Below are 288,358 nucleotides of genomic sequence, written 5' to 3'. Positions count from 1 at the left end.
AAAAAAATCAAACATCTTGATAAATCATAAAATGTGTTATTGTGTTATGAATTCTTCATGATTTAGAGACTTATTTAGCATATTTTAGAGAATGTTTTGGATATTGAATTAAATGTAGTATATTATGACTGTAACTGCGTATTTACAACAAAACTTAGTTCAGATTCAGCAGTGCATTCGATTCACTCTTTCCAAATGTAAGTTTTAATGTTACATTTATTTTGTGGATGTAATATTAAATTTATGTTGCAGATATCGACTAATCCAATAATTTAATATTTAAGGGTCATGAACTGCATTTATGTTTCCTGAGGTGCACTTATTATGTTAGTATGATTTTACATCAAAAATGGTAATAATTTAGAAATAATAGGCCATTTTCTATCCTTATTTTAGCCCTCTGATTTGAACGCTCTGTTTGAAGGGGACTCACTGCTATGATTGGCTAACATATTTGCATATGAAATAGGTATTACATGTTGAACTCTTGAAAACATTTTTACTATTACAGCTGTCGAGATTAACTAATCGTGAAAAGTGTTGATTATAGCATTATATTTAGATCTACTCCCAACGCATGAAAGGTTGCAGCGATGAGCATTGTAGCCGATGACAGACATGAATGCATTGATGTTGCCATTGCAGTTCGATTTCTGCAGTTTCAACAGTTCAAACGCAATGTAAATAAGAGGAGATTCATTGTGCAGTGTAGACAGTGTCATTGATTGTAACAGGAGTTTAAACGAGAGTCCAGAACTCAGTCACTGATAAACCTGTGCTGTGTGATTCTTTGATCGCTTTTGTAATCACAATGTAAGTAACAGATTATTTTCATGCTATTAAGAAAAAACAATGTGAAGTTGACAATTTAGTCAATGGCTTGATTTACTGACGCATTGATTTAAGTGATTTTTAGGCCAAGAACGTCTAACTGTACATGAATCAATACATGTCAGAAATCACTGATCACAGATTAGGCATTAGAATTAACTGTTTGCAAAGCCTGCGCCGAAATTGCGACTGATTTGCCAAATAATCCACAGTAAAATGTACCGAACTAACAAATAATGCTCTACTGAGATAATCACATAGTTGAAAATAAATAGCCACTTTCCTAGCATTAGGATCCTTTGAAAGGTAATGTTGTTTTTAGTCCAGGGATCCTGTATCTCTCTTCTCTCCTTAATAAAACAATTAATTCTCCTTAATTCTCTCATCTCGGCCGGTTGACGGGCCGTCATTTTTATTTATACTGTTAAATGTGTTGTAAATGGAAATTAATGTTGATTTCAATCATTCAAGCCATTTTAATAACCAGTTTTGATCTTTATAGACAGACCTTTTTATATATATATTGTTTTTACATATATTATACAACATTTGCAGGTCTGAGATGGCTTTTTATCTGTGTTATTTTGTTGATACGCCAGTTGACCTTCGGTTTAATACAAATTTACGCCGAAACGCTCGGGTCCCAATTTGACACGGGCCGCTTTTCCCGTTTCCTTTTTTCACTCTGCTTCGTATTAGAGGAAAATTGTGTTAATTTCCACTCGAGAGGGAAAAGGTTACGATTCGCAGTGGGCCTCCGCCGAGTGGAGGACGTACACTTGATTATGCAATCTGATTTTGATTTCATTAGGCATGCAATTGATGCGAAGGAACAAAGGGGTAATTTTTCATTCATGGCGGTCTAGCTGTTCCCTGTCTTTTTCTGTAGTCTGTAATTCATACACTTCCTCCTGATCTAAAGACCATTAGGAACTCTGGGGGGTGTGTAGGATTGGGGAGATGAGGGGGGTGAGGATGAGAAAAAGAAAGAGTGAGTGAGGGAGTGAAGGAGCGCAAATGAATGAACGCATGTGTCCGCAAGTAAAAGAGTCTGTCTCGATGAGGCCCGGTCTAATCTTTCTGCTAAGTATTCACCGGAACCGTTTTAAATATGATCATTCTGCAAGCGTGCGTTCAGTTGTGTCACCGCTGACAGATATATAATATCAAAGCGCTAATGGCCTGCCCATCAGCTTTAATCAATGACATCTGCTCTAGAGGTGTATTTATAAGAGTGTGAGACAGAGAGATTCACACCGTGGTTCCTGTGTTCATTTAAATGTTGTACACAGGATGCAGATGCTTTTTCTTTTACGAATATCTTCTCAGATGTGCAACCTGTCCTTGTGAACTAAGACATAACTTGGGCAGTGATAGACAATATATATAGACAATTTTTTTGATAAACAAATAAATCATTTGGTTATTTTAGAGATGATCACATTGACGTTTTTTTCGCGCAATATGTCAGTTTTTAAATCCACTAGCAGCTTTGTCAATATACAATGTATGCATTGTATTTTCAAGTAAAAAAAGTTTTTTAGTTGAAATAAACCAATTAAATCAGCTGATGATTGGTTATTTTAGAGATGAGCTGTTTTTCCCCGCCATATGTCCATTTTTAAATATACCGGCAGTTTTGTCAATGGATAGTTCTTGGTTTTAAAATATTATTTAGGACTTTTATTAGAGTTGGGTTGTTTTCTGTGTCCAATTGCCAACTTAAAGAGAAGTGTTCAATCTACTATGCTTAATTTCTACCAAACTTTGTAATGTTAAAAATATTTTTTAGCAATGGATTAAAAAAAAAATACATTTCAGAATTTCAGAAATTTTACTGTCATTTTTGTTGTGCAATTGGTTGAGGTAAACAAGAAGAATGCAAATGGTACTCTTATCTAACAGATCACTAGTTTAATATATATATATATATATATATATATATGTGTGTGTGTGTGTGTGTGTGTGTGTGTGAGTGTGTGTGTGTGTGTGTGTGTGTGTGTGTGTGTGAATATGGGCCACCCTCCTATCTAGCTGTCCATAGTCGACCACTAACCTTAAGTAAATCCTAAATGAGCGATGTTGATGTGTTTGTGTATAAATGTCCTCATCCAGCACTTTTATGACTGAGTCTCCTTTAATGACACTATACCACATACGTTAGTCTCATGACAGCCTCTTTCAATAATGGCACAATCATTTCGGATGCTCTTTTATATGTGAGAAGGAAATAAGATGTTTTGTATCACGTCGCAAGTCTTTCTAAAACAGTTTCAGATGCTTATTATCCAATACACCGCTTGAAATCGAATGGCCGCCGCTTCTGCTTACGATGAGCTTGAGTCATACGCTCTTAAAAGCGAGAAGTTGTGGCTAAAATATCGGTTTATTGGTTGTCACAGCATTTCCGTCGGACCTGCCACGTTTCAAATGTCGGCACCGAGATCATTGCAGTTTACGCAAACGAACACAATGTAATCTGTATGTCTTTCCAAGTCGCAGAAATCCACTCTCAGTTTGTAAGGGCGTTGCGGTGCCGTTTCACTTTGACCTGAACAGCAGATGATCTAACAGAACCCCCCTCCACCCTGACCCCTCCCCCGCCCTCCCTTCGACATTAGCATGGATGCTTCATTATCTCCGCACTTGTATATAATGGCAGCGGCGGCTCAGAGGGTCAGGGCTCGCTCCACGGCTCATCAGCCATCTGACAGCACTCGGCGAGAGAAACGAGGAGAGATGAGGAGAAATCATCACCACCCCCTGCTAATCCATCGCCTCTACTTAACACCACAACCTCAGGCCTCCCTTCACCAGGACCCTAATACTTAGCCTAATAGCATGTACGGATGGCAAGAAAAGTGCAAAGGACATTTAGATGTTTTTTCTAGACGTGATCCGATAATGATTTGACCATTTGTACACACTTGCTCAAAAGAACAATCAAAGCACATAATCATCAAGATCCTTGACTGTGAAACGTTTGTTTTTAAAAGTGTAGTGCCGTTTTACACTAGTGGCACTAAACAGAACTGCAAAAATAACTGGATGGGTGGATGGATGGATGGATGGGTGGGTGGATGGATGGATGGATGGATGGATGGATGGATGGATGGATGGGTGGGTGGATGGATGGGCGGGTGGACGGATGGACGGGTGGACGGATGGACGGATGGACGGATGGATGGATGGATGGATGCCCCTTCCATCTTGCTGCCCATCTGCCCCAAACCCACACCATTGTTAAGCCACAATCGTGCTAACAAACAGAGTTTTGAAAATGTCCCAGAGACTTTTGCCTCGACTGTGTGTTTTTGAGATTATGCCCCCCCCCAGGTGTGCCCATGGTCACCTCTAACTCCGCATCCGTACATCGTGTCACTCTCGGCTCGTGTGTGAAGTGGCAGGAGATCTTGTGTACCGTCTCTGCCCTGCACTCTCCTCTGATTTTCTCCACATTGTAATTGCATTATCCCCTTTTTATGCAGAATTGTTCTCTGGGGACTAATTGATGGAGACATGTTTAATTCATCAATCATTAGCATCAAATTTGACAATTAGTGATGATTGTTGAATTCTTGATGGAGATGAGGCATGGTTAGGGGCTCATTTTGTCTTTTTTTTCTGAACCAGCCAAGACAGAGAGAGCAAAATAAAATCATAAATAACAGTGTGGCATCATGTCTTTGAGGAGTTGTTTTGGAGGGAGAGAATATTGGACTGTTGTTTTATTTAGTCGATTTCGAGACAGCCTTCAGTCAGAAACGAATTGCTTTTCTGCAATTCTGACTAAATGGCTAATAGACTTCAGATTACTTTTTCTTGTGCAATGATGCCAACTTTTATTCATTTAATTGTTGTCCAGTTTATGTTAGAAGTCAAATCAAACATTGGTATGTAGCCATCTATTAGTATGTTTATTTTATTTTTTAATATATAATGTTATATTATTATATATTATAGTTATAATATAATATATTAGTCTACAGTGTTGTTGAATAATCAGTTAGTGGCTTATATCATGTTTAAGTACATTGCCGCAGGTTTTCATGAGCATTAAAGGATCCTAACTGATACTCCAATAGGTTTATGAAGACATAGTTCATAAGCAATTTGCTCTAAAACAATAATTACCACTTCTGCAGGATGCCAATATCATACAGCATTGATCCAAGTAATAGAGGCGTCTTAATTCATTGGTGAGGGATCTAGTCAAGGGCAATATTATGACAGAATTAATAAAATCTTCTCTTCAACAATACTGTGGTGATTACATGTCTCCAAAGAGACAAATATAAGAATAACCCTCTATTCTTTCAATTACTCACGAATTACTACTGATTGTGTCAAGGCGTTTTTTTTTTTTTTTTTTGCCAGGCGCTAAAGTAAACTGCGAAGAACAGACTCTTGTTAGCCTAATGCGTCCTAACCATTAGCGAGAGTAATAAGTGTATCAAATTCACATAATCATGTCTAATTAGTATCAGTAATTATCTTGTTGGGTGCGAGAATATTAATCTTGCGGTCCCCATAGGGGAAGGGCGTCTCTTGCAGGGAGAGAGCGATAGAGCTTCAACCTCACGCTGTGGAGTACTTGCTAAATTAGCATGCTCCAAATCAGCGCTGAGGAGGGAGGGGAGCGAAGGAAACGTGTCGAAGAAAAAGGCAAAATTGCATAAAGCGAAAAACAACAGAGAAAAGTTTAGTCCCACTGTGAAATGCATTAGAGCCTAGTAAATAAAATATCAATGTTTTCTGTGTGCTTTTTAAGTTTTTGCTAGAGTTAATAGTGCGCAGGGTTTGTGCTAAACAGTTAACGGGTGTTTTGTTGACGTGCAAGTGGGTAAAACTTTTAAATTAATTTCTATTTTTGTGATATGGTTTACATTAACACTTAAGAAATCATTCCTGTGTTCTGATGCCACATTTAAGTTAGCAGATTTTTTTTTTCATAGCATAGCTGCTACAGTACATAGCATAGATTATATCAACAGATTGATGTTTCTTTAAAGCCTCTGGAACAACTGAAGCGGGGAAAAAAATCATAAAACAGCACATTACAAAATGTAATTTTAGTAATGTGCTGTTTTTTAAACATTTTAGTAAGACTAGGCTAAAGGCAATAAAACCAATTTGAAAATGAACTAGCATTGAAGGAAGCGCAAACAATGTTGGATCTTAAAGAAGAAACAGGCTAATCACACAGGTATTCATCTAAACCTGACCTTGAGCCTCGATTGCAGAGAATTAAATATTAGCCCTCATCTCTATCAAGCAGGGAGCCTGTTTTTCAAGAACAGGAGGAGAGGACCACATGCGACCCGGCCAGGCCGGCGAATTGGCGCCCAACGCGGGGCATCCGCTGATTGAAGCCAGGGAGAGCCGTCAGCACCGCCGGGAGAGATGGATGTGTCAGGCGGAGAGTGGGGGAGAGCTAATTACCGTTCCGAGTGTATCTTGTTAATTAAGGGCTAATTAGTGGCAGAAACGCAGAGGGAGCAGAGTAGGGAGACGGGGTGAGGCGTCGACTGCTCATGTATTACGAAGAGACGGATGCGCTGACGATAAAGGGAACGCATACGCAAAATCTGGAACTTCTTTAGTCCTACCTACAAGTTGATACTGTGGTTCTCATTTAAAGCAAAATAGCTGTTTTGGATTTGTTTGCTGATTGACTGATTGAAGTTTTATTGACTTAAAAGTACCATGGTTTTACTATAGTAATTTTTTACTATAGTAACAGGAATACTTGTCTGCATTGGAATACCATGCTCCAGGATTGTTTTTTGCCTTCACTGATAGGGATATTAGCCAGAAAACCAAAAGTGATGCAGAGAAGAGGTGGGATGGATGTTGTGTCGCCTGCATGAGCACACGTACAGTAGTAATCATCACTAGGTCACAGCTCTGTAATGCTGTAGAGTTTCACCTGCATCTGTGTGCTAAGTAACCTCTCCGCACTATGAAATGTGATCTGAATGTCTCTCTAACCGAGTCTCTTTCTCTCTCTTCTCGTTTGCCAGGCACTCCTCACTCTAACAGCAGCAGTTCCCTTCAGTCCGGGGGCTCTGTGGCCGGCGTGGCTTTGGGGACTGGGAAAGAGGGGATGCACCAGCGCTCGTTCTCTGTGTCCAGTGCAGAACAGTGGAGCGAGGCGGTTATCAACACCACAGCAGGTCAGAGGAGCAGCTCAGAAACTCCTACTCTTTTAAAATGTAACCAGTTTTCAGTTGCTTTTTCCATTTCTCTGATATTCACAGCAGAGTAGAGATCGTACTTCAAGCTCAGGGCTAGTGTTTGTGGGATTGTGCTGCAGTTGTACAAAATAAGTACAAAAACATGCTGTGAATGCATCAATCTCGACGACTTGCATCTCGTGTTTTTAGTATGCCCAACATATTATACCATGGTAATCAGCCTAATACTTTAGTATTCAGGCTGCCATTGTCATCACAAAAGTATTAAAATGACAAAAAGGTTCTGAAAACCAAATTGTTTTGAAGAAGAAGATCCTGTGTTTATCATGATTTTACAGCATTAGCAAATGTAATTGTGTTGAAATTATGGAATTCTCCCTAAAACTATGATCATGTGGTGAAATTTCGTTAGGAAAATATTATTTTGGTTATGCTATTAAAGTTAGCATGAAATGAAAATTCACAACAATCTAAATGCATGTTATAGACCTTTTTGTGGACGATTTATTCATGCATATTTTTTTTGCCCTTCAAAATGTCATAACTGGGCCTTCAAGTTATAGACTTCTCTCTTGTGACGTATGCAGGATTTCTCCAGTCATTTAGTCCGCTTAAACCCCGTCCCTGCAAGCGTGCGTTCATCGGCCTCCACTTTTAAATGCACCGCTCACATCTCAAAGTCCCATCAACAACCTGTAGTCTCTCCCTGCATTTTTTCTTTTTCTAAAATCTTTTCAGATCTGTCCCTACTTCCGTTTCATCTGGTAAATACTCTTTGATTGGGACAGAGGTTCTAAAGGTCTCTAATCTGTTTAAGTTATTAGTCCATTACGATTTTACTATAGTACTAATAGTAACTGAAGAATTCGTGGCACTTTTGTTTATCGCTTGTGTATGTGATGTTAACAAGCCAATCACTAATCAGGATAATTGAGTAATTGTGGCTTTGATTGTAACTGGTCCCGCCACCCACTGCAGCAGTGCCCCCAAATCTCTCTCTCTCTCTCTCTCTCTCTCTCTCTCTCTCTCTCTCTCTCTCTCTCTCTCTCTCTCTCTCTCTCTCTCTCTCTCTCTCTCTCCTCATCCTGTCAGTGCACTTGAGTGAAGTCAAATAATATATTTGCCGGGCGTAACAACGCTGCACATTTTTCCCCCCGTCTTCACTACTTCTTTTTTTCCCCTCCCGCGTTGGAAAATGAATGCTTTACGGGGACAACATTCATCACTGGTTATTTCCCTCTCTTTGTCGGCTGGCAGTAAAAAAGCACTTAAATGCACATCAACAGAATAACAGTCATTTCCATGCATGTTTGCGCACTCGTCGTTCTCATTAGCGGCTGCTCTGTTTCTCCCTCCCCCCGCCCTCGCTCTCTCGCCCTCTCCCTCTCTGTCTCTCGCCCTCTCTCTCTCTTTCTCTCCCCCCCCCCTCCTTCTGTTAGGGTCCCAGGGGCCCCGCTAGTTTAAAGAGCGCTCTTTACGAGCAAACTGGAGGCCCCGCCGTGTGGCCCCGTGGTGTCGCAGACAGAACACGACGCCGCGCGACACTCGCCCTTCTCTACTCGTCTCCGCTTGTCGAACAATCAATTTCAGCCCCGCTCCGCCATCGGCCCCCCGTCTACACCCATCAGCTCCACATCCTAAAGCAGAATTACTCAAAGCGGCCGTAGCCACGGAATGAGCTGCATATGCGTGTGTGTGTGTGTGTGTGTGTGTGTGTGTGAGGCAAAGCACTTCATTAGGCCCTGGTGTAAAATAGTTATTGTCACACACAAGCACACATACTCAGACATTTAGCTGTATCAGGATTTGGTGGATGCATTTTCTCTATGACCTGTTACCCATCAGCCTCTCGGTTCTTGCGTTTACTGAGAGCATTATAGCTTTACAGGTCATAATAGAGATAATAGAGTTTTATATCAAAGATCTCCGGAAAGAGCACACCTAGAGCAAACCACATTTATTGTGCCTAAGGTTTCTACTTGTTTTTCTTTAGCAGGTTTTCTTTGCTGTTTTGTCGTCGATCTTTAGAATGCTTAAGTTGATGTGAAGTGATTTGAAGTAGGGATGGATGTGCATGCTGAACTAGTCCAACCGCTGACTAGTCCACTAGTGAGTAGGGATGCACCAAAACTACTGATTTTAATATATTTATTTATCATAATAATTAATTTCATGTTATGGCTAATTCTATGCTATTTTGTTGAAATAAATTAAGAATAAAACACTAAAAAAATCCATTTAAATGCTTTAAGTTAGGCATCACAATATTAAAATTTGCAGTATGAAAAATAAATGTAATTATGATCAAATACATTTACCTAAATGAAATCTAATCAAATATGAAAGTCAAAACAAGACAAAAATCAAAGATGGGGAAAATGAGCATGCACAATTATAATATATATTAATAAAATATATATATATATATATATATATATATATATATATATATATATATATATATATATATATATATATATATATATATATATATATATCTATCTCAGCCAATATATATTATCAACTTACTGTATGTTGCTATTATTTTTTATTATTGCATACATTTTTTTACTGATATTATGCATCCCTATTAGTGAGATAATATAGATTTTTAATAAGATTTAATATAGAAATATTACAATTTAAAATAACTGTTTTCTATTTTAATATACTGCATGTTAAAATGTAATTTATTCCTGTGATCAAAACTGAATTTTCAGCATCATTCTAATATGCTGATTTGCTGCTCAAGAAACATTTCTTATTATTACCAATGTTGACAATATATAAAAAAACAGCATTTATATCTTTTGTAACATTATAAATGTCTTTTACTGATCAATTTACTCCATCCTTACTCGATAAAATAATTAGTTTCTATCAAAAACAATCTTACTGACCCAAAACTTTTGAACTGTACTGTACAAAAGAAGATATTTGAGAATGGTTCAGCTTCATACACTGGTGTCTTCAACATTATAAGACCTCACTGACTTTCATTGTATGGAAGAAAAAAACACTGAGGCATTTTTTCTTCTTTTGTGTCCCAGAGAAAAAAATAGAAAGTTTGGAACGACATGTATTCGTGTCATCAGGAATGTTTTACGCAAATTCACCTTTGATGCCTGTTTAGGTGGTAAATAGATCTTAACCATGCCCTAATCATGCCATTATCCTTGTCAAGGGTTGGAGGTCAACCAACAGATCAAGGCTGTTGAGATGAGCATCGGTAGATTGATAATATCCTCAAACAATCACATGCATCTCAACCCTGTAACTATTTCCATACGATGTAAGTGTTGTTCTCATTTATAAGGCTGCGCCACACATCGCTACAGACTCTGAATACTGATTCTTTTGATTAAATCTTCCCTCTTCTCTTAGTTATATTTGTGCCGTACATGCTAGATATCCCTCAGAAGATAAGAGTGTGTGTTATGGATTTGTATTCTCACCGTGTATCTCAGTCATGTCTTAGTTATCTAGTGTACTTAGCTAAGTGTTTTGTTTTGTACAGTTTTATAAAGGAGCTAGATTTTTACATTTTCAGAAAATGCAGTAGATGGGGGTGTTCTATGGGGTTTCCAGGGCATGGAAGGGTTGTAGGGTTTCATGGAAAACATTCTAGGGTGTTCTGGGTGGTTGCCAGGGTGTTGCTAGGGCTTTCTGGGTGGTTGCTTTCTTACTCTGTTGATCATTGTGTACATAAAATCTCAATTTCCACAATTGTTCTGATTGATTGTTAGAATGTTGCTATGCTGTTGTTAGGGTTTTCTGGGTGGTTGCCAGGGCGTTGCTAGCCTAGGGTGTTCTGGGTGGTTGCTTTCTTACTATGTTGATCACTGTATGCATTAAATCTTCATTTCCCACAATTGTTCTGATTGGTTGTTAGCATTTTGTTATGTATTTCTAGGGTTTTCTGGGTGGTTGCTAGGGCGTTGCTAGGATGTTTTGTGTGGCTGCTAGGGCGTGGCTTGGGTGTTCTGGGTGGTTGTTAGGGCGTGGCTTGGGTGTTCTGGGTGGTTGTTAGGTAGTTGTATTACTCCATTGATCATTGTACAGTATGCATAGAATCATAATTTCCACATTTGTTCTAATTTGGTTGGTAGCATGTTGCTATGCAGTTACTAGGGTGTTCTGGGTGGTTACTAGGGCGTTGCTAGGGTGTTCTGGGTGGGTGTTAGGTAGTTGTCTAACTCCTAGATCATTGAATGCACAGAATCCTCATTTCTGCATTTGTTCTGGTTCATAACATCTGGTTTTGCAGTTGCTAGGATGTTCTGGTTGGTTGCAAGGGCATTGTTTTAGTCTGTTGCACATAATCTTCATTTTCACATTTGTTCTAATTGATTATTAGCTTGCTGCTATGCAGTTTCTTGGGTGTTTTAATCAGTTACTAGGGTGCTCTGGGTGTTTACTTGGTGATTTTCTTACTCTTTTGATTATATTATAGATATAATCCTTATTTCCATTTTTTTTTCTGATTGGTTGCTAGCAAGTAGCTATGCAGTGTCTAGGGTTTTCTAACTCCTTTGATCATTTCATGCATAGAATCCTCATACTAGCACAAAAGTGTTAAGTGTGATGATCTGTACTTAGGCTACTTTCAGTTAGTCTGTAGATTAGCGTGCAGCAGCTGAGGTAGTCTAGCGGTTTGGCGCTAATCTGGAATCTGCCGTCGTTAAGGGGCGGAGAAGACTTCTCCCCTGCGGAGCTCGAGGAGGCTGCGAGCGCAGGGAGTTTGATTCCCCGCTCTTGGCTGTAATGAAGTTTGACATTTCGTTTGGAGAGAGCAGCGGCGTGTGCCTGCCCATGCCTTGATTAGCGCTCTCTAATTGACAATAATAAGAAGGAAGTAGTGATTGTGTTCTGCACACTTTTTTCATCATTAATTGCAGCCATTGCCATTGATTACGGACGGGGGTTGCTCACTCGGCTGCTGTGTCAAGGGGTAGGAGTGGAGGGAGGGGGGGCGTTGTCGGCTTTGTCGCAAAATTACCGTCCGTACCCGCTAGCTCTCGAATTAGCTACTGGGAGAATTAGAAGTTTCTCCTCACGTACGTCTGGAAGAAAAAATTGAGAGCTATTAAGAAATGAGTTAATGTTCTTTGTTCACACCCTCCAATCTTTCCGTGCTCACCCACAGCCCTCGTCTCCAGAACCGTGCTGTAAAGTGCCGTTTCCCGCGGGGACGCTAACGGTCGCTAATCGCAGGTTAGCTGACCACCTTATTTCCTACTGCTACCTGAAGAGTGCTTACAGCTAAGCTCAGGTTAGGCTGTAAATGGATTCTGATCCCTTGCATACTTCAATTTACCTCACCTTAGACTCTGCTTTCGCAAAAGTTACTTGATTTCCAGTTAAAATCAGGGTTCCTACACGGTTTGAAAAAGTATAGAATAAGCTTCTGATCTGGAAAAGTTTAGAAAAAAGAAAACGTATTTCCAGACTATTATCCCTATTCAGTTTTCTATATAATATAAATAATTTCTACAAATAAATGTATCATGCAAGCTGAATGATTTCATGGCAAAAGTTTAGTGGTCGTTTTGTGATTGTCGAACACGACTGAATGAATTCAAGGCACGCATTTCCATTATGCAAAACTGTTTGTCTTTACCATAAGAGAGTCTCTTAAACTTCACTAAATGAATGTGCGTGTGCGTGTGCCTTTATTTTCTCACAAAGAATTTAGCAAAGTTACGTTCGTAGCGCTGCAATGTTAGCGGTTCCCATGAGGCATTAAAAAACATTGCACCAAAAATCTATATATTTAGATTTTTTTTAATACATGTTTTCTGGAAAAAGGGAGATTTTCAACCATTCAGAGCTAGTCTGCTATTGCTATGAAAATTGCAGGTCAGTATTGTTAAAATTGACCAATTGAACAGTCTAAATGTACAGATTGAACCCAAGTGCATTTTTACCAATTTAATCATGTTTAACGAAAATAAATGTTTATTATTTTCAAGGATATTACCAGCTATCTTATATATTAGAAGTTGTTTTATATTAGATTTGAAATAAATGTGTGTATGTATGTATATAGGATATCGGGGTAGCATATTAATCAGTTTTCTCCAGTTCCATGGCATAACACAAAGTACCATTGTGTTTGTAGCCATGTACCTTGGTATTGTCATCGCCGTAACATGGCGTTTTTTGGATTAGCGACGACTCTGTAAACAGACGTTCAGATGATTCATCTGAGGTCTGGTGTGAGGGACAAGGGCAGCCCTTGACTGTTAACCTCCACCTACACACACAATGCCACTGCTGTCACAGCCGCTGATGGCCACTCTTCTGTGTGTGTGTGCGAGAGCTTCTGCATGTGTGTACGTGTGTGAACAGTATTCTCAAGAAGCCCTCTACCCCCAGCTGTCTGCTGTAGCTAATGATTGGTCCCAGGGGGGCTGTTGGGAAGAGGAGTGTAGAAATTGAAACAGACGTTCGCGTCCCTGCCACAACGTGTGTGGCAGCTGGGAGCGCCGCTCTGCCATTCAGCACGAGGGAGGGTGAGCAGACTTTTAAAGTCATGAATATCAATGGTGAACACAGAGTCAGTGATGAAGCATCAACTGCCAACCTGCCGTGTTTCCAGCGAGCTTATATCACTTTATCTGCTTTGTAGTGCCTAAACGGCATTCATGGTAAACATAGTGATCTTGGGCTAAGAAAGAGGCCTTAAGTGGAAGTTCTACCATTGATGATTTTTTGTTTGTTTTTATGACTGATAGAAATCTTGTTATAATTGACCAATTAAACAATATACATTGGCTGATACCCAAGTGCATATATATATATATATATATATATATATATATATATATATATATATATATATATATATATACCCTATATATATATAACCCTAACCCTATATATATATATATTACATTTATAAATTTATAAAAAGATGATTAATGAAATTTAAGTTAGTATCAGTTAAGTTAGCATAATATATATATATATATATATATATATATATATATATATATATATATATATATATATATATATATTTTTTTTTTTTTTTATATTTATTTATTTATTTATTTATTTATATGAATATATTCACGTGTGTCTCTGCTTAAAATTCATTTGTCACACCACAGTATCGCTTATAATTAACTAGTTAAAGCAAAAGGTGATTATTATGGTGAAAAAGAAAGGTTCTAGCTACACTTTCCCTTATGAATTAATGTATGTAATGTAATGTATTAATTTGATCCTATAATCCTGACATTGATTTTAAAAAAGCTCATGGACATCTCATGCGTCATCTACCGTTTACAAATCCATTTATGCATTTACATACCGCGGTGACATTATCATTAGGACGAATCTTTCTTGCGTATCTTTGATAAAGATAAAGCAACAATATTGATTGAGAATTATCGTAATTGTGTAACGGGGCTAATTGTTAAACCCTCTAATTTGTCTCTTGCCATGTGTAATTAAGCTCAAATCCCACAGTGCATTTGAGTAATCCTCCGCTTCATCATTTATTCATTATCAAGCTGTTCTTATTAAACACCTCAATCATAATTATTAACCGCGTCTTATCAATAAAACAACAAATTGCATCGGTTTACCAGATGAAACTGCAGCCGCACAGAAATGTAGGAGGGAAACTGAACTGTTAAAGATAGCATTAGCTACACGCTAAACTCATCTGTGCCTGCGGCGGATTGGGTGTCTGTAGTTTATCCTCCTGTACCCCCTGCGCGCCTCCATCTCTCTCTCTCTCTTTAAAGAGCACGCTAGCCTCCAGATCCCTCAAGGTAAACCCCCAAATTACGCCTAATGTTCTACACAGGCTAATGGTTGTCAGTGCCATTAGAATATGCGTTATTTGGCTCCGCGGGTTTCATACACTCCCAGACCCGACCGTTGTCGCGCGCACACACACATTTACACACGCACACACTCTTATACACCCCAGGCCTGTGGAGATGAATGGAGTTTGCAACACTACAATGAGCTTTTGATGCCAAGACAATGGAGGAGGCTGCCCACATCTGACACACTGTGTGTGCGAGTGTGTTTCTGAGGGCCACTAACAATATGGGGTCCACTTTGCCGGGCCCTGCTGCCCCTGGGCTGGTCGGGGGGTTGTGGGTAATAGTGTCCCGAGGGCGCCCAAAAATGATGTGGAAGTGTCATGAAGCTCAGAAAGATGGCCGTGGCTTCCCCACTGACACCCCCTGTTCTTACCGCGTCGCCCCGTCACAGAAACACACTGGCGTGGAGCGGCAGGTTAATATCACTTATATAAAATCACCTTACACCCGAACCCAACCTCTCGTGTGCTTGGATGCTCGTGTGGCCTCTCCCATTACAGCGGCGCTCCTCGGGCAAGACCAAATCATCATTTGTTACTCGAGCACGTCCCCTTCTCGTCAAGCTAATCGAGGTGAAACGGAGGTGTGGTTCATCTCTTGTTGTTCTCTGGGGTTGTGGATCTTCACTTGTCCTGTAAAGGGTACGAAATTAATGTAAAATCGTCAATCGACCTGTAATCTGTTGAGGATTTTGATCAATTTTGTGTTTCGCTAGAAAGCCAGAACTTTTAGTTTTTTATTATTGTTTTGTTTTAATGTCTTTCTTGATTTTATGTATATGTACACACAATATAATATAATATAAGGTTACACTTTATTTTAAGGTGTCATTGTTACAGTGTAATTATATATTTGAGTACTGAGTAATATTAAGCAACTACATGTACTTACTATAGGGTTTAGGGTAGGATTAGGATTTGGTTGAGGGTTAGTTGCGTGTAATTATGCATAATTTACTGTTTTTACTATGGTAAGTACATGTAGCATATGTAACAAGGACAAAATACATATACAAAATAAAATAAAGTGTTACCTAATACAATATAATGCAAAACAATTATTACTTTATTTTTATATTAAATATATCTTACATATGTTTTTATTATTGTTATTTTAATAATATACACATTAAAATATTTAATATATAATAAAACATTTAATGTGTATATATTATTAAATTATGTACAGACAGATGGATAGATAGAAAGATAAATAAATAGACACATATATTTACAAACTTTTGTTAGATGTGATTAATCATGATTAATCAATTTGACAGCACTAATTATATATTTTTATACATATGTGTTTTTATTATCATTATTATTAGTTTATTAATATATACATTAACATTTAATTCATATATATATATATATATATATATATATATATATATATATATATATGAATTAAATATTTGTATATATAAAAATATTATATACTTTTTTTATTTATTAAAATGTATTATGCAAATACTAATACATTGTTTTTGTTAGTTTTTAAAAAAATATTTACATTGCATTATATAAATATATGTATGTACAAAGCTTGACATTAACACCCGAGGATTTCAGCGGTGGCGTGTGTAACTCAGTCACTCCTACTAGCCACTTTGGATTTACATTTACATGCATTTTACACTTTACATTTGTCAATTGTAGTCTTTTAAAAAGACGTCTGAAATAATAAACTAAGTTGAATCTAGTGTTTTTTCAAAACATATCTATACTGAAATATCTGAAACTCTTCCGCAGGATATACAATACCAGCTGTGCGTTCTCGCTCTCTAATCTCTGCGACAGCGAGTTGACACACAAACCCACATCTTTTTACTCACTCGTTTCATTTGCTCCGGATGAATATTGTTGGTGTTACAGGGCTTGAATTTTGACGAGGGATTGTGCGTATTAAGCATAATTTTATATATATTGGCTATATAAAACAGTATAATGGATCCGTGCGTCAAGTCTTAAAGTGACAGCAGCCTAATATACCGGCTTCCAAATTATGAGAAAATATAAAAATATCTATATGGCAGTTTTTCCCTATGGTATCGATGTCAAAATTGGGGCCAGTGAAAATGCTGAGTGGCTTGTAACTTTGGAAAACCACTAGCCACAGTGGCTGGTGAGCAAAAAAGTTAATGTCAAGCCCTATATATATACTAAAAAATTTAATGTGTATAAATATTATTAAAATAATAACATAATAATACTTATTACTTATCATTAGTTCAGGTAAGAGACTCTGTTGACTGAACTTTATGTCTGTTTTCCTTCCTCCAGCCAATGGGATGACAGATCCTCTCAGCTCCGCCCCTGGCATGAGCAGCGCCACCAGTCCCAAACTTGAGCCTCCGCCGTCACCTCATGCCAACCGCAAGAAACACAGGCGGAAAAAGAGCACGGGCATCACCAAACCAGACGGGCTTTCTGCAGGAAATGAAGGTAAAGGGACGCAAAACTGTTTGTGTTATTTGTAAGAAAAAAATTCCATGTACCATTTCTCACTATCCCATTGGTTCACAAAACAACATAAACAGCAGTAGATTTGCAGGCATCAGTAGCAGTTTTAGCAGGTGTAGGTTTGTTTTAGTGAGAAAATGCTATCAAATAAAAAAAGTCCAGTTGGCCTGTGGCTAATAAAGTAATTTAATCCTTTTCTGAATTAGAAAACACTTCGATTTGATCCATTGTTCTGTGCCATGTGCAACAAAGATGATGTGTCATGAACACGGTGCCACTTTGGTTTTATTGCCCGTCCCAATGACAAATACAGTCTCCTAATTGGTTGTTATTGAGGAAACAAAAGCACATCCCTCAGGCTATTCTGTTGCCAATAGGCAAAATCCATCAACTAGATGGACGCTGTCCATCAATGACGGTCACTGGTGCTTCCTAATAAATTAGTTGTTTTTTTTGGAAAATCATTTTTTTAATACACATACAGCCAATGTGCGACTTTGACATCACACAAAGACCATGATCAAGCACTTAAAATATAAATAAATGTCTGTAGATGGTATAAAGACATTAGCATTTAAACGTCTTTTTTATCCATTTTTATTGTTTTTCCCTTCTTTTCAGACAGAAGCTCTTTAGCTCATCCTAAACGTTACCAGAATCAAGTTTAATTGTGTTTTTTCATGAGCTAGAATAGCCTCAAATGATCCAGCTTCACTATTGTGACTATTTTATTGGTTTTAAATGCGTATGAACGACATTACAAGCTCAAGGGATCACAGACATGGTCGTTTCCCATCGCAGCACTGATAAGGAACGAGTTAAAGACGTTCTTAGCGTTCGTTCTGTCTCATTACGTGTGGTATAATTGACAGTTCCTCAAGAATATGAGGTCGAACCTTTGATTTACTTAAGCTTTACTTGGTCATCTGGCAGAATAACAGAGGCGGATTGTGTGTGCGGACAGAGTTTGGTGAGAACTTCCATCATGAACATCGTCGTCTTCGCCTCTCCACAGTCTGAAAGGTTCTATTAGTGTGCGCTTGTCTGTTCTAGTGAGTGCATGCAGAATACAGACATATTGCTTAAGTATGAGAATCACTCATATGGAGCAAGTAGTATCTACTGAAGGCAGAGGAGTAGGAGGGGTGTAGGGGGAGCTTGGATCCTTGAATAAATTGCTATCAGTTTATCTCATTTACGGGGCAATCAAAAGCGCCGAATGCTGGCAGAAATCGAATTTTAGCTGTTGTGAAGCATCATAAATCAAATGTGCTGTCGCTCTCTAAGAAGGTAAGGCAACTTTTTTGTTCTTTGCTTCGTGAGCGAACGTCTCCGGGAAGTCTGGAAGATATTTACAGCTCTGATTCACGAATAGTCTTAGGCAGTTGATGGTTTTACGTATACATCCACAATTAAGACGTGCTTGGACAACTAAATGAATTGTTGAGGGCAAAAGTTTGCTTGCTGGGAGCATTGAGAAAGCTCATAGTGAATTAGTTCATTTCAGTGCTGATTCACTGATTCTTCTGAATGAATCCATTAGATTCAAGCAGGCCATGACCATTTAAACCGTGTAGGCCCTGAATTTGAGTTCAAGTGTAAGTTTAATCTAACAGCAAACAGGCCTTTAATTCCTCTGCACACAGAGACTCTCCATTTGAACAGCTTCAGTGGAGCATCTCCTCCATTCCTGCTGGATGAACAGCGGTATAATGAACATCTCAGGTGCTTACAAGATGATCCAGGGTTCCCACTGAGTCGACTGACAGGAGCTTTAATGCCTTTCTTTGCAACAGCACCTTTATCTTCACTCACGTACAGTAAAAAGATCTGCTCTGCTCGTCTGATCTTGATTAATCTGGGCTATTTTCCTGTAGTCTTCCATGCACTCTTTACAGATCTATTTATTTCAAAGAGTTGCATTGTCATTGCAGAACTTTTTTTCTTATATAGCAAATAAAATTAAATATAACATAAAATGATATTGTATTGAATGCGTTATAGTGTGCTGTTTAAAATGTGAATCACAAATTGTGTACTTTCTGAATAATAATTCAATTTTTTAAATGAGCTTTATCTTAACATATATTATAGTTATTAGTTATTTAAATTGTAAATATTAAATCTAATTTATTATTAGTATAGTATAACAGTAGTATGTTATTATTATTACTAGTTGTTTAAAAATATAATTACATTATTACATTTTTAAATATGAAATATTTAATCTAATTTTTTATTAATAATATATTATTATTGATAAAAATAATAGTAATTGTTGTTATGATTATTATTATTATTATTTGTTTTTATATATATATATATTTACAATTATTTTAATATTGCATATGAAATATTTAATCTAATATATTATTATTAATAATAAAAATAATAGTAACTATTATTGTTGTTATTTAGTATATATAATCATGTTTATATGTTTATATATGTTTATATATATATATATATATAATTACATTTTAATATATTTAAATATTAATTTTCATTTAATTTATTATTATTATTGTTATTATTATGGTTTTACTCTTGTAGTCTAATGATCATTTAGTTAATATTGTGGCAGAAAATTAAATATAATTAAATATCATTTCTACTTCGATTATTGAAAATCAAAACTAATAATCAATAAAGGTCAAATAAAATATCAGACAATCTCTGATTACAGCTGATTAAGGCCGAATCAGTTTCTCACCTTACCTTTAATCTAAATACAAAGATCAATAGTTTTAACTTTTAAACTGTTTTACACTAATATAATGCTGTGCATGTGGCATTACTAGTTTTGATCCTGCAGGCTGATAAATACACGTGCCCAGTTTGCAGACACTAGACAGCCAACAGCGGATGAAGCTTCATGTGTTTTTAGACTGGTGCTGGTGGTTCCTCGTACCCCTGTGTCTCTGTTATACCTTTTAAAGAAGATAAAATGTGATTGCACAAATATATTTGTACATTCATGCGCATCAGGTCATTGTTGGAGTGTTTCTGTCTGCATTTACCTTCAGTTCATTGTTTGAAGTGTGTGTGTGTACATAGGGGGTGTTTTTGTTTACACTGTGTGTGTGTCTGATGGAGACGCTGAATGCGTTCTCGCCTCCTCAGTGTTTGGCCCGTATCCCCCCAGGCCCGTGTCAGTAATGGGCGCGTGCTGATTGCTCTAATACAGGTTAGGAATATTGCCTTTAATGATGTGTAAAATGAGCAAACGCCACTGCTGACATTTACAGATGGCACAGGCTGGTCTGGTTCCTCCCAGCTGCCCGTTAATTCTTACACACCAGCTAGCATCTCTATAGGCCCAGTCCTGTTTAGTGTACTAGCACACATGTGTTGGATTCAAGGTTTCGGAGTTTTTAAAGCAACACACACACACACACACCTTGACTTAAAGCCCTCGCGGCTTTGTGCCGGCGCTGATTTGATGGATTTGTGGTCGCGTGGCGGAGTGCTCTGACAGAATAGCAATCGGGTCACACTGGCAGGTCCAGATGTGGTACCGGAGCAGGCGTGTGACCCAGAGGGCGTTTGGAGTAGAAGCATCTGCCTCGATTAGACACGATGCACTTGAGTAAATGTTGTAACTTTCTCTCTCTCTCTCTGTGCTAATTTGCTTTTTTTTTTAAATTTCGGGTTGAAATGGATCTCAACTTAAAGGCCAAAATCGACTTAGTGTCCCAGTAAGTGTTACTGGTCTTACTGTGCATGATTTACAGTACACATTACTTAAAACAAGAAAAAATGTTTTCTGCATTTCTGCTTGGAAAAATCAAACGTTTCACCCCTTCATCTGATCAGATCCTGATGGATGAGATCAAGTCCCGCCCGACTTAATTTGCATAACTCTAAGCGTACTATTAAATCACTAGTAGATTGACAGTAAAGACGTTTAAAATGTTAAAGATGATTTCTATTTCAAATAAATGCAATTTAATGTTCTATTCATCAAAGAATCCTGAAAAATGTATCACGGTTTACACAAAAATTTTAAGCATCACAACTGTTTTTAAAATTGATTATAATAATAACTGTTTCTTGATCAAATCATCATATTAGAACGATTTCTGAAGGATCATGTGACACTGAAGACTGGAGTAATGATGCTGAAAATTCAGCTTTGCATTACAGGAATAAATTACGTTTTAAAACGTATTCAAATAGAAAACAGTTATTTTAAATCGTAATAATATTTGATAATATTTCTGTTTTTACTGTAATTTTGATCATATAAATGCAGCCTTGTTGAGCCTTTAAAAAAAAAACATTTTTTAAAATCTTATCAACTCCAAACCTTTGAACATTCTGTAAATGCAGAAAGAATATAAACATGAATGAATGATTGCAAGGGCCAGGAGAAGAGGAGGAGAGAAAGACTGTGGTTTTAGATTTTGTTATCTTTCTTTTATTGTAGCGTATTAATTAAGGTAAGTTGTTTCTGCCCTCTTTGCCTCCAGTCCCTCAGATTGGATTTTAACTGGATGTAGTCAGGCAGAACCTGCTCGGCTCCGTCTCATTACTGCTAGTTTCTGAACACCAGTGGCTGATTGGGAGCTTGTGTTATTGCACATTTTACATCAACAGACCTCAGAGTCTGTTGGTAATTTTTTTAGAGAATATGCTTTCTTATTTTCCTATAGTGCAGCGCATTTTCACTTTTATTCTCTTGGACCTACACCTACCAGTCATACGTTTGGGACACACATACAAATGCTTTACTATGACTATTTTTCTGATTTTCGATTTAAAGTCAAGTCATCAATACTGTGAAATTATGGGAACAACCAACAAATATTAAACAAAGTAAAATTATCTTATATCAGAGCTTCTCCTTCTGTCTAGAATCTAGCTCTGCTCATTCTTGAGATTCACTCAACCAGCATTATGAAGATGCTTTTAAATAATTTATATTTAATAAAATTTAAATGAAAGAAGTACCAGGTTGGACCTTCTTTTGCCTTCATAACTACCTTTATTCTTCATGGCAAAGATTCAACAGGGTGCTGGAAACATTCATCAGAGATTTTGGTCCATACTGACATGATGATGCTGAAGATTTGTCAGCTGAGCATCCATGATGAAATCTCTCGTTCCACCACATCTCAGAGCTGCTCTATTGACTGAGATCTGTGACTGTAGAGGTCGTTTGAGTTCAGTGAACTCACTGTCATGATCAAGAAACCAGTTTGAGATGATTTGAGCTTTGTGGCATGCCAGGTTATCCTGCTGAAGGTAGCCATCAGAAGATGTGTACACTGTGGTCATAAAGAGATGGACACGGTCAGCAACAATACTCAGGTAGACTGTGGCGTTTAAACGATGCTCAATTGGTACTTAAGGCTCAAAGTGTGCCAAGAAAATGTCCTCCACATCATTACACCACCAGCAGCCTGAACTGTTGATATGAGGCAGGACGGATCCATGCTTTCATGTTGTTTTCGCCAAATCCTGACCAGACCATCTGAATATCGCAGCAGAAATCCAGATGAAGTTTTCTCATATTTTCCATTGGTGAGCCTGTGTGAGCCTCAGTTCTCTGTTCTCAGCTGACAGGAGCGTCACTGGTGTGTCTTCTGTAGCTCTTCTGCTCCAAGGTTTGAAGTGTTGTGTGTTAAGAGATGCTCTTCTGCTCCAAGGTTTGAAGTGTTGTGTGTTCAGAGATGCTCTTCTTCTCCAAGGTTTGAAGTGTTGTGTGTGTTCAGAGATGCTCTTCTTCTCCAAGGTTTGAAGTGTTGTGTGTTCAGAGATGCTCTTCTTCTTCAAGGTTCGAAGTGTTGTGTGTGTTCAGAGATGCTCTTCTGCTCCAAGGTTTGAAGTGTTGTGTGTGTTCAGAGATGCTCTTCTTCTCCAAGGTTTGAAGTGTTGTGTGTTCAGAGATGCTCTTCTTCTCCAAGGTTTGAAGTGTTGTGTGTTCAGAGATGCTCTTCTGCTTCAAGGTTTGAAGTGTTGTGTGTTCAGAGATGCTCTTCTGCTCCAAGGTTTGAAGTGTTGTGTGTTCAGAGATGCTCTTCTGCTCCAAGGTTTGAAGTGTTGTGTGTGTTCAGAGATGCTCTTCTGCTTCAAGGTTTGAAGTGTTGTGTGTTCAGAGATGCTCTTCTTCTCCAAGGTTTGAAGTGTTGTGTGTGTTCAGAGATGCTCTTCTGCTTCAAGGTTTGAAGTGTTGTGTGTTCAGAGATGCTCTTCTGCTTCAAGGTTTGAAGTGTTGTGTGTTCAGAGATGCTCTTCTGCTTCAAGGTTTGAAGTGTTGTGTGTTCAGAGATGCTCTTCTGCTTCAAGGTTTGAAGTGTTGTGTGTGTTCAGAGATGCTCTTCTTCTCCAAGGTTTGAAGTGTTGTGTGTTCAGAGATGCTCTTCTTCTTCAAGGTTTGAAGTGTTGTGTGTTCAGAGATGATCTTCTGCTTCAAGGTTTGAAGTGTTGTGTGTTCAGAGATGCTCTTCTTCTCCAAGGTTTGAAGTGTTGTGTGTTCAGAGATGCTCTTCTTCTCCAAGGTTTGAAGTGTTGTGTGTTCAGAGATGCTCTTCTTCTCCAAGGTTTGAAGTGTTGTGTGTTCAGAGATGCTCTTCTGCTTCAAGGTTTGAAGTGTTGTGTGTTCAGAGATGCTCTTCTTCTCCAAAGTTTGAAGTGTTGTGTGTTCAGAGATGCTCTTCTTCTCCAAGGTTTGAAGTGTTGTGTGTTCAGAGATGCTCTTCTTCTCCAAGGTTTGAAGTGTTGTGTGTTAAGAGATGCTCTTCTGCTTCAAGGTTTGAAGTGTTGTGTGTTCAGAGATGCTCTTCTGCTCCAAGGTTTGAAGTGTTGTGTGTGTTCAGAGATGCTCTTCTGCTTCAAGGTTTGAAGTGTTGTGTGTTCAGAGATGATCTTCTGCTTCAAGGTTTGAAGTGTTGTGTGTTCAGAGATGCTCTTCTTCTCCAAGGTTTGAAGTGTTGTGTGTTCAGAGATGCTCTTCTTCTCCAAGGTTTGAAGTGTTGTGTGTGTTCAGAGATGCTCTTCTTCTCCAAGGTTTGAAGTGTTGTGTGTGTTCAGAGATGCTCTTCTGCTTCAAGGTTTGAAGTGTTGTGTGTTCAGAGATGCTCTTCTGCAGACCTCTGTTGTGGTTGTTTGAGTTACTGTTGCCTTTCTATCAGCTGAACCAGTCTCTCCATTCTCCTCTGACCTCCTCATGCACTGCTCACCGGATATTTTCTCTTTTTTGAACATTCCCTTTAAACCCTAGAGATGGTTGTGTGAAAATCCCAGTAGATCAGCAGTTTCTGAAATACTCAGACCAGCCCGTCTGGCACCAACAACCATGCCACGTTCAAAGTCACTTACATCATCTTTCTTCATCATTCTGATGCTCAGCTTGAACTTCAGCAGATCGTCTTGACCTTGTCTACATGCTTCCGTGTGATTGGCTGATTAGATATTTGTGTTAACAATCAAATTGAACAGGTGTATCTAATTCCATAAATTCCAACTAGTTTTGGTTGTATAATATATCTGCTAGTTTGAGTTAATAATTTATTGACTTTTGTGCTTTTAATTGCTTTGTGTAAAACATCAATAATCTGTAACCTAAAGAATTGTGCATTTGATTGCAGTTTTATTTGAAGCTAACATTTTGATTAGTTCAAAAATTGGAATTATTGATCTTGACATACAACAATTCATTCAATTCATTTGACATCAACAGTTCATTTTCTGAGAAGTGAAATTGTCAGGTGATTTTCCTTTTGACTGAACTACTGTTGATTCGGATAGCATTTTGAGTTTAAATGCTATGCAAGTCAAGACAACAAATGTTTTTACATTGCTTCAACTCATCAAAATAAGTTAAGCAATTTTCAAATTTTTGTCATGTTATACAAGATTCAACTAATTTAGTTTAATGTAATTTAAATGACTTAGCCTAAACATCCAAGTTGATTGTACTTTTAGGCAGAAATGTTTTTTTCACAGTGTAGATTTTAAATCCCAGACACACTGAGCATCTCAGAACTCAAATTCTCTGCCTTGTTTTAGAAATAAACTTTCACACTCCTTTTTATTAAAGAAATATTACCGAAGTAACAATTACTGTAATTTTGTTTTCTGCTTAACAACTAAAGCACAAAAAGAATTTGGCTTAGCTTTTATTTTCTGTGGTTTCAAACATCAGAAACAGATTTTTCTTTCTTCTTTATTATAATTCCACATTGAAATTACCTGTTGTAATGGCTAATTTATCAGATGGCCAGCCAACAGAGTAATTGTTTGTGTTCGGATGCAGAGGTGTATAATCATTTGACAGTGGAATGCAAGATAATTGTTTTGCTGTTCATAATAGCAGACAGGAGAGAAACTATATCACAACAGCCAGAATGTTATCCAAATACAATATATTCCCTTCTGTGATACTAAAGTATGAAATAATAGCATTCAAATATGATGTTTGCACAATTTGTTCATTACTAAAAACAGAAGTTTTGAGTGGTTTAATTTATGCCAAAAATGAAATATGTTCCCTTATTTTGACCACTCTTAAAAAAAAAGATGTGATTCTGTATAGAACCCTAGGGTTCTCGACTCAATTTTAAAGAACACTTTATGCCGAAAAGGTTTTATATAAGGAGAAATAAAAACAATAATTACAAATAAATCCATAAAATGATCCATAATGGGAACCCCTAAAGGTTCTATGTATAAAGCGCCTGACAGACCCCTCTTTATAAAACCTTTCTTCTAGGAGTGTAGGAAACCTCCTAAATGAATTCTGGCAACCTTTGTTCGACATATTTATCCACATTGTGTATCCAGGCTTACGCTTGTGGTTCATTTCCAGCAAAAAGAAGCATGAAATGTAAACAAAGAAGAGAGATCAACTGGGGCGACGGACCTTCACCCTTTAGTCCTTGATTTAGACACAAAGCTGCTGGCTCTGTATTGATCCCTGACCTGGAGTCAAGTCCCGTGAATAAATCGGGTAATTGAGGAGGGTGTCAAACTAATTGGATTGTTGCCATTCGCTTGAGGCCAAGTTCTCTGCTGAAGTGAACGGGAGTCTTTTACAATGATACGCATGTGTTGAGCGGATCGGTTCAAGTCATCATATGGAGATTATTGATTGGAGATGAGAGTAGACTGAGATCTATATACTTCACATTCAAGATAAACCGCTGCCTTAAAACCCTACTCAACATCATTTCATTTGAATTTAAAGTTGTGTGCATAGTTTTTATGGAAGGCTGGACGGTATGATGGTAGAAATGTGTCATCTGGTAGAAATTTTGCTGTTTTGTTTATGGTAGATATATTAGATACCGAGCGGGACATGCCTCAATGTACCATTTAACAATAATTTGAATGAAAAATCTCATCTTTTGGTTTTTGTCCATTAAGTTTCAATAAATAAATAAAAAGATAAAGTAGCTTTCATTTATAAATTATGTAATTCATTGGACCATCAAAAATAGACATTAAATGATAATAATAATAATACAAATAATAAATAAAAGAATAAAATAAATACATAGAATACTTGTATAAAAACATAGAATCTTCAGATTACATTATTATAGCTAACCCATATATATATATATATATATATATATATATATATATATATATATATATATATATATATATATATCACAGTGTGGAAAGATTTAAATTAACAAAGAAAGAAAAAAATGAACAGGGTTGGCACATGACCTTGGTACTTCATGATAATTTCTCTAAAAATGAGACCTCAATAATATGTTAATGATAATTGACGGTGGGCGTCAATAAATGGTGTTATTTTGTGCATTTTAATGCTAATAAACGGCCTTTATTCTGTAAAACTACTGCAGTGATTGAGTCTGTGAACTTCTTTTCGCCTCATGCAGCTTCATCGGCCGCAATACTCGTGTGTGTAATCATCGTCACGTACACATCAAAGTAATCATGGTTTTGAAATGAATGTTGAGCAAATTGCAGAAATGATGGTCTGTTTTTCACCTCTCGCCCCTCATTTGAGCTCCGGAGAAACATTGCTGTACCTCGCGTGTGCTTTTGCGATGTGGAAATTACTGTGACCAGAATGATTAACCCACATTATATTCTATTTAGGCAGCTGCAATAATAATGAGTCTTCACTGGTAATGAGATAAGTACTCTAATAGATGTATTTACCTTTTTAATCACTTGGATTTTACGATGCTGATGAACAACAGCAACTGACACTAATCGCAGATACCCATAATGCACCTTGGATATTGGCCATTTAAATGTTTGTGTTTGCAGCCTTCAGTGAAGATGATCTCTAACTTGGAAATTATGGCATAGACAGTATATCCTTGTTTTTTTTGTTGTTGTTTTTTAATCTACAATTAAAAGTTTAATGTTTTTGTTTAATTTGAATCATTTATTTATTTTTATTAAGATATATTTACTTTTTATTTTCAATAAATATATATATAATTTTATAAATATTTCATATATATATATATATATTAGGGCTGTCAAAATTAACATGTTAATGCATGTGATTAATTTTTCCAGTTTAAGGCGTTACAAATATTTAACGCAATTAACGCAGCGTCCATTTTTTCCTACATACTTTAGCGTTACATCATATAACCAGGCTCTTATTCATGAAAATGCTTATAAAACATTTAAGCACAACAAGACACAAAAGAGAACGCCAAAAGTCGAGTATCCTCGCAAGCACAGTCTTAAATGAGTTAAATAAAGTCTTAAAGTGTTAATAATTATATATCAAACATCAAATATGTTCAGATGAAGTTGTGCCATGTTGCATAACATTTTTGCTTTCATTGTGGACCCACAAATCATTTGCACAGAAATTCTTGTCGTTTTCAGAACTGATCACTGTGTATAACCCATCTTACATTTGGTGTGTTTCAGAGCAAGAAGAGTCCTTTGAGTTCATCATTGTGTCGTTGACGGGTCAGATGTGGCACTTTGAGGCTTCCACGTTTGAGGAACGAGAACTCTGGGTGCAGGCCATTGAGAGCCAGATATTTGCCAGTCTGCAGTGCTGTGAGAGCAGCAAGAACAAGGTAAGATGGTATTATGTAAATGTTGGTACCGTGGAAATAGGTTAATATTGTTTTATGCACACTCAAATAAACCCCTCTGCTCTTTCCACATTGTAATATCTGAATTGTTATGGCACGTAGTCTCGATTAGGAAGCCAGAGTGATGCATTGACCATCCAGTCCATCAGGAACGTGAGGGGAAACAGCTTCTGTGCAGACTGTGACGCCCCCAGTGAGTGAGACACCCATTTCTGAACGTGAAGCTAGTCTCATTTCATTAGATATTTGCCATAATGTGATAAACTACAAATAGAATAATTAAACTACATTAAAATAATTGTAATAATTTTTGTTTTGTTTTGGATAGTTTCACCCACATTTGTACAAAATCCCAGTCTGGGATATGGAGTAGTTCACTCAAAAATGAAAATTTCCTGATTATTTATTCTCCCCAAGATGTATATTTCTTTCTTTTTCACAGCCGAAGAGAAATTTAGGTTTTGGAGGAAAACGTTCCTGGATCTTTTTTTATTTTTTTAATCTAATGCAAGGGAATGGTGGTGATGTAGGCAGGAAGAACCGCCCCATTGTTTACAAAGGAGTTTACATCCAGGATACACACACAAACTGACCATTTTAAAACTGAAACAAATACTAATATACATCAACGACAATTTGTTCAGGGCAGCGTTCCTTCTCCACACTTCTTGCTGCCTACGTCACCTTCCCAACGTGCATTTTTTTGGACCATCAAAATTGGTCTACATTGAGCACCATTTACTTGCATTAGATAGAGAAAATCCTGGAATGTTTTCCTCCAAAACCTTAATTTCTCTTCGGCTCAGGAAAGAAAGTCATGTACATCTTGGATGGCCTTGGTGTGAGTAAATAATCAGGAAATATTCATTGTTTGGTCAACTATTCCTTAAAGGTTGGCATAGTCATTGCTGAAAATGACCCATATCCGACCTTGAAATGTGTCCAATGCCGATTTGCTATGGTGCACTGAAATGTAATTGTCTCTGACCCTCAGATCCAGACTGGGCTAGTCTGAACCTCGGCGCTCTGATCTGTATCGAGTGCTCCGGGATGCACAGGAACCTGGGTACACATCTGTCCCGTGTGCGGTCTCTGGACCTGGACGACTGGCCGGTGGAGCTCAGCATGGTGATGACTGCCATCGGGAACGCCATGGCCAACAGCGTATGGGAGGGCTGTGTGGAGGAATACACCAAACCCGGGGTAGACAGCACCAGGTGGGTTCCCTGTCCAAAGCATTAGCTGGAAGTCAACAAATCCTCATGACCAGATTCTTTTGTCATAGGCTCCATGAATTCAAGCGACAACTCTGATTATAATAGATTATAAAGTTTGTTAACTGTTAAATGTCAAATTATTTTTGTTTTTGTGTTATTAGACAGGTTTCCATCCAGTTTGCTTGCAACTTTCCTTTTGATTCACAAACATCTTCCCAAACTTGTAATGAGAAGTATTTATTGTCAACAAAAAAAATAAGCTTTAAGGGCTTTCTGTGGTTTAACGTTTAAAGATGAATTGCATCTGGAGCAAACCTGGAGCTTTTTTTAAATTGCATTATGAATCACAGGTTTTATTTTGGTACCTTATTTTGTTCTTTACAAAACACTTTTTCACAAATTGTTTTTTCAATAAAACAATTAATCTTGAAACTCAACTGAAAACATAACTATTGACTTAATACTAAATAAATAATTGCCTACACACTAGTTTGCATAGACTAATACCAAATGGCAGCTCGTCTGGTCAATTTTAATAATGTTTGGAGTTGGACTTCAAGTTACATGAAAGTTTAATGAATGAAACGTTCTAAGAAAGTTTTGTTTTGCATTGTTTGACATTAAACATGGCAGCTTTAAGTATTAAAGAACGTGAAGTGTAGTATTGGAAGGGAAGAGGTTACAATGGACTCTTTGTTCAGGGTATGGAAGCATATTCTAGTAAGCCTTGCATCCAGTGTCAGTTATATGATCAATGACTGAATTGTGTCAAAGTGTTCACCCAATCATCGGTCCATTAGTGCTGTTTGAAGAAGATGAGATGCTTCAGGAGATAATAGGGTCCATAGACCATTGTCTGAAGCTGCTCACCTGCTCTGGTCCCAGGCCATGTCTCGAGGTGTTTCCCCCCTTTAAGCCTGACACGCGCTCTAACGTTCCCAATCTGTCTAATGACCTGGAGAAAAGAGTGTTTTTGGTGGCAATTAAGGACACTATTACAGTCCCAAAGCACTCCCCTTGGGGCTGAATTGAGAGCTCTCAATGGCTCTGACAGCTATCCATCACTCAGGGGGGGTGTATCAGTCACTCCTGAGGGTATGAATCCAGTCAGACACCTTGACACCACCTGGCCTGCCCGCCTGCTCTAATGCATCATAATGGACGACTGATTTTAATGCTAAAGCATTAGCTGCTGAACTGGATCATATGCCTTTATCTGTTTGATCAGGTTGAGAGATGCTATTGGATGGGTAGTTACTGATTTTTCTAAGTTTATAGCGCATAATTTGTCATGCATGTTTGTGTTACGGACATAAATGACGCCTAAAAGTATGTGGCTTGATGAGGAGAGATGTGTTATTACTTTTCTAAGTGATTGGACTTGGGATTGTCGCCTTGAACACCAGCACCACTCGGGTTTTCAAAATCCTGTTTGCTTTTATGCTATAGCCAATAACCAATAAGATGACCTATATATATATATATATATATATATATATATATATATATACATATATATATATATATATATATGGCTTCATTTATTAAAAAATATGTTTTTATTTATTTTTGCCATAAATATAGTCTTTGATGATGATGATATGGCAATACAAATTAATTAATTCCTTTAGAACTAGCATCTAAAAAGATATTTAACAGAGATTATATAAATATATATATGGTAACACTTTATTTTACAGTGTCCTTGTTACATATGTTACATGTACTTACCATAGTAATAACAGTAAATTGTGCATAATTACATTCAACTAACCAAATCCTAATCCTACCCTAACCCTATAGTAGGGTACATGTAGTTAATTACTATTACTCAGTACTTAAATATATAATTACACTGTAACAATGACACCTTAAAATAAAGTGTAACCATATATGTTATTGTGCATCCCTAGTTAATAGTGTTTTTTGTGTTTTTATCTGTTTTTATGATCATGTAATGGGTTGCATTTGCAAAAATATCTATTTTTCTATCTATAAATATCTATCTGCTGACTTAAATGTTTATATACTTTGTATACCTGCTATAATATCTGTTTACAAGACAGTGAAGTGACCTGCTGCTTCATAGTGTGCAAGACAGCATCAGGATTTCCCTCAGTGGAGAGCGTGAACAAAGATGTAACAACTGCCCTACAAAAGTGTGCGTGGCGCAGATAGCATGTAAAGGAAGATAGCCCTTTCGATCTACTCCCCACCTGGGGTGCTTCAGCTTTCTGTCTCTGTCTGTCTCTCTCTCTCCGTTCTTTTCTCTCACTCAGTGGCGAGTGATGGCTCACAGTTATCTATTGAGTGGTTGGCGGGCTGCAGCCGAGTGCTTTTGACTTGATGAAAGATTATTGATGCTGATATCCCCCCTCACACTTCAGTCGTCAGGACGGGCTCACTGCCGGAGGAGGGAATGTTTTTCATTGTCAGGAGAATCTGATGGTTCACGGCATCCTCCATTTCTCCCGTTCTCTCACTCGCTCACTCATTCTCTCACCCGCTTGGACAAAAACTGAAAATCTCATTACCGTCATAACTGATTTTCCTTAGCCAAAGAGTAATGGGTGAAACATAGTGTGTATTTAGAGTGCACATTTGTTCAATATGTAGTCATCAGGTTACATTTGTTTTGTTTTTTTCTCAATATGACAATAATTACTGGTGTAATTTGATTGCGTCATGTGTGTGTGTGTGTGTGTATACATATATATATATATATATATATATATATATATATATATATATATATATATGCATATGCATGCATACATACATAAATGCGCACACACACACATTCACATACATACATATATATATATATATATATATATATATATATATATATATATATATATATATATATATATATATATATATATATATATATATATAAAAAATCCATATATATATATATAAAAAAAAAAATCCAGAAATCACAATGTATGATTTTTTAACTATTTATTTGTATGATACAGCTGCAAATAAGTATTTGAACACCTGAGAAAATCAATGTTAATATTTGGTACAGTAGCCTTTGTTTGCAATTACAGAGGTCAAACGTTTCCTGTAGTTTTTCACCAGGTTTGCACACACTGCAGGAGGGATTTTGGCCCACTCCTCCACACAGATCTTCTCTAGATCAGTCAGGTTTCTGGGCTGTCGCTGAGAAACACGGAGTTTGAGCTCCCTCCAAAGATTCTCTATTGGGTTTAGGTCTGGAGACTGGCTAGGCCACGCCAGAACCTTGATATGCTTCTTACAGAGCCACTCCTTGGTTATCCTGGCTGTGTGCTTCGGGTCATTGTCATGTTGGAAGACCCAGCCTCGACCCATCTTCAATGCTCTAACTGAGGGAAGGAGGTTGTTCCCCAAAATCTCGCAATACATGGCCCCGGTCATCCTCTCCTTAATACAGTGCAGTTGCCCTGTCCCATGTGCAGAAAAACACCCCCAAAGCATGATGCTACCACCCCCATGCTTCACAGTAGGGATGGTGTTCTTGGGATGGTACTCATCATTCTTCTTCCTCCTCCAAACACGTTTAGTGGAATTATGACCAAAAAGTTCTATTTTGGTCTCATCTGACCACATGACTTTCTCCTATGACTCCTCTGGATCATCCAAATGGTCATTGGCAAACTTAAGACGGGCCTTGACATGTGCTGGTTTAAGCAGGGGAACCTTCCGTGCCATGCATGATTTCAAACCATGACGTCTTAGTGTATTACCAACAGTAACCTTGGAAACGGTGGTCCCAGCTCTTTTCAGGTCATTGACCAGCTCCTCCCGTGTAGTTCTGGGCTGATTTCTCACCTTTCTTAGGATCATTGAGACCCCACGAGGTGAGATCTTGCATGGAGCCCCAGTCCGAGGGAGATTGACAGTCATGTTTAGCTTCTTCCATTTTCTAATGATTGCTCCAACAGTGGACCTTTTTTCACCAAGCTGCTTGGCAATTTCCCCGTAGCCCTTTCCAGCCTTGTGGAGGTGTACAATTTTGTCTCTAGTGTCTTTGGACAGCTCTTTGGTCTTGGCCATGTTAGTAGTTGGATTCTTACTGATTGTATGGGGTGGACAGGTGTCTTTATGCAGCTAACGACCTCAAACAGGTGCATCTAATTTAGGATAATAAATGGAGTGGAGGTGGACATTTTAAAGGCAGACTAACAGGTCTTTGAGGGTCAGAATTCTAGCTGATAGACAGGTGTTCAAATACTTATTTGCAGCTGTATCATACAAATAAATAGTTAAAAAATCATACATTGTGATTTCTGGATTTTTTTTTTTTAGATTATGTCTCTTACAGTGGACATGCACCTACGATGACAATTTCAGACCCCTCCATGATTTCCAAGTGGGAGAACTTGCAAAATAGCAGGGTGTTCAAATACTTATTTTCCTCACTGTATATATATATGTGTGTGTGTGTGTGTGTGTGTGTGTATATATATATATATATACATACATGCATACATACATACATACATGCGCACATACACACAAATAAATATATATATATATATATATATATATATACACACACACACACACACACACACACACATACATACATGCGCACACACACATTCATATATATATATATATATATATATATATATATATATATATATATATATATATATATATATATATATGTATATATATATATATATATATGTGTGTGTGTGTGTGTGTATATATATATATATATGTGTGTGTGTGTGTGTGTGTGTGTGTTTGTCTCATATTTCCTGAGTCACAGTCTCAGCGCTTGTTTTTTTGGTTCATGTTGGTCATTCACTCATTGGTATGAATGGGTCATTTGGACGGTCAATTATATATGTCTCATCAAAATGTCGTTTGACATCAGTGAGATGAGTAATCGGGCTCGTTTTACTGTGGTGCAGTCAGGCAGGATTGATTTAACTCTCATCACGGAGGTGAAAACTAACATCCGAGTGAGGGTGACAAGTCTCAGTGTTCTCCGAGCTCATTTACAGCCCTGATGACTAATTTAAACCCCATAACACAAGCCATGCGCGGCTGTAATGGGCTCTGGATTACTTGCGTACACACTTTCCCATGAGCTAAACACAAATACTCAAATGTGAAAAAGTCTTACACTGTGGGATCAGGATGAAAGGCAGCCAAATATCCCTCCGCAGTCTTAATGAAATAAGCTAATTTTTACTATTATTAGCTAGGTTGTATTGCTACTTAGTAATAAAACTAACAAGTTGATTTAGACTATTCTAGATCGCTGTAAAGTTTGGCATCTTAAGATTTTATTTAAACATTTTTTTTCTTTTTTCTTTTTTTTTCATGCTGTCCAATCGCTCATAATCATTATTTATATTGTTTAAATATTTATATATTTATATATTTTTTTTTATTCTGCTTAAGTACTTGTAATAAAATAATAATGATTAATCATTATAAAAAATGTAGTTAAAGTCAGAGATTTTGTTTAAATGTATTTTTTGTTCATTCAGCACACAAAGATTAAAATAAGAGATTTATTTCAACTTATTTTAAGTTTATGTTATTAATGCTGTCTCAGCTCTCATGAAGGTTAAAAGTTGTAGATTTTAGTTTTACTTATTAGTGTAGTATTTTACTTATTCATATTTAGTATTTATTTTACTTGTTTATTCTATTTTTATTACACTACTGTTGTTGTGTGAACTCAAGTAGGATAAATTCAGTTAAATTCGTCCACATTTTTCCACATTTGACTGTCATATTTTTTCAATTCTCTGAATTTGCCCTATATTTGAGCATAAAATCTCAAGCATTATTACATTTTCTCCCTCTGTGAAGTTAAAACAGGCAATTTTAATTTCCTGTTTAACTAAACTAAGATTTGACACGCATGGAATCTCAATGCGTCTCACCTGCTGATGTGTTTCCAGCCGTTTTAATTATAAATATTGTTTTAATTATTGAGCAGCGTCAATCAATCATGGAGCTCTGTAGGTAATCCGTTAACCAGATTGATAGATTTATGATAGATTTGCTCAATTTTGTCATGAATTCTTGTGTGGCCATCAATCTTGCGGTGTGGAGAGAGCGGCGCTGCTGAGGTTGGCTCATCCGAGGCTGTTTGGGCTTAAATTAGAAATTGGCAGTTGTGTGTGTTTTCGTGTCGACTCTAATTGCCTGGCACCCGTGTGCCACAAGACTGAGAGAATTCTTTCAGTTGTTGGTTAGACGGGACGCTGACGATTCACACACGTGTATGGCTTTGATTTGAATCGCTCGCGTCGCTTACGTCATATTATTGCTTTTACAACTCCGTTTAAACTACGTATTATGATCTGGGGGTTCATCAACAAACTAATTAAATGCGAAATATGCGTCTATATTTGTATCTGTATCCGAGTTATTATAGTCAACTATAACTAAAACCATAAATAAATTGCTAGAAATAAAATCAATGTTAACTGAAATATTATTTAATATAATACTATAGCTATTTGGCAACATTTCTCATCATAATGTACTAAAATTGAATTAAAAATGTATTAACACTTTTTATTTTAAATGACAGAAACATAAAACAAGAAAATAAAAATGTTTTAAAAAAAATATTAAAAACTATAATAGCATATCAGTGATACTAAAATTACACTGATTTGTGTCTATTTATATATAATATAAGATAGATATATAGTCCCTCCATCACTAAACTCTTTATTTTCCTCTCTTTATTTTCTTCTTTTTTGCTCTTTTGAGGCCAGACTGAAAGAGATAACGATTGTGTCTCTCTCACACACACACACACACACACACACAGACGATGCCCTCCGGCCAGAGCAGGTAATAGCTCTGATGATCCTCCAGTTTGTTTCAGAAATAATTTGCCGTTGCGTCTTCGCCACGGGGCAGTGGCACTAATACAAATGAATCACTTCACTAACCTCTTTCCCCTCTTACACGCCGTCAATCCTTCCTCTCTTTCCCACCTGTCCTCCTCTCTGTTTGCAGGACCTTCTCATCGTATTTTCATTCTCTGTTTTTTTTACCTCTGTTATGCGGTGGATGGGGATGAGTTTCTTGATCTTCATGTTTTATTACGTTTGATTGAATGATGATGCTCTTTTTGCAAGCCAAAGTTTTAGTCAATCAGGTGAGAGAGAGTGTTTGATTGACAGCTCAAGCCGTCCTCAGTCAGAGTAACAGATCTCTGACAGGTTGATTAGAAACCAGAATGATGTTTGATGGCTTATAGTGTTTGAAAAGAACTATATACAAAAAAAATAACAACATTTTTCTTCTCAGTATTTAATTTTTTTTACAATTGTACTGAGCAATAGTGCAATTTACAGCATTTCTATCCTATCTATTTCTATTTGAACTCAGTTTCACGAATCGACCGTAATTATAAATACATCAGCACATACAGGCGGGTTGCCTTTTATGACTTAAAATACTGGAATGATAAATGTTTGACATCATGAATTGCTTTTGCTGTCGCACATTTTCATTTTCCCTTCTAGCTATGAAAATATGTTTTGCTTTCTTGTGGCACATTTTTCAGAGTATTGTTTGTGCTATCATAGCCTGCTGCAGAAAATGTATTCAAGATAAAGAATATCTTTATTTTTGAACATTTTACAGTGGTCAGATGATTTTTTTTTTTTATTGCTAATAATATTGCTAATCTTTTTTCTCATAAAAATCGACAAAGAAATGTAATTATCTATTACCAAAAAAATTATGTTTTGCACTATTTTAGCTTCACAACACAGACTAATTTATAATTAACTTGATTGAACTTATATGTTAACGATTATTATTATGATTATTAAGTTTGCTGTTAACAAAAACTATTAATGTTTTTGATAGAAGTCTATTTTGCTCACCAAGGCTGCATTTATTCGATCAAAAATACAGTAAAAAAAAACAGTAATATTGTCAAATATTATTACTGTTTTCTATTTGAATTTATTCCTGTGATCAAAGCTGAATTTTCAGCATCATTACTCCAGTCGTCAGTGTCACATGATCTTTCACAAATCATTCTAATATGATGATCTGCTGCTCAAGAAACATTATTATCAATGTTGAAAACCATTGTGAACCTATCATAAATTTTTTCAGGATCTTCGATGAACAGAACAGCACTTATTTGAAATAGAAAACTGAATAAAAGTATTCATTCCTTAATTTAAAAAAGTAGTTTGTACACTCAGTTTGAGGTTTGAAAACATTTAGCAGACAATCTTTAGCATATTTTATACAGAATATGTTTGAAGAAGAGCTAGACTCGCATGGTAGAAACATTAAAGCTCTTTGTTTGTGAATCTGTGTTGTGCCTGTTAAGTGTTTAGTACATGAAGCGTCATTGATAAAAGTGAACTACACACTGACACAGTCTCATTGCAAACACTCCCCCTCTGTTTCTTTCTCTCTTCCTGCCTCTCTCTCTCTCTCTCTCTCTCTCTCTCTCTCTCTCTCTCTCTCTCTCTCTGTTCTTTACAAACACTCCATCCCTGCTGTTCGGCTCTGCCCTCCCCTCTGTTTGATGTGTCTTTTGAGAGTTTCAGGGGGTTGTTTTGTGTTTGTGTGTGCCGGCGAGCCCCCTTCCTCTGAGCCCCACTTACCTCCATGAACCCATTCACTTCCTGGTCCTGCGCTCTGATTGGTCGTTAGTTGAAGAAGGCATTCACCTTCCTCCACGCCCTCGTCATTTCACTTGCATGTCCAATTGCTTTTTGGCCTTCCTGGAGAGACGCCTCCCCTCGAGTGTGCGCTACATAGGGACCCTTCTCATAAATCCCTGTGTGCTGTTTAGTCTGGGTTGAGTAATTGCCCTGTTGTTTCTTCCTCCGTATTGGAGTGCATTCATGTGTTCCTGATTCTCTGGGCCAGCCTACAGGAATCATTTTCACGTTTCTGTGATCATTAGGGTCAGGTGATGCTAGAAAAGCTCTTGTAAAAGCTTGACCTGATACCTCACTCCATATACACCATATATGTTTAGGGTTTTAATTGTGTATATTAAAGGAAACATAAAAGCGAATTCACTCATTGAACTTCATGTTAATGTGACTAATTGTGTGTGTGTGTGTATTTTATATATATGTGTGTGTATATATATATATATATTTTTACATAGAATCACACAATTTAAGTATTTTATTAATTTTACATGTTATTATTATATTATATTTAAATGTTTATTTGTATATTCAAAAGTATTTATAATGAAATATATTTCTATTAATTTGATTAATTTAATTTTCCCTCCTGTGTAGCTTTGGTTATGTCAGCAATATGTCAGTAAATAATTAATTAATTAATTAGAGTAATTAATTAATTTATTTTCTATTTGTTTTGTTTTTTATTAATTCATTTACATGATATTTATATATAATGTAAATAAATTCATATAAATTAAGTGAAATATGTTGATAATTATAAATTATTTATAATTAAATGTATTGATATTTAATATATCAATAATATTTGTTTTATATATTTATACATTTACATTTTATTTAATTTTATTGTTTTGTTTAAAGATAACAAAACCCGTTTTCCTTTAGAATAATGTGCGCTGATCAATAACATTAAGACATTAAGAAAGTAATGGGGTCAGTACTAATTTCATGTTGACTTTAATGATTTATTATTGAGTGACATTATTAAGTGCTAATTTTATTGTTGTTCTCTTTGAAGCAGTTAACAGCATTTAAAGTCAAGTTGGGTATAAAGAGTATTTGGTCTCCTTTTCAGACTTATAGTCTCTCTCACACTCGAGTCCCCCGATGTCCCCCAAGCAACCCTGATATCCACTGCAAATATGTGTGTACCAGTGTGTGTGTGTGTGTGTGTGTGTTTCCTGAATGTGGTTTTCTCCCCCTGCAGAGAGAATCTTCCCTCCATCTCATCACTCTTTCCTGGCCTCCTCGTCCCTCCCTCGCTTTTGACACGCTAAAGCTGCACATTTTATTTTTCTTCCTCCTGCCGAGAGGAAGTGTCTTTTCATGGCTTCTCGGCTTTCTCCCATAAACCCCTCCACACAGTGCCCTGTGTTTGGATTGGGTCTCCATTTCAAACAAAAGTCTGAGGCGGGATTACCAGCCCCTCTCTTCCTCTCTTTCACACTTCTCCTTTCAAGTGGCAGTGGCCAGGGGTATTTGAGAAGCCTGTTGCTGCTTCTGAAATCTTCCTTCTTCCTTTTCAAGGACAGGTGACCATAAACTGACTCAGAGAATCTTTAAAAGCTTCATAAAGGGCTGCAGACAGAAATTATTTGGATCAATTGCATGTATGGATGCTCAAATACATGCAAATTAATGTTTAAATCCTCCCCCAGCTATCCTGATAACTGATGTCATCTCAGAAACAGAAACAGTTAAGCAACTTCCATTAATCTGAGTCGCACAGAGCAAAGCAATAGTTCACCCATGAGTGGAAATTGTCATTATTCAATAAGTCTTTCCAAACCTGTATGTTATTTTTTTATTCATGGAACACAAAAGATGTTCTAAAGAATGTTCACACTTATTTTGTACACAATGAAAGTGAATGTGGATTCCACTGAGTTCATAAAAAAAAAACATAAAATTAAACTAAAATAACCATTTACCATTTTGTATTTTTGTATTTTATTTTGAATTTGGACAGATACCATAAAGCTCCAAAAACAACAAAATACCTTATAATCTCTTTTTTTTTTCACTCAGAGTGAATGTGAATGGATGTCAAGTTCCAAAAATGTGAAATAAAAGTACCTTATTTTATTTTTTATTTTATTTTGAATGTGGACATATACCATTAAGTATGGAAGTAAAATAATGCCAAATGTTTTTGAAACAAAAAATTTGACATTATTTTACTTCCATAATTTAGCTCCAAAAACAACAAAAAGAAGCTTATTTTATTTTGCAGTCAACATTAATGTGGAAGGATTTCATCAAGCTACAAAAAATGAGAAAAAAGTACCTTATTTTTACTTTATTATTATATTTATTTAAGTAATATGAAATTTTTGTATCACAGACCTAAATTAAAGTTAGCTGAAAATAACATGCATCCAAAGATATGAGACATGCTAAGACAAGTTGAGCTCAGTCAAACGTCAAACTATCGTCATTGACATCAAACCTGGCTTGATGCATCTTAATGCACCGTATTTGATTGTCGTGCAAATCCGTTCCTCATAGAAAGCCGTCATATGGCATAAATTTACTTAAGCACAAATAGTATGGACCACTTATATGATTCCTTTTTTAATAATTTGAAGAGTTTGACAGGTCACCATAAGCCTCTATTGTGTGGAAAATATCAGTGTGAACCTTCATCAAAATATCTCTTTTTGTTTTCCTCTTGAGAAACGAAAGTCATACAGGTTTGGAAAAACATGAATACGAGTAATTTCCAATTTATGGGTGAACTATTCCTTTAAATGTCAGTGCATTGAGGTTTGTTGGTGACCCTATAAATGAATCTGTCCTTCAACTTGTCAAAAGTGATTCTCCCTCGTTAAACTAGGGTAAACTCACCCTCCTCCTTCCCCAAACCTCTCTCCTCCTAGAGTTTAAGAGTCGCCCACCCTCTTAAACCCCTGTGATGGCGCGCTGGGTTTCCTGTAAAGAATTCAGATGAAGAGAGAACAACAGGGTGGGTCTCCTCAGAAGAAAAACAAGCTTTGAAAGATTGACTGCTGAAGGAGGAGGGGAGGGGAGGCTAATTATACACACACACACACACACACTCAGTTTCTCTCTGAAGAACGATTCACTGTGCCCAGAGTCCATTCAATTGCTCTCTGCCTTGTTCACAAAGACCTGTCAGGATTTTCAGGGAAACGGCATTAAAGATGTGGTTTTCTTAATTAGCTCATGCCATTGTTGCCAAAGTGACTTAAACAACACTTGCTGGAACACACGCGATTGTCTTCGGGGGAATATAATGATGGCACGGGATAACTGATTATCAGTTTGTAGATGCCACAACATTTGTTCTGCTTCATAAAGCCAGTGCTGTTCAGCGTAAGAGTGCACTTCTAAAATGCATGTAAACGCTGAGATGTAACTGCTGACTTCAGTCATTTAATTAGACATTAAGTGCTTCCTTTTAGTGTTTTAGGTCAGGTTTGTTTGGTTGCTTATTTTCTTATTCATTTTTAATGACGCCTCGATGCGGTGCGTTATACCTCCATAAGACACTGATTAAAGACCATTGAAATGATTTGCTGAAACATTTTGGATTTGTGCATTTTTCTATTATGTGGAGTTGGAGATGCTGGATGTCAGACACTGAAGAAATGAAGCTTCTCTTCTGTCCTTCATATTTCTTTTGCGTTTTGCTGTTGAAATGCTAGTGAGAGTTGTGACGTACGAGTCAGTCCCACATCAGAGGAAGTGTCTGTTGTTAGCTCTGGTCCTCAGGATAATGGTTTCATTTACACTCCCAATCACTGATACAAACCTGTTTAACTGCCAGATTTAACTTCTGCTCGAAAAGGTGAAATTCCTTATTGTCACACAGAGGTTACAGAAGTGCATTTATTCAGCAACCACAATCGAAAATATTGGCGAGATCCATGTTTGGATTTATTACAGATCATCACTGAGAAGGTTGATCGCAGGTTTAGTTGCACCAAACAGCAGGGTCGTGAAAGAACACCTCAAATGGAGAAAGAAAATCTTAAATGGAAATCGCTGAACTCCAGCTTATGCCTGGCTCAGATTACATGATTTTTTTTGTCTGTTACGATAGTCACTGTGTCAGATTACGCAACTCCTAAAATCTTGTCGTGTTGTAGACAAGAAACATGTCAGACTACGCGTTGCTTTCCGACTAGTTACCGCGTGCCGTCTCACACACACACATTCACTCGCACACATATATACACACACACACACACACTCACTCACTCTTGACGCAACCCGTCGCGGAGGACCGGAAAAAAAATTAAACATGCTAGTCTTTTTATCATGATGTCGTGGAGATCGAATCTTGCGTCCCGACGCCCGTTGTCGCTTACAAATCCCCACGACACCCTACGTCAAACGGATCGTCCCAAAATCGGGCTAAAATCGTGTAATCTGAACCAGGCATTACTTGTTTGTCTGTGTTTTCTGCGTTTTCAGATCATCCCAGCACTTCCGCAGTGTAGAGAGCGCGAGTGCACATGGTTGCCAGTTGCAAATATTAAGTAAAACACCGGGCAGAAAAATGAATCCTTTTAACAGAAAATCTCTAATCAGGGGAATTAAAATCTTGACATCTGGTAACCACAAACATTAAAAACATTGTATCCTCTTTTTATTAGACAAAAATGTCTCGTCTTTTTTCATCAGCGATTATTCCACGTTGATATAGTTACAATTATCGTTAAATGATATTGGTGTCGTCTCGTCATTATCTCGAAAAAAAAAGGTCGTCAGTGAACTTTTTCATCATAGATTTCGTCGACGAAATTAACACCACTACAGTGACCATGTATAGTCTTGCGAATATTTATTCGATGGTTAAGTATATATATCATTCTCATCTATAATGTAGATGTCATTATGTCATTCCTCTCTCTCATCTTGTTGGTTTGTTACTGTAAACATTAGCACTGCCGTTATGGTGACGGTGTCTTTGTGGAGTCGCGTCCCGAGGGAAAGCCGTCACAAGACTCTCTTTACCTCTATCAGCTCTCTCTCTTTCTGTCTCTTCTGTCTGTCACTCACCCCAGTGAGGCGAACAACAGCTCCTTTCTGCTCCCCTTATCACCCGCCTCACGGGGTCAGCGGGTCAAACCGGCACTGAGCATGCCCAGATACACTCGTATCGATTTTAATTTTGCAGCGTACCCCTCACCATTGCCATGAATGCCAGCAGAAGAGAGGAGAGGGGGCGGCCGGGTGATAGAGAGGGATAGATAGAAGTCTGGTGTGCGGTGAAGAGTTGGACTCCATTCTCTTGTCCAAGTGTGTCTCTTTCAGCCCTTTTCTTTGGGCCTTCGATCTGGCGGGCTGCCGGCGGACCCCTAGAGGGTTGAGGGGCCAGTGTTGAGAGGGCCTCCTTTGTGGGGATTCACCGGGCAGGACTGACAACACTGACAGCGGCGATAAAAAACACGGCTTCCCCTCCACACACACACACACACTCCTGTATTGTCCACGATAGACATGCTGTTCACAATGTGTAACCTTTCGATAGCCAGACAGATTTTAACCCTCTAGATTCTGATGGGAAAAAAAAGAGTTTAAAGGAAGTTAACGCTGCGGATGTGTGTGTGTGCGGCGTGATTTGTACATTTAACCTTCTTCCCTTGTGACCTCTATCATAATCATAGCTGAATTACTCTGGACTTCCTCAAAGTTACAGATAGGATTGTGTCAGAAATACAGACTCTGCTGGGATTGTCACTTATTCATAAGTCACGAAGTTTATCTAATTCATCAAGGTCCAGTGTTGCCAATTCCCTGGTTTTCCCGTGGAATTGGGCTACATTTGCACTGTTGTGCCGTGGGTTTTTTTTTAGTCGCGGATTGAAGTGCCCCCCACCAAAACATGATTTTTACCCAATCCCACCATTCACCCACCCCCCGCCCCCGAACCCCCACTCCCGTAACACGACTGGGCTAGTTTTGGCAGTGATTGGCCAGGTTTTAAATAGAAATTGGGCTGGTTTTGAAACACAAATCTGGCAACCCTGTCAAGATACAACATGTAAAAAAAAAAAAAACTTTTAGCCAAATATTGTCCAAGTAGATGGAAGAGATTTATATAATATATTATATTGGTAAATATATTACATTAAGAAATAACACATTATAATGATTTAATGCAAAAAATAAATGTAGCTTATGAATGAATGAATGTATATATACTCTATATATATTACTTTTGTGCAAAAATATAATTTTATATATATATATATATATATATATATATATATATATATATATATATATATATTATTTTATATATATACATTTAATTATTTTATATATATATATTTAATTATTTTATTTTATATATATATATATATAATAACATAAATATATATATATATATGTATATATAAAATAATTTAATATTCTGTACGTGTTTATTTTTATACATTTATTTATTAAAAAAAACTGGAAAACATGCCTTTTTAACAAGATTTTATTGTGTGTGTGTGTGTACGTGTGTATATATATATATATATATATATATTCTAAATATATATATATATATATATATATATATATATATATATATATATATATATATATATTCTAAAAATATATATATTCTAAATATATATATATATATATTCTAAATATATATATATATATATAAATATATATATTGATTCTAAAGTTGATCCCTATGTGCATCCTTATCCTCAGGGAAGAGAAGGAGCGCTGGATCCGGGCGAAGTACGAGCAGAAGTTGTTTCTGGTGCCTCTTCCTCAGTCAGACGTGCCGCTGGGACAGCAGCTCCTGCGGGCGGTGGTGGAGGACGACCTGAGGCTGGTGGATCTCCTGCTGGCCCACGGCACCAAAGAAGAGGTCAACGAGACGTACGGGGACGGCGATGGACGTACCGCGCTGCACCTGTCCTGCGCCATGGCTAATGTGGTCATCACACAGCTGCTCATCTGGGTAAGGACACTCGAGACACCTCGTGATGCTTTCCTTCATGAAATCCCCCTCCATCATTCACTTTAAATATTTGTCCGTTTCTCAGTACGGTGTGGATGTGAAGAGTCGCGACTCCCGTGGTCAGACGCCGCTGTCCTACGCCCAGCGAGCGGGAAGTCAGGAGTGCGCAGATATCCTCATCCAACACGGTTGTCCCAATGAAAGCGGTGGCCTCTCGACACCCACGGCCACCCGACACAACCCCAACATCAACAACAACGCTCAGTGCGAGCTCAACCGTAGTGTTAGCATTATGTAATCGCGTCGATGTTCCCATAGATGCTGCTCTCGTTAAATGGCATCATTTCCCTCAGCAGTTCGTCATTATTAGGAAACTGTGCGTAGTGCCATGCGTGTCACGTAAAGTCATCACCCCATGACAACTTCCTGTGACCAATGCTAGTGTACGGCGAGAATTAGCAGTGTTAACGTTATCAATGCGTGTTATTTTTAAGCTGAAGAAAATTATGTTTTTAGGGGTCCTCTCTTCTCTGAGAATAGAACAAAAAATGAAATGAGGGGCAACAGGTTCTAAACTAAATCAAGTTTTTATTTTTAAGGTGCGTCAGGTTAGAAATAATCAGATTATGCTGTTATAGGGATAGTTCACCCAAAAATCTACTCTTCCTCAAGTCATTCCAAACCAGCATGACATTTCTTTTTTTCTGCAGAAAAACAAAAGACAATATTTTGAAGAATGTTGATAACCGAACAGTTTCAGTTCCTATTGAATTCCATTGTATTTTTTGTCTGTATAATGGAAGTCAATGGGAACCAAAACTGATTCAACAGAAACAGAAAGTTATACAGGTTTGGGACAACATGAGGGTGAGGAAAGGATGACAGAATTTCATTTTGGGATGGACTATCTCTTTAAATCAGTGAAGTCAAGAACGTCTATTTCACCTCAAAGTCAATTAATTTTAATTCTTTCATTTTAAGGTTTAAATAAGGACGAAATATTATATTTGTATTTTTCCATTTTAATATAGTACAAAATACTGTATTACAGTAATGAGGATCATAAGGAAAGAAATATACAGACAAAAATTGGGGAAGAATTACACACAAAAAAAAATGTTTTGAGGGGTTGTTTGTGGGGAACAAACAAAACTTTATCTTACAGGTCCTTAATTTTCTTTATGCCAAGATATTTTACTAATTTTTGATTTGGATTTTGGGGTGACCTGGATATGTTCTTGTGAGTTTCACATAAACACTTCATTAAAGTCAACTTATCGTGAGATTTTTCAGAATTATGATAAACATTTAAATGCGTATGTGATCCTGTTTCTCACTCAAGCTTCACACGTTTAATAGTTGTTCCACCATCGTGCCCTTGAACAAAACTCAGAAACACTACAGGCTGCTGGGTAACGCATTACCATTTGTAGCATCAGTACGAGATAACAAAACCCAAATCATCATACTCGTTCCTATTTTACATTTAGCCTTTACGCGATTGTCTTGGTAAGAAACTCCGTGAAGGCTTGATTACATGACAAATACTGTGTTATTACGGATGCCTTGTCTGGTCTTTAACTGTTTGACACTGTCGTCCCTCTCCGGCGTAAAGCGCTCCTGCCTCCTTTCAGTAGCAGCGGACGGTACCTACACGCTAGATTACGAAATAAGACGCTCTCATCGTGAAGTGTGTGTTTGTTTTACGAGTCCGATGACCTCCGCACTTGTGACGGTGTGGATGTTTTTGTATCCAGACGTGTGTTTCTAATCGAATGGGATGAACGTGGATTATGTACATTAGTGTGTATACAATAGCTTTTCCTTCTCCCTCTTGCAGTTAGCTGTGTGTCGTGTGGGCAGTTTATGGATGTGACGACCCATCCGAAACCTATCAGCCTTAACCCTCGTTTGAACGGCGTGAACTTTTACAAAACACTCCTTACTTGAAATATAAAATCATGATTAGACCCTGATTAATGTTTGGCACATGTCAGTTAAAGGGAAAGTGGTAAAGCGAGAGGGGGATGTTGAACCTCTTTAATGAGTTTTTACCAGACAGTATTTAAGTTTACATGATTTTTTTAGGTGTTTTATATGGATGCTTGTTTCCGCCACGAAATAAAGAATAGAAAAAAAAAAAAAAATCTCTTAATTGCACATTTATATCTCATAATATCTCAAAAATGTCTGAATTGCGGGGTATAAATTGAGATTTTGAGGTAAAAAGTTAGCTCACAATTCTGACTTTTTTTCCCACTATTGCGAGTTTATATCTGAGGGAATATACAATTCTGAGGGGGATAAACACAGAATTGCGATTCTGCAATATTTATTTCATGGCGGAACCCAGCTTCTATAGTTTTACCTTCTAGCAGGTACGTTTTCTTTCATATGTTAGTCCGTTATGTACATGCAACCCTCGCATCTAACCAAGCTTTGGGAGAAATGCCATTGATTTAAAATACAACGGCTTTTAATTTCTGCGGCTCATTGTATTTTAAACCTGTCTTTAATTCTGGAAGGTCATTTGGAGCAACATGCATGTAAAGTTTCCTTTGGTGATCTGCCCATGTGACCCTTTTGACCTTCATAAAGTGAACATATATCAACGTTATGAACATTTTTTTTAAATATACGTTGAGTTTGGGCTCCTGTGTATGGCGTGAGGTTACTTGGATGAGCTTTTGGGAGTATGGCAGTTGAAAATGATAATCAACTCTCATCCTTGCGACTGCCGGATTATTGAACGCTTGGATGCGCTTGTAAAGCTCAACAAGTATCCCAGTACCAGAGAGCCACCGTTCTGTTTTTAAGTTGTTTTTGGTACCTGTTTTTGGGTCTCAATGTGTGCACATTGTCTGGCCATTAAGGTACTTTGTGTATTATATGTACATTTGACATATTTATAAAAGCAAGATGTAAATAATTCTTTTTGTTGTTGCTTTTATTGAGCTGTTTGATAACTTTTTGTTGGTTCTTTTAATTTGCCATTGTTTTAATTGCTCCTTCTGAACATGATGGAGCGCTTTCATGAGAGTTAGCTGTCGTCTGATTGGATGCTTGGCTGGATATTGACATAATAAACACTCCAATAAAATGATTTATACCATGAGTGCTGAAAAAATGTGTCATTCATTTGTCATATATGATTATGAAAAAGTGTGCTTGAGAATTTGTCAAATAATTTCCCTATCTTTTCTCAATGGTTATTGTGTTTTCTCAACCTGAAAATATATATATTTTAAATATTTTAAATTGTTATTTTCCTGAAAAAAATTGTGTGAATAAAGAAAATGCTAATTTTCTAGCTTAACATTTGACACTATAAAATATAACTCTAGTTCTGTTGATTTTAGTCTATATTAGCTTTGCAGTCATCTTTATGCTAGTGTGTAGTCCTAAAAGCTGACCAAATACGTTTTTTAACTAGCATGTTTTGTACATATTGTGTTTATATTTTGTCCGAATGTAGGAGTACATTAGCATATATGTACACAGTCCATAATCTTCCAGGAAACCTGCTCAAAAATATCAAAAACTTGGGTTTTATATGGTTATTCTTCACAAAATCAACAAGGTGTGTGGAGGAGAACAAAGGTATTTTTAAGGCAATGTCAGCAACACTTGTAGAGAAATTAGATGATCATAAAGTGGAACTGAGAATAATGATACTTTGGCAAAAAAAATATACTTTTTAGCCAAAGCGTTCCAGCACACAGGCCTTCATCAGGGCTAAAAGACTGCAAATAAAGGAAACTCATTCAAACACTAACACAGACAAGATTCAAACTTATATAATTGACCAATGAGAAGTTAAAATCATCTTTAACTTGTACAGAGCGCTCCAGCGATGACTTATTGTTGTAGGCCAACCTGGAAGTTAGCATCTCCCTTGTTCCTTTGACAAAAGCCAATAGGTTTTTTCCATTTGTTTTGGATTATCACAGAAAACAAGTGTTGTGGCCAACAAAAGAATTTGGAGGCCTAAATATACAGTCTGCAAAAGTAAAAAGCCAAAGTTAAAGCTTTACACAAATTACACTACGTCCACACCACTAAGCTTTATGTAAAAGCTACAAGTTGGAATGTTTGAGTTCGAATAGTCTGCAAGAGTGTAAACACAAAGGAGTCCCATTTAGCCATTTGTTAGCCACTGTCTTTTTCAAGACATGTAAAAGCTTACAATAAAATCACAAGGGGGTAAAGAGTGCTGCAGGGTTGACGTATTTTTGTAGGCCAAAACCTGGAAATGCATTAGCATTTTAGCACTTCTGGTTCCATCGTCCTGAAGTCAATGAGTTTTTGGTTATATGCTTTAAATAAGGTCTGTGGTGAACACAAGCTCAAGATATTTTCATGTTTTATTCTATGATATGAAATACATCAGTAATACCCTCTAGTGATTTTTTATATATATATATTTTTTATATATAGTCTAGCTTTTACTTGTCTGCTAACAAGTGGCTATTGGGACTCTATAAGCTGTCGGGGATATTAAACGTCATTAGCTGAACAGGCTAACTCTTCTAGTCACTAGTTTGCCTTCACAGCCTTGTTGTGTTTATAATCACGCTCTTGCAAACTATTATAACTCAAACTTTCAGGGAAAATGTTTTTAAACAAAGACTGAAAGACTTGAGGAAGCTTAGCGATGGTGACATTGAAGTCATGTGACCGTGGTTTAGTTCGTTTGTTTAGCTTTTCTGCTGATTGTATTAACGCTTTAAACATTGTACGCATTTGTGAAGATTCTCATGATGAATAAAACATGTAAGAATCAGCTTTTGTCAGTCAAAAAGTAGACCCTATTTTCTGAAATAGGCTACTAATCCAAAAGATCCTTTTTGGTTTTGTCAAGGGAACCAAAGTGATGCAAACTTCCGGGATAGCCTACATCGTCATTAATGATGTTTTTATGCTGAAAATATCTTAAGCTTGCCTTAAACACAGACCTTACTTCAGGCATTTACCCAAACCCATTAAAAACCCTTAAATGAAAAACCCGGATGTTCAATGATGCCATCAGTATTTTTTTCTAGAAGAGCAAGTCTGTACATTTTACATGCATATTTGTGATGAAGGCTAATTATGTTTACATAATTAGCATATAGATGCGTAGCTCAACGCTAACAGGCATGGACTAAAAGACAGAACAAAGTCCATTTCAGTTTCATAAGCTGTTTAATTGTCATTTTATGTTTTCTGTCCTCGCATTCTCTCAGTCTTGCGCTTATCACTTGTTCTTTCTTTCTTTCCCGTCCTTGTTTGGATTCTCCGTGTCTCTCTCTCTCGCTCTCAGTGTGTTAATTTGCCTGAGAATGCATTAGCTGTAATGAGAGCTGAAGGCCGAGGGAATCCTCCAGGGTTCCATTAATCATGGACCCTCAGACAGCCAACCTTGATTACAAGTGGCAAGAAATTCATTAGAGCCGCGCCTCTGACAACTTTTATCTCCGCCACTAGCTCTGACTCATTAGGCAGCCAAATTAAGGCTATGATGGCACTGATGAAATTCATCGCTTGTTTATCCTGTGTGATTTGATGCATCTGCCCATACATCAGCGGCGTGGGCGTCCACAGACACTCCCCAGGATTCAGGATTCAGGCCTCGCGCTCCCCGTCCCTCCTCTTGAAGACTTCCGGAGAACGGCACGCCGAGGACCGGGAATAGCCGGTACCTTGCGCTTCCTAACGATCCGTTAATGAAACAAATGCTCGGATATCAATTAAACTATTAATCTGATTGTCATAATGAGAGTGTTCCGCTCTTGACAAGCTGTGCTGGTGTTCCCATCACCGCATCCTCGGAACAGCACCTTGTGGAATATCTCTGTAGGCTATTTGGTTTGTGATTCATAATTTTTTTTTTTTTTTTGGTAGTGATGCTATAATAATTAAAGCTAGTATAATTGGCATAATGAGAATGCTAATTAGCAGAGTGTCTAAATGAGGGGATATGTAAATGCAACAGCTAGGCATTTACCACTAGCGGTTACTGGAGGCTGAAGCAATTAACTTACACACTCATGTCACAGCGACATGCTGACAATACAAGTCAAGAAAGTTCAGAGATTCCTCATTAGTTTACAAGATTGTTTTCTGTGCGCATAATTTATGGGATTGTTTTTGGGAATTTGTGTTTTGCACTTTAAAGTCACCATGAAATCAAAATTGACAAATCTTGTTTGTTTGTTTTTTTGCGGTATTTATTATTTAAATGATTTATCAGTGTGCACATAATTTTTTTTTAATTCATGTGCCTTCCTAATCAAAATAACTTACCCTTGCTCTTGCAGCGTCTTCTTTTTGTGAAGGCGGGGCAACCTGTCACTCAGGATCAACCAATGAGATAGACCAATAGCAAACCACAACCATCCAATCAATTCCACATGAACTAAATCAAGTCCTTCCCTACATTATTTCTTGTTCGACAAGCCACGGATATACGTCACAATAGGACTAGATAGACTATTGCAACTTCAATTTCATGTCGACTTTAAGTAAGCTTGTTTCAAGGTCCGAATGTGGACACACTGTAAAAAATTATATGATCAATAAGTTATGAAAACATGTTTTTACATTTCTTCAATTCATCAAAATAAGTTAAGCAGTTTTCACCTTTTTTCAGATTCATCTAATTTGTTTTAATTGGTTTAATGTAATTTAAGTTGAAATGACTTAAACATCCAAGTTGATGGTACTGAAAAATTTAAGGAAGCAACTTTTTTTTTTTTTTACAGTGCATGAGCTTTGCAACAGGTTATGCTGGATTCTTTCAGGAGGTCAGTGTCTTCACATCTCAGCGTTGCGTTCGTCCTCCCCATTAGCACTTATGAGAGAACACATTGCTGGTGTGTCATACATCATGGTACGTTACACTTGGCATCCTGTTGCCGTTTCTAGCCATGAAAGCAGCTTTCGGTTACGGTCACTCTGCAGGTGAATATGGTTCCCATTCCCAATAGCCATCCCATTCATAGCAGCAGAATACAGTTGTCAGTTCTGCTTCTTGATGCTCCGGAGATCAAATCAAAACATGATGAAAAAATTCAAATTTATGGACAGTAATATGCAGTTGCTAATATTACTTTGACCAAAAGAAGTCAAGGTTTATTGCAGCCATGAGACAACAACCTGTTGCTATGGTTACCACTGTGTCAATCATTCCAGTTTGCAGGTGTGACTTCTGTATTCCATACAAACAATCATTTAGATTCAGATACTGTTATCATTCCTAAGACTTTTCAGTGTGTGTATGGCCTATAAGCCTAGATTTGTGCCAGCCTAAACTGGTTTTCTGGTTATAACTAGTCTTCCCTGCTGGTTTTAAATGTTTTTTTTTTTTCTTCTGGTGATATGAGACTTGGCTAAAACCAACTCTTTTTCCCTCATCTGGGTTAAGTTACCCATGTCTTTTAAAAAGTTAAAAGCAGCATTTGTAAAGACGTTCCATTCACTTTAATATCAAGAACATTTTGTTTCAGCCGCACTAAGTCTCCATTAGCAAATTTTCATTAGTAAAAGGCAGATTAATAAGGGTCAAGACCAAAAACAGCCTTCATCACCACTAAATTCCTTGCCCAGGTTTCTGGTTCCGTGTTCTACAGTGAGAACATATTTGAGCTTCTTCCATATAAGACTTTGAATTAAATTACACTGAACTATCTTGAAAAAGTCAATACCTATAAATGAAATGTATGAATGTTTATAAACATAAATATATTTCACATACTACATTGCTGTAGCTCAAACAGAAGCATGGCACTAGCAACACCAAGGTCATGGGTTCGATTCCCAGGGAATGCATGATCCGATTAAACGTGTCTTGAATGCAATGTAAGTTGGATGAAAGCATCTGGCATATGCATACCATAAATGTGAATAGTTTACCTTCATTCAAAGCAGTTTTCCAGCATCACTGCATGATGATGAGCGTGACTGAATGAGACTCAACCCTTGAACAAGAGCGAGAGAGAGAGAGACCCACCGTGGTCTTTCGCTCTCTCCTGTAATGATTGATGTTGAAGTTCATTACAGTGTGTTGGATATGACCAGTGTAATAGAGCTCCATCACTCTCATCTGAGACAGCACGGCCTCCCAAAGAGAGACAAATGAGTCCCGTGCTCATTAACAAAAAACCCTCTCTCTCTCACACACACTCTCTCTCTCTCTCTCTGCGCTGGTCATCATGGAGTCAAACGGTTGTTGTCTGCTGCTTTGGGTCAGTGTCGGTCCTTCTCAATTACATGTGTGGTTGTTCATTTCACATTCCCTCCTGATTATACAAGTAGGACATACTTTTCAGGGAATAAGGAAATGGTGAGACTTTTAGGTCGGTTATGGAACAAGCTATAAGTACATCAGATGCACTGAATACATTTTTGAAAATATTATTATAGCACAAAGGTTGTCATGCAGTTTTCATGAAGAGCCTGAGAACTGAGAATCTGAGAATTATGTATTTTCCTCATGTGACCGTATAGTCTTATGATTTGGATAAATAACATGTTTTTTACTAAATCAAATGCATCTTTGCAAAGGTGAAGTTAATGTTTCATGTCAAAGTTATAAAAATGGAATATTGGCATGTTAAATGAAAACTTGGATCTCTGGATATTGCATGTTTGGTTTGTTTTCAGAACAGCAAAGAAATGGTTCAGAACAATAATGCTGATTTAAAGGGAAGAGAAGATGCTGAAAGCTGAAGCTTCACAATGATTCCAACTTCAGAAAAAAAATAAAAAAAAATAAATCCATGTTCATTTTTAACACACGAGGATAATCATTTTACCCCATGGTCTCTTGACAAGCACTGATGACAGATGAGCTCTATTACCTGCTCAAAATGCATCAAATAACGTAAATCTGCTGGAGGTTTAGAAGAGCAAACACACCTTTAAAAGGTCCACAACTGTTTCAAAGGAAAATGGGGATTTTAGTTACTGACCTGTGCATTAAAACAATAAATATTGCAAGATTAACATTTCCTGTAATTTGTAATAGCCTTGAACATAGGATATCTATATATAATTATATCTATTTAATTATTATTATTATTATTATCATCATCTATTGTTTAGTAAATCAAGCCATATTGTATTGTATTATTAATTACACTTTATAATTGCATGCTAAATGTACTTTTGTGGATGAGTAAATAAATAAATCAACAAATAAAAATGATTAAATAGTTGTCAATAAATAACTGCCAGTCACCTTATGCTTTAGGCTAATGTTTGGTATAAAAAATATATATATAGGTGAGTTGATCAATAATTAATCAGTTCGTTTGTACAGATGACAAACACTGAAACAGCATTTAAGAAGAACAAACATGCACACAATGAATACATTTTCTCCCAATTGTATGCAACCATGTTGCACCATATTTATTGTGACGTCGATGTGAATATATCACTCTGCCATTGTGTTCTTGAGCTTATTTATTTCCATCACCGTTTTTTTTCCACAAATAACTGGGGGATATTCCGCCTCTTGGACAGAAATGCTTTTAAGAGCACATGCAAAAAATGAAACGGCCCGTTAAAATCATACGGGAAAATCAGACAACAAATGGCAACACATGCAAAAAATTCACTAGACAGCAACTTATAAATACTTATTTTTTAAAAAACGTCTCTTTACAGTCTCGTATAGTGCACATGTGTGTCGCACGGACACATTTAATATTTACAAATGTACAAAATAATAAATTAAAAATAAAGAAATTTTAGGGGAGAGAAGGAAATGAACAATGTCGACGTTGAAAAGTCGGTAACACCTTAATAACTTTCAAATATTTATAATATAATGCTTAACAGGTCATTTGTCAATATCCATTCAAATATTATAAACTTTAAGTCATATATAGGCAATTCAGAATTGTATGTATAAACCGATGATCCGTTAAGCATTGTATAGGCCTCGAGTTTGTGTTACCTAAATGTCACTTTAGATAGCCTACTGAAAAGGTCTCCTTTTAGGTGTGCTTCATGCATCTGTACTGTGTGACCCCTGACCTGTGTGACTGTGGCTCGTGTAAATGTTCGTTTGAGGAGTTCAGGGTCACTTTGATTGAGGAGTTCATGGCCTGCTGCCCGGCTCGATCTGTTGGTGCTGACTCCGAACCGCGAACCTGTTGACGTGCACGGGGATGGGCACCACGATTTTGGGGTTCCGGACGGGCTCCCCGGATCTGTTGTTGACGTTCCCGGCTTTGATTCGTTTCCATTTGGCCCTGCGGTTCTGGAACCAGATTTTGACCTGGACCTCGCTGAGTTTGAGCGCGTGCGCGATCTGAGAGCGCTCGGTGAGGGACAGATACTTCTTACAGTGAAACTCCTTCTCGAGTTCCAGGAGCTGTTCGCTAGTGAAAGCAGTCCGTCTCCTCCGGCTCTTTCCCGCAGAGCCGCCCGGCGGTAACGCGTCCTGTGAGCCGCCTTTCAGTTTGCTTTTCTGGGCCGCTGAAGCGCAGGTGTTCCCGTCGGAGAAGCTCTCGTTCTCGCTGTCGGCCGAGCTGTCCTCCCGGTCACTGCACGCGGCCTCCGCGGACTTCAGATCCAGCTTCTCGTCGTCGGAACTGTACAGTTTGGTTTCGCCTGAAGAGAAGGACAATTATTAAGCATTACAAAAATTCTGGTCAAGGGACAAATGTAGTGTTAATGCATGTAGGCTAAAACATTTAAACCCAAATTGAAACAATTGAATGCATTACAGGTGGTGCCAACGTGACGAAGTGCAGTGAAAAGTCCTTTTTGACAACCTCGAATTAATTAATGATCAAGAAAATCGAGTAGGCTATAAAGTAAATGTTCTTTATTGGCATTGATGGTTCCATAAAGAACCTTTAACATCCATGGAACGTTTGCGTTCCACAAAAGGTTCTGTAGGTTATTAAAATAAATTAAAAAAATGTCTCTTTTAAGATCTGTTCGCTGAAAGGTTCTTTGAGGAACCAATAATGGTTCTGGCATCACTGCGATATCCCATGTGTAGAACCTTTATTTTTAAGAGTGTAGAAATGAATTCTCTAACATGAGGGAAATATTGAATTGCTCTAAAACATTAGAATAATTGTTAATCATTTGCTGTATGGTGTAACATGCTCCATTTAAAACTTTAATTTTACAGACATTATTTCATAAATATCCTGAATCCAACAATAATAAAATTCCTTCAAGGCCTGTCTACATATTCGAACCAATGACTTTAGTGTATGCCTTACAACTTTAAAAGCAAATTTAATCTGTAAATTCGTTACACTTTTTTATGTTTAAGAAAATGGTGTATAAACTCAAAAGCTCGAGTAGAAATGACAGTATTGGAACAATTTGTATGGGGAAAATATATTTTTATAACATAGAATGATGAAGTAAAATAAACAGTGTGCTGAAACTTCACAGCGAATGCTATTTTGTTCGTATCGTTTGCTCTGTGATTCAGTCTGCTCAAACTCCAACTTTAAAATATCAAATTTTGCTAACTATTTAGAAATATCTCAAAACATATAGCCTAGCCTATAATTATTTCAATAATTTTATAAAGTCCATAAGAACAGTATATGATAAATGTCTAAAATGCACTCCAGCCACAAAAACGAGTTTTAAACCACATAGTGAATTCTGATTCAAAAGCTACCAAAAATGTTATAATTCTTAGCTTACATTCATATCATAAAAAATACATGAAAGCACATGACATGACGTTTCATGACATTTCTGACTGTTTGAATGCACAGCAAGTTTTAATTGTTTGTTGATGACACTACAGAAAGTTTTTAATGAAGTTCCACGCTATTAGAAAAAAAGTTAATTTAAACCCTTTTTTTTCACCAAAAAGACCATCTTATCTTATCTGCAGCATCTGGTTTTTTGGAGGTTAAAAAAAAAGTTATTTTATTTAGCATATTGGTTTGTATGTTATAAAACTCACCGGTATTTTCTAAAGAACTAGGCTAGAGGATAAAAGTTTGTTTTAGAACTTTTGGCATCAGACTGTAGAACCCTTTTGGTTCTAATCAGAACTTCTATTTTGAATAAAGGCGGTTAGAACTTTTGAATCCAGCTGTCAGTGAGAGTTTGTCTCCGGTGCTCACCTGCAACCGCCTGAAAAGTTTCCGTGAAATTGAGGAGTTCGGAGCCCTTGAGCTCGTCATGCGGGCTCTCCTGCCGGTTCATCCCCGTCCCGTCCGCGCCTAACCGGGGTCCCGGCATCTCCTGCGGGGGATAGAAACTATCTGGAGGGTCCGAGAAACTGGGCAGGGTGGTAGTGAGCGCCACCATGGAGGGCATCCCCTGACCCAAACCTGCGCAAAAAGTGTTGGTGAGACGCCCCGCGAACGATGCCAACGGTGCCAAGGGAGGGATACCCGACGGTAATGACGAATGAGACAGGGCTTGTGGAATCATAAGCGGTCGGTACGGCATAAACATCGGGTAGCCCGTGTAGAGCAGGTGGCCCGGCCGGGGCTGTGGAGTGCCAATCAAAGAATCAATGGAAAACGCCGTGCCCGTACCGCTCGGTCTCTGCATGGTGAACTGAGCGCGGTCTGGTCGTATAAATCCCGTGCACTGGCCTTCTGAGACAAATCACCCAAATGTGGTCCACGGTTATCCTGATGGTGCTGTAGGGTCCTCGCCGTCCAACTGACTGGGACCTGATGCGTTTTTTTGTCTGGAGCTCTCAGTGTCTCAGCCTCTATTTGTCACATACTGAGACATAAACACACACACACACACACTCTCTCGCGCGCGCGCTCTCGCACCCTCTCTCTCTCTTTCTCTCGGTTATCATCAATACAAGAGGATAGAAGGGGGTGTTGCCCTGGAGACTCATCCATCTTCCTCAAATTACGCTTCATTTCCTTATTCAGTCCCTGACTTTTTAGGCCGCCTAGAGAGGGGGGGGTGTAGTTTCCCAGTGGGTCAAGTCCCCTCCTCATGGAAAGCGAATGTGAGGGGACTGCGTTGACCACACCAACCCAATCAACTATTATTAATTTTGATTGATGATAAGTAATTACTTTGTATTCAAGGGAAGATATATAACAACGGTTCTTTTGTTTATTCTTTTAGAGGCCGATGGCATCGGAGTCGTGAGGGCGGAGAGGCAGATGTTTCGGCCCTCTTGTGAGAGAGAGTCTTTTCTTTTCTGTTCGGAGAAAGAGTGAATCTGGCCGACAATTATCCCCAAGAGAGAGATTTTACTGATGAAATGACGTTTGAATGTAGAGATCTGTGTGAACACTATGCTGATAAAATAGGGAAGTATTACAAGATATTGGCCTATAAATATTTATAGGCCAAAAAATATGGATTTTAGATGATAAAATTAAGCAATTTCTTGGAAAAAAAAATTAAACTCTTAAAAACATGCTGGGTTGTTTCAAACTATGTTTGGATCAAATACGGACAAACACAACCATTGGGTTAAAAAATTTAATTTAAACCATCATTTTTAATAAAATGTAAACCAATAAACGCTTGGGTTCGTCCATATTTGACCCAAACGTGGGTTGAAAGAACCCAACTTATTTTAGAGTGTAGCCATTTTTGTGGAAATGTGAAATGAAAACATTTCAAAAGCGTTTTCAAATAACTTCCAGTCACCAAAAGTTAGATAAGTTCGCTAAATGTAGGCTATATGCTAGCGAAAATAAATCGCGGTTGTTCGCCTGAGGGGTAACCATAGCAACAGCAGGCAGCGCGAGCGCTTTCCTTTGGGATCCGGGCGGAACTTCCTCAAAACACAAGTAGGCCAACTGTCATTTTTTATCACTTTATTCTATATTAATATATCGAAAGTATATCACAAAAAGTTTTGTTTAGATGGCTTACGTCACCCAGAGTGTTAGGGCGGCGAAACGACAACTGAGTTGCGCGAGACGATCTCAACAGATTAAACCAAAAATGACTGACAAAAAATCCCTTAAAATGCTGGGCCTGTTCATGAATAACAAGTAGTTTCTTCATTTGGCCTGAACAAACCTGCCTTTTTATTTATTTTTTTAAGTAAAAAAAATATAGGCCTATATAGGCTAGCCTAGGCTAGCTATAATATTTAACTTATTTAACTTAATGGCAATTAACTTAATCTGTGGTTTTTATCCAATAATTTCAGCCTTTTAACATTTCTCTTTTTTATAATCTCCGGACAGTTACGTCATCTAGATAAAAAAATGACTATAAAAATGATCGTAGTTCATACATTGAAAACATATTAATCATGTGCATTCACGTAATCCATTGTAATTTGTTTAAATAGAGCCAGACAAATAGAGTGTCATGTATGTAGGCCTATCTCCACAGATATTCAGAGGAAAGGTCCTTGATTAATCATACAGATAATTTGACAATGTGTACAGAAAATTAAGAAGGAAAAGACTTTAAGAGAAAATCGAATGATATTTCTTTAGTTGAGAATATAATTTAGATTTTAAGAAAAAACAAAGAAAAGGGGTCTAAAATTGCACCCTCTGAGCGGTTTCTCTTTCCCCGCTAAGCATTAATTTAATCGGAGATCATTTTACCGTTTAAATGCCAATTCACTTCTGATGATGATTAGGCGCTATTGAGTCCTGCGGGGCGCGAGCTCTCCAACTGGCCGTCTGATTGCGCGAGGACATAAACACATCACCTCCGACTCTGATTAGCGATGGAGGACCCACAGATGCTAATTATTCTTATAATTGCAAATGACTCCATTCAGGAGCAGTGCTCTTTGATCTATTGAAACCAGACAGCGTTCTCTCTCTCTCCCTCGCTCTCTCCCTCTCCCTCTCTTTCTCTCTCTCTCTCTCTCTCTCACGCTCCTGAATGGGACACAATCAGAGCCCCCCTCCTCCTCTTGGTCATCGTATATAAGACTTTTATCAAAGATCTGTTCATAGACAATTGCTTTGCACCTTTGTTCTTCACATCAGGAAAAAAGAGCAAACCAACAAGACTTTATTATCTTTGACGCACAATTAATAACTTTAAATCCAAATAATGCAGCAATAGGGAGCAAAGTAGAATTGCTAAAATGTATTATGATCTACGTATTAGGATGAATACAGGCCAAGTGGGACAATTGGTAAGCATTCATTCTAAACTAAATATAGGGTGACATTTGGATCATATTTTTTTAAACAACACTAAATTATCAGAAAGTGTCCCACTGTATTCTGATACTCCTACTAATAATAATTTGTAATTATAATAATAATTATAAAATTGTAGTGTAATAATAAGTATTATTATTCATAAACAAATGTCCATTGCATTGTTTTTTAAAGGGTCAAGGTGACAGGATCATTAGACATGAGACCCTCACACTGTCCCCAATCATTCTGCCCTCTGCCTTTACTTGCTGTTTATCATTCAAGCGCATGCCTCTCCATAACATAATCACATAATACTTCCACACAACTCATCTCCATAATGCACCTCTGACGGAAAAGCCACATGTGGCTGGAGGATCCTGTGACACTCATCTTTCAGATCGGATAACAAGTAAAAAATAAAACCCTGACGTGGTACTTAAGATTTTAAAAATCATGGATACAATAGTTTTCATCCACATAGAGAATTGTAATGTTACAGCAAGATTTCTTATATTATTCCTCTGAGAAGATAGATAAATGAAGATGAAATCACTTATGGTGATTCTGACAAGGATAACGATATCAAATATAAGAAAGTGCCATCCAAGCTTATCTGGACATGTACCATAATAATACCGTATTGTATTGTAAGTGAAGCCTCAAATTAGACATTAAATCAAGCACTTTAAATCATAAATGTTAAAATAGTTAAGTTGATAGAATAGAATAGAATAGAATAGAATAGAATAGAATAGAATAGAATAGAATAGAATAGTAGAACCCTTCTCTCCTAAAAAGAAACATTTTAAATGTCAATCAATTTTTGCTAATTAAAAATGCTGGGTTGTTTCAACCCATGTTTGGGTCAAATATGGACAATTTTTAAATTAAAATTTTAAACCCAATGGTTGCATTTTTTGCATTAATAAGAAATAAAATAAGAAAAGCAGCTCAAATGAATTACATAAATAGAAAATTTTAACGTTTATTTTACAAGAACATTAAAACATTAAAGCATACAGAATGGTTTTGAATATTTTCAGAAACTGTCAATTTCGCATGAATTCCTATCAATGCTTTGAGAACTTTGAAGAGTTCAGGATCCATTAGAGCTCCATGGCGCCCCACTGTGGAAGATAATCAAATGGTGAAAGTGCTGCACTGAATTTACATACTGACCTTCTGCATACACCTCCTGTTTTGTTCTTCATGAAACTCTTTCATCTTTTCTTTCTTTCTTTTAATGCTTTAAAATAGATATCAGTAATAGTAAAACACATTTTAAAATCACCATTAAACCAAATAGGCAATTCTTGTTTTTCCTATATATGTTCCTATATATGGAACATAATTATTTTATTTTTATTTTTAAATTCATGTGCCCTCGTAATCTTTAATCTTCCCCTCCCTCTTGCAGCAATGTCTCTTCTCTTCTCTGATGATGTGTTTACTGGCTTGAGGGCGGGGCAACCTGTCACTCACATGAGATCCACCAATAGCAAACCTCAACCATCCAATCATTTCCCCATGGACAAAATCAAGAAGACACTTCACTCGGATGTATACGTCACAATGGTCACGTGATTTTACCAAGTAAGACGTTCCAGAATTAACATATTTTGTTGATCCTGGAACAACATTCCTGTCTGGAATTTTAATCCTAACCCTATCTCTACCCCTAAAACTACCCCTACCCACAAGTTAACCCTAAAATCAGAGGGAAATATAACACTGATGTAGAAGCACTTAACCCTGGTTGTAAGCCTAAACTTATACTGTATATAAACTGTAAACTTATCCTTCAAATCTGACTGGTGGATTGAAATGTTGTTCAAAAATGTTGATCCAGTGTTGCACATGGTGAAATCACATTCATCATGTCACAATAGGGTAGAAAAGACTATTGCAACTTCCATTTCATGCCGACTTTACACAAAAAACTTGGTAAAGACAGGACAATTTTCTATCCTTCAGAATCACAAAGAATGAAACAAAACTCAATGACTTGATGAATGCTTGTGTGCACGCTTGTGTGTTCACAGGTCTCTCAGTGCATATAGTCTTTGAATGCCAGCATTATATAATTTTTTAGAAAGGTTGGCAAATCCAGTTTAGGGAGCACCCAGTGCAAGCGACCTTCCAGAAAGGCTCGGAGCCTGTGGCGGGCCAGGTGCTGGAGACATCGAGGAGTTTGGCTCAGTGCAAACAGGGATTCGTAGAATTCCCGGTGTTTCTGTGCCAAAACAAGATACTGAATTCACATGATCTGATATTGTAAGAAGATTATTTTGAGATTAGTGAAACCAATTGAGTTATTGCTTTTTTTTAAATAAAACTTGTTTTTTTAACATTCAGTTAAACATTCAATACATTATATTTAAGAAAACATTGAAAAAAGTCAAAAGCTTCACATCATCTGACCTGAAACACTTCAGGAGGAACAGCTTCTACCCAGGCGTCAGTGATTTTGAGCCGGTCATAGGCGTTGAAGAGCACTTCTATTGTTCGTGGAGATGTGCAGCAATATTTCAACACCTGTGTCAGAGAATAAAGCGGTCATATTACAAGAAAAAGAAAACAGGGAAATTAAACTCAAATATCAAATATATTATTTATAGCTGTTTTTTATTTGAATATATTTTAAAATGTAATTTATTCCTGTGATGCAAAGCTGAATTTGCAGCATCTGGATGAATGTGTCACGTGATCCTCAGAAATCATTCTAATATATTCTAATCATTTATTATTATGATCAATGTTGAAATCTTTTATAACATTATGAATGTCTTTACTGTCCCTTTTGACCAATTTAATACATCCTTGCTAAATAAAAATATCATAAATGTTAAAAAGTAAATTAAACTATCAAATATGAATAAAGTCTTGTTTATCTCTGAAAATAGATCCAAATTTAATGTTCTTCAGAAACTAACAGAATACATCACAAGGAATCAAATGGCCAGATCTTAATAAGAATAAAAAATAAATAAACAATTGCATCCGAAATCACATACTTCCCTATATAGTAGGCGAAAAACACAGTACACAGTACACAGTTGGCAAAATTACCCGGATGTCCTACTACTTCCGGCGGCAAGATTCTGAAGTGTGCATACGATAAACACTTTACTATCCCATGAGGCCACGGGAGAGGATTTATGAATGGAGGTAAAGCGGTAGGTCACATGATAATGGCAACGTGGCGAATATAGTACGTCCAGATTTGGTGGTTGTGAAGTAATTACTTATTCAAAATAAGTACCTTCTCAAGAGAGCATGCGATTTCAGACGCAGCCAGTCATAGATCAGCAGGTTTTTGTCAGTTTCCACCTGGTGCAACAGCCCCACCTGTGTTGTGGAGGTCAAAGGTGGATAGTTGTAGTTTTGGGGGAACATGGCATGGAATAATTAACTACTTGGGCTGATGAACAGATTGGGCCCCCCTCTGGGGGATTGTGGGGAATTTCTGCAATTACTGCTAATTAATCTCCTATTAACATTTGCCTCGTTAAGACTCAGGCAATTTATTTGGCACAAGTGGGACTCATTGGATGCGTGATGTCAAGTGTTTTTAACTGTGCGCTTTTGAAAGACAGAAATAAATCCATCTGAAAGTGATTATTTCTGTATTTGTGACAACTAAAGTATCATATGCTGCTTGCGGTGCTTTTAAGTTAATTCATTTCTATATATATTAGTTGAATATGATAAATACTGTATATCCTGTGTGCTAAAGAAAACTGTAATTCACAGACTGCAGATGGAGGTCTTCTGGAGACGTGGGTTCGTTCTGTACAAGTGGCAAAAAGGTTAGTTCCCAATTTTACTGTGCATGGTTATAAAATGAATAGAATTTAAAAATGAAAATTCTGTAATTTATTCACCCTCATGCCTTTCCATGACTTTCTTTTGTGGTTTCTTTCATGACATTATAAATGGCTTTACTGTCACTTTTGACAAATTTAATGCGTCCTATGTATAAAAATATCCTAAAAGTGAGAAATATCAGTAGTGCATACCACTAATCAAAACAATCCTTAAGGAATACTTTAATTTAATCATAATTTAGAGCCAATCCTCAACAGTCTTTATGAACAAATTAGGGAAATAAGTCAGAATAAGAATGAAAAAATAACCTAATAGATAAACAAAAATTCTAAAAACTGAAAAAAAGCATTTCAGCATATCCAGCATGAATTGGTACAATCGGATAACTCTTAAAGTGCCCCTGTTATGCTGTTTTAAAGGTTCCTGATTTTATTTTGGATGTCTCCTACAATAGTTTTACATGCATCCAAGGTTAAAAAACACTTTGATTTTCTCATAATATACACTGTATATCACCTGATTTCTCAAAGAGTCTGAAAACGGTTTGTTTGTAGATTCTGCCTGAATCAAAAATCGCCCCCTAAACCCTCAATGACTATTCCCTACGTTAGTCAACTAATACAGTTCACTTGAAGGAATGAATGAAAATGAGTGAGCGAATTCGGACAACCGTTGAGCGTACATCAGTTGTACACTCGTTATTGCAGTGCAATGTGGGATTGAACGAGTGCACTCAATAACGTCCACTATGGTTTCGGACACCACTACTAATGGCTGTCCCCTCAAATAATGCCCTATTTGAGGGTATAGGGGGTGATTTTGGATTTAGCCAATGTCTCTATAAACCCTTCCTTTCCACAACCCTACTCTGCTCTGATTGGTTAGATGGCTTAGTCTGTTGTGATTGGTCTATCGCTTACAGTGGGTGCTGGAAACGAAACGCATATTACCATATCTGAATTTCAGCTCTGGATCTTCCTCAGCACTTGATACGAACAGTAATGATGGCGTCGGTATTTCCGTATCAATTCTAGTGTGAGTCTTCGTCCTTTTGAACTGCAGCAAAGTGGATCTGCTTTCGCAGAGCTGAAAATAGCTTCTTCTCGACATGTCGAAAACACAGACCAAACTCTTCCAGTCTCAGCCACAACTACAGTGTTTGAGGGTCAAAGTAGACGTCGTTCGCGGGCAGCCATTGACCATAGGCTGGTATTATGCAAATTTGTTACATTGTTACATATGTAACAGGAAGTGAGACTGGAATTGCTGACGACTCGTTTCAGCAGATCAGAATTTATTCTTTTATTCGTCTTGCAGACGTTTTACATTTTATTACACACTGCATGAAAGGTGATATTTGAAAAAACATAATAGGGGCACTTTAAAGGTTTCCAATCTTATTAGATTGGTTCCAAATTAGCATTCCTTGACTAGGGATATAGGAATAGTCCGCGTCCAGTGCTGACCTTGGGCAGAGCTCCAGGCCACACTCTGATGGAGCTGTAGTTGAGAAGAGCCTGAACGATCCTCTCGGGCTCATGGTCCGTCTTGTAGGCCACCACCTTCAGGATGTTATGCATTGGTGCTTCGCCACCGTAATCCATTTCGTTGACCAAGGCTTTGTTCTTAAGCAGTAGATCCACCACGTCAGGGTTGACGTTCTTACACGCCATGTGCAGTGGAGTCTGCTTGTCCGCATCACTGACCTGTACGTCCGCCCCGGCAGAGACCAGCATGTGGCAAACCCGACTGTAGCGCTCCAGAGACGAGCGGTCCTGAGGCTGGGAGCACGCGGCATTCAGAGGTGTGTGTCCTTCGTCGTTTCGTAGGTTTAGCGCAGCTCCGTGTCGTAAGTAGAGCTCCACGTGATCTGGAAGGCCATGGCGGGCCGCCACATGAAGGGCCGTGTCGTTCTCATCCAAGCTTTGACTGTTGATCAAAGCGCCGAACGCAAGTAGATGTTTGGCACACCTGGAAAAACATACACAAATATTACATTCTGCATTAGCTCTATCAATTTTGTTGGATATTATTTAACATCAAAGTCTGCGTTGTCTACAAGTACACTACCGGACAAAAGTTTGAGCTCAGAAAGATGATATTTGGTTAAAAAAAATACAGTAAAAACTGTGATATTGTGTATCATTACAAATTAAAATAGCTGTTTTCTATTGTCATATATTTTAAGATGTAATTTATTCCTGTGATCAAAGGTGAATTTTCAGCATCATTACTCCAGGCTTTAGTGTCACATGATCCTTCAGAAATCATTTTAATATGCTGATTTGCTGCTCAAGAAACATTTCTGATTATCAATGTTGAAGACAGCTGTGCTGCTTAGTGTTTTTGTGGAAACCGTGATACACCACCATTCAATAGATAATACTTTTATTCAGCAAGGGCACATTAAAATTGATAAAAAATGACAGTAACAGCATTTATAATGTTACAAAAGATTTATATTTCAAATAAATACTGTTCTTTTGAACTTTCTAGTCATCAACAAATCCTAAAAATTGATACATTTCCTCACAAGTATCGATACATACATTGATAAAAATAAGAACCATAATTAATAATTGAGCGCCAATAATAATTGAGCCGCAATATTAGAATCAGCATATTAGAATGATTTCTGAAAGATCATGTGACTGAAGACTGGAGTAATGATGCTGAAAATTCAGCTTTGATCACAGGAATAGAAATATTCAAATAGAAATATATTTCTTCTTTCAAAAACAAACAAAAAAACATAATTATTCCAAACTTTTGAGCGGTGGTACACCTTCATTTCAAGTGTCAATCTGACAGTCATTTGAAATGGTGAAGTTCACCACAGGATTTCCTGTAATCACAGCGCTGAACAAGCACTTACTCAAGGGAATCGAGTTCAGTGCACACGTGCAGGGGCATCTGCCCGTCTTCATTGGCTGCGTTGGCATTGGCTCTGTACTGCAGCAACAGCTTGGCACACTCGGGCTGGCACTCCTCACAGGCCTCATGCAGGGCAGTGGTGCCCCCAGGTGCCAGGTCCACTCGAGCGCCCCTCACGAGGAGATGCCGCAGACATTCGGTGAAACCCCGGCCAGCGGTGATGTGCAGTGGCGTGGTCAGCTCTTGTTCATACGTCAATGACCACAGTCCTGAACAAAAGAGCACGGATATGAGATTATCTGAATATTACGATATTCAGTGTTGCAGTTAGTTTCAATTTTAGATCAGGAAATCATGAACAGGGCTGGAGAGTTTGAAGATTTAAAGCATTTTTGCTCCGTTTGTGTGGATGCCAACCAAAGTGGCAGGGCTAAAATCTAGGGAAGGGACATAAGACTTTTTTGTGCATTAGTTGACTAATTTGTACATTACATTTGCATTTCAAAAGTTTGGTCCGTAAGATTTCTTAATGTTTTTGACAGAAGTCTCTTCTGCTCGCCAAGGCTGTTAATGTTGAAAACATTTTTGCTGCTTAATATTTATGCTTAATATTTTTGTGGAAACCATGCAAAAAAATTTTTCTCAAGGATTCTTTGATCAAGAGAAAGCTCAAATAACAGAATTTATTTGAAACAGAAATCTTCTTTAACATTATTAATGTCTTTACTGTCACTTTTGACCATTTTAATGTATCCTTGCTGAATAAAAGTATTCATTTCTTTTTTTTAAATCTTCCTGAACCAAACTTTTAAATGGTAGTATACTTAGTATACTATAGTATACTTTCGGTGCATGTTTAATCTTAACAATAATTCTATAAATATCCAAAGCAATTTGCATTGAATTTTTTTTATTTAGGTATTTGATGACATTCCAGATGCATTGTAACTGTAACATCACACACAGTGCTGTAGGTTTATCTGAATTCACACATTTACTGTTAACAGAATGCTAAATGAGTCAAACACCAACATCCAACATAATGCCTCTGACACTTACAGTGTGTTCTTATAGATTAATAAGTTAGCAGACGCCATGATGCACATGAGCAGACAATCTCGTTCAGTTTCATTACTTGCAAAATGACAATGCGGACAGTCAGTTTATAATGTAACACGCCAAGAAAAGTTTGTCTCCCATGCAATACTCATTTTTTTGTGATCAGTATTTTATCAAGTTTCAAGGGAACACGCATAAACACAAACTCATAAAAAGACCCCGAAGCAACCTCAAAGACACAGTCGGGGTGGTGCAATAAGAAGAGAGCAATCTATGTGTAACCGGAACACATAGGGGAACAAATAACTGTGACAGCAGGCGAGTCTGACGTGGAAATACTGGGAATGAAGATACGCTTTAGAGTGGCAAAGTTTAAGCACTAGTGTATGTGCACAGGAATGTATACACTGCTGTGATACTTAGGTAGACACAATGCATGACAAAATGATCTTTGAGAACAGAAATTAATTATTATTAAATTAGTTAATTAATTATTTTATCCACACTTTAAATGGGCTATCACAGCATTTTATGCTATATTCTGTTCTAGTAATTTATTCTGGGTAGTCAGGTTTTTAGATTTCATAATTATTTATAAGATTATTTTTATCATTCTGTACAAATAAACGTGTTTTAACTGTTTCAAGTGTGAAACATTCTAAAAATAATATTCGACGTTGTTTCCCTCAGAAGCTGAAATAGTTTCACAATGCATAAAAGTTTCTGCGATGATACGAAGCTCATTCCTTAAAGGGATAGTTCACCCAATAATGAAAATTCTGTCAGTAATCACTCACCCTCATGTTGTTCCAACCCTGTAAGACTTTCGTTCATCTTCGGAACACAAATTAAGATATTTTTGATTAAATCTAAGAGCTGTCTCACTCCTCCATAGGCTTCTATGTTATTGAAACTTGCCGGCCCAGAAAGTTAGTAAAGACAATGTTTAAAATAGTCCAAGTGATTACAGTGGCTCAACCATAAGTTTATCAAACGACGAGAATACTTTTTGTGCGCAAAAAATAAATAAATTATGACTTTTATGCGCACAAAAAGTATTCTCGTCGTTTGATAAACTTATGGTTGAGCCATCGTAGTCACTTGGACTATTTTAAACATTGTCTTTACTAACTTTCTGGTTTACTAACCGAAGATGAACGAAAGTCTTATGCGGTTGGAACAACATGAGGGTGAGTAATTATTGACAGAATTTTAATTTTTGGGTGAAACTTCCATGTTTACTCAAAATTTATGTATTTTAAACATACAATTTATAGTTTGTCACTGCTTGTGGCAGAATAATATTCAGTTGTGGTAAAATGTTCAACAATTGTGTTGTTTTAAGTAAACTAAACAAGCAGCAAGAATTATTTTCCCCCCATTGCATAGAAATATCATATGGTATATCATAAACACCAAACACAATTTCACATCATTGTGTGTTCCTGTAACATACTTAGCCCTTTGTAGTTGAACCTGAAGTTCTTCCACTCCTCTATGTTGCTGGTGTCATATATGGCATCGATGAGATAAGCATATTCTGGGTCATCAATGATACTAATAACGGTGATTTCATCTCCGACCAGAAGCGCATTCCAGAACTGGAGGATGCATCCTGACGCTTGAGCCGTTGCGATCACGTCGCTGCGATATTTCTTTTGTTTGAGAAATTTAGTCTTTGGCCCCATGTGTGAGGTAAAGCAAGGATCAGCTACGAATCCAGCTTCTTCTTCACGGTTGTGTTGATTGCCTGAAGTGCTTTTCAGACTGGGCACAATGTTATAGATCTTTGCCCTGAATATGTCTGGTTAGTCTGCTGCCTGTTTTTAGAAAGGGGCTATTTTAAGGACGCCTGGCATAACCTTTAGAACGGTCCAGAAACCCGAGACTGTCTGGCCAATCTGAGAAGTAATCAGTTCAAGTTATCGTGACAATCGAAACAGATCTCTTGGGGGCAACCGAAATACTCTAAGCTCTAGGAGACAAATGCAAAGTTAAGCTTGACAACAACTTGCGCAAAGTTGAGCTCGGTTGCACAACAGCTTGTTCTTACCTCTCACTTTTCCACTTGCGTAGCGCATGGCTCCTCCCTGTGGCTGGATGAGCAGGTCTGAAGGAAAGCCTTTGGAGAAAAGCTCTTTCACAGCCTCTATATTTCCAGTGTACAGGGCATTTTGAACAACAAGGTCTCGGCACACCATCGGAGAGTTTCCCACGGTCTGCCTGGAAGACGTCCCTCTGTCCCGGGCTTCTTTCCTCAGCAGATACCCACTGAGAACCGGGGCAGCCAGTCTCATTTGATGCCGCTCCTGCTCTAAAGAGCGCAGAGAGCTTGGATTATACATGGGAGTCCTTCGAGACATGTCTAGACAATCTTCACCTATAGCTTCTTTTGGTCTAGACACTAAAAGGCCTGGGATCTTTCAAATGGCCTTCTGCTCGGAGGGCTTGTTTTGACATCTGAGTTGGAACGTGGCCACATGTGCATCGAGACTATTTTTACAGTGTCACATGGGTGGGACATAACTTTTCAGATTATGTTCGCTATATAGAAGGCAATGACTCATTGTTTATATCAAAACAGCCGTTTAGCAGCAGGTCAGCTCTGCCTTGTTAGTATTTTCAGATCATTCAGAATCAGGATCACTATACTCTCTTGGGTGTTCGCATACTCATAATTATATTACATAGTCATAAATTATGAAGCCAGTGACATTAAAAACATTTTTTTCATATCTATCTATCTATCTATCTATCTATCTATCTATCTATCTATCTATCTATCTATCTATCTATCTATCTATCTATCTATCTATCTATCTATCTATCTATCTGTCTGTCTATCATGCCTTCATACCTGCAAACTTTAAAGCTTTTTTAAATGTTTCTCAAAACTTGTTTCTCAAACAAGGCTTTGCTTCTTTTCTTGTTAAAGATTTTTTATTTGCATGAGTTAAATTATTTTTAATTGCAATCATTTCAGTTCAATACGAATTCAGGAATTGGATTGCAATTTAAAAGGCATTCTCAATTTAATCTATTTATCTTTCCATGTTTTCTCAATTATAAAAATGTGTCTTAATGCAATAATTATGATTATAATTTCTTAAATGATGATCCACCATCTCTTTTTTCCCCCAGAAAAAATTCCACATTCCGGTTTGCTCTAAAGACACTGCCTCGCTATGTCTTATCCATATGTTAATGACCCTGCCAATAGGAATATAAATGACATTTATTCCATTTTGCCATGCAGTAATAGCTGTCACATTGACTGAAGGCATCAAAAAGTTGCGACTTTGCGAACACACATTACAGGCGAGGCAGAGAATGGGAAGATTGTTTTGCTGCTGGAGTACATCCTTTTAAATGATACACATAATGAGTTTATAATATGCATCTGGGCTACCTCCTCACTACTTTGATGTCTTCCAAATGGCCCGGGTATCATCAGCAAAACATGTAGGCACTTTCCCGCCCCATTGCCTCCCAAATGTATTTTAAATATCATTCCTTGTAACGCAATTATTTAAAACGTTGAACTAAACACTTACTAATGGGGAAAAAAGACAGTGACTTCCATGAATTCATTTCTCAAATGGTGGACATTCAATTTTTGTGGAGGCAGGGACTTTCTCAAGCAAGAAAAAGAAAGAAGTGCATTGAATCAGCACTCCCTCGACTCGTTCGTCTTACTCCCTGCGGACAACACACACACACGCATATACATATGCACGTACACAGACACACACTCGTTTGTCTTGCTCCCCGTGGATAGAAGATGTCTATCATTTTGTCCTGCCGTGAGCTTAACAGTGAGGCCATCTGTAGGGTTAGGCTGGTCCGGTCAGACTAACACTCGCTGTTGAGGACCGTCGCTGGACTTCCAGAACAGGCTAATGATCGTAACCTTCATCAGTGCAATTAGACAATTAGTTCCTGCTGATTATCTTCCACTTAAGACTGCTGCGCCTCATGTTAAAATCATAAGAATACACTGCTGAAACATCTAGGCCTACTCGGCGTGCAACACTAGACGGTACTAATGAATTTACTAATTAAAGGAACAAAGAGAAGACCAAGAATTAGAAATGCGAGCTAATTGGTTGAGACTAATTGATAACAATCATTATTTTTCGAGGAATAACCAACATGATTATGAGCTGTTTGAATGCTGTCTAAATGGTGCCGCTGGATTGGAGAACATCATGAAGAGTATTATGGTTTGTGCTGTAAACTGAACATCTAATGGACTTCCTTTCTGAAGTATAAAATACAATATTAGTTAGTCCTTCACACTCTCATTGACCATAAACTGTTTCCAAGAGGCCAATCTGGTGGTTCCTCACTGACTGCTAATAGTAATAAACACCGCTTAGGGATGGGAATAGTCATGACACAAAGACTTACCGGATCAGTAATATTTTGCTCACCAAGGCTGCAGTTATTTGATCAAAAATACAGTGAAAACAGTAACATTGTGAAATATTATTACAACTTAAAATAACTGTGTTCTATTTTAATATATTTTAAAATGTAATTTATTTCTGTGATGCAAGCTGAATTTTCAGCATCATTACGCCAGTCTTCAGTGTCACATGATCCTTCAGAAATCATTCTAATATGCCGTTTTCTGCTCAAGAAACATTTCTTATTATTTTATCAATGTTGAAATCTGCTATTTTCGTGGAACCCGATTTTATATGGAATAGAAATCTTTTGTAACACGATATCTTCACTATTGCTTTAGATCAATGTAATGCATCCTTGCTGAAAAGTAATCATTTCTTTAAGTTACTGACCTCAAACTTTTAAATGGTAAGATGCCCAGATGAGCAAATATTGGTCATTATTCTGAATTGTTCCAAACAGAACCTGCAGCAGAAGGTGTTGTATAGTTTTGAGTTGATTCAACAATACAGTATCAACATTAATGTAGCGTCTTCCATTGCTATCCTCCAGATTGGGCTCTGTTCAGTTCTGAAACATTAACTTTGAGGGACTAATTGAATTTCTGAGACTGAGACTCTTTAATATGCCTCAGTAGAGAATATTATATAAAATTAATTTATGCGGCAAGTTTGCCAAAATTGTGAGTCAACGTTGGCACCGACATCAAAAGTTAGCTGGCATTACGAGGCGTAATTCTTCACGAGATTGGCGTTTATGATAGCCGTATTGTCCCGTTGCTCAAAAAAAGCTTGCAATTCTGTTTTATAGCTGGTTGGTCCTAACGTTTTGAGTAGATTATTGAAATTTAGTAATGAGGTGAAATTTGTAATGAGGTTAGGGCGACGCGGTTGCATTTTCTTTCTGCAAAATTGCTTTCTCTCGTTCTTTCGAGCGCCCAGAACCCACAATGCATGGTGTGTGTTGCTCTGTTGATTGTGTACGACCGGGCACCCTCTTCATTATGGCAATTGAGAGGTTCATATTTCAACCTAATAGCTCTCGATAACTTTAACAATTGATCACAACCTCATTTTATTGCGAGCCGAGTTAATACACGCTTCCCTGCCAAGTAGAACATTTTCTAATGATGTACTTGTGCACCAAAACAATGCGGGGCCCAGCGCCTGCATTAGTTACTAATGTCCCCATCCGTAATGTGCTTATACCACCCAAAAGAGAGAGAAAGAGAGGGAGAGTGTGTGCAAAAATGAAATGAGCGCATGGGGATCTATGAGGGAACCGCAAGATCAAGGGGAACATGGTGATGATGACGATAACGCTTAAGACGTTGTCATTAATGACACCATCACCCTCGCTGCTGTAATATGTCCATAGACATGCCATCATTAGCATATATAAGATCATCAGTAAGGCTTATCGTAGGAGCCAGAGAGGGAGGGCTGGGAATACAGGACACCAGAATTCCTCAGATTTCCCTGATTAATGAAGGGCAAAACATGTTTTGTTTTCAACAAAGCTTCCTCCTGTGAAATACTTCATTGGTCAGCTGCTAGACTGTAAAATGGACAAATTATTATATCACTATGAGCTTTTTAAATACAAAAATAAAATTGTAGGTCTATTTAATGCTTCTCATTATGGTTTCTCAAATGCATGAGTCTCTCACAATGCATGTGACCCGTAGCTTTGTCTCTCAGTCTCACCATATATATAATTTCATGTCCATAAATACACTTCACAGGGAGTCATGTTGGAAAATCCAATTACTGCAGTTCAAATTGAACATTTGTCAGCATTTATGTAAAAGTTATTCATTACAATTTGCTAGCACCTTATGGTATGTGTGATTAGTTTTGTAGCTATACAGTAGGGCATATTTCCCATACATTTAGTAAGAAAACGTAGCACTTACAAATAATTAAAATATCAACCAAAAAACCATGTTTGCTACAAATATAATTGGAATATCAAAATAATTTTGCCAGAATATATCAGGTGAAAGAAATGTCCAATTGTCCTGATCTTTTCTTTACACATAACTTTGTTGCAAAAATGTTGAGCACAAACATTCCCATGAAGTTTTTGATTCACTGCGGTTTCTTTTGTTTGAAGTACAGAGAAATTAAAATGGCTTTGTGGTGTAATTGTGCTGTTTATTCATTAAATTCAACTTTAAAAAAAATAATTTTCCCATGTAAAATTAATCCAGTGTGGAAAACAAACTCATGCACATGGCAAATGAAAGTGTTGCTCCTATCCGTTCCAGTCTGTGACTATTTGACTCAGTACCTCATGAAAAAGTCTAAATTACATTCTGTGAGTTGCTCAGGTCTCAATAGTGTTGAAATGACTCCATCTAGTGGCGAAAATACAACACTACAGTGTGAAAGATCTCTGCACGTAACATAAAGATGCACTTTATTGATCCCTGAGGGTAAATTGAGATATTCATGTCCTGATTTGCAAGATATTATACACTCCAAACTGTATGCGACCACTATGACTAAGCTATAAACCTTTAAGAAGTTCAGAACAAAATAGCAGCTTGAATGAGAAACTTCGACTTTACTTGGCCACTAAGTCACATTTTAGTCCAATTATACCCTCAATACATACTGAGATGAAGAATCTTAAAGGGATAGTTCACCCTTATGCCGTTCCAAACTCGCAAGACTTTCGTTCATCTTCAGAACACAAATGAAGATCTTTTTGATGAAATCTGAGAGCTTTCTGTCCCTCCATTGACAGCGACGCAACTACCACTTTGCTTCAAAAAGTTCATAAAGAGATCGTAAAACTAATCCATATGAATTGAGTGGTTAAATCCAAATTTTCTGAAGAGACACGATCTCTTTATATGATGAACAGATTTAATTTAGGATTTAATTCCCTTTTAAAAATTTATCAGCGGACAAACAGCTCAACCGAAGCTGCCTAACGCACAAGAACAAACCTCATTGGTTCTTGCTGAAGCTCAAACGTGATGCGTAACACGAGAATGAACCTCATTGGTTCTTGCTGAAGCTCAAACGTGATGCGTAACACGAGAATGAACCTCATTGGTTATCGCAGAAATAGTGCTTGAGCTTCTGTTTACAACAACTGATGTGTGAGTTGATGAATGTATATATGTGAATAAAAGCCTAAATTAAATCTGTTAATCATATGAAGCGATCGAGTCTCTTCAGAAAATTTGGACTAAACCGCTCAATTCATATGGATTAGTTTTACAATCTTTTTGAAGAGTCAGAGTGGTAGTTGTGTAGCTGTCAATGGAGGAACAGAAAGCGCTTCTTCATTTGTGTTCTGAAGATGAACGACATGAGGGTGAGTAATTAATGACAGAATTTAAATTTTGGGGTGAAATTATCCTTTAATAAAACTAACAATCATTTAAAGAATATTCAGTAGTACTATGGTAACAGCATGGCAATATTCTATAACAGCAATATTTAATCAGCAAAAATCAGTTGTTTCCCATGTTTTGTAATCTAATACCATTCTATCCCTCAGTGCTGTGTTCTTCTGCTCTCGCAAATAAGCCTGAGCAAAGAGATTGCTTTCTAAACCAAAATAACGAATACCGATTCCATCCAATTTTCTGTGTGCATTTATTAATATTGAATAGTGATTGCAAACATGGCCTTTACATTTTTTTTTATTAGTTGAAAAGACTCCCACCCCTTGGGCAGCTCTCAGGTGATCACTTGGAGCTGGTGTATTTGGTGACGGCCTTGGTTCCCTCTGACACGGCGTGTTTGGCGAGTTCCCCGGGCAGCAGGAGCCTGACTGCGGTCTGCACCTCTCTGCTCGTGATGGTGGAGCGCTTGTTATAGTGCGCCAGCCGGGACGCCTCTGTAGCGATGCGCTCGAACACGTCATTAACAAACGAGTTCATGATGCTCATGGCCCTGCTGGAGATACCAGTGTCTGGATGAACCTACACACACACACACACACACACACACACACACACACACACACACACACACACACACAAGCAATAAGCAACAACAGTTCTGTGATTAAAATAATACATTTTAACATCTATTAATGAGGGTAAACAACTCTTCTGCCTGGTAATATAGCCAATTGGCCTAATAACTGTGGGCTGCTTACAGGTTCCAAGCAACGATGAAAATTTAAAAGAAGCAGTTCAGTTCAAAAAACAATTTTTTTTTTTTTACATCATGATGTAATCACATGGTGGGGTGTTTATGTCTTTTGGTTATATTTTAGTAGTACTGTCAAATCGATTAATCACATAAATGTGAGAGTCGATGAGAGGTTTTGATCCACTTCAAATGTTGACATTAGATAGATAGATAGATAGATAGATAGATAGATAGATAGATAGATAGATAGATAGATAGATAGATAGATAGATCACAGCCGTATTTATTAGACAAAGTGTTTATTGAGGGGTTGTGTGTCCCAGCCATAATTCTATGGATTATATGGATAATGCCATTTAGAACCTGGATAAGAGTTACATTATAAAATATACTTACATTTATTGGATGAAAAGGTTTTCTTTTTTTCCTTTTCTTTTTTAAAATAAAATAAAAACAATTTCGTTTTCTTGTGGGTATTAATTGACTACATTGATAGGCTAATCAAGTTGTAAACATTGGTTCCCGACTCGGACAGATCTAAAACAAACGGTTCTTTGTTCAGTGAGTCAAAAAGACACATGACTCGAGAACCTCTCGGAGCGATTCAACCGATACATCGAAAAGATTCGACTCATAAGAATGATTCATTCACAAATCTATCGCGATTGCACGTGGCGTCAAACGCAGGTCATAAATCAACATGAACAGTAGAAATCATCCGTTTGAAAGGTATTCTTCGATAATCTTTATGATTTATGAAAACTCGCCTACCTGCTTCAAAACTTTGTAGATATACACTGCATAAGTTTCCCTCCTCTTTGCTCTCCGTTTAGTTGTTTTTTTGTCTCCTGGTACTTTTCCTTTTTTTTTTGCTCCTTCATTAGACATACTGGATTTTTCTTTTTATTAATAACACTAGGCAATATTTGTTGCTTTCAGCTACGTGTTTGCCGCTTCGGCAGGTCTTCAGCAGGCCTTCATCAGCCATTTATGACGTGTACGGAAGTGTACACTAATTGGAAAGCGTCTGCTCTCAATCTCGCGTGGCGAACGGAAGTCAGATCACCACTCACTCAGCCTTCAGGATATCCAGTAAGCGTTCAAGTCGTTTTATTTTGTTACCTCCTGTGTCACATTTTAGTTGAAAAACAGATAAGTTAAAGGGGTAGTTAACTCACCCTCATGTTTCAAAACTGTATGAGTTTTTTTTCTTCTTCTCCGTATTATTACTATGGAAGTCAATGATACCGACATTCTTCAAAATATCTTCTTTTGTGTTCAGCAGAAGAATGAAACTTATACAGGTTTGGAAAAACATGAGGGTGAGTAAATGATGACAGAATTAATTTTTGGGTGAACTATATACTAAATCATAATAAATACGCAGATAACATTTATTTAATTCTTTCCTTTCCTTGTTTATTAAACTACAGAGATCATACTGCCATAGAAGGAATATTGCACAATGAATGAGCTTTTTTTTTTAATCTTCCATGATGAATGACCCAGAAATAATTTTTAACTAATTAAATGATTAAATGACAAAGTTAAGACACTTTTACAAAACTGCATTAAAAATGTATGTTTTAATTTCCAAGATGACAACTGGTTACTGATATTGATGAATTAAACATTCAACCTAGCGACGTCATGTTTCAAAATGAAGTATGTTGTTACATTTTACAGTGTTTTGCATGTTATTTAAAAAAAGTAGTCTCAAAATAGTATGCAGTTTGATATCCAGTGTTCTGTTCCATTGCAGGTAGTGTTCAGCTGGGAGTTTTGGTGCATTGTATTTCATGCTGTTGTATGATTTGATTTTTAATTTTCGCTCTATTTAAAATGGAAGACTTCATTTGCCACTTATATTTATTGCTGCTTTCTGTAGATTCAGCCATAGTTGCACCAAATATCACTTTTGAAATCCATAAAACATCTGGCCAAAGAAGAGACAAGGTTCAGGTGGTGAAAGGATGCAAATTGCTCGTCACGCCTACAGTTAATTAGCTTCCGGCATAATATGCCAATTACGTTAAAGAGCTGCACCTGCAGATACTCATTACAGCACAGCAAATTATGAGAGAGGCTAATATCTGTGCTACTTTTACAATTTTGAACTTCAGGAGAGCCTACTTCACTGGCCTAACTAGTAAATAATTGAGTTTTGTTGTAGTGTGTACTATATGCGAGTGCTGTCAATCAAGTGTCATTGTTCCCCCGGTTTCACAGACAAGGCTTAAGCCTTGACATATACCTGTCAGTGCTATAGACAGTTCAAACATACATTTTAACCTGGGACTAAACTTAAGCCTTGTCTGTGAAACCAGAGGTTAGAGTCTGAAACCTTGTGAGTGGTCGACCAATCACAACAGACTGGGCCATCTGACCAATCAGAGCTGAGTAGGCTCTGGGAAATGTGGCATTTAGAGAGACTGAATCCTTTATTGAACCTTTTCAGACACTGAGAAAACCGGTGATGCTGCAATGTATATTATGAGAAAATAAGTGTTTTTTTGACCTTGGAAGCATGTAAACCTATTCTAGGTGACATCCAAAACAAAATTAGGAACCTTTAAAATACATTATAATAGGGGCACTTTAAATATCTAGTTTAGCGTTGCCTTCGTGTTCATGATCATTGATCCGGTTTTGTTGCCTATGTAGCACTACATCAGCAGGAGATGTGGCACACACTCAATAAACCATCAATACAAATCACAGAACTGTGTAAAAGACTTTTAGTCCTGTTGACTGTGATTATGACCCACTTTACCCAGAGATGGTGCATCTGGGAGGTTCCCCAAAGGTGTTATCTCTCAGGAGAGACCATGTAAAGAAAGATCCGGTTCTGCTGACACTGACTGATAGAATGTAAACAGCCATTTATTATCTTGTTTTTTATACCTTCATCCCTGAGTGATAAGCATGAGTGTTGTGTATATGATTACAAAGTGACTCATATGTTTGGACTGCCTTTTGCTGTAAAAGGTCATCCTGTGCAGTCAGCAACAGTTTGATAAAATTGCAGTGTGAATTGCTTGAATTAAGTCAGGGCTTCATAAGCAAAAAGAAAATCACATACATCTGCCTGGCTGAGTAAAGAACTTTATTTAGAATATTAATCTTTTTAAATTGCATATATATTTATGTTTACATTTCTTTGTAGGTGTGCATGTCTCGGTTTAGTACATCTCGGTGCATTTATTTGCACGATTCATTTGAATTGTAATAGCACTTACCTGGTATGTAATATGCCTGCCTGGTCTGTCTGTTTTTTAAGGTTCGAACGTAAAGGTTTGCTCTGCTTTCCAGCTTGTGTCCAGTGATTTGTGTGCTGCAGGGTATTCCTCCTCGTGTTCAATTTCACGTTTTTTGTTACTGGACGAGACCTTTTGATATTTTCAATTTCACAGTCCCTCCGTTCTGACAAGTTCATTGTACGGCAAGAATGATGTGCACCCTCAGGTTTAAGACTTCTCTCCACTTCCAAGAAAGGTGGTTTATCCTTTCTTTTATCCTTGCCTTTATCTATTTACAGCAGACATTTTTTTACCTGAGCCTCAAACTTTGCAGGAAAAAACCATTACCAAACATACAGTATGTGATTACTTGATAGGCCTCGTCATCAGTATTTGTTAATGCATTCTGTTAGTTAATCTGTATGTTTTGTCCAGACCTTCTTTAGTTATTTTTTCAATTTCTTTGAAGAATGCATTTCCTGGGAGCAGTGTTATTTTAGTATTATTTATATACTATTAAAGTATTTAATAATAGTTTGTGTGTGTATATATATACACACACACACACACACACACACACACACACACACACACACACACACACACACACACACACACACACACACACACACACACACACACACACACACACAGACACAGACACAGACACACACACACACAGACAGTTGTGGTCAGAATTAATCACATTTTTCTTCTTCTTCGAGAAGCCGTTTCACTCAATATGTCACAATTGGGAAGAAAATATTATCGCAATTTTTAAAAAGACTATCGCAACTTGTGTGAATTTAATTGAGTTTATTTTTCTTTTCGTATTTTGCTACATTTTAACCTGTTTTTCGCCATAAATAGCTGTGGTAGCTGGGTATGGCATTACAGTAAATTCTAATAAAAACACTGACCCAACATCTTGAATGAAGTTGTAAATAAAACAAAGAAGTATTATTGGAATATGTTTTGCAAGATAATACTTTTTCAGTCATTCTACTTGAAAACTTCCCATTTTAATTCAGTGTTACTTGCCATTTCTCTGTAATTATTTGACATTTTCTAGCATTTTTTGAGTGAAAATTGTTTCAATTAAATAGATTGTTTTAATAAATTGGTTCAATTGTATTCAATTCAAGTAAATCCTACACAAAAATGTTTTCAGTGTAACTGAAGTGTTTAAACCTCATCATACTGCTGTGTTCTACTGTTATTTGCAACACAGATTTAGTTTGCGTTAGATTGGCTGCAGGTGTGGGATGATTTATTTCCTGGGTCAAACAGTGTGGCCAGTGTCATTATGCTCACCGTCGCTTCTCAGTAAGCAGTCTCAAGAGGCTGCTGCAAAACTGCAAAGCTTCATGATCCTTTAGTGTTTACAGCATATCTCAGCACGTATGAGAAGCGACCCTTTATCTCAGTTTTAAGATGCTTGCACTTTCATATTAGCTGCAGCATCCGTCTTAAATCATCGTTCTCGAGAGTGGATGTCTCACTCTTGCTTTTGAGCTGACTTCAGCAATATTCTCGGCTGAATGGGATTTTGAGTGTGTTCCAACTGCCCATTAAACAATTATCTTTTTTTTTATCTGGTAAATGACATGTGTCTGGTGAGTGTGCTTTTATATGTGTGGATGTCCACTTTTTTTCTCATGTCTTGCCCTTCATTGCTTGTAATATTCAGAGACAACTGAGCAGTCATTTGTCTTTTGGCTCCTGCATACATGATATATTTCATGCAGCATAAAACTGTCATCATTTCTACTTTTCATATTTTTCCAAACCCACATTCCTCCATTGAACACAAAAGTTGATGTTAAAGGGTTAGTTCACCCAAAAATGAAAATTCTGTCAGTAATTACTCACCCTCATGTTGTTCCAACCCCGCAAAACCTTCGTTCATCTTCGGAACACAAATTAAGATATTTTTGATTAAATCTGAGAGCTGGATCACTCCTCCATAGGCTTCTAAGGGATTGAAACTTGCCGGCCCAGAAAAGTTATTAAAGACATCATTAAAATAGTCCAAGTGACTACAGTGGCTCAATCTTAAGTTTATCAAGCGACGAGAATACTTTTTGTGCGCAAAAAGTAAACAAAAATAACGACTTTATTCCACTATTCATTTCCTTCTCTCTGGGCCTCGAGTGAATTCACGTAGTGTAATAGTGCAGCGCTTCTGTGTTGTACGTCACATGTAGGCTCACTATTGGCTGACGCTGGTCATGTGTGTGTGATGCCTATGGAGGAGTGATCCAGCTCTCAGATTTAATCAAAAATATCTTAATTTGTCTTCCGAAGATGAACGAAGGTCTTACGGGGTTGGAGCAACATGAGGGTGAGCAATTACTGACAGAATTTTCATTTTTGGGTGAACTATCCCTTTAAACAGCATGTTCATCCTGCTCTTTTCCATGTAATGAAACTTGTTACATAATATATTGGTTCTATATCGGTTATCAGATATTTAAATTGATTTATCGGACAATATTTATCTGACTTTTAATTGTGCATGTTCATTTTACTATTTTTATAAATGCATGGCTTTGCTATCATCTAACACTTACTTAAAATTAATCTCTAAATCCGTCCTTAAATTTAGTCTTAAAATGAATCCTCACATCCTAAATTTTTTCACAATTTAAATTGTTGTGATGCCTAAACTCACATTTCAGACAATTAATTGTGTTTGTAAGTATTATGTATTTAAAATGGTATTATTTGCTTTTTATTTACTTTTTGTAATTTTATTTTATGTAGACAAAATAGTATAGAAATGTAATGTCATTTAACGGTTATTGGCCATAATTATAATGTATTGGTAGCAGACTGAATTTTAATATTGTTCAACCCTGAAAAGCACATAAAAATGATCATAAATGTGGTCTTCTGAGCACATTGTTTTTAACTTCTCTTCTCAAATCTAATTTCCCATTCAAACATGCTGTCAGTGTGAAGCCAAACACCATTGATTCTCATTTATCTTAAAGTTCATATTCTGCCTAACAAACTTTTATTTGATGTTGTTGTATTACAATAACAAGAAAAGAGATGTCTAGTGGGTTGGCTAGAGAGTGCCAATAGTCCAGTACTTATAAACCAGTGTATGAATGACAGTAAGCCTGTTCCTCATGGCCTCTTATGACCAGAGGTCAACTCCCCGAGGGATTAATCTTATGGTTTGTGCCAAAATATCTCGGCATCTGACAGGAAAAGCACAACAGCTTGTCAATGCAAAGTGTTCTTTGGGTTGTATTGAAACAAGCTTTGAACACACTGATCATATGTCAAACAAATAAATCATTGTACAGTTCCTTATTGCATATTAGATAGACGGGTTGTGCACCATTTGGAATTGAATTGAAAATGCTTTTCAAATTCCAGTTAAATTGCTCAATTTGAATTAAGGTAGCCAACAGGAAATTTAAATGGAAAAGTAGAATTTAAAAAGAAATTATAACTGCAATAAGTGTAATTTTTAACTAGAAAGAGAATGTTTGTCAAGACAAACTTTTAATGATAATAGCTTGACAAATTCCAGACTTTTTATTTTTCAAACAGATCTGTTTGAAATGTCACCTGTGGAGATTTGTGCTTAATTTATTTACACATATTTATATTTAATACATAAACCAGGGTTGAAGAATGCTTAATTTTCACTTCATGTAATTCCAATTTAACTTCCTGTGGTGTGGCCAATTCAATTCACATTCCCACTCATGAATTGAAAGGGAGCCAGTTCTTTACTTCTGAATTCAGTCCTGTTGCATAGTCCAAAAAGAATGTCTTCTGCATCTTCCCAAGTTAATTGATTTAATTGTTTACTGATGTGACTTCTATTTCAGAGTTTTAATCTTGTTCCAGGTGTTATCTATGTGTCTATGTATAAAGTGAAATCCATTGGATCAGACATAAATGTTTTGACAAATGGACAAAAAAAGATTTGCTTAACTATTTTGCAAAACAGTTAAGCAAATCGTTGTCTAAAAGGGTTAAGATGTCAAGTCAGTTAAACTAGATCTTTACCAGTGCAAGTAAGAAAGCCCTCAAAAAATGCATTATTGTAGCAAGTCGAAGCAAAAAAAATCTCCAGGTCGATGTTGGAGACCAATAAACAATTAGACAAAAAGCCTGTAAGTGATTTCCTGCCAGTGGTGGCTAAAAGCAGCTAATAGTTTGTTATACTTGGATGATTTTGTCGAGCAAATTAGTTTTATGGTTGTTTTGTTGGTGACTCATCTTGTGTCTGTATGTGTGAGATATGATTTCAGCTGTCGATCACTGGTGACCAGGTACAATCTTTTATTCATTCAACCCTCAGGTGATGGTAGGAAGTAGGAACACACTCAAAACCACTCTCACAAACTCCCAGAGTGCAACAGTAGAAATAAAGTGATTAGCACATTTGGTCAGGCTATTTGCACATTAAAAGCTCCATGATGGTGTTTGGAGTGCCCTCTCTCTGATTAAGTGCTGCTCCTCCTTTTAAAGTCCAGCTTTAAGATTGAATCTTAGTTGATTTCACTAACAGTGCTTTTCCATATTTTGCTCTTCATTCTTGAATTTCTTCATGGTGTGTCTCAGTGGTACTGCTTTTCTTTGTTACTCATTGGTTGCCCTGTTAACAAATAGCTAAACCGCATTTGTCGAATCCGGGAATGTCTGGTAATCAATCATGCCGAGGTTTGTGAAATATAAACCGATTTTTGTTATTGCATTATCTGTCTGCCTTTTATTCAAGGACTTGTTTTGGATATGCTACCTACACATGGCAAGCTTGCTCAGTCTAAGCTTAACAATGGATTCAGAGTATGCCGCTCAGTAATTTACATGCAGAAATATGCAGAATAATATTGTAATATGCTAATCCTCACACTCAGCATATTTGCTATAATGGAGAGCCTGTAAACAGGATCCAGATATTACAATATTTGCAAAAGAATATAAATGCCATATACACAGACTCCATTTGGTTTATGTGAACAGTTCTGAAAGCTGTTTTTATTTTCCATTGGTCAGGATGCGAGTGTAAACTAAATTTGACGTCAATCGAATTGCATCTATTAAAAATGAGACCCTGCAACAACTAAATATAAACAAGTATTATCTTTTTACTCCCATGTTACCTCGCCTTGCGACATTGATTGGATATTGATTTAATTTGTTTGAGAAAGATCCCTAATCCTGACCGTTCACCCATTGTTATGGTAATGTTTCTCCCTTGAGCATCATAGTGGCCGTTATCTTGTGTCATTTAAGGCTGGATTTGTAAGTGGGCTGTGAAGGGATCCCTGAACTATTAACCCTCAAAATACAATGCATATTGGTATTGATTGATTGAACCTCAGTCCATAAATCGAATCTGTTCGACCGACGTGTTTGTTACTGGTCACTCAAATGGTGTTTTGAAAAGATAAAAATCCATGCGAGTTCATCTCAACTAAATTAAGATGCAGGTTTAGTAGGGAAAATGAGGATGTGCTTCCATGCAAAACCAACCTCCTCAGATGCGATCACATGGCACAGATGGTTGCTTCTCTGCAACTACCTGTAGCTGAAATACAGCATTGCACATTGAGAGCTTTTCTTTCATACAAAACCTGGAGTCGAAGTACCCCCAGCCCCGCTAGCTCCCTCCCCCATGCTTCTCGCGCACACACACAGGCTGTGGCGGAGCAGACGCTCAGCAGTGGGATGGATCCTGACTACTAAAGAGCAACGGAGAGAGAGGAGGGGTGGCAGGCAGCCGGCAGAGGTGCATAAATCCTCATTTCCAGATCTGGAGGAAGAAACGTTCGCTGTCTGAGGCGAGACCACCACATTGGCCTTTTAAAACGCCAAGAGGCAGCGCTCCCCGCAGCTCGCCGTGAATCCAGGAGAGACTGGGAACCCAGCTGAGGCTGTCAAACGCAGAGGTGGGATAGGAGGTCTATGACCCTTGATTTTCAGCAGGGGAGTGGCACAAGGGGACGTAGCCGGCGACGAGCAACAGACGCTCGGCTCTTGTAATCTTCCCATTCACGAATCCATTCCATGGCATTGTCATAGCGATGTAAAGCCATTCTGTGCCGATCGGAGGAGGCACGCTCCAATCAACTGTTCTCGCCAAGCGAGGTCTTTCTGCTGTGTTTACATTTCCACAATTCCTCTGTGCCTTTTGGTTTCCCTTCACTTCTTTGTGCTTTGTCCCTCAGAAACCGGACGGCGTCACTCCTGTCTTTTCATGCGACTTGGTCTTTTTGGAGCTGTCATTGTGTTTGGTTCTGCATGGAATGACAGCTGCTTTTTCAGAGACCGTGGAAGAGGTTCCAGATGGAGTGAGGACTACCACTAATTGGAAAGCTACCTAAAGAACCTCTTCAAAGACTTGCTGCTTTTTAAATTGCCTCATTTGCACACTTTCTACCGATTGTTTCAGCTGTAAACCTAGTTTTCAGTGCATACCAAATGACAGCCATGAAGGGAGACTCCGAAGACAGCATTGAAAGCACGAAGCCGTCCAGCCTCCAAGTTTTCGCCAACTCCTCGACGTTACATGGCATGAGCCATATATTCGCCTACGGGCACATGACGTTCCGTCGCTTCCTATGGTCACTGTCCTTCTTGGGCTCTCTAGGTCTGCTGATGTTTGTGTGCATGGACCGAGTGTACTACTACTTTGAGTTCCCTCACGTCACCAAACTTGATGAGGTGGCGGCGCCCAACCTCACCTTTCCTGCCATCACCTTCTGCAACCTCAACGAGTTTCGTTTCTCGAAGATCACAAAGAATGATCTGTACCACGTTGGGGAGCTGCTGGCACTGCTCAACGAGAACTATCAGATCGCTAACCCTCACTTGGCCGAGCCGGAAGTCCTCGCTTTGTTGAAGGACAAGGCTAATTTTGCCAACTACAAGCCCAAGCTGTTCAACATGACGGATTTCTACAACCGCACAGGCCACGATCTCAACGAAATGCTCTTGCAGTGCACCTTCAGAGGGGAGGATTGCGTCCCTACAAACTTCACCACTGTAAGTTACCATGGTGGTATATTCTTCTACTGCAGTCAAAAAGTTGTGGCAACCTGAATAACAAGCACTTTTAGTTTATAGCCAAATATCACCTGACATGAGGTACAAGGGCCATTGACTGAGAGTCAATGTGTGTATTGAATTACGCAAACTATATTCTTTTTCTTTCAGACTACTACTTTGTTAACAAGAGACTTCTCCGTTTTTTGCTTGTGCAGTGTAGTTTTTTTTTCCAGCTGAAAAATCTATAGGTTGAAATATGCAATTACATTCATGAATCAATGGCTTCTGGGTAGTAAAAATCAAGAATGACTCTCAAATCGCTACTCTAAGACATTACAAGAGTAGTACGAATGCTCTCTCACTCAGTGAATATTTTCACACGTACAACTAAAGCAAGATGAATTTCTGACAGCCGAGTCAGAGAATTATAACTTTAAGATTGGAATATGTACAATACATTTATGCTCTAATATTCCGTGCTAAAAGCAAGCAGCTCTAATCTAAAGAAAACTAGATGTATAAAAAGAGTAATTGATTATAGAGATAATATGGATTAGTTTGATCAAATTAAAAGCTATAGCTATTAAAAGACTGATGCACTTTGCATATCGGTTTAGTTTGATTTATATGCATACTGTCAAGTTATGTGCCAGATGTTGAGTTAAATCCTGTGACTGACTCTAATTTATTGTCGGATCCTGGTTTGGACATGTGGAACAAATTACTTAAGCTAACATAATGGTCTAAGTTAAGGTGATGTTAAACATGGGGGTTAATGTAAGTCCACTCCCTCGGAGGAGGCTTTATGGATGCTTTAAATATCAGCATGCACAATCATAATAAGAACTTTGCTGATGTCAGACATGGATGGGGTAGGAAATGAGAGGAAAGGTCTTCTTTATACCTCAAGGCGGTGTTCAAAGCATTATATGTTTTTCATATTTGTGAAAATAGGATTAAAGGAATAATTCCCATTCAAATAAAAAACTCTGTCATTATTTACTCAACCTCATGTCATTTCTAACCCGTTACCCGTCTTAATTTGACTTTCTTACATGGAAAACAAAAATGGAATATCTGAAGAATATTCTGATCATTATTTTCATAATAAAAGTGAATGATGACTTGAAAGCTTCAAAATGACCAGACAAATACACCAAGGCCATATGATTTATGTACAATATGCCAAGTCCTTTGAAGTCATGCAATATGTTTGTGTGAAATGCAGACAGAAATGTAGGTTTTTATTCACAATACTATCATATGGCTTTCGAAGACTTTGTATATCGTGGGTCATATGGACTGCTTTTTTTACTACGCTTTTACATGCTTTTTGAAGCTTGAGTGTCTCAGTCCCCATTCATGGTAATTTTTACTTCCCATTCAAAGTAATAGCATGAATTTTTTTTTATATTTCTCATGACCAGTAGTCATTTCTCCTTTAGTTTTCCATGCTGTAAAGTCATATAGGTTTGGGTAAGTAAATAATAGAATTTTCATTGTTGGGAAACGATTACGTGTCAATAGGTTGTGCAAGTTCATTTGACATAATGGCCTTTTAATATAAAGGTTCTTGGCAGACAGATTATTTTGTGTGTTCAGCATACTCGCCTTCTCATTTTGTATTGTTCACCTTTAATTACCATCATAAGCATCCTAAATGACCAAATGAATAAATGAGGGGTCATTAACTGGACTTTGAGTGCCATAAACTCTGAGTGCAAACATTACTCTAATTCTTTCTAAAGTGGCTTTTGATTGACTCTAATGAAAATAAGTGTTACGATCAGGTATCTACAATATGATCTCCTGACAATATATACGTCAATGCTGAGTACCAGTGTAAAATCTCTTGGACTAGGCCCAATGCGCACTTATCTAGTTTAGGGAGAAATCTGTTCTTAATGAAAATTAAATGTACTTAGGAAAACCCAAGTACCTATTGACATTTAGTGTTCTTGAAACCCTCAAGGGCTGGATCCTGGACTTAAGCATTCAAAAGCACAACTCTTATGTACATCTGTTTTCAGCTGCTTGAAGCTGATTTCAAGCCCCCCTTCTGTCAGCCGAGTAACGTGCCCTGTACTTTTTTACTTAGAGAATGGGCTTTCTTCATTAACATGAGTGTTGCCTGGCAACAAGGCATCGCATTGCACTGCAAATCATTCAAGGGTAATTGCTATTGTTGTGCGTGATGACAAACACTCACTAGGTAGTTGAGATGATTCGAAAGCAGTCACTTTGTGTGCATTTGTGTGTGCATGTGCAACGATGTCTCTGTGTGTATATATAACTGTTTTGTGAAAGTACTCTAATAGCTGTCAGATTACTGTTGGTCACAAACAGCCATGCTGAGGTTCATGCACATATCTTTGAAATGAAACATTACTGTGTCTTTCCCATCATGCATTTATGTCTTCATAGTCAGACATTGCACATTATGTATTCTAGTGCTTGTGCTTCTTGGACAGTTTAGGAGCAATTTATTATTTATTTATTATTCAGAGAGAGTAGCTTTGTGGCATCATCAATATGTTTTTGCAGCTGTTAATGAACACTAAATTTGGAAGCATTTTTTCCCCACAAATTATTATTATTATTATTATTATTATTATTATTATTATTATTAATTTAAAAAAAAAGTTTTACAATGTGTACATTATGTGCCTGATAATGATTGTAGCACTAAAATTGTTTTTTTTTTTTTTTCTACAATGCATTTTATTACAATTAAATAATTTCTATATAATTTATAATTATACTAAGGAATTTTTCATGGGCACATTATTGTTTTAAATTGTATGTGAATAATGAGCCAATATTATGAAATATTTTGCCTTGTCTGAAATGGGATTCAGCGTTTGGCACATGCACGAACACATTGAGCTGTAATGCCCATGTGGGACACACAAGCTCAGATTAACCACAGGGCTGATTTGGCTCTTGCTTACGGGCCTTGAAGTCCAAAGGGTTTTGAGCTGCAACCAGGTTTTTTTGTCCAACCAGTGACTCATTCTAAATGGCTTCATCACTTCATTTTGAATGGGTTTAGTCAGGTTTTTCAAGCAACACAGTGGCTTTAGTGACGGGTGTGTGTTTATTCTCACAATGTTTTCAACTCTGGCGAGTTTTAATCCATTTGGGGGACATTGGGACAGTGTGGGTGCAGAGGTTGTGCTACAGATAATCATTACCTGTCACTTTGACGGACTTGGTTGTCCATCATGCTTTATTTTATCCTGTCATTAATGAGTTAAGTCCTCCTAGGACCCCAGCTGGTAGCTATTTAAAATGCCCGATCAAACAAAAACGGCTGAATGACTAGCAGTTTAGGGTCAGAAAGATACATTAAAGTCCGCGTGAACCGGAAGTTGCAAACGTCTTTTCTCCAGTGCTGTGACGTATTTCCCAGTGAAAAGGAATATTGAACAGAGGGCAGGGTTTTACTCTAGCGCTCCTCCTCTCCATCTCTCGCTCATTACAGACTAACGATTTGAGGGGAGTGGTTAAGTGTTTCCCAAACCAATTCTTCAAACCTACGTCATCAGAGAAGGGATGCCATTCCAGACCGGAAGTAACTTTTCAGACTTTGATTAAAGATTACGACGGCAAACAATTTTTTTTCTGTGTTTTAACTTGCACGGATTAATTGTTCACCATAAGACTAGTAATATGCGCTAACAAAGTAAATAGGGTCAATTTTGATTTCAGTTGGACTTTAATATTGATATAAAAATAAAAATAAATAAAATTATATATATATATATATATATATATATATATATATATATATATATATATATATATATATATATATATATATATATATATATATATATATATATATATATATATATAATTGAATATATATATATAAATTGAAAAGTTAATAATAAAATAAAATTGTGAATTTAATACATTTTTACTGAATTTTTGATCAAGTAAATACAGCCTTGGTGAGCATGAGACAATTATTATATTTCAATTAAATATTTTATAGGATTTCTCTCCAGGCGCAGAATATAATTGGCTGAAAGAACTTTTAATTCTATGTAATTGCTTTGGGGTTCGACTTCGAGACAAACTGTTGTTCACCATGCAGGTTGAATGGTTCATGATGGCGTCAGTGAAGTATTGTGGTTGATATTTATAATGTGACATTGACATCACAGGAATGTCTGGTGCACAAGCTCTTCTGGTCTCACCAATTGGGTTTTTTGCAGGTTTTTCTTTTTATTCTGCTTGCAAAATAAGAAAAAGATAATGGAAGCTATGTGCTATTCTGATAACAAAATCTGTGTTACGTGGACTGTATTCGTACCCTCGCGTACGTGTAAAAACTGAAGTATATTTTGGGCTTTAAGATTGTTTAGTTTGTTTGCAAGAAATGTTGTTTTAGGCCCAACAAAAGATGATTCAGGCAAAGTCATGGTCACCCTTAAAGATAAAGTTAGATTTTATCCATGCTCAATCTCAGCACAAAATTGGTGAGTGTTTTCATATCAAAACTGATTTGTTCACAAGTTGATCCAGAATGCAGTAAAACCGGCCGTAGTCTGATTGAAGTGTGTTTGGTTGTTTTACGCGCACTCTTTTCTTGTCTGATGTACCACAGCATGCTTCCATTATTTCAATGCACAATGAAGAAAAGGCTCCTTGCACTACAGGAAAACGCATTATCTAACTGCCCCGTTCACGCTACATCAGGAGAATACAAAGGGTGAGAGGATAAACCTAAAAATCACATAATGGATGTCTTTTGAACACTGCTTCAAGCATCTTCTGTCTTTATAACACTGCATTCTGTTTCATGTCAGAAAAGCAGCAAGAGCAACCGAACTGCTCATGTTTATAATTATGGTAATTTACTTTCATGCCCTTTCGAATCAAGCCGACATGATGGAATTCACTCTAGATTACACTATTGTTCACACATCTGTTGTATTTCTAAGTTACATGCAAAGTGCTTGAAGAAACTGTGTAAACAAAGAAAGGCCTTTGCACTGACGTTCATTATCAAGTTGCATTAGAGCAGAATTAGCTTGTGTTCATCAAACAAATGGACTTTGGAGTCTCAAGAGATGTTTATGTGAACATTGCGATTCCTTTTGTTTCATTGTCAATTACAAAGTTTCTCTTCAAGCGTTTGCAGATGAGAAAATCTGCTTAAGTCTATTCAGGTACTTTCTTTAAACCCGGATCCTTTTTTCTTACACTCTTTGATCAATGTTCATCTTGACCTACTGCTCACAGTCCTCTTTGAGACGAGGTTCGCCTCACTTTTTCTTTTTCTCACGCTAAGTGTTGCCGAGCCCCAGAGACGTGAACAGATTGAAGTGGCTTTTAGCAATAAAAGACAATGTCATTTGTGCCGACACTGCTGAGGAAACCTCAGAAGACGAAGCAACTCATCTCATGATCGTCGTCTTATGATATTCAGCGTTTGACTTGCGGGTGATTTGCCAGATATGGTGTCACAATACAGACTGCATCAATAACTTTTATGACGCTTTCGGGAAGCGGCACAATTTTTCGAGGAGCTTCCTGACGCTATCATTCTCCTGAAGTGTGCGAAGGCTGCCTTATAAATGAGTCATGGGAGTCAAAGGCCAGTGTTTTTGGCAGGAAAACGAATGCCACCACTATTAAAGGTAATGCCAGGTCAGCGTGCCCTAAAAATATGTTCACACTTTTGCAGCGATTTTGTCAATTGATGCTGAGCTGTATGTGAACATGCTTCTTGGGATTTGTAGGGATTCATTCACTGTATTGGTTTATGCAGACATCTCAGTTCTGATGCAGTGTGAATAATAAAGCAGGGTTGGTGTGGAGGATTGATTCACTGATGCATTGTGATTCTTTCCCAAACTGTTCTGTATCGATCTACTGAAATTCACCATTGGAATTTGAAGGGAATTATTAATAATTCTGCTGCTTATGCATGTGCAGGACCAGTTACAGATTGGGCAAAATAGGGTAAGATGTGTCTGGGTAAGCTGTGCCACCCTTTTAATCTAGTAAAATGCATTATTTTTGCCCTGTGGCCATATATTTAGATGGAGCCTATCATATACAGTTCTCTGTGATTTGAGTGATTAAATGAAGCATTACCCAAAATGGTTGCTGTGTTGTCAAATATGTAATTCTATTACTACAACAAAGTATTGATTTTCTTTTCTTCGTCATAATCATATTAAAATACTATATATATATATTTTTTAAGAAGACATGACTATACATTGTTACTGAAATATAATTGGGTGTTTTAGTTTTACTTCAATCTCATTTTTTCATGCCTAGAGCATAACATAAGTTAAATGTGGCCCTTCAGATAACAATTTCTTATATTTTTGGCAACTTAGTATTTTATGATGCTTTGACCGTGCCTGTGGTGGATTTATTGTCTGCACAAACACTCAGGGTTCTTGTATATGTGCTTGCACTGTCAAAGTTCAGCTAGTGCTCTCCATGATACTTGTTTACCTGACAGGGCAAATGCTTGGGGAAGGTGAATTGTGCTGCTGTAACCTCGTTTATTTTTTTTGTTACTGAACCCAGTGTCCCAGTGTTAGTGTGACAAGTTTTGGCCCAGTTGACAGATCCGCCTCTCGCTCTACTGGAACAGTGATGCACTGTCACTGTATCTTGAATTGGTTATTTCTTTCAAACCTTGGTGATGAACTGAACATTGTTGTTGCACTTTGAGTCATATGGTCACCAAGGAAATATTGTCTAGCTGCTGAAATAGTTGAGGGTTTGTTGAAATTGCTATTCTTTTTGAAGAATGTTGTGTGATTGTCTTGGAAGCATCAGTTAGCATTGGTTAAATAATAAACAATAATAATAAACTTTATTTTATATAGCGCCTTTAAATGTTACTTCTCAAAGCGCTTTACACAGACAAGAATACAATGAGAAGGTAAAATGTTAATCGGTAGATAAGCGAAATAAAACATCAAAACAGTAAAACTCAACATGCAGCTAACATACAAAATACAAAATATACAATCAACCAATACACTGCTAAATCACATAAAAGCAAGTCTAAAAAAATGAGTTTTAAGCAAGGATTTAAAAGCACTAAAATATTCAGCATGTCTAATCTCATATGGAATAGAATTCCAGAGTTTTGGAGCAAGGGAAGAAAAAGCCCGGTCACCCATAGAGTGCAAGCGAGTTGAGGGAACAGTCAGAAGGCCAGAGTCGGAGGAACGGAGATCACGCCTTGGAGTATAAACAGTTAAAAGTTCAGATAGATACTGGGGTGCTAGGCCATGTAAGGCCTTATAAGCAAGCATAAGTATTTTAAAATCTATTCGAAACCTGACAGGGAGCCAGTGAAGGGACTCCAAAATAGGGGTGATGTGTTCTCTAGTCCTGGTTCCTGTCAGGATTCTAGCAGCTGAATTTTGGACATATTGCAATTTATTTAGGGTCGTTTTCAAGACTCCTGCTAGTAAAGCATTGGAATAATCAATACGAGAGAAAACGAATGTATTGATCAATTTTTCTGCCGCAGTAAGTGATAACATGGGACGCAATCTAGCAATATTTCTGAGATGGAAAAAAACGTTTTAACAGTGTTCTGGACATGAAGGTCAAATGTTAAGTGAGCGTCAAAAATCACCCCCAAGTTTCTTAATTTTGTTTGGAATTCCACATCAGAACCATCAACATTAAACGTTAAAGATCCAGCTTTACGTAACTTGTGAGTAGAACCAATGATCATAATCTCTGTTTTATCACTATTAAGGCAAAGAAAATTTTGATTCATCCAAATTTTTATCTCAGAAATGCAATGTTCCAGAAAAACAACAGCCGCTGTTGTTTGATCACCAGGTTTTGAGTGGATGTAAATCTGGGTGTCATCTGCATACAAGTGAAATTTAAGTCCAAGAGATCTAAGGAGCTGACCAAGAGGAAAAATATACATGTTAAAAAGTAAAGGACTCAGAGTCAATCCCTGGGGAACACCAAATTTGACTGAGCCAACTTTGGACTTGTCCACCCATGGTAACAAACTGCCTACGGTCTGTTAGGTAAGATTTAAACCAGTTTAATGCCGTCTCAGTGATGCCAAACACAGATTCCATACGAGTGAGTAAAATCGAATGATCAACAGTGTCAAAAGCCGCACAGAGGTGAAGAAGAATCAGAATTAAAGGAAGGGTAGGTGATTTGTTCCAGACCAGAAGCATTTTTTTTATGCTGGTTGAAGGTCTCTCCACATCCTGATAGCAATCATTAAGTTAAGTGGTCTAAATTTATTTATATGTGTATATATATTGTCTGTGGAAGGCGTAGGACCATAAAATGTTCATCCAATCAATGATACGATGTCCTACCTGCCTGTCAACGTATACGTCCGTGCACCTGCTCACATAGTCGAAGTCAGACAGATGTAAGTCATTGAGTATCGCAACCCAAACAGCAGACTTTTACAGCTCCTCCTGAACCAAAACGATGAGCTTATCCAGCATTCTCGCCATAACTACTGTAATTTCTCCTGGTCTGCTGATCTGCCCACAGCCACTGTTTCAATCTGAGATTCCACACTGCTACTTCGTCTGTCCGCAATAAAACAGCAGTTAAGTTGATATCATGTATCTCTTTATAATTCTGATGCTTATTCATTGTAACCCGGGTCTAAATGTACCAACTGGACACAATGTGGAGAGTGAATCCTTGTTGTACTTGTTACAATCCAGGCAACTCTCAATTTTTCAGACAAGAATTCTTGAGTCACATCATCAGATAATCAGTCCAATTCATCAAGTTAAGATTTACTATTCTGAAGGGCAAGTCAAAGAAGTCATGTATCTTCAGAATCTAATGCTTTTATCTGATTATTTTATTGTCAAAGAGCACTCTTTATCACAGTTTGCATGTAACAGTGGTTCTGATAATTCATCTCCTGTTAAATTAAAACTGCGATGTATAGTGATGCTTTTATTGTTGTTATCTGGAAATGTTCAGGCAAATCCTGGGCCTACTACCTCTGTGCAATGTCTACCCACTCCCTCAGATTTCAAAAGTCGATCAGGCCTTGGTTTCATACATTTAAATGTTAGAAGTCTGGTCCCTAAAATGGATATGATCAAGATCTGGGCAAATACTACGACAAATGCTGATGTAATGGTTCTATCAGAAACTTGGCTTAAGAAATCTGTTACTGATAATTTTAATTCTAATTGATGGTTATAAAGTCTATAGAACTGATCGGTTGGGTAAAGGAGGTGGGGTTGCCATGTATGTCAAATCCAAGCTCATTAGCTCTGTAACTCTGTCAATGACTAAATCTAAACAGTTTGAGGTCTTGGCCATCAAAGTAGGCGTATCAAAGGATTCTTACATCACTGTTGTTGGTTGCTATAGACCCCCGTCTGCCGCAAAGGTTGCTTTCAAATCTATTTTAGATATTTTACATGAGTTAAATGACTCTGAATTCATCCTTATGGGTGATCTAAATTGGGACTGGCTTTCAGTGACGTCAGATTGTTTTAAAGAACTCTGTGATTCATTAAACCTAGTGCAACTCATAAATGCTCCAACAAGGCCAAATCCTAAAGCACAACATAAATCTACCTTGCTTGATTTAATTATAACAAATACATCTCACAAATACACCTCAACTGGCATATTTTGCAATGATGTTAGCGATCATTGTGCAATTGCTTGTGTCAGGAATACAAAAATTCCCAAGGTAAAACCCTGGTTCATTTTTAAAAGATATTTTAAAGGTTTTCAAGAGCAGGCTTTCCTGTGTGATTTATATCATAGTGATCTTAACAGAGTAACTCTGATTCCGGATGTTGAATTGGCATGGGAATATTTTCACTCAATTTTTCTGTCTATTTCAAATAAACATATTCCCATTAAAAAGTTTAGGATCAGTGGTAGGGAAATCCCTGGTTCTCAGACAGTCTCTCAGAGCTAATTCATTTAAGAAATAAATCGTGGGCCCAAGCTAGATTTTCAAACTCCTCTGCTGATTGGACTACGTTTAGAACCCTAAGGAACAAGTGCACCTTGATGATAAGAAATTCTAAATCAGAGTTTTATCTGAAGACAGTTACAGAGAATCTAAATAACCCCTCCAAATTCTGGAAAGTAGTTAAATCTATGTCAGGTACACATGCTGCTTCAAACCTCCCTGAACACATTCTGGTTGGCTCAGATGAAATAAAGGATAAAGCTGCTATGATCAGTCAGTTAAACAAACACTTTATCTGTGCTGGGTCTGCATTTGACAGCTCAAATGTAAATACACCTGTCCCATGTTCTGCCACCACTGCAACTGATAGAAATCTGGATTTGTTTGATTTTAAAACTATTTCAGTTGCGCAAGTTTGTAAAGCTCTGAAAGTAATTGACCACAAAAAATCTGCAGGTCCTGACAATCTGGATCCTTATCTCCTAAAGGTGGCGGCAGATGTTATTGGTGAGTCTATTACTCACATTTTTAATTTGAGTCTTAGGTCCAATACAATACCCCAAATCTGGAATGCTGGTTATGTTATCCCCTTATTTAAAGGTGGGGACCCCTCAGAGCTAAACAATTACCGTCCGATCTCCAAATTATCAATCCTGGCTGATCCTTGAATCTCAGGTAAATTTACAGATAAAACAGTTCTTATTTGATAATAATATTTTAAACAATTTTCAGTCTGGTTTTAGAACTGGCCACAGTACCATTACTGCTGCTATGGTGGTAATAAATGATCTTATTTGTGCCTTGGACAGAAAACAACATTGCGCTGCTTTATTTGTAGATCTATCCAAGGCGTTTGATTCTGTAGATCATGAATTGTTGCTGAACAAACAAAGATGTGGGTTTCTGTCCTAATGCAGTTAAATGGTTTAGAAACTATTTTGTAGATCGAACTCAGTGTGTCCATTGCAGAGGGCCACAAATCTGAGTTTCTTGGGATATCTAAAGGGGTCCCCCAGGGGTCTATTTTGGGACCTATTCTGTTCTCTATTTTTATAAATGATTTAGGTAAGGATGTTCAAGCAAAAGTACACTTTTATGCTGATGACACTGTCATTTATACATATGCTCCTTCCATAGCACAGGCTGTGCAAAAGCTTAAGACTGCATTTCAGTCATTACAAACTGCTCTGCTCAATTAAAAAATTGGTTCAAAGTTCATGGTCTTCAAAAACTCGCCTGCAGTTGCTTGATGATCTTAGCATTTTTACGTCTGATGGTAAATCCATTGAAAGGGCACCCATGTACAAGCACTTGGGTATATGGATAGACGACAAACTTTTATTTAATGTACATATTGCTAATCTAGTTAGGAAGCTCAAAGTAAAGATTGGCTTTTATTTTAGAAATAAATCTAGCTTTACTTTTAATGCCAAAAAAAAAAAACTTGTGGAAGCTACTTTTCTGTCTGTGATTGATTATGGTGACATACAGTGAGGAAAATAAGTATTTGAACACCCTCCTATTTTGTATCATACAAATAAATATTTAAAAAATCATATATTGTGATTTCTGGATTTTTTTTTTTTTTAGATTATGTCTCACAGTGGACATGCACCTACGATGACAATTTCAGACCCCTCCATGATTTCCAAGTGGGAGAACTTGCAAAATAGCAGGGTGTTCAAATACTTATTTTCCTCACTGTATATATGCATGCAGCCTCCTCCATATTACGGAGCCTTGATTCAGTGTATCACGCTTTATTACAAATGCAAAGTCCCTCACTCACCATTGCACTCTTCATGATCTGGTGGGTTGGACAGCACTGGTATATTTTTATATATAAAGCCATGCTAGGTAAACTTCCAGCTTACCTCTGTACCCTCCTCTGTCTCAATTCTGCTAGTTATCAGCTACGCTCCTCCAAGTGGTTGCTTTTTAATGTACCCAGGGTTTGGACAGATTTGGGGAAAACTGCATTTTCATACTATGCACCATGGGCATGGAATAATTTGCAAAAAGATCTTAAACTAGAAAGTGTATATCGATTAATAAATTTAAGACCATCATAAAAAATGTGGTAAAGGAGACATGTAGTTGTTTTTCTTGAGAGGTCCTTGTATTTGAATGATTTTTGCATGATTGTATGTATGTATGTATGTATGTATGTAGTATTTTTTTTTTTTTTTACTATGTTGTGTTTATGTATGGCTGCTACCTTGGCCAGGTCTCTCTTGTAAAAGAGATTTTTGATCTCAATGAGACTTCCTGGTAAAATAAAGGTAAAATATAAAATAAAAATTTGTAAGAGATATGGAAACCCGTGACATTATACTCGGAGCGGTTTGTGTCTCGAATTTATGCGTTTCAGTGGCAACACTATCAACACCGAAATGAATCTGCAGCAGTCAGGTGGTACATCAGGTCAGTGCTCTTTAAGTTATGTTCATTATTATTGTAATATTTTGTGCTTTGAGACATGAGGTAGTTTAACGCCGTCTCTCGTGACACTTTTGTTTGCTCCCTGCTGTGTGTGTTCGTGTGTTTTGAAGGAGGCGTGGCTTTGGAGACGCTCTGAAGGGAGGGTGGGATCACATGCTTTCAAAGCTAGCTCGCTATTGCTAGCCTCTCTGAAAATTGCCTACTCCACCTTTAAATCATAAACAAATTAGTAACGTGACATCGTATGCCATTATTTCCCAGCAAAAGTGATACTTTTTGTAGTTTTATGTCAAATATACAATAAAGAAAATGCTTCAGATGCAAATGCCATTTCAACAAACTCTGCCAAACAGTATAAGACAACTTTGCCCTCATTAAAATGCGTGTTTGTCACAATTTGAGGAGAAACGCTGTCTTGTAGATGTTGTTAAATCCGTGTCTTTATATTAGGCAATAAGGCTGAGCTGAGCTGATTTCCGCTGTAATCTCCCTCCTCAGACTCATCCGTCCTGCTCGCGGATGCCTGACTGTGCCGTCTGATAGTCCCTGTTCATTCAGCACTCATGGTGGTTACGCTAATGGATTTCATGCTAAGACTTTATGCTAATTCTCTCCATGTCTAAAGCTCAAGCATTGTATAGAGATGTTATTAATTAAGTCAGCAGTTTTTAATTGATTAATACGTATTAATCGTGTTACACATGGTTCTGCAGTAAGATTGTGTGTTTTTAAAACTGCCAAAGATGGTGGCGGTGCTAGAAATAAATTACATGGTTGTCTAAATGTGTTAACTTGCTATAGTTAGTCGTTATAGCTATTATTTCAGGATTTTTAATTTGGATATTGTAGCTGCCATTGTTTGCTTGGAAAGATGTCAACATAAATTATCAGCTAAACATTAAGAATCAAATGTACAGAAATAAAAGCCGAATGAACAATTATTTATTTATTACTATTGGAAAATGTGGAAGAAATAATTTTTTATATTAATGTTTTTTTTTATATTGATTTATTTTTGCAAATCAGTTTTTTTTAATACTACCCATATAATGGAAGGTGGGGCAGAATTTGTATGTTTTTATGATCTTAAATATTAATTTATTTTTACTAATTATTTTCTTTAATTATTTTGATATTTTTATTACCCATTTATTTTTATTCATTTTTGTTGTGAAATAGTTAAAAAAAATATTCATTTTTATGAAATTTCTGTTGTATTTTGCAAATCTCTCTTTTTTTTGTTTTTTTTTTGTTAAAATACTATCCTCTAATAGAATATCTATATTTTTGAATATTTATGATATTTTTATTTTTGCCAATCTGTTTCAGTTATACTTTTAGCAGATGAAAATACTTTTTTCCATTGTTCATGTAATATTAATAAATGCTTGATTTGATTGACTTGATATCTCTAGGCAAGGACTGTGGCTTAAATGTCCTTTAAATGCCTGTCTTTATCGATCTGATCCTGCTGACTAGTCCATTTTGTTTTGAACAAAGCATTCTGCGTCGACCTGCTTCAATCTCGATATTTTTTTCTGGATGATTTGCGTCCACTGGAGTGTGGAATTACTCATTTGTTTCAATCAGTGACATCTCCGCTCAATTTAAAGAGCACGTTTGGATTATAACCACCGAGAGATCAGATGATTTTGTGAACTCGCACCACTGCCAGAGATGAAGACGCCAATCAAATTCGACAAGGCAGCCATCCAGTCTCGCTCGAACCAGTCTATTGTCTGCTGGAGAGGCCATACGGTGACTCGAGGGGACAAAGTTGTGATGGGAAATAATAAAAGAGACTGTGATAATAAAAGACCTGCTTTGATGTGGGTTTGTGAATATCGCCTTTTAAAGAGATTTTTTTCAAAATCTCACATTTGAGACCGTGTGACATGTTTCATACCAATCCGCTTTAAAATTTAATTGGATGAACTTGGGTATAAAGTCAGAAAGTAAGTGTGAAATCTTTTAGAAACTCGGTCAGGTCAGGTTGGTAGATGTATGATCACGTACGTTCAGCCATTCACGGGAAAGTTTTAGAATATTTCTTTTTAATAAAATATTACTATACAAGCATTTTTATTTGAGAAAACATGCCCCGGTGAATCATGAACAATAAGACCTGGAATGTGCCATTAGACCGTAAAAAGGGTCCGATTTGTTTTTGAATTGATTTTAAACCTTTTTATTCTCATGGTAAGATGAAAACTGGTTTTTATTATGAATCTAAGAGATTAACTTAAATGGAGTTGAAGAAATTTTATTTTGTGCTTCTGTATACGACTCGTTTTGCTCTGAGGGCGCACGCAGTATCGGATACGTATGTGTTTTTCATTTCAGATTATTTGCTGTAAGAAAACTATTACATTGTGCTCTCTCAAGACTTGTTATGATTCTAGAACTGAAGGCTATGAAATAATGTTTTGTCAGGGGACCACATACAGAAACATGGAAATGAGTGTGCAAATAATTGCCCGTATTACATCAGTGCATATCCATGAAAAAGTCTCTCTGGGCAACGGTGGAAAGTCTTTCACAAAATTGCCATTGTACTACCTTGATATTGGAATTGCCCCAATCTAGGAAGTCAGAAATTGTCAATGAACCATGTATAGATATGCTGTGCTCCATCTGTGCATGAAACCAGGATCATTTCTAAAACATTCACCCAGATGAGCTAATAAGGGAACGGAGGTGGGATGAAAAAGCATTAACACTAGAACTGCCATGGCGGTCATTTTGACCGTTTTGAATTTTATATCTGCAATAACTTTGTTGAAAAAATAAATACAATCCTGCCGGTACCTGACTTTTCCTAAAAGTGTCTGTATTTTCATTTAAAATGTTTTTCATATAAATTACACATAAGGCAAAAAAACAAATGAACATATTTACCTATTTCGGCCATAGATGGTCATATTGACCGCACTGAATTTTGCAGTATTATTATAGGCTATACCAATATACACAACAATAAAATGTGGTTAAAAATACACTAAACATATTCAACAACAAATCATTTAAATGTAATGATATTCAGAACAGAACAAGAATGAAAAAATAACTATAAACAAGCCAAAATGAAATACTTTATAAGCGAAAGTGAAAGTAAGCGGCGTTAGGCTCACGTAACTCTCTAATTAGAATCAAAATGTTTCAACATTTGCGATGTATTTGGATGGTAAACTATTTTTTATTATAGGCTTTGTACTTCACTCACGTTCCAATATCGACGGAAAAAATCATCCTCTTCACACGTGCAAAATGGTACGAATTGTACTAGGCTACAAACAGAGCAGTGGAATTTTTATATGTTAGGATGACTATTTTATTATTATATTTTATTATGGCTATAATGAACAGGCTGCAATGTCAAGATTGCAATGCTGGAATATGGTTGGTGTGTGTGTGTGTGTGTGTCGGCGGGCGCGGGCGCGATCGAACAGTGTAAACATGAAAACATAGGCTACTCCGTCATTTTGTTCAGGACATCTACGGATATTATTTATAAATGTATAATTAAACTTGTTTAAATGTACAGTTTTGTGTTGTTTTGTTTTTAAAAGACATATTAATACAATAAATGCATTAATCTCTCAATTGGGTATTTATCATTAAAGATATAGAGTTTGGAATCTAGCAGTCAAAATGACCGCTTGCGGCAGTTCTAGTAGTTATGGAATTCTGGCACTTCTAGTGTTAATGGTTCAGAAGGTTGAGCTGTTATGGCTTTGTCTCCTGCACGATTAGCGTCGTAATGAAGGTGAGAATCTCTCCCTCCTGCTGGAACCCTTAAATCTTCATTCTTGACAACATTATAAAGACACGCATGTAAGTAACTCGGAACAAACTCTGTTGCTTGAGTAATCTGCCGGATGTATCCAAAAGCAGCGTCGGCCATTACTTGGAATTGATCTGTTGTAGGTGTATTTTGGTTATGTAAGGCTCTGGGAGAAGACTAACCATTTACTTATCAGTGTTGGGAAACTTCACTGAGACTTATACTGTTCCTTGCCAAGTTGTAGCCTACTCATGCTTTAATGTTTTATCTAAAGTCACGCTACCTTTTTAAAAGGTAGTAAGCTACTTTTTGTTACACTGTAAAATCCAACAGTGATTCTAACTAACACTTTTTAGTTAACTTTAATAAATGTCTTAGCTTAATTGTAAAAATCTAGTAATCTGTACTATTCACATACTATGCTTTGTTTACTAAGAAAACCCAAGTTAAGATTAATTGATTGGTTTGAGTGTGGTTTTTGAGGCGGGGAAAATCTTAATGGACTTTTCACTCATTTCCTCCACTTCTGCAGTTATTTTTCTCTGTTTGCATTCACTCATTTCCCAAAGTCATCTTGAATGTTGAAAATTTAATACAACTGAAAAATTTGAGAGAACATCACATAAGCTGACTTCATAAATTGATGTTGATTTTCCTAAAATGTTTAGTCACCATTATGGCGATTAGTGTTCCCTTTGGTTGGGCACTTGGAACTTCATTTATACTATTGTAATTCTTTTCCCATTGATGCAATGATTGCAACAAGAAATCAGTTATTCTGTTTCAAAGGAAGAGATTATACATATGTTATTTTTATATATATATATATATATATATATATATATATATATATATATATATATATATATATATATATATATAGGGATGTCCCGATCAGGTTTTTTTGCCCTCGAGTCCGAGTCCGAGTCATTTGATTTTGAGTATCTGCCGATACCGAGTCCCGATCCGATACTTAATACATAAAAAAAGAATAAAGAAGAGCGAAAAAACAGATCCAGGATGTTCCTTATTTTTTATTTAATTCACCTTATTTTAACATTCAACAACTCTGTTAACAAACAGAGCACTTCTGTGAGGTAGCTTGAACAATCAAGTAATACATAAATTCTTCACTTTTGGACTTTAGTGCAACAGTAAATATATAAAAAAGTCTAATATATAAACAAATGGCACCTCAACTTAAAATACCCGGCAGGCATGTAAACAAATAAAAAAATAAAAGTGCTACAGTGTTTGCAAAGCCAGTAATGTGCTTTTAGGAACTGCACTCCTAACTCTTACGCCGGTTTCACACTGCACTGTCAGCAGAGCGTGCAGCGCGTATTTTTTTCGCCGCCCATGTTAACAGATTAAACCAGGCTTTAGAGCATTCACACCGCGCGCAGAGGTGGCGCGGCAGTGTGTAGCAGAGCAGAAGTGCCGTGATCGTTTCGGCGCCGAGTCTATTTTTGCTGCGCCGCTTTTGCTGAATTAAAGTGACAATACATTGATCATGGCCATAATACACCGCAGTTTTATCCAAAAAGTGCATTGATGATATCTATTGTGTTTTAAACAGTCAATCAAATGACCAACAGCAATTTAAAAAGAAAACAAATGTCCAAAAACAAACTTGTTGCCAGAACAATAAAAACAAAGATGAACCAAAAGTTATATGAAATTATTAATAAGCTTCTTGACAAGTCTTTTTTCTTAAATGTATTTGAAAACGAAAAAAAGCAATGCCAACTTATCCATTATAGAGTACTGTAGCCTGTAGTAGAGTGTCTGTAGCCTACACAACCCGCGGTTCAGCCGCGCGTGACAAACGCTGCCAGTGTGAAAGCAAAACGCGCGTGTCCTGCTCCTGCTCACCATACGCACTGCTCCTGCGCTGCTTACGCTCTGCTAACGCGTGCAGTGTGAAACCGGCGTAACTCTGTGCCACCGCATAACTATAGATGTGTTAAAAAATAATGAGAATATATATACATATATATCCGAGTCCTGATCGGGAGGTAACGTCCGATTCCGATCGCGTCTGAAAACACGTGATCGGGCCCGATTTCCGATCACGTGATCGGATCGGGACATCCCTATATATATATATATATATATATATATATAAATGAATGAATGATGTATAACATAACTATATTTCATATCAATTAATGATCTTTTATAATTTTGTTGCTAACACTTATGTCCTAAACACCTTGTGAAACTTTTAATTGGGTTTATATAATCCCTCTATATTTGTGACAATCTTGCAATTGATCATACTTGAGTCACACAGACTTCAACATTCAGCCTGCAAAACACAACAATGGTAAACAATTATATTTTATTTAAAGTAAATTATCAAGTACTCTCTACAGTTCTTTTTTAGTTACTAGAACTCTTGTGTAAGCTAGTGAACTATACTAACTAAGCATTTGTCAGTACCACATAATATTCCTATTTCACTTTTACTTGTTTTTTACAGTGTAGTAGCTTATATTGATGGGACAATGCATTTTTTCAATCATCATATGACATTTAGAATTGAATTAATTCTGTGCAGTAATTTCAGGCTCAAAAACGATGAGGGGTTTTGCATGAATGAATCTACGTGCCAAAAAAGAAATTGCCATTATAAACCCAGTGATTAATCTTGTCATGTTGTGCTTTGGCTTGTTCTAGTATGATTGTATCTGACTTTAGTTAAATGCTACCATTCAAAAGTTTGACTTCATCAAAATGAACTTGAACATCACTTCGTCTTCATTTTTTACATTTTAGTCTCTTCTGCAGAAATTTGTAAAATATTATTACAATTTAAAATAACGGTTTTCTATTTGAATATATTTACAAATGTAATTTATTCCTGTGATGCAAAGCTGAATTTTCAGCATCATTACTCCAGTCTTCAGTGTCACATGATCCTTCAGAAATCATTCTAATATGATGATTTGCTGCTCAAGAAACATTTCTTATTATTATTATTATTATTACCAATGTTGAAAACAGTTGTGCTGCTTAATATTTTTGTGGAAACCATAACAAATTTTTAAGTATTCTTTAATGAGAAAGTTGAAAAGAAGAGCATTCATTAAAAAAATAAAAATAAAAAAAATAATTATATATATATATATATATATATATATATATATATATATATATATATATATATATATATATATATATGCAACATTATAAATATTTTTAGTCACATTTGATCAAATTAATTGGTCCTTGTGGAAAAGAAAATCTAACACCAAGCTTTTGAACTGTAGTTTACATTTAATGACCTGCCAGATGTTTGAGGCTAAATTTAACAGCATTTGGTTAAACATTACAGCATTATTTTAGAATAAATGGGCAATAAGTGTTAGAGTTCCCTATGGTTAATGCATTGAGACTGACCTTTTGTGTTTTAAGGTTACCAAGTAGCTCTAGCAGCAGATTTAATGATTTCAGGCTGTTAGCTGTGGTTTGGGGAGATAGAGAGTCTCACATTGTGTACTGGATCAATGCCATCAATGGTATTTACTGCGATTTAGAAGGTCTGATTTCTCTGTGAGGTTGAAAATGTGTGAGTGCAGATGAACATAAGGGAATCATCGACATCTGAAATCGTCTCTCTGCCAAGGCTTATCTGCACATGTTTTCCCAGCACTTGTCACTACGCTGATGAAGCTGTAACTCCCCTATTGTTTTCGACGACTCCATCAAACTCATTGACGCTGCATGGTCCCCAATGACTCGCAAAAGAGAGAGTGACGTCATGTTATTTTTTTTTACAGGAATGAAAACGATAGAAGACACCGTGTGGTGTTTAACAGCTGATCTTTCCAAAAAACTTGTGGTAGACAAAACCTTTTGAACGTTTTGAGTTGAAAATTGCATGTGAAACTGAAAAGCCATTGAAAAGACTGTATCCCTCACAGCCTCATTTTCATCCACATAACATTCAGTATTGTGCGTTAGTCTTTCAGTATTTGCTTGCAGCCTGATTGTGTGTATGTGTGTCTTCCCAAAGCATCTAGAAGGACTTTTTTCATTCGGTTTGTGCACAAAAAAATTGTTTGTTTTTTTAGCAGAAAAAAAAACATAAACAGCTATGTAACTCTGAAAGAAGTAAAGAAAGAAAATTTGTTTCTGGAAAAGTTCAATATGTAGCTGAGCTACAGTCACGCTACTGAACATTTTAATTAAAGGTAGAGTAGGCAATTTCGGAGAGGCTAGCATTAGCAAGCTAGCTTTGAAAACATAAGATCCCACCCTCCCTTCAGAGCGTCTCCAAAGCCACGCCTCAAAACACGAACACGCACAGCAGGGAGTGTTAACAAACAAAAGTGTTAAACTACCTCATGTCTCAAAGCACATAACATTACAATAATAATGAACATAAACAACTTACAGAGCACTGACCTGTACCACCTGACTGCTGCAGATTCATTTAGCTGTTGATAAGTGTTGACATAGAAATGCAAAAATCCGAGTCTGAGGATGTGAACAGCTCCGGAGAGAACGTCACGGGTTGCCATTTCATAATTACCGTTACAACATGGCGTGAACGCAGCATAAGCTCATTGTTTTGGTTCAGGAGGAACTGTAAAAGGCGGCTGCTGTTTGTTTGTGGCTCTCGGTGACTGGCGTCTGTCGCACGGGTGTATGGAAATACATATGTTCGGACCGAATGCAATGATTGGACGAACATATTTTGGTCCTGAGACTTCCACAGAAGATATATGTAGATGTTTGAATATTTAGACCACTTATATTATGCTATAAGGAAGTGAAGAGAGTTTCAACCAGTATTACAAAAAGTGTTTATAAAACAAATTGCCTACCCTCCCGTTAAGTGATGGTGCTTCTTTTATGATCATTGGCATTCACGAAAGACACAATCCCAATGCAATGGACTCCTACGGTGCAATATGAAATGTTGTTTTTGTGATTCATATTTCTTCTCTGAATTTGCTGTTCTTATCATTGATATATGGGTATATAATTAATGTTAATTATCACAAACATTCAGTGTGATCTTTTATAAAAATGCGGGAGTTTGTCATGCAGATGTTGTTATTGAATATGTGCGGTAGGCCTTAAGAATGCATTCAAAATGAATATTTGATTGCGTTTAGTCATGCATTATTTGTCAGAATGGAAACAAGGAGACATTGTTTACTTCAGTACAGTTGCTGTTGTGGTAAACACTCAGAATAGGTTTAGTGAATTCATAAAGCACATTCTGACACCCAAAGCTATTTAGGTGCTTAAAGTGCCACAATATAAACACCCTTAAAATTCCTCAAATCCCACACAAAGACAGCATTTCCACTCAGATGCCTTTATCTCGGGAAGCATATTGGATAAATACAGGCAAATAAAAAAGTACACTATACATAAATAAGGAAGCCAGCGCAGACTGTCGGATTAGAGTTTTTTTACGTGTGCATTGTCATAACTTATCCTTCCTGTACTGATCATGGGCTTCACAAAAGCGATTTGCCTCTCTAAGCGCTATTGCACTCAAACACGTGACAGAAAATGTCAACTTAGCAGTTGAAATGGTAGAATATTTCTGTTTCAAAGCGAGGGCGCTAATTACACACGGTTTGCACACTGCAAGGTCACGTTGAATACTGGATCTGTTGAACGAGCCACAGCCTTTATGTCCTCAAAGCTCTTGCATTGAGAAATATCCAAGCCTGCTTTCTCATGTAGCAACCCATGGTTCAATCATCAGATAACAATCAAGAACATTGAGGTACACGGTTGCCTTGGCAACGGCACACAGCTTACTATAGTCTGCACTGGTCCTCATTCATAGCCATTCTAGCAGAGTTTAAAAACGATAATAATGGTCTTTGATCAGAAGGCTCCTTTCGAGGGGATATTTCTATCCACTTGAGATTTGTCACTAATGCAGGATGAACATGAACAATATTTTAGAATTTTCTGTCTGTATGTAAGGCAAGCATATAGATTTATATTTCATTTCGTAGATCGTGACATGAATGAAATGGAGCGTATCAGTCACTTGTATTCTGGTTGAGGCCATATTGAACAGCTTATATAATAATGTTGCCATGAGAACACTAAAAAAAAAATCATTGCTATGATTTCAGTTCCACGTTTGTCCCAGGTACACATATTTGCAATTATAATAGCTTTGACTGTTGTTGAGGCCTATAGATAGAAGAATATACAGTTGAATTATTCCGCTTGAGTGCATGCACTGTCGTCAAATATTCTTTTCAAATGTAATTAAACAAATACATTTCACCTTAAGCTTGAATTATTTTTATTTAGCAGACGCGTTCATCCAAAGGAACTTACAATAGAGAAACACAAGCAGTTTTCTTTTCATTTTATCTTTAGTAAAAAAATTTTTTTTGTTAAATATTATTATTTTTTATTTTATTATTATTATTATTATTAATTATTATTATTATTTTTTTTTTTTTTTTTTTTTTTTTTTTTTTTTTTTAAATTTATTTTATTTGTTTATTTTATTATTTTTTTCTTTATTTTTTGTTGGTTTTTAAATGTGTTTTTAAAAAAATATATATTTACTTTTATTTTTTTAATCGATTTATGTTTGTTATTTTATCTTTTATTTATGCATTTATTTATTTTATTTTTAATTTACCTGATATTTGTGTATTTTATTTTGAATTTACTTTTATTTTGTCTATTTGTGTATTTTAAATGGTCATCTCATATGATGTGACTAAGATCATTATTTTTGTTGATAAATTAAATCTGCTCAATTTTATAATCATTTGAAAATGCAGTTATTTTTGACAGACTAAGAAGCATCAAATCAGATGACATCATGCAGTGTTAAAATAGCAGTCAAAGTAACAATGTAATTTATATAATTGTTCTTTTAAATGAAGGAATACTTGTGGGCATTAGAGCAAATTATTAACTTCCATATTTTGCTCCAGAACTCCTGTTCTGCTTGTGGAATCTCTAATGACACATACTATTTCTGTACAATGTTCTTATGTTTTGATGATGATGAAGGCATCTCAGAGACATCTGAAGATTTCGTAGTAATGGCGAAAAGAACACAAACAGGTGAAACAATGTATCTATAAAAAGATCATTTCAAAAGAACATTGCTTTCAGCCACATTTCTAATTTTTTAAATATCGTTACAGGTTTCATATAGATGAAAACCTCTCGGATTCACATGTTATTCACACATTATCAGCATAATTTATTGCTTGGTACTAAACAAATTTAGAATAAATGACACAATAGAGCTTGGCTTTCATCCATTTCATTTGAGATAAATTCAACAATGGGCTTTTGAGATTCTCTTAATTCGGTTCGGCCAGCGTGAGAAGAAACTGCACGAGTTGATGCTTCGCCAGTCGCTGACTCAGGTCCAAAGGGAGATCTTTTCCGGACCATAAATTAAGCAGCGTCTCTCCTACCTTCAACCACATTTTCTGAGGTACTGAGAGCCGTTTACAGAGTCCCATATATATATATGCGCCGGAGCTCGTGTCAAGTGCTAATGTCAGCAGATTTAGGGTCAGTCGGATGCATTGGGTGATTTAGGTGAAGGGTGATGCATTATTAGCAGAAACACTCTTGGTTACACCACTATTATTTAGCTTAGCAAATTACAAACAACATATGATGCTCTCATCTGTGCAGTCCAAGAGAACATATCCATGTCTGGTGCGTGTTAACGTTTATTTCCCACTCAATTATCTCAAGCTGTGTTATTGTGTTAATAACCGTTAGATTCCTCCTGAGCTCAATGCCGTCTTCCATTACGGGAATGGGAGATGTTTTAAAAATGATTAGTTTACAAACAGTTTAACATCTTGGCGTTTTAGGCGATCGATAACAAGCAACAGCTCCTCGATGTTTAATTTCACGGAAATGAAGTGGGTGGGTCATGTATGAGAAGAGTGCGGTGCGGGTGAATGTTGTGCAGTCTACATTGTGAACCTCTTTGCCAGTGTCTGCAGCTTTGTTGATTATGAGTGAGTGAGTGTGTGTTGTGTCACAGCATGATATCAGGTGTGTCGACAGCGCTGTGGTGGAGTGTTTCTCACTTACTGCATCCAAGTAAATGAATGTGTAAATAACATCATTTTGCTTGCTAGCAAGGATGATTCTCTGCTCTTTGGATTAAAAAAACATCAGTGAGACAGATTCACTCAAACATGAAGATTATCTACTCCTTCACTTATCATTGTCTTTCCAAACACATTTGATTTTCTTTCTTCTGTGAAACACAAAATAAGTCTTGTTAACTTTGCATATAATGAAGGTGAATGGTGAAAAACATAAGTTTTAGAATTGTGGCTAATAACTCATGTGGTCCTCAGGCTATATGATAACTTTATGTGAGGATTGGGAACAGAGCAAATGTAATGTTATTTGTAATACTTTGAAAGAATATGCTGGGGAAAAAGAAACATTTTCATTGTAGGGGGAAAAAAAGCAGCATGCAGATTATGCTAAATTTATTTTGCTTTCAGCAGAAGATTTTTTTATTTTATTTATTATTTTGATTTATTGTTATTGCTAATTTTTTTGTGTAGAAATACTACATTTAGACTTTTTATTGGAACTATCAAAAGTTATTGTTATTATCATTATTATGTTTTTTGGAGGAATATTACATATAATTGTTTTTGGAAATATCTGAATGTTTATTATTTATTTATATATATATATATATATATATATATATATATATATATATATATATATATATATATATATATATATATATATATATATATATATATATTTATTTTTTATTTTTTTATTTTTATTTTTTTTGTTTATTTGTTTGTTATATATTGGAAATCAATTTAATTTATTATTATTATTATTATTATTATTATTATTGTTGTTGTTTTTTGAGAAATTATATAGACATTTTTTGGGGGGAAATATCTAAATGTTAATTATTAAATATAAATATTATATACATATTGTTATAATAATAATAATAATAATTATTGTTATTATTTATTTATTTATTTATTATTATTATTATTATTATTATTATTATTATTATTATTATTATTGTTTTGTTTTTTCTGAAATATTACATATATACATTTATTGGAAAATGTATAGATCATAACATAGGTTTCAGATCTGGTTTTAGGGATCTAAGACATGCGACTCCTGTAATGGAATAAAACAAGAACATTGGGACATTCATTTACATATGCTTAATAAAAAATTAAGTATAATAATAATAATTAATTTATAAATAATAGAGGTCCCAATTTCAATTGCTGGATCTGGTTATTGCTATGGCACAAATTAAGACATGCAGCAACTCCTTAAATGGAATATAATAATAATAAAAAAAGAAATTGAGCAGTTTTTGATTTGCACACTGGGATATTTTTGCTTCATTGCACTGACGAAGTCGTTTGATTGTTCAGTTGATTAGATTCTGAATCGGAGGTTTGCAGAACACTAGACTGCTCGACTGAACAGAAGAGCAGTGCTTTGAACTCCACAGATGACAGTAGCACATTTTCTGCATTGGTAATTTGCATGTATTTGTCACCGGCGCGACCCCTGTGAGAGAGGCGCCTGTTTGAATTGCGCAAATATCACGACCATTTAAATATCACATATCATTGGTATTCTGCATCCTGCGTCTGTGAGCTTCCGAGGGGAGGCGGCGGAATGGGAAAGAGGGATACAGCGGGGAATGAACGATGCCTTTTGAGCTAGACACAAATCGATGAGACAAACATGCCGGTCTGAATGTCACAGTTTCCATTCACAAGAGGACTGTTAAATTACAACAGACTACTTTCCTTTATAAGCCTGTGCTGATATATGCCCACCATCAGCCATTCTGTTTGAAAAGATGCGTTTCTCTCACACGATAACAGTGCTACTCAACACAATACCATGTCATGCAAGAGTTAACTAAATGTTTTTAATGTATTGCCATGAGCAATATGATTTTTTTTGTCTAGCATAGTTTTGTTCATGCTTTCAGAATGAGGGCATTTCTCACAACCTGTCTACAGTACGTTGGCATCTGCCTCATTTGGCTAGCTTTTGCCAAGTGACAGACTGAATTTTGTCTGGATGTCAGCTTTTGATGTCAACAACAGATTATATGGGTAGGAAGTGGGTTTGTCACAATACCAAAATTTCAGTCTTTACCAATAAAAGTGAAATTTACTGGTAAAAAAAAAAAGCAGTATGCTTTTGACCTGTTTTGAGCAATCAGGTTGAGTGTCATGTTTTTTGCAGGAACATTACATATTGACTTTTTTGCATGGAAATATTAAAAGATAAAAAATACTAAATAATTTAATATTTACATAAAATCCTTATTATAGTTATAATAGTATAACGATTTTAATTGTTGTTTTTGTTTATACTCTTTTTATTAAGCCCATGTATGTACAGATCTGCCAGGCTTAAAAAAAATATAATATAATATAATATAATATAATATAATATAATATAATATAATATAATATAATATAATATAATATAATATATACAGTGCAATGCATAAGTGAATACACCCATGCTAAAGTTGACTAAAAAGAGGAATAAAAAATCATATTTTGGAAATTGAACTTAATGCCTTAATTTAAAAAATTAGGAAAAATCCAACCTTTAAGGACACCAAGTTTCTTTGTGAATGAATAATGTATCGTAAATAAATAAATGTTCTTCCTTAAAATACATGGTGCATAAGTGAGTACACCCCTATGTTAAATTCCCATAGAGGCAGGCAGATTTTTATTTGTAAGTATTTTTTTATATATTTTTTTAGGATACTATGCATCCTGATAAAGTTCCCTTGGCCTTTGGAATTAAAATAGCCCCACATCATCACATAGCCTTCACCATACCTAGAGATTGGCATGATTTTATTTCAGTTAGCCTAAAAGCTAGTTTGATTTGCATTGAGAGATGATCTTATGGAAAGTACCCCATGCCAATCTCTAGGTATGGTGAAGGCTATGTGATGATGTGGGGCTATTTTAATTCCAAAGGCCAAGGGAACTTTATCAGGATGCATAGTATCCTAATTTTTTTTTTTTTTTAAATACTTAAAAATAAAAATCTGCCTGCCTCTATGGGAATTTAACATAGGGGTGTACTCACTTATGCACCATGTATTTTAAGGAAGAACATTTATTTATTTACGATACATTATTCATTCACAAAGAAAATTGGTGTCCTTAAAGGTTGGATTTTTCCTAATTTTTTAAATTAAGGCATTAAGTTCAATTTCCAAAATATGATTTTTTATTCCTCTTTTTAGTCAACTTTAGCATGGGTGTATTCACTTATGCATTGCACTGTATATATATATATATATATATATATATATATATATATATATATATATATATATAAATATAAATATAAATATAAATATAATATAATATAATATAATATAATATAATATAATATATATATATACATATAGGCTATTGTATTTAATACATTCATATTTTATCCGTATTTATATTAATTTATCAGTATTGATATAATGTATATAAAGTATATTGGATATTTAATTGTGCATGCTTATTTCTTCTATTTTTATAATCGGTTTTACCCATATTCTATTTAATTTTTAATTTTATATTACCTGTAAAATATAGAATTGTCAGAGGTTTATGACTAACTAAATTTAGAATCTGTTGGAAGGGACTTTTGCATGCGTTTACTTGACCTTTCCAATATTACAGACATGCAAAAGTAAGAAGGTAATTAAAATACTTAAGTTTTACCAAAGTTTTACAAAGTTTACAAAAATGACCATTACCAACAGTTCCTACTGTATCTACTGCATGGATGCTGCAACTGCTCTAGTTTCTTTTCCTTTTGACAGGCATTCTAAAGCCTTGTTTCTGATGCTGCATATAATCGCTAATATTTCACTATATTCCAATTATTTTTCTGGGGAGAAATATATAAGCAAAAAATTGACTGCTGCCTTTGACGTCATGCTGTCAATATTTCATTTACAGCTCAGGTGATTGGCTCTAACAGTTCTCATGAGCAAAGTTTGCAGGTTTCACATTGTGTTTTTGAGTGGTTCTGATGAATGTGAATGCTAACAAAATGCTAGTTTTCTCCCTGGTTGCGACCTGCTAATTGAGAAGCCCTGATTCATGAGATCTAATTAGCATTCTGAAACGGAAAAGCAAGGCCTGAAAAGCAAGGCCAAAGTGACTCAGTGTACGAGTTTACAAATATTTGAAAAGTAGCAAAGAAAAATGTTGTGATTGGTGTTGAACTGTGGGAAATGAATGTGTCAAATGAATGTGTCAAACGGGTGACATCAGTTCCCAGTAGCTAAAAAAAATGGCCAACACAACCCTTTGAGAGTGATGACTATTTTTCTTGCAGGTCTCACTTTACTTTGCCAATCTCTCTGTATCTTCTACATGCCTTTCAAAACATCTCTCATGCTTTTGTTTTTCAGTGTTCTATTTTAATGGAAACATGTATCAAAATGCTCTTGCTGGGAGGATGAGATTGTGTTTGGTGAAAGTGCCGTCTCACGCAGGCCGTCTCATGCCTGAACTTCAAATCGGTAGTTTTGTGAGTCCTCAGAGGTTATGCTGCCACTTCATTTGAGACGAACTGTAAAAGTGATATAAATGACTGTAGACGTATCAGATTTGTCGTAGATTTGTTTTCAGTGGGTGCACAGCTTTCCATTTCCCAACACAATGAGGTTTGAATTCATATGTTTGAGTTCAACTGCAACTGAAAATCATCATCATTTACTCATGTCATTCAAACCTGTCTGAAAGTCTATTCACCCACAGTTCAAAATATTCATATAATAAATATAAACATTGATCATTGAGTACTTAAATTTGGTAGATGGAAGATCAAGCATGCTTGCTTGACACACAAGAACCAATGAGACGAGTACTGTTGAGCTTCCGTTGACTGTGTTTGAGTGCTGAGCAATGTTGAAATGTGACTAAAGCGATTGGGTCTCTTCGGAAGACTTGGATTACACCAATTCATCTGGATTTATTTTATGATCTCTTTATGATCAGAGTTTTGGGTGAATAGACTTTCAATGGAGGGACAGAAATGGAGAATCTCAGATTTCATTAAAAATGTTCATCTGTGTTTCTAAGATGAATGAAAGTCTTATGGGATTGGAATGACATTAGAGATAGAGCGTGTTCACACTTGTCATGTTTGGTTCGGTTTAAAACGAACCCTGGTGCGATTGCTCTGTTAGAGCGGTTCATTTGAATAAGTGTGAACGCTGCCATCTGAACCCTGGTGACCCCAAACAAGCGGACCGAGACGCTGGAAAGATAGGTCTCAATCCGCTTCCAAACGAACTCTGATGCAGTTCGACTGAAATATGAACGCAACACAGACCAAAGACATGTAAACGAACCAAAAGCAGAGCATGATGTCACAAGATGCGACCCTAAAAAGGACAGAATGCTCAAGCATTACGTTTTTTCTTGTCATAGTCGTAATGTTGCCCATCACAGTCCAGTACAGGCATCAGAACCACATCTCCTCACAGTGTGTGTGTGTGTGACGGAGGGATTCCTGACGCTGTTTGACTCCTTTACACATTTAATAAGCTCTTCACCAGTTCTCAGCTGGTCAAAATACAAAATGATGTAGATGCACATACAACGAGCGCATTTAGCCCAGCACACAGCATTGTTTTGGATGTTCTGTAAGTTCCGTCGGAAAATATACGCCGACATAAAAGCTGACCAATCCATTTGTGAACATACTGTATCCCTATGCCTTTAGTTTCGGTAGCTAATCGAACTACAAGTGTGAACTCACTCTAACTCACTCTCATGTCATTCAAACCTGTCTGAAAGTCTATACACCCACGCTTCAAAATGCTCATATATATGTATATGTATATGTATATAAAATATTGTATAACCTGATTTTATATATAAGCTGGAATTGTTAAATTAATTCAAGAATTTAGTTCAATCAGTGCAATTAGATTCACTGTAACCAGTTCCAGACAAGATCTCAGACATGATATTAGAGCACATGACAGCCAGGATGGAGGTCAATATTTTGAATCGAATGCATGATTAAAAATTGTTTTAATTGCAAAAAAATCTATGCACAACCTCACCCCGTCCCCATCTCGTTTAATGATCCGCTCTTTATTCTCGGAAGCTTCCCTGCGCTATATTACCTTTTTTCAGGCGTCCTCCTCCTCGTCACAGGATGAGTCACTCGTTCTCAGATCCACGGCTGTTACTGGTGGCCACCAGAGAGAAATGCAGCATCCACCTTTATTATTGCACTGCAGACCTGAGCCCTATGAAATAGCTGTAATTACCTCAGCCCCATTCACTAACGTTAGCCAGCTAAAAATAACCACTGACAGCACAGGAAATATAGAATTTTAGCACATACGCCCATCAGTTCACATGTGCGCTTCGGCAGGTTTGATCTGCAGAGCTCATTACCTGATGTGTTGGGGAAATATTTCTCGGAGCAGACCATGGCACTAAATATACTCTCTGTAACCCTGCTGCGGCTAAAGCAGGTCTTGATGGATGCCTCTAAACGCTGTGTAAAGGACTGATAGCCAGTGGTCTATGAAGTCCATTTATCTTTCATGCCAACACTGTGTACAAAGAGCTCCGAATGCAACAATATTTCAATCAGCTCAGTGCCCGGTGCTCGCTTAACCGTTGCATGTCTCTGAAAGTGAACATCTGATGCATTCGGGGGCTGCCAACTTCAGCAGAGGAAAATAAGGGACACTCTATACACATATATGCTATTTTAGATTTAAGTAAACCATCAGTAGCAGGTGACAATTGTAAAGGGAAACATTCACTGTAAAAAGTTTACAAGTTAATAATTTTATAAGTTATTTCAACTTAGAAAAATAAGTGTTCATGCTGCCTTAATTTTAAGTTTAGTGAACTTTCATTTTCAAGTTGTAACCTAACACAACTTCACATTTCAAGTTGACTAAACTTAAAATTAAGGCAGCATGCATGAACACTTTAAGTTGAAAAAGTTAATTTTTTTTACAGTGATATAGTGAATATAGTAAAAAGACTGACTTAAGTGCTAAATGCATTTTATATTTACATTGATTTATATTTTTAAATTTGATATTTATGAATTTATGCAAAGTGACTTCCATTTAAAGTATACACTACCTGTCAAAAGTTTTGGATCGGTAAGATTTTTTTATGTTTTTAAAAGAAGTCTCTTCTGCTCACCAAGGCTGCATTTATTTGATTAAAAAAAGAAAAAGGAAAAAAACAGTAATATTGTGAAATATTATTACAATTTTAAACCGCTGTTTTCTATGTGAATATATTGTAAAGTGTAGTTTATTGATCAAAACGTAATTTTTTAGCTTCATTACTCATTCTAATATGCTGATTTGCGGCCCAAAAAACATTTATTATTGTTATCAATGTTAAAAACAGTTGTGCTGCTTCATATTTTTGTGGAAACTGCGATACATTTTTTTCAGGATTCTTTGACTATAAAGTTGAAAAGAGCAGCGTTTATTTGAAACAGAAATCTTTTGTCGCAATAATACCTTCTGATCAATTTAATGCATCCTTGCTGAATAAAAGTATTAATTTATTTTTAAAAAATCAAGTATTTCGTTTTGTGTTCAGCAGAAAAAAGTTTGGAACGACATTTCGGATGAACTATCCCTTTAATTTTAATATGGCAATAAATTCAGTGAAACATGCACTAGTGAAATGAACGAAGTCTGAATGTTTTTTCCAGCATTTATAGAAAAACATTATGATGATCCAAAAGTGCAAAAATCCAACAGATAATAGTTGCCTAGTAGAGCAACTCTTCCTTGATCTTCTTTGACCTTCTTCCCACCGCCAAGTGTAGCATGAGGGCTCTTGCACAACTTCACAGCTACTGTACATCTTTCATAATTCTTGTTCCATTCTAATGTGTATTTTTCACATTGACACTTGTATTAGAAACTGATTAAGATGCAATAAATACTGTGTAAGATGTTAAAATACAAACTGTGTTCAATATCAGTACCGAAATGCAGGACCTTTCTGTCTTATTCAAGATGGTTGACATCTATAATTCAGACTGTCTTGGCTTGTCTTCTGAGATGGCAGGTTGGTTTTGACGTATACTTGTGAAATGTTGGCAGCTGCTGAATGCTGTTTAAGCTTGTTGTGAGCTGTTTGGATGGAAATAAGAATGTTAATGAATGTTAGCAATGCAGTTTGTGATTGTAAAGAAAGTTACGCACATCATTTGGTTTTCTTCCTTTGGCATTCCCAATATTCCCTTCATTAAAACATGGATCATGTATGGATATTTTTGAACCTTTATGTACATGAAATGAATACGGTAAGCATCCAGTGAATTTAATTTTCAGTCATTGTTCCTTTCTGGTCATGTATGAAGAACATTTTGTGTTTTTCCCCCTTTTTCATAAAATGTGATTTTATTCCAGAACCTTAAATCTCAGAAAGCTTTTGTGTCAAGCTCAGAGGAGCCGCTTGATTATGTGCCTTCTGAGAATTGGTGATAAGAAGCAGTTTCATGTGGGTGACTCATCACAGCTGAAAAATAAGTTATTTTGTTACATTGTACCCCCTAGAACTTTAATTTGCACATCAGTGTGCATTGACTGAACTTACTTTTACTGATCTGATAGCCTTCTGGACTTCTGGACCGTTATCATGCTGTTGTATCATTTTTATGAAGTTCTCCTTGATTCATAAAGTCTGACCCCAGCTCTTGAGTTACATTCTCATCTAGCTGCTTGAGCAATTGGCATTTATAAGAGATGTTTCTTCTAAGTCACTTGGGTATAAAAAAAATGTCAGCTGAGATCAAATGTAACTGTAAATGTAAGCACAAAATCCTTGATAAATGATCCATGTAAAAGTTGGTGCTCGGTTCATGCAGCGCAGCCATAAATCAGCAACTGAACGCTGAATGTCTCTATTATTCAACAGTAAAACACAGAGGAGTGTGGAAAGAACTTCAGATGTCGTCATTTCATGTTAGAGCGATGGTGAAAATGATGGTTTAAAGGGATAGTTCACTAAAAAATTAAGTCTTTTTATCACCCTTAAATCCCCATACAGGAATCTTTTTCAAGAAGTTTTTTCATTAGGTAAATTTATGTATTATTTTATAGTAATTTATTGTTAAATAAATAAATACAATAAGGTTAAAAAAAATGTTTACATACATTATAAACACTAGTAATGTGAAATATGATTGCAATTTAAAATACTTTCTATTTTAATATATTTTAAAATAATTTAAAATAAAAAGTAATTTATTCCTGTGATGTCAAAGCTGAATTTCAGCAGCTGTTACTCCAGGTTTCAGTGTCACATGATCCAGACATTTTTCTTTCTAATATGACATTTTTATTAAAATTATTCATTTCTTTAAAAAAATAATAATAATCTTACCGACTCCAACGTTAGAATAGTAGTGTAAATATAAATAAAAACATTTTTTGAGCTGACATTTGTGTATGATAACTATGCATAATTATAATTATTATATCTTATTATTTATATGTTTTATTATATCATTTAAAAACCTGATGCAATGCGTGTGCCATTTAAGTCTGATGAGCTTTTGTGCAAAGATTATTGGTGAATAATGACTTTTCCTCACACATGTTTGGCTTTAATACGATGGCATATGTACAGTACTACTTTTATGGTTCATTCACTCTGTAATTTGGTCTTTTTTGTAACTTGAAAGTATCGTTTTTTTTATGGAGAAGTGCATGCGACGTTTCTTTTCAACTACATGCAACTCATTATGGGTTCTCTCCCTGGACAGACATGCAAATAAAGCCTTAAAGAGTTAAAAGGTCAGAAATGATTCATGGCATGATACGATCTTTAGTCTGAACGTCCTTCGGGATCTGTGAGTCAGAACTCAAAAAAGAGAGTTCTTTTTTTTTGTCAAGTGGGCTTTAAATGTACATTTGCATATTCAGACGGCCATTCGTGTTGAGAGACTGACGTCGGACATCAGGGATTATGAATTTATGAATGTAGATTTATGCCCTTCTATTAAAACCCTGGAATTACTTTAAATCTGAAGTTCATAATTACCACCATTTTGTGTCAAAGAGACTCTTACTCAACATGTTGTGTTATTTATGACGCATTATTTGCTTTCGGCCTGAATTTTCCCACCCCGCTCAATGCTTGAGGGCGTACGGTTATGTTTTGATGGCCCTTGAAACCTTGCTGTTTGTGCTGAATGACTGTGTGGGCTGTTTACTCTCCTGTAGACAGTAAGGTACAGTAGAGCGAATACATTAACACCTGCCTCTGTTTCCTTTTAACAAGCTCTCCACTTCCAGCCCATGAGATTCGCTGTCTTAGTTCTGCATCATCATCCCTGTAGCTATCGCTGATGCTTGTCAAAGAACCATGGAGAATTTCCATTTACCTAGCAAGTTAAAGGAATAGTTCGGCCAAAAATAAATTCTCTCACTATTTTTCCCCCTCCATATTTTTTTTTCCATTTTAGAAAGGTTCAGTGATATAAAACCCTACTTGGGGAAAAAAAAAAAATCTGTGAAATTTACGGTAAAAAAAACTGGCATCTGTGGTTGCCAGAAATTCACTGTAAAAAAATACAGTAGCAACATTTTAGGTTTTACATATTTATCTTAAATATGCAGTAAAAATCATATTTCGTTAACTGATATAATGGTAACTTGCCAACCTGTACTAATATCTGTTTTGTACCTTTGTAATACACTGAAAACATGTGGGATGAGAAAGTCACGTGATGAATCAAAGCAGCTTTTTCACAAGCTGAAAGGAAATACTAATATACAGAAGGTGTCATTAACACAAACACGAAACACCATCATGGTAACAATAATAATGCACTAAACATTAATTTAACCACATTAGATGTAATATTAAACCCTATAACTGAATGGAAATAGTTTTTTCAACAAAATTACATTGAATGTGAAGTCACATACAGAATTCTGGGAATATCAATTTAAATGTTTTCACAGTAATGACTTGTTCTTTTTCTCTTCCAGAAACTGTTTAAGAATATTTTACTGTAAAATTACATTAAATGTAAGGTTAGATCACCATTTATAGTAAGGAAACTTACTGTTAAACAATTAAAGGGTTTTTGCTGTTGCATCTTTAACCGTTAAAATCACACATTTTTTACAGTGGGGTTCAATTTTAAAGAACCATTCATGCCAAAAATGTTCTACAGTATATAAGGAGAAATGTCTTAATACTTTGTTTAGCAATTTTCCTAGAGATAAAGTATGTTTATAAGCTGCTTAATATATTTTTTTTTAAAACCAAATGTATTGATTAAAACTAAATCCATAAAATGGCGGGAACCCCTAAAAGGTTCTATATGAGGCGCCTGACAGAACCCTTTAAGGTTCTATATAGAACCTTTTCTTAAAGGTGAGAAACTCTGTTAATATTTGAACTCGACACTCAAACAAAAACACTTCTCCCTTTGCTACGCTCCCAAATTATGCAACACAGAAAACCACTAACCGCTGACGCATCACATAACTCGCACAAGTGTGGATGAATCAGCTGTAATTCAACAACAGCATATCTTGGCTCTGTGAAACATGACAAAAACCAATGTTACTTGTGTATCGAGCAGAAACAAAGTAACCTCGGCATCCGTTTTCAAGCCTTCCTGCTCTCTAATGTCTCTCCAGCACTAGAACATTTCTCCAATATTAACGCGGGTCTTAAAGCTTTTGCCTGGTCGTGACCTTTCTTCTTCCAATTATATTCATCTGACCTTTACCTCTTTGGTAATATCGCAGCCATCTCTTTCTCTACAGTATTTCTACAAATTTCCCTCTTACTCACTCTCGCTCCTCCCCCATCATGAGTGGACACGCCCCCTACTGCTGATTGGCTACAAGAGTGTTTTGATGCTCGGTCAGATCCACTTTTGTTTTTTGTCCTATTTACACAGCCAGGATTATATACAAACAATTTTTTTCAGCACACACACAGAATGGACATTACAAAATTGTTTGTTTAGGTGTTGATTTTAAATTTTCAACAGTGTTTCTCAGAAATCGCTTACTGCACCTTTAAAGTGTAACCAAAAAGAGATGAAAAGCACCATAAAATCTAATACGATATGAACACTTTATGTGAGCAACAAACCAAAAATGATAATTTATTGACTGATCAAATAAATCAGTCCCCTTTGCTAAAGCTCTGAAATCGCATGCGTTTCAAAGAAAGAAAAAAAATAACAGCGTGCAGGTTTGAAATGGCATGAGCGTGAGAATTGCCATTTTTGGTCTTTTAAGTGCTTAATTTGTGGCTGAAATGAGCCAAAACATGTTCGATTTCCATTTAGAAAGGCTGTGCTATTCATTGTAGACATCAAAGCGAGCACAAGTGTCCCAAATCCGGCCCTCTGTTTCTACATTCTCATTAAAGGACAGCAATCTCGCTTTCCCCACAAATGTCTTTGATAAGACGACTTCACACAGAAGGCAGATTCATTAGCTCTCAGTTCATTCCCACAGAATGGCTCTTCATAGAGTTACCTCAGGGACTGGAAAAGTCACCTTTCCCCTTTCAAATGCAATGAAAGGAATTCACGCGTGTCCTTTTGTGTCCTTGTTTCTTATGAATTACTACCTGGAGGATGTATAATAGCATGGCAAGTAATATAATTTTAACAGAATGCAAATTGTTCTGTTGAATTAAGTATGGCTCATATACACATATAATACAGTACTGTTTAAAAGGTTGAGGTCTGTAAGATTTAAAAAAAATTAAAAAAAATCTATATTTTTATTCAGCAGGGACATATTACGGTGATGAAAGGTTACAGTAAAGACATTTAAAACACTACAAATGAACTTTTGAAAGAACTCTTTTGAACTTTCTATTCATCAAAGAATCCTGAAAAAAACGTATTATAGTTTCCACAAAAAATGTTAAGCAGCACAACGGTTTTCAACATTGATAATAAAAAGAAATGTTTCTTGAGCAACAAATCAGCATATTAGAAATTTTTGATCAAATAAATGAATCCTTTGTGAGCGTAAGAGACTTTTTATCTATAAAAAGATATCAACTCCAAAAAAATGAACGGTAGTATGCATAAAATAACATAAAATGATGCACTTCAAGCATGAATGACATTTTATTACATAAAATACATGGTTCCCATTGTCACAAAAACTGTAATTTTTAAGTGTGTGTGTTTGTTTATTGGCTGAATATTTCAAAATGATGGGAAAAGTCATGCCAGTTAATAAATCATGTCAAAGGCATGAACATTCTGTTGTGAAATATAAAATTTTCTAGTTATGCTCTGTTTTAAAATATTTCATCTGCTACTGTACATGTTGTTTTTTGAGTAGAGTGAAAACTGTTTGTAACCCACAATGATGTTCAATTTGTGAGCGAATTGTTGTCAAGTTCTTTTAATTAATTGGCAAATGGTTCACTAATCACTCTGAATGATTCTTTAGTGAATCAGTATGAATCAAGAAAGAAAAAGAAAAGCCGGTCATCACAGTCAACTAGAAATTTAATGGAAATTTACTGGTCAAAAAGTTTGGGAACTTTGGAAATATCAAACAAAGTGGCATTTATTTTATTGAAATATAGCATAAGCACACGTTACAAGCAAATCATCTCACAAAAACAATTTTTAGGCTTAAAAATTATAAAAACAATTGATGTTTAAAAATTGTACTGTTTTTTTTTTGTGTGGAAAATGCCCATAATTCATGTGTTAAATGTGTTAATGTGTTGTTTTTTGCAGAGAAAAGCTCCAACATCATGTGCTTTGCAGATACAACTTGCTTTCGTATTTTATTATCTAATGCAGTGACATTCAGACATGTTGTGTGGCTCACGCAGATATTGACCCAATGCTTTTTTGGGGCTGTTTTAATTGTGTGCCACATTTTACATTCAGGTCAGTGTTTGAAAGGTCTGGTTCATGCTGTTGAAGATGGCCCATTGTGCTCTAATTAAAAGAAATGCTTGACTCGGCAGGGAAAAATTACCAGCAGGAGGCAGTATTGAACATCAGTATGATGTGTCAAATGTCACATTTTAAAGCAGCAAATCATTGGATTTGATGATACATAACATCTAGAGTCTTATTGATTTGTATTGCAGTATACTGCCGTTCACGTCATGTATAACATAATCTAATGCTTTAAATTTAAAGCCATCCTCATTTTGAGCTCCTTGTCTGTCGGCTTCCCTTTCCTGATGGATTTTCAGTCCTGCGAGGCTCTTCCGTACTCCGGCGTTTTAAGACTTCCCTTTTGTAAGAGCTAAGTGGATTTGGCAGTCTTCATATACTAACATTGACATTTCCTGCATGTCTGAGAAACAGGGCTCGGGATATGAAAGCGCGTGCAGGCTGAGATCAGTAATCTGAACACGTGTGAATGCAGTTCTCTCGATGTTGAAAGGGGGTGAAGTCTCGTTTGGGCCCTCGTACACTGAAATGCTGATGTGGAGGAAGCGGTGTGTTAAGGCTTCAGATTGGAGGCTGCATTATGAGAGTCTGCTGTGCTCCACCGATTTCAGAATTGCAGTGACCGAACGGCGCGAGGCAGATTAATTGCCGAACGCACATTGCTGGAGTGATTCGTTTTCCTCCTAGTCCTTTTTTTTTCTCCCTGTGAAATTGTGTGTTTGTGTATCTGGCTATCCAGGAAGATCGATAGATTCATAAGAGACAAAAGACAATAGCTAGATAAGTAAATGGATAGATGCAATTTGGGAACAATGAAACGTTATACAATCTAACAGACACTGTTTGCTAAAAAGTGCTAAAACAATCCATTTGGAATGTTTACTTGCTTAAAGTCATTATTTAGAGAGTATTTAAAGGGATAGTTCATCCAAAAATGAACATTTTGTCATCATTTACTCATCCGCATGTTGTTACAAACATGTATGAATTACTTTCTTCTGTGGAACACAAAAGATCCCTTATACAACAATAATTGCAATTGATTGATTGATTGATTGATTGATTGATTGTAAATGTTCCACTGAGGTCAAAGTTTGAACACACTGAGCTTGCATCTGTCCATTTTGGGCCATGCAACTGTTCCTCAATGCCAAATTATTCCTTGTATGCTTTTGGTTAATACTTCACATGTTAAATAATTTTCAGCATTTTTGTTCGAGATCACAGAGCTCTCATTTGGTTGGCCAGGTTCATAACTGCCAATTTTATGCAAGGAAGCATTAAAATGGTAAAAAGTAATTTAAAAGTAATATATATTACTTTCTATGTTTCTTGAGCAGCACATCAGCATATTAGAATGATTTCTGAAGGATCATGTGACACTGAAGACTGGAGTAATGATGCTGAAAATTGCATTTTAGGGTGTTCTGGATGATTGTGTTCTGGAGGATTTTTAGCACATTGCTATATGTGTTTTCCAAGATGTTTTGGGTGGTTAGTGGTTACTTACTGGCTCATGTCAAAAGATCCCACCCCAAAGTCTCTGTGATATTCTAGTCTCAGTCCTTGCTTCGGTGCAAGTCTATGGGAATGTTTTGCCCTCCCCTCCTTTTGAGAAGTAACAGCACACAAACTGCTCAAATTGAGTTATCATGCATGTCTGTAGCACAAAAGTTTAATACTTTCATTTAGGAAGCATCACTAATTCCCTATAGACCAATTGCCTAACATTCCTTTGCCTGCTATTGCATTTTTTAACTACTTCATTATTGATTAATTTCTATGGTTTCTCATGGGCTTCTCCTCAGCCTTTATCTATTAAGGGACTGAGTTTCATCCCAACGAAACCCAATCTTTGGTCCTCTTTGCCCTCCAAGAATGCACAAAACAGAAACCGCTGTCAGCATCAAAACAGGCGTCTCATGTTTCCTAACCTCCCCACATGGACGAGGGTGTTATGACCTAGAGCCCGCTTAGACGGCACCAGCTTCACTTCGAAACAATCCAGACTTCGTAGAGGTTAGATTTAGCTTGCTAGATCACCGCTTAGTTCATTGCAATGGGTTCTGCTGAAGAGGACGAGCAGCCCCGGCCATCAGACATCACTGTTTTCGGGGCCAACTGCACCCTTCATGGGCTGAGCCATATCTTCCTGCCTGGAGGAGTAACGTTTAGACGTCTGCTCTGGGCAGCGGCGTTCTGCTCCTCGCTCTCCATCTTCCTCTACCAGGTGGCCGGAGCCGTGATGGACTACCTCAGCTATCCTCACGTTACCATCCTGGATGAAATGGACAGTCCCGTCATGTTCTTTCCAGCCATCACTCTCTGCAACTACAACAGCTTCAGACGCTCCAAAATGATCCGCAATGATCTCTTCTGGATGGCGGGATTGCTCGGAGTGGAGCAAAGTGACTTTGATGACTTTATGGCTGCCCTGGGACAGCAGCCGGACAACAGCAAGTTCTTCCCCAGCAAGACCTTCAACATGCTGGAGTTTGTACAGAGGACCAGCCACAGTATTGATGAAATGCTGCTGGACTGCAAGTATCGTGGGAAGGACTGCGGTGCGGAGAACTTCACAACTGTGAGTAAAGGTGGACAGAGAGCCACTGAATGGACAGTTTTTAGGCATTTGAGCCACTTTTGATCAAGGTGAGCGCTTTGCGATGGAAATTTCTAGGGATGCACATACTGTATGAATCAGAACCAAAGTGTTATTGGCTTATTGTTATTGGTCTTTATTGGATATTTGAATGTGTATTTTTACTTTTAAGTTTAAAATCTTACTCTTTAGCAAATCTGAAAATTAATATCCAGTTTTCATACATTGTAATGTTGTAATGTCTAAAATAAATTCACTTGATTTATTAGATTTTTTAGGTTACTTTTGGTATTGGTTTCTATATGTATGTATATACATTATTTTCTGTGTGTGTACCAGTATATATGAAGTGTTCAGATGCAAAAGCCTCTAAGAATATAGATGATATATAGAATATATATATATATATATATATATATATATATATATATAGAATATATGATCACTCTATAGAATGATCATTTTTATCAAGCTCATATATTTAAGGTCAGTAATTTCACTTAAATGACAATTAATAGGTAATCTTCATTGCCATTTAAGTGAAATTATTGAATTTAAATATACGAGCTTGATAAAAATTATCATTCTAGAAGAAAATATCAGATGGCACTTAGAGGCTTTTGCATCTGAACTCTTCATATGCATACATACATGCATACATACAAATATTGTTGGTTCAACTTAAAATAAGTTACTTGGTTGCCTTCATTTTTAGTTCATTGAGGTAATACAATGAAGGAGATTGGTTTAATCAACAGAAACTCAAAATATTATGTTATCTGAACCACATTAGTTATCTAAGTTGATTTGACAATTTATTTTTTATTTTTTACAGTGTATGTGTTTCTTATATTTTTGGCTTGAGAAATGCATATTATTTATCTTTAATTATGTGTGTGTGTTTAATTATCCAATATTGGTAACCAATACCAGCAAATGAAAAAAAACTAAGACCGACCATTAAATAATTGTGTGTATATATATATTATAATTCTAAATAAATAATTTCAGTGCATCCCTAGTCATTTTCTGAGGATGTCTAAACATCAAATAAAGACAAACCAATTAGACCCTTGACCAGCAAATGGGTTATTCCAAATTTGGAGGCTAATCTTGATTGTAGTTTAATTGAAACAAGAGACAAGATCATCAATTTCGATCGATTTTAACGCTACCTCTGAAATACCGCTTTCCACTTGTGAACCTTCTAGGCAATTAGAAAGTGTGTTCACGTGACCTTTAACATTTCTTCTCTGTTGAAGGAACTTGTGCTAAAAAACATCTTAGTCCGCCAGCAAATGGCTGTCAAAGCCTGAAGAAAAAAAGGATTGCATTTCAATGATATGGCCCATTGATTTGAGTAATGAAAGTGGAGCTGTGCACAGGGTCTGTTGCTCTAAAAAGAATCTGTCCTTTTGCACTGATCAAGTGTCTGTGCGTCATACCCAAATCTTTATCTTCATCCATCATAACAGAAGCCGCAGAAGAAGGTCTGCTTTTATAAACACCAGGTTCAGGATGACACTGACGTCAAGATCCTGAGCTTCTGCTTTTGGTTCTGGTGATATGATGGATTTGTCACATCCTTGCTATCACTAGACTTTAGATTTCAGCTGAATATCGGTAATTCAAGCTGCGCAGTCAGCTCTAAGTTTAGAGAGATTTGATTAAATATGCATGAATGCCTTCGTCGAGTGCATATGTTTCCCAAGCCTTAGGCACGGTGGTCTGATAGTCTGGCAGAGATCATTAGCAAGAAATATATCCATCAGTTAGCCGCTAATGCTGTTGAGTTGTTTCAGCTCATGATATGACTTTTAATTGCTGCATTAATACAGCGAGTACACAAAAACAAGCAGGAACGCAACAAATTGAATGCAATATTTTGTACTTTTTAGTGCACAACCAATTGTAATGCATTGTTGAACATTTCATTACCTCAAAAACTAAAATAAAATGCAACAAAAGCAAACGATGATGTGATAAGGCTTGTGTAAAACAATCCCAAAAAGTCATTTACTTCAGAGCTTCTGCACCAGATCATTTTAGAAGTGTTTGTATTTGATGCATTGCGTAAAGTGGCTGGTTTCCATTACTTTTCAGAGACACCAGCGCAGTCACATTGATCGTCCAAGTCAGACTTGTGTCATGATGAAATTGTCTCTCAAGCTGCTGTCCAGACCTGAGCCTAATTGTTTTGTTGGCAGTCGACATGTCTACATAATGTCTTTCATCTAGCAGTGAAGTGTGCAGTTTCTCATCACAGGATTATCTTTCAGTAATCAGTATATGGTGCGCCTGATCAATGCAGCAAACAAGAACGTTGTCTCAATGTTTTCATGACAAGGCTCAGATAATTAATGATACTGGAATCAGGAAAATCGTAATTTGTTGTAGGCTTGTAATTTGCCGTCGACCTTGTGTGAACATGATCATATTTATGTTACAACCTTAAAGTAGGCATGAAACGGAAGTTGCGATGTGTTTTCTTCCCTATTGTAACATATGTTTGAGTGAAACGGCTTCTCAAACAAGAAAAAAAGTATAGGGTGGGACTTGATTTTTGTGATTGAGAATTGTTTGGATGGTTGTGGTTTGCTATTGGTCAATTTTATGTGAGTGACAGGTTGCCCCGCCCTTGCACCAGTAAACACGTCATCAGAGAAGAGATGTCACTGCAAGAGGAAGGTGAAGTTATTTTGATTAAAAATTAGTAGGGCACATGAATTAAAAAAAAAAATGTACACAGAAGAATTATTCATCACTAATGTGGCAGCACTGTGGTACAAAGATGTTAATACTATGGTACTTTGATACATACCATGGTACTCAATTTTTAAGCATATTCTTATACTATCATATTTTTTAGAAAAAGAACTAGAATGACTGTATATAAATATTTCCAAGAATACCATGGTTTTACTATGGTAACTCTCAAACATGTCATAAGGAAGCGACATTTGTCTATGCTAGGCTATAAAGGCCGTGCTAACTTAAAAATCAGATAATTGTCTTGGGCTGCGTCCGAAATCGCATGCTCATGAATAGGTACTTATTTTTAACAAGTACGTACTTTGCGAGTGCTAAAAAAGTATGTTCTATATAGTATTAATGTAATCTGGACATACTACATTCTCCATGTTACCATGTGACCTACCAGGCTCAGTTGTGTCGCCTCACAGGGGTCAGCCCTATGTTCCCACATTTCTAAGAATTTTTTTTTTTTACGATTTGTCTAAACCCCAGTTATGGGTAGGTTTAGGGGTGGGGTCAGGGGTAGGCCATTTGTGGGAACATAGGGCTGTGGGAACATAGACATGCTCCCGCTTCACAGCCATTCATAAATCCTCTCCCGTGGCCTCATGGGATAGTAAAGTGTCCATCGTATGCACACTTCACAATCTCGCCGGTAGTAGTAGGTCATCAGGGTATTTTGGAAATAATTGCTATTTAAGCTAAAATCAGCAACAAAAACTCATTAGCGTTATAGTTAGCTAAACTACTTGGCGTTCCTACAGTAGTTCAGCCAGAGTTAAAATAAGGTTTGGCACTGCAGTACGTGTTGGTGTGAATGCCTTTTACTTCAGCGGCGGGAACTTTCATGCCCAGTAGGATTCTTTTGTTTGTATAATGCGTAAATGAGCTAGTCAGTTAAGAGCGGCTCAGAATATTAGCTCCCTGCCAACTTGGCGTACCCAAGGCAACAGCGGAAAGAGTATTATGGCTTACGTTCTGGTCACTCCAGGGTAATTTTTCAAGGAAAACAGTGTGACTGTGCAGTGCATCTGACACATAAGCTGTTTTACAGCCACATCACACTAGCTGCCTAATAATGGGATAGCATACTTTGCTTCATAATAGCATTAGATACTCTGGTCTCCTCAGGCACTAGAGTCATCTTGCAGGACAAACAAAAAAGTGCCATGTTATTAAAGTGCTTTCGGACATGATGCCATGGCAATTCCACAGTGCACAGGGATGTACTGATGTTTTAGGTGTGTTTTAGGCACGTGTACAAAGCTAATTCCATGGTATTATTTGTAGTACCATGTAAATATCTTCATGTTTTTAAACATAAGAAGTCTCTCCTGCTCACCAAGGCTGCATTTATTTGATGAAAAATACCATCAAAACAGTAATATTAAATATTATTACAATTTAAAATACCTGTTTTCTATTTGAATATATTTTGAAGTGTAATTTATTCCTGTGATCAAAGCTGAATTTTCAGCATCATTACTCCAGTCTTCAGTGTCACATGATCCTTCAGAAATCCTTCTAATATGATGATTTGAAGAAACATATTATCAATGTTGAAAATACTATTAAAACGTTTTGGGGGTTAAGTAATATTTAAAAAACTGTATACAGCAAGGACTCATTTAATTGATCAAAAGTGGCAGTAAAGAAATGTATAATATTTCTTAAGCCAAAAATGATTTTCTTTTATATGATATCAAAATTAGGGCTGTTGAACATGTTCATTTTAAGTAATTGTATAAAATTATTGCTGCACACAGCAAATACAGGACCGAGCTCATGAATTTATGAAACAGTGTGTGTGCTTCTATTAGTTAGAAATTTATTTGAGAGTAATTTTTAATATTTAAACATGTAATCACTTATACATAAATTAATTCAAATAAGTAAATAAATGAAATTCAAAGTATTTATAAAATACAGCAAAAAAAAGAAAAGAAATGCACAATGTGCATATACTGTAAATGTGACTTTTGCTTTTGTGTACATATACTGAAATATTCCCTAATAAGTCCCTGTTTACTTTTTTTTTTAATGTGTGTTCCAGTCTTACTGTGCAAAATTCTTCAGGGCACATTATTTAAAACAAACAAAATATATATATATATATATATATATATATATATATATATATATATATATATATATATATATAAAAAAATTTTTTTTTTTTTAATACAGTAAAATTAAAATGCATGTCAAATTAAATTAGAACTGTTTGATTGTATATCAAAATCAACAGCGATCACAGGGCTAAACAACATGAATTTAGACATGATGGTGTTGTTTCATTTTTATAATAAAAGAAAAATTGTGAATGTCTCTTTCAAAAGCAGATGGAAATGATATAACATGTCATTGCTTGTGGTCCTGCATGAGCTTGTTCTGAAATGAAGATCTCATGATGATTGGTTGTAGCAGTGACTCTGGAAATGAAAGCGGGATGATGGGTACTAGATGGATTATTGTGGCATGAGATGGTGTAAAGATGCCTTTGCGGTTCCGGTTGAATAGCATAGGGGTGAGCCGAAATGAGATGGGCCTGAGATGGAGTGATTTGGGAATGAAATGTGTGGATGTGGGCTTGTGGCATTGATTTAGTGTTGCAGGGAGAGATGGAGCGAGCAGAAGCAGAATGTACTGAGTCCCTTTCCTTTCCATCTTAGTCACACACCCAACAGCTGCCCACACTAATGAGCTTGTTTCTGCCAGCCAGGAGTCTGAATCGCACTAAACAGAAACAGAAAACCAAAAGCATCTAATTTCCCAGGCTTTTACTTGACTCAATTATACTTTTAAATGGCTTCCAGTGGACATATTCTTTTTAATTCTTCTTGAAAACCAAAGTGCATCAGGGAAGCCACCTTTATTTAGACCCACGTTTTTCTTCTGACCTGAAATGATGTACCTCTAATAGATGTTTTTGTTATTTGCAGTATTAGATTCCATCTCGATTGAGAAATAGCTCCTTTCCAGATATATATCTGGACACTCCTATTTGTAATAATCATGCTTTTCCTCCGGGGTTACACGATAAGCTGTTTTTTCAATGGAAACACATGGGTATAGTAACAATTCAAGATCTTTATAGGGAAGGTACATTCAGCTCTTTTGAACAGCTAAAACATAACTATGTTTCTGCACATTTTTTCCGTTACTTGCAAGTTAGAGATTTTGTTAGAAAGCACATTCCAAACTTTGAAATTTTGAATTTGAATCCCACTTTAGAGAGAAAGTGGTATGAGTGGTAGTGTGTCAAACTTTTACAAATTACTGCTAGAAAATGTGGACAATAACACAGAGAAAATAAAACAAGACTGGGAGGAGGAAATTGGTCTAAGCATTCACGAAAACATGTGGGATGAGTGCTTGAGAAGTATACATGCATGTTCTTTGAATGCTAGACACAATCTGATTCAGTTCAAGATAATTCATAGGCTTCATTATTCTAAGTCAAAACTTCATAAAATTTATCCCACGATTTCTCCACTCTGTAATAAGTGTAAAATGTCAGAAGGCACACTGTTTCATTCTTTATGGTCATGTAGTAAAATTCAACCATTTTGGAAATGTATATTTAAATTTCTTTCTGAAGCAAACTCTATTGATTTGGAGCCTGAGCCTTGCACTGGACTTTTAGGAGCAGAGAATGCTTCTTGCAATAAATATCAGACACAGGCCATTTCGCTGTGTATGATGCTTGCAAAAAGACTTATTTTGCAGATGTGGAAAGCAGATTCTGTACCCACTTTTGAGATGTGGGCTAGGGAGTTGGGAAATATGTTGCACTTGGAAGAACTGAGATTTATATTAAAAGACAAACTATCCATTTTCATTAAGATTTGGAAACCAATAAGAAAATTCTTAAAGGTGGACTGAACAAGCCTTATGTGTATTATTATTATTATTTTGTTTTTATTATTTTTGTTTTACAACTACTTTAATTTAAAAAAGCTGTCTGATTATACATTATTTTAATTTCTGTTGTTGTCGCTCACTAAGATAAAAGATTGTATATGTTCACTCTTTGCTCTTGTGCAAAAGGTTTTTGTTTGTAGAGCATTTGAAGACACCTTCTACAATCATTGCAATATGGGGAGGGGGGTGTTCTATTTCAGGTACTCAGCTCAATGTAGCTTGTACAAAGGTACTGCTTAGAAAGTATATTTAGATATTTACATGTATAGTTACTATTTTGGTGTCATTGTGCATGTTTGTTGTCTTTAAGAAAATGAAAATAAAGGGATAAAAAAAAAAAGAGAAATAGCTCCTAAGGTGGCCTCAAATGCAATATTGGCAACGTAATAAGATATCAAGGTGAAGGTAGTGTCATATATTCTGAATAAACATGTACATTAAATACATAAAATGTTCATTATTTGATTTTTTTTGTATGATATATATTTTTTTATATTTTATTTAATGTATATGTTTATTTTTTATATATATATATTGGATAATGTCTGTTTTATTTATATATATTTAAACAGCATGTGTATTAATTTGAATAAATAGAATATTAGATGGATGGATGGATGATATATGGATGGATATATGGATAGATATATGATAGATATATGGATGGATGGATGGATAGATGGATGGATAGATAGATGGATAGATTGATTCATTGAAATAATGATTTTAATATATATTTTTAAATAATTTATAGTATACTTTTCTATTTTAAAGTGTGTATATATATATATATATATATATATATATATATATATATATATATATATATATATATATATAAAATTGATTGATTTTTATATTGTATAATATATATTTATATATATTCAGATTATTGCATATTATATATAGATAGATTGGAGTTGCGGATAAGTGTCAAACGCTTCCTCTTGACTTGATTGATCGCCCTAATTTAAAATTGAACACTGTGTTTCAGGGTTTGCCACTGACAGTTTATTACCCATTTGTTATATTGTCAGAGAGTGTTTATTTTATTAATGCCATATTTCAAAAGTTGCGTTATAAATCACTGGATCATTGTGATGGATTCCTTTCATTGTGAACCTAAAATAGCATCAAATTGTTACACGCTATTGGAAAATACACAGGAAATGTCTTCGCATCATCAGGAAATAAATCCATCTATCCGACAGCTGGTGTCACAAACCCGGGGAAAAATCCCAAAACATTTGAGAAGATCTTAGGGGTCACAGTCTCGCCTTTTTCTTTTTTTTTCCTATATTTGTTTTTTCCTGAATAACAAATGAGGCCTTACAGCCTTTCCATCAGTTTCAAACAGCGTGACCTTGTGTCTCGTATTACATTCCTATGTGCAAGGCTTCTGTTTCCCATAATGCTGTAACAGATCTATAGCACATATCCCAGTCTGTCCAGGACCCTCCATCATCACTCCAGGGTTTTGTTACCACTTCAGTGTAAACCGAGATTTCCCCAAATGATGCGTCCCCGTTCATACGGCTGATTAAAATCTTCACTTCCTGGCCCGGTATCTTTTCATATTCTCTAATACTTTCTGTGGTGTGAAAACCTAACCAGTAATTGCATGAACAAACATTCAAATCTCTTTGAAAGTATCTGTAATTAATTTAGATTGTGATTAATACTCCTGGGTCGAACATTTGGCCATTATGTTCTCACCTAATGATGTTTAATTTGTGTCTGATGCAACCTGGGATGTTAATGCAACCGGCTGTGGATGTAATAGTGTGCTGATGGTCATTTCAGATGAGATCATATCAGCATCTGTGTCGCTATGTGAAATTAATACGCCGAGGCTCAGCTGTGGTCTGTCTGATTCAATGGACAAGTGCCTAATTTGATCAATAGCTCTTTCTTGAGCGATATCGTCGTATGGGCCTTTTGAACATTGTGTTATGTTCTGGCACAGACAGTAATGGAGTGATATGCCGACTTCACATCTTGCCAACAACACAATCACGAACGTGGCACATTAAAGGAATCCATACACGCTTTTCTTGATCACATTTGTGAACCACGGAAAATATTTGACTCGTGACTCATTTGAATCATACCGGTAATCATATTTGCAGTGAAGCACTTACAGTGGAAGTCAATAGGGGATGAATGTCAAATGCACACTGTTGAAATTATAGTCAAAAGCTGAAACATCATGTTTTGACAAGACTAATGAGATTGCTCATTTCATGCAAAGTGCATTTACTGTGATTTTAACCTGAAATATTCTGTGTATATAATATATAATTATATAACTGATTAAATTTTAAGCGTTTATTTTATTTATATAAATATAATACATTTATTTTTTCATTAATATGGTATATATTTATTTATGTCTCATAATATATGCCAGTATTGCAACTTTCCTAGAACTAAAAATAACAATAAATGTTTGATTTGTGTGAAATGAAAATATTTTGGATAATGCATTTTTATTTATTTATGTGTTTTTTTGTTTATTTAAATATGATATATTTCTTTATACGATTTTTAGGTATTTTTTTATAGTTATTTAGTTTTATGCCTCATAAAATGCCAGTATTGCGACTTTAAATAATTCAAAATTTAAAAAAAAATCATTCTTTGTGTGATATTACAATCTCTACTTTTCCTTCACTCCTAATTTTGTAAATTCTAGTATGTAAAGCCCAATTTTAACAGTCCAGTCAGTTACTTATGAATAAAAGCAAGTCTTGCTCAACATTTTATCTGAATATCCGTTGCACTCAGAAATATGCCAGATTGTGTAAGCAAAATGGTTTGTAAATGTCATTTCATGTTGAGTTTACACAAACTCTCATTAACCTGCCAAGCAGAACCATAGGGTGGATATCAAGTTCTTAAGTGAACTGAAATTTTTATTATGGCTTTTTTAGCTTTACAGCTTCATTCATTGTAATTGCATGGGGGGGGGGAATTACCTTTACATTATTCAGAGCATCATCTTTTGTATTTCATGGAAGAAATGAAGGCATACGGGTTGGTAAAGACTTGACAGTATTTTCATTTTTGGGTGAACATGAGTATTAAACCTGAGGTAGGATGTTCATGGTGTGTGAGTGACAGAACAGGTCTGTTTCTTCTCCTGATTGTGCCCAGTGCTGCTCTCTCATTCGGGAGTTGCAGAACAAGGCCCTGGGTTTGAAGAAAACAGCATCTGTTATTCACTGACACACACACTCGTCTCCCAGCAGACTGTGTGTTTTGGGAATACAGAAGCAGTCAGGCAGCGGTGCAGCTCATTTGATTCCTCCGCTGGCTTCTGAGTCGCTTCATCACTTCTGCCTTTAACAGCTTTAAAATGTGTCTCTGCTTTGATCACTGTTTGCAACCAACATTGTAATATGTTGCAGTTATTTGCAGTTAGCGCTTGGGGAACACACTTGTTTGGTTTGAATTTGTGATTTTTGGGGGTAAATTAATCTGATTTCTGTTCTTTTTAAAGGAGGCTTTCACAAAATATATTTTGCCGTAGTAACATTAGTCATTTACCACACAAGTTAGCAGTTAGCTAGTGCTGTGTGAGAACAATGACCACAAGATGGCGCTGTTACCAAAGAGATTCAATGTTTTCCACAGCAAACAAATGTATGATTGTATTTTAGATACATAAACTACACAATAATTGCTACGTTAGCCAGACTTCTGGAGTTGTTTGACAATGGAGATGTGAGTTGGTCTAAAAAAAACTATTTGGGGAAAAAAAGCTTGTTATTTGTTCAAAAGGCTTCTAAAAACAATTTGATATTTACAGAGGAGGGAAATCCAAAATGTCTGAACTTTTTGATAAGTTGTGAAGGATGTGCGAGCCAAGAGGATCTATTTGTGAACTTGATTTATAGAAATGAAGAAACTAATTTATCATGCTGTTTTGTTTCAGCAGGGAAGCTGGCAAGCTGGTCTCCTAACTTGGTCAATATGGGTTTCAGCTGGTTTATCTGTTATCTAGTTGAAAAGTATCCCTAAAAACTCTTTATAACCTTGAAACCTTGATAAAATTGCAGATAAATCCCACTTAGGCCACAAACTGCAAAGATGCAGAAATCAATAGTTGCCACAAATAGTTTTTTCCCCCCTTAAGCTCATTGTAAATAGAGATAAATCAGTTGTGATTCCCAGTTTTAGGACCATTCATTTTCATCTGAAATTTTCACAAGAGGACTGGTCGTCCTTGTCTGTCTGTCTCGCTCGGGTTCATTCTGACACACACTTCACTGCTCTGACCGGAGTCTCCCTGTAAAGCTCACACACGAATAGGGATGTGATTTTTAAGATTTCATCATCATCCCACCACAGATACTTGACATGATTTAGTGATGTGCAGCGGTACGGTCCGCCTGAAATGTGAGCTGAAATGTGGTTTGATGCACTCAATAAAAGTGCTATGATAAATTCCATAAGTCTTGAAATATGGTGCTTGGGCAATAAAAAAAACAGGGAAGAATTGAATTCCAGGACTTTGAGATGTGATTTGGTTTGGCATTAGTCTTAGTCTTAGGTAAAAATCAGAGCCAGTAGGAAAATATCCTAAACATTGAGCCTTACTATATTAAAGGCAGAGCTAAATGTGACATTTATTATAATATGGGTAACACTTTACAATAAGGTTTCATTTGTTAACGTTAGTCAACTACATTAGTTAACACAAACAAACAATGAACATTTTTTAAAACATTTGTTAATCTCAGTTAATGTTAATCTCAACATTTATTTACTAATACATTATTTAATCAAAACTTGTATCTGTTAACATATGAACCTGAACAATAAACAGTTGTATTTTTTATTAATGTTAACAAAGACTAATAAGAAATGTAACAAATGTATTGGTCATTGTTAGTTAATATTAGTTAATGCATTAACTAGCCTTAACTAATGGAACATTATTGTAAAGTGTTACCATAGGTTTATGTAAAGTTCATTTAAATTTAAAGTTGTTATACATTTTTTTTTAAAGCCTATTAAATGTTAAACATTATGCCTCTCAATCATACTGTAATGTTGAATGGCTATAATTACTCATTTAATCCCCAGAAATTGAGAAAAATACATTTACATGGAAAGAGATTCCATAATTATAACTAACATTTTAATGTTAGGTATGATTAATCGTGATTAGTTAAAGATGTGCAATTTAATTAGTTTTTTTTTTTTTTAAATCGATTGACAGCTAATATATATGTGTATGTGTGTGTGTGTGTATGTGTATATACACACACACAGTATTTCACTATTGCCTGCATGGTGGCTTTTTTACCCTGATGACTTTTAATCCATCCTTAGGGTAATTTGTCCCTTTAGAAATAATTTTTAATCTTTTTTAACTTCTACATTCTTTACACAAACCGTATTGAAATTCAGTATTGAATTTTATTAAAGGTTTTGTTGTCATATATTTTGGGACCAGAATTATTTTTTTAAGTTATTTAGGTTATGGTTATTTTTGTGTATAGTAGCTGTGATTTATGAATTTTTGAAAAGGAGAAACTAACAGAATAAGCACTTGCTTACTTTCAAAAATGTATGCGTCATGGCTATAATACACATAAACAGTCATTTGCTCTAGCGACCCAGCAGTAGTGCTTATTATTGCTCCACTCGAGCTCATTAAAATGTTGTTTTCAAATCAGTGCTTTAGCACGTGTATTTTTATTGAATGAAATCTCATATAAAGTTCACAGTGCTGCTTTAATGGAATTATGCATTACAGAACCAGCAGATGTCCTTCGGGACATTAACAGAACGTACCCTGTGAAAAGCGACTAATTTAAAACCAGACGAAGATTGTAATTCGCAGATGATCTGTAAAGGTTGGTCAGATGACTTTTATTCCCTCATACTCCTTGATAATTAAAGTTTTTAGCGCTGTGGGACATTACCAAACGGTTGTAAATCGCATACGTTTACAGACTGTAAATATGTCAGTTTTTCACTTGGCATTAGACAATGATTCGTTTAATAATCCAGTGATCCGAGACTGTGTAACAGAATCGTTCGTCACTCACTGATCCAGTTCAGCAGTATTCCAGCAGTAATTGCTCAGTTCTGTCATAAATGTCCATGATGTGCAATGGGAATTGACAGCGGGACAGGTAGAAACGGTCCCAGGCATATTTAGACCTGTCTGCGTGATTGCTCAGCCATCATCATATCTCTTTCAGCTACCCTCACTAAGGAGGTGTGTATCTGATGGTGGTGTGTTTAGCAGTTAAAGATCTGGCTTTTAAGACCCAGTGATTCATGAACTATCATCACATGCCAATAAACAAGGCTTTTAACCCTGAGCTGTTGTAGGGAGCTATCCTTGCACACCCATGGCCATAAATATTGGCATAATTTTCTAGTAATTCATCAACATCTTTATTTCCTTAATGCAGTGAACCACAAACACACGAATAATGGTCTGGACAATATTATTGACACTCTAGATTTAATGTTTGATTGTTCTGCCTTTGGACTACATCTCTGTTCTAGCAGTTTCGTCATTCTTCTTCTGCAAAATACTCCAGATTTAAAGGCTTCCAACTTTTGACCGCTGTTTTCCGGTCTCTTCATTTGTATTCAATGGGATGTAGGTCTGGATTTATTGCTTGCCACTTCAAAAAAAGGCCAATGATTTGTTTTCAACCATTACGAGATGCTTGAATTTGGAGTTTGTCATCCTGGAAGACCTAAAGCATGATCAGATGCAAGATGCAATCTCGGGATGTTTTTTGCTGAATTTGGGGAGGAATTCTGTGGGATTCATTTAAAAATCAATAGTATGAATGGTAAAATCAATCAATTATTGGTAGCTGAAAGCATGATCAATATTTGCCTACATATTTATTCAAGGATGTGTTGTGGCTTTGAACAGGAGACCCTCCAATTCTGCAGATATGGAAAATCAAAAGAAAACTGCAACAACGTATTCCAACTTCTGTAAAAATGCAAGAGGTGACATTATTTTTGCCAATGAAGAAAAGAAAATACAGTAAAAAAGCGCTTGCTTACTAAACTAATGGAAAGTGGTAGACCACTTTGACTTTGGGAGTTCATTTGAGCTATTCATGTCACCTTTAATTTGATTAGTGGATGAATGGTATCATCTGATAATGTTTGAGAACTGATAATTCCAGTTGGAATGAACATTGGCAGTCAGAAAGCATTAGTTTCACACTCTTTATACGACCAAAATGGAAGGTTTCCATCTGATTATTATTTTAGAAATTGAGCTCAGAGGAATAAGATAATCTTAGTTTATGTGAATACATATTCGACGCACCACAAAACTGGCTGGTCTTTGAAGTTCTTGCAGTTTTGCCTCTGAAAGACGGAATTAATCCACGAGGCTTAATGACCCTAGACAGAGAAATATTGACTGTGGCTCCAGTGTAACTGGGAGAAAATTAGACCCAACTCTCATTTATATTTATATCAGCCTTCACTGAAAAATGTTACCTGAGCAAGAAACACAGATAGTTCTTCATTTTTGAGCAGTCAAATAAACACAGGAATGTAATATTATGGATTACAGCTGGAATATTATCAAACAATGATTCTGCCCTTGACTGAGATAAAAAAAGCTGTAGAAATGTTATTGAATAGAAGAGGAATTTAATATCTTTTCAGCTCTAATAAGCTCAAGCGGAACTGAACCACTTTCATAGCTGTTGGAGTAAGCAGGCTAGATGGAGTTATTAATAATTTGTGATTTTTAGGAAGAAATAATCACGGCAAAGGTTGCATGGTCAGGCCTGGACTAAATTTGAGCTGTTTTAACTGAAAGCAACTTGCACCAAAATATCTTAATGGGTGGTTGATTTATGTTTCACTTTTCTAACTTTAGTTAGTGTGTAATGTTGCTGTTTGAGCATAAACAACATCTGCAAAGTTACGACGCTCAGTTAGTGACATCACCAACCCTAGAATTTACATAAACCCCACCCCCGGGAATGCGATTTATAGATTATCATGACAGAATATGCTAATGACTAGAAGATACACATAAGCTACATAAATTCATCAACTAACCATTCAGAAATGTCCTGTTGCATTCCACATGTTGTCACTTCTTCTCGAGTCTCTCCATCTTTCTGACTCAAGTTGAACATAAAAGGCTAAAAGTTTTTGAAATTTTCAGTGCATGTCTGTGTGAGGTAAAAGGACACGAGCTCTTGAAGCTCCGCCCTCTGTGCCGGGAGCAGCAGCTCATTTGCATTTAAAGGGACAGACACAAAATGGTGCGTTTTTGCTCACCCTCAAAAAGTGACAATTTTAACATGCTATATACAAATATCTGTGGGGTATTTTGAGCTAAAACTTCACATACACACTCTGGGGACATCAAATACTTATTTTGCATCTTGTGAAAAGGGCATTATACCACCCCTTTAAAATATGTCCATGCCATTGTTTTGTCTTAAGAACTAAGGTGTAATCCTGGCTTAATCTAAGCCCTGTCCGTGAAACCAGGCCATAGTGTTGTTTGTAGTGGTAAGCAAACTAGATATCCATGGTATACCTTTATATTTACCACATTGTTTCGAAGTTATGCCTATGAAATGGTCTGTTTTTTTTTTTTTTTTATCAATTCTGATCACGATGACTAGGTGTTTTTGAGTTTTCCATTGCAGTTTATTATTGTGGCATCCTCTAAATGGCACATAAACTCAAATCAAGCTGTGGTTGGTTGCATTACATTTAGGTCATGTCTCTTTCTGTCCAAGTGGGCTGTTCTTTATGCAGATAGTCAGTGGCTGATACAAGAAGCATGATAAACTGGGTTGGTTATTCTGGGGCTGATCAGATGCAATCACAGGCGAATGAGGGCAGAATGCAATCTTCAAAAACTTTTTTCATTTGCGGTGATAAATAGTTAAAGAGAGGGGATTTTTATGCTCAAAAATGCCCTTTGAATGCCCCTTGATTTTGAAGGCATTCAACTATTTACCTGAAGCAGTTCTTGATCAAATGAGTATTATTTTGATGGCATTCAGTCAGAGCACAAAAACACTGCAGCTGGGGCTGATAATGTCACTGATGCCTGAAATTAACTTGGTTATAGGGCTACATATTTATGGGCTTTTCCTTTCAGGAAGGCAAGGAAGTTTATTGAGCAACAAAATAATAAAGCACAAGCATAAATAGTAATTTAACCAGGGTTTTACGGATGAGAATGAATGGAGACACTCGCCTGATGTTTTTATTTCAGTGCATTAACAGCCTGAAAAAATGATAGATTGTACACGATAACCTCTGAGATTACTTGTGAATCATTTTGCAGTGTTTTTTTTCTTCTTTTTTTTCTACAAATTATATTATCATAATAATGTGAGTGAAAAGATCAGATGGAATTTTTGCCTTTTTTCAGGTTCAAATAAAAAACAAATCCCAGATTTTCAATGTGATCTCAGACTTTTTGGACCCTACTGTACATGTGGACTGTAAAAATATATTGTTGGTTTAACTTAAAAAGGTAAGTTACCTGGTTGCCTTAATTTTTAGTTCATTGAAATAAAAAAATGAGTTAATACAATGAAGGAAATTGGTTCAATAAATAGAAACTCAAAATATTGTTATCTGAACCACATTAGTTATCTAAGTTGATGTGACAAAAGCTAAGTTGTGAAAACAAATCATGAAAATAATTTTTTACAGTGCTTTAATGTTTCATACATCATAAAATATCAGTTTATGATGTCCTACAGGTGTCGGCACAGGATTTTGCAAAGGAATGATCAGCTGCATGTCCACTTTTTCGTCATGTACAACATAAACAAGCTTACCTGACCTCACCTGACCCACTAATGCACATGTACATTTATATATGTGACTGATATATGTGACTATGAATGCTTATGTAAAATAAACAACTGTGAAAGGCCCCCAAAAGCATCAATGAAGTCTGATAAATAACATGGCCTCTGGGTATCTCTCTCTTAGTTGGCCATTTTTCTACTTTCATACAAGAAATATTCAAGCTTCTGGGTTTCCTGATTCAGCAATGCAAGAAGCAGGGACAAATGGATCTATATGCCTGCTGCAAATCCATCGACAGAATAATTTGAGCGGAGCGGGAGGGGCTGAGCCCTCTCACACAAAGAGGAAAGCAACAAGAATCTGCAGCCAGCCTCACATAGTTGTTCTGTACAAAAAAAATGAAGCCGAAGAAGAGAGAAGAGGTGAAAGAAGAGAGAAAAAACTCAATCTGATCTGTTCAAACGGCTTCACTGAAAGACAAATCAACCTGAGGATCCAGCAGAAACTACGCTGTGAATGAGACTGTATTTATCTTATTGAGCTTTTTTGGATTACAGCTTGGTAATGTACAAATCTTTTTTTACCTTTTATTTATACATACAGTTTTCCTTTTCATTGACTGGCAATGATATAGAATAATAAAGCTGAATGAATTAATTGGGATTTTGCTCCATTTTGTTAACATTAGTTAACTACATTAGTGAACATGAACTAACAATGAAACATTTAATAATCTAAGTTGATATTAATGTCAAAATTTACTAATACATTATCAAAATTAAAAGTTGCGTCTGTCTATGAATCCAAAATAACATGAACTGACAACTAACAGTTGTGTTTTTATTAAATAACATTAAAAAAGTTTCATAAATACTATAACAAATGTATTGCTCATTGTTAGTTAATGCAACTGATGTGTAAATGGTTTTTATTGCTGGTTTGGGTTACACTTTATTTTAAGGTGTCATTGTTACAGTGTAATTATATATTTAAGTAATATTAAACATGTACTTACTATAGAGTTAGGGTAGGATTAGGGTTTGGTTGAGGGTTAGTTGCATGTAATTATGCATAATTTACTATGGTAAGTACATGTAACATATGTAACAAGGACATAAAGTGTTACCCTGGTTTGATTCATGTGATTATCTTCAATCACAGGATCATGTTTCTTCATTGAGACCGTATTGATGCATGATGCATTTTGAAAGAGTTTAACAGCACTATGGAGGAGATGTCCGCGTCCAATCAGGAGGCAATAAACAAAGACTCTGTGATGGATGATGCCAAGAGGCGCAGCAGCCAGAGGAGACTCAGAATGACTTTAACCCACAGCGCTAAAGACATTACAACTGCGTTTGTTCTCCGAACAAAAGTCCACGGACTGAAACACATATTCTCACCACACAAATCTAAACTCCAGCGCTTGTTATGGCTCCTGGCCCTCTGTGTTTGCCTGGGGCTCCTCTTCACGTGGTCGTGGAATCGAATCCTGTATCATCTTTCCTACCCAGCCGTGACCAAGATCTACATGGTTTGGTCTCGCAACATGACGTTTCCGGCTGTTACCTTCTGCAACCAGAACCTCTTCCGCGTGTCCAACCTCACCAAAGCAGACATCTACCACAGCGGCTACTGGATGGACATCATGCACCTGAACCACACGGTCAACCGACAGAGCGTTTCTATGCTCAAACACAGTCGGCACGGTGAGAAGCTGCTGCATCTTCTGGACTTCTCCAACTACAGCCCGCCTCCTGACCACCAGCTCAACACCACAGAGATGATTGACAGGCTGGGCCACCAATTAGAAGACATGCTGCTGGAATGCAGGTTCCGGGGTGAAAACTGCACTTACAAGAACTTCGCCCCTGTATGTAAACATCACGGTCATGCTTTGCACTTTCAGACACTAGCAAGTTTAAACAGATGCCACATTTGTATTTAACATCCATTGCTCAGGATAAACCAGTAAAGCAAGTCACAGTTGTAATAAATTAAAGCTCTGACTTAAAGCAATTAATTAGACTACCTGAATAAATCTAGCTGAGGGGTTTTGTGTTTATAAGAATGCCTAGTTGCGTCTTCTGGGAAAAGCACAGGGTAATGTGTTTAAATGGATTAGAAATGAGAGCGATTACTATTTTAACAGCTTAGTCTATCAGAAGAGATCGCAAAACCATTTCCACTGCATTAATGTGTGTGTGTGTGTGTATGGACGGCTAGATCTCATGGGAAAAAGGTCACATAAAAAAGGGGTACAAAAAAAGTATGTAATTCTATTTATGTGCTTTTAATAATAATTTAATAATTTCCATTATTCTCAGTGGCAGTTTTCATCCAATTCTCATTACTGTAGACATTTTTTACTTTTTATTAACTTTTTCTACTGTAAATGCAGTAATATAAAATAATAGTGCTAGAGTTAGATGTGATTTAATCGATTTGACAGTACTAAAAAATAAGCGCTGCCAGTATGTATAAATATCAGTAAATATTACTTACATGAAAGGGGTAGAGAAAATACAGTATAAAAATAAAAAATTAAATATCATAAATGTAAAATAAATTTCATATAATGTATTTTTTTTATATTTTTGTCATTTGCTTTACAGAAATGAAAATTATTTGTGATTTTGGGGTAAAATATGCGCGTTCATTATAGGTTTTCACCCAGATTCACCCGTGTATGTTTTCTTAAGTAAAATTTATTTACAAAATTGCCGGCCGCATTTGTTGTTTTTTATTTCGTAGAAATGTGTGGCAGGTTTCGAACGACTGTTCACAGAAACCCTGAGGCGAAAAATCTCAGTAACATCTACTGGCACAGAAACTGCTCTCTGACAAATTTCTGGGTGGAAGACGCATGAATTATTAAGAAGCTCTGGGTGCTTTGCACAGATGTGCTTAAAACCTGCCTCCAGCTAAACTCCATTGCTCAGTGTCTTGATCCTCTTTTTCTTCATTATCAGATAGAAAACCAATCTACCTCTTATAATCCCCAAAACCCTTCCAGTGTTTAAGCTTATGAAATTGTACGCATAGCTAGAATCTGATGTGAAATCAACAAGACTGCTTTCCATGAATCTGCGCTCACTTGCAGATTACATATGCACACAGCTCTGAATCATCAGTCTAAATGAGTTCTCGGCTGGTGCGGTGCGCTTCCCTTCAGAATGAATGAAGTTAATTACTTGGGAAACAGGGAGGAGAGAGAGGCTTCAACCATTGTTGGAAAACAATGTGCTCATTCGATGTGTTTTGGTAAACCGTGAACTCGGCATGGCAAACACAAATCCTCTGTGATTCATCGACATGCTGACAACAACGTTTCATTTTAGCTCAAAGCACTTTCGTGTTAATTGAGATTTTGAGATAATCAATCATAACCATCTTACTCTTCAGATGCTTGATAAGAATGTGGGAGCATAGCGATCGTAGGTCTGATAGTGTCAGACTGATTCGTTTGATTGTATGTCCTTTTTTAAAGGTCAAGTGTACAATCTTGTGACACTTAGCAAAATTGCAAAAATAAATAGATTTTAACATCATCTTGCCCATGCAAAACACTGCCAGAGTGCTTTTTGGAAGGTTTAATTTAGTGTGTTTATGCAGTTGCGAGGGTGTTTTGCAAGGTTGCAGTTGCCAAGGCATTATGAGTAGTAATGCATGTTTGTTTGTGGTTGCTAGGGTGTTGCTATGCAATTGCTAAGGTATTCTAAGTAGTTTAGTGTGTTTATGCTGTTGCTAGTGCGTTTTGGAAGGTTGCAGTTGTTAAGGCGTTCTGAGCAGTATTATATTTGTTTGTTTGTTTGTTTGTTTGTGGTTGCTAGGGTGTTGCTATGCAATTGCTAAGGTATACTGAGTAGTTTAATGTATTTGTATGTTTGCTAAGTTGTTGCTATGCAGTTGCGTAGGTTGTCCTGTTGTTACTATGCAGTTCTGAGATGTTCAGAGCATGCATAGAATGTTTGTTTGTGGTAGCTAGGGTGTTGCTAAGGTATTCTGAGTAGTTTAGTTTTGCATGGACTTGTCAGGGTGTTCTGGGAAGTTGTCAGGGTGTTGCTCTGCAGTTTCTATGAGTTTAGAGTGTTTGCTTGGCTGTTCTGCAAGGTTGTCAGGGTGTTGCTATGCAATTGCTAAGGTATACTGAGTAGTTTAATGTATTTGTATGTTTGCTAGGTTGTTGCTATGCAGTTGCGTAGGAATTCTAAGTAATTTTTAGAATGTTGTGTGCTCTGAGGTTGTCCGGTTGTTACTATGCAGTTCTGAGATGTTCAGAGCATGCATAGCATGTTTGTTTGTGGTTGCTAGGGTGTTGCTAAGGTATTATGGTGCTCTGGGAAGTTGTCAGGGAGTTGCTCTGAAGTTTCTATGAGTTTAGAGTGTTTGCTTGGCTGTTCTGCAAGGTTGCCAGGGTGTTGCTATGCAGTTTCTAAGGATTTCTGAACAATTTTAGAACCTTTGTTCTAAGTAGCTTAATGTTTTTGTATGTAGTTGGCTAGTTGCTAGGGTGTTTTGGAAGGTTGCTAGAGCATTGCAGGTGTTCTGAATAGTTTAGTGTGTTTGTGTTAATTTACTATAGTGTTATTGGTTGTTGTCAGGGTGTTGCTATGCAGTTGCTAAGGGTTTCTGAGTAGTTTAGTGCTTTTGTATGCAACTGAAGTTCTTTTGAATGAAAACTTGGCTTACTTAAAGTAATCTGTGTATATTTAACTGGGATGGTTGAAAATATTTTAAAGGGATAGTTCACCCTAAAATTAAACTTAAGTCATCATTTACTCGCCCTTGCCGTATGCCCTTCTTTCTTTTTCGGACCACAAAAGGAGAATTTTTTTAAAAGTCTCGCGCTCGTCCATATAATGGCAGTGAATAGCGACCAAAAATAAACCAAAATTGAATGTATTATTTAATGAAAATCCTGACCTTGGCCATTGATGTTCTGTGCCACAGTTCACTCCATCTTGCCCAGAAAAAGCACACGAGTTGTGAGAAATCAAGATGATTAAAAAAACACACAAATACAACCTAGAAATCCCCAAAAAGTATCTGTGTATTTTTTTCACTGAGGTAAATATCTCCGGAACTCCATATGTCTGATGGCAGTCGGAATCACAGCTGACAGGTGTGAACATCGATAACTTCGTTATGATGAGCACAACGGATATATTCACCTCAGAGCAGAAGGTACATGGATTGTATTTCATGTTGCGTTTTTGTTAATCTTGTTTTCTCACAACTTGTGTGCTTTGTCTGCTAATAGAGTCTCATTAATGTGCAATCGAGCACAGAAGACCAACGGCCAAGGTCAGGATTTTCTGTAAATAATACATTCAATTTCGGTGTGTTTTTCACCAAACCCTATCATATACCCCCAGAACACTTGGAATATATGACATGTCACATGGGATCATTCTGTGATACTTTTGCATCTTTTAACAAATAAAAAAAAAAGCTTGATGCTTGTCGCTATTCACTGCCATTATATGTGAATGGGACTTTTTTTAAATTATTATTCTCCTTTTGTGGTCAATAAAAGAAAGACACAATAGAACAATGCAAGCGTGAGTAAATTATGACTATTTTAATTTTAGTGTGAACTATTACTTGAAATACAAATACATAAAAAAAATGAAATGCATCATCTTTCAGTACATCAGATGTTTATCTTTAACTGCACTGTTTGCCCTTAATTTATCATGCTTTTATCATTCTCATGTTGAAATGCCTCAGAACCCACATGGATGAAACTCTAGCTTTACCTTTTTGTTTCAGTATTTTGTGTGCTGTCAAGGTCTAGCTTGTTTCCTGCGGTTTAAAGCTGAGCCAGTGTGAGCCAGTCCTTGTTGAAGCTCTAGAGCTGAACGATCTACCGCTCATTAGTGTCACAGCGGGGTCATGAAACCATGACTGAACTCATCTGTGTGACCAGTGTCTCTCGCTTCATCACTGTCAAAACACTGCCAAGGCCATCATATTTCATCAGCTATTATCTGCAAAGGGATGAAGCCTGTTCTTTCAAATTGCTGTCAGTTAATTGGATTTCCTTTCAGTGAAAGTGTCGACATCAACCGTTTTTCTTTTTTGCTTTGAATATGTGAGGAGTTGCAATCAGCATATCATATAATTGATTTGATTGGTTTATATATACTATCGTTACTACCGTTAAAAAATTTGGGATCCGTGAGTTATTTTTTGGTTTGTTTTTGACAGAAGCCTCTTCTGCTCCAATATTGCATTTATTTGATCAAAAAGTACAGTAAAAATAGTAATATTGTGAAATATTATTACAATTTAAAAGAACAGCTTTGAATATATTGTAAAATGTAATTTATTCCAGTGATCAAAGCTGAATTTTCAGCATCATTACTCCAGTCTTCAGTGTCACATGATCCTTCAGAAATTAGTCTAATATGCTGATGCTCAAGAAACATTCCTTATTATCAGTATATTTTTGTGGAAATCGTGACACATTTTTCTTCGATGAACAGAAAGTTTAAAAGAAAAACATTTATTTGTTGCATCTTCCATGCAATTTAATGCATCTTTTTCTTAATTAAGGTATTGATAAAAAAAAAACGTACTGCCCTCAAACTTTTAAACGGTAGTGTGTGTATATACATTTACATAAAACTATATTTGATGTATTGTACTATTGTTCTTTTGTGATTTTTATACTGTCCTCCCACAGATTTACACCAGATACGGGAAATGTTACACGTTCAACTCTGGTCTAGATGGAAACCCGTTGTTGACGACTTTAAAAGGCGGAACAGGGAATGGGCTGGAAATCATGCTGGATATTCAACAGGATGAGTACTTGCCAGTTTGGGGTGACACGGGTAAGCAATATATTAGACATATAAGACATCAGTGATGTGTTTTGCATAATTTATGTTAATGTAAATCGCAGTGCCTCTTCAATCATTTTATCGATTCAAAAGTTTCAGACAGAAAGTTACACAGTAAGCAGAGATGATGCTTTAAAGTGCCCCTGTTATGCTATATTAAAGGTTCCTAATTATGTCTTAATGGTTTTGTTACAGGAATTGCTGATGACACATTTTGGCAGTTCAGAATCGGTTCTTTATTTTACAAGCCAATAACTTAATTTGTCATGCACAAAGCTATATTACTCACTGCATGAAAGGTAATATTCGAAAAAGCATAATAAGGGCGCTTTAAATGAAACCTTACGACAGTATGTATAACTCTGGGGTTGAAATGCTGCCATATTTTAAATAATATACTTAGGTTCCTTGGTAGAATTATGTTCCAGCTATGTCCAAAAATTATATTTAAAAAAAGACAAGATATGGGTTGTACATCATATCAGAAGGAATTGTACATTAGCATAATTTACCCATAAGTGGGCGCACCAAAATTATTTAACTTGTGGTAGAACATTTAGATGCTGAGATAACAAGGTTAGGACTCTTTCTGTGTGTTTTTTTTACAGAGCACACCTGCCCCATTACTGCCTCATTCATTTTCTGTGGCATGCTGCAATTTTTCAGCATAATCATGCACAGAAAATAAATACGAAACCAAAAGAGTTACAAATATCAAAGTGCAATTTAATCTGCCGTAGATGACATGCGGTCAGTGTTCAGAATTGATGTACTTGTACGCTAGTGAAGATTATGTATTTATAATCTATTAATCTTGGTCATTTCAATGGCTCTAGAGGAGACTTTATATCCAGAGGCAATATGGAAGCAGTAAAGAAACATGTATTGGCATTCTGGATAATGTAATTATAAAGTTCATTATAAAGTCATTATATTTCTTGCCTCGAGGCAGTAGACGTCAAATCTCCCGCTCTGTAAATAATCTTGTTTAATGTCTCCTCACAGACGAAACCTCATACGAAGCAGGCATCAAAGTTCAGATCCACAGTCAGGATGAGCCGCCCTTCATAGATCAGCTGGGATTTGGTGTGGCCCCTGGTTTTCAAACTTTTGTGTCTTGTCAGCAGCAACTGGTACCTAATGCTAAACATATTGCCTTTATCACATGTCCTTATATCAGCTGACCTATCCATCCACACCATCATCTCTTTAAACCTGGAGAAAACCAGACTTTTTTGTCCAGAACTAAGTCAGGTTTTACATACGCTACAGTTAAAACATTATGTTTATGTTTTGTTTTGTTTTTTTGAAAGAAATTAATACTTTAATTGACATTATTTTGAAATTTATGTTAAAGAATCCTGAAAAAAAATCACTTTCCACAGAAATATTAAGCAATGCAGCTGTTTTCAACATTAATAATAATTAGAAATGTTTCTTTCTTGAGCAGCAAATCATCATATTAGAATGATTTCTGAAGGATCATGTGACACTGAAGACTGGAGTAATGATGCTAAAAAATAATCTTTTGCATAACAGAAATAAATTATATTTATAAATATATACAAATAGAAAACAGTTATTTTAAGTTATAATAATATTTCACAATATACTGTTTTTACTTTATTTTTAATCAAATAAATGCAGCCTTGGAGAGGACATTAAATTACATTTTTAAGTATTACTGGACATGATGATCTTACTATTTGCTACAATTTATCTAGCAAACTAAAGTAATGTGACAGTAGAGATCTAGTGGGGAATAATAATGACATGTTTTAAGGAATAAAATGATTTTTTTTTTTTGTTTGTTTCAATACAATTTAAACAACTATTTATAAATAATATGTCTGTTAATTTGTGCATTTAAAAGTGATTTTTATTTCCATTTTCAGTTTTGAATCTTCACTCCTAGTCCTCCACAGTGTTATTGTTATTGAGTTGATCACAGCCAGGTAATAAGTGTTTATTTTTATGTGCGCTGAGGTCACGTGACTCCTCGTGAGTATCTGATTCAGTTTCTAAGGAGAACTAATTGGCAGGAGGTCAAGAAAAGCTCTCGTTTACAGCCTTCAGTGGATCAAAGGCAAAAGCGGCTCTCTCTGCCAAGATCAATATGTCTTCATTAATCGACCCTTAGCGATTAGATCAATTAGCTGAAATAATCAAGTGCTAAAGGCAACTGCATGCTTCTAATCTTGCTTTCAATTCACTGACCTACATTTTCTACTTCCTCTTCCTTTTTAACATCAAAGCTCTCTGAATCCATCATAAACGCATGTATAATGTGACGCTTTTTGCAGTCGACTTCAAAAAGTGACTTCATTTAATGGGAGGATTATCTTCTCTACTGGTGCCATTAGATATGATATAAAATCCAATTATATTTGTATACAATTCTTATTAAAAGGATCTTAAATTTAATCAGAAGTGCATAATATAATTTTAATGACTTTAAAAATTAGCAGTAATGTTGCTTCCAGTAAGTGAGCCTTTGCTAAGCCCCGCCTTAAAGATCTGACTGACCAATCCTGTTTGATCTTTTCAAATGGATCTGTCGTTTTAAGTGCAATTTCATGGAAATGATCCCCAAAAAATGGTCAAATGTTACCGGTGAACTTGCACCCTTGACCAGATTACCTTTTTAAAAATGTATTTTCATATCGATTATGGTCATTACAGAGTTGGTAGTAACTGAAGAGTGTAATCACTTTCTAATGAGGCTTTTCTCTTTTCAATTGATTGTGAGAAGCTCTTGACTCAATTCTGATTCGTAGTCGCTGCAGGTTTTGGTCATATTACTGTGCAATTGAACAATGTATAAATAAATAAAAAAGGTACATAACAATGTCGCACTTGATTCCAAGCCACAAAAACAAATCATAAATATATATGAAATATATAAAAAACAACATCCATTCCTATAAAGCTTGTTTGAGCTAGCAACAGCAAGTCAGTTCGTATCTCTGGTTTTCTTCAGGTTTCAACTAACACTGATTTCCAGCATGTTTCTTTCTGTGGAATATTGCATGCTTTTCTACAGTGTGAAAAGTGTCTGATTGCACTGTGGGTTTTATTATATTCAGCTGATGTCCTCTGCTGTTAGTCCTTTGATTGCTGCGCTCTTTGGCTCGGTTTATTGTGTTATGATTTGTTATTGAACAGCTTTATCCTGCCAGTAATAAATAAAAGTTTCTGCTGTAGCTCCAGTATCTCCCTCCGCCGTGGGGCGACTGCAGATCCACCCCGATGGACTCGGAATACTTCTCCACATACAGCATCACGGCCTGTCGCATCGACTGCGAGACCCGCTACCTGCTGGAAAACTGCAACTGCAGAATGGTGCACATGCCAGGTGCGGAGACTGTAGAATTAAAAGCAAGAAGATTCACCATATCTTCAGATTTTGAATGTATTACACGCAAAAGTAGCACATTTTATTTCAGTGCCCATATTAAGAGGTTTAAAAAAATTCTGTGATAGATTTTTATATGCAGTTTTCTTAACTTTTTTATTTCATTTTCATATTTTATGATTTTGTTTATAATAAAATACACTCCTTGTGCTTGCTTATTCACACCTACAGAATTTTATTCTCAATTTTCAATATTTTATAGATGTAAAATCTTTCCTCACGCTTGCTTATTCACACATACATAATTTTATTCGTAATTGTACCTTTTATTTTATTATTTTATTTTTTTAACAAATATAACTCCTCATTCTTGCTTTTTCACACCTACCAAATTTTAATCTTAATTTCACCGTTTTTTTGTGGGTTTTTTTAAACAAATCACTCATGTTTTTATGCAATCACTCCTCACACTTACTTATTCACACCTGCAGATTTTTAGTTATCTATTTTAATTTATTTTATAAATGTAAAATCGTTCCTCACGCTTGCTTTTTCACACCTACAGAATTTTATTCTCAGTTGTACCTAGTTTTATATTTTTTTTATATATTTTTTTTTATTTAAAAAAAAATCACTCATGCTTTTATACATTCACTCCTCATACTTGCTTATTTTTTTATTTTATTTCAAAAATATATTTTATTTATAAATGTAAAATCTTTCTCCACGCTTGCTTATTCACACTCACAGAATTTTATTCTCAATTGTACATTTTGTTTTATTTGATTTGATTATTTTTAGCCGTTGGAACAGTGAGAAGTGAGAAACTATTTTCTAAAGTGTTGTGATATCTGTCACAGGCACCTCCACCGTCTGCACACCCGAGCAGTACAAAGACTGCGCAGATCCAGCTTTAGGTATCGGTATACCTAATATTATATCTATAAATATCTAATATTTCACTATAATATTAGTGTGCCGTGATGTATTTCTATCTCTGCTTAATAATGTGTAAGACCATGTCAGACTTTTGCAGCTTCTATCGGATGATGCCATTTTAAAATATATTCTTGTGCTAATTTTCCTTTCAATAACAACAAAACTTATTGACAGATTTTCTTGTGGAGAAGGACAACGATTACTGCGTTTGCGAAACGCCGTGCAACATGACTCGATACGGTAAAGAGCTGTCCATGGTGAAAATACCCAGCAAGGCTTCCGCAAAATATCTTGCCAAGAAGTTCAACAAGACGGAACAGTACATTGCGTGAGTTTACATTTAAATTTAAGTTAGTTACACACCGAGATGTTTGTTATTTACATCCTGGAAGGTTTACCTGAGCAGTTAGCCATTTAATGCGTGTCATTTTACAGGGACAACATATTGGTGCTGGATATCTTTTTTGAGGCTCTGAACTACGAGAAAATTGAACAAAGGAAAGCGTATGAAGTTGCTGGATTACTTGGTAAGTGCGCAAAAATGAGCAAATTCTACACCACTATGAAAAATAACAGCCATTACTATTACCAATCCATGTTGCCTTCTGCTTCAATATTTCAATATATTTTTCTATTCTTCCAGGTGATATTGGTGGTCAGATGGGGCTGTTTATAGGAGCCAGTGTCTTGACAATATTGGAGATATTTGATTATCTGTATGAGGTCCGTTGCATTCCCTCTTGTCTAATTGGTGCTTTTTCCGTAATGTGCTCAAGATTACAAATAATATTCGGACCGTTTATAATGAACAGTAATTTGCTGACAATATATGTGAAGAATGTGGCACCGTTTTTCATTTTGCAGGTTTTTAAGGACAAAGTGCTGGGATATTTTCTACGCAAGAGACGGCCACATCGGAGCGCTAGTGATAATCTGGTAATTGTGCTTCCTGTGTTGCTCTGAATGTGCGCATGTTGGTTTCGTTCATATTTGTAGTGTTTCTTTTTGTTTGGATTTTTCTCTCGAATGCTGCATGCATCTAGTTGCTTTTTGTCTTTGGCTCAAATTCTGGGAAATGATTGATGAAGATGGCCTTTCCACATAAGAGAAAAGACATTGGTTTATGTTTGAATAAGGATAAATGTTTCTAAAGTTTTAGAAATGATTAGTATGTCTATCACCCTTCGCTTGTGACAAACCTTGTTTATTAGCAAATTAGCAGATGATCTGTGCTTTTTATTAAATCAATTAGGACTTCCTACAGTATTTTATTATTTGATTTCTGCCTTTATTTTACAGTATATAAAAGGTGCAGTGTAGACAGGGAAGTAAGAGTGAGACGATCTGTTAGTGAAGTCGTGTTCATTTAATTTTTTTAAGGCATTCTGGTTTGAGAGTTTCCACACGACCCTGTCCTGGATTATAACACTGATGAAATCAAGTTTCTTCCATCACAGGATAATATTTCGTCCAAGAAGTCGGTTTCTTTTTTCCATGTTAAGATAAAAAAAAAAAGGTTCACCCAAAAATGTCATAATTTACTCACCCTCATCACCTCATGTATGACTTTCTCCCTTCCATGGAACAGAAAAGATGATGTTCTGCAGGATTTTCATGTTCTTTTGCATAAAGCGAAAGCATATAATCATCAAACGCTGTTAAAAAGGACAAAATATGCACCTAAAAGTGCTTCATACTACTACAGTAGTGGCCAAAAGTGATGTCCGGCCTAAGAAAACTGACATCTTCACCTTTTATTTAAATATTATAAAAAAATTGATAAAGATTTTGTAAGTATATTGCATAGTTGTGCTTGGAGTCAATTGTTTTATTTGTGATAATGCAATGAAATAGCATGGACATAATGTTTGGCCAGGCTGTCGTACAAAGAAATTATGAACATGCAAAAATTAGAGAACCAATGAAATATTAATAACTGATTATGCTGTAGTCAATGTATGCTTTTTCCTGTGAGTATAATAAGATAGTAGTATAATAATAAAATAAAACCTGTAGCTGTAGTTTGCCTTTTTTACCAAATAATTTTGTCAGATAAATACCTTAACCAAGTTTAGAGTTTGTTCTTCCCTCATATTATAGGGAAATTAAAAACAAATATCCCCTCCGGACATCACTACTGTACAGTGACTTCAGAAGTCGTACGGACGCTTGAAATGATGGTGTTTTTGTCATGTTCCAAACATGACAGCTGTTGAAGAAGTTGAGTAAATGATGACCTGTTCAGTTTATTCAAGAAAACTGTAATATGACAGGACATTTAAATACCACAACATCAGCGTCATTCACCATTATTGTGCCATATCATACCATAGCAGACAAAACAATCCATCATTTTCCCCTCTGAGTCCTTCCCAGCATGCACCAGGACATCACTGACCAAACATTAAAGGTACACCATGTAACTTTCAGCCCTTTAGCAGTTCAAAAACAAAACTGCATGCATTTTGCGGAAGAACATTGTTGAGGTTGTGCTTCGGCTCTGTGCGGATGAATATGGATATTCTACTGCTCATAAAACATTCACTACTATAGATGTATATCCAGTTTAGATATTATAGCTATACCCATTAATAGACACGCTACTTCCTTGAAAAAAAAAGCCAGCACTGCACTAGTACAACCATAATAAAAAAAATTATGAATTCTTTACAAGGACATATGTGACCCTGGATCACAAAACCAGTCACATGTCGCACGGGTATATTTGTGTACAACAATACATTGTATGGGTCAAAATTATCGATTTTTCTTTTTTGTCAAAAATCATTAGGATATTAAGTATAGATCATGTTCCATGAAGATATTTTGTAAGTTTCCTACCGTAAATATATAAAACATTTATTTTTGTGAGTGGATGCAACACAATCGCGAACATAAATGGACAACTTTAAAGGCAATTTTCTCAATGTTTCGATTTTTTTGCACCCTCAGATTCCAGATTTTCAAATAGTTTTATATCTGCCAAATATTGTCCTATCATAACAAACCATACATCAATGGAAAGCTTATTTATTCAGCTTTCGGGTGATGTATAAATATCATCAAATTGACCCATGAGACTGGTTTTGTTGTCCAGGGTGACAGTTTATCTGTTCATCAAAATACCGTACTCACCTGTTGGTTAATAACCATCTCTGTGTCACTTTCACAATATTTCAAATCCCTTAGTTCTCTGAAAAGCCAAGACAATGTTGATTCTTGTTTTATTATGAGCTCTTTTTGCCAGCAGACTCTCCTCTGTTCGACGTTTCTTTAAAACGGGTGATTCTCCAGAGGTTTGAGATTTATCTGCTCCATGTCAATCTTTCTCGCTTGTTGTGACACTAACCTCTGCCACTCACACACCAGACACGCGTCACAGGAGCCAGAGCAACTTTTCTATATTTGCGTATATGAAGAGGTATGCACGCGATTTCCTGCGAAACCATCCCAACTGGTCTAAAATAAAACTAAAACATTTATAACGGGCTCACCATAGTGAATCATGGTAAGACAATACACATTTTGGAAAAAGGATTGATAATGTATTGACTCTATTGTTAATTTTGAACAAAAAAAGTTACATGGTGTACCTTTTAAAGATACGCTAACAAGCTCACACACACTACATGATTAGCAAACATTTGAGACTTCAGAATTAATGTAGTGAAATTTTGTTTAGTTCAGAACTTTTACCGCAGTAAATTATGCACAAGATTTTTAAGTCATAGTTCATGTCTAGTGCTGTTTTGTTTTCCATTATTGTTTTGATGTTATTAGAATCCGTTAAAATAAATTGAACAATCCAACGTTAGTTAGATTAAATGTAAAATGTATATTTTAGAGAAACAACATGTTTTTAAACAACTGAACCATTGCTTTTTCAGCACTGTATTATTTTGTCATAAATCTGGTGAAGGTCAATTCAGTTTCAAATCAAATAAATGTGAAATATTATTTATTTTTTTTAATAAATATAATTAAATATATTTAATTAGTAAATGTATTTAAATATATTGAAAATAATGAATGAGAACAATTGAATTTCAGTCTTGCATAATAATAAGTTTGAGCTGAATTGGCCTCCGCCTGGGTTTGTTCATCTTCATCTCTTTCCATCATGTTTATTCCAGGATTCCCCCGAGATTTCCACCAGCCCTGGTGTCACGCCTAACCATGTCCCCAGGTAGCGCCGCCATTAATAATATTGCAGAAGCATTTCATTGTGTCCTTCTTTAAAATCCTTGCATTATTCACGCCATTTAGAGTCTTTTCCCTTCGTGACATTGAATGTCAGTAGTTCTAGACATGAACAAATGTCATTGTTACGCATTCTAAGATCCCTTTTTCAAAACCCTGTAGCTTTCAAGATGGAGATGATGTTTTGCAGATGAAGTTCAGGTAAAACAACACCTGTAGCTTTCACTTGCCTTTATTTGAGTTTTTTTCTTCTTTCTGTTTTCCTCCCAACAGTTCATGTGTTGTTCTCTTTCACCAAAATGATGCCATTTTAAATCAAATAAAAAATATATATATTTATGTGTGTCTTAATTACACTACCATTCCAAAGTTTGGGGTCGGTAAGACTTAATACTTTTTAAATGTATTTAATAAGAAGTCATATTTTAATCATTTGTATTAAATTAAACAAAAGTGACAGTAAAGACATTTATAATGTCCTAATGTATGTTTGAATTTTTTATTCATCAAAGAATCCTGAAAAAACAAGTCCTTTTTTTCAACATTGATAATAATCAGAAATGTTTATTGAGCAGCAAATTATCATATTAGAATGATTTCTGAAGGATCATGTGACACTGAAGACTGGAGTAATGATGCTGAAAATTCAGCTCTGATCACAGGAATAAATTACATTTTAAAAATGTATTCAGATAGAAAAGTTATTTTAAATTGTAATAATATTTCACAATATTACTGTTTTTACTGTATTTTGATCAAATAAATGCAGCCTTGGTGAGCAGAAGAGACTTCTTTATAAAACATATAAAGATATTTTACTGACCCCAAACTTTTGAATGGTGGTGTGTAACTTTGGCCTGCAAAAATGATTAGCGCATGGAAACATTCACACCATCATGTTGCAGATGTGAAACCTCATCAAAACTTTAAGGAAAGGGAAAAAATAGCGACACAGGCCTTTTGTAAACACGTGAATAATTTTTTTAGTTTCTCTAATAATGACAATTCTGCCATTATTTACTCACCCTCATGTCGTTCTTCTTATATTACATTTTTGAAGTATCTGAATCTAGCCCATATTCCTGTCCGGATTCAACATTTTTGCAGTGATTTTTGCATTGTCAAAACAGCATTGATTTTCACAATGCTTTCATATGGCATAAGAAACACTTTGACTAATTAACTAATTAGAGTTAAGATTCCTTAGTGTAAAAGTCTGCGTATTTCTCAGGCATCTATAGGGGCTTTTGCACCGGACGAATGTTTTCACCCGGCGGAAGTACACACTTTTTGTCGCGTTGGCATCGCAGGAACTGGGAACATTTTAGTTATAGAAATGCCTTTTGGGGGGACTACTGTAAATTAGCTCCTACTTCAGAGTAGGGTCTAACCCAGCACAATAGAAACTACCAGTGACGTAAGTGTATGCTGATTGGCCGAACGCGTGCCATGCGAAACATCGGCACCTGGCATGTTTTAAGAGTCGTGTAAACACACAACTTACATATACTTAATCCACAAACATGGAAAACAGCGATAGATGGACCGACGCAGAAGTCCAGCGTTTAACTTTACACTACAGAGTTGTTGACATTGTTGAATGCCGCGCTTAAATGACTTCGCTGTCGTGCGAATGCAACAAGCAAACTGGGCTCCTTTAACTACCCGGTGTGAAAGCCCCTTATATCATTCGCAACTGTATGAATGAATGTTTCCAGCCTAGTAAAGAGATGTTCTGGAGACAGGAAGTGCTTGTACGTTTGATTATACACTGATAAGAAATGTATTTAGCCAGTTTTTTTCTTGGTGAAAGTTTTTTTCTTTTTCTTTTTCTTGGTGAAATGTTTCCTGTTGCCAAAAATTTGGCCACTTTTTTTGATTCTCTATTTTATTTATTCTATAGTGGGGCATCAACAACATGCTCTATGCTATACTGAAAGGTTTGTCTAAGTGAAAGGTCAAGATTTAGATAAGCAATGTGCATTTGGTGGAAGCTTGTGCTGTTTTGGAGGACAGAAGAATGATGAAACCAGGTGGAAATATGATGGAAAAGGACATCTTATAAGAGAAAGTTCCCATTTATATCGCTCTTGCTTTGAATATGGCTCATCGCATGAATTTTTAACACAGCCACATGAAATAAGTTTGTGTGTAGTCACCATATATTAGATTGTGATCCAAGAATTAATTTGAATATTATGGTCATAAACAAAGCAAATGTTAGGATGATAGAGGAAATGCTTAGCAGAGAGGAGACGAGAGCCCCAGAGCTGCAGCTTTATTGCTTTATTTAAGACAGAACTATTATTATTACCCAATAACCCCTTTCAAGTCGGTCCACAAGCTTCGGCTTATGAAATATGAAAAATAAGCCTACTTGCCTGGGGAATTACTACTGTGTCTTAACGTCTTTTTCTTAAACATTTGCATGTTCAGTACAGGTGACGCTCTAGCATCTGTGATATTATTGATTATCGCAGATTATTTTAATTCATCCATCAGTTTATGCACAGTCATGCTCTTACAGTGAAAGTTTCAGACATCACACCTGGATAAACATCACCGTTTGAAAGTTTATTAAATTTACAAATCAAATAAGCACATAATTCATCTCCAACCCCTCATCTGATCTCCTCGAATCTAAATTACTAATTTAATAACTGATTTTATATTTAATAGAAGGCTTTAACAAATATACAAGCTACACATTGTTCATTTGATTTAATTTGTATTCCTTTTCATTATCTATATATTATATATTATATATTTTATTTTATTGCTTTTGAAGAACCAGTTAATTTAGTATGTGGTAATCAGCATGTCAGCTGCAATTGCTACCTTAAAAGTAAAGACATTTAAAATGTAAAATGTATAATAATTTTGTTTATAATAAATCATCATAATAATCATCAGCATGACAATTCTATTCTATTCTGTTCTATTCTTGTTCAAACTGAAGAACCAGTTAAATTATTATGTGGTAAGACCGCTGTAATTGCTACCTTAAAAATATAGAAATTAGGGAAAGTAAAAACAAAAACAAATTTTTATAGTATAATAATTGTATTTATAATAAAAATGTATGATAAAAATAAATGATAAACTTAGCAGTTAATATTTGTGTATTAATATTTATGTATTACAGTACCAGTCAAAAGTTTGGAAACATTACTATTTTTAATGTTTTTGAAAGAAGTCTCTTATGCTCATCAAGCCTGCAGTAAAAAAAAAAAAAAACGAAAAAAAAAACCAGTAATATTATGAAATATTATTACAATTTAAAATAATGGTTCTCTTTTTTAATATATTTTAAAATGTAATTTATTTTTGTGATGCAAAGCTGAATTTTCATCAGCAAGTACTCCAGTCTTTGGTGTCTTATGATCCTTCAGAAATCATTCTAATATGATGATTTGATACTCAGTTATTATCAATGATGGAAACAGTTGTGCTGTTTAATATATTTTTTTGGAATACTTTTTTCAGGATTCATTGAATAAAACGTTAACAGCATTTATTCATAAAAACAGCATTTATTCAAAATAAAAACATTTCTAACAATATAAATCGTTACCATCACCTTTTATCAATTTAACGCATCCTTGTTGAATTAAAGTACTAATTTCTTTTTAAAAAAAATAGTTATTGTTCCCAAACTTTTGAACGGTAGTGTATATTGTTACAAAAGATTTCTATTCTAAATAAATACAGTTCTTTTTAACTTTTTATTCATCAAATAATCCTGAAAAAAGTATCTCAGGTTATAAAAAAAATATTAAGCAGCACAACTGTTTCCAACATTGATCATAAATCAGCATATTAGAATGATTTCTGAAGGATCATAAGACACCAAAGACTGGAGTACTTGCTGATGAAAATTCAGCTTTGCATCACAAAAATAAATTACATTTTAAAGTATATTAACAAAGAGAACCATTATTTAAAATTGTAATAATATTTCATAATTTTACTTTTTTTTTTTTTTTTTTTTTTTTAACTGCAGGCTTGATGAGCATAAGAGACTTCTTTCAAAAACATTAAAAATAGTAATGTTTCCAAACTTTTGACTGGTACTGTATATTTAACAGTGGCCTTACTATAATTCAATGGGGAAAGTAAATCCAGAGATTTATTTAGAGTTTTATCAAAATTTGAGCCTGAAAGGCTAAAACGGCTTCCATTGTTTGAGACCCGTGTCCAATAACATCACTAGATGCATCTCTTTATGATGTCATCACAGGTCTACACACACACACACACACACACGAGCTGCACTGGAATGACACTGAATTATTTCCATGCATCCTGCTGAGTTGTGATTGCAAAGTTTGCTGCAAGATTTCTCCAGAATCAAGACTAAGAAAACTGCTTCCTTGAATTATCCATGAATAATTTTTATCCTTTATCCTTTATTGATTGAATTCTTCCTCCTCTTTTTAAAAAAAAAAACTCAAATTTGACATGTATTCTTCATCATCGCATCACTGATGTTCTGTCTGCTGCTAATTGCCACGTTTTATTTCCATTCCCTTGTTCATTTCTCTCCCATATTTGTTTATTTCCATTGTTATAAATGCGTCGGGACGTCCTGACATGAATTCATCTCCTCCAACCCCTCCTCTGATCTCCTCGTGTCACTCCCCCCCCCCCCCCCCCCCCGAAATCTTCCGTTCCCTCTCTTGCAGAGCACATGCGACACACTCCGGAGTCACTCGGACAGTCTCGGATTCGCGCCGAACGTGCTACCTAGTCACCCGGCTATAGGCAACTTCGAGGAATTCGCTTGTTGATGACGCAGGCGACGGGACGGCTTAGGATACGACGGAAAACTGTGAAATATATCAGATAGACTCCAAAAGAAGTGTAAGTCCACGAAAATGTACATGTTAAATAGTTTCAAACAAACAAACAAACAAACAATGTGACACACCTGAATAGAATCAATATATCGTCATCAAGTACAAATAGGCAACACTTCCAGAACAAAACTCAGGTTTTATTAATAACATCACAGCCACTGTTTGTTTGACATTGTGGAAAATCCTGGTAGATTTCATGACCTTTCTTTTCGAACGATTTCAAACGTACAAATACTGTGAGGGTATTTAATCCGAGAGAGTATTTTTTTTCCTCTGTGCTTTTCTTGAATCCTGTATGAACACTGTGGGCCTAATTTGATCAAGCCGCCTTAAACAAATCTCAAAAAGAAAGCATTTTAATATTGCACAAAAATTGTTATAGATACAGTCGGTTTGGCCAAGGTTTGATCTATTTTGGCACTTTTTTGTACAATAATCGTGTAAGCTTTAACTGCGGTTTGACTGAATTCAGCCCTGTGATAGTACTCGAAAACGTGTAACCATTCAGAATGTTTGTCTCTGTTCATATTTTGTGTATATATATATAAGTGCAATAATATGCATAATGTGTTAATGAAAACCGTATATTACCTTCAAGTCTTAATTATTAGCTGTCAGGTAAACAGAAGGAACGAGATGCTTTCGGTACTACCTGAGTTACCAGCAATTTGCTCTTCGTGCTGTTTTATTCCGACATGCTAATGTTACTCTATTTATTTCCACTTGCGTCTACTAGGCAGTGACGAGATGGGATGTTGTTGAATAATATTTAGATTTATGAATGATGCATTTTAATGTGTAATGATCATAATGAAAGCTTCACTACTCTTCCCATCCAGTCCCATGAATTCAAACAACACGTGAAGCCATTCAGTAGATTGTTTCCTCTGGGAGATAGTTCATTATTTTAAGTGGCAAAGACTGTACGCGTCTTAAAGAGTTAAACGCTCATGTTAATTATAATGAGCATTAAAAATCCCGCTCATAGATCATGATTCCCCATCCACTGGGAAATATTCAGTTGAAAACTTGACGCATTACTCAAACAGTTTGATTTGATTCTTTTATGTTTTGGGGGTCTACCTAGAAGTTACAGGTGTCTTCCTTTTTCTGCCATATATATACACGCGTTCAAATACACCCCAGAAAAGTATTTGGACACTTAAGCAACACTTGAATGCCATTGCATTATATACAAAGGTTCCACTTTATTTCAATAGTTCACTTTAGACATTCTACTAACTACATGTCAACTAACACTCGTTCATTTGCAACTACATGTCAACTAACTCTCATTAGAGTATTAGTAGACTGTTGTGTTAGGTTTAGGTTTAATAGAACGAGTTGACATGTAGTTGCAAAGCTACTTATAGTGTAGTCTCAACCTAAGACGTCACGGGCCGCTGGCTGAACGTCTCGTTCGAGGTCATCTGATTGGTTGAATCCTACAGGACTTCCAGGAGACGTGTGTGTTGTGTCAGAGCCCGTCTACGGAGAGCCTGGCCACTCCCTTTTAAGTCCTATTGTATCGAATTTTGGTTGTAGTTCCACCAGAGTTCCACTGGGGGCGATCGCCCATGAGTGCAAAATGAATGGGAGTCTATGGCGCTAGACGGCTAAATTTGTCTCTTTCACCCGATTGCCGTTGAGAAATCTCAGATTTGATTGTAGGTTTTGCAAGTTCAACATGGGTTATAGGTCGAAAGTTGAATGAACAAGTACTTATGTCCTTTCGATTTCTTACAGGTTGTTGTTGCCCATAACACGCTAGCATTCTGCTAATGAACGCTGATTGGTCAGTGAAGGACTGATTACGACCAGAGATACCGCTTGATGGCATCGTGTGTGTGTGTGTGTATTTTCGCCGTGGTCTTTTAAAACAACAAAACAAAAACTCTTCTAGCACGTGTTTACCTGTGTCAGCTGTATTGTCGATGCCTCGAGAGAAAAGAGAATGCAGAGCGCGAAAGCACCAACGCGACTGAAGGATTGCCGTAAAGCAGTATCTCTGGTCGTACGATGTGTATGACGTCATTGACATTTTAAAAGACTTTTTAAAGCAAATAAGTGACTCTAAAAAATCTTAACACCCAGCAATGTGTAATTTCTTTGCATCTCCTTTCGAATACAACATTCAAATTACTAGACAAAAAATGTTATCCTGAGAAAAGTGGATTTTGAGGGGTATAGCGCCATAGACCTGCACTCATCCTGCACTCGTCCTGTGAGCGCCCTCATATGGAACCAGAGTGGAACTGCAACCAGTTCAGAAGCCGGAAGTGTACTGAGAGTGGAACGTCTCCCCTTATTAGACATTCTCTGGATGCCGTGAAGCCAAACCCCCTCATGGAAGAAGAAAGCTGTCATGTTTATAACTGTGACAATGAGCGCTTATCAGGATCATCTAAACGCTGGATTTTCAAATGTATGCGATGTATGTAAAGTTCACGGCATAGCCTCTTTAATATACGTCTAAGAGTTTTACTCACCGGTCTGGTATTGTAGGGATATCAACGTTACATTTTCACACCACTAAACATGATGCGGAACTAAATGAACTGTGATTGGTTGCTTTACTTGTCAGTCAGACTCAAGACGGCCTCTGGGCGCTCATTGGCCAATGAAAGCTGCTATAGAGTCCAGTCCTTCTGACGGCAGGGGAAGCGTCAAAATAAAGTGTTAGCAGATATTAAACAGACAGTCTGCTAATACTCTAATGACTGCTAGTTGACATGTAGTTGCAAAGTTACTTATAGTTAGTAGAATGTCTAAAGTGGAGTGTCAAAATAACGTTTTACCGATACAAAATATCAAACCGAATGGCGTTTTTTGTTTAAAAAAAGAAGAAAAAAAAAGCACAAGCACACATCGAGTTAGATATACTGTGCAAAATGAAGATATTTCAAATCTTAGTGGATCATGTTTATAGTTGATGTGAATCACCTTGAGGCCTGTTGGTTGAAAAACGGCTTGGAAGAGTCATGTTAGTTCTGACATTTTAAGTGTAATTTAAGTGTCCAGGTACATTGTGGGGAGCTTCAGCTTCACTACAGTGCATTGCAATGTGGCTAAAGGCAAGATATCATCTTCCATCATGTTTTCTGCACTCAGCAACAATGTATTATTGTATTGTTTTATATAAACCACAATGGGATTTCTAGTACAGGTATCACAATTTTAAAATGGAGGGATGTGACATGTAAATGATCCAGTATAATAAACAATATATTTAACCATCTCTTAACATGTTGTTTGTCTGTTGATTCTGTGTAATATCTATTTATATGGTGATGTTATTGTTGACTAAAACTGTTGTTTTCGGTCATTGAAATAAAGCTAAAATAAAATACAAATATTAGATGGAAAGACTGAACTCGTTTCAGTTTATAGCCAAGCATTTTGCCATTTTTAAACAATTTTAGCAAATTACTAAAACATAATAATAAAAATTACAAACTAACCCCAAGCACGTAAAATTAGTAACTTAAATTAAAATTGAAACTGAAAATATATAAATAATAGCCAATTCAAAATATTAAGAAATACTATAATCATATATAAATATTGGATGAAAAACAAACTTATTTTAGTTGATTGACAAAAAAGCTAAAAATAAAATATAAAAAAAAGACAAACTAACCCCAAGCACATAATAAAATTATTAACTAAATTGATGAAATAATAAAATAAACTGAAAATATAAAAATAAAAGCCAATTCAAAATATTAATATAATGATTATATACAAGTATTAAACACTTTAAACTTGGGTCACTTTATTCCCAAGGCAACAATCCTATGTAATTATGTAATTTTTTAATTAAATAAATTTCTTTTTGTAAATTACTAAAACGGAAATTAAAATAAAAGCTATACAAATCTAAAATAATAATGACAAACTAACCCTAAACACCTAAAATCACTAACAAATGAAAACTGAAAATATAAAAATAAAAGCAAATTCAAAATATTAAGAAATACCATAATCATATAAAAGTAATACTAAAATAGCACTAGTGTCTGAAATGATCAACCAAGACAGCAAATACAGGTTTTGGTGTGGTTTATTTTTTTTGATAGTGTTATTTCGATCAGACAAAACAAGTCAAAATCCCAACAAAAAGAGACAAATATCGAAACAAATTAAATATACAAATATATAGCACCTGGCACAGTCCGACCCCAGACTGTTTAAACAGAACTTTAAGATAACAGAGCTGTAAAACAAAGTGTTTCACTAGCGCAGTTCAGTATAGTGTGGAAAAAACCCCAGAATCCCGTAACACTGCAAACTGCGTCTGCGATAGCTTCATCCTGATCGTGTTCGTTCAATAACGTCACACCCACACAAATAAATACTGTACATATGCGGTCTTAAGGTACACTGGGAGGTATTTCGGTGGGTATGATATTGATGCCGTTACCCTTATAAACTACACGTACTCTCTAACATCCATTTACTGCAGTATTTCAAGTAGGTGATTTCTGAAAGCTCTTTATATGCCATGTGTAAACTGTCAGAAAGCCCGCAGGCTCTCGTGATGCTGATATATTACAGAGGCAAACCTTTCGAGAGCACATTCATTAAAAACTATTTGTTCTATGGCGGATTCTAGTTTAATAACGGATTGAACTCTTTTACCGTAGGCACCACACAAAAATCTTACCCTTACACGGACTCGGACACGAGACATTGCTCAAACTTATGAATTCTGGGACACGGCTTGAAGGATCTTCTGTCAGATGTGTAATATTTAGTTCATCACACTGGAAGAGACTGTTATCGGTTGGGTACAAAGTACAAATCCCAAACCAATCTTTAAAAACATGACACCATTAACGGCTGCAAAATGATTTTGTCAGTTTAACCTTGAATAGTCACTATTTTTGAGTGGTTAAAAATGTTGTTTACAAGTTGAGAAATAATATTTAAATGGATCTGAACTGTGACTAATGTCCGGCTTTATAAAAAAAAAAAAATCCTATAATTTTATTAATTTAAATATTTTTTCGACATTCACTCGAACATATCTTTAGCTTGTTTCATTCTTATAGCATTAGCATCATTTAAATGATAACAAAAATCATTTAATGCAGTCATATGATCATCTAAAGATTAAAACAAGCACATTTGTCAGTGTTCACACGCTCATGACAGACTGACTTTTAATTTGAACTCTATTCCCCTGCAAATCAAACTCTTTTTGGTAAAATTTGATGAATTTTATTGCTAAAATCTTTCTTTTTTTCTTGTTTAAATGTTGCATTTTATTAAGATCTGTCAAAACTTTTGTTTCATTTAAATGAAACTAGGCAAAATTATCCTTAATTCTATATATTATATTTTCTTTAAGGAATTTTTTTAGTTATAATTTTATATTGAATAGTATGTTATGAGGCAACTGGGATGATTTTACATTCAGTGAAGTTTTCTCTGTCTGCCGGTGCTGTAACGCAAAAGTGAAACGAGCAATCCTACGATAAAAGGATGTTTTCATCCCTCAAAACCGAGGCGGCGCGGAGAAAGTAACTTGCCCTAACACAAATGAATCAAACGTTGCATGAGAAAAAATGAAATGGAAATAAATACTGTAAAACAAGTGTTATCCTGTCGTGTCATAAACAAACACACACACACACGTACACAGCAGTCTTAAATGTAAATGTAATGATGCGAGGATGGAGGGAAAGTGGCAGACATACTCTTGCAGTCCATTACATCAGTTCCTCTGAACTGGAAGACGGTGTCCAGAGAACCCAACGGCCCCTGGAACGGCATGCTTGGTGTGGCGTCCCAGCATGCTTTATCAAAAGGTTTCAAAGCAAGGCCACAACTCCCAGAAATCAACACAAAACCTGCAAAAAACAAAGAGATGTTAACCATTAGCAATATGGAATTTGATTCATTTTGCACTTTATATATAGCGATATTGAGTAGTTTGAGTCAAAAGTCTAATCCTATGCAATGCTACATCAATATAATGTGGTATGAGCGATGTCGTCTGTGTGAAAGGCACCGTACAGGTTGAAGGCACTTCAGCTGCTCCCTCTGCTGGTCTGATCTGGCACAGGGTTGATGTTTATCTCTTCCTCGTCCCCCCGCTCCTCCTCTTCCTCTTCAGCCCAGCCACCCAGACGGACAGAAGTGGGCGACTCCAAGGTGACCGTATGTGTGGACTGTGTCTCGAGACCTTGAGCTGAGAGGAAGAAGCGGCTCATGATGCTTTTATACCAGAGTTATATCATGAGCAGGTCTCTCAAATGACTGATTAACCCAAAGATTCAACATTTGATATCATAGACCTGTTGACTGCTTATTCTGGCTAAGACACACTCACTTATTGACTGAATAACTTGACTGACCAGACACAATCTGAAAATTAATTTATTAGTCCCATTCCCTAACAGCACTTTATAATGAGGTTAAATTTGAGAATATTAGTTCATGCATTCTGTATCATGAACTAGGAATAAAAAAACACTTTAACAGCATTTTTATATATATATATATATATATATATATATATATATAAAAATGTGTGTTTGTGTGTAATTTCTACATATGCTAATACATTAAAGGCAGGGTAGGTAGAAATGGTCTAAAAAATTTATTTTTCAAATTTGTTTAAACTTTATGTACATATCAATACATAATTAAAATGTAAGTACTCTGAAAAAGAAAGTATCAAAATCGAGTGTCTGTAGACCTCTCACGACTGTTTTAAAGACATCTCATTATTTCCATTCACTCCACCCCCTCATTTCTGTGCTTCTTCCAAAGCCACGTCCCCAAAACACATGAACGCGCGACTCCGACCGCTGAGCTAGAGGACGCATTATTTACCTGAGACAAGCGGAGGGGAAGGGGCATTTTTTTGCCTGGTTTGCCTTCACTAACTGCATATGCCGGTACTGTAAATTTAGATTGCTCTTTCTCTGCCATTGTTTTGGTATTCCTAGGTTCAGTGCCTTCTTCTTCTTCTTCGATAGATTTTATTGGCAGCTTGCAAACATAGTGCATTACCGCCATCTACTGGACGGAGGTGTGATCAGGTTCCGTGCCTCTCGCACTCCTCAAATCAAACGGTCGCGCGCAAGTGGGTAGGTGCTGTGTGGCAAAAGGGTGGTTGCCATGGTTGCGAGAGAGTGACAGTCGCCTAAGCCAATCCTTTGATTCGTCCCGAATCGAAATAATGAGCTGTGTTTAATACAGATTATACGGTCTAGAGTCACTTGATTTTTATACTCTTTTTTTCAGAGTTCTTACATTTTAATTATGTATTGATATATATAGAAAGTTTTAACAAATTTGGATCTTTAATTTTTAATAAATCCTACCTACCCTGCCTTTAACATTACAAGTTGTTGTCAATATGCAATAAATTGACAATATGCTATTTTAATTCATTAATGATTCCGATTTATTAAATTATATTATTTTCAAACATTTTTTTTTATCTAAAATGTATCTAAAATTAAAAAAATAACAATAATAATGATTTTAAACATGAAATTAGATTAATAAGTGCTGTAAAAAGTATTGTTGATTGTGAGTTTGATTCCTAATGCTTACAACTGTATTCTTATTGCAAAGTGTTAGAATATTGTAAAGTAAGTGTTTAGAGAATATTGCTAATTAATGTTTATTAATAACCCCATTCCCTAGTATAATGGTTTTTTCATTTACATTTTTCACCGTGACTTCGTCTACCTTAGGCACATGTGAAATCTATTTTTCTCACCAAATCTCTTATCAGTCTCATCTTTAATAAAAGCATTGGGCGGCACTAGTGTGATGGGGATGATGCTTTCAGGTGCCGCCAAAGAGCAACATTTCAATTCAGATTAAATCTTACTTGATTCTTTTTAGTGCTGTTAATTTGACTAATTACTCAACATGGCCACCACTATCTGATGCGCTTTGAAAAATCCATTTTTGTTCAAACTGTTTGTAAGACGACTCTGGTTCACTTACCACTGTTGGCGCTCAAGTCCCTCATTGGCACATGCTGGGTCTTCTGCTGATGCACCTGAGGGAAAGACCAAAAACCACTATGAAGGATTGTAATTAATACTTGAGTATATTAGGGCCACTGCGAGTAGCGTGTACTCACCTCATGCATGTATATAGCGTGCAGGCTCATCTCGGCTGATGCAAACTCGGACACCAGGGCTGAATGAGACTGGCTGAGCATCTTGGAGTCACTAGCGGACATGCTAAAGAAAAGGTAACATGGATGACTTCAGTCTTAGACAGATCTGAATGATTTAGACACAGATTGTGAGATTTTATGCCGGTTACCTGTCGGCCACAGTGTGGTCGCTGTAGTACATGAGGCCGTCGTGCTGCTGTCGGGATGGTAGAAGTGAGTGTGAGCGGGATCGTCCTGCGTGGGGCTGCTGGGACGACGAGAGGGACGCCAGGACGCTAGCCGCGGCTGAAGCCGCACTGCTCGGAGCGATGAAGCGCCGGTTCCTTCCGGGCAGTCCAGAGGCAGTCAGTACAGGGTGAGCCAACACACTGGCTAACAGGTTATCAGGCTGAACAACAAAAATAATGCAAAACACATGCATCTCATTGAGGGCTGTGAAAAATGAGCTGGCAGATGTAACCCTGCAGACACAGATGGCTGAAGTCTGGATTATGATCTGTGAAATAACCAATCTGGCAGCGAGTGCAGAAACAATGCAGAGGCAAAAAATTAAATGTCAATATTTCTTGTCTTTCCTGGCAGGTTTTTTAATATCCTGAACGCCACAGGAAATGTTTTTTTTTCTTTCTCGATTTCCTTTCGGAATGGAGTGTTTCTAAGTGTGTCCCACTCAATAAATAAAATAAATCTCTACTCTGTAGGTTTAACCACTGAACTGCCGAAACTAGACCGTAAAATACAGAGCGGAGCACATCACAATGTTTACCTCACATTGTTGTATTGATATTCCTACCCCAAAAATCATTACATTTTCACATCTGAAAATGAACATCTCATTAAAATTAAGTTTGTAAAAAGACAAAACCGAAGCTTTAGGTAAACACAGTTTTTTTTTATTACATGTATATTTTTTCTGATAGAAATAACTATTTAATAATATTATATTGTTGTTGATAATAATTATAATTATTATTTACACTACTGTTCAAAAGTTTGGGGTCAGTAAGTTATTTTACATTGTTACAGTATTTAATAAATTGCAGCCTTGGCGAGCATAAGAGACTACTTCAAAAATCTTTTGAACGGTATTGTTTTTATCTTAAATATCATTGTAAGTATCTCTAATATGATTTTGCATGATTTATCAATTATTTACAAAAAAGTAATTATATAGTAATTTATATTGTAATTATATAGTAATATATATATATAAAACATTTTTTTAAAATGTATTTATATACATTTTTTGTATAAATAGTTACTAATTTTCTTTTAAATAGTTTAAAAAAATGGCTATTTAAAAAAAATGATAATTGTTTTTAAAATTAAGCACTTTTGCCATCTAATCTCAATCCCTCATTATAATAATAATACTCATTCTCATTATTGCAATATATATATTGTAAGTGTTTATATAAATTGTAAAGTATTTATAAATCAGGTCAATATTTATTGCCTCTAACATATGCTGTTTTAAGTTTAAAAAAATCATTGTGCTTAATACTCTTAAAAATAATGTCACAATGCAAAGAAAAAAAAAATCTAAAATATCTCTTATTTTTGTGAGTGTGTTTTAAGGTGAAATATAACCTTGGACAAGATCTGTGAGATACAAGATCTAATCAAATCCTGATGCATACAGTCCTGCCCTACATTACATCTATCTGTGTTGTGAATGCTGTTTAGAAAAAGCTGCATTGATTGGAACATGATAGGGATCCTAATACAGTAAGGCAGTGGTGAACATGATAAAGTGTGCCTTACCCCAGTGCCGGACTCGTTGGACAGCAGCGAGGTACAGAGAGGAGCCTCGGACAGCAGCAGCTGAGGAGACGGCCCCGTCTGAGCGTCCTGTTGCACCTTCTCCATCAGGTGACTGATGAACACTGAGCTCTCCTGCGGGGGCTGCCAGCGAGGGTTTTTGATGGTGAAGTGCATCAGAGAAAGCTCTGTCTTGCCGTTCTCAGCCTGCTGGTACACCGAGGCCTCCGTCTGGCCTTCAGACATCCACTGAGCGAGAGAGGGGAGAAAACAAACATCTGGGTTTGCACCATGAAGCTTTACTCACCGAATTACTGCAAGCTGCACGTCCAAACATGCATGTGACCTGTGATGTGCATTTACCTGTGGATTGCCATGGCGCCTGATGTCCATCTGGGCGAATGAGCAAATGTCTCCCACCCCTGCCACATCAACGGTGAAGTTACGGAAGAAGTCGATGATTTCTAAAGACTTGCTCCGCAGGGGGAAGATGAGGATGAAGGGGGTAATTATGGGACTGAGAAGCTCCTCCAAGATAAAGACCTGCAGGACAGGCGCACAAAAATGAGAGAAACTCAGTGAGTGGAACTCCTAAAAACAGCTGCACAGGTGTGAAACAGAGGCAAGATGGAGATTCAAATCTAAAGAACAGGTGTGCAAAATCAGACAAACTCTTAGACCACAGGTGCAGAGTGGTGAGGTATCATTTCACACTTGAAAGACCTGAAAACTCAACTGTTCCTGTGGTAAACCATCAGCCTTACTCGTTTTCAGCTGTCAGACATCGTGTATTTTGTCTCTCTGTATTATAAAAGTAAGATCAGGACTAAAAAGTCAAGTCCAGACTATTGATATTATTTGAATCATTTGTTTTCACCATAATAAATACTTAAATAATTTATATATAGGCTAATTTCAACAACCATGTTATTTAAATAATGAATTATTTATGATTTAGTCATGTTTGTTTTTCTGTCTTTTAGTATATGCTAAGAGGGTTTTTTTAACTATGAAATATTATCTAGACCTATTTATACCATATGCAAACAATTATACTTGATTTCATAAAGACATGTTTTCTAAATCAAATTATTAGCTAGTGATTGTACTAAAGCCTACATAAAATATTTAAATAATAATTTGTATCAACTTCAAATTAGCAGTGTATCCTCTTTATATTCATTATTAGAAAATAAATAAAGGAAAACATTTTCAATTTAAATGTATTTGTATAACACTTTTCATAATAAATGTAATTCCAAAGGGTACATTTTTGTTCTGTTATTGTGAAGAAACCTTTGGGTAATTGTGTGATCCTCTCTATGAAAAATCATAAAAAAATTAATCCCCAATTTTTTTTTTAAATATATAATTACAAAGCAACTGCAGAAAATAGTGCCATACAACTAGTGGACGAGCTAAAAGTGACAACAGTAAGAAAAGCACACAACAAACTAAGAACTATTCTTAAACATGTACTTTGCAGGGAAAGACAGATTTGTTTTGTTTATTTTCATTGTTATTTTTTTTTCTGAGAAAAATATATCCATATGCACTTTCAAAATAACATTTGTAATTGTTTAAAGTTTGAAAACCCCTGTATTCATTCATTAATTTAATCACTTATTTGCTTATTTGCATTAATTTAATCAATTATTTGCTGCGTATTTTTATGCATACAGCATTTTATGCATATGCATATTCAAAAGTTTGGGATCGGTAAGATTTTTAAAATGTTTTTGAAAGAAGTCTCTTATGCGCACCAAGGCAGCATTTATTAGATCAAAAATACAGTAAAAACAGTAATATTGTGATATTACAATTTAAAATAAGTATTTTATACATTAAATAATATATTTTAAATATTTCATTTTAAATTGTGTAAGTCTTCAGTGTCACATGGTCCTTCTAATATGCCAATTTGCTGCTCAAGAAACATTTATTATCATTATGGTTTTTTCTGAATTATTTGATGAATAAAAAGTTCAAAAGCACAGTATTTATTTGAAACAGAAACCATTTGTAACAAAAATGTCATTATTATCAATTTAATGTGTCGTTGCTGAATAAAAGTATTAATTTCTTTAAAAAGAAAACTTGCCAAACACCAAATTTTTTAACGGTAGTGTATATTAATGAATGAATGAACAAAAGGCATAATATCTAACAACAATGATCTGACAATGTCATGCAGTTCTCACCGCTTTATACTGGAAAAGCTGTGCCATCTCATCCCGGGTCTCGCTCTTGTTGGCGTTGCCCTTCCAGTGGTCGGGCATGTAGTGAATGTGGGCCAGGACACACTGAAGCAACTGTTCAGGACACCACACCATATGTTCATCTGGAATAAACGACCTGTAAGAGATTCAGATGGCGTTACTGAAGACCAGGTCAGATTAACAGGTGCTGAGAGTGCTCAGGTCAGAATTACAATGCTTAGGTGGATCAAGGTCAGCAGAACACACGAGACAGCACTTGTTCTTTGACCTGACGCCAGCTGGGAAGAGCTGCGGAGAGCAATTGTCTTTTACTTACGTACTTGGACCAATATGTTTTATGTCAAGGTGCACAGCAGTAATAATTTTACACATTATCTCGGACGGAGCTGCCTTGTTGTCTACATGGGCAGCATCCTTTGGTGCCTATGTAGGCAGGTCTGGGCTCTTTAGCCTCTGCAATTGCCCAAGGACCAGCCACTTATTCAGCGGCTTGACTTACATGTAAACCATTCACAGCTTTGTCATGTTTAGGAGAGTCTAAATGCGGCTACAATAACAGAACTAATTTCTTGGACAGATGATTTCATGTTTACCTGCATATGCCGCAGGTATTCCCTTCTCAGTGAAGTACTTCACCTGATCTTCCATTTACTATGTCATAACTATTCAAATAAAATCACTCAGGAATCTAAAAGATCGGCCAAGCTTGGAAAAATAGTACTTTTCCCATATCCCATATCCCATGGGTAAACACGTGAACACATTTTTTAACTAAATGCCTCAAACTCTTAAAAACACTTTTAAAAAACTAAATTTTTAAGCCATTATCTTCGCAAATATATTCCGTTCTCACAAAAATAAATAAAAGCTAAATAAATTTTTTTTTTAAATAACAAAAATGATAAAGCACATAAAATATTACTAAAAGTTATGAACTAAAGTTAAAATGAAAACTAAAAAAATAAAAGCTATTAACAAATACTATAATAGCATAAATAATGCAAGAGCAGTGCATTATGGGATTGCATTTTCTGAGGTGGAGACATGCAGTGCTGCCTTATCTTTTGGCTTAAAAGAAGGCGCCTTAAAAGGCAACATAACTGTTGTAGCCTACCTTTAAGAACAGTCTGTCTATGACAACTAGAAATGATTGTTAAATAATACAAGCTATTGTCTTCACAATCTAATAATACCTGGATTTGATTCATATGAAAACAAACAACCCTCAAAACATTTAATAAATACAATTCGATCAATTCAAGGTGGTCTATAGCTGGTCTAACTGGTTTTCTTTTAGCAAAGATAGAGTATTGTTTGCTCTTACAAATTTATTTTTGCCTGGTCCTTGTACAGTAGGTCACGTCTGCTAGATGAATGAATGCAAAAGTCTTGCCGTACCTGGTGATGGTGATGACCACGCCAAGTACGGTGATGGCCGTGAGGATGTGTTGCACGGTCAGCACGTCTTCATCGTACACCGTCAGAGCGATGAGCACTGCGAACACCGAGCCGGAGAAGAAAGCCACGTTCTTGGCCAGCACCGCCAACATAGGAGAAACAAAGACGTTCATGTACTTGGCGGCGGGTTTGTACCCACGGCCCATCCTGCCTTGCAGCTCGTGATCCAGCTCGTTGAAGTGGCGCAGGTAGAGCCGGCCGTACAGCGACCAGCGCCGGGCCCCCAGACTCCCCGGCTCCCGCTTGATGACCTCAGCGTAGCTGAAGAACGCATACAGCACCTGCCACACCAGCACGAAGGGGCACAGCAGCAGATTGACCAGCCCCGTCAACAGTATGACGCGGCTCAGCTGCTTGGCGAGGTCCTGCCGGTTTGCCGCCCGTTTGTATTTAGGATGCAAGCTCCATTTGTTCTGGAAGAGTGAGAGAGGTCCCCAGAACAGAATGAGCTCAAAGTTGTATTTTAGGCCCTGCGTGAGGAAAATCATGTCGCCGAAGAAGGGCGCACGCAGTCTGACGGGCAGCAGGGACTTGTTGATCATGGCCACCGTGTAGTTTTTAAAGCGCAGGATGCGGTGGTAGATGTCTAGTTCGGAAAGTTCGCGCTTCTGGACACACATGGGATGCTCACGCTGCAGGTGAATCAAACGCCCTTGAACTTCTTGCCATGTGAAGTTGCACAGCTCATCCTAACATTCATAAAAACACAAAAGAGTGTGTTTAACAGTGTTTGAATAAGTAGTATAATACAGTAGTATCATTTATAATTCATCAAATTATTTACAAAAAATGAATTTACTTATTAACTAATACAAATATTTAATTTATTTAATTATTAAATTATATAAATATTTATATTTAGGTGTAAAAAATGGTGTGCTTATTTATTTAAAGATAAATTCGACAACCTTTTATAGATTAGTTTTAGATTAATCCGCACTTTGTTCATCATTTTATGATTATTAATATACATGCAGTTTTATGACTTCATTAACTGAGAGACAACATGGAATATTTGTACTTTTAAAAATTCATTTATCACACCATAGGCCCACTAAAATGATAACAAATGTAAAAAGAATTATGTAAAACCAGACACAGCATGTTACATTTGCACTTTAATCTTGTTGTTTGATCAACTTATGTAATGTGTCTCTTACCATCTGTATTTTCAGAGCTTTAATATAAAACTGCCGGATCTCCCAGTAGCTGAGGACGTTGAAGATCACCTTCACAAGCCGATAGAGCCAGAAAATGGCCGCCATTATCAAGAGAAAGATGATCCAGCTGTTTCCTTGAATGCTGATTGAGGAAGAAAGATCATCACTATTATGATATGACAGCAGATTATTATGGGATTGCTCATGGTTCGTTATAAGTTGCGCATATAAATTGTATATATAATATCTATACTACCATTCAAAAATTGAGTTTTTATTCAGCAAGGATGCATTAAATTGATCAAAAGTTACAGAAAATGTATAATGTTACAAAAGATTTATAATTCAAATAAATTTTGAAAAATTTGCAACCGTTTTCAAAACTGATAATATTAAGAAATGTTTCTTCAGCTCTAAATCAGCATATTAGATTGATTTCTGAAGGATCATGTGACACTGAAGACTGGAGTAATGATGCTGAAAATTTAGCTTTGATCACAGGAATAATTACATTTTTAAATATATTCAAATAGAAATTATTTAAATTTGTAATTATATAATATGTCACAAGTTTACTGTTTTTACAGGTGAGCATAAGAGACTTCTTTCAAAAATGTTAGAAATGTTAGATTTGTGAGCGCAAACATTAGTGGCTTGAATAACTATACTAATACTCTCTTCCAAACACAGTTAGTTGCAAAACAGAATGAAAGCAGATATCGAAAATAATATGACCAACCAAATGAGCATGTTTGGCAAGTCTTAATTACTTTACGAAAGCACAAGATGTTCCTGAATGAAGTACGTCAACTGTGATATTAATATGTTGTGTTGCATATCTGAGTCTGTAAACAACACATTTGTGAATTGATTTATACTTCTTCTGACTATCTGTCTATGGAACATTAGGTGTCCATGATAAGGGTTACCAAGTAAAAATCCAATGCCAAAAGGACCAAAACATCACAGTCGGTTTCTATTTAAAACACATGAGCTCTACGTAATACAGCGTTTCAGTATCATCTACGGTCACAGAAATAGAATAACAGGTTGTGAGGAGCAGATCATCCCAACGGGTGCTTGTTTACAGCCTGCTTATTTTGGAGCCACTGTTTGAGAAGTAGGAAACCAATCAGTTCAAGGTTTTGAATGACGTTCGACGCAATCTATAGAGCAAAACAGCATTCCCACCCAGAGCACGTTTGAATTCAGGCAACTATGAAAGTCCAGCTAGACGTGACAGGAAAACCACAATAATAAATCAACGTACAACTTTGAAAACTGAACACAAAACGTGATAAACCTTAACTGGTGCAAAAATAAACCTTGAGTGGTGCATTATGATAAAAGTTCACATGCAATATGAAAATATCAGAAAACTGGCTGTTACAATGCAGGTTGTACAAAGTTTACCTATTTGTTCTTTTCTAAAATATAATATTTAAAATATTACAAAAGCGCTAAAACCTGGTTTTAATTCTAAACTAGGGCTTGTCACTAACGATTACTTTGGTAATCAATTATTTTGACAATTAATCGCGTAAACCGATAAATTGAAGCTCACGACAGCCCTATTCTGAACTTTGCTTGATTCCGTGAAAATACTAATTTTGACTTTAAACTGAACTGTAAAAGATTTTCTGTATAAATAAAACATATTTGAAATTGGTTCAGTGTTATTTTAATATTATTTATACACCATCATAGTATTTTAATATTTAGAATGAGCTTTTATTTTTATATTTTCATTTTCAGTAGTTTTATTATGCTCTTATTATTTTTTATATATTTCTATTTAGTTCTAATTTATTTACTTTAGTAATTTTAGTACTTCAACTGAATATTATTTTATTTCAACATTTCTACTTTTTACAAGTTTTTTGAGTGCAAAGTGTTTTTAATCTAATATTTATTTATTTTATTATAGCTTTATTCCAATTAATAAAAATGTTAATGACAAGAACACTCAAGTGTTCTAGTCAAAGATGTAATTAATTCATTGATTGATTAATAATATCAGTGTAAATAAAGACTGATTTTGTTGAAATTGTTCAATTATGAATTGTTCAGAGTATTCCTAAATAAATAAACAAATAAAATTCAGAGTAACCATAGATTTCTACAAGCGAAAGCCAAATTCAATTGGCAATAGCAGGACGTTCAGCATCTCTCAGTGCATACGCCTGTATAAACAGGAGACACACTGACCTCTCAGTGCACTGCTCGCTGGGTAAAATAGCATCAGGAAGGGTGACCTTGTTCCTGTCCAGAGGACCGAGGCTCTGACCCGTGTGGTTGACCACTCGGTTGGCAAAGAGAACATCATATTCCACACAGTTGAAGAGGAAAGTTGTAAACGTGACCACAAACAGGAATTGCCTGGAAATGGAAAATGCAAAAGCAGACATGATTAGTTCTTAAGTGATATATATCCAAACCTGCCCTAAAGAATTAAAGCTCCATGCAAAAAATAAATATGACTTACACAAGCTCAAAAAATTCTGATAACACCATACAGGCGAATCCATTCTTCTGATGAAAATGATATATGTGAGCATGTTGATTAAGGCCTCTTGCATTCCAATAAAAGTTGACACAGTTTTAAAGAATTACAGCTTTGTTTAGCATTTATGTAGCCAGAGCGTAACAAAATATCAATGCTTAATGATGAATAGAGGCAGTGTGTTCTCATGAAAAACAGAAAATAACAGTGGTGGGAGATTCATGCATTGACAAAATTGCCAATTTTTCCATTCAGCCTATGAAATGTATGTAAATAATATTGCAAAATGTCATCTTTTTTAAAGGATATTCTTGTGAAGAAATTGTCGAGGTTCTTGATATGATGCCATGGGTCTGCAATGTAACAAAGACATAATTCAAATGACAAAAAATGGAACAGTCTATAGTATTTTACATATACAAAATAACATATTAGACACCTGCTCATACTGTATATGACACAGTGAACGATACTTACCCCCTCTGCCCTCTGAAACATGGATGAGTAAATCTTCCTCTCCTGGGGGTGAGTCTTCATCACAGTCTTCTATCCGATGATACTCTTGGTACGTTTCAAAACCAGCCATCGTGTTTTACATTCTACCTCTCTATAATATTCACCTTAGGTCCTGAACAACAGGTATAATGATAGTGGGATTAGTTATGACAATTTACTACTAGATCTCACACCATAAACAAGTGCAAAACCAGCTCAAACTGACCAAGTTCACTGTACTCACGAGACTGTTATTGTCTCTATGTTTCTGACTAAACCCCAACCACATGCTCAGTTTATGTACAGTTGAGTCATGGACCGACTTGATTGCATCATTACAAACAGAGAAAGACACATGTTGTCATTATAAATCACGATGCAACGATTATTAATGACAACATAACTGATCATTAGATTAAACCATTTTTATTAAGTGTCTGCTAACAGGGGTGAGTTTAACAGATAACCACCACACATCAACCTCATCCTGGCAAAACTGCTCATTATTTGCTTATATCGTCTGTTTTTTGGGTTTTTTTGTCTAGTTGAGATTTTATTACTGAAAACACAAGAAAACTGAAATGATTTAAATATGTAAAGCGCAAAATGAGCCTCACCATCCGAGCAAAGATGATCCTCGCCTTTGCTCTTCACAACAAAAACAGATATATGACAACAAATATCGCCTGTCGTCACTTTGGTTTCTATTAGCGTCACTTCCGGGACTTTTATTCGCTACATGTAATGCAAAATACAAAAATAGACCATTTAAAATATTGTTTGCATGTATTAATACATTATTACCATTTATAACCAATAAAATATAAAATGTTTATTTAAATAAAAATCTGAAGAAATGAAAGCGAACACCGTTCATCAAACATACACAATTTTCAGACTAAAATAAATACCGAATAAAACAAAAGCCAAGTTATTAAAAATAACCACATTGATATAATGGCAAATTGTCATATACACTACGATATTTATGTATGTAAAAAGTTCAATAAAACAAGCCAACGTATATTTACGCAGCGATGACGTATAGGGCAAGCGTGGTCACGCTGGGATTGCGTAAACATGGCGGCCTACATGTTAATCCTTGAGTGCATTTAGTTTCATGAAAAATCTTTCTTTCTTTTTCCTGCTGTCATTATAAAACACTACTAAAACATGTTTCATTTTGCACGTTGCAGTCGATTGACACGCGGCACTGTCACGTCTGATCGACTTTTGAGCTCCCAAAAAACAAGAGATTTCTTGATCCACCACCTCAATAGGTACACAATATTTCTCTATATTTATTATTTTAGCTTGAAACTAACTGTCTACACAGCACATTAATTTCCATGTTGATCTGGTTGAAGTCACGAGGTGGTCTGTCATCAAGTAGACGTTGCTTTTGTTGACATATAGAAGTATGTTATGTATACACGTCAAAGGTGATTCAAATGGCCTTTACTAAGAAAAATATTGCGTAATAATCGTGGTATGTCCCTTGTGAAAAACAAGTACACTTTAGCATACTTATTATGAAAGAGTACTTATTATGGAAAAATATACTTTAAAATAATATAGTTATATATGTATAAGTGCGAACTGAATGTAGTGTCTTCGGACAAGTAATTGCATTTGTGCAGTTGAAAAATATATATTTAAATTTATATTAAATGCAATTAGTTGAACTTAAGAGTGCTTTTTAACATATTTAAGTACATCTTTAAATGTAATTTCATTATAACTTCTATTGTCTTTGAAACATTGTGAAAGTGTACCGCTAAGCATTATGGTAAACTAAATAAAATGCAGTCATGTATTTAAATATATTTGTAATTTATGAAGTTACAATTGAATGCATTTAAAATATATTATCTTTAAATGTAATATCAAATAACACACATTTAAAATTATAATCAGGAACTGATTTAGTATGTTAGTCAACACTTCAGAATAAGTATACTTTAAAGCACAACAACCACGTTGATTTAAAACTTACTTTAAAGTAAAACCAATGATTTGACATGATTACAAAGTGCACTTTTTTCATACTGTCCTTTTCCTTTATCTCTTGTATTGTAGACGTGGCCAGCACACAGTACCATGGAGCGGTTCACAAATCCCATTCACACAGTTCACTGTCAGTGCTCCTGTTCGCATATGGAGACAAGCTCAAAAAGTTCTCCGTCTAGCATCCAGACGGCAGCCGAGGACACCAAACGTCACTCTGAAACTCATTTTAGGACCAGCTGCTTTGACAGTGACAGCACGCTTGCTTAGTACTGTAGCTCATTGTGAAGCAGATGTGAACAATAATTTCCCAGTGGAAGTTCAGGTGAAAGAGAAGATTCCTGAATTCAGCTGGGCCGTCCTGTGGGAGTTTGTTCGACCCCAACTTCTTGCTCTAATAGGAGCCGTTATCGTCAGTAAACATTTTAACTATTTGTACTTATGCTAAATTGAATTTAATATCCTTTTTGGCTAATTTTTTTAAATCATATAATGTTCTCTTTCAGCTTGCGTTTGGAGCAGCAGCCCTTAATATTCAGATTCCTCTGATTTTGGGGGATCTGGTGAATGTCGTCGCCCGCCACATGAGAGAACAAACCGGTCACTACGTGAGAGATATTCAAGCGCCTGCAATGAAGCTGCTTGGACTGTATGGTTTACAGGTACTTTAGGTCACATATTGAAACTCTATGAGCAACATTTGACTTACTTCTGATTATTATAAAAACTCTCACTATTACAATAGCATTCAAATGTTTGGCGTCAGTAAGATTTTTGAAAGAAATTAAACCTTTTTATTCAGCAAGGATACATTAAATTGATAAAAAGTGACAGTAAAGACATTTAAAATGTTACAAAAGATTTCTATTTCACATACATTTCTTTTGAACTTTCTATTTATCAAAGAATCCTGAAAAAATGTATTAAGGTTTCCATAAAAATATGAAGCAGCACAACTGTTTTCATCATTGATGATAATCAGAAATGTTTCTTGAGCATCAAATCTGCATATTAGAATGATTTCTGAAGGATCATGTGACACTGAAGACTGGAGTAATGATGCTGAAAATTCAGCTTTGATCACAGGAATAAATGACATTTTAAAATATATTCAAATAGAAAACAGTTATTTTAAATTGTAATAATATTTCACAGTTTTACTGTTTTAATGTATTTTTGATCAAATAAATGCAGCCTTGGTGAGCAGAAGAGACTTCTTTCAAAAACATTACAAAATGTAACCAACCCTAAACTTTTTAATGGTAGTGTATATGTAAAATCTGTTGTTTATTTGTTCTTCAGGGTCTGTTGACCAGTGGCTACATCATTCTACTGTCTAGAGTTGGAGAGAGAGTGGCTGCTGACATGAGAACAACTCTCTTCATGTCTTTGCTTAGGTTTGTACTTTTTTTTAAAGGAATTAAAGTACAAATGTGCTATATTTGCTGAAGGGGCACTCATAATTCTAATTATCTTGTGTAAATGTCATGTTACAGACAAGATGTTGCGTTTTTTGATGCAAACAAGACTGGGCAGCTGGTTAATCGCCTCACGTCAGACATCCAGGAGTTTAAATCTTCCTTCAAGCTGGTTATTTCTCAGGTAGGATGTTTTATACACCAGTTTTTATGCATTATTTGGCTATTGTGTGGTTTGCATGAAATGCATGCTTTTGCATCACCTTTAAAGGTGTCCTATATGTGTTTTCTTTTGACTCTTTCAACTATCTTTTGTGTGTAAGTTGCTGTTTGAGCATGAAAAATGTCACTCCAAAGCACAAAGTTATTGTTTATATCAGTGCGCACTGTTTCTGAACTCCCTGAAACGTCTCCATTGTAGTCTTGAGTTTTCTTCCAGGAACGAACATGTCACATTATTTCTCAATTAAATAATTCCTGGCCAAGGCCTGGCGTTATATACGCAAAATAAAGGGACGAGGCCTGGTTGAGTTAGTTAATAGTGTGTTGAAACTCACGGTTATGGTAAGAGGCGGAACATTTCCAAAACACACTCAAAGTGGTTGACCAATCACAACACACTGGTACAGCCGACCAATCAGAGCACAGTGTGCTTTTCAGAAGAAGGGGCTTCATAGAGACAGGAACTAAACAGAGCGTTACTGACAGACTGGGAAGAGAGGTGCTGCAACAATGTAAAATATGTGAAAAATATTATGTTTTTTGAACATTCAAGCATGAAAACCTATTCTAGTAGAGCCCAAAAACAAAACAAAATCCCTTTAAATTATAATATTTGGCACAAGTAACAAACCATTTTCAATAATCAAGGAGCAAATGTTATGAGCAAGTGCATCTAAAAAGTCCCAGGGAGAATGTGCAGCTATATCACAGTCATCTGATTATGTGTTGTGTTTTACAGGGTTTGCGAAGTGCCACACAGACCGTGGGCTGTTTTGTCTCGCTGTACGTCATCTCCCCCAAGCTCACGGGTCTCACTGTGGTCGTTCTTCCATGTCTCGTGGGGGCTGGTGCTCTCATCGGTTCTTTTCTCCGTAAACTTTCACGGAAAGCGCAGGAACAGGTAACGACACTGATGGAGAAGAGTTTAGTTTTAGCGACTCTTTCTATGCTAACTGCTAAATGCTAAACCCTTTTTCCTCTTTTAGGTTGCTAAAGCTACAGGAGTGGCCGACGAGGCTCTTGGTAACGTACGAACAGTGAGGGCTTTTGCCATGGAGGATCGAGAACTAGAGTACGACTTCAGAATCTAGACTTTTTTTCCACATTTTCTGTTAATTTTGAGAGGAAACTATTGAGTTCTGTGGAATTGTTGATAATACTACACTGTAAAATGTTATTATGGTCTCATGGGATGGCATTTGATTTAGGGTTAGTTACTTGTCATTATGCATAATTTACTGTTATTACTATAGTAAGTACATGTAACTACTTCACCTTAAATTAAAGTGTTACCCAGGTTTTTATTATAATATTTATACAGGTTTTTTTCCTGTAAGTTACAGACATCTCTTCCAGTGTATGGTCTTTTTTGATCATTATTATTTTTTGGAATTTAAAACTAAAAGCTCTTTATTATTCATCAAAATCGAACAGTTCTGATATAACCCATTCTCTCACAGGATGTTTGCCGCCGAGGTCCAGAAATCAGCTGCCATGAACGAAACGTTGGGCACAGGAATTGCCGTATTTCAGGGCCTGTCTAATATTGTCCTGAACTGTGAGTAATTATGCATGTTTTACTGATTTGCATCCAATTACTACATGAACTAGAGCTGTTCAATATTTTCCTTATTCAACAGGCATTGTTCTAGGAACTATATTTGCTGGTGGGTCTTTGATGGCCCGTAATGACATGTCACCTGGTGATCTAATGTCATTTTTGGTCGCCTCTCAAACAGTTCAGAGGTGATTTTTTTGTTTGCACATAATATAGAAGAAACAAAAGTATCTATAATGTCAAACCACACTAAAAACACATGTAACAGAATCACCTTACATCTGTCTCTTTAGATCTCTTGCCAGCATTTCTATTCTGTTTGGACAGGTGAGTGGAAGACACTTTACTTTACATATTGTATGTAACCTATATATATATATATATATATATATATATATATATACAGTGAGGAAAATAAGTATTTGAACACCCTGCTATTTTGCAAGTTCTCCCACTTAGAAATCATGGAGGGGTCTGAAATTGTCATCGCAGGTGCATGTCCACTGTGAGAGACATAATCTAAAAAAAAAAATCCAGAAATCACAATGTATGATTTTTTAACTGTTTACTTGTATGATACAGCTGCAAATAAGTATTTGAACACCTGAGAAAATCAATGTTAATATTTGGTACAGTAGCCTTTGTTTGCAATTACAGAGGTCAAACGTTTCCTGTAGTTTTTCACCAGGTTTGACCAGCTCTTTTCAGGTCATTGACCAGCTCCTCCCGTGTAGTTCTGGGCTGATTTCTCACCTTTCTTAGGATCATTGAGACCCCACGAGGTGAGATCTTGCATGGACACAGTCTCATTGCAAACACTCCCCCTCTGTTTCTTTCTTTCTTCCTGCCTCTCTCTCTCTCTCTCTCTCTCTCTCTCTCTCTCTGTCTCTCTCTCTCTCTCTCTCTCTCTCTCTCTCTCTCTCTCTCTCTCTCTCTCTCTCTCTCTGTTCTTTACAAACACTCCATCCCTGCTGTTCGGCTCTGCCCTCCCCTCTGTTTGATGTGTCTTTTGAGAGTTTCAGGGGGTTGTTTTGTGTTTGTGTGTGCCGGCGAGCCCCCTTCCTCTGAGCCCCACTTACCTCCATGAACCCATTCACTTCCTGGTCCTGCGCTCTGATTGGTCGTTAGTTGAAAACAGGTCTTTGAGGGTCAAAATTCTAGCTGATAGACAGGTGTTCAAATACTTATTTGCAGCTGTATCATACAAATAAATAGTTAAAAAATCATATTTTGTGATTTCTGGATTTTTTTTTTTTAGATTATGTCTCTCACAGTGGACATGCACCTACGATGACAATTTCAGACCCCTCCATGATTTCCAAGTGGGAGAACTTGCAAAATTGCAGGGTGTTCAAATACTTATTTTCCTCACTGTATATATATATATATATATATATATATATATATATATATATATATATATATATATATATATATATATATTGACGAGTGTTTTGTGTCAGATGGTTCGGGGTATGAGTGCAGGGGCCCGTGTGTTTGAGTACTTGACTCTAGAGCCCAGCGTTCCACTCACTGGAGGAGGTCGTATTCCTCTCAAGTCTCTGACTGGAAGAGTTGACTTCATGAACATCGACTTCAGGTAGGCCTCATGCAGACATGACAAGACTATTTAGACTATTTAATCTGAAAAGTTCCATTCTCTGTTATTTGATGTTTCCGGCATGTTTTTCAGTTACCCAACAAGACCTGGAAACCAGATCCTTAAAAACTTCAACCTGACTCTGCCTCCCTGTAAAACTGTGGCTATCGTTGGAGAGTCAGGCGGAGGTAAGATGTCTGTCTATCTATCTATCTATCTATCTATCTATCTATCTATCTATCTATCTATCTATCTATCTATCTATCTATCCGCCTGTCTTCCTGTCTGTCTGTCTGTCTGTCTGTCTATCTATCTATCTATCTATCTATCTATCTATCTATCTATCTATCTATCTATCTATCTATCCACCTATCTATCTATCTATCTGTCTGTCTGTCTGTCTGTCTGTCTATCTATCTATCTATCTATCTATCTATCTATCTATCTATCTATCTATCTATCTATCTATCTGTCTGTCTGTCTGTCTGTCTGTCTGTCTGTCTGTCTGTCTGTCTATCTATCCACCTATCTATCTATCTATCTATCTATCTATCTATCTATCTATCTATCTATCTATCTATCTATCTATCTATCTATCTATCTATCCACCTGTCTGTCTATCTCTTCATCTGTCTGTCTTTTTACTTAAAAAAAAAAAAAAAGCATCTATCACAGAAACACAACATACAAATAATCGCACCCATCGCATGTGAATATATTATTGTTGTTGTTGTTATTATTATTATTATATTTAATTTATTTTAATTTAATTAATTTTCATTTATTTACCTCTAAATTCAGGCAAATCCACAGTGGCCGCCTTACTGGAGCGGTTCTATGACCCCAGCAGTGGAGTGGTAATGCTGGATGGGCTGGACATCAGAACACTGGACCCGTCCTGGTTAAGAGGACACGTCATTGGGTTCATCAGTCAGGTTCATATTATTCTGGTCCTTGCTTCACTCTAATGTTTCTGCTTCAGTTTGTTATATATGTGTGAAATAGATTAAACACCAGTTTTATCATTCTTTTTTGTCCTTATCACAGGAACCTGTTCTTTTTGGAACCTCTGTGATGGAGAATATCAGGTTTGGAAAACCCAGTGCAACAGACGCTGAGGTCACGTCTGCTGCCAAACAAGCCAATGCTCATAATTTCATCACAGGATTCCCAGATGGATACAACACCGTGGTTGGTAAGCACGGTTAAAAACTAAATCAGAAACTAAATTCGAAAATAAAATGACTTCAGTTTTCTGAAATAAAATAAACACTGTTTTATTTCCCCAAACTCTAGACTGAAAGTATTTTAATACTTTCTTTTTAAAGGAAAAAGTTTCAATAAAGTGAGATGAAAGATGTAATTTTGAAGTGTGAATAAAATAACTTTTTCTTCAGTTTCTCAAATAAAATACATTTTTACAATACAATAAATTAATTTTCATATATTTTTAGGTGAACGTGGAGTCACTCTATCTGGGGGCCAAAAGCAGCGGATCGCAATCGCTCGTGCCCTGATAAAAAAACCCAGCATCTTGATTCTGGATGAGGCCACCAGTGCGCTGGATGCGGAGTCTGAGCGTGTGGTTCAGGAGGCTTTGGACAGAGCCACAACGGGTCGCACCGTTCTGATCATCGCTCACCGTCTCAGCACCATACAGGCGGCTGATCTCATCTGTGTCATGAGCAATGGACGTATTGTTGAGGTTAGGACGGATTTACAAAGAATGTACTTGCATACTGAAAGCCTGAAACCTGTGATGTTTAATGTTTGTTTTATTATTTATGTTTTCAAAGGCTGGAACACACCTGGATTTACTGAGCAAAGGAGGGCTGTATGCTGAACTTATAAAGAGACAACGGTCAGATGGTCACAAATAAAATACTGTATTACTGAGCATATTTCACTACCAGTTATTTTAAATCTTTTTTTATCTGAAGTTATTTACATTTTTTAATTGTTTTAAAGATGAAATTTAATTTGGTGCACTGCCATAGCAAATGGGTTTTAGTGAATATTCTGTGTTTTGAGTTTTATGTATCATACAATAATGACAGTGTTGTGTAATGGTAGCCATGCTGTTTTTAAAAACTGTTTTATTTCCCCAAACTCTAGACTGATATTTTAAGTATTTTAATCTTTTTTAAATGAAAAGGTTTCAATAAAGTGAGATGTACATTTTATTTTGAAAGATGTATTATTTATCAATCCTGTCTTCCATGAAAATTGGGGTATAATAAAAGTAAATAAGTATTTTCTTCCTGCATTCCCTTTACTCTTTATTTTGTCTGTTAGAAAATATGTTTAACGAATGTTTAATAAATGATGAAATATTAAACTAAAATGTTTTATTGAATTTTTATTGCAGTTTAAAGTATTTATTATCCACCCAGAAGGCCGTTTACAAACGATACTTTTATTTTGAAGTGTGACTCAGTAAGTCGCCATCTTGAAACCCTTATTGCTCTCTTCATGTTGCGTACTACGCCCCTTGTTGATAAAAAAAACGACAGTAATCAGCTGTATTATTTAAACCGTATTATTTATTTTAAAACGTAGGAAATTAAGGAGCCAGGACGCTTTATTTAAAAGCTATTGTAGCTGGCTAAAACCATGCAAAAGTATGAGAAGTTGGAGAAGATAGGAGAGGGTGAGTAACGTTTATGGATTGTCTGGCCTGAATGTCTGTAACGTTATCTGCATTGGAGATTTATAGAGTATTAACAATCATGAAGGTTTGCTGTTATAGAGCTTAAAGCGTCTGACAGTGCTGTGAATTATGCCTTCGTAAACGTGTGTTGAGATTAAAGCCTAAGCTAGAGCTAGCAAGCTCATACTGAGCTATTGAGAGGATGCACTTGGCTTTAAATAAATCAAAACGGCATTTGCGCACCTGTTAAATGATGCCATCGCTATTGTTCAGAGAAATGGAGGGGTTGCACTGATTATTTCGACTCAAACTGATCGTTCATTCATAGCAGTATCATTAGCAGCTTTTCTTTGATTCTTACTGAGCTGCAAATGTTAGTTAGTAGCTGATTCCTATGAGGCATAAGTGTTTCTTCCTCCAGGGGGCGCATGGAGGCTCAAAGTCTGCATCCGAAATTACATAACTTACTTCCCTACTATATAGTGGGCGAAAAAAATATGTGTCAACACAAAAGAAGTATGTCCGAATTCACAGTACGCATAAAAAAGTACTCGGATGACCTACCACTTCCGGCGAGATTCTGAAGTGTGCATACGATGATGGACACTTTACTATCCCATGAGGCCACGGGAGAGGATTTATGAATGGCAGTGAAGCGATGCAACTGACATGATAATGACAACATGGCAGATGTAGTACATCCGGATTATGGCTGTGTCAGAAATCGCATACTTGCTTGAGTATGTACTTATTCTGAATAAGTAATTACTTCACGACCACTAAAAACATAATCTGTATAGTATGAATGTGTGTGGTATAAATGTAATCTGGACGTACTATATTCGCCATGTTGTCATTATCATGTGACCGTCAGTTGCATCACTTCAGCATCTCGCCTGAAGTAGTGGGTCAAGTACTTTTTGCCAACTATTTTATGAGTACTGTGAATTAGTAAATACTTATGTTGTCACATACTGTTTTTTTGCCTACTATATAGTAGGGAAGTATGCGATTTGGGATGCATGCATACGACACACATTCATACTATATAGAACATAATTTTTTTAGTGGTTGTGAAGTAATTATTCAGAATAAGTACCTACTCAAGAGAGCATGCGATTTCAGACACAGCCCACTTTGACAACATTCAAATCAAATCGCAGAACGATTATTATTGGTAATTCTTGGCGAGATTTTACACACTGAAAAAATATACTAATTTAAATATATAGTAGGCTAATTTAATCGAATGAGTACTTGAGTTATAGATCAAATCTGCGGCAAGAATCTTTAGTTAGTAAATCTTTTTTTTTTTTAAATCCTCATCTATTTATCAAAAAGGACAGTGATTGGTCTGTTCTGAAGTTTGCTGAGAAAAGTAACGGTTACATCGTGACAACATTGTATGCGAGATTATACACAATATAAGTATTATTTTAAACTTATTCTGCCTGACAATTTAAAGACATGTTTTGCTGCTAGGCCATGTCCATTTGAGATTTTGTTTTATTCTTATTGACGTTTTGCCAATTTATCTTATTTCTACAGTGATTTTTCTAATTCATGCCTCGAAGTCAGACTGACTTGTTTTGTACCCTCTGCTTACTTGATTTTTGTACCTTGTCTCCAGGTACATATGGGACCGTTTTCAAAGCTAAAAACAGAGAAACACATGAGATTGTGGCCCTCAAACGAGTGAGACTGGATGATGATGATGAGGTAAGACTGGGATGTGAAGCACAAGCAAGTCATATTAAAGCAAACTGTCACATTAAATTTCAATCCTACAACAGGGTGTTCCAAGTTCAGCTTTACGAGAAATTTGCCTCCTGAAAGAACTGAAGCATAAAAATATTGTAAGGTATGTTTGTTTGCATATTCAGTATATTAAAGCTTACAGCATGCATGGAGTTTGTTGCATTTATATTTCCTATTTTGTATTATGTTTTATTATTTTATATATATATATATATATATATGTATGTATTATTAGAACATTTCATCATACAGAATAAATGTAATTAATAAGTATTCTTTTTTATTATTTTTGCATATTTTATATATTTAACCATATAAATATGGTTTTGGTTGGTTGCAAGTGTTTTTTTAAAGAAGCATTTCAAAATAATTATTGATAGATAAATAAATAAATAAATAGTGATGAAATAGAAATTGTTTGTCTTATGATGCATTAGGGCTAGTTCACTCACAAATTTTAATTATCTCATAATTTACTCACCCTCAAACCCATCCTTGGTGTATATGACTTTCTTCTTTCAGCCAAACCCAAATCGGAGTGATATTAAAAAATATCCTGGCTCTTTCAAGCTAATGAAGGCCTTTTGAAGTGAAGCGATGCATTTTTGTATTTGCATTTATAACTTTATAATCTATAATCATTAGCTCCCGGTAACGACCGTATGCGAGTCTAGTTCCGGCGGAAAAGTGACCTCTGACCTGACGCGTCAGAAGGCCTTTATTAACCCCCTGGAGCCGTATGGATTACTTTTATGATGGATGGATGGTTTTTTTTGGTCTTCAAAAACAAGGATACCATTTAATCCCATTATAAAGCTTGGAAGAGCCAGGATATTTTTTTTTATATAACTCTGATTGTGTTTGGCTGAAAGAAGAAAGTCATATACACCTAGGATGACTTGAGGGTGAGTAAATTATGGGATAATTTTCATTTTTGGGGTGAACTAACTAACCAAAGCTACTTGTTCTTGTAGGTTGCATGATGTCCTTCACAGTGATAAGAAGCTCACATTAGTGTTTGAGTTCTGCGATCAGGTAGGAGCAAGTTCCTGTATCATTATTTACCCTGTTTCCAATGATCTGATGAATGAACGAGTCTTGTGAGATCAGTGTGTTTTGTAACTTGTAGAATGATTTGCATTCAAACAGGATTTGAAGAAATACTTTGACAGCTGTAATGGTGACTTGGATCCAGAGATTGTAAAGGTTTGATTTGTTTTTTTAAATCTGCATAAAGCCCTGAAAAGAATGTGTCACGGAAGAGCATCTCTTGACGGCATGTTTAATGTTTTAGGTATCAGATAATGCCGTTTTAATTCTCTCCTTGCAGTCCTTTATGTACCAGTTATTGAAGGGTCTTGCCTTCTGCCACAGCCGAAATGTTCTCCATCGAGACCTCAAACCACAAAATTTGCTCATCAACAGAGTAAGTAAATGACTGAAAGTGCTTGATATTCATTATTCATCATTAGTGTAGCAGGTGTGTGTTATATATATGACTATAAGATTGAATTATGTTGGTGAAACCCAAACAATGCTCCATGTTCCTTTATTTCTGCTGTACTCCCAAAAACACTTTAAAATCTGTATTATTTTGTTGTCATCAGAACGGTGAACTGAAGTTGGCTGACTTTGGCTTGGCCAGAGCGTTTGGAATTCCTGTCCGATGTTATTCTGCTGAGGTAAGCTTCACGGCTTCAGATGCAGCTTGGACTATATCAGCGTTTCCCTGTTCCTCACTTCATGTTGATTGGCTTCAGGTGGTGACGTTGTGGTACAGGCCACCGGATGTGCTGTTTGGTGCTAAGCTATACTCTACCTCTATCGACATGTGGTCTGCAGGGTGTATATTTGCTGGTAGGAAAAGCTCCATTTAACTTTTTTTTTTTTTTTTTTTTGGTAGTAAAGCTTTTCTTGTAGTATGTGAATATGGTTTTCTGTGTTTTTTTTGTTTGTTTTTTTAGAACTGGCAAATGCAGGACGGCCCTTATTTCCTGGCAATGACGTGGACGACCAGCTAAAGAGGATCTTTAGATATCCTTTACATCCTTTATCCGTTTAAACAGTTGATCTGTTTAGATTTTTGTTGGGTTTATACTTTTGGATAGAACTGTAATCTTGACGTTTCATATTGTTGATACCTACCTAGTGCAGGATGGTACATTTTAATGTAATTTATATATACATAATATATTCATTTACTCACCTTCATGTAATTTCAAGACTTTTGTTCATCTTCGGAAAACAAATGAAGATCTGAGAGCTTTCTGTCCCTCCAATGTCAACTACGCAACTACCACTTGACACTAACCAATGAGGTTCATTCTCGTGACATGTTTGAGCTTCAGCGAGAGGTTTGTTCTCATGCGTCAAGCAGGTTCGGTTGAGCTTCTGTTTATGTTCGCTGATCAGTGTTTATATGTGAATAAAAGCCTAAATTAAATCTGTTCATCATATAAAGCGATCGAGTCTCTTCGGAAAATTTGGACTAAACCTCTCAATTCATATGAATTAGTTTTATGATCTCTTTATGAACTTTTTGAAGCGTCAAAGTGGTAGTTGCGTTGCTGTCAATGGAGGGACAGAAATCTCTCAAATTTCATCAAAAAGATCTTCATTTATGTTCTGAAGATGAACGAAAGTCTTACGGGTTTGGAACGACATGAGGGTGAGTAATTAATGACAGAATTTTCATTTTGAGTGAACTCATTCATATACATTTATGTGTGTATGTATGTAAAGGGACATGATGGTGGAAAAAATATGAGGAAAATGTATTTAAAATCTTTTTTTGTTCCCCTGAGAAACTTTGCACTCACTCGCAAACAACTGAAAAATGTTTTTTGGGGACCCCCAAAAGCATTGATACTGTATATAATTTGTCCTCCCATCTCATATTTTTTTCCATCACCATGTCCCTTTAGGGGCTCCGTTGTAAAGTAATTATAAGTAATATAATGAAGTTGCCAAGCAATGCGTGTAGAAACTTGGCACATCAAGCCAAGTTGCCATTGAGCTGATTAACTTTAACATTTTGGCACATTGCTGGGAACACCGACAGAAGAACAATGGCAGACTATGAATAAACTTCCAGATTATAAGGTACAAAATGTATTCGTCTAAATGCCGGCACAAAGACATTCATTGCAAGAACAGGGCAGGTCATTAGATTTTGCACACAATAACAAGTGTTAGAATGTACAAATAAACCAAATCAATTTAGAGTTTTAAGAAATACTCAACAATTGGCTATTTAGGAAGGCCTTGCTTTATTTTCATACATTTATTCTGCATTCCTTTCCCTGTCTCTTTTCGATGTTTTGATAGCCGTACCCAATGTACCCAGCTACTACATCACTTGTGAATGTGGTCCCGAAACTCAGCAGCACTGGCAGAGACCTTCTACAGGTACAATATTCTCATCGTGGAAGCAATTACTTCATGCTTTCACGCCTCATGGTTTAGCTGGACTTTTCTGTGTTTGCAGAATCTTCTGAAATGCAATCCAGTACAGCGAATTTCAGCAGAGGAAGCCCTACAGCACCCTTACTTTGCAGATTTCTGCCCACCCTAAATGTCAGATCACAGATGATGGGCCAGTCTTACCTCGTCAAACCCCTTCAACACCTCCAGCTTTCAGTTCCGCTCACACCCGCTTGAAAGAGGGACCGTGAAACACTCCTCCCCCTTAAAGTTTATGATTTGATCATACGGATATGATAGTGAAAGAGTGTGGTGCTATTATCCTACAGAAACCCTGTGTTTGACTAGAGTCTCCAAAATACCTTTATTATATTAGTCTAACAGTTCACCCAAAAATGAACATGGAAATAAGCTGCATGAATATTCCTCCACATACTACCACAGCTTGAGCGTGAGTAAATGAAAACCAGATTTTCATTTTTGGGTGAAACACTGTTTAAACCTTGAAGATGCTGATCATCACTTTTAGTCACCAAAATTTCAGTCGTGGCTCTACGCCATTTATTTAGTTGATTGCCAAATGTGCTTCATAGGTCTTTAATCGTTTACAAAGTGCTGCCATGAAGACTACTGAAAGCAGCGTTTTCTTTTTTTATGTGGTAAAGATCAAATCGGCAGTATCATTTAATAAGGTACAGCACACATACTTGATTTAGCATGTTACAATATATAGCATTTTAACAGTTACTTTTGTGTTGTACATTTGGTAAGGGTATAGGAAAAAAATATTTGTGACTAATTTTGCCATTTTCTATGAATGATATTTTAGTGGTGATTTTAAACCATTATCAGAATTGTTGACTCTTGATTTTGAGTTTTTTTTTCTCCCCTCAAATTTAAGCAAATCTAGTAATTCAAACAGACTTTTTTTTTTTTCAATAGAATAAGCTGCTTGGATTTAAACGCGTTCACATAGAATAAGAAAGGGTGTTAAGAACTTATTTTGTATATTGGACCACAAAAATTGCCTGGAATAATAGCTGTGTGTAAAAGAACAATGTTCTCACAAGGCCTCATATTTGAAGCATTCATATTTCAATGCATGTCAAGTGTTGTCATTACACTTCATGTGATGTTGCACGTGTACCTTATGGAAGAGTTGGGTCATTGGATAATTTACATCCAGATGGCCCTGAAGTCTGTGAAATATAAGATCAAACTTACATTTTTTCCTTCTTTTGCTTTGCTTCTGTCATCAGCTGTAGTAGATGTATATTGTTAGAGAACATAAATCCACATTTTAACTTTCAGGCCTTTCATAATGATTTTATTCTATTGATTTGAAGTACTATAATTATCTGAAAATGGTTTAGATTTCTTTGAGATAGTGGTTGCATTTTTCCGTTTTTTTAAACACTGTGTGAAAATGCTTTTATTTATTTATATAATATGTGATCTATCAATAGGCTTAAGTTTCAAATTAGGTGGATCGGTGAGGGACCATTCCTGACACATGGATAGATCTTTCATGATAAACCTAGCATACTAAAACACTTTTATTATGATTATTATAAACAATATAAGATTTGTTTTGGAGACAAAAATGAAAGTTGCTATAGTGCAAATAGGATATTAGCAACAGGCTTGCAAGTAATGTGTGAAAACAACCTTATATGTTTCTTATATGTTGTTATCAAGAATGTAGCAGAATTCTGTTTGCAACCCTCCATCAAGACAACACAGATTTTTACTTTATGATCATCTGTTAACCATATGTAAAATTTGTTACTGTATACAGAACTGTGCACCAATTTATTAAAAATGTTTTCTCTAAACAAAGTCTCATACGTGTCCAGCATGAATGAAATCAGGAAAGATGAGCTGTTGCGCAGATGTTAAACTTGAATGCTCTTGATTTCGGAGAATATTTGAATTAACAGAAAAAACACACCACTATCTTGATAGCCTCACCCCAAAATTCACGAACAGGCTATGCAGGGACCTCCCCCCTAATGATTGGACACGCACCTTAATGCTGATTGGCTACATGTGTGTTTTGGTGCTTGGTCCAATTCACTTTCAACCAAGGGGGTAATCCATCAACTGGAAACTGAAGCTTCCCCGGGCGCCGCCATTGATTAGCAGCCCATCACCTGCTGTTAGCATCCCATTGACTCCCATTCATTTTGGCGTCACTTTGACAGCGAATAACTTTACATCTGAGGTGTTTAAAGACTCCATTTGTCCATTATTTATTTCTAAAGAAACATGAAAATGTATAAAAGGCTCCATTACCTTGTATCTTACGTTATGGCCCCATAGAAGCAGTTTTTGTAAAAATAGGCTAACGATTGCGTCATAACCACGCGACTCTCTGTCGAGAGATTACCGTATGGACAGGAGGAGACGCTCGCAGGCAATCGGGGGGACGTGGAGGCAAAATGACAAAATAATTAATCAGAATACTTAGCAAAAGTTGCTCCTAGCTCATGGACAGCTCCTACTCACACTCTCCGTCTCTGCAAGTTTCGGAAGGGAATGATTCAGATTTCTCTTGGCACAGCTACTAGAAGACAGACGGGTTGCTCACGTCACATCTACGTCGTCAAGCTCAGTTTGAGTCTGCGCAGTACGCTCAGCCATCAGGAAGTGAGAGCTTCTAATTGACTTCACTTTTCTCCGTTGAATCCAATGGGGTCGCTGTGTCCATTTCTTTTACTGTCTGTGCTTTCAACAGCTTTCTCAGAAATCTCTTACTGCACCTTTAATGTTGTGGAGGACTTGGCATCCACTGAAGGACTTCACAGGTAAACCTTCACGGTTGTAAAGGCTGTTTCTCTGTCTGTATTTTCTTGTCTTATGTGGTGGTGGTAATCTTATCAAATGTCCAAACTTGTCATATATACCACCCAGCTAGTACTAATGAAGCACCTTGCTTGGGTTCTTGTAGGCTACTGTTCTGGATTACTGCAACTTTGTTAACCTTTATTGGATTTCCTCCTTTCCAAGAGAGCTTGCTGTCTTCTGTGGGATAAGGGTTAAGCTGGCTTCATAGATTTAGTTGACGACCTGCTGGTGGCGCTGTATACTTGCTAAATTGTCTTGTGATTAAATCCATCAGCCGGTGTTCTAACGGTTTGTGCTACTACCCCCTATTAAAACAAACATGTAACAGCACACATTGCTAGTGAAAAATGCTACTTATCAGATTGCGCTACCAGCATCATATTAATGTGTTCTGAGGCTGTTTTTACGTCCATACCTACTCTTAAAACAATGCAAATATATTGCTTAATATTCATTCAACCATTAACCCTGTAAAGCTTAACATGAAATAATTTTATCAGAAAAATAGCTCATATCTATCTAAACCAATATTTATATGGCCAAAAAGTAAGATGAAATTCTGATTGTAATGTAAATCAATGAGATTTTTATAACAGTATAACAGGCTACTTACATCAAATATGTATGAAAATCATAGTATTCCTTGGTAAGATCATGTGTAAATGATTAGTTTTATGATCAAAGCACTGTGGGCAAAACATAATGCAATGCAATGCAATACAATACAATAAATGCTCCTCAAAAGCCTGCCCTGATGTATCATATTGGATACTCAAAAAGACACATGTACCTCAACCTGAAGGCGGATGTTTTTAAAAAATAAAATACAATTTTTTAGTCACTGTTATCTAATCAAACAAAAAGCAATGTGATATTGCATATGGTGATGCCTTGTAACTTGAATGACTTCTTTGACTAATACTGTTTCCTCAACTGTATGTTTGCACATATATTTCTCTGTTTAATCTAGGGGGAAACAGATTTAAATTTTTTCCTGCTGTGTTTCATGTTTATGGGAGCAGGTGGATCTTTGTTAGTAGTACGTTTGATCTGTCTGATGATGGAGAGAGTTGTGCTGGTGCTGTTTGTCTTTGTTCTTCCTTCATGTGTGAGTTACTGTAATTCTTCTGCACACTGTACCAGTGTTCATTTATATATGAATTCAACATATATTTCAAAGATGATATAGCATATTTTCAGTGATGGTGATCTCTAACTGCTATTTCCTTTTCTTTTAGAATGTAAGGCCTATGTCAGGTAACATGACAGTTTGTTTCTGAATCTGAACAATATGAAATGTTTTTCATTTTGATGAGGTTTGATGTGATGTAATCAGCTTAAATATTACTTGTCCTTGTCAGATGACCTGGTAACCATTTCCCCTGGTAATATTTCAGCAATCGTGTCATGCGTGTTTCTCTCAGCTGTTTGGAATCAGAAGCTTAGCGATAGAATCACTATTGATCAAAAGTCTGAAATAGTTTCCAAATTCAGTTTGATTCGTTCGGACAGTTCACTAATGCACAGAATCGTTTGCAAAGGTTTCTGTCTTATAAAGGGATAAGGTACTTTGCAAGATAGAAAACAAAAATAGGGCTGGATGAGATGATATGAAAATGTCTCAGAAATGTCTTGTATTGTTTGTCCCAGCTATTAGGGATCTTTCTCAGGACTTTGGATAACGTTCTGGCAAGGTTCTCTCTAAGTTATGAACAAACGTTCTTCCAGCAATGGTAAGTAATGTTGGTTCAAAGTTATCTGGTCTTTAATAACGTTATCAAAACATTAGCACAAAAATGTTATTTATACATCATTCATGGAAGTTTTTTCTTTCTGAAACCTTTTATTTGTGCGTTAGTCTAGTTCTACTTACTACTTTTATTCAGATGGTCCAAAGGACGTTCAAAACTGATGTTCGCCTAATACTTGTAAAATGACAAAATAGCTTCTTTTCTTTTGTTTCTTCTACTTTGGGCTTGAACTCTTCACAACATCACTAGACTCTTTACTTCTCTATTACAGCTCCATTGAATGTTGACTATGTGACTGACACAATTATATGATGGAAACATGTGGTACAGTGTGAACAATGACTTCAGATACAGATATATTCTGAAATTTCAGCTCTTCTGCCATTCTGGATTGCAGAAGTAGGTTCAACACTATTATTTCAGCAATAAAAAAATGAAACACAACTGTGATGTTTATCGAAAATCATTTTTGTGTCATCATATGGTTGAATTGGATCATCAAAAGTCAGCTGCAAAGGCAAAGTGAGATTAATTTTATTCATTTCGATGAATGCTGAATCTGTTTTTGTGCAAGCGAGGAGATTCTCACATTTATTCTAAAACTACAATAACCATCATGTTTACACAGCGGACACAATGCCTCCGTACTTACTACCGCTTTCTCTCAACATGGGGACAGGAGAGCTGTCCATCAATACATGGGAAAACAAAGTAACTTGCGTTACTTGAAAAAGTAACTCAGATATTTTTATGTTAAAAGAAATGCATTACTTTGCTAGTTACTTGGAAAAGTAATCTGATTACATTACTCACGTTACTTGTAATGCATTACCCCAAACACTGATCCTCAGTTAGGGAAAAATAGACATCAGAAGAGAATATGATTGTGAATATGAAAAATTATCGCTCACAATTGGAAAAGAAATCGCTCACATACTGCTGGTTGAGCGGCAGTGATTGTCTTTTTGTAACTCAGTCTATTAAATGTCTGTCTGTGAGATCAATAGTGTGCTTGTGTGGCCTCAGGATCAATATCGACACCACTAGCGCAGCTGGAGCATCCAGACCAAATTATGATTAGTAACCCTGCAGCAAAGCATTGAGATATGGTGCATCTGTAATTACATATATATAAAGGTTATTAAAAACCAACCACATTTCACGAGGATTTTACTGTGTATTTGTATTTAAATCCTTTAATGGCCCCTTGTGTGTATAACTCGACAAACTGCATTTAAATGGAGCTGTCATTAAACAACATAAAATATCATAATAGCTCACAGTTTTAATGTAGATGATGTTTAGTGCATCTGTGGAAAATAATCCATTAATCTGGATTTCAAAACAAATTATAGAAACCTTTTGCCTATTGCATCATGACTGTCGCCAAATTACAACATTTGATTTGCAGCACAGCATGCACAGCTATTTTGTTAATCCTGCTTTTTTACAGCTCTTTTCTGTACAGTGACAGCTCATGGTGACCAAAGAAGTTCCACACATCAAGTTCCAAAAAAATAAAGAAAGGAGGGAATAATAAATAATAAAAAACTGAAAATATAATAATAATAATAGTTTTATAATTATATAATAATAACATAGTTTATATATAGGCTAACAATAGTAATTTGAAAGTATTTCAGTGACAAAATTATGAAAAACAGGTATATGCTATGGTTATATATGGCAATACATAAAACATTCTGAGGTTAAATGGGATGGGTATTTATCTATCTGTGTAATATGGTTATTATCGTTACTAAAACTACTAAAATACTAAAACAAAATCTTTTAAAAAAACATTTCCTTACTTACTTAAACTAAATAAAATAAACATTAACAGAAATAAAATAAAGTAACTTAAACATATTTAATTTCAAGCAACATTGCTCATAAAGAAAATACAGAAATCGTAAAAAATACAAAATAAAATACTAAAGCACAACAAAATAGCCTACCTAAATTTGAGCTCAAATTAAAATGAAAACGGAAAATATTAAAATAAAATATTATACAAAATATTCAATAAAAATGATACTAAGATAACACTGCTGTGTATCAAATGGAAAATGAAACTATTAATTAATATTAGCCTAATACAACTAATTTCACAAGTCACAAATTGATTGAGACATATGATTGCAAAATGAAAATGAACTGAACTGTATACTAATAACGACCCAACTAGTCTTTCAGATTTTCAGGGGTCCTGCATTTCCTCTGGGAATTGGGGGAGGTGGTTCAGGAGTCACGTGACTGCAACCCATCCGTGCCGACCCTTTGTTGTTGGGATTTTGGGCAAGGAGATTCGCGATATTGCCCCGAAACGAAAGGATTGAAGAGCGAACGCTTTCTAAAGGACGGAAAACAGTCGATACGCGTCGGCTTTTCTCACACCTCGCCAAACAGACGCGCGAGAGATGCACACAAAGACAGAACGAGAGGCATCCGCGAGCTGTTATTGAGACGCGCACGAGCTCATGCAACACACACAACAGCGAATCGGTGCAAATGTGCTTGTGATCGAAATGCAAGGCTGGTTTTAACCGGAGTGATGCTCACAAGGCTCACTCGGCCTTTCTGGGACACTAACACGTTTTAAAAGGGAAACATTGGAATATTTTCCGCAGCATCCACATATTGCTCCTCTTTTGTTCCCCTGCACCTTTATTTAACAGGTCAAAGAGGAGATACAGATACATCATGTCGGTGGGCACCGGACTGATAAGGAGGACCGGACCAGAACTGTCTGTGTTCTGCCTGCTGACCATCATCATCAGCCCAGCGCTGGGATCCGTCCAGTCATCCCACCCGCAGAACACTGACTGTGTGTCCGGCAAAGGAAAAGGCTGTTTAGGTATGCATTCACTATTTAATATGTTGCATGGAAATAAAAGCATGCTCACTTTGTATCTTTGTTGCAGATATTGCACATTTGCTGTGTGCATCTTGAAGATGGAGATTCAAAGCATGGCCTCTGGAGGCTTACGAGATGCAGGCAGTGTAGGGATGCTAAAATGAAACTACCGATGTGTTCCTGTCAAATAAACTGATGCATGGGGCTATTTTGATGTGTGTGCATATATTAACTCCTCTTTGAATGGGTTTGCACTTTGCTTGGGCTGAAGGCAGGCATCCATCTTTTGATGCACCAGATCAGGTGAGACAATATAAAGGGAAGCGTGAACCCCACCCTATAACATCACTCTCATCAGGGGTCTGTGGTGACCACAAATTCTCATAAACTAGGGAAACTGGTTTTGATAAATGAGATTCTGCTTGGCTTTTTTATAGCTGTGTGTATGGATATTTCTCTATGGGCAATGATAAGCCAATTGTAATGTTTTAAGCCACATGTTAATCCACGCGAGCCCTGCTGTTTGTACTGTCCCGTATGGTGACCGATGGGGGGCTTTCAGGCTCAAGGCCTGTTTGAAAAGCCTTGCATGGTGTTGTGATCTTATTTATTGTCTTGTATGCCCTACCAGACCTTTAGAAACGTGTTCATTGTTTTTGGATTGGATAATTGATGTTTCCAACCATATCCAAGTGAAGACTAGTGCAGTTAAATCCTTGTCATGATAGCTGAATTGCACCATTTAGTGACTTTAGGTGGAAGGCTAATTTATACACTTGTTTGTTAGTATAGTTATGGATATAATTGGTTATTAATGCACATTTTTAGGCTATGTTGACCTTTTTTTTTTCTTTTTCTTTTTTACAAACTGTTGACTCAGCTAGTAGTATGCTTTCACCTGATGACATTTACACACTGACTGCATGCAAAATATCACAATAAGTAGCTGTTTAAAATGTAACCTTTTAACATAATGCTCATCTTAGTCTTTTGGGGCATTATATATAATGTAAACTCTCCAGATGGGCTTTTTTTCCTGGCTGTCTTTCTTTTTTAAATCCTGACACCCTTTTTGTCACCTAGAATTAATAGAAGGAAAAGCAGCTGACAATAGCGGCCATTGTGCGCCAGTGTTTTCAGATTCAAAGCTCCAGGCACCAGTGGTTTAATCAGTGGCCGTCCTGCATAAGCGCCGGGCTGGTTTTGTAAAAGGCAGGAACACAATGGAGCGAGTCTCAGGGGCATCAGAATTGCCCTCAGCAGTTGGATAGTACTGACCACAACCAGAAAAAGCCCTTTTATTGATGCCCTTCTCCTTAGTGTCACTAATTCACTAGACATCCTATTTTTGACCGCTGCATTAATGGTGTTTCTTTTATTAAAGGGCAAGTTGGTAATTTTGCAAACCTCAAAAGCTGCATTAAATTGTTATATTAAAACCCCAGCTTTGATTTCTGTATTGATAATGTTACTAGAATTTGATCCTGGATCTCAGTAAATCAATATTTGTGCTTGCATCTCTGCTTTCATTTCTTGCTTTTACTCATCAGTAAATGATAAGTTACAAATTATTTCACCCTCAAATTAAAGAGTTTACCTGATTTAGAGCAGTGGTTTCAACTGGTTTTGCCTCTGGAACTTGATTTTTACATTGCATTTGTGATGCAACGCATTATTGTTTATTGTACCGAAGGAACAAAATATAATTTTCTATAAAAATATTAACATTATCATCATCTGCGTAAGCCCAACACTATGTTCAATTATTGACCTGACATGAGGGGAATAGGAAAACTTGCAAATATGTTATATAACAGCAGAAGTGTAACCAGACTAACACAAAAACACTAGGCCAAATATTATATTAGTTTGCAAGTTCCAAGTGACATGAATTGGCACCAAATTAGTGTATGGTTTAATTGATTTAATTGATTCACTTTCAAATTTTATAAGCCAATTTATTTTGGTATCTTATCCAGGTATGATTATATTATCAGTTGCTTTTTGTTATTTGCATTTATCATTGTTTTATCTGGTCTAGAACCTTTCAGATGGGAACAGACCTGTAGCCCACCACTTCATGCTTAGAGCGACATAATTTAGGGGCCTTTACATGACACAGTTTTCAACTATTAATGGAACTTTTTATACGTTTTGGCCATTCATTTACATGACAACATTATTTTGGGGGCCTGAAAACTCAAGCTTTTGGAACTGGTTTCAAGTGCAAGTTTTTGAAAACGATACCGTTATCGTCTCCGTGTAAACCACAAAAACGCGAATTTGTGAAAATAGTGACATCATGCGCATACGTATTACATGTTCAGTCTATGAGCGCGTAGTGTTTCTTTGTGCAAAGTGACATCGCCAACTAGTGGCCTGTCAGCAGAATACAGCGTTTTTTATCGTTTTCGCGGACGTTGTTGTTTTAACGTTGTTGTGACATTTTAACGATGTTGTCATCTGTACACGTAAAACACAAAAGAGAAACTTTTCCGTTTTTAGTACATTGTTGTCGTGCAAACGCACCCTCAATCTTTCTTTTAATGCATATTTTACCCCATGTTTTTTCATAAAGAAGTGTATAAGTTAATATTATTAATATATATATATAGAAATAATGATAATTAAATATAATATTTATATGTCGATGTACGTGCATACATACCATTGTAATTCTGTGACCCAAAATGAAATCGCAATCTCTGACTTCAGCAGGAGAACTGAAATGTTAGTTGTTCACATTAAGGCCGATCTAATCTCGATCCAATCTATTGTTCTTTGAATAAGCCATTTAAATTTAGCCACTTATCAGAGCTCTAATCTTTGCCTCATCTGGACAGTCATGCTGGCTCATAGCTCTGAAGCTGCATAGAATGATTTCTTTAAGTAGTCTTCTACCCATTTCCTGAGCGCTCTTGAAACACGCATTGCTCACACATCTGAGAGAACATCAATTGACATGCAACCAGCGTTTTGTATTCAAGGATGCCTAGGTTCTAAAGCAAGGCTGGATATGAAAACCCAACTCTTATAGTCATCAGTCAATTTAATGGCTTTCCATTGAGCAGACAAACGGCCTCTAAATCACTCCAGTGTGAGGGAGATGCTTTATGCACATAGCTTCTCCGTAGCCCATAGGTCTGAAATCAATGGAGTCCACCGTGACAGGGCGAGGGGGTCGACCGGAGGGAAGCGGTATTGCAAAGCTTTGCATAATGCATGTGTGTGGATGCAGCGGGCGCTTGCGAACCCATTTAAGGCAATATGCTCACCCTGCATGCTGTCACGCTCTTTTAGTCCATCCTGAGTGGCTTCTGCTTTAGACGCCGGAATATTGTGCTGCTTAGTAGAATTAAAGCTGAAAATGTTTATTTTAGCAGATATAACTTAACTTTCTTTAATTGTTTAGCTGGTTTTCTGCACCACTGGTGTCACAGAAATAATTGTTTTCAATCAGGTTTCCCAAACACTCCCCTTCTGCCATTGGTCAGACAAACAGATAGCCCCGCCTTCAAACTCACCATTGGTTGAGTTGGTGTTGCTATGTTGGGCTGGTCGGAATGCTTTAACAAATGTTTAAAAAATGTAAACTAATGGTTTACTTAGATTTGTCTTTATATGGCTGGAATTGGGATTAGAAAGTCCTTGTTTGCTTCTGTTTTAGATACTGAATATTGTGCTATGATTAGTGGAATTTAAGCCGAAAATGTTTATTTTTACCAGATATATCTATTTTTTTTTAATTGTTTAGCTGGTTTAAAGGCTTAATGTGTCATTTCAGCACCACTGGAGTCACAGAAAGAATGATTGTTTTCAATCAGGTTTCCCAAACACTCCCCTTCTGCCATTGGTCAAACAAACAGATAGCCCCGCCTTCAAACTCACGCTGTTGGTTGAGCCAGTGTTGCTATGTAGGGCTGGTCCGAATGCTTTAACAAATTTTTTTAAATTGTGAACTAATGGTTTACTAAGATTTGTCTTTGTATATTAAACTGAGATTGGGATTAGAAATTCCTTGGTTGCTTTTGTTTTAGATCCTGAAATATTGTGCTATGCTTAGTAGAGCTGACAGATAGCCCCACCTCATACTCACACCATTGCTTGAGCTAGTGTTGCTATTTGGGGCTTGTAGGATGTCATCTAATGTCAGCTACTGAGATTTGTCTTTGTATATTAAGCTGGGATGGGAAAGAACATTTTAAAGCAAACTTCTTGGATGAGCTCATCTAACATATTTTTGGCACTTCGCTTTATATTTACTTGAATTTAGTGTTTTTGTCATGTAACATTTTCCGTCATTCCATCAAGGTGTGTTTTGGTCCTGAAATGTTTAACTCTGATGTCACGCTTGTGGATTCTGTCAGTTCCACACTGGCGTATAATTAAGAGGCAATTATTTTAAGGAAGCCCGTCACAGATGGTGCCTTCAAAGAGGCCCAGCCCACATAAACCACAATTACTCCCACCCAAAGACACTGCCAAATTGACCATGCTGGTAGTCCTTTGTTTCCTTCTTCGTCTGTAGTTATACCATCACTTTGATGCTTAAACTAAATCTACTTCAGAAGATCTCAATGAAGAACCAGTTCCTACTTCTAGTCATACTGATGGTTCTAATATAGTTGTGGTATTCTTTACCACAAGACTCTAACTTGTCGGGATTGCAGTGCATATTTTAAAGATGTTAGATGATGTATCCCTGTAGGTAATTGATTGCAAAATTGAGGTTGAATCAAGTTTATCAAACTAAATTAATGTTGCTAACAGTGTTTCAGATCAAAGCCGCGGTGGCTTCTAACCACTAGACCGCACGAATGTTGTACTCCTTAACCGTAACGGCTGATGGCTTCATACCTTTGAGTCTTTGATCTCACAGCCTTAGACTAAGAGATCTGTATCACGACTTGTTTGATCTCAAAGACCTCAAACTAATTATAACAGTACAGCTCGACTGCAGTGGATTCTGGTTGGTAGTCATTAGCTCTAGTCATCCACTCTCTTTTTAGGATGTTTACCACAACTGTCAAGCAATCATTACTGGTCATGATATACATTTGGCTTCTTTGAAGTCCTTTAAGCATCTCTATCCTTTAGCTATACCCATCACCCACCTATGTCTTCAATGCCTGTCCTCTATAGGTCTTTCTCTCCTTCTTAATACATGTATTGTCTTTTTTGTGTGTGTGTGTCCCTAATATGCCGGAGGCAAAGAGGCACTACAGAATGGAGAAAACCCGTATAATGCTCTCGACCCTCACAGCAGTTTACAGTTGTACAATTAAAGCACAGCCCGGAGCACACACACTCTGAGAGATTGGGTTACTTTATTCTTCTTAAAGCGAGTTCAAGCCGAACTTGAGTATCTAGGTAAAATCATGTATCAGTGTCAGTAAGAAGAAACTATTGATAATGTGTAGTTTTGTGAATCATATGTGATCAATAATTGTAGAAGTTTATTATCTATCTTAAAAAAAAATGTAAAGAAGATTGAGACATTTAGTTTATTTTTTCATTTATTTTTGTTTATTTTAGTGTGTATATAAACCCATCTATGATTCTATGTAAAGTTATATGTTGACCCATTGTGTCTACATGCTGTGCTCTTATGCTGGGTCTGTTTTCACAGTGCTGGACTCCACTGCTGAAAAGACACACTTGAATTTCCATACTGGTACAAGCTGGTTTATTTTGCTGGTCTAGCAGAGTCATTAAAGGTGCATTTGCATAACATGGCTAGAGCAGCAAAGCTCCCTTTAGACTACGTTCAGACTGCAGGTAAATGCGGCCCAAATCCAATTTTTCTGCTCAAATGCGACTCAGATAGGTTTTTGTCATGACAATGTGAACGGCACAAACCACATGGAGTCTGATCTTTTCAATTCTGATGTGGGCCTCTTCCATATGTGGTCCTAAATCAGATACAGGTCAGATTTTTTGCAATGCGACCTCAGTCTAAACAGTCATATCAGAATTCATGCAACTTCTAAATCAACATTCGTCACAATTCTGTGCTCATGGGAGTCACTTCAAAGATTTCACATATGCAAAGTTATCAAGACAGTTGCTAAAGGTAGTCAGTGAAGGACAGTGATGTGTCAGAACTCATAAGTATTACAGTGACAGCTCTACTGTATATACAAGCAAAACACGAGGGCTCATATCATAAGTGTTTAAAAACTCACATCCTCGTCTTTGTTTTTCTATTTCGCCTGTGCATAAATTTGCTGGCTTCGGCAGCAGATCACACTATAAATAGACATGCTATCACTTACTTTAATGTCCTCAGTGTTTACTTCTGTATGATAGCGTGCTGTATTACAATTCAGGACGATGCTCTGTTTACACTGGAATCTGATATTGGTCACATTAAAACAACAATTTGAACAACTATAAAAAAAAATCGGATCTGAGCAATAAATCGGAATTGAGCGCTAAGGCTCGCAGTGTTTATGTAGCCTTGGACTCAAATTTATATGATACTTGTATTGAACTTCTTTCAAAAATATCTTTAATGTGTGAAATGTTATGAACTTCTACTAGGATAGGATTCAGTTAAATAGTCCTTTAGATGAGAAAGAGGGTCTAAAGTTAAGATATAACGTCACAGCTTCCTCCTTTTTAATAAGGGACACTTTGCGGGGTCTATTGACCCATTGAGGAGATGAGTATCGACTGGTCTTGAGCGGATGAGCTGTTTGGCTTCAGGCAATGGACTGATGTCCTTATCTTTCAAATGGCATTGATTCCTGTCGCTGCTCTGATTATCTTTGCGCAGTGTGAGATCTGGGTCTCCCCTCTGCCCCACACACACTGTGCATTGTATTTGTTTGGAGATGTACACTTGAAACTGGGTCAGTTCAGATGAGGGACGTTTAAGGAATGTCCCATTAAGGAACTAGTTGAATGAGGTTTGTTGTGAAGGTTAGGCCTTATCAGTTGGTGTATTTGTCATTTGTGCATCTCAGAGAGTTCAAGTTGTTTTGTATTGGTGAAATAGACTGGCATGAATAGTACATTGTAAAGTGAATACAGTAGTGCATTTTTTTTTTTTTTTTTTACAGTAGTGCACTGAAAACTTAAACTGAACTAAAAAAAAACAGCAGATTATTTAGAGCATTTTTCACAACAACCTTAAATATTGCTTACACTGCTATATGGAACTTATAAGTGGGAAATGGACAGCAAAATTAACAGCCAAATTTGTTGGCACTGACAAAAAAGTTTACCTGAACTTTGTTCAGATGTATTTATTTGGCTTATTTGCTCTTATTTTTTTTTTTTACTGTTTACTTGTTTTTAATAATGTTTGAAATGTATATTAATTGATCCAGTTGTTTTTGCTGTGGTATTCTATTCACTGTATTTATGTGCATTAGCAGTAGCCTTCACTCATGAGTCAGCATGAGTAGCAGATCTAGTCTGCCAAGCTCATTCCTTACCATGGTATATATCAAAGTATCACCATGGTATTATCTCCGATGTCACATTGTCCTACTCTTTTGAGTCTATGCAGGGTATCCTATATCATATTTCTTGTGAAACTTTCATTACTTTAATCACTTTTACGTTTATTACTATAAAGGCATTACTGTACTCAAGCTGTGAAATCCAGCTCACTTTGACAGTGAATTTATTAGCACTATCGCTCTATTCCCACAGGTGCCAGACCAACACGTAATTTATCACAGCACTTTAACACCTCCACAGATTAACCTCTCGTCTGATTTAAACAGCCTTATTAATTAACTTCTCAAGCTGCTCTTCCAAACTTCACTTGTCTAAAGTCTGTGCATTGGTTTTATCTGGAATACTTCCTCTCTCTCCAAAACCACTTGGCTGGGATTCTGTGGCCGCAGTATTTGTGCCATTTTCCAAATGCATGCGCGGCTCGGCCGCATGCCAGCAAGCGTCTGTAGTGGCTTTAAGTGTCTGCTCCTCATTAACGGGCTGTCTTACGCCTCGTCTCATCTGCCTGAATTTACACGAGGGTTATGGCTGCCCAGTGCCCTTCATTTGCATGGCCAGTGACCTGCTTTGCTCTTAATTTAAATGAAATTCTAGCTCGATTTGAAGAGCTTTTTTTAGAGAGCTATTTAAAAACTAAGAATTAAGTCAAATGAAAAGATTGATGAGAAGTCTAATATTCGCAACAAACCAGTTGTCACATCTATTAACTATAACCATTTTTTCAAAAACTGAATATATTTTGATATATTGTTATCGTAGGTGGTTTGGTTGTCCAGGTTTAGTGGTAATATGTTGTTCCAAACCTGAATGACTTTCTTTTTTCTGTGGAGCACAAAAGAAGATATTTTAAGTTTTTGGCCAAATAATGAAAGTCAATGGGGTCCAAAACAACCCTGGACCTTATTGACTTTCATTGTATAGACAAACAAACACTGTCTGAGGCATTCTTCAGAAAATATTCTTTTATGTTCCACAGAAGAAAGAAACTCATACAGGATTGGAATGAGGGAGAGTACATTTTTGGGTGAACTGTTTCTTTAGCCCGGTCTCAAAGGTTTTGTCAGTCCCAGCTGTGTGTCAGATGGAGGATCTGGCCTTTCTTAATTTCTGTTAATAGGCTTCATACTCACAGCTAATGGTCTGAAATATGAATGACAGTTGACAGCTGTCGGACACATGCTTTTTACAGCTGCTTTCTTCCAGCAGTCTGATTTCAGATCAGTATGTTTCACATCTTTGATAATGGGTGGATGAAGCTGTTCCTGTGCAAGAACTTTAAAATAACTTCCTGGTCCCATTATAGAAGGTTGGTTTATGGTATATGGATGAACATTAATTTAGACCCTCATTAACACAGTATAACCACATTCAGACTCATTAAACACAGACATTTGTTAGCCACCTGAGTTCTATGGAACTTTTTTTTAAACTTTTTTTTCGAAATTGCGAGTTTACATCCCATAATTCAGACTTTATAACTCTCAATTGTGAGTTGACATCTCACAATTTTGAGAAAAATGTCAGAATTGTGAGATATAAACGCGCAATAAAAAAAGGTTTGCGACTTTTTATCTTGAAATAAAAAGCAATCCTTTTTTGCTTAAAGTCTAGTTTATATCGCACAATTCCGACTTTATAACTAGCTATTCCGAGTTTACAACTCCCAATTATGAACACATTTGTGAGAAAAAAGGCAGAATTGTGAGAAAAAACATTGCCATTACCTTTTTTTTATTATTATTCTGTGGTGGAAACAGTCCAGTCTTGACTAGGCGAGATAAAACATAATCAAAGGAAAGAAAAACATGTTTATAATTTTTTTCTTTAAGTATAAGACAGAATAGGTTAGTGCTACACTTTATATTCAGCATGAAATTCCAACCTGAACTGCACTTTATGTGATAATCATGCATTTTCGCTGAATGTCAAAGTGCAGCTATTTGCTCTATGAGAAAGTTGAAAAGAAACAAGCATGCCTACAAGTAAAATGTTTTTATACCTTGCAAAATGATTGACCAACAGGTTTGTCAGTGTTTGGTGTTTAATCAGCGTCTGTTGTGTGTCTTCAGATTTGTCCGAGAAGAAGAGCGACCTGCGTGTATGCGACGCCACCACATGTCGTTACAACGGGATCTGCCAAAACAATGGCGCTGACATCAAATGCGTATGCCAGTTTCAGGTACACTTTTTACTTCTTTTATTTATTACTTTGTAACACTGTTTTTATGAAAACGTTCCGATTCTAAATTCTGATTGGAATAAATCGCATATGAAGCCTTTGCTCAGCAACCATATCTAAACTTTAGTCACCTGCTGATTTAAATGCTCAAGCTCTGTAAAGCAGGATGGATTCTGATTGGCTGTCGTTGTTTTTATCATTCGTCTGCTTTGGATTCTGCTATTCTTTTATATTTAGAACTATTTTAAACTATACTCTCTATCGTTATAGTAATTGTCCTTGCTGTGAACAGGCCTTTAGAGATACATCGATTTTTTAAAAAACTTTTATGATTATAGTCATTGTTCTCCTATTGTGGACTTACTGCTGGTTTAATGGCTTCTGGTCCTCTGAGAAAAATCATTGAACATTTGAGAATTTTTTATGTGATTGTTCTTTAGAAAATCTCTCAAATTATAAGGCTGAATCGATGGTTTAGCATTTACCTGCATTCATTTTCCCCCTCATTGATCAGTGAGCCATCTAAGGCATATTAATGTGAAAAATCGCATCAGAAGTGGCTCAACTCAACTCAATACTGCATCCAGCTCTTCAAAAGCACCAAATGTCTTGTTGTATCTGAGAAGCCTGTCTTGTATCGTGTTTGCCGCAGTGCTCTAAGAGCTACGTCCCCGTGTGCGGTACGAACGGAGACACCTATCAGAACGAGTGCTATCTGAAACAAGCAGCCTGTACCCAGCAGAGACCCATCTTTCTGGCCTCTGAGGGCCCCTGCTATCCTGGTGAGTCCACACTGTCTCCTCCACTTCCTGAAATGAAAACCTGACATCTTCTGCCTTAGTTCACATTACACTGACTGTGCTCATTTTAGTAGAACACAAGTCACAGGCTTTTTTATTTTTTTGAGATGCTGTAATAATTAGTGTTTGTCTGTGAGGGGATTTTTTTTTTTTCTTGGGTGGCTGGTGTATAAATTAAATATATATATATATATACATATGTTTTTTTAGAATCCAAGGACCAATCAATTTGATTTTTCGCAATAGAGGAGAATTTTGGATTTAAGTTTAAACTCGTACAGGGGCTTTTTTTTTTTGTCCCAACATTCTGAATTTCAGGAGCTTTTCTATGGAAGCTTGTTTCCGCCGCTGAAAAAAAAAGAAAGTATTCTGACTTTTTTTCTCAAAATTGAAAAAAGAAAAAAGTCAGAATTGTCTTTACTGTCACTTTTGATCAATTGAATGCGTCCTTGCTGGAAAAAAAGCACACTGACCACAACCTTTTAAATGTTTTTTTTTGTTCCCAATAAGACCAATTTTGAAGTGATCTTTTAAATATGGAAACAAGCTTCCATACATGTCTGTCATCTTCAGTGACATTTTCCTTAATTTTTGACACGAATTTCATTTTGTGAATTAATTGTATAAAATAAATTTTTATATATTTGATTGTAAATGCAAATATGATTACTTTGTATATACTCTGTGATGCAAATGATCAAGATATTCATTCAAATAAAAGTTCGTTTGATCTGTTTTTATTTAGAAAATATATTTTTGAGGGCCTCTGACGGGCCACTGGTGACAAACTTGCCTTCAAGGGACAATAGATGTACTGCCTTTGCCAAGTCCAAATGAACAGAAATTCTATTTTAACACCCTGTTTATATGAAGAGGCTTATATTACAGACTCTAATGAGCAGTGTGATTTGATACATGACAACCTTTATTTTTAGCTCTAATTAATCTCATGATTTCTTTTCATCCACAAATTACATGCCATGGCTCATAATAATTTGATATGCGTGTTAATAATGCATTATACAAGGACCGTGATAATACGCTCCTGCTCACACTGTGTGAACTCTTCACATGGCAAATGTTTTATGATGTATATATAGTTATAATAAGTTCTCCCAATTTGTTTTGGTTTTTTTTGTTCCAGATAGCAGCTCAGGATCTGGAGATGGAGGTTTGTTTTCATTTCTTAATATATATATTTTTTGACCCCCAAGTAATATCAAGGAAATTGAAACCTGGTCATTTCTAGGATTTTGACCTCCAGACTTCAAATGATGTCAGAAATGGGTCACCTCCCAGCACTCGAACTCTGTAGATCATCCAAAACATGCCATCTGCGGTTATTTTTATCCTCCTCATGCTGGAGTTGCCAGTTGTGTGATAAAAGAGTGACCCCGCGCTGTGCTCGGTTTAAAGATGAAGGCTTGTGTGTTCGGGCCGCTGCAGAGCTGTCATTACTGTAAATTACAGAGCGCTGCAGGAACACCGCTCAAGTGCTGTTGAGTGTGTTCTCGCTCAGTGGCCACTTCTGAAATGCATGTTATGTCGCTGAGTATTTTTAATCAGTCTTTTACTTAAAAAAACAAAAATTCTTTAAAGTGTAGATTATAATAGTCTTGTTCCTCATTTTCAGTTGCCAGAATTTCTCTATTTGAGCTTGTCCCCTACAGACTTTTATAGTGTATATGAATATAAAATAAAATAAAAATCTGTATTTATAATAATAATAATAATAATAATAATATATTATATAATAATATTTTTTTAAACAATAAAAATATAATTTTATATAAATATAAAGTAAATATATAAATAGTGTTAAAATCAGGGGATTTCTACTTTGAACGTTTTACTAAGAACTTCAGAACTTTCTTTGTGCAATTTCACTTTCTACAATCATGCAGTTATCATCATACCTAGCATATAAAAACAATTTTCATATTTTCAGTGTTATTTTAGTTTTATTTATATTTTGAATATGTATATATATATATATAGCCTCTATATGTATATGTATGTATGTATATACAGTGCAATGCATAAGTGAATACACCCATGCTAAAGTTGACTAAAAAGAGGAATAAAAAATCATATTTTGGAAATTGAACTTAATGCCTTAATTTAAAAAATTAGGAAAAATCCAACCTTTAAGGACACCAATTTTCTTTGTGAATGAATAATGTATCGTAAATAAATAAATGTTCTTCCTTAAAATACATGGTGCGTAAGTGAGTACACCCCTATGTTAAATTCCCATAGAGGCAGGCAGATTTTTATTTTTAAGTATTTTTTTAAAATTAATTTTTAGGATACTATGCATCCTGATAAAGTTCCCTTGGCCTTTGGAATTAAAATAGCCCCACATCATCACATAGCCTTCACCATACCTAGAGATTGGCATGATTTTATTTCAGTTAGCCTAAAAGCTAGTTTGATTTGCATTGAGAGATGATCTTATGGAAAGTACCCCATGCCAATCTCTAGGTATGGTGAAGGCTATGTGATGATGTGGGGCTATTTTAATTCCAAAGGCCAAGGGAACTTTATCAGGATGCATAGTATCCTAAAAATTAATTTTAAAAAAATACTTAAAAATAAAAATCTGCCTGCCTCTATGGGAATTTAACATAGGGGTGTACACACTTATGCACCATGTATTTTAAGGAAGAACATTTATTTATTTACGATACATTATTCATTCACAAAGAAAATTGGTGTCCTAAAAGGTTGGATTTTTCCTAATTTTTTAAATTAAGGCATTAAGTTCAATTTCCAAAATATGATTTTTTATTCCTCTTTTTAGTCAACTTTAGCATGGGTGTATTCACTTATGCATTGCACTGTATATATATATATATTCTCTCTCTCTCTCTCTCTCTCTCTCTCTCTCTATATATATATATATATGGCTTTCATGTTAATTTTATTTATTAGTCATTTTGTTATGTGCTTTTGTCATTTTATTAGTTTTTTTTAATATTGATAATTAGGTTTAATTTATTTTTATTTTGGTAATAGTTTTTATTTATGTCCAGTTAACAATTGTAGTGATTCAGCTTATTTCAGTTTATTGCCATTTCTAATTTTCATTTAGTTTAAGTTTTTCAACGAATATTTATATTTTATTTTATTTTATTTCAATTCACAGAAATGTTTTTGATAGTTTTAGTTAATGATAATAATTCTGCTGTGAAGGACAAATAGGGGGGAAACGGTTTAAAAGCAGTTACATCTTTAAAGTACAGTACAGGAATAATATATAATGCAAACAAGGCAACAACAGATATTCCGAACCGTTTCACAGTATCTCTTCTAAAGTTAGCTATAATGTAAGGTTTGTTTTGTTTTGTTTTTAAATGTAATTTAATTTGTGTTATCACTCTTACAGAATATGAGGGATCAGGCACAGATTCAGGCAAGAAAGTCACAAAATGCAGCAACTGCAAGTACGGCGCTGAATGTGACGAGGACGCAGAGGACGAGGACTCGTACGTACTGATTCATTTCTCTCTGATTTCTGCTTATGTTGTCTGGACAAATTTAGCAGAGTACCCAGGAGTTGGTAATTAAAGAGTCCTATGCTACTTCATGCCAGCACTTTAAAGTAATGAATGTATGAAGTTTACAATTGAAAACAACTGCCATTGTGTATAATATAAAAGCATGAATGTTGGAAAGACTTCAGCTCTATCAAAGCCGAGGAAATAACATCGCTCCCATGAGACGGAAGCATTGCAGTACTTTTTTTGTATCAAAAGTTTTTCTGCCTGGTTCGTTTTACTTTTGCATTTTCATGCCAAGCGCTAATGAACGGTATGGACTAACTCCAGGAGCCACATGAGATTCAGGGAGCCCAGGGAAAGAAATATTCCTGTGTCAGCTCTCAAACCCTTACAGCTAATTAAGAGTTTCATTTCATGAACCAGCAGGGGGAGACGATTACACACAGGATACGTCTAAGCGCGTTTCAGGATTGATACAGTGTGGCCAATATAGTGTGTGAGATTTACAACTGATCAATAGAGCACAACTGCAGCTCTGAGTGATCTTATTAGAGACTAGATTTAACAGGCATCAAAACATATTGGTATCCGTGTTATTTAATATCATGTTTCCATTAAAAGTTGCACATTTAAAGGAATCGTTCACTTAAAGGTATAGTGGAGGATCTTTCCGAATTTTAGATAAGACCCGCCCTCTCCACTTTTTGAATAAGTTTGATTGATTCACCAGAATGATTGACAATTAGGAGGACCAATAGTATAGGTGATCCACCTGGAAGTAAAAAATCCTCCGCTATATCTTTAAAAATGAAAATTCTGTCAAAAGTTGTTTCAAAACTGTATGAGTTTCTTTCTTCTGCTGAACACAAAATAAGATGTTTTAGAGAATGTTGGTAACCAAACATTTTGATGAACCCCATAGTATTTTTTTTTCCTACTATGGAAGTCAATGGGGAACATCAACTGTTTGGTTACCGACATCATTCATCCATTCTTCCTTGCGAATCGAGGGATTTATTCGATAAATGTGTTTCCATCGTAGGTTACGCACATCTTCTTATCTGATAAACAATTTATCCACTTCAACTGAGCACTTCAAAGCATTTTTATAATTTATGCGCATTCAGCGTTTCCATTCAGCGTTTTGTATGCGATATCCCAAAATGATGCACATACAAATAGGTGTATGTAAACATAGCTATTATAGTTTTTGTTAACATTTTGTATTATATTTTTTTGTTTAGTTAAAGATTTAGAATTTTTTGTGTTTTTTAATTGCTTTTTATAAATATGTCTTCTTTTTTTTTTCTACATTTTAGTTTTCATTAGTTAAAACTTGTTGCCTTGGCAACTAGCTGACATTTTGTTTTTTTCAGGTAAAATTTATTTGATTTCAATTAATGAAAATGGTTTTAATGGTTTTAGTTAATGAAAATAACCCTGATAGACGACATTCAGTGCTTTATCAAAAGCATTTGTTACTGGTGAAGTGCTTTTTGTACCAGCAAAACGTTTGTTTATGCCTTTGAATAATTCATAGCACAAATGAGACTCGCCTGTTGTTGCAGCTGTTCGTGTAAAATCGACTGCAGTGGACACAATGAGAATCCAGTGTGTGGCACAGACGGAAACTCCTACCACAACCCCTGCCTGGTGCGAGAGGCGTCCTGTATGAAGCAGGAACAGATCGATGTGAAACATTTAGGGAGATGCCCAGGTCAGAGCCCGTCACAGTAACACCACTGATACATAAAGACACATAGTCTCAGATAACTCACTATTTTATCCATAGTTACTTTATTTGCTTTATGTGAAATTTTGAATGATAGTTTGTCTACCAGATCCAATCCGTGTTTGTTTTTTCATCACTCAGATAAAGACAAAACTAAGAAAACTGAAGCTGGACTTCCCTACAAGCCAGAATTTACTGGTCAGTGCATCTGTAATCTTCATCTCTAATGTCACTTTAAAATGGTGTTCACAATTTTACTTCCATAATGTGAAATATTTCATTGTGAAGAATATCTAATGAAAAAAAAAACGTCTTTATCTGTTTTGTATTGATTGGATAGTGAAATGTGTCTCTATATGACGTGGTTGGAGGGGTATTATTGTATATTAATATATATTATATGCTCATCAAGGCTGCATTTATTTGATCAAAAATACAGTAACACACCAATATTGTGAAACATTACCATTTTAAATAACTGTTTTCTGTTTGAATATGTCTTAAAATGTAATTTATTCCAGTGATCAAAGCTGAATTTTCAGCATCATTACTCCAGTCTTCAGTGTCACTTGATCCTTCAGAAATCATTCTGATTTGCTGCATTTCTTATTATTATATATGTTGAAAACAGTTGTGCTGCTTCATTTCAGGAGCTTTTTTCATGATTCTTTGAAAAGAACAGCATTTATTTATCTTTTGTAACATTAATAATGTCTTTACTGTCACTTTTGATCAATTTAATGCATCCTTGCTGAAAAAAAAAAGCATTCTAACTCCAAACCTTTAAATGCTAAACCTGTGAGTTGTTCCCAATAAGACTGATTTTGAGCTCACGTTGACCAAAAACGATCAGATTCATGTTGTTATTGCAGTTATGTAGTCAACCTATTTCAAGTCAGTTCAGTTGATCAAAATTCACTTCATAAAAACTCACTGCAAAAGCTTTACTGTGAATTTTGGACTTGTAATGTTAAATGCATGTTCATTGTGTTGCCTTTAATCTAGAATCATGGCTGTTTGTAATAATGTAGCTTTTTAACTGTGCCGCAAAGTAAAAAACTGTCACATACCCTTCATAAATCGCACTGCTCAACTATATAGTTCTGTATAATTGAGTTTAAACAAAGCTAAATCTGGGAGTTAAATGTGCTACTTTCAGCAATAGAGAAGTAAAAGTAGATTGCTCTATTTTAGATCCAGCAAAAGCCGGTGATGGAAAAGGATACGGCTGGATGCCCGTTCCCTGCACAGACGACTACGCCAACTTCTGCGTCCATGGCCAGTGTGAATTTAATTACGGCATCGCCTCCTGCCGGTGAGCGTCTGGTGTTTGCTTGCACAGAACTGTGTACATCCTATCAGGTGTTCATTTAAAAAATGACAAATGAGTTTCCGATGGTTTCTTGTATTTCCACAGGTGTGATTCGGGTTACACGGGGACACAGTGCGAGGAGATCGCCGACTTTAACATCCTGTATGTGGTACCCAGTGGCCAGAAACTTCATTATGTGCTTATAGCTGCTATCATCGGAGCCGTGCAGATCGCCATTATTGTGGCAGTGGTCATGTGTATTACCAGGTGAGTGCTGGAAGAAACAAACAAGGGAATACAATAGCGTTTGGTAGATAAAAATTCTTAATATTGAATGTTCTATTTACCCCAAATAATTCTCAGTTTAACACTCTATTTATATGATTTTCATTGGTGTATGCGTGTGTGTGTAATATCATTTTGTTTTTGTTTTTCACAGGAAATGTCCTAAGAATAATCGTGGAAGACGGCAAAAGCAGAACTTTTCATCAAACAACACTTCAAGGATGATGTAGCTTGTTTTTATTTTATTTTTTTATACTTTTTGTACCAAGTGGATTACAGTTTTAATGTGCTTTTTTGTTTTGTGCTTTCTTAACTCTGGACAAAAAGGTTCTTTTTTATTTTATTTCATTATTTTCTTGGATGGTGCCTTATTGTTTTTTTGTTTTCAGGACATTTTAGGTACTTGATGTCAGTGGCAAACACTGTCAAATGAATGATAAAAGCCAGCTCTTTTTTTTGTCGAGTTTTTATTTGTCCTTTAGGTTGTGGTGCCAGGTTTTTTTATTTTTTTATTTTTAACGTATTGTTAAATGTAACTCTCGGCACACAAACTGTACCACAAAAACGGACGTCCTCAATTTTCATGGAATGTTCTTCTTTACTGAAAATATTAACTGTCTTTAACTGCCCCCTTTGATTTGATTTTTATTTCCTCAAGTCTAACATAGCTGAACACCAAATTTAATTGGACACGAACAAGTACGCCGACGAAGTGATGACGTTTACAGTTTCTTTTGAAGGGAATTCCAGAGAATGAAATGCAATGTGTTTGACTAGCTAATCTTATCAATGTTGAAATGTTTGTAGTTTTTATGTTCTAATGTTATCGGTGTTGTTAATGTTGAAATGAACATTATTGACATTAATTTAATTCTATGAACTGCATATCGCATGACCTGTGAAACTGTGTCCAGTGCTGTAGATTTAATAAAATTTAATTCTCAGTCTTACAGATATTTTTGTTGCCTGTACACATGCGCACAGTTTAAAGTTCATTGGAAAACCTTGAGCCATTCGGATGTGGCTTGGTCTCTAAGTAATACGATCTCTCAGAGTAATCTAATTATAGGAATGCATTTCATGTAATTTGACCAGTTAAAATCATTAGCATCATCTTTACAACTTTACAAAATATCTTATCTTAAAGGGATTGTTCGCCCAAAATCATTTAAGAATTTCATCAGTAGTGACTTTAGTTCTTCTGTGAAACATGAAAATATTTTGCAAAACATCTTGACTTTCATTGTATGGACAAAAACGTGTTCAACAGAAGAAAGAAAGTTCAGAACAACATGAGTAAATGATTTTTGGGTGAACTATCCCTTTAAGAGAGACATCTTGGGTTATCGAGTTATTAAATGAACAGATTGCATTGAGAAGCAGCTCTTTGAACAAAAACAAGATCTGATCGCAAAAGTTTGCTCACGTGAGATTTTGTGTGTCACGTATGAGCTGAATGAAGAGTTCTGGAGAATTAAGTAAGCCTTGGTCAGCTACGATATGAGTGATGAGTAATTCTAGGCGGCCCAGGGTTTAAGAATAGACTGCAGCTGGTGGCATCATTTCACAAGTTTGTACAGTCCCATCTTAAGGTGGATCATCTTCCCCAGGTTGCAACATGGCAGTCAAGTCATGCCCGAGGCCGAACTTAAAGAGTTGTGAAATTTCTCAAATTTGTTCATTGTGAAGCTGGAACCTTTTGTCCAAAGTAGGACAATCATTTGCCTATTGTTGGTAGAACGTATTGTTTGTGCTATTCTTTTTAACAAAATCTGACTGTATCATTAGTTTTTCTTTGAGGAAACTCATCTCCATGTAAAAAAAAAATGGTGTGGTTAAGAATCAAGGGGGTTTCCATTATCTCAGCTGTACACGCATCTTCTAAAAATGACGAGGTGTCAGCTTACTGTGGATATTTATAACGCTGAATTCATGGTGAGTTGGTTTGATGCCCCCTTCCAATCCCTCTGCGCTCTTTTCCAGTTGTGTCTGGCCTTTGAACCTTGTGTTCCCTATATACAAGAAGGGAGGAGCTTCTATATTCTCCAGAACGTTAATGAAGCTCCAGTCAGAGGGCGAGTCCGTCTCATCCAAGAGTCTTCCAGGGCCCACCACGGCCCCACAATCCAGCGTCCCAAACGATAAACCTGTGCGCCAACAGAAAATACACCAAAGCAGGACCTGAGACCTTCGGCAGTTCTAGTCTAGGGTCCTCACTGTGTTACAAGGACAAGCATGGCTGACAAACTGGGACTGGCAGGTGTGGCGGACGAGCCCAGCGCCCTGAACATCTTCTCTCTGCTGGAGAGGGTGTCCGGGATCATAGACAATGTGCAGGCGTGCCAGCAGCGCATGGAGGAGAGGCAGCTGGAGCTGGAGAACGCTGTGAAGACCATCCAGACAGATGTGGTGAAGCTGACGAAGGAGCACACAGCAACGAGTGGCAGCGTGGAGAAACTTCTGGAGAAAACGCGCAAGGTCAGCTGCCACATCAAGGATGTCCGTGTGCGGTTGGAGAAGCAGAACGTACGTGTCAAGAAGGTGGAGGAAACCCAAGTCGAGCTGCTGAACAAGAACAAGTTCCGTGTCGTCATCTACCAGGTAAGACTAAACTATCTTGTTGCTTTTTGCGGCATGTTTTCTTCGGACTGGGTTTTTATGGGTTCCGTTTGGAGTTTGGATTCCTAAGGCAGGTCTAATTTTGGAAACGTACAACCTTAGAATAGTGGACACTTTTTTTTTTTTTGACTCTGAGCTTGTCCTACGACATTTCACAAACTTATGGAACGGGCCCATCAAAGATTATTACGAGATACATGGTCTTGCATGATCCAAGATAAATCACGATACACTAGAAGGTCATGTGGCCTACAGCCAAAAGCAATACAGTAGGAATGTTCTGCCAGGCCCCACTGAGATTGGAGGATTAGGTTGGCGGCCATTTTATCTGATATGTGGCAGGATGTCTGGAGTATTAAGCAAATAAACCATGTAATGTGATCCATGAAAGAGTAAAAATGAATTAATATTCACTCTTGAATGTTTTAGAGACTGAACTATGAAGCCTTATTCAGGATATTGCTGTGGATGTAAATGAGGCTAGAGGTCTGAAATGAGATTAAGATCGATTACAGAAATTATGTTATCATAGAGGAATGCTTCATTGCTAAATCTGGAAATATTATTTCATCTGCAATAGATCTTACATGTATAGCTTGGGAATCATTTGGCGTAGCTTGTATTTGGACAATTCAATTACTGTGAACAAAAACACAAAATAAACTGTGTACAAAATAAAATTTGACTCTGATTTTTATAAACCAGAGTCATAATTATGGGACCATTATGCCTAAAATTTAAATACAATAAAAATGTATTTGTTGCTGTCTACATCTTTTGAAGATTTATTCAAGGTAAATGTTATCCATTTGCCAAATCATTTTCTGGAAAACGGAAGGGCTGCCCATGTACGTAAATTAACTCATATTTTCCTTCTTGAACAATACTTTTGATTAGGCTCCTGCCCATGGGTTTGATCGTCTCTTGTACCCTGAGCAGAACAGCTGACAGATTTGTTCAGGGTTATTCTGAGAGCTGCGCTGAAGCTTCATGTCCTAATATAGTGTTTTCGCCTCTGACAGAGTGATGGTTAAAAAAGCTGCCGACAGAGTGATTAATAACGATTGAAAAATGGCAGTTTGTTATCAATAGTGTTTTTCTTAGGCTATAAAAGTGCGCATTTTGTTTTGCGACTCGTTATCAGAAGTGTGGACACGCAAAGCAGGGTTCAACCTTAACTGGCTAATAGCCCATGATGACGACTGACAGTGAAACATGTAACTTTCACTTATTTTGTAATCATAGCGATTTGACTCATATAGCCTGCTGGGTATGATACTTTAGGTGAATGTTATGTGTGAGTAGTTATGCAACAGCACCGTCCAAAAAAATTACAAACGTACCTGATCTTTATTTGCGGCCAGGAGTAGTAGTAGCAGACTCACAACGCTATATTAATACGGCTGTGATCAACTGGTTTTGTTGTAAACCCCGATTTTACATTACATTAAATTCGATATCGAAAAATACCAAAAGTAAGAAGCATTTATTAATAAAAATTTAAAAAAATAAAATAGCCTGTCAAGAACACCTTTTTCCTAAATTTATTAAATGGCTTTCTGGAATACTTGATTCTGATTGGTCAGTCGCGAATTCAGCGAATAACTGACGACCGCGCTTCTTTCACGTCTCTGTCGTATCATTCCGCGTATGTATCAGTTATCGATTGTGAAAATTAACTCACACCTTTAAGTGAACATACAATAATTTCACGTATCTCTCTCTTGAAACTGGTTGGTCCCATTATCATTCACTTTCTATTGCTATCATAATTATGCGAATTGTTTTTGGAGAGTTTGTGACCACTTAGAACCAAGACTCTTAAAAGATTGCTTGATTATATTTGTTTTGTATAGAGCTATAATGGAACATTTTTGTAAAACACATAATCACAAACATCACACAATAATCCAAATATGTTAATGGAAATATATTTTTCAAAGTAAAACATTTTAACAAACTATAGATAACCATAAACTATGCAAACATGGAAGGGGGTTGTTCAGAATGTAGGCCTACTTTTTTCTTTGTAGCCTAAAACCATTTGATTAAAGGTCTTAGATCTGCTATATATGGTATGTTTATGGTAAATGTATTGTTTTTCCACAGGGAGATAATGAGGTCCCAGCTGTAGCTGGCTCCAAAGCCTCTCTGAAGGGAGCAACGGGCGGAGACGCTCCCACAGACCCAGATGCACCGGAGGCCCCGCTCCCAGACTCAGATGAGGAATACATGGTCGTTGAGGAGGCCGACTCATCTACTGCTGGCAAAATAAAGAAGACCGGCCTGAAGCGTATCGAAAGCCTGAAGCAGACCTTCTCGCGTGAGAACATGACTAAGACCAAAGAGAACCTGGGCACCAAGGTCAGCAACCTGGGTCAGCGCATAGTATCGACCGAACGACGTGAGAGAATCCGCCAGTCCGGGGAACGGCTGAAACAGTCTGGGGAACGTTTCAAGGAAACCATCACGAAAACCGTGCCAGCAAAGCTGAACCTGAAGAAGGAAAGGACGGTGGCTGAAGGTCAGGAAGGAGCAGAAGGGACCACGGAAGGAACGGCACCCGTCCCACCACCCAAGGGTCGCAAGGCCAGCCCTGACGTGGCCTACACTGAGCCGACGGAGAAACAAGAAGGTCCAGAGGAGGGCAAGGGCGAGGAATCGGAAGTGCCGATGTATGATATGAAGCAGCTTTCTTAAAAGGCGAGTCTGACAATCACAATCGGGAAAGACTAATGTACAGATATTAATTAGATTATGGAGAACTTGAAGGTGGAAAGATTGGGAAGATCAGAGATCTTGCTTCTGAGCATATGGATCAGTGGATTGTGCTTACGACAATTGAATGAGCGAATTGAGGAAGTTGTACACTACAAACAATATATGTAGAATTTTTTTTCTTTTGATTTTGTTGTTTACATCTGTTACGGACTACAGTATGAAGGGTTATGAATGCTATATCAATGTACTGAGGTGACTAGGCTATGGTTTTAATTTAAAATCAGCTAAAATTAGGGTGCACTCACTGTTTCGTTTTTTTTCTGCCACCTATGGGTGACACATCATGCAAAATAGAAGGTTTTTGGAAACAAATACTCCACTCACACAGATGTGTCCTACAATGCTACTAATAGATATAAGGTGTGTTCGACTTGAACCGACCGATCTATGACATCAAAGTACCGCCATATGCTTTCGAATCGCACTTGCGGTTCTTTGATGTCATACACTCCTATAGTGAGCAGTGGTCAGCTGGTCATGTGATCCCAATATGGCGCCCCCCATGATGGGAAAGACACTGCTGTCTCTCGCTATTTTTTTAAGGAGTAAAATGTTTTTGAGGAAAAATTTCTGAGTGCACCTTTTAAGAATTACATTTTATTTAATTAGCATTTTATTTGTTAGGCGTGTGTAAAATTACTTTAATTAGTTGAATTTATTTTAAAAAAAAGTACTAAGATGGATAACAGAAGTGCATTTTGGACTGTATCTTGAGAACTATAAATATATTATGGTGTTGATTGACATCCAGCATGTCAACAATGAATGAGTTTAGAATTACATTTTTCAATTCAGATGTCGTTGTTGTTTTTGGAATATAACATTAACTGTGCAGACAAGTCATTTATAACAATATTTTTCTGTGCCTTTCTGTGTTGTTCATGTAAACTCTAAAAAACTAATTTTGGTGATAAACCATCACCATTCAGTTGTAGTATTTTTAAATAAACATGTTAACTCAATCAGCTGGTTTCTGAAGAGTTTGTGGAAGAAAATGCATAGCATGTATAAGGTCATCAAGATTTATTATAAGAGATTTGCAATCAGTCTGTTGTTTAAAGATCTCAGTAGTAAAAAACAAATGCTGCTGTATGGCATGTTATTTCCTATCATGCAGGTGTCCAATTTTTTTTATTGTGGCCAAATGGAGAAAAAAAAAAGTCAGAGGCCACATAGTTGTAATGATGATAAAAACTAAGGCTAGACTGCTACCATGAGATTGTCTTTCCTGTTTGTTTTAATCACACTTTGAGCTCTATATGAAATGTTCATGTGTGAATAAAGAACATCAGAACACTAGTTGTAATGGAACAATTATGTTTCTTCAATACATAAAAACATAGATACATTCTATTGCATGTTTGTGCAAAAGAATTGCGCATATTTCAACTTTTTTATTGCAGCTTTCAAACAAGAAAAACATTTTTTTTACAGTAAAATCCTTGCCATCTCAATAAGAAATTCATGTGCGAGTCCTACAAAATGGCAAAATAATTGCCATTAGATATAAAATTCAACTGTAAAATCAATAACAAGAATAGTCGTATTATTAATAATAATAAATTTAGCATAAATTCTCACGAACTCCACGAATCAATATCCTGGTTTTATTTATTGATTTGCATTTTTTTTTTCTAACTAGCTCCATGTGTCAAAATAGCTTTGGACTATTATGCAAATTATGGATTTATTTACAGTCACAAAGCAAAGCGACTCCCCTCAGTGTCCAATGGTCCGGGTTCTGGCTGCTCTTGAGCAACAGGGAAAAGATGAATGTCAGGTCAGTTCGTCTTGGTTTCTTGTACACTGGGCAGGAGTACAGATTCATGGGCGTCGTCTTGGTTTCTGTGGTGCTGCTCACCGCATACACATGCACAACTGGCAACGGTGTGAAGAGAACCTACCAAACAAGATTATACACATACATACTGTATATCATGGCTTTGCAAATGAAGACAGTCATACATGACAGATTAGTTGACTTTGGGTTCGCAAGATCAGATGGTATTTGCTTCTGTAGAAATGTTTGTTTTTTTATGGGTAGAATAGTCAAATTAATTGTATCTATTTTGTAATTAACTTCAAATATATGCATTTTATAATGTATTGTATGATTAAATATTACGTCATTTGCAGTGCTTCATGGGCTATCCAGTTCATAAAAGACGTTATACATATATATCGAATGGGAGCAATTCTACAGAAATTAAGACTGCTGAGAAAGTGGGCGTTTACTGTTGTGGTCTTATACGATTAAGCCATTTCATTGAAAGCTAAACTACATGGTCAAAAACATGTGCACACCAGGTTAAGAAAACCATTTCTATATGAAACTCACTTTGTGCACAGGACCATTTTTATGCTGAAACAGAAAAGGGCTCACAGGAAGTCTGTCTGACTGAGAAGACTATATGGGTCTGTGCAACGTTTGCAGTTGAAACCAGACCAGTTATCCACATACTTTTGGCCATGTATTGTCTTATAATAAATCCTTCCCCTGAATACCTTTGGTGATGATTCTGTCAGTTTTGTATTTCGCTTGTCCCATCCAGCACCATCCAGAAAGAGGCCGTAGATGTAGACGCCGCCCACGTCTCCTGGAGGGGGGCCTGTAACATCTTCCTTCATCATACGAGTGACGTCGTTGAGTAGGACGACTGTGTCTAGGGCCCAGCCTTTAGACACATTTACTCGAGTGGTCTCTTGACGCATTGCTGTTAAGAACCCCTTCAATGAAGAACAGACACTAAATAAGTATGTTACTGGAGAAACCTGATCATTTGATGAGGTCCTCAAATCTTTTGCCCCACCTGTGGATTGAAAAACCCTGTGAGCCAAAACTGATGAGGTCGACCATTAAACGTCCAGGTGTGAAACTGCTGGTTCCTCTCAAGGAGTTCAGTGAACCAGAAACCCAGAGACGCCGCATCCCAAGAGATCTTTTGCCATGTATTTGGAACACGAGCATCATACATGCTGTCCAGAGCATCGCGGAGATCCTCTGACATTATTATAGTCCCTTTGGGATTACAAAATCATTGTATTACAATACAAAAGCAAAATAAGAGTCTTTTTCTGATGATTTTGTTGATGTTTATCTTCATAATAAAATATGAACGTGTTTTCTGTACTGTGGGTGAAAGTTTCTGAAGCTCACCATCAATGGCAAGTTTAAGGTCGGTGAGGGTACTGCGCACACGACCAATGACGCGTTGCATTCTGTCAAGCTCTTGACGAAGGAATATAGTCATGGGCTGGAATGCACCCATTTTTTTTAGACAATTCCTCACCTGCAAAAAGATGAAACAATCATGGATGTGCAGAATATGACTGCAGTAGTTGTTGTAGCAACTTTGTGCTGAGTTACAAAAGAAAAAACGAGCCAAGCACATTTGGATGCGGTACTGGGTGGGTAGACGCGGTCAGTATGGACTCACTAAGGTGAGTGGCGTAGTCAGATGTTTTATCTATGCTGTTGAGTCAAATATTGAGGCTAATTTGTTAAGTTTTTTCTGTTCATTTATTTTGCATTGCTATTGTATTTGTATTGTATTTTATTGCAACACTGGCAGATAGAGGACAGCTTCAGTTTAAGTAGCGATGCGTCATACACAACACAATCAGCTCATAATATCAAGCAGGTATTGGTATCCTCCAATTTGATGCAATCATAGTCTGAAGCTAAAAAATAGGAGTCTGTTCCCATCATACACTACAAGACTTTCTGTGAAATCTGTCAACTCCGACTGCCCAAAATCTGTTATTGTCGACTCGTCCAGACTGCAAATCGGGGCAAAAATCTGGTGTAGTGTATTCCAGCCTTTACTTGCAAACTACAAATCCTGTTTCTCAATAAGGTGAGAACCAGACATAAATATGCTTGAATTAATTAAAAAGTGTACTATCCAAGTAGTAACAGAAGATGTTTGTTGTTGTAATGATTAATACAGTGAAATGATGAGTATAATAGTACATATAGAATACATATAGTAGTCGTTATCATATAGTTAGCGATCACACTACATGCGTACCGTGAGTCCAACTGAACTATGCCCAAACAATAGGGAGAGATCACACTAGTCAAACAAACTGGACTTTGGGGGTCAAATGTGCTTGTGCACAGTTCAGATCACCTAGTGTGAGAACACCCTAATAAAAAGGTGGCCCAATTACTTCATCTTCACCTCATGTGGCACATAGTCAGCAGGAAGTTTTTCTAACATCTCATTGGCCATTTTCTGGACGGACTCCTCCCTGGTCTCGCCTTCCCCGCCGCTGCTGTCTTTGGGCTGGATGTTGAGGATGGTACTCAGGGTTTCATTAGCCATGTTGGTCTGATAAGTGATGTCAGCATTGGCGTGGAGGCCAAATACCTATTAGAATTAGAATCAATAGTTCAAGTTCAAGTAGTTGATTTGTCATTTGCTCAGCTTACACTGGTAAACAGGGCATTGAAATGCTTAAGACAAGGCTCAGGTCACAGAAACAAGTGCAGGACAATAACATTAGGTTACAATAGGTTTTAGAATATGCGACCACCCAGCTGTCCCATCAAACCCCACAGAAAAAGAATAAAAATCTATCTGTATGACCTCAGGTGTATCACCCAATGGCAGGGTATCAATATGTTCATGGTAATCCTGTAGCATCCTGGCCTGTGGTATAGTATATCCCTTATAGAAGCAGAACTTGTCCCCAAACATGGTCTCACTAAACCAGATACGAGCGAACGTATTGAGCAGGCGTTTGTCCATATCATCCGTGACACGCCCACCATACTGCACCTACAGAGCGGATAGTAAAAATATGTTGCCAAAAGTTTGGATGTGTCAAATAAAAGAGGTACACAGTGGCATGCTAATATTGTACCTCTCCCAGCATGTACCGCAGGCAATTCCAGTTCACTCCTCTCTTGATGTCCATATTATCCAGGTGGTTCTGTACAAACTGGACACTGGATGTGAAATCAGCCTGGTTGAACTCATAGGGAATATTCCAGCCAAGTGGACCAAATTTGCGTCTCTCCTTTAGTGGGAATATGACAGTGAGGACAACAACAAAATGGCTATGAACTGAAATCATACATGTTAGTGAGGCAACTGCAGGGAGTTTGTAAGTTTATGAAAAACTAATAATTAATGAAATGAATTCAAATAAAAAAATGGGGCTGAGATTTAAATTATATAGTAAAAGTATATATAGTCCATTGCAATGCATGTTTCAGAGTGAAGCACGTCACTGTGTTCATTTACACATTAGCAGCTTACAATGTTTTTACTAAGACACTAGTGTGAATGTAATATGGACTTGGTAATTATCACAACTAAAAAGAGGGTTGAGTCCGCTTTAAAGTCTACCTACAAAGTCATTGCAAAGACTTAAAAAAAGATTAAATTTGTATCTGTTTCCTTGCATGTCATATGAACAGTAACCAACATCAGAGAACTATGAACATTAATGTGTCTTTACATTTTTTAAATACTAACTTAAAATCTGAAGGGGTATTTCAAGTAAATATTTCACATCTAAGAAGTTTGGCTGACAGAGTAACAAAAAACAATCCATTTGCATCTGACAAATGTTGCTATTTTAAATACATTACTAACAAATGCTTTTGGTCATTTGTGAACTAATATTTAATAAAGAACTGACACATGGCCTGCATTTTAGCTCTAATGCAATATTAAAAATGTCTATGAACTAATGAACTTTAAAGCATGTCAGGACTCAGGAAACTGCGGGCAGAGAGCGGCATGGTTTAACTAACAGCTGTCCTGACCTGGACTGTGGTGTGGAGGAATGCCACAGCATAGAACAGAGGTCTCCACTGGGGCATGCTGGTGATGTCCAGCTGTTCTTGAGTCACACTATTGTATGTCCGCTTGAGTCCGGCCTTCACCCCTGCATCATCACAGATTGTTAACCGCACATTATCTGTCATCTGTATGCTTAGCATTTTATTTCCCATTTTATTTCTTTGTTTTTAATGAAGTTGTGAAAATTCAGAAAACTATTTTGATAACGATAATGATAAATCTAGCAAAAAAGGAAATAACAACAGCAAAATGTAAAAATTAATTTTTAGTAATAATAGAATGAACAAAAACTGATTTTTCCCCTTCTCTACCTTGCGGAGGCTCATTGGTGAATTTAATCGCAGACTGCAAGAAGTTAATGGGGAACTTGGGGTGCGCCTCTGTAGTCACCCAAAATCTGAAACTGTCTTCGATGTTCTCTGCTGTGGTGACTGTCTCTAGACCTTCATCCAGGAAGTCCAGCCCTAGATGGCAGTTCTGCAGAAGTAACCAGCCCCCATCAGACATGCTCTGGGCCAGAAGCCTTCTTGCATGCACTTCCTGTCCCTGTCCCATGGAGATTGGTCGGCAAGGAACACCCTGCAAAATAACAAGAAAACTGTTGAAAAAATGTTCGGAACTCAGAAGTCATCAAAGCTTCACATGAAGCTATATTATAGTTTCAATGTGGGGTGATACGAAGTTGGTAACAGTCTGTAGAAATTGTTTGACTGGGGCAACAGTCAAATATACAAATATTTGACTTCAGACTGCCTCAACTGACCAATAACAATCAAGTATTATAGAAAAGCATGTAATAATTGATAATAATTATACATACCTTCGACTTGGCGAGTCTCTCTATGTTCTCTGTGGGATCAGAACCCATAGACAGGAAGCAGACTAGAGGTACCCTCTTCTCAGCTTCTGAACACATGGCCTCCATATCCAGAATCACTCCTTCTGCATACTTCACCCCCATTGATTCGGCGATGTATTTACGTGCCTAGCACCGAACAACAAGGAGCAAATGATAAAATTTGCTTATATTCAAATTCAACAAAATATGACAAAAATAGCATTTTAAATACATTTTGTCATTTTAAATACTTGAGAGAATCTGTTCAATCATCAATTAGCTCAAACAGAAGTTTTATAGAAATTATAATTTAGACATCCTAACATAATCTCCCTAAATAATGTTATATAAATATATATAGTGTTGTCAATAACACACACCCGTATACGGTCAGAGGTCAGTGATTTCTTGTCACTGCTTTGAATTTGCTCAGCAGCTGTAATATATATATTAATTATATATATATTAATTAAGCTTTATATATATATATATATATATATATATATATATATATATATATAATATATAAATTAAGATCATATACATTTTTAATTTGGTGGCTAAATCACATAATATTCAAAGGTGATATTTAGACTGCCAAAACTTGGACAGTGTTTGCAAATGAAGAATCGTACTGCACTAAGATTAAATTTCTTAGTCTTGTATTTACATGTGAAAGTAAATCTTTGTTAAATTATTATTACACTACAGTACAACATGCGAGTGTATAAATAGTATCTCACACATAACCCAGTGAGTAACGGAGGGTGAACAGGTGTACTGAGAAATCTACAGCTTGTGTATAACCTTTAGCTCATTTTAGGAGCAAAGTGGTTGAATCTACGATTGTCAGTGTCTCTTTATGCGAAACAAAAGTAATAAAAATGTAAAGTGCAACATGTAAAACTACTTTTCTGCTGGTTGAAATTTGGCAGGAATTCAAAGTGTGTAGGGTCAAAGGAATGCTGGAGCCTACTCCAGCGTCATGGCAGTAGACAGGAAAACACCCTAGATAGATGGCCAGTCAGTCACATGGCACCGTACAACTATTTTCTTAATGCAAATATAATTTTTCTTTTTTTGCTATTACTTTTAACCCAAGAGCGTTAAACATCATAACAGGTAGCTTTGATTATGGAATGTTAAGTGACAATTTTGTTGGCCGATCAGTTCAAATTCACTTCACAGGATCTTTTAATAGACTGGAGGGTCTAGTTAGTTCTAAGAGCTCACAGAAGACACTCTCCTCTTTTCATTTATCAGGTTTGGATATCAGACAACAAAGTTTGATGTTTTGTAAAACCCTAATGTCAAAATACAAAATTAATCTGGTGTATTGTCAAGGTAAGAAGGAACTCGATCATTACAACAAAAAAACTGTTTTCCTTTTTCAACAAAGATGAATGGAGGTACTTAACAAAAACAAATAAAAACGACTAAATCTTTAACTAAAATTAAAATTAAAATGTGAAATATAAAAATAAAACATTAATATTCCAAAAAACATAAATAATAGATAAAAGATATTATAGTAATGATACTAAAATAACGCTGCTCTGCATATTAAACTAAGATAGAAGAAAGTATTTTATGCCAGAAAATAGGTTTTCCTGCACCTGTGCAATGGTACGGTCAGGACACCAGCTTCGTATTAGCAGCAGTTTGCGGAATGCATCCAGTTGGCTCTCATAACCATCAGGAAGAGGAGTCTCCTCTGGAGTGGCTTCATCAAACCAGCTCTTCCAGGCACGGTCATTGCGGGCCACCTGGGTTAGGAGAGCAGTGAATTGGGGTAGGGTGGACAGTTGCACCAGGTTTAGCCACGTTGTGTCCAGGATCCAGCGCCTTGGCTTGAGCTCAACAGAGTTTAGGTCCAGAGATGCTCCGCCTGAAAGAGGGTAAAGATTGAAGAACATGAATTACTTGGCCTCAAATAAGTTCATAAAGGGATTCCAAAGTGCTGTATAACAGGGAATTGTGGGAGATTTCAAGACATAGGCCTACTTTAAACATATTGAGTATAACTACTCTTAGAATTAGACTAAAACTAAAAGTGGACAACATGTTATTTTCAAAACAATATGGTTCAAACCTTTGATGAAGGTCTGAAAATCGCTGTGGGAAATGTTTTTAGCTTGTAGATCTATTTTTAAAGTCAGAAGCAGGGTAAAAATAAATTTGTGATCTTCATAGAGTCCTCGAGCGGTGTAGCGAAACACTTCGAAAGTGAGGTACTCCATGATGTTGTCTAGTCTTTTAGCTGTAATTGGGGACTTTGGCGACTTGTCCATCGACATGTCAAAGATGCCCAAGAACTGACGAAGTGAGGTTTGGTACATCATGTTGACCAGGCTCATCTCCACAATCAGGAAATAGAGGATACTCCCTCTGGTGGCCACTGGACGGTATTCCTCTCGAGTGAGGTTGATGTTAATTTCTGTCTCTGCAGCAACTGTTAGCTTTTGACTCACCTAAGGGATGGCAGAAGATTCCAGCTATCAAAACACAATTTAACTTAAGAGGAAAACAATAAGGTTGAGCAAGCATCATTGTCAGTTTTATGAGTCAGCATACAAGCACATGACTATAAATGAACAAATTACCTCCTGTGCTATATTCTTGGTGACTTTGAGCACCTCGATAAGAGACTCATCCTCTACTAGAGAGCCCTTAATGCTGGTTAACTTGTATAGAAGATTGCTCTCCAACTCCTGCATCTTCCTCTTGTTTGATGTCACTTCCTCCAAGAGTTTTACACGTTCAGCCTCCATTTCCTTGATTGGAAAATTAATGATTAAATCGACATTTGATTTGAAAGCTGTATTATATTTTGCACAGAATACAAAATTTAAAACCTGTGTGTCAGAAAAGGGTTATTATTTTTAACTTAAACTACTAAAACATTTTCGTTAATAATAAAAAAAAAAAAAAGGATTAAAAAAAAGAGACAAAAACACAACCAAATTATTAAAAATGTAACAAAAATTCAACTGAAAATGGAAAATATAAAAATAAAAACATTCAAAATATTAATAAAAACTATAAGGGTATATTAATGATACTAAAATAACACACTCTCTACTTGCCTTTTTCTCTATGAGAATGACTCTGCCGAGTAATTGGTCTTCCAAACCCTTCATAGTGACAGTAAAATCCACCACTGCTGTTTTAGCGTTGATCTCTGGACTGTATGCAGGGTTGGCTAGTTTCGTTGTAATGTACAAAGTAAATGTCTCCATTACATCCACTTCTTTGTCCCCGACTTTAACCTAACACAAGAGAAAATTTCTTAGCTTGGTCTACTAAATCCCTGAGAAGTTTGAGACTGATTATATAAAGTTTAGAAATGTTAAAAAGAAAAAAAAATATTCTTAAAAGTCTTACTTTTAAAGTTTTTCCAGACATAATGAAGTTCTTCTCCAGAATGTTATCCAGCGCTGGATCAAGCTCTTCCCCAACATCCTCTAAGAGCAAAGGTTTACCCTGGGACAGGCAGTCTTCCAGATGAGTTCGGAAATATTTGTGGTTTAGAGATGTAACCTGATGGCAAAAAAAGAAAAGAAAATGAAAAGCTGATGTCTCTTTGCTCAATTGACAGGTAAAGCCCAAATCCAACACTTTTGTTCAAAGTAGCTACATTTAATAAATGAATTACACTGATTTACATAATTACATAATAATTATAGTAAAGATAAAATGATAATGCAACAAAAATACATATTACAGAATTAAGAATAAAACTGGTATCAATCAGTACCTGTAGATCATTATTGTTTTCACGGTTCTTGATCCAGATCTTGCCTTGGCCTTGTGGGTCAATGAGCAGAGGATAACGAGAAGCCTTTGTTACGATGATGCCGTTTTGAATGGACAGGTCATCATTGGGGAGACCCTGCAGGTTCCATTCTCCTATAGTTGCATTATCCACCAGCATATTGATCAAATTCAGGTTCTGTGCAGGAAAACAATTTTATAAGATTAATAAACTGTAAAAAAAAAAAATATATATATATATATATACTGTATATATCTCAAACAAAAAAGTTTGAAGAAATAATAGATTTTTGTTGTTGTAGTAGTAGAACTCTTACACACAAAAGACTACATACCTCACTGTAAGGGATGTGGCGAATATTCATCTCTTTCTTCCACTGTTGCATGATAAGGCTGCGATACTCCTGGTTGAAAGGCCCAGAATAGGACAGAAATCCAGTGGCTAGTAACACATCCCCCACCAAATCGTTGATTTGCTTCTCGAACTGAGCACTGCTCTCTGTCCAGCGAACCTAAGACAAACATAAGAACGTGCACATACACAGTTTTACTCTTTGGATGTTTTTAAAGTGTGTCATGGCTCACAGTCAAACATCTGTAGTGTAGCCAGGGCCTAAAACAAACTTTTTGCCACACCTGCCTGTAGCTGGTGCCTTAAGAAAATGTAATGGCCATACATTTTTTTCGCCCATGAAAGTTATGACACCAAAAATGGAGATACCAGTGAAAATTCACAATTCTCTACTTCAATTTTGATACCACAGCTAAAACTACAAGCCTAACTATATGAATTTAAAACATGATTAAAGACAAATGAACAGTCAGTAATAAAATAAGAACAAATAATCAAATTACAAGCAATAGCACAAATAAATACCATAGAACAAAGATACAAATGAAATAAACAATGTTTTTCAGGTAGATTTTTCAGGCAGGTTTTCGGGTACAGAAATTTAATAAAGTAATCAAATGTAAAATAATCACTGCATACTTCACTGTATAAATTAAAATTAGATTAATCCTAATTAAAGGTACAAATGTTATTCAGACAATAGTAGTGAATGATTTTCTCTTTGTCTTTTGTTTGATTAACATTAAAAACAGACGGCAGCAGGTTTATTATGCTGCTGTCACTTTAAGACGTGCATACCAATTCAACATACCAGTTCTGTACAAATGCATTTTTTTGTACACAACTGTTTATGTTCACTTAAGACATAACTGACAATGTTTACAAGGATACTCACTGACACAAGCATTTTTTTACATAATTTTCTTTGAATTTGTCAGTTCAAGCGCAAGAAGACGTGAAAGAGAGCTCAATTCAGTATTGGAGCGCTGTCTGAGAAGCAGCTTTCTGGGCGGATGCTTCAGATATTTGCTCACAGAAAACTTTTGACACTGCACACGAGTAATGAAGTGAGCTCCCTTTCGTGTCTTTCTCGCAGTTAAATATTTAAATTGGCAAGGTTTAAACTTTCGTGACGGTGCAGGACTTCACGTTCACGTTCTCACAACATTGTATTGTTAGAATTCATAAAAATGTTACCGGCCAACTGGCGATTGACACCGCTTCATATAGTTGCAGTGTTAATTTTAGAGCCTGAGTGTAGCTCTCATTTATTCTACTCTATAACTTAAAGATCTAAATCCTGCAAGGAATGTTCAAACCTTTTCTCCACCAAGACCATCTATAAGAGTCACGGCATTGGACATTTTCTTCTTGCATGCCTCAGCATCATCCAGCAGGTCTTGCTTCTCCTTCATGGCGGCGTCATACATTGCCTGTGTAAAAATGTGCATAAACATCTGAGATAAATTCATATAAACTTGACTTTTAGTTGAAGAAATTTTTGAAAATTCTGAATGCAAATTCAAACATTGGTGTCAACTTTATATTAAACATAAATACTTAAGAAATGCTAACATATTTCATAAATTTTTTCCTTCAGTCAGAGAATTTAAAGAGGTGTTCTGCCCGTGTCTGCAGAAGAATGCACATTTGAGAACTGTTAATGTAATCGAGTCATGAAGACAATTTACTTAAAAATGGTAATTAGTTCCCAGCCTTAAAAATATATATCATACCTGAGCCTCGTCCAACTCTCTCTGCTTCGAGTCCAGTTGTTGCTGAGCATTTGATAGTTCATCCTGTGCCGCAGTCAAACGAGCCTCTTGAAGCTTTAAGTTGGCCTGCGATCCACACATATACAGGAAATGAATACATTAATTCTGTTCAAAAAGCTAGAAACATATGTAAGATAATCTGCTTAAAATCTTCTTTTCTGTTCCCTTTAAGAAAAAAAAAGGTTTAGAATGAGACATAAGTAAGTAGCACAACTGTTTTCAATACAATACATAACAATGAGAAATGTTTCTTCAGCTCTAAATCAGCATATTCTAATGATTTCTGAAGGATCACATTAACTGAACACATTATTATTAGTAATGATGCTAAAAAATTCAGCTTTGCATCAGGAATAAATTACATTAAAAATATATTAAAATAGAGTTATTTAAAAAAAGTTATTTTAAATTGTAATAATATTTTACAATATTACTGTTTTTACTGTATTTTTGATCAAATAAATTTAGACTTGGTTAGCATAAGAGACTTATTTACAACATAATATAATCATTATAATTAATATAAAATATAATCATAATAATTCATTACATTTAATTCATTGTAACATAAAAAGAAAAAACTACTGACCCCAAACCTTTGAACAGTGGTGTAATTCTTTACTATATACCCAGTGATGAATGAGACTGTGGAATATTTAGTCACCTTTAGGGGCAGAACTTCCTTATTGATGCCAAAGAACTCCACCATTGCTTGAGTCCAGGAACAGAGCCCTGCTACACTACCACAGGTCCTCTTAGCTGTTTCTAGGTTATAGTCTTCCATTGACAGATATGGAGCAAGCAGTTCGACCATCTCCTCTGTAATAGTGTCCTTTAAAGAATAACAAAAAAGTCAAAGAAAATGTGATGCTGTTGCACTGTGAAAACATATACTGTCACATTCTGAGTCTAACTCAGAATTTCATTAGAAACCATGATGCATTAATGACTTTAATGCATCTAATCACTTTGACCCAAAGGGAAGGGTCAAATAAGGTCAGATAGAAATTCATATGTTTAATTTATTTCTGTCCTAGTGTTGATTCCACTGTGATTATGCTAACTATTTGACTTCTATTGGCCTCAGGCTGCTCTAAACTTGGATCATTACAGGGACACTATATTCCTGTTTACATAGCCTGAACAGATGCATGTTCCAGCAACCAACGACCCACATCCCAAATGGCACTCCATCAGTAATAGAATGAATGGCAGAAAGTCTATATTAATCATATACAGTGAATATATGTATGTGGGGGGTTTCCACTTGAACAGCTATGAAGAGTTCAAATGGCAGAACACAAAACATTGATGGGAGTTTCATATAGATGGCATTAATAACTTGGAGAGATGGAGTGATTTACTACTAGTGTTACATGAGTAAAATTGTTGTGGAAGATTTCACAATTAGTGCTCTTTTAAAATCATGTCCATCCTGAATATAATATTAACCCTCCTCTTACGTTTACTTTATAAAAATCAAAAAGAAAGCAAAAGGCACATGTACCATGTTTTTAACAAAGTTTTTATCATGTTGATAATTTAGAGGCCGTAGAAATTTTGCATATCAAAATAATACAGTAGGTTTTAGAGAGAATATCGAAATCAAGTGATGTGTAGTCACAGGTGTGTGCATCAGTTACTTTACAATAACATGGCTCATACAATAAGATTTCAGAGCCAGACCTATCAATTTCATAAAGACCTAAAATGAAGCTTTGTGTATCAGTATTACAATGTGTTGCCTGACCTTGTTAAAGTTCAGCAGTGTGCCGAGGAATGCAGAATTGTTCATCAATTTAAGAGCTTCACTCCATGAAGGTTTCACACAGGGTCTTTCGGGGTCCTGGGTGACCATATCCACCCGTCGCTGGAACAGCAGCAGAACACAGTCCATGATCCGCATGATCAGATGTGGAGGCTTTCCCAGTTTACGAACTGCCGCGATGTCGGCAGGCTTTATGGTCTAGAAACGACAAATGGTATAAAGCTTAAAGTTAACTAAATTCATGTAAGGTCTTCAAGTGCAAAAATGAAATACTGTTCACAAAGCATTTAATTAATTCGTGTTTTAGGGGTGATTTGGCGTGCTCCGGACATCTACCTTTAGTGCACCCTCAGCTGCCTCTAATGCTGGTTTGGCCGCCTCAAGTTTGGACTCAGCCACCTTTTTTTCCTGCTCTATCTCATCCACAATCGCCTGGGCCTTATCTTTCACCTTCTGTACCTGAGCCTTCACCTTTTCGGCAGCTTGTGCCTTGGCAGTGACCTCCTGCAGAACTTCACCTGCTTTCAGTTTAGCCACCTCTAACACCTTCTCCTTCTCTTTCAGCTCCCCACGAAGCACATTAACAGACTGCTCGGCCTCCATGAGGCGCTTGAGACCTGCAGATGAGATCAAATAGTTTAGAGTATAAACAGAAGCTTTGCTGCTACATAGTAGATCGTTCTTTCCATAATTAGGTTCATTTTCAGACAGTTTATGTCCTTGTGATTCAGCCTTCTATAAGAAAAAAAAAAGTAACATTCTTTTTGTTTTTTAACATTCATTCACATTATATTAGATCAGTTAAACTATCACCAAAATAATTGAAAACATGATTTAAATAAATAAATAAATATATATATATATATATATATATATATATATATATACACATGTTAACATCCAAAAATGTTTTCCACTTAGATGTTGAAACGCTTCCTTTAATATGTCCTTTAATTTAACATAAAAAAATCACATAATCAAGGTTTAAATTTTTTTCTGAAGGTTTCTTTCACTGACCCTTTGTTGAACATAAATTTGACTTTTTGTATGCATTTATTTATTTTTAAATAATTTGGATGGGTGGAAAGTCTTCTGGAAACTCTTAAAAAAAAAAAAAAAAGATCATACATTTACCTCTCTAGACTAAATACTGACCATGGTAATGCTAAATACCAGGCTGAGAGAATTTTCACTTTTGTTTAATCCAAATGTAAAGAACAGCAACAAATCTAAAATTCTGAATCAAAAACAAATGTAATTGCAAACCTGTGTCCATTCGCTCTGCAAGCACCCCCACATGTTCAATTTTTTCTGAGTAAATCATTTTGTATCCCTTAATAAATGACAAGTAGGATTTTGGCGTCACATAGGTCTGACGCCTGAAGCGCTGGAAGTACTCGGTGCAGATCTCAGCCACCATGTCTTGGAACATTCCCATTGTTTCCACCACACTCTTCTTCACCTCGTCTGAACAACGCAGTGGATACTTAGAGAGGAAGTCCTGAGCCACGGCTACTAAAGCATCCCGTGGCCATCGCTGGAACCAGTCCACAGTGCAGCCTGAGATGAGGCCGGGGAACTTTAGGGCACGGGAACGCAGTTTCTCGCCAACTGGTGAGAAGCAAAGAGCCACATGGAGGTTACTGCGCACCCTGGACAGGAAGTAGTTGTAGAGGTTGTCGATGGTGGGTGGGCAGCGTGGGAGATCCTTCTTCATGATGGGAATAAGACTTTGGGTGATCTCATCCACCTCATCTCGAGCAAACAGGTTTGAGACTTCTCCAGATGCCAGAACGTTGTTCATGTACTCCAGAAAAGCTTCATCCTTGATGTCATTGTCTGTAAAGATGAAGGTCACGCCCTTCCCTTCCAAACCTGCAATTCTGTACAGGGCTTTCAGGTCCTCAATTAGATTACTCACATTGTATGTTCTGTAAGAGGAGAAATTATGTTAAATCTTGTCAAAGGAAATAATTAATATTCACCAAAGTAAATTTACACACCTTTGATAGAAAGTTTACAATGGGTTTAAAATGACCCAGGGCACTATTTAACTATTTAAATTGTGAAAAGCCCTTATGACAACATTGTGAAATCAAACCATCAAATTTGAGAAGAATTATAATATTCTCACCTTGTCATTGTGATTTGAAAGCTCTGGTATCCAGCAATGAAGGATGAAAGTCGGGTGAGACTCTGTTTCCCAGAACCGCCGACTCCAACCAATAGGGCATTACCACGAGCTGTCCGGATTATCCGCGAGATTTTCATCAAATGGATCATGGCATCCTGTGAGAGTGTATAGAGGTCAAAGCGAGATGAATTAAAAATGTATATCTATCTATCTATATTACCATTTAAGTTGTATCGGACTCTGGTGATCCTATGGCCATCGCTCAACAAACGCGAGAGACTGTCCATGAATTTTCTTGGCAATGTTTTTTCCGGGGTAGTTTGCAAGGTCATTCTCCAACCCTCCCCATTGCATGGCTTGGGACTCAAACACACACACACACACGTCTTTGGACTGTGTGGGGGAAAGCCACGCTGACACAGGGAGAACATGCAAACTCCACACAGAAAGGACTCCTGGTTCAGCCATGGCTTGAACCGGGGACCTTCTTGCTGTGAGGCGACAGTGCTAACCACTTTGCCACCGTGTATGAGGGTAACATGATCGGTAAATGACCTCGAGTCGGGACTCTAACTTGGACTGCCAGGGGAGCAGCTGTGCCATATTCCAGAGCACTGTCCACTTTTGGCAACATGTTAACATTTTTGTTCCACTAACCTCAAAGAAGACCAGATCCATGGCTGGTCCTTTAACAGTTTCATTATACTGTTGTAGAAACAGAGTCAGGCGCTCTGATAGGGCCTTGAAGGATGGAATGGGCTCATAGATCTTTGGTATCTCAACCTCTGTATCTTCAGGTTCATCTCCTGTCACCTCTGGAGCGTCCCGCAGGAAGTCCACAAAGTACCCTTCCCATGGCCCCTGCTCCAAAAGACTAGGACCATGATCCTGTACTGTGATCTACAGAGTATAGAAAACAAGAGAAATCAGATGACATACATGTAAAGAAATGCATATTAATTGCATAAAATCTATGATTCTTTTACTAAACCCAATAAATAGAAATAAAAAACAAAATTTGTTTTAATATAAGTAAACATCCTGTGCATGAGGTAACAGATCATGAAGCCTGTAAGGATTTAGTTGACACACCCTCTCCAAAATCGCATCGAATGTCTCTCTGTCTTTCTGATCAATGAAGCGGTCGGCGATGACCCGTGAGCACTCGTGGCGGAAAAGAGATGCCATCATTTGAGGAGTCTTACACACTTCTGATCCCACAGTGAGAATTCCCTGCCATATCCTGCTCAGATCACGCAGATTAAAAATGTAGTGGAACTTAGCTGGGGAAGGCAGCATCTGAAAACAACATTAAATTAAAATTATTATTTTATTAATATATACAACCGTTTAAAAGTTTGGGGTTGGTAAGATTTTTTTAGTGCTTATGCTATAGTAAAAATACAGTAAAAACTCTAATATTGTGAAATATTATAACATTATGAAATTAAAAAATTTGAAATGGAAATATTTTTTACATTATAAATGTCATTAATGCATTATTGCTAAATAAAAGTAATAATTAAAAAAAAAATTTTTTTTACTGACCTCAAACTTTTTAACATTAAAGTATATAAAATAAATTACATAGCTACCATAATATCATAATTTTTACATAAATTATTTACAGGATAGGAATATAATGTTCTATTGTCAATATAGGCCCAAAAGATAAATGTCGTTCATGTTGATCAACTGCTACAGAATCAAGTTTACAGCTTACAGCTTACATTGAAGCATACTGACCACAAGAGGACACCATTCTCTAATAATTTGGATCACCTTGTGCTGTGACAAAAAGCATGCATGTTTAAAAACGATCAAAAAACTTAATGATTTCCTGAAATTGAAACCTAATTTTGAGGAGCCTACAATACAGAGTCCTACCCCTACATTTCATGTACAGCAAATAATAACTATTTTGATAAAATTACCAAAGCAGTACCTTTGCTTTGACCGCTTGCCACACTTTCCTGGCAGTAGGAACCAAGGCGGCAGCCAGTGAGCACACCTCTTTCGGGAAGCCTCTTTCTGAGCAAAAATACCCACTGGCCAGTGTGTGGAAGATTTTATCTATAGAGGAGTTGGATGGGAGAGTGCAGTTAAACACACAGAACTGACGTTTGAGTCGCTGGGGGATATCATTGCGGCCACCTCCAGGGTGGATCATGGCAGCCGCCAGCTGCAAGTCAACTACGCTGGTGAATTCCCCAGGCCGTTCCAGGCTGTAGAAACCTCCTTGCACCATCAGCTGACGAACAATCTCATTAGTGATCTGAGGGGTGAACAAAAACACTAGAGGCTCAGTCAAGGAGAATAAGAAGTAGGATGCTATTATTGTTAACTTAATAAAATGTTGGCCCTTTTATTAGATTTATTATGCCATGATAAAATGGTAGCTTAATTCAATGTACATTTTTCTGGGATTGTAGTTGAACTTTAGAATGTTTGTTATTTGACAGACCCCACAAAATTAAAATCCAAAATTAGAGTCCATGTCTGTTGAGGCTATCTATATAATATACATTGTGCTCAAAGAAACTGACAAAAGGAACATGTGACTCCTTGCCTGATCGCCCCACTCATTGATAACTGGCATGTTGATGTCGTCAATGAAGACGGTCATCTTCTTCCCTCCGGGAGGTCCGTAGGTGGTGCCCATGCGTTTGTCTATATAGCTTTCGATGGTCTGCTGAAACATGCCAGGCAGGGTAGCTGAGGAGAAGTTTAGGCTTTTGCTCAGTTGTGTTTCTGGGTCATACTTGCTGGTGTAGCCCTGTGGAAAGGTTTGGATAGCATGACTTGCAGAACTCTTAAAATAGATTAAATTCTATTCACCTTTAATTAAGTTAAGCTATATACTAAAGCTCAAAAGTTTGGGGTCGGTAAATTTTTTTTAATACACCAAGGCTGCATTGATTCGATCAAAAATACAGTAAAGATGGTAATATTTTTAAATATTATTACAATTTAAAATAATTATAATAGTTTTAAATTATTCGTAATACATTCATAGTACATATTTTACAGGCAATTGTGTTATGCTGCTAATAATAGCATGGATTAACTGAAACAGACACGCACCTTGATCATGACTGTCTTGGCTGTTCCCTGTTCACCAATGAGCAGAACAGCTTTGCCTTGCTTCATAATGGTTTGCATGAGAAAGTCTGTCCGTATATTGTCGACATTAGGCACGAGAATGGAGGCATAGTCAGGAACCGTGTCTTTGGGGTAGTTATACTCTGGCACCTAATGATGACATTGCAATTAAAAGGTATTATGACAAATCATGAAAAAGGTATGACAAACCATTCATGCTCTGAATAAAAAGATAAACAGACAAACTTTTTTTTTGGCAAAAAAAGAAAACTAAGGAAAATTAGAGAAGTTAATTCATGAACTTGTGGCATGTGACTGACTATAATTATATAATAATATATAAAGATCACTAATGGGTTTCAATCTATACTTAACATTAAACATTATAGAAAATTATGTAATTAATTACTCATGTCGTTCCAAACACGTAAGACCTTTGTTCATCTTCGGAACACAAATTAAGATATTTTTGATGAAATCGGAAAGGGTGAGTAATTAATGACAGAATTTTAACCTTTGAATGCTCTTACCCTTGTAGACCAGAGATCCCACTCTCCAGTCGCACTGACTACAAATTCAAAGATGGTCTGGTCCCCCTCTGTGTAGGGCAGGTCCAACCTGGCTTTGTGGTTTTTAAGGAACACCTCCATCTTGACTCGATCTTCCAATTCCAGCAAAGCACCAACAGACCACATCACAGCAAAGAGGAAGAGACGGTTGATGTATGCCTCTGTTAGGTGCTTCTCTTCAACCTCTGGCAATAGACCCTGTATTAAATAAATAAACAATCTTTTACTTGAATTTCAAGATTATATCTCGCGATTATTATATTTTTAAGATCTTATGCATACATATCTACATTGTTAGTTTATATTAATATAACACGCTACTCAAGCTTTTGGCTTGTTAAGCCATTTAATCATTCTTGAAAATAATTGTGTCTGTGCATCAGAGTTTACCTTTAACAAATCAATGGTCTGCTTGATGTACATACATTCAAGCAGCTGCATTTTGGGGGAAACTGCAGTGAAGACAAAATTCATCAAATCCTGTGAAAAATGTAGTAGTTAGCAGGGAAAGGTGTGTAAATTAATAATGCAAATAGTTTCAGATATCTCACAGTTTCATAGGATCAACAGTCTGTGAGAGCTCTTCAAAACTGTACAAAATGATCTGACCTTTCCCTAGGCAATGTCAAAGAATCAATAGAACTTTTCATTCATAATCCCCTAAATGGCTTAGAAGCTTAATGGTAACAAAGCATTGTATTGATCTTTTTTATATTGATGGTTATATCTTTTGTCTCTAGATACCTCGTCAAAATGAAGCTAAATATTATTGTTGTATCAGTTAAGCTGTACTCAAACAACCTATGTATCAGAGAGCATGCAAAATACTGCCCTAATGTCTAGCTGTCACCTGATAGATAGAGTTGAAGGAGGTCAGTAGCATTTCAGCTTGTGTTGCTGGGATCTTTTGCAGCCAGGCCTGCAGTATGGGTTGCCAGTCCAGAACAGAGGAGCTCATGAAGACCATTCCATTGCGGGACACAGTGGCAGGAGATGCATTGTCAATGTTGTGTGGCTCAAATACCACCTTGCAGTTGGGAGCCATTGGTATTCTGTCTCCATTTGCCAGGGTGAGGGTTTTGTTGTCGTCTAAGACGGAGTTGAGATTTTCAATCCAGATGGCATCAACTGGACCATCAAGAACAATCCATACGTGTTCTCCCTGTGAAATGTTTTACCATGGAGTAATATAATTGGAATTTTTAATTACTTACAAGTGAAAGTCATGAGCACCAGGTCATTTATTGACAGTGCAATCAAACTTTTTTATTAATTCTCAAATTTTTATTAATTTAAATCTCTAATTACTTGTTCAATTGCCAAAGACATATTCATTAGTTGGGGTTGGACCCATAAAAATGTGACTAATGACAAACACATTGCCAATAGAGTCAAAGTTAAAGATTAAGCTTGACATTCAATCCCGTAAACTGCTCATGACACAACTCTCTCACCTTCTTCGCCTTTAAAGTTTTCCTCCAAAGTGTGGAGAAGATACCATCTGTCCAGTCATTTGTGGCCACATCCAATGTGCCAAACATCTGGGAGGCAGTAATGGCCTTGGGATTCATCCTCATTTCTTTGTGTGGATTTCCACAATCTGTCATGGCTTTCATTAGAGTGTGGATACATGTTGTCTTTCCTGTTCCACTGGGGCCAAGGGTCATCATACCTACGCACAGAGAAGATATCGATGGTTGAGTGCAAGGATAACGTTGTCAAAATGTGCATGCCTACAGTCTGGGCATTTGACAAAATCTCATTCTTATAACTTTAATAGAAGTAAAATGGATAAAGACTGACCATGTCTCACTCTCTGAGTCTCATATAGTTGCACAAGTTTGAGAATCCAGGGTGGGTGTGCAATCAGTCCGGCTTCTTCAGCTTGTTTTGTGATAGCCCCTTCCAGCTCAGGATAACCAGCTTTATCCAGCATGATGCCCGGAAACAAGTCGTTTATCAGACTCATGAACAGGGGCTCATCTTCATCCACCTGTATGGAGGAAGAGGCAGGAATAGAGTCAGTTGCTAAGAATGTCTGTGACACACTGACACATTTATCCTATTGCTTCAAGGTGCTGTTTTTATTTAGATTTGGATCAATCATAGTCACCAGTTTGGAGAGGTTCATGTCACGCAGAACTCTCATGACCACAGTCTTTTCTGGCTCATTTGGGTTGGATCTCTTTACAGCACCCAGTGTTCTCAAAACAGACAAGATGTTCCTCAGGCCAAAGTCATAATGAACCTGTTAAACAATAAAAACTTATGAATATTATCAGGAAGATCTAAGCCATGACAATCAACAAAGAAAACATCTAATGTATTTACTATTTATTTATCTATCACTTTACGCCATATCAGCATCAAAGGTTATATTCATGGTAAACTAAAAAGTGATACATTTTAAATAATATTTTAAAATAAGTGATCATTTAAAAACATAATCTTCACAAAAAAAATAACAATAGCAACAACAATAACAATGTAAACATATCAAAAACATATAACTAATAAATAAAAATAATAAAATAGTTTTAAAAAAGTATGTTAATTTGATTTTTGATAAAAATTCTAATATTTTCCCCAAGATTACAATTTTAAAATGTCCATTAATGTAATTTATTAATAGAAAAAATTGCCTAATATCACTTGAAACAGAATATAAGAAACACTTATAGGGTCATACAACACTAAAACACATTTAGTTTTAAGTTAATTATAACTCCACCCAAGTTAAATAAAGCTGAGTAGACTGCAGTTTTCTCCACTGTCTTTGTCAGTTGAAGTTTGCAGCATTAACACTGTTATTTCCCTAACTGTTACTGTGAAGGTGCTTATATAAAGCACTATATAAATAAGAGTGACTTGACTGAAATGGGAGGGCTTTGTGACACATTAAAAAGCCACTAGATTTAGTTAGTAATATATTGTGGGTACCTGTTTAGAAAGCTGTTCCTCACACAGTTTGTACAGAGTATAAAATTTACGGCTGAGGACTTGATTTTCACGAAAACCTGCGCTGGCAAGTTTCACTCTCATGATGATGGCTCGGTCAGGCACCATCATGGCCACTGTGCGGAACTGAATTTTCAAGTTCTCGGGCAGCTCCTGCCGACCAGCATAACCTGGGTTCTGTGATTAAAAAACGACAAATGAATGGAAGGGAAAATATTGAAGAAAAAATATGAATGAAAATTCATGTACATCAAATACATGTAAGGTGTTTCCCCAGCAGGCTACTTTGATGACTGCAAATTAATTACATGAAGGACAAGGTGGGTCAAATTTTTCATCACTTTACCATAGTAAGGAAGATGCCAAACTCTTTATCCATATCCACCAAATCTCCATCTGTGAATATGAACTGAGTTTTTTTGTTCTTCTTGCACTGCAGGACGATGTAGATTTGTTGAGCAGCTACTGAGAGCACAGGAAGCTCAATGCGGTTAAACTCGTCAAAACAGCCCCATGCGCCAGACTGGGCTAATCCTGTTTGACAAACATTATAAACATGAAGTGCCAATGAAAAAGGTCAGACACTTTAAATATGCATCCACTATTCTGATTAAGGGTCAAACCGGTGCTTTGTAAAAGGAGAACTCCGGTCAATTTTAACATTGAGCTCATTTTCTTGTAAATTTGGAGTGCTGTCAGTACAGAGAACAACGACAAAAATCGGTGTTGCCTACACCGTGTTATCCTCTTTTTAAAATTTGCACCCTGTTGACTTCAATGGGGCAAGTTTTAAACCTGCTTTTAGCCTCTTAACATCCTTGATGTGTCATTACAAGTGCACAGCCATTGTGAGTGATTCCTTCAGAGTGAACAGGGGTGAATCTGACTGCAGTAGATGTGAAAGATATGAATAAAAATGAAGTTAATTCGGCCAGCGCACATACCTGTATTTACATCCTGTTTTCGGTCGAAGTCCATAGTAATCGATTGTCGAGTTCACGCGCATAGGTTTAGTTACCTATGATCACGCGCGCGACAATCAATTTTTGTCGTTGTTCTCTGTATTGACAGCACTCCAAATTTACAAAAAAATGTTTTTTTAAAGGAGTTCTCCTTTAAGATTATTTTAGAGGTGGAGAGCAGATTGAGAAGTTAGTTAAGGTTAAGGTGCACTCAACCTTTATAGATGCGGCCCAGTCCACGGAAGTCCATCTGGTCAGAGCAATTAAAGACAACCACATATTTTCCCAGGCAGCGGCCCATGTCTTTGGTGGTTTCGGTTTTTCCTGTGCCAGCAGGGCCAGCAGGGGCCCCTCCCATACTCATCCCTAAAGCCTGGGACAATGTGATATAACATCTGCGAGGAACCAACCAAAAATAAACAAGTGGTTAATACACCAGACAATGGGTGCTACTCATTAAGAGGCATTTTTGCTGACGCTGTCTTAGTTTCTACAACCTGGCCTCTTCAATGTATCTACACTCGCCTGTCAGTTAGAGGTGTAATAACCAGACGATCAGTGCAGCCCAGATACTCATTACAGTAATCAAACTCCACGTCTGTGATTTGGATTATGCATCTGTCCGTGTCCTCTATGAAGTAGAAGCGGGACTGTTTCTGCCATTCAAAGTCTAAAGGTGACCGGATGTTCATTCGTACCTTGAGGGGGAGATACAAAGGCAATGTGAAGTTTAGATTAAGGTCACTTAATCAATATGATTGTTAATTTTCAAGAAATACACACTACCGTTCAAAAGTTTGGGGTCAGTATGTTTTTTTTAGTTTTTTTTTTTTAGCAAGGATGTATTGAATTGAGCAAACATAAAAAAATGATAATGTTACAAAATATTTCTATATCAAAATGCTATTTTATTGAACTTTCTATTCATCAAAAACTGTTTTCAACATTGATAATATTAAGAAATGTTTCTTGAGCATCAAATTGACATATTAGAATGATTTCTGAAGGATCATGTGACACTGAAGACTGGAGTAATGATGCTGAAAATTCAGAATATATTACTTTAAAAATAAGTCATTTTAAATTGTAAAAATATTTCATAACATCAGATATTTACATTAATTTTGGTCAAAAATAATGAGACCATAAGAGTCTTTAAAAAAACATTAAAAAAAAATCACACTTTTGAATGATAGTGTATAACAGGGGTATTCAAATAAAGTTTCAAAAGGTCTGGTCGCTATATTTCCTTCCCAGCAGAGGCCCGGACAATACTTCTTTGGAATAGTTATACATTCCCATCGGGGCATCCGTAGTACTTTGTAAAAGAAAAAAAATCCTAAACAGTCAAAATAGTCAAAGATGAGAATCTTGGGCCCCGAGATTTACCAACATTTACCAGCATGTCGCAAACCTGCTGTTCAACGGTCTGAATCATTTGTATGACAAACAAAAATAATTGTATTTGCTGCATTCTCATTTTCTGCAGTGTTTTAGCAGAAATATCTATTTTTATGCTTACTATGTTTCTGCTACTGTTGTTAAAATAACCATGTCATCTGCAGCTCTTAATGTGGCGCTTTAGGTCTTTAGTGAGAGAAAAGCAATGCGCAGGAAGTGGAAAAGGCTTGAATGAAGTGCCTTTGGCTCTAGATAAAAATATTAGGGGATGTAGTGACGAAAGATCATTCATTACCATAAACAACCCTGCGCACTTGTGATGTGCTTTAAACTGTAGAAACGGTAAAATGGCGCGGTCCGGATGGAGCCGCCATTTGAATACCAATGGTGTATAAGGACTGTGTTCAGTTTGGTCTGCAAGTGTCAAGGTGTTTCAAGAGAGTAATGCTTAGCAACCGTTTTATACTGAAGAACCCAAAAATCAATCACCAGGTCATCAAAAATGTCCTTCTGGTGAACATGTATGGTGATGAGCGTCTCATATTTGGTTCTGTCCATCTTGGTCAGATCATGAGTAGTCATATCAATCAGTTCGTTCAAAAGATCCAGGAATTTCTGGTTAGTAGTCTGCATTATCTGCTCAAAAAAAGACAACATAATCAACAAATATGGGAAACATCTTACAAAACAATGTCAGACTGTAATAGAACATTTATATAGAACTCCTGATTTTAAATATGACAAGAAACGCCTAAGTAATGAAAAAGTTTGAACCTTCTTGTCAGACTTGCTGAGTTGGAGAGCTTGCTCAGCATCTCTGGTCCAGATGAACTGTATGCCGAGCAGTCCAACCTGAGCAGGGAACATCGACTGGAACTCCACCAGTTTAAAGTCCTGGTCACTAATAATCATGTTGGCCTGTCGTATAATGTTGTGAATGGTCTTCTTGACTCCATTCAGTAGCAGACCTAGCCAGGCTTCTACATTGCCCTGTGGTGTGAGATCAGTAACCATCTTCATTATCAGTGGATCGTTATTCTATGGACTTATGGACAGTAGAATTTTCATTTTTTATGCTACAATTGAGGGGTTTTTTTATGCCTTTTAAGGTATTTAAAGGTAATCTCAGAAATAATGTACCTGGGCATTGAATGGTTCACTCAGATCCACTGTTTCCCCTTCCTGTGACTGAAAACTAAGTATCTGGTCATAGTTTTTCTCGTGAAACACAACTCTGTTCACATTATCAAATAGGTTCAACAGGTGAGCCTGAAAGACACAAATAAATAAATAAATAAAACACAATTGGTTCATTTAATACCTGCTGCATTCTAATAAAGTTTGATGATGAAAATAAAACCCATTTATCTGGGTATCTGAACAACCCATGTAACATTGAATATTTACTAAATACTGCTTATGGTAACCATACTGATGTGAGAACTGTTGTGTGGCTCTATGACATAATGTTAAAATCCCAAAGTTAGATAAACTCACTTGTATGGTGTGGGAGTCAGATGCCTGACCCAGTATCTCCAGCAAGACAGGGTCAGAGACGAAAAAGAACCGCGGGAAGACGAGACGTTTCTTTTCCAGGTATCCACTCAGAGATTTCTGACACACTTCCAGCTGTTCCAGAAGGTGTGGCAGCAGCTGTTGCAGTGTCTCGTCCCCAACACAGCACTGAATCACACCAGGAATCTCGTGTGCTCGCTGCATTATCCTCTGCCATGACTTATCAATGTTTTGGAAACGTTTAGCTTCCTGCAGAGAGAACATTTTCAGAAACGTTAAATACAAAAAATAGTTTCATATAATTAACAAAATTGGCTATTCCACAATTTTTGGGGTTGGGGGTTAGCCATCTATTATTTGCGCCCTACTGATGTATCATGATGCACTCTTGTGTACTTCATATAAGGAGCAGTATTTGTGCAATGTATGTGAGTGAGTATTAGGAAATTACGCTCTGGTGGACACATGGCCTGAAGAGAGGAATCTGCCTTAGAAGGTAGCTGCCTATGTAAACAATTGACAACTCACAGGTACCAAAAAGGGTTAATGTATTTGGATTCAAGCTACCTGTGGCAGTTGTTTGGCAATGTCTCCACCCACAAACACAGCCTCCAGGTACAGCCACAGATTCTGCACAGTCAGCCACTTCTCAATCACCTCTGAACTGTTTGACAACTTCTGCACCCACTGCTGGATGGAGGGCTTAAAGGGAGCATTGTATCTAAAACAAGAATTTAGTCAAATTTACATTCCACTGTAATAAAATACAGTATTAAATTTACATTATATATATATATATATATATAATATTTGGAAATCAAAGAATCATATCTAAATAATTTGAAAAAAATAATACAAAAATGTAAAATATTGTATAACTGTATTCAACAAAATACCTGTTACTCATTAAAGACCCAAGCACCATGAGACTATCCTCTATTAACGCCACCTTCTCTGAAGTGTCTGATCCCTTTAGCAGCAGCTCTCCGCGATTCCTGAAAGGGTTATTTGCCTTTTGTAAAAATGAATTGATTTTATAACAAATGAATGAATTTAATCACAAATTAAATTCTTTCTCTGACCTGAATGATGCAAATGTGAACTGATGGCTGCTCCATTCTGTCACAACATCTTTGAGTTTGGCCTCAATGTCTCGCTCCTTCACTGCGCTGATACACACATCCTGGTACCCAGAAGATTTTTAAGATACTGACAGCCTTGTCTTTTTATGCAATCAATCTGGTTCCAACCATTAAGGATATGTTTCATGGTATTGTACACAGATGTAATGGAATATTAAGCCTGCACAATACCTCAATATCTTCTTTGGCTTTTAGCAGAGGTGCTTCCATGACATTTCTTAGGCTAAAATTCACAGCTTCCACTTCAAACTTGTGGCCGGTAATATCAGTCAAGCGCTGCCAATGTCGGGACATCATTGCCTAGTCGTGAATGTGTATGTTAATACAAGATTCACGTGTGTGTTTGCTGTGTATAAATGCAATATGATGTCAATGAACAGCTTCTTGCTTAACGGCACCTTATTTGCCATCATGTAGAGCAGAGGACAGGTTTCATTAAAGTCATCAATGGTTTTTTTCAGGTCATTGAAAGCTTGCCACTCTTTCAGGGCCGCAGGTAGTTTACGGATCCTTGAAAAGAATTACAAAATAAGCTCTCAAATTTAGTTCATATCATATTTGTTAAATTTTAAGAAAGTGAGAATCATTAAAACCTATTCTGAAAATCCAGCAGTTCAGTATTGATCTTTTCTATATTGAGGTCGGCCCATAATATGTCGTAATATCCAGAAACGCTGTCAGTGACAGAATTGTAGAGGGTGTATAGCTTAGACAAAAGACTGAGCTCTCGTTTGATTCTGTGAAGATCAGGATATTCTGAAAGAAAAAATGAGAGAATGAAAAGTCAAAAAAATAATAGTTCTAACAACTAAGTGTACACTTCCATTCAAAAGTTTGGGATCAGTAAAGGCGGGCGTACACGGTGCGAGTTCGGACACTCGGGAGGTCGTGAGATATTGCACACGTTACGAGTCAGTTAACCCGATAATCGCGTCAAAGCAGCTGGTACACGGCATGACTGTCCTGCACGAATTTTATCCCGAGCCGGCGGCAATCACATAAGCTTTCGTGCTAAACAGTACCGGAGCTTTCAATGTTGCAGGCAACTATAGCTTCAGATACAAAAATTACAGAAATGTGTGTGCAAATGATTTGTTGAAAAGCAGAGAACAGTAGCCATTCCTTTCAACAAAAAGTGCTCGTAACATGCTCGGCTCGGCCCGTAATTCCTCTCACACACTGCGAGCGGCGACCATGCAAGCATCACCGGTTTCCACGCGATCATCTGCGACAGCAAAAACAGCAAAAATCGCACCGTGTACGCCCGCCCGCCTTAAGTTTAAAAAAAATGTATTAATACTTTTATTCAGCATGGATGGATTAATTATTCAAAAGTGGCAGTAAAGTCATTTATAATGTTACAAAAGACTTCAAATATTTAAAATAAATGCTGTTCTTTTGAACATTCTATTCGTCAAAGAATCATTAAAAAATATTTAATGGTTTCCATAAAAAATGTTAAGCAGCACAACTGATTTCAACATTGGTAATAATAATGTATTTATTATTTTGTTTTGTTATTATTAATGTTTTTTGAGCACCAAATCAACATATTAGAATGATTTCTGAAGGATCATGTGACAATGAAGACTTAAGTTTCGCCATCACAGGAATAAAATACATTACATTGTAAAAATATTGCACAATATTACTATTTCTACTATATTTCTGATCAAATAAATTCAGCCTTGGTGAGCATAATGGACTTTTTTCCAAAAACATAAAGAAAATTGTGTCTACCATGACCTTTCTGAACATAAACTCATATTATCAAGGGAAAAAAACATAAGTACCTTTAACAGGGAGGCCAAACAGTTCTTCGCCACCGGAAAAGGTGACATATTTCCTCCACAGTTCGTCAAACTTAGCCTGATAAACTTGCAACCTGTCACTGGCTTCACGTGGAGCCAAACCTGTTACTCCAGGACCACTGAACACACACAGAGGATTTAATAAGACACTGTAATCACTGATATATGTTCATAACAGACTACATAAAGAGAATATGCAAATTAAGTTACCTAATGTCATAGTCAGCATAGTAATCTTGCACAGATTTCTGGAAGATCTCAACTCCAGATACAAGCTCAGCCTTCATTTGAGGCTGAACTTCCAAGAGCTTATCCTGTGTTCCTTTCACCTTTAAAATAAAAACAGATCATTATACATTTACAAGCAAATGCTTACAAAATGAAAACCCAAGAAGACGAGGTAAAGATGATTTTCTACTTCCTTCATGAGATGTAAAGTAGAAAAATTAAAGAAAATAAACTGCTATTTATTTTAACACTATTTCATGGGGTCTCAAAAAACACTTCCCTCACCATCACATGAAGTTCCTTCCAAGCATACATGACCCCATCAATCTTTTCCGCATTTCCATCACTGAAGAACAGATCATGGCAATTCAGCAGAGTGAACGACTCCTCCACCGGTCCAATGAGTGTGTCTATCCGTATCTCTGCCTGCTGTACCTCCTGCAGGGCAGCCATAGTTTCCCTCACATCATCCAGGTCAGAGATGGGCCGCTGCAGCTGCCTGCTCACCCCATCCACAAATGAGCTAATCTCTGCCATGCTCACAGACGCCTTCTGGTTTAGAGCTGCCCCGAACGCACGTTTCCAGATGCGACACTCTTCAGTGAGGGACCGTTTGAGGGAGTCAGTTTCGTAGAGGATGGGGCCCGCAATGCATGTGGAAGGTAGCTCTTGAATCTGGGTCTCAGATTTCTGATCAATTATATGTAGTGGAAGTTAGTATCACTCTCAGTTAAAATGCATCTGTCTTCAAACTTTATAAGACTTATTTAACAATTACGTACAGAGTACTGAGACAGTTGGGCACTGAATTCTGCCAAAAATGGGTTGGTCGCCAAAAATGCTTTCACTTGTTCTGCTGGGTCCTGGTTTGGAGGAAAGCATGAAATGTCACATATTTTGATATCCTGATGCTCCTGTTCTGTACACACACAGTTCAGTCATTTACGGGAGTGACAACCACATTCTACAACCGAAATAACTTTCCAAAAATGCAAGTAGTGGCATCTGCATTTACAAACATTCTATGCAGTGTGTATGCAACCGAACTAAACATCTAGTTGTTAATGGCATATTATAAAGTGCATCAGAGATGTTTCTTTCTTCTGTATGTGTGCGGTGCAAGAAATCACAGGGAAAGCGGTACTGTACGTGCTGCAAGATCTTGCTGAAAAAGTCTCATTTTTGACCCAAGAAAAACAGTATATATACTATTGTATATAAATTATATTTTATTATATTTGTATATAATTGTTTTATTATTATTATTACATATTTATATTATATGTTTAGGACCATTCATATTTTTTGCTTTGTGACATTATTTCCATGATAATCACAGTCTAATAATACACGATTATATTTGTAAAGTGTTAATGCAGCCTGGTTGTATTTATCATGCTGCCTGTAATTTTGACTTATTTTAATACAAAAAATTAATAAAATACTGTGATATTTTATTAAAATATCATTAAAATACTATAATGAAACCTCAATGAAAATGTAATGAGAAAAACTCATTTCTCATTAAACTCATTAAACATTCATATGCATTTACAGTAATTTAGTTATCCTCATGGTCCTAATGGTTTTAATTCAAAAATCACTTTTTCTTTTTGGGGTAAAATATGACACGGACACACTCTAGACAGGTTTTGTAGTTCACACATGTGGCATGTTTTATACGTTTTAGGACTATAAAACTTGGAAATAACACAGAGAAATTAGCAAAGCGAACCTTCAGGAAAATGAGGAGGTACAACAAATCACTCAAATCACCAAACCTTTTTTTTTCTAAGTACCTGGTTCCACAGGGCTGAAAATTGAGACAACCCTTCCAGGATGTCCCCAGGATCTACTTTGAGGGAGGACACCACAGGGACAAGCTGGGCCAGAGCCTTGTTCACATCCTTATGTTCTATCACCTGTCTGTCCAGAGACCTCAGCGTGAGTGGTTTAGTCACCAGAGCGTCGTCTCCATTCTCCCGCAATGCTTGCTGCTCTGCCTGTGAAGTCACAAGACTTCTAGTCAACTAACCTCTGATAAAGTTTATAAAGCATCTGTGGCATGCTATTGATTACCACATGATAATTTCTGGGAAAAAATCAAGCAAAAATCAAGTGTACAGTGATGCACTTTCCATGGACAATTGAAGTCAATGAGGCAATGTACAGTATTGATAAGTTTAACTTGTTTTGAATCTGGATTATTCCTTTAATTCTGTTACCTCCCATTGTTCCAGTTGGACGTTGGAAAATTTCCAGAGTGGAATATCCTTTGCCATTGAAAGCATCATGTTCACTGCTTTATTGAGAATGCCCTGCACAACAAGGACAAGTGAGTGTTTAAGAATTATATAAAGCCAAACTAAAGTCTTAGCATTTAAATTAATATATGTGCATTTTATGAAGGGATGAAGGTTTACAGTGAAAAGAGAATATTGTGAAATATTATTAAAATAATTATTTTTAAAAAATCTATTCTAATATATTTTAAAATGCCATTTATTCCTGTGATGCAAAGCTGAATTTTCAGCATCATTACTCCAGTCTTCAGTGTCACATGATCCTTCAGAAATCATTTTAATATGCTGATTTGTGCTCAAGAAACATTTCTTATTATTACAAATGTTGAAAACAGTTGTGCTGTATATTTTTGTGGAAACTGATAAAAAAAGGAATCAGGATCCTTTGATGAATAGAAAGTTAAAAATTCCTGTATTTATCTTGTATTTTACTTGTACTTGTATCTATATATTTAAATGTAATACCTAAATGTATTTACCATCACTTTGAATCAATTTAATGCATCTGAAGATAAATAAAAATCTTACTGACCCCAAATTTTTGTACAGAAGTGTAACAATACTTTATATTTTGATAATATGCTCCTTGCCGTTTTCACATCAGTACCTGTATGTGCTCTAAACTTGGTCTGATGACGATTTTGGGAATGGCCAACTCAACTGAAGTCCTTAAAATAGGTAACTGAGGGGTAGCTTCTCTTTGAGATGAAGAAAGTTGTGTGTATCTCACACCAAGCAGCCGATGTCGCAGAGCATCCAGAGAGCGTTTGGTAGCTTTTAAATGAAGAGCACAAAAACATTAATATGTGACTCTTTTTTAGATGAAACTGTGATGCATGATTCCATAATGCATGTATACCTTTGACCAGAGCGTCTGTGTTCCTCTGACACATATGTCCTATCATGATGTAGAAAATACATGGCTGACATTGTAGACAACGTGTCCTCTTCTTAGCATCAGGATGCAGACATTGGCAGTTCTGAACATAGACGTAAAGATTTTCTCACAAAACTACTTACAGTATGTGTCGTATTTGAGTTTATAACAGTAATATTACACATTATAAAGGCCAATTCACACTGCACCAACAGATGCAGACCAACACCGACAGTTACCAGATTACAGCATGTCACTTCTAAGACATTCTAATTCTGATTCAAAACCCAACCCGAAAGTGTCTGTTGCCGTCTGTCGGTGTAATGTGATTTGGCCTTAATGAGCAACAAATTTTCTAATCAAGTGCTAAAAAGAATTTTAGAATTATACACAATAATAAACTCCCAAAATGAGTTGATAATTGATATGTTTATAGCACCTCCAAGTTGACTCTTTCTGAAGGTTTCAGCATTCTATTCAGTTCCCCAACCATCTCAAAAATTGAGTTCTCCACCTGCTGGCTTGCACTTGAATGAAAACAAAGGAATCCTCAAATTATTTGAAATCACATTTAACTATGAACGTCAGTCAGGATATCCAATTTAATTAGACATGCATGAAAGCAAGGCTTTGAGGAATAGAAGTATGTTCTATTTAAGGTCTTTTAAAGTTTTATGCCTATTTAGCTGTTCGCTTAGTCGAGGAAACATCGAAAAATCACCTTTTGAACAGAATATGCGTGAAATGAAGACATAATCCCAGAGCTTAAGTCAGAGGAACCTTTTGAACTGTCTGCATTTACAGCCCACGCAGCTTTGTTTTCTCATCAAATTAAATACGACTGTTTTCACCAATATATTTTAAAAGTGTCACTTACATCTTCAGCATTTCTCTCGCAGTGCTGATGGTGGTCTCTGTATTGGTAAGTAATGTCTCGGGTGTAACTGGCTCGTCATTGGGCAGTGTCATCAGATAAGTGGAACTCATGGAATTTAAGACACTATCAATTTGACATTCCAGAATATCCATAGCAACTTTCACTACTTGTTCCAGCTCTTGCAGTGCCTTGTACACACACCCTATGACTGAAACATTGAGAAAAGACTTAATACATACATAAGATATTAAGAGTCTTAATACAAAAGTCTTGATAAGTTAGGATTAGAAATTGAATAAAATTAAGGTCCGTTCACACCAAGGAAGATAACTATATAGTTTTAAAAATCAACCTCAATATTAAAGAATAGCAGAGGTTAGAACTTCACACCACATCTATAACGATAACGGCACAGAGAAACGATATCGTTGGAGTCACTTTCAGAACGATGTTATCCAGCTGATGAACGATAAAAACATTGACAGCCAATCAGAATCCATCCTGCAGCAACGAGCTTGAAGCATTTAAAGTGACAGACAAGCACGCCCTTACAATAAACAGAACGAAATCTTCCGCTGGTGTGGACACTAATATAGTTATCTTTATAGTTATCGTTCTTGGTGTGAACAGGCCTTTAACCTCATAATATTTCTAAAAAGTGACTTAAACTCTAAGACAGTGTATGTATACTGCATTTAGTGCATGACTTTTTATTCGACACGCAGGTTAATATGCTCTGGGTCAATGTGTACTTAATCTCATTCTATATATGCAAAGTTTGATTATTATGGGGAGTGATATTGATATTTTGTTATCTAACGTAATAAAATTAAAATATTTTTTAAATTGTTCAAATACTTTTTGGGGCCTCTGTAAACATTTTGCACACTAAAATTAGCATGGATGATGAAAGGATTTAGTGCAACAACTCTGAACTAAAATTGAACTGATCTAATGTAATTTATTCATGTAATAATTGTTTTACAGTAGTCAATATTGAGGGAAGTCCATGAGAGGATGGTCAGTCCAGGGTAGAGGGCAGTCTTCACAGATTTGATAAAGGGCTGCATCGGGGACTTTAGCACACTGGGTATCCTCCTGACTGCTGTGTCAAATTTTCTCAGCATACCCTGTAATCTGAAACCAGTGAAATTCCACTTCATATTAATAAAAGTATTAACTTTACATTTGAATTCAGAACAATAATTTATGCTTGTTTGTTGATTTTTTTTTTTTTACAGTAGCTTTATCCCAAAACCATATGTGATGCCTCTCATACATTCTAACCGTCATAGAATCTCTTACAAACCTGATTTGGAACTCTTCATAAAGTAGTACACAGCAAGTATACATGCCACATAAATAGTGCTCCTTTGTGCAAGATTTTTTGCGTAAATAAGATGATACATTTTAGTGTAATTTAAATGCCTTTAATGCACTCACTTATCACGATACTCCTTCAGCTGAGGTTGTTTGGTAGCCATGTTGCGGATAACATCGGGTACATCTGCACCCGTTTGATACATGCTATTTGCCTCTTGCAATACCTCCAGGACGAGAGGGTCAAGATTCACACTGAACTCCTAGCCACAAATAATGTTTAAGGTAATTAAAGAGTTAATTAAAGTGTACAGTTTGGGTTTTATACATAATAACAGGTTAAAAATTGAATTTGTAATTAATTTCATTGCTTTCAAAAACAAACAAATATTTAATTAAACTGAATACATTCACAGTACTGATACATTTTGCCAAAGAATAATGTCTTTTGAAATTTTGGCTTGAAGTGATAAACTTGTAATGAAAAGTAAATGCAAACCTTTGTTTTTGGGTGTGTGGTCAGCAATGAAGCATTGAGACCATGTAGTAAACGTTCTACACCATCAATCCAAGCTTTGTGATGTATCATTTCATACTCCAGAAGTACGGTAGCAAGTTTGTTGTACGATCGAATAATCTTCCTCCTGTCTGCCATCTAAAGGTCAAGACAAAATAATTGAGTTTCTTCAAAGATCTTTTTTTAGGAACAAACTCAAAATTCATCAAACTCAAGCTACATCAAAATTAAAATAAACTGTGGTCATCTTGTCTTTGCAAATTACCTGCATAATGTGCAATTTGTCTTTTAGGATTTGCATTGGCACATCAATTTTTTTAAACAGTTGTTGTGACCATGCAATTTTCCTAGCCAGCTGCAACAGAAAATGTAAAACACTATAAACGTTTTAGTCCCAGTAACACTGCTTTCTTGTGTTGTATATTCTGCATAAATGTAAAATAAGTTGTGGGCATGTTTTTATTGTTTATTAAATGATTTAAATATAAATGAAGGCTGAACAGTTTACTAATCACTCAACAGGGAACTTACAGGGGTCAGCTGGAAACAATATGGATTGTCCTTCTCTCTTTGGTAGCATTTGCGTACAAACTCAAGGTCATTTTCGTACCGTTGCAGAACTACCATATACTTCTGGTTGAGGTCCATTTGTCTGCCCACACCGTTCTCAAATTTGGACAACAGGTCAAGGACCTGCTCAGTCTGTTGGTACATAACAGTTGGTAAATAAATTTCCTTTCAGTGTAGGAGGGATATATTTACACAATATATTGGTCCTGCGCTATAATGAATGGTTCAGTCATTCAAATGTTTAATTAATAATACAAATAAAATGGCCTTACAGTGAGTGGTCGTTGAAGCCAAGTGTCAATCAGTGCATCTAGAGACTGATACAGGACCTGGATTTGTTTTCTGAACTCAGTGTAGTCATTGTCAAACTAAAAGAAACATAATGTCATGAGAGATGGTTCATGTCTTTGATTTTCAAGACTAAATCAAAGAATATACAGTAATGAGAGATCTTACCTCTAATTTGCGATGATCAAGCACATTGTAGGTCTTGGATTTGATGGTGGACACAATCGTTTGGTAGCGCATGTATATTTTCTCGACACCTTCAACTTTCATAAACTGCAGGGCTGAAAAATCTTCAAGAGTTGTGGCCATGTCTGTTATCTTCTCCAGACGTCTGCATAATGTGTCAAACTTTCCGAAGATGTAATTTTCACTGTTGGTATGACACAGCAGAGCTGAGTTAAAAAACTAAATATAGTGTCAGTTTGATTATTTTAAGGTGACTTTAAAGCTGTGGTTTACCAACCTCAATTCAAATTTCTGTTCAAGAGGATTCTGCTGTATATTTTCTTTCATTTGGTGGAAGCATTTCTGGTACTCCTGGTTCAACTGAATACATTCTTTCATCCTCTTGAGCAGTTCCTTTCTAAATGGGAATACAGACCTATGTATTATATATATATTCAAACTTAGAGACACAGTTCTAAAGAACTTTAGCAGCATTTTACGTCTGACCTGTCAAAGTCCCAGACTTTCGTCACCCCTTGACAGAGATAAGCCTTGCTGGTTGTCACCATTTGATTAGTGATCTTCACAAAAAGCGATGTCATGTGTTCTGTGGTGTTGTAATATCGAGACACACTCTGAATCATGTATATTTTGTTCATCAGTTTAGGAACGTGTTTCAGCATGGTAGTCTGAAACAGAGTAAAAATATATACAGTATAACTCAAATACTCCAGTTAAAATTGTGACCCTTAAAGTGTCCCATAAACGACACTCTTGGTTATAGAATTTTTTTCCCTGAAGAATGTACAAAATAAAAGTTCGGAGCTTACTGGAGTGCTTTTTTCCGAAAGTTCAAAGAACTTGTCCAGAGTAGATAGATATTTCACATTATTTTTAGCCTCATTGGACACAACCGTAATATTTGCATCCTATAGATAGAAAACAGCATAATACAAACAACATGTAAATCAGTTATTAAATGTACACAGTTCATAACAGTTCTAAAATTCTTATTCCACTCCTTGAAAAATAAATATTATAAAAATGTTACAGTACTTGTATAGTCGTGTATTCATTGATTAATCATAATTTTTGTTAATTAATATTAATTTAAAGACAAAAATCATTATAACCAAAGAGGATCATTTTCATTACAGGAGTACAGTAATGAGAGTGAGATTTATAGTACAGTGAGAATTTGGAAAAGTTAATGACTTTAAAAATAGACAGCATGATTTTAAAATATGTAAATTCTTCAAGTAATAGCTATTTATTAAAATGTATAAAAAAGTAAAGCAGAACATAACATCCACTAAACTGACCAGTTCTTTCCATTTACTCAATGTCTTGGACTTGGTCGCATGCAATATACCAATGACCATCTTCACATAAGGGTCCTTGATTTCATCCATGAGGCTGAAAAAACATGAATACACAGTAAATCTAATAAATATACATATAGATGGATAATCACTAAATTAAATACAAATCTTGCATGCTATTACTGAAGAAAAAGACACTGCTGGATGGCATGGTACCTGCTGAAGGTGACCATCCTGTGCTTCCAGTGTGCCAGCTCTGCTGAGGGCCCAACATCATCTGATTCTTTCCTAATGCATTCACTCTCTGTAAGCACTTGTTCTATCTGCTTGGCCCAGTGTAAAAGCACTGTTTCTAGAACTTCTACCAGCTCAAAGTTTTTAGCTTAGAGCCCAAAATAAAAAAAGAAGAATACAACAATTAAGGTTTAGTTAATTAACATTAAGGTTTGGGACTAGCTTGTAATTTTCACAAATGTGTGGAAAAGATTTTGCCATCTGTTTTACCCAATATTTATGAGTGTACTATGTATTTTTAAAGGGAAGCATGCTATTTTATGTGCACCAAAAATGTGGCCTTGGGAGAATTGCTATGCAATTATGTTATCATTTGGCATTTTAATAAACATTATTACTTTGACATCAAAGAAAGTGTCGTTATGATTATAGAATATTTGACCCTTTACCTGCATTACTATAGTCTTCGGCCTTCTGTATGTGACTCAGATCAGGGGCTGATGGGATGTTATGAAGCTTAAACTTTTCCTCCATGTTCCTCATCACTAAAGAGAGGTTACAGGTAAACTTATCCACAGATCTCATGAGGTCTTGCACATCTGGGAACGTTTGGCCATCTTTTATAGCTCCCCAGTCCTAAAGGAAATGTTGGATTAATATGTCATGTGTTTTGGTTCTGATAGTTTCGTAGTCCCAGTCTGTAGAATTCTGTAACTTCAATTATGTATATAAATGCTATATACACCAAATACATTTAATTGTCACAAATTCAATTTCCTTTCACAAGATTTTCTGTTAAAATAGAAAATTGGTATTTATGAATAAGGGGAAATAGACATTTTCATTCTTGAAAGCCTTTTATTGGACAAAAGTTTGTATAGGCCTCTGTGGAGAAGACAGGTCTTCAAAATGTTTCCATTTTCCAGGAAGAGAAGACAAAAAGATCCAGAAGCCAGAAAATCTGGAAAAAGTTTTCCAGTACACCAGCATATACACTCACCTAAAGGATTATTAGGAACACCTGTTCAATTTCTCATTAATGCAATTATCTAATCAACCAATCACATGGCAGTTGCTTCAATGCATTTAGGGGTGTGGTCCTGGTCAATACAATCTCCTGAACTCCAAACTGAATGTCAGAATGGGAAAGAAAGGTGATTTAAGCAATTTTGAGCGTGGCATGGTTGTTGGTGCCAGACGGGCCGGTCTGAGTATTTCACAATCTGCTCAGTTACTGGGATTTTCACGCACAACCATTTCTAGGGTTTACAAAGAATGGTGTGAAAAGGGAAAAACATCCAGTATGCGGCAGTCCTGTTGGCGAAAATGCCTTGTTGATGCTAGAGGTCAGAGGAGAATGGGCCGACTAATTCAAGCTGATAGAAGAGCAACTTTGACTGAAATAACCACTCGTTACAACCGAGGTATGCAGCAAAGCATTTGTGAAGCCACAACACGCACAACCTTGAGGCGGATTGGCTACAACAGCAGAAGACCCCACCGGGTACCACTCATCTCCACTACAAATAGGAAAAAGAGGCTACAATTTGCACGAGCTCACCAAAATTGGACAGTTGAAGACTGGAAAAATGTTGCCTGGTCTGATGAGTCTCGATTTCTGTTGAGACATTCAGATGGTAGAGTCAGAATTTGGCGTAGACAGAATGAGAACATGGATCCATCATGCCTTGTTACCACTGTGCAGGCTGGTGGTGGTGGTGTAATGGTGTGGGGGATGTTTTCTTGGCACACTTTAGGCCCCTTAGTGCCAATTGGGCATCGTTTAAATGCCACGGCCTACCTGAGCATTGTTTCTGACCATGTCCATCCCTTTATGACCACCATGTACCCATCCTCTGATGGCTACTTCCAGTAGCCTGGATGCCAGCCGAACTTAGCCCCGCCCACAAAATTTTTAGGTCGGGAAGTTCGGTCTGGACTCGTTCCGTTGAGGAGCTATTATGCCCGAACAAAAATTGTTCGGACCAATCAAATTGTCAGGGCGGGCTTTATACGATGATGGACAGATGAGCAACGGTAACGTAATCATCCACGTCATCAACGAGCGCTTGGGTTGAATTCAAATGACTTTGAGATTTCACGAGTTCACGCTTACAAATGAGTCAGATAGAATAAATGCATATTTGGCGTGCTGTCCGAGGAGAGGCTTCGGGCTCGGTATTCGGCCCGAACCCAAAGTACTCCCCCCGTATTCCAGGCTGTGGAAGAACAAGCCGAGAGTGAGTGGAGGGATGCTGAAAACTGTCAAGGAATGTTAGGTGAGTTGACAGAGTTGATAAATATATGCTTCCTCTCATGCTGATAGTGTAGACCGTAGACGGTTGATTGGATTGATTATTTGAATGTGCTCCTCCTGAACTTTGTTTATAAAACATCATGTGTAGATTCCGCCATCGCGTCTGTTATAGAAGATATCGACAGCGCATTAATTTTAAAAGAGGAACAGAGAACCGCGATCGGAAACATGAATGAAAAACATACGTCACTTACTCCGTTGCTCTGATTGGTTGTAGGTCTATCCAATTGAGTGCAGAGGCATTTTTTTTCCTGGTTCGGTTGAAACACGCCCCATAATCAAAGCTCAATGGAGCAGTATGACTCACATTCTGACTAGAATCTGAGTATGACGACGTCAGGCTATACTTCCAGCAGGATAATGCACCATGTCACAAAGCTCGAATCATTTCAAATTGGTTTCTTGAACATGACAATGAGTTCACTGTACTAAAATGGCCCCCACAGTCACCAGATCTCAACCCAATAGAGCATCTTTGGGATGTGGTGGAACGGGAGCTTTGTGCCCTGGATGTGCATCCCACACATCTCCATCAACAGCAAGCAGGGTACCCCCAGGATCCTCCAACTTAAATTCAAGGCTTTTTAAGACCTTTTTAATACCATTTCAAATGAAATTCAATGCCAACTTCGTACCAATTCCGACAGAAGTATGAGGGGAAAATGTCAAATCTGTATACATTTTAAACCCTAAAAAATAATTATGTACAAGTAGACTATTTGAATTAAATAAAACATTTTATTTAAATTATCAGTCATATTTAATACATACGCAGCAGCATTGTAGCGTGCACGTGTGTAGGCCAATGTTAATTTTGGCAGCCATTTTTGATTTAGTCTTACTCTTCATCTTCAGACGAAAATGCTTATTGGTCTTAGTCACATTTGAGTCATTCTGCCTTTCATAGTTTTAGTTGACGAAATGTGTTTGCATTTTTTGTCAACTTTTAGTCATTACTTTTAGTCAAACTGCAGTTACTTTAATTTTGGTAGCTATTTTATATGTAGTCTTTAGACAGAAAATGTCATAATTATTCTCTCTAGGCCAATTCGATTAAGCTTATGAGAAATTAAAATTAAGCTAACAGGCTGTATTGACATTGCACTCTTTAGCAGTAGCACTTGTGCAATTCTACATATCCCTTTTCCTTAGTTCTCCAATTTTTTTTAGAGTGCCGTACCCCCTCTCTTCCACGACTGCAGTCACATCTTTCCATTAAGGGACAATATTTGCCCCATTTAATCGATTTTTCCATTTCATTTTTCACCTTTATAATACTTTTAAAAATAAATAATGCTTTAAATAAAACAATGTTCAATAAATATTCAATGTTAAAAAACGTTTAATATTAATAAAAATATGATATTAAAATCGCCAGTAGGTGGCGGTAACTCATTGTCTTTGTCAAAGCCACAGATTTTGTTGCAAAATAGAGCAATAAGCCTGTTTAAAATTTAGCACATCACTTAATATTACCTTTTTTTTTTTTTTTTTTTTTTTTTACTGTTGTATAAAATCAATGTCACATTTGAAATCGTGTGGATAGTTGGGAAACATTGCATTCTTGCTCGCATAATGATCAACATTAAAAACACTGCTGTATATCAGCCTGCATTTTGATCGCAGATTTAGTCGCACAAACAGCGCAAGCGGCTCGTGACAGATATTCTCAAATGAAGATCGCTGAACTCCAGCTTGTCTGTGTTTTCAGATCATCCGCGCTTCTTCAACAATGTAGAGAGAGCGCGCGTGGATGGTTGTGGCCAGATACTACTGAAAAGACCGGGTAGAAAACATGCTCTTTTAACCTGTCTATGCTTTTAACAGAAAAGCTCTGATTAGTAACCATCGTAACGGGTGTGCGCGCTTTCGCGCGTTCTTCTATGACGTGAAGCGCGAGGTGCACTCAACGTTACGCGACTAATTTTTAATTAGTCTACATTAGTAACAGCTAATTTTGTTACGGTATGAATTTAATCATAGAAAAGGCAAAAAAAAATTAAGACCTTTGTAACGAAATTCAAGACTTTGTATACCAAATTCAAGGCTTTTAAGGCCTTAATTTGAGATTATCAAATTTAAGACTTTTTCAATGCTTTTAAGACCCCGCGGGTACCCTGAGCAAGATGCTATCCTATCAATATGGGCCAACATTTCTAAAGAATGCTTTCAGCACCTTGTTGAATCAATACCACGTAGAATTAAGGCAGTTCTGAAGGCGAAAGGGGGTCAAACACAGTATTAGTATGGTGTTCCTAATAATCCTTTAGGTGAGTGTAGATGCAATGTGATTTCATAGACCCTTTAAAACTGTCCTTGCTTAAATAAATAACCAAAAATTATTTATTAATGTAAACAATTATTTATTCAAAGGATTACTTTTTATATTAGCCTATGGTCCAACAAAGAAAGCAATAATTTAGATTAATTAGATACGATACAGGCCTATTTCCCAGCATCATTCATCAAATTCATGGAATTATATATCATACCTCTTGCGACTTTAAGGCTTGGTTCATGGCTTGAGTAAAAAGAAAATCCAAACGTTGATGGACACTTGTCTCTGAGCAGTCAAGTTTTGCAAAATCCACTTCCTGCAGAGAATGACATAAGACAATCGGATGACTGATAGACAATAACCAACAGGCCAAGTTGCACTCGAAAAAAAACAACAAACAAACTCCCACACTGACCTGCGATATGTTTGTAGTTGTTATGGCCTTGTCCGTGATTCTCATGAAAAACAAACACTGCCTGGTAAGACCCTGCAATCAGTGAGTGAAGAGTAGCCCAGTTCATTGTTTTTCTACTTAGCAACATGCATACATAGTTACTTAGTCACTCGCCATTTAGGACATGCTGTCCATCCAAAGCTACTTAATCTACACTAATTGCAGAGACGCTTCCACTAGAACAACTTGTCTTTCTGACTGGTCTTGTTGTGCCTGTTCACATATTGTATATCATGTATAATAAAAATTTTAATAAATCTTAATTTTTTAGCATCATTACTCCAGTCTTCAGTGTTAATAAATTATTATAATATGCTGATTTGGAGCTCAAGAAATATTTATATTATTCTATTATTAATATCTGGCCTTATTATTATATTATTATCAATGTTGTGCTGCTTAAAATTTTGTGGAAATTGTGATAATTTTTTCAGGATTCTTGCTGAAAAAAGTTCAAAAGATTTATTTGAAATAGATTTTTTTTTGGTAACAATGTAAAAGTCTTTACATTATACTTTTGATCAATTTAATGTGTTTTTGTTGAATAAGTATGAATCCTGTATGAAATATGAAATCTTTGTATGAATTTTTTTTTTTAAATCTTATAGACCCCAGGCTTTTTTACGGTAGTATATCTAGTGTTAGGGCTTCGTTAAAAGGGTAACAGTAATGGCAATGCTTAGCTTAGCCCTTGATATACAAATTCTAATAATTAATAACTATACATTGCAGTCCAAGTGATTTGAAGCAACAGTGATTAATTGCCCTACAATGTACAAGTGTTGCTGTACCTCAGTAGTGTCTGTGTTGATTAACAGTTTCTTCTGTCCAGTGGCTGCATTTGAGGTATCAATCAAAGAAGGGGGCTATAGAGAAATACAGGCAGGTATTGGCTTGTTAGTATCATGGTGGGCAGATGCTTAAAGGATATTTCAAAGTCACTATCAAGTTGTGTTTTACTATACTTTGACTTGGTAGGAGAACATCAGACTCTTCGAACCATTTGCTGAGAAGAATTTCTCAATCATGTTGAACTGTAGAATACACATACACACATTTATATGTGGCAATCACAATATTCTGTGATTTTGAGCATGTCAATAGTGTCATATTTTACACACCTGATCATCGGAGATGATAGCCTCCTCGACATCCATTTCCCCCAGACTAATCACCTCTGCAATGATTGAGATAAGGTACCTGTGTCGGCCATCAAGAGCTGCTCTGCGCTCATCTTTGAGGGCTTTGAGCTGTTTACCTTTATCCTTCTGGGCTTCATTTAACAGTAACCCAGTGCGCTTCCCCGGCACCTGAGAGAGAAGGGCAAGTCAAGTCAGCTTATGTGCAGTGTGGAACGCCAGACTATAAATAACCCATCAAAAATAGAAAATAAAATAAAATAAAATAATAAAATAAAATAAAGATAATTACTCACAGCAGTGTTGACCATGGATGATATAGCAGCTGGTGTTGTTTGATTTATGGTTTTTTCATTTTGCATTCCAAATCTTCTGTGTCTACCACCATCTACAATAATATGGTAACTCTTTACAATAAGGTCCCATTAGTTAACATTAGTTAATGCATTACTAATATTAACTTGCAATGAACAATGTATTTGTTACTGTATTTATTAATTTCTGTCAACATTAGTTAATAAAACTACAGCCGTTCATTGTTCTTGTTAGCTTAGGTCCATTAAATAATATTAACAGATAGGCTACAACTTTTGAATGTTGAAATTAACAATAACTAAGATCATGTTAACTTATGTAGTTAACCGATATTAACAAGTGAAATCTTATTGTAAAATGTTACCAATAATATAAACAATGCTTAAGGTGATGATATACACAGGGAAACTTTTTGAGCAATGTTGCTGTCAACGGGCAACCAGGTGAGACACAGGGCCCATGACCGATCTAAGGTATCTAGATAGAAATTTGTTGCCCATTCTCAATGGGAAAGTGCCCAAGCAACATCGCTCTGCAACACTGCCTAGCAACATTCATCAAAAAAGATTTGTGTATGGTCACCTTAAGAATCCTATTTATCAATACATTTATCAAGTCATTGTAAACTGTCTATCTATTCATCTTACACACAAATAATTAATCATACCCCTTTTTATGGTGGTTAGAGGTGGTTTTACTTCTAGGTCCAGATGTGAGGATGAGAGTGGGTTTGCTATATCATCATTCTCTTGACGAGTTGACATAGTGCGTTTCTCCTCTTGGGATGCACCAGGTACATCTGACCCAGGATCAGATGCTTCATTTTCTGACATTTTTTTGTTTGTTTTCTCCTCCTAGGAGTTAAATATGGAAGTTTTTTCCTAACATAATTCAAAATAAAATGCTTAAAAAGATCAAATAATAAATCAAATTCTCAAAACAACTGTTCAAATGATAAATCAAATGGTCAAAATATTAAATAATAAATCAAACTCTCAAAATGGCTGCACAAATGATAAATCAAATGCTCAAATGCAATTTCATTTCCTCATTCGGATTTGATTTTTAATTTTCATTATCAACCCAGTATAAACCTGTCATAACTAAATCTATAAGTCAATGCTCAAATCATAAATCAAATGCTCAAATCATAAATCAAATGCTCAAATCATAAATCAAATGCTCAAATTATAAATCAAATGCTCAAACGCACATCAAAAATGGCAAATCAAATGCTCAACCGCACATCGCAAATGATAAATCAAATGCTCAAACGGAAGCCGGAAATGATAAATCAAATGCAAGTGAGGAATGTCAATCAAGTAGCGTGGGCGGAGCTTTGAGACAGAACGGGCCGGGGTATTATTTGATCTTTTTAAGCATTTTAATTTTAATTATGTTAGGAAAAAACTTCCATAGTTAAAAGTCAGGAAATTCAAATGAATCATCATTCATCATTCAAGGACACTTTCAGTATTTAAATAATAATGGAATCATTTGATGTCATATGGATAGCAAACATATTTACTGGTTACAGTTAACGTAATTTCTTCGTTTAAATTTAGAACCGTTTGTCAGCTGGTGTTTGTCTTAACGGACATAACGAACATTTAGTGTTAATCAATGGGACTTATTTGGGAATCATGCCATAAACGAAAAATGTACTTCCAATTAATTTAGGAAAATTGTAGGATACTTAACGTTAGTCAGATCAAACTAAAAAGCTAGCAGCTATGCCAAGTTTGGTGGTTTGAAAGCTCTTGGTCAGCTGCAAATGCACGTTTATGGGACTTTTGGGGATTTCTGGTCGTCAGCTTTGACAGGCCATCATAATAAAATGGGAAATTACATATTTTATCAATAAATCCTATATTAAAACATTAAATAGTATTTCCTTTGTCGCAAAATAGCTCCTTAGTAACGTTAGCTAACGTTAGACGTTTCGGCTGCGTCAAACGACTAAACTAGCGAAGGTTTTAAAGTTATTTTTGTACAATTAGTGGAATAATTTAACTCAAATTAACTTTAAAGTTACCTTTGAACACATATTTAGAATAAATCACCATATTTTTTCCCTTTGCTGCTAATTTAGAGCACTCACCTTGCCCGAGGGTCGTCTATTCTGTGAGTAACTTACAAACTGAAAGGCTGAGGAAAAGTTTGTTACTATAGCAACTGACGCGCGTGCAGGAGACTAGCACAAATAGAAACAACATGAGCCTGTTTAAAGGAACATTTGGACCCTTTTCATAGACTTTGAGGACGCGTTTAAACGGTCATTAGCATCGTAAATCGAAGTTTTTTATATATATATATTTTTCTAAAACGTATGTACATTTATAACACTGTACTTTGTATTATATTACCTTTGCATCAAATTACAAAAAACTACTTAACGCTGCTTTGAGGGTGTGTGACGCATAGATATGTATATCTATGGTGTGACAGTAAAGTTGATATCTTTCTCTCTTCTGACTGCCTTTATCAATCTCTCTCTATTTTTTCCCTCTTTTTGAAAGTTGTGAAAACACTATTGTAGAGTTTTTATTTAGCTGTTTGATTAAATGAGAACACACACACCAGTGTTGGGGGTAACTCATTACAAGTAACTTGAGTTACATAATCAGATTACTTTTTCAAGTAACTAGTAAAGTAATGCATTACTTTTTCAATTTGCAATAAAATATCTAAGTTACTTTTCCAAATAAGTAACGCTAGTTACTTTTTCACATTTATTGACTGACAGCTCTCCTGTCCCCATGTTGAGAGAAACAAAGTGAGGTGGTGGTGTGTGCGCTGTGTAAACATGATGGTTATTGATTAGTTCTAGAGTAAATGTGAACTTACTAATCTCACTGCTTAAAATAAATAAAAACAGTAAAATGCAATCTCAGAACTTTACTCAATTTTTATAATTAACTATTAAATTACACAAATATACTTTGTGAATTTAATCTCACTTTATTAATGTCTTTGCTGCTGACCTTCAATGATCTAATTCAACCATACTAATAAGCAAAAATTACTTTATACGATTTAGAAATAAGAGTGTTGAACTTCCTTCTCCTGTATATTATTGTTCTTTAATCCAGAACAGCAGCGCAGCTGAAAGGTTAGTTTGAGCGGCACCCTTTACTGTACAAGCGTAAATATACATTTCCTTCAGCCTGAGGGTTATTCAGTTCACTTTTGGTGTGAAAGGGCCTTAACATTTGCCAAAAATATAACTTTTTTGTTGGTCTTGTTATTAAAAAAACAAAAAAGCAAGCCCAGCCCAGGTGAGAAGAAAAAGTAACGTAAAAGTAATGTAACACATTACTTTTCATAAAAAGTAACTAAGTAATGAAATTAGTTACTTTTTGGGGGAGTAACGCAATATTGTAATGCATTACTTTTAAAAGTAACTTTCCCCAACACTGACACACACACACACACAAATATTTTACCGTATGTATTCTCTCATTTACCGAAGTTTACCCAACTATGACGAGTTCCGCTTCTGAGTTAACTGTATAAATTACGCATTATTTTACTTAAATAAAAATAAATAAAAAACAGACACTAATGAATAAACATTTAGTAAATGCAATATCGTGTTTCATAATACATTATTAAATTGATGATATTTGAGGGGTTTTGAATGTTATGTTTTCAACGTTACAATTTTGGGGGCATTTTGTATATTTTACGTTCACTTACATGTGAATGTTACAGAAGTTTTATAAACATGCTCTGGCAAAAGGAAAGTCACAAAAAAAGAAAACAAAAAATAATTTGATGAGAGAAACTTATGGAAGCTTGTTTCCGCCACAGAATAATTTTTTAAAAAGATAATCGTGACTTTTTTTCTCCGAATTGCATGTTTACATCTCACAATTCTTCTTTTCTCAGAATTGTGAGATACAAACTCGCAATTGCAAGATATAGTCCAGTTCTGAGGAAGAAAAGACTGATTTTTTTTCTCCGCATTGGGAGTTTATCTCACAATTCTGACTTTATAACTTGCAATTGTGACTTTATATCATGTAATGCTGAGAAGTCAGATTTGCAAGATGTAAACTCACAATTGCGAGAGAAAAAAGTCAGAACTGTGTGATAAAAATTCACAATTTCTTTTTTACATTATGTGGCGCAGGGATGGGCAGTATTTCAGATAGCCTACATGTATTTAAAATACGTATTTGAAATACAAAATACTATTTTGTATTTTAAAGCCTTTGGAAAAAATCAAATGTAATTTGTATTTAAATACATTTAAGATGAGTATTTTTGTATTTTCAAAATACATAAAATACTTTTTGCCAGTCAACCTCTTTATCAGGGTATTGATTTTGTGCATCAACTAGTTCAGACATTTACTAGCTCAACATTGGATCAGCAATTTTTTTTTATTTTTTTTTTTTTATTAGGTGAGAATGTCATGATCAATTCTACTTGTTGATTAAAGTTAAAATAGTGCATTATTCACTTCAGTTAACATGAAAGAATAAAAGAAAGAATAGTTGATTTTCATCATGTTAGGGCTGGGTGATATGACACTACATATCATAGCGATGATATAAAGTTTGAATTGATGGAACTTTTTCTAAATCGTTTACATAGATGGGCCTATTTGTGGGGTAAGCAAATATCCGTGCAGCTTTTAGTGGGCAGGAATAATTGGAACGTTGGAGTGGAAAAAGAAGCACTGATGAATGATACTCCAGAAAAATCTTCAGCTTTTAGTTTTATTGTACATAAAAAATAATAATCAAAAAGTAATAGACTACATTGTAACCAGAAATAAGTATATAAATGGCTGCTATTTTGCATACATTTATCTGTAATTGCCAGTAGGCCTGTAGTTTCTTCATTCCCTGCACTGGATGGCCAATTTCACATGTATTTTGTGTATTTTCAAAATACAAAATACTGTATGTGTATTTAAATACATATTTAAACATGTTTACATTTAAATGATCCCAAGCATTCTATGTCAGTCCAGTAGATTAAAAATCAACACAACTGTTTCTGAAGCCTTGAAGCCTGAACGCACTTGCTGCAAGCTCTTCACAACTCTACAATTTGGTAAGTCTTAGTGATTTGTGGTACTTCTTGATTCATTATCATGGAGCAGCGTCGGTCACGAAGAATCAGGGCTCTCACCCAGGGGCGTGTCTAGAGCATTTTCAGTGGGGGGGCCATGCTGGGGCACTGCCACCAAACGGGGTGGCCGCCAGTGACCAAAAAAAAAAAGAAGCTAAATTCTACAGTAGCCTATATTACGTAAATCCTACTGATTTTATTTTTTTAACTTGAATAAAGTTACTTGTAAACAAATGTAGTAATAAAGCACATTTTTGTTTTTTTGTCATCCCTGCATCCATTAAGTTAAATTTGAGAGCCAGTGTTTATTATTTTTTGTGTTTTCATAAAACTAACAAGTTTATAAAATAAAATCAATTTTAATAATGAGCCATTTTAAAAACCCAGAAGCAGAAACGATGTCAACTATTTTCTTTTAATTAGTTTGGCCATTACAATATACAGTAGTTTTATTCACAATCTCTTTCAAATAATAATAATAAAAAAATAAAATAAAAACAAATTCCCCCCACTGTAATAATTCAAATGGTTTGGCCAAAACATCAGTGTTTCATTCAGCATTTCTTTCAGACTCATTTACAAAAAAGCTGAGTAACTCAGAGTTAAAGGGATGGTTCACTTTGAAATTAAATTTTGGTATGTTTTAGCTTACGTATGTTTAAGGGCATTCAAGATGTAGGTGTCTTTTTTTTCCGCAGTAGTTTCAATTTTGATATTTTTAGGTCAAACCGTTCTTGTCTGTCAGTCATATAATGCAGGTCTATGATCACTATCTCAAAGAGCATGCACAGTGAAGTCCAAATTAAACAATTCCCAATCGTAAGTACACATTGATGGCCTAAGACACGAAACGAGTGGTTTGTGTGAGAAAAAGAGCAGTATTTATATCGTTTTTGCCTCTACACAACCACGTCCAAGTGATCTGAGGGCGCGCGCGCTTCCTGGTGTGTGACGTGTGCGCGCGTTCTGGCTTAGTCTGCGCAAGCTCCGGAAAGAGCCGGACGTGATCTCGGATGTGTACAAGAGGTAAAAAACGATATAAATACTGTTCGTTTTCTCACACAAACCGCTCGTTTCGTGTCTTAGGCCATCATTGTGTACTTAAGATAGGTTACTTACTCACAACTTGCGACCGTTGTTTCTCTGGCGCTGCACTTCTTTGAATCGCGAACTTCAGTAGAGTCTATAAACTGATTGGCCGTAAAATGAACCAATCACAAGACATCTTATAGGGGGGGCACCTGGGGTGGCCAATCGAATTTCAGGGGGGGCCGGTGCCCCCCCCCTGGCCACCACGTAGACCCGCCCCTGCTCTCACCACACGCCTGAGGGGATTGGTGGAGGAGGGCGTCTCTTCCAGTCCGGAACCTTGTGAGCTTCCACAGCTGGCAGCTGTAACGTTGGTCAGGTCAGATCACACTTACAGCTGCATCTCTGGCAAAGCTCGAAGACCCACGGGTTTGGAAGAACGCTACTTGAAGAACGCTGCTGTCCTTCCTGACATCCGTCCAGCCATCCGTCCAGCAGTCTCAGGCTCTTCAGTGGACGCGCGTCAGCAGGATGAGCCTGTCTCCATCCACGGCTACAGCGTAGAGGCCTACCAGGACATCTACCGCTCTGTGGTGGAGCCCATGCTGAAGACACGCAGTGGCCGGCAGCGTCCCTACAGCCTTAAACTAGGACTGAAGATCAAGCAGCGACTGTGGGAGGCACTCAACCGCCCTTCACTGGAGGAGACGGAGCATCCTGATGGACGTGGCCGGATCACCGAGAGCTTCGCCACAACCAGCAGAAGCTTCGCTCCTCGAATCGACGTGGACATCAGTGAAGAGCCCCTGCCTGAGGAACCCCGAAGAAAGAAGCCCAGACACTGAGTCATCACTGTGTCAAATGGAGCCCGGAGTATCACAGCGGGACCTGTATGTAAATACTGTATAAAGTTACAGAGCAAGTTTATAGTTTTATGAGTAAGTTTTATTTTGTAGAGTAAATTTAGAGTTTTATGAGTAACGTTAAGTTTTATTTTCTAGAGGTGTTTTGCACATTGTTGTTGTGAGGTTGTCAGGATGTTTTTGGTGATTGTCAAAGCATTGATATGCTGTTCATAGGTTGTTCAAAGTGGTTTTTAGCGTTTTGCTACACGGTTGTTGGGATGTTTTCTTGTGTGTTGACATGCGTTTGCCAAGGTTTTTTGCGCGGTTGTTAGCGTGTTGCTGGACTAGACTGGTTTTTCATGCATTGCTATGTGGTTGTCAGGATGTTTAGAGTAGCCTAGTTGGTGATATGCGGTTGCTTAGGTTAGGGAAGGTTAGGGTCCCTCACACGGTTTGCAGCTTGACGTGCTGTGAGGGCTTGTGTGCATCAGTGATGCTGAGAGCTACGCCACTGGTACTTCACAACTACTGCTAGGGTCACCCATAGTGGACAGGTCTCAGCTGAGATGCCAGACGAAGACAAACCACCTGATTCTGGACAGCAGAAGATTGACCTGATGAAGATTGACCTGACCTGGCAGAAGATCACTGTCTTGTTACAACGACAACAACATCAGCGGTACCGGAATGGAAGAAAATTCATGATTCAAGGAAAAACTGATTATTTGTGGAAGTCATCAATGGATCAATGGAATCAACCGAATGAACAGAACAAGGTAAAAAAGTTTAATATTAGTAAAGGCTGCATTCTTTCTTCAGCATTTTTGTAAAAGCATTCGGCCAATTAAATCAGAGGAATGCTAATATTATAATTTCTTACATTCTTGTATATGTATGATAAATATGAAAGAATTATCTTCTAAATTCAGGCACATGATCATATACAGGTAAGCAGAGAAAATGATTAAAATACAACAATCACTATTCACAGGTAAACACTATCACAGTAATCTGAACTTCATAAACAGACACTGTTCTTCTGTTTTGTCCTTGAAAAATAGCTCGATTGTAACTCTACACCCTTGCCTCATTTAGTATACCGGTTCTATGAATATGCAAATTAACCAGCTCAGAGATCCACTCATTGACAATCACGTTGATCTGGGGTGCGTTTCCCGAAAGCATCGTTAGCCAACTATGGTCGCAAGTTCCCTCGTTACCAATAGAGTTCAATGGACTTTGCGATGAACTTGCGACCATAGTTGGCTAACGATGCTTTCGGGAAACGCACCCCTGATTGGTTACAAGGTAGTTTGTGTTTCACTGCAGTTTTAAGGGGAAAACACTCAGCAGTGTTGCTGACTTATGAATTTGCTCATGGTTTGTCTTAAAGCATATTAAAAACACCACAGACATATAAATGTCAGGATGTACACTCGGATAACAAGGTTAGAAGGATTCAGAATAACTTTTAATGAAGCTTTCGTTGGACAGCAGGTAAATTCAGATGCACAAACAGATACTGTGAGAATAACATTGATGAATGATCGTCTTTTCTCTCGTAGATAACGGCAGGCTTGAATGTGGCATGAAACACAATCCGAGGAACACAGAGCATGGACACCAAGGAGAATGTGGGATCTCAGGACGAGTTAAACAGGTAAGTACCACAAGTATCACAGGTAAGTATCACAAGGATGTACTGTGGAAACAGACTGGAACAGTTCGGGAACAATAGTCTGAAATGCACAGAGAGCAGGTTAGTGGGTCTTTCCTAGTTCAAGGTTCGACAGGGACTGGAGGTGAGGTGTGTTCCTTTGTAGTGCTCAGTGATTGCTGGGATTGATGACAGGTGCAGGTGATTAGTATTCGGGTGAGTGTGATCTTTGTGTTGTGGATGTGAATGAGCCTGACTGATTCCTGGCAATAAACAACATTAAAAACTTGAATTTCACCACAGGGGGACTTTAAAAAGTTCATCGCAAGGATCCATTAGGCGTCTATTCAAAGGGTAGAAATACATGCAGAAATACTCATAAGATATTCTTATAAAAAGATGTGAAATAGTTTTTTGTGTGAATAGAATGCAACAGAAAACATTTAGCTTTAAATATTTAATTTTGATCTCATTCATACTTTTGAGAAATTGTTTTTTTTTCTCCAGCCACCACTGTAATAAATTAAAATAGATGGAAATGGAAACAAATAATAATACAAATCAATATTGCATGAGTTCATGTTATCATAATACTGTACTTGAAACAATGAATCAGTCCTCCATTGGTCAAAGAGCTCAATCGTCAATCGCTGTTGTCACAGAAATAGACATTAGTTTTCTTTTCTCGTTGTTGTATTTCTGCTGACACATCCATAGATTTCCCACTCTCCTATTTAACTGAAGTGTCGTCTGCTGAGGGAGTCAAAGCTGAACAATAAGAGCAAACAACAGGTTTATGTGTTATTTTCATGATTCTAATTGGTTAAATTTAGATTTTTTTATTTTTATTTCTGTGGTGCCATGTACTTACCTATGCTTGCAGGGTCCACAATCTGGACTGGAATGGCCTGTCCGTCCTCCAACAAGATCTGTGTGATGCCACCTTCAGCTCCGGCATTAGTCACCGAGGTCACACTCACCGGCTGGCTTATGCCGAGCAGGGTCGGGGGGGTCACACAGAGATATGCTTTCACCAGCACTGCCCCTTGACTGGAGGAACTGGGACGGACTCAGCAGAACAGGCTGTGGAGGTGCAGGGCTGGACAGCTCTGGGGCTTCTGGTGGTGGTGGTGGGGGTGTAGGTTGGGCAGGGGTCTTCAGCTGGACACAAGGCAGGCTGTATCTGGATGGCCTATCAGACAAGAGGAGAGCACTCTTAAAGGATAAGTTTGCCAACCAGCTTTGTCCCAGGCAACAGGGAACATTCTCACAAATGAAGCCAGGCAAGTTTTTATGAACAAACATTCTTCCATTAACGTTAATAGAACATTTGTTCAAAGTTATATGTTTTTAAATAACATTCTCAAAACTTTAGTTTTTTTTCTGAAATATTTTAGTTGGATGTTTATATAACTTGTGTTCAGAGAACATTCAAAAGTAACCACATAATGTTTGCAAAATTATAAAATTGAATGTTCCCTTAACGTTCGCATTAACCAACAAAAGTTTTTAAAATGTTTAAAACTAGAGGTTTTGAAAGCCATGAAATAACGTTTTCATATGTTAATGGGAACATTAACAAAAAGTTCAAAATAAAAAGGTATAAAAAATTATTACATAATCAGGTTTTCAAGCATTTCATTTTAATGGGTTTTTTGTTTCTTCACTTATACTATCAGAACAGTTGATCACCCTGAAACTTTTTACATTTATTCAGAAATTAAAAACTTAATGATCATTTCAGGACAGGGTCACCTGGAGATGTGCAAAGATCTTGGGCTGCAGTGAGGTGAGAGAGCTGAAGAGCTGCACAGCCTCTGGAGAAAGAGTGTCACTCTCTTCCAAGAGTCCTTCCTTCTGAGGGGACACTGTCAATATAACAGCAGTACACTAGATTCTGTGGCAGGGTAAACAATGCTTATACTTGGACTACAGGTATGTGCTTTCTTTTTGAGGCAGGACCTTTCCTCTACTCTCTAAATTGTATTGAATGATTCCAAGATTATTGTTTTAATAATGTATGTCGGATTTCAAACAATATCTCAACAGTATTTTACCATCCACAGTAGCAGGAGTCAGGGTCAAAGTCTCTGGAAGCAGGTTATTAGCCTCTGCTTTCCACTGCAACAACAACAAAAACAACATAAAAATAAATGCTTACTACACAAAAAGGTTGGCATATTTGTGCTCACCAATCTAATGCTTTACAAACATGTTTTCTGTATCTGAGGTAGCCAGTGGTCCCGCCGTCAGCTGTAGAGCTTTCTGAGCCTCATGGATGTGGTTCTTGATGTCATTGACAGTGGGAAAGTAACACAGACTGTGTCTCTCAGGCACTTCCTCTGACTTGAACATCTCATACTCCACAAACCTCTCACAAAGCAACGGTAAATATTTTTCCAGCAAATAAAACAAAGGAGATTTGAAACCATCTGAGTCATACCTGAGCTGCTTGCGGACAGTGTAAACTTGGTTATGACCTTGTGCTACCAACTCACAGATCTTCTCTGCCACGAGCGGGTGTAGTCGAGAGGGTAGGGCTCCCATCCTCCATCGTGACATCCTGCATGGCTTCACTGTCCAGCTCCTCTGTCTCTTCCTCTTCATCTTCATTTTGTTCTTCCTCTGCAAAGCAGATCTGCTCTGGAAGTGGAGGCAGGTTTGCAGTGTCCACGTCATGGTACAGGTGAGCTTTCTCTGTGGGGAGCTGGGTGTAATACCTGTCTTGGCTTTGTAGAGTATGTTTTAATTCGTTTCTTGCTCTGACCCTTTTTTAGGTTGAACGCCCTTCCTCCGTGGACCAAACTGGCTTTCCATCACAATGGCTCTGCTCCCTTAAAACCATATTAAAGATCAAGATAAAATGACTTTGTGTGCATATTGTAAAACCATTACATTGGTTTTAAACCATCAAATGGAATTAAAAAGGACTAGGGTAATTATCTTACAATTCTGCCTTTTTTTCATGCAATTGCGAGTTTACATCTCGAACACAGCATCATTTTAATGTTCCTAAATCTGAACCGCTGAAGACGCAGTGGCTGAGTTTTGTTTTCGAAGGGAATATTCCCCACGATCAACGTCAATGCTTTCATGTTTGCGCGAATCATTTCATACACCAGACTGCTTTAAAAACAAGGTCATTATAAAGCTGGTTTTGCTAAGACGCTGCTCCTGAAAAAAGGATCGGTACCAACTATTCGTGTTCCTGCATACCTCAAGAATAACTGAAGTGAGTGTAACGTTTTATTAACCTTACGGCATGTTTTCTATGTACGATGTTCTCAATATAATTAATAATCCCACGTTTATAATGAACAACGTGTTATGGTTATTGTATTATTAAAAACGGTGTACGCACAGAACAGGGGCGGGGTGAGCAAAGCTCATTATCATTTAAAGACACATGCAAACAAAAACACTAAAATTAGCGTAGATGCCATTCTTCTTATGATGTAACGAGTACATCAGGATTTATGGGAAGTGTTCCCGGTTCCGGCTGACCTGATCTATGCAGCCTAACATTGAATTATAGAAGTCTATAATGTGTTATATGTATGCTAGGTCAAAGAGATGTGTTTTTAGTATCTTTATCAAATCCAGATTTTGATTTTCAAAGATTTATTATAAAAACTTTTAATATTTTTCCCCAAAAATGCAATAAATTCGTGACACTTTTTTTTTCAAAATGCAATTAATCCATTGAATCAATATAAAAGTTATTTTTTATCATATTGAAACTGTTGAAATCAGCCATCGCTAAGAAATATCTCCTGAACTTTTTTGACGGCGATCAGCTCACAAAAACTGATTTTGCACGGGCACTTTGCACTGGTCCCTGAATCAACGTGCTTATTCATTTGTGGATGTAAACTGAATCTATAAGTCAGCTATGCTGTTTACTTCTGAATATTATATTTCATTCTGGTGCGCTTAACGTTATCGCTACTGTGTAAATGCTATTCACCAACTAAACATATCCTTTTCAATGTGTTCACAGTCTCTTTCACGGGCATCATTTGTAGTTGCCTATGCACAAAATGTTTGCTCAAGCATAGCGTTTTCTCAGAGTTCACTGTGTGCTTTCTATCATGCACAAATAAAATTGTCACTGAACTTTTGCTGTGCAATTGTAACAATGTGCACTCAAACACACCAAACCAACAATTACTAAAAACACACTTAAAAACTTATTTTGCACGGGCATTTTGCACTAGTTACTATAAATTACAGCGACACCTCCCCCTTTGCGTTTCAGACGAGGTTCATGTTTATAACAGTAATCTTGCGGGGTGGACTTATTTAAAGTAATGTAATCGTTTGGTTTTAGCCAGGTTTCTGTCAAACACAGCACATCTAGATTATAGTCAGTAATCATATCATTAACAATAAGTGCTTTTGAAGTAAGGGATAGAATATTCAGCAACCCAAGCTTTATCATTTGCTCATCTGTATTATAGCTGTTTTTTATTTGTTGAACATCAATAAAAAAATTAATTTTAGATGGGTTGAAACATTTTTGGGATTTCCAAATTCGGGGAACAGACACAGTCTCTAAGTGATGATAGCTAGGTGAAAGAGTCTCTATGTGATGGGATTTATCTGACCTAGGTGACGTGAGACAGCTAGAAGATGGTCGGTTTAGCCAGTCTGTCTGCTTCCTGACCTGAGCCCCAGATTGTCATGTTTTATCTCTAAGACTATGAGCCAAATTACTAGAGAGAAGAGCAGCACCATCCCAGGAGGGATGAATACCATCTCTTTTCAACAGGTCAGGTCTGCCCCAAAAACTTTTTCAATTGTCTATGAATTCTATATTATTTTGCGGACACCACATCGACAGCCAGCCATTGAGTGAACACAATCTACTGACTATCTCATCACTCCTGCGAACAGGAGGGGGGCCAGAGCAAATTACAGTGCCTGACATCGTACTTGCAAGTTCACACACCTCTTTAATATTAATTTTGGTGATCTCCGACTGGCGGAGTCGAACATCATTTGTACCGATGTGAATAGTAATCTTAGCGAATTTACGATTAGCATTAGCCAGCACTTTTAAATTTGCTTTGATGTCAGGCGCTCTGGCTCCCGGCAAACATGTGACTATGGTGGCTGGTGTCTCTATTTTCACGTTCTGTGTAATAGAATCGCCAATAAGTAGGGCACATTCAACAGGATTCTCAGTGGGTGTTTCCCTGAGTAGGTAGAACCTGTTTAATGTTGTAATCGGAACGGAAGAGCAGTGTTTTGTCCCGCGACTATAGCATCTCACCGTCACCCAATTGCCCTGCTTCATGGGCTTTTTCTTTACCTACTCTCTGGGTTTCTTTTGTTTCTCGTTCTTCCTCTCATGACGGTATCTTATTTCCAAACATTTTTAGGTGAGGATCGATACCTGGAACCAGTCGTGGAGGAGGATCTTTTCCATATTAATCCGCTTGGCTGGATCCCTTTCCATGCATGAAGAGATCAGATCTCTGCATTCTGTGAAGAGGGGAGAGATGTCCATACTTTGTGTAACTGATCATATTATTTTAAGCAGTAATAAAAGTTGCTGTATGACCCGTCCACACGCTCTCACCTGCTGATGCCCCTTTGCTCTTGCCTGGGAATGTCTTTGCTGTACACTGAGTTGATGTTCTCCTCAGTCATAGATGGCACAGTCAGCTTTACTATCTCCCTGCATTTATCACATGTAAATCCTGTGCTGACATAGAAGGATATGCTAAACATGTTACATGAGGTGCAAGTAACAATAAGAGGAGAAGATGACATGACTTACCGTGTTTGTTGACTGATCCTACTCACCTCACTCGTCGGTTAGGGGCTTACTTACGTTTTGTTGTCTGTTTACTTTTGGATTAAAGTTTGTTGAACATTTGACGGTTCCTGCCTCCTCCTTCCTTGAGCCTTACATATTGCTAAAATATAATTATAAATACTTTTAAAAGAAGCATGTAACATGTAATAGCTGCTTTGAATTATATAACAGTTAATTATAAATAAAAATATATATTTTTAAATAAATATATTTTTCTTCATTTGCATGTGCATGTAAGCTGTGCTTTGACCTGTGATTGCATCTATGGATATATACACATATATACTTCTTTTCCTTACCTTTTTTCTTTTAGGCACATACGGTTTTTTCTTTACCTACTCTCTGGGTTTCTTTTGTTTCTCGTTCTTCCTCTCATGACGGTATCTTATTTCGAAACATTTTTAGGTGAGGATCGATACCTGGAACCAGTCGTGGAGGAGGATCTTTTCCATATTAATCCTCTTGGCTGGATCCCTTTCCATGCATGAAGAGATCAGATCTCTGCATTCTGTGAAGAGGGGAGAGATGTCCAATTATTATTGTAAGTGTTATACTTTGTGTAACTGATCATATTATTTTAAGCAGTAGGGGAGAGCGGGGTATGTTGTCACACTTTTCACACCGTCTAACATTTACTGAGCACTATACATCAAAATGGTATAAATCTCATACCAAATGAAAGAAGGAAGTCTTGGGCACATATGTTGTATTCATAACATCTTCATATCTTATCTTATTACGGAGTTGTAGACTGTTGAATAGTGAGTGTGCACTTGTGACAATTTGCCCCATCGGCGGGTAAGTTGTCACACTAGATTATCTAAAAATAAGAACAGAAATACTTAATTGTGAATATTGATTTTAATTTTTAAACTCAAACCAGAACTGGAAATATAAACATCCGTGCCTGGAGAATCTGGAAAAACCAAGATTCAATCCAAATAATGCACATTTCAGTTAAGTGGCAAGACCACTTTACTTTGAACTTTAACAGAACAGATGCCCTTTATCTGACTAATCGGACTCAGTTATCTCCAGAGTCACAATTCTGGCAGGGCAGGGTTGGGGCTGGGGCCTGGCAGGGAAGGGTTGGTGCTGGGGCCTGGCAGGGCAGGGTTGGGGCTGGGGCCTGGCAGAGCTGAGTTAGTGCTGGGGCCTGGCAGGGCAGGGTTGGGGCTGGGGCTGGGGCCTGGCAGGGCAGGGTTGGGGCTGGGGCCTGGCAGAGCAGAGTTGGTGCTGGGGCCTGGCAGGGCAGGGCTGGGGCCTGGCAGAGCAGAGTTGGTGCTGGGGCCTGGCAGGGCAGGGCTGGGGCCTGGCAGGGCAGGGTTGGGGCTGGGGCTGGGGCCTGGCAGGGCAGGTTTGGGGCTGGGGCCTGGCAGAGCAGAGTTGGTGCTGGGGCCTGGCAGGGCAGGGTTGGGGCTGGGGCCTGGCAGAGCAGAGTTGGTGCTGGGGCCTGGCAGGGCAGGGTTGGGGCTGGGGCCTGGCAGAGCAGAGTTGGTGCTGGGGCCTGGCAGGGCAGGGATGGTGCTGGGGCCTGGCAGGGCAGGGTTGGGGCTGGGGCCTGGCAGGGCAGGGTTGGGGCTGGGGCCTGTCAGGGCAGGGTTGGTGCTGGGGCCTGGCAGGGCAGGGTTGGGGCTGGGGCCTGGCAGGGCAGGGTTGGGGCTGGGGCCTGGAAGAGCAGAGTTGGTGCTGGGGCCTGGCAGCGCAGGGTTCTGAATGGGGCGATCTGTGACATAGGATGGTGCAAACTCGGTTTCCATAAATACATCTCTGTTGTAAGGTTGAACCCTAGCCACCCTAAAGCCAGCCTGCATGTTTAAGGGGGTTGGAGCCAGAGGATAGGCAATTGCCACAATCCCAGGATTGTAATTTCGAACCATCTTCCTTCCTTCCTTCCTTTTTTTCCTTCCTTAATTCCTGACTTTCCTTCCTTCCTTCAAACACCTTATTGCAATTAGAAATAAATTACAATATCACAATTTATCATGTTTTTTGAGCATGTTCTATGTGTT

At 36.6% G+C, this 288,358-nt stretch overlaps 12 protein-coding genes and 1 pseudogene across 17 annotated transcripts in view; 7 read left to right on the top strand and 6 right to left on the bottom strand.

Moving 5' to 3' along the window:
- Positions 1-48,329, top strand: part of agap3 (ArfGAP with GTPase domain, ankyrin repeat and PH domain 3) — a 161,664-nt gene extending 113,335 nt beyond the window's left edge. For all 3 annotated transcript variants that reach the window (XM_084102634.1, XM_084102635.1, XM_084102633.1), the window contains exons 12-18: positions 6,855-7,007; positions 17,158-17,319; positions 28,216-28,370; positions 28,491-28,581; positions 29,383-29,605; positions 44,959-45,214; positions 45,300-48,329. In XM_084102634.1, coding sequence (XP_083958760.1) covers positions 6,855-7,007; positions 17,158-17,319; positions 28,216-28,370; positions 28,491-28,581; positions 29,383-29,605; positions 44,959-45,214; positions 45,300-45,512 — 1,253 coding nt within the window. In that variant the 3' untranslated portion in view covers positions 45,513-48,329. The remainder of the gene's footprint in view (positions 1-6,854; positions 7,008-17,157; positions 17,320-28,215; positions 28,371-28,490; positions 28,582-29,382; positions 29,606-44,958; positions 45,215-45,299) is intronic.
- Positions 48,330-54,575: 6,246 nt separating this feature from the next.
- On the bottom strand, positions 54,576-57,878 carry gbx1 (gastrulation brain homeobox 1). The gene is made up of 2 exons (XM_084102051.1): positions 57,313-57,878; positions 54,576-55,816 (listed from the first exon to the last, which is right to left on the bottom strand). Exons 1-2 carry the CDS (start codon positions 57,746-57,748, stop codon positions 55,302-55,304), a joined length of 951 nt encoding a protein of 316 aa, XP_083958177.1. The 5' UTR covers positions 57,749-57,878; the 3' UTR covers positions 54,576-55,301.
- Positions 57,879-61,276: 3,398 nt separating this feature from the next.
- asb10 (ankyrin repeat and SOCS box containing 10) lies at positions 61,277-70,509 on the bottom strand. The gene is given in 6 exon segments (XM_084102016.1): positions 61,277-62,533; positions 62,722-62,733; positions 62,736-62,835; positions 65,595-66,099; positions 67,004-67,271; positions 70,115-70,509. Coding segments are annotated over 6 exon segments (1,317 nt in total). The 5' UTR covers positions 70,425-70,509; the 3' UTR covers positions 61,277-62,411.
- A 5,647-nt stretch (positions 70,510-76,156) lies between these two features.
- Positions 76,157-77,482, bottom strand: h2bk1 (H2B.K variant histone 1). The gene is made up of 2 exons (XM_084102035.1): positions 77,361-77,482; positions 76,157-76,414 (listed from the first exon to the last, which is right to left on the bottom strand). The coding sequence occupies exons 1-2, from the start codon at positions 77,475-77,477 to the stop codon at positions 76,178-76,180; spliced, it is 354 nt and encodes a 117-aa protein (XP_083958161.1). The 5' UTR covers positions 77,478-77,482; the 3' UTR covers positions 76,157-76,177.
- An 8,679-nt stretch (positions 77,483-86,161) lies between these two features.
- Positions 86,162-167,100, top strand: LOC311075434 (acid-sensing ion channel 1C). Of its 3 annotated transcripts, XM_084102857.1 has the most exons (13): positions 86,162-86,845; positions 127,214-127,567; positions 150,753-150,903; positions 151,918-152,045; positions 154,117-154,267; positions 155,128-155,184; positions 155,381-155,534; positions 155,642-155,733; positions 155,850-155,929; positions 156,071-156,142; positions 159,340-159,392; positions 159,569-159,607; positions 164,092-164,321. In XM_084102857.1, exons 1-13 carry the CDS (start codon positions 86,282-86,284, stop codon positions 164,168-164,170), a joined length of 1,974 nt encoding a protein of 657 aa, XP_083958983.1. In that variant the 5' UTR covers positions 86,162-86,281; the 3' UTR covers positions 164,171-164,321. The 3 variants fall into 3 exon arrangements, with proteins under 3 accessions (XP_083958983.1, XP_083958985.1, XP_083958984.1); XM_084102859.1 differs by lacking the exon at positions 127,214-127,567; XM_084102858.1 differs by lacking the exons at positions 159,340-159,392; positions 159,569-159,607 and having other exon boundaries at positions 164,092-167,100.
- On the top strand, positions 144,397-149,963 carry LOC311075544 (acid-sensing ion channel 1-like; the record flags this gene model as incomplete). Its single annotated transcript, XM_084103040.1, has 4 exons — positions 144,397-144,622; positions 145,223-145,934; positions 149,168-149,248; positions 149,883-149,963. The coding sequence occupies exons 2-4, from the start codon at positions 145,287-145,289 to the stop codon at positions 149,961-149,963; spliced, it is 810 nt and encodes a 269-aa protein (XP_083959166.1). The 5' UTR covers positions 144,397-144,622; positions 145,223-145,286.
- A 1,210-nt stretch (positions 167,101-168,310) lies between the features above and the next one.
- atg9b (autophagy related 9B) lies at positions 168,311-182,708 on the bottom strand. Its single transcript, XM_084102856.1, has 15 exons — positions 182,631-182,708; positions 181,996-182,146; positions 181,828-181,871; positions 181,501-181,565; positions 181,224-181,394; positions 179,016-179,157; positions 177,796-178,544; positions 176,380-176,533; positions 174,542-174,721; positions 174,182-174,427; positions 172,567-172,805; positions 172,379-172,481; positions 172,240-172,294; positions 170,287-170,461; positions 168,311-170,120 (listed from the first exon to the last, which is right to left on the bottom strand). The coding sequence occupies exons 2-14, from the start codon at positions 182,102-182,104 to the stop codon at positions 170,301-170,303; spliced, it is 2,418 nt and encodes an 805-aa protein (XP_083958982.1). The 5' UTR covers positions 182,105-182,146; positions 182,631-182,708; the 3' UTR covers positions 168,311-170,120; positions 170,287-170,300.
- A 366-nt stretch (positions 182,709-183,074) lies between these two features.
- abcb8 (ATP-binding cassette, sub-family B (MDR/TAP), member 8) lies at positions 183,075-191,162 on the top strand. Its single transcript, XM_084103231.1, has 16 exons — positions 183,075-183,293; positions 184,093-184,432; positions 184,527-184,682; positions 185,323-185,417; positions 185,517-185,622; positions 186,400-186,561; positions 186,647-186,732; positions 187,121-187,218; positions 187,301-187,406; positions 187,512-187,545; positions 188,682-188,818; positions 188,912-189,006; positions 189,620-189,753; positions 189,866-190,013; positions 190,273-190,523; positions 190,615-191,162. Exons 1-16 carry the CDS (start codon positions 183,187-183,189, stop codon positions 190,696-190,698), a joined length of 2,139 nt encoding a protein of 712 aa, XP_083959357.1. The 5' UTR covers positions 183,075-183,186; the 3' UTR covers positions 190,699-191,162.
- An 84-nt stretch (positions 191,163-191,246) lies between these two features.
- On the top strand, positions 191,247-197,957 carry cdk5 (cyclin dependent kinase 5). The gene is made up of 12 exons (XM_084103499.1): positions 191,247-191,468; positions 193,099-193,187; positions 193,262-193,329; positions 194,201-194,261; positions 194,376-194,432; positions 194,557-194,652; positions 194,834-194,908; positions 194,987-195,083; positions 195,191-195,260; positions 196,268-196,328; positions 196,554-196,634; positions 196,714-197,957. Exons 1-12 carry the CDS (start codon positions 191,432-191,434, stop codon positions 196,798-196,800), a joined length of 879 nt encoding a protein of 292 aa, XP_083959625.1. The 5' UTR covers positions 191,247-191,431; the 3' UTR covers positions 196,801-197,957.
- A 5,533-nt stretch (positions 197,958-203,490) lies between these two features.
- tmeff1b (transmembrane protein with EGF-like and two follistatin-like domains 1b) lies at positions 203,491-222,335 on the top strand. Its single transcript, XM_084103330.1, has 10 exons — positions 203,491-204,104; positions 213,644-213,753; positions 214,406-214,535; positions 215,698-215,724; positions 217,942-218,041; positions 219,625-219,773; positions 219,930-219,986; positions 220,983-221,103; positions 221,206-221,367; positions 221,540-222,335. Exons 1-10 carry the CDS (start codon positions 203,951-203,953, stop codon positions 221,613-221,615), a joined length of 1,086 nt encoding a protein of 361 aa, XP_083959456.1. The 5' UTR covers positions 203,491-203,950; the 3' UTR covers positions 221,616-222,335.
- Positions 222,336-222,880: 545 nt separating this feature from the next.
- Positions 222,881-228,084, top strand: cavin4b (caveolae associated protein 4b). Its single transcript, XM_084103331.1, has 2 exons — positions 222,881-223,986; positions 226,114-228,084. Exons 1-2 carry the CDS (start codon positions 223,621-223,623, stop codon positions 226,702-226,704), a joined length of 957 nt encoding a protein of 318 aa, XP_083959457.1. The 5' UTR covers positions 222,881-223,620; the 3' UTR covers positions 226,705-228,084.
- Positions 228,085-228,117: 33 nt separating this feature from the next.
- dnah5l (dynein, axonemal, heavy chain 5 like) lies at positions 228,118-272,739 on the bottom strand (the record flags this gene model as incomplete). The annotated part of the gene is made up of 79 exons (XM_084102062.1): positions 228,118-228,685; positions 229,291-229,512; positions 229,596-229,804; positions 229,943-230,075; positions 230,970-231,158; positions 231,378-231,569; positions 231,655-231,810; positions 232,565-232,686; positions 232,913-233,180; positions 233,422-233,586; positions 235,056-235,327; positions 235,532-235,910; positions 236,043-236,213; positions 236,526-236,708; positions 236,824-236,979; positions 237,197-237,391; positions 237,549-237,725; positions 238,885-238,998; positions 239,302-239,406; positions 240,005-240,172; positions 241,091-241,306; positions 241,445-241,725; positions 242,375-243,039; positions 243,243-243,397; positions 243,900-244,142; positions 244,335-244,541; positions 245,188-245,517; positions 245,812-246,018; positions 246,327-246,494; positions 246,875-247,111; positions 247,304-247,393; positions 247,764-248,075; positions 248,368-248,585; positions 248,717-248,906; positions 249,027-249,161; positions 249,854-250,048; positions 250,218-250,405; positions 251,050-251,228; positions 251,353-251,531; positions 252,724-252,870; positions 253,009-253,224; positions 253,375-253,503; positions 253,732-253,998; positions 254,317-254,470; positions 254,646-254,744; positions 254,832-254,932; positions 255,063-255,191; positions 255,290-255,401; positions 255,485-255,647; positions 256,685-256,821; positions 256,913-257,031; positions 257,216-257,620; positions 257,713-257,793; positions 258,730-258,933; positions 259,156-259,248; positions 259,841-260,007; positions 260,093-260,213; positions 260,550-260,637; positions 260,988-261,195; positions 261,973-262,124; positions 262,431-262,570; positions 262,807-262,962; positions 263,090-263,179; positions 263,356-263,526; positions 263,667-263,762; positions 263,851-264,052; positions 264,146-264,265; positions 264,355-264,536; positions 264,678-264,776; positions 265,170-265,263; positions 265,386-265,551; positions 265,853-266,039; positions 270,213-270,314; positions 270,414-270,485; positions 271,244-271,318; positions 271,418-271,486; positions 271,574-271,762; positions 271,888-271,979; positions 272,574-272,739. 79 exons carry the CDS (start codon positions 272,737-272,739, stop codon positions 228,473-228,475), a joined length of 13,944 nt encoding a protein of 4,647 aa, XP_083958188.1. The 3' UTR covers positions 228,118-228,472.
- Positions 272,740-280,299: 7,560 nt separating this feature from the next.
- Positions 280,300-283,339, bottom strand: LOC311075009 (calcium-responsive transcription factor-like; annotated as a pseudogene). The gene is made up of 6 exons (XR_014609550.1): positions 283,290-283,339; positions 282,722-283,242; positions 282,580-282,643; positions 282,278-282,390; positions 281,394-281,714; positions 280,300-281,290 (listed from the first exon to the last, which is right to left on the bottom strand). The product of XR_014609550.1 is annotated as a calcium-responsive transcription factor-like (transcript).
- Positions 283,340-288,358: the final 5,019 nt, after the last annotated feature.

Source organism: Abramis brama, assembly GCF_963993115.1.
Source record: "Abramis brama genome assembly, chromosome: 24".
Classification (NCBI taxonomy): domain Eukaryota; kingdom Metazoa; phylum Chordata; class Actinopteri; order Cypriniformes; family Leuciscidae; genus Abramis; species Abramis brama.
The sequence above is the reverse complement of the archived record's forward strand: the minus strand, read 5'-3'. Positions and strand labels throughout refer to the sequence as shown.

What these genes read in the sequence shown, in the direction of transcription:
- gbx1 (XM_084102051.1), bottom strand. Translation starts at nt 57,748, where the DNA reads ATGCAGAGACCGAGCGGTACGGGCACGGCGTTTTCCATTGATTCTTTG. An exon ending in AACTTTTCAGGCGGTTGCAG is followed by an intron (nt 55,817 to 57,312) that starts GTGAGCACCGGA and finishes CCTTCTCTTCAG; the next exon opens with GCGAAACCAAACTGTACAGT.
- h2bk1 (XM_084102035.1), bottom strand. Translation starts at nt 77,477, where the DNA reads ATGTCTAATGAAGGAGCAAAAAAAAAAGGAAAAGTACCAGGAGACAAA. An exon ending in TCTACAAAGTTTTGAAGCAG is followed by an intron (nt 76,415 to 77,360) that starts GTAGGCGAGTTT and finishes GTGTGTGTGTAG; the next exon opens with GTTCATCCAGACACTGGTAT.
- LOC311075434 (XM_084102857.1), top strand. Translation starts at nt 86,282, where the DNA reads ATGACAGCCATGAAGGGAGACTCCGAAGACAGCATTGAAAGCACGAAG. An exon ending in TGTCTTGTCAGCAGCAACTG is followed by an intron (nt 152,046 to 154,116) that starts GTACCTAATGCT and finishes TTTCTGCTGTAG; the next exon opens with CTCCAGTATCTCCCTCCGCC. An exon ending in AAGACGGAACAGTACATTGC is followed by an intron (nt 155,535 to 155,641) that starts GTGAGTTTACAT and finishes GTCATTTTACAG; the next exon opens with GGACAACATATTGGTGCTGG.
- atg9b (XM_084102856.1), bottom strand. Translation starts at nt 182,104, where the DNA reads ATGGCTGGTTTTGAAACGTACCAAGAGTATCATCGGATAGAAGACTGT. An exon ending in TCGACAATTTCTTCACAAGA is followed by an intron (nt 181,566 to 181,827) that starts ATATCCTTTAAA and finishes CAACATGCTCAC; the next exon opens with ATATATCATTTTCATCAGAA. An exon ending in AGCGAGCAGTGCACTGAGAG is followed by an intron (nt 179,158 to 181,223) that starts GTCAGTGTGTCT and finishes TTCCTCAATCAG; the next exon opens with CATTCAAGGAAACAGCTGGA.
- abcb8 (XM_084103231.1), top strand. Translation starts at nt 183,187, where the DNA reads ATGTTTCATTTTGCACGTTGCAGTCGATTGACACGCGGCACTGTCACG. An exon ending in TCAAGCTGGTTATTTCTCAG is followed by an intron (nt 185,623 to 186,399) that starts GTAGGATGTTTT and finishes TGTGTTTTACAG; the next exon opens with GGTTTGCGAAGTGCCACACA. An exon ending in TTTCTATTCTGTTTGGACAG is followed by an intron (nt 187,546 to 188,681) that starts GTGAGTGGAAGA and finishes GTTTTGTGTCAG; the next exon opens with ATGGTTCGGGGTATGAGTGC.
- cdk5 (XM_084103499.1), top strand. Translation starts at nt 191,432, where the DNA reads ATGCAAAAGTATGAGAAGTTGGAGAAGATAGGAGAGG. An exon ending in GACTGGATGATGATGATGAG is followed by an intron (nt 193,188 to 193,261) that starts GTAAGACTGGGA and finishes ATCCTACAACAG; the next exon opens with GGTGTTCCAAGTTCAGCTTT. An exon ending in CAGCTAAAGAGGATCTTTAG is followed by an intron (nt 195,261 to 196,267) that starts ATATCCTTTACA and finishes ACATTTTGGCAC; the next exon opens with ATTGCTGGGAACACCGACAG.
- tmeff1b (XM_084103330.1), top strand. Translation starts at nt 203,951, where the DNA reads ATGTCGGTGGGCACCGGACTGATAAGGAGGACCGGACCAGAACTGTCT. An exon ending in TGAGGGCCCCTGCTATCCTG is followed by an intron (nt 214,536 to 215,697) that starts GTGAGTCCACAC and finishes TTTTTGTTCCAG; the next exon opens with ATAGCAGCTCAGGATCTGGA. An exon ending in GACGCAGAGGACGAGGACTC is followed by an intron (nt 218,042 to 219,624) that starts GTACGTACTGAT and finishes CTGTTGTTGCAG; the next exon opens with CTGTTCGTGTAAAATCGACT.
- cavin4b (XM_084103331.1), top strand. Translation starts at nt 223,621, where the DNA reads ATGGCTGACAAACTGGGACTGGCAGGTGTGGCGGACGAGCCCAGCGCC. An exon ending in TCCGTGTCGTCATCTACCAG is followed by an intron (nt 223,987 to 226,113) that starts GTAAGACTAAAC and finishes GTTTTTCCACAG; the next exon opens with GGAGATAATGAGGTCCCAGC.